The sequence below is a fragment of the Pleurodeles waltl genome, chromosome 3_2 (genome assembly GCF_031143425.1).
Source record: "Pleurodeles waltl isolate 20211129_DDA chromosome 3_2, aPleWal1.hap1.20221129, whole genome shotgun sequence".
Taxonomy (NCBI): Eukaryota; Metazoa; Chordata; class Amphibia; order Caudata; family Salamandridae; genus Pleurodeles; species Pleurodeles waltl.
In genome coordinates, this window is record NC_090441.1 from 174821111 (window position 1) to 175109468 (window position 288358).

The 288358-nt window shown below is 46.1% G+C and overlaps 1 protein-coding gene across 1 annotated transcript; it reads left to right on the forward strand.

The window, feature by feature from the left end:
- The first annotated feature begins 69111 nt into the window (after window positions 1-69111).
- On the forward strand, window positions 69112-216369 carry PLCD4 (phospholipase C delta 4). Its single transcript, XM_069227276.1, has 14 exons — window positions 69112-69264; window positions 99095-99323; window positions 100307-100436; window positions 104796-105027; window positions 108203-108404; window positions 129663-129807; window positions 138148-138300; window positions 144544-144759; window positions 176367-176523; window positions 184341-184457; window positions 202368-202546; window positions 203945-204077; window positions 212448-212597; window positions 214548-216369. Exons 1-14 carry the CDS (start codon window positions 69135-69137, stop codon window positions 214643-214645), a joined length of 2271 nt encoding a protein of 756 aa, XP_069083377.1. The 5' UTR covers window positions 69112-69134; the 3' UTR covers window positions 214646-216369.
- Window positions 216370-288358: the final 71989 nt, after the last annotated feature.

Consider the following 288358-nt stretch of genomic DNA (forward strand, 5'->3'; position numbering starts at 1 on the left):
CACCAGCACACTGCCCCCTTGCAATTCTGGTGCTGCTCTCGTGCTATAGGCCTGAGCAGCTTGGTCTGCCATTCAGAGAGTGCATTGGAGTCTGTGCAGTTTCTCCAACCCGACTGTGTTCCACAGGTGGGTTGGAGAAAGCTAAGTGCGCATGCCAGTTTGGCTGGCCTAAGACAGCCGGACAAACTGACATGCGCACTTAGTGCACTGACTCCACTCCTCCTCCTCCCCCTCCCATGGACCAGCCCGACTCCTCCGTGCGCATGCTGACTGAGCCAGAAGCTGAACAAAAAAAACAATATTAAAATATAATTTAATTTTTCAGCTACTGGCTCAGTCAGTGGGGGGAAGCTCCTTCGCCATTGCAACGGAGCCGCCTCTGCATAGGTGACACATGCTACACACGCAAAGAATTCTCATCTTTGCCCCTGAGCTTTTAGAGGCTGTCAGGTGTGGAGCCGCCTGTCGCCATGTGGTACAACTTTTAAAAATATGACCCTTGTGCTCAGTTGCTCGAATTTGCAAAGAGCATTGCTTCTGTTGAGGGGCAGATTGCATTTTATAAGAATGCAACAATTTTTTCAGGTGATTTTTGCATTATGCATTCTGTTGGTGCAACACCTCCGTGAGCTCATCACCTGCTGCAGAAAATGTTATGCAGTTAGTTTGTGTGGGGTTTCAAGCCTAGACCTTCATCCTTCTCGGTGCACATTTGATTTGGAAAGTAGTAACGTTTGTCAACACAGTGCTTTGAGATTGTTGTGTGGTTTAGGAGCTGTGTAAAAAGTAGGCCTGGGTAGACTTTTGATCATGGCAGAGAAATCGAAGTAATTTCAGAAACTGCATTACCCTTTGATGCAGAATTATCCACAATTATCCTGTTACTTTTTCTCACGTAAGAGTAATTTGAGGGAAAAAAATCCTCTGGCGAGAGCATATTTAATGACTGAGAGTGGCTGCACTTTGTGGCCATCTTGGACATGAGACTGCATTTTAAGATTCGAAAATAGCACTAAATGCTGGTAGTAAATTCTAAGAAAACCCTACCCCAAGATGACATTTAGTGAGCGCAATCAGGTATTCATGTCCTGTTGCATTTTGTGTTATTTCTTAGTGCAACATGAGTCCTTGTGCCCCTTTTGGATGAGAGGGTGAGTTTTTGAGCTAAGAAATATTGCTAAATGCAGAATTACTCTTCTCCTGTGATTCTGCATAATCTTGGAGGCTTTTTAGGTAATTCCGCGTGATTACACTACACGGAATTACACGAGTTACACCCACTGCTAGCAACAAGTATAAACAGATGATGCATGTACCTGCTTTTGTTGCTGATTATTTCATTTCTGTTTATCTATTCCTCACTGAAGCCCGTCCTCCTGCAGAAAGGACTGCAAGGTACTGTCCTGAAGGGCAGGCTTGTCTCACCCGGACACTTCTTCCGTTCCTTATGTGTTGTTTCTCGTTTTTCAGCCCTCTGGGTGGCGCCGTGGCTCCTGCTTCAGGCCTGCGCGGTGCCCCGCGTCCATTAATGCCCTACAATTTCATTAACCACCAGACATCAGCGTTTTTCTCCAATTAAGCCTGGATGCGCTCTGTCTCGCAGACGCAGGACATAACTGCTCATTCTGTGCCCAGGGCCACTGTTTACTGTAACCTCCATGGACGTTATTTGGGGGCCATCAGGGGGCGCAGCTGCGACCCCCGTCTTTCCCCTTGCGACCCCTGGCACTGCCTTTGCGACCCCTGGCCTCAGAGGTGGCAAAATCAGGAACATAGGAGCAGCTCGACCTTATGGACATTGGTTGCGGTTCCACTTTCCAAGTTGTCTGACAACTTTTTATTACAGTAATAGTGAATAATGTTTTACTACTCATTATTACTGTGATAAAGAATAGATTACAATTAGCTGGAATATGATCCTTCCTAGCAGTTAATGCAAGTAAAAGATGCTTTTAAATATATGTTGTGTGCGTGCTTGCAGGTGAGAGTGTGTTTAAGTAAGAGAGTGTGCGTGCATGTGTGTATGTGTGTAAGCATGCATGCGTGTGTGAAGGAAAGAAAAGGTTAAATGCTATGTGACGTCACTCCGCTACCCTGGGCATTTTGGTGAATTGACGTTCACGGTAATCTCATGTGAAAAGGTGATTCGATTTGTCCACAGTAGCTCGCTATAAGGGCATCTAACACCTCGAGGGGTGCTACACGGTAGAATTGATATGTGGCATACACTTCAAGTCTGGAGAGCCATGTTCTTTAGTTTTGATGTAATTTTAGCAGCAGGGAGGTAGTTTGCTAGGCGCCTTCATGCACCACTCTATGACGTGTACAACACTGCGTTTACACATGTTCTCGTTGGTCAGAGCTGCCCTGAGAGAATTTATCTAATTATTGCAATACACGATGTTCCTCTCTCCCTCGGCAAGGGAAGGAAATAGCTTTTCCTCTGACCTTTTATAGCTCCGCCAGAATAATGTTTTCCCTGTTGTACTGGACGCAACGGCGCCATGTATTTGCTTTGCTGCTTTCAAATTGGATTAAAACGTATTTAATTATCTACTGGAAAACGTGGCATTTAAAGGGGTTAAGTTGTGTGCGCCAACTATTTGAAAATTAATCTCTTTCTTTTGTACAGGCACAACTTCTTTTTTCGTTTCCACCCTTTTTTGCTAGAAAGTATGATGCTTTAATATATGTTATGAATAGTTCATATCAATCTTTTCCAGTCCAGCAAGCACCTTATGTCCGACCATCTCCAATTAAGAATCTCCTATTACAGTCTTCATCCGCTTCTCGTATTTATCAAACAGTTACAGCCATTCCTGATGACAGAGCTAAATCTACAATAGAATTACAGTGGGAGAAAGATTCAGAGGCTTCATTTTCACCTTTTTTATGGAATAAGGTGTGGATTAAAATACGAAAATACCCAAGAGCAGCTAATGCCATTCAAACTTTATTTTTTTTATATATAATAGGTTATTAATTACACCATCATCTTTACATAAAATGAAGTCTAACCTTCAGTCCTCTTGTTGGTCTTGTAATAGGCCGGTCTCAGATCTTAAAAATATGCTTTTTGATTGTCCATACATATTTCAATTTTGGGTTAAAGTATGGAATCAAATGAACGCAATTTTTAGCACTCAAGTTACCTTAAGCTTTACAAATATATTTTTGGGCAGTCTTGCAGAGGAATGATCTCGATATCAAAAAAGTAATATCTTAATCTTAGATTTATTATTGGCTGTTGTTTTTCAACAAATTATGAAAACTTGGAAGGACTCTTCTAAATTATCCTTTCAAGCTTGGTGGTATGGTGTATGTCATAATCATAGGCTGGATAGAGCTTATGTTTCCCCCTTATCCCTTGCTTTTAAAAGAGATATGTTATGGATACCTGTTACAAATTACCTAAACTCTTTGGCTTATTTTTCACGTAATCATTTTCCTAGAAATGAAGAGGTTTCGAAACCGCCATGACTTGTTTTCCTGTACTTACTTATATTGTTTATAACGTCCTATATCTATATATTTAATATATGCATATATACTCACATTTCAAAGCATTAATATGTCTATTGTGTTTCTTAATAAGTACTTTTCATGAAATTGAACTGTTATTGTATTTTTTTTTACTCATGCCATCAAATGTATTCATATACTTTGAATAGTGTATTAATTATCAATAAATTTTCTCTTTAAACTTAAAAAAAATATATATTTAATTGTTTTAATTAGAGTTGCTTTGTTTCAGCGTCCACAATCTTTGATGCCTTTTTCTGGTTTTATTATTGTGTGAGTGCTGCCTGGCTTTCATCTCAATGCCACAACAGACTGGCCAGAGGGCTTGGGGTTTCAGAAATGCTACCATCCTGATATTGTCGTCCTAACCAAGAAGCCGGCTACTGGGACTGAAAAGGCCCCCTGCGTCGAATTCCCCATGGCAAGATTCTGTCTTTTTTAGACCAATGTTTCCCAACCTTTTGACTTCTGTAGACCCCCACTTTTATATATATATTTTTAAATCTCTTTATTCTGTAGCCCCCCACTTTATCATTAATGGAACCCGGGGACCCCCACTGAATCACTGTTGGATTCCAGGGACCCCCACCAAGTCATTATTGAAAGCTGGAGACCTAATCTATCAATATTATTTAATTTTCCAAGCAGTCACGGACCCCCTGAGGAGGCTTTGTGGGCCCCCCAGAGGTCCTCGGACCACAGGTTGGGAGCCACTGGTCTAGACTGTTGCCTCACACACATACAATTGTGCATGTGTGCTGAGGGGTCCCCATGACACGAAATGAAACGTGTACAGAGTGTTCCTGGTGACACAAAATGATACATGTGTGCTGAGTGCTCCCAGTGACACAAAATGAAACGTCCTGAGGGCTTCTGATGACACAAAATGAAACGTGTGCTGAGGGCTCCCGATGACACAAATGAAATGTGCTGAGGGCTCCTGATGACACGAAATGAAACATGTGTGCTGAGGGCTCCCGGTGACACAAAATGAAACATGTGTGCACGAAATGAAACGTGCTGAGGTCTCCCAGTGCCACAAAATGAAAAACTCCTAGTAACACAAAATGAAACGTGTGCTGAAGGCTCCCAATGACACAAAATGAAACGTGTGCTGAGGGCACCCAATGACACAAAATGAAACGTGTGCTGAGGGCTTCCGGTGACACAAAATGAAATGTGTGACACAAAATGAAACGTGTGTTGAGGGCTTCCGATGACACAAAATGAAACGTGTGCTCCGGGCACCTGGTGACACGAAATGAAACCCAGATCGACCATTATCAGCTCACCGGGCACTTCTAGGACACAATAGCAAGTTAAAACTATCCTAATACAAAAATACTGTGAAATAATAGCAGACAAAAATGTTGACATATATCGACTACAAGGATTTTGTAGGCAAAAATATGTTATTATGCCATGGGTCCCTCACCATCGGTGTCATTCATGTTAGCTGAGGTCCTTCCCATGGATGGGTTGGAATCTGTTTTGTCAATTCCAGCTGTTCCTGCCAATGTCATGCGATGGATGGGAGGGCGGGCCCACCCCTGGTAAGTGGAGAGCCTAGGGGTTATATTGGGTGAATCCTGCAGCATTGTATTTTAGCCCAGTCAGAGAGGCCTGGTGAGCTCAGTAGGGTTAGGGCATCTTCTTCCATGCACCAAATGCAAGGCTGTAGACCAGTGGTAAAAGGCACTGATGCTTACAATCAGAGCCCAGTAACCCCTATCTGCCCTGGGGCACCTGAAAAAGTTGAACATGAAAAGAAACAACCCCCCTCCAAGATACACTCTTTTAATGGAATCGTAAATTGAATTGAATATAACATAGGCACTTGTGCTACAGTCCTACAAACACTAGAAAAAGTTGTAATTGCATTTATGAGCTATGTTTTCCTCCTATATGTGATGACTGATGCATGGGGTATAGCTAAAGTGATTGCTTTCAGTGAAGAAATTCAATGACCTAGTTTATGTACATAATATATGCTTCATGTGTTGCTATGTTGAGATACTGTATTATTGAGGAGGTGCTCGCTTAAGTCTATAGGGTGCTGTACAAGACTGATTCCATGTGCGCTTTAATGCTTTTGAGTTTGAGGATGATATGCTAGGTATGAGTGGCATGTATGCAGTCTGCAAGGGTGAAATTATTTTTCTTGAGAGTTTTGTGGATGGCAGTCAACATATTTAATACTTCAATCATTTTATAGAATGTAAATACAGGTTTTAAATAAACAAAAGAAATGCGAGATAGGTTCCATTGCATAAAGTTATTTTGATGTTATATTTAATTTACGACTCTCTTAAGAAAGCATATTGTGGGAGGTGGGTTGTTTCTTCTCATGTTCTGCTTTGTTTTTCCTGTTCCGCTCCAGTATTGGTTGTTTTGGGGAATGCCTATATTTGCTTTATAGTGCCTGAAAAGGTTCCAACGCTTGCACAATGGCCACTTGTGCCTACTAGCTTAGACAAGTGACTAAAAACTGCACAAGGGCACGAATCACTGTGCACAAAAGGCCACATGTATGTCCAATGTTGCCTCTCAGCCCTCTGTGGCGAATAAACTACTCCTGGCCATTGGCTTTAGCAAATCCTGATAAGATTCAAGATGGCCCTTATTGTGCTAAGAGCCATGGTCGCTGGATGAAACCCAGGCAGGCCCGGCACCAGGACTGCACAGTTCCTCCGGGAAAGCAGGTTGTCCTTAACTGCAGATGGGTGGTCCTACCAGAACTCCTACATCTTTGAATGACTCAGAGTATTAGCACCATCATTCATTACGCAAGGAAGACATTCTTCTCCCTGAGATATCACAGGAACACTCTTCAATAACTGCAGCATCATTTTACAGGATGTTCTTCAATGTCAAAGACTGACATAGAGGCTGACAAGCAGACTAGACACCAGTCTAGCAGACGCACAGCACACACTTTCGGGTGGAGCCTGTAAGAGTCAACCTCGTTAGCCCTTCCGTCCCACCTCTTTGAGGAAGAGGGACCTTCTCGCCCTCTAGAGAGCCATTTTGATTGGTACAAAGGAGGAGGGGATTAGGGGCCAGTGCGGTCAGGATTTGCCCAATCACACATAAAAAGCAGGCTGATGCGCAATGACTCGCCTCGGCTGAAGGTTCTGTAATCAGTGTCTTTCTCGCCCCCCATACTGTTCTGGGATCTCTCTGTTTGAGAAATTTTGACATCACAGGGGAGATTAGCCTAGTTGTAATTGGATGATTTGAACTTGTTTGGTGTACGCATTTTACTGGTGGAGTAAGGCGCGATTAGGGGGGCATCAATTTCAGTTTGATGCCCCCCTAATCGCGCCTTACTTCAGTTTGTGAATACATTTTGCTTTTTTGTCACTTTGCACTTTATTTTTGGGCACTTTCGGGTGGAGCCTGTGAGAGCACACCTTTTTGCCCTTATGTCCCTCCTCTTTGAGGAAGAGTGACCTTCTCTCCCTCCAGTCGGCCATTTTGATTGGGACAAGGACAGTTTTGGGTTTTCCCAACTAGTGGAGGGTCCTACAAATATTCCCGGTCACACCCTAGGTGGGAATTTTATAAACCACCCAACAGTAGAGGTTGGGGAGACTCTCCTGCTTGGTTGGTCAGAGCATTTTGAAGTCACCTTTTTGGTGACACCTGAAAGTTCCAGGGCACCGGAACCTTTGTTTTCTGATGACTTGAAAGCACTTAGAAGATTATTTTGCAGGCAAGAACAAAAATGGAGGGCTACGCTCATGCTTGAGGAAAAGAGTAAACATAAAGTATTAATTGCTACATATAGACAAGCGATTGTGGGGGCCAAATCAAGGTATTATTCAAACAAAATATGCTCAGCTAATAATACCCCCTATGAAATGTGATGAAACAACTGTCACACCCTCCTGTACAGCAACCACTTGAAAATTCTCAAAGTTTTTGCAACAGGGTGGCTGGTTATTGTTAAGAACATTTTAAAGATTTTCACTGACTTTAATGCTAATGAGGAGATGCCTCCTGTTGGTTTGGAACCCTCAGGGATTGTGTCCGCCTTTCCCATGATGTCTCCTGTAGATATTAGGAAACGACTGATGCAGGTGTCATCTGGTTCTCCAGAGGATCCCTGCTTCCCCAGAATTCTCCAGTTGGCCCCAGGTATGTTGACCACCTTTTTAGAAAAGGTTTTAAATAAAATATTTGGAAAAGGGGTGTTTCCCCAGAGCTGGAATGAGACTATTGTAAATCCCCTTAAAAAGAAGCCTACTGGGGCTCCAGATAATCGAACAAATTTGAGGCCTATTTCATTGCTTCCTGCACCAGCCAAAATATTGGAGAAGTAAATGAATCAGATTCTGGTGGATTTTATTTTCACTCAGGATATTCTGGACCCCTCACAAAATGTTTTCCGTAGAGGGCACAGCACCGAATTAGCCCTGGTGATTGCTGCAGATCTCATCTGACGTCACGTAGATCAGGGCGGCGCGGTTATACTGTGGATGCTAGATTTATCTGCAGCATTCAATAGAGTGCCCCCATCCCGACTGGTGCACCGATTGCACCGGGCGGGAATTAAGGGTAAGGCTTTTGATTTACTGAGATATTTTTTTCCTGGCAGCACTCAGACTGTCAGCTGTGGCAATGGTAGGTCTGCCCAATTCAGCTCCCCCATAGAGTGCAACAAGGGTCTTCGCTTAGCCCCACATTGTTCAATCTCTGTGTAACCCCCCTCGCTACCTTGATCTGATCCTTTGGCTTCCTGGGTCTGTGGAATGCAAATGACAGCCAGATCCTAATATCTATCTCTGATGATCTGTTCGCTGTGGCAGGGAAGTTCGAACAATGTATGACAAACGGGGATCTGGATGAAGGACAGCTGTCTGATACTAAATGTTGAAAAGACAGCGATCCTGGTCTTTGGAGCTCAGCAATCGGTGTGGTCAGATAGAGGTGGTGGCCGGAGATGTGTGGTCCCCTTCCTAACACCAGTTGAATCAGCAAAAAACTTGGGAGTGATACTCAATAGCACTATTACTTTTGACAGGAAGGTTAACAAGACTTCTAGTTCTTCTTTCTATCATATTAAGATCCTTAAAAAAGTCCTGCTTTCATTCCACTGGAATTAAGAACGGCAGTAGCCATAGCATTGATTATTCATCGCCTTGAGTATTGCAATGCACTGTATCTAAATATTAACAAATCATCCCCCAAGGAAGCTTCCGATGATTCAGAATATGGCTGCTTGTTTGGGATTAGATAGACATAAACGTTCTTCTGTTGCAGAGGCCTGCGCTCCCTTCATTGGCTTCCTGTTATGAAGGGAATCAACTCAAGGCCCTCTGTATCGTGCATAAGGCCTGCAGCAGCAGGGCTCCAGACCCCAGAGGTCAGCATTTCAGTGGTATTGTCCTGAAAGGCAATTGAGGTCCTCCTGTAGGAAAACAAGTTATTGTTCCAAGGTTTTGGAGGTCCAGATGGGGCGGACGCTCTATATCGGTAGCGGTTACTAAACTCTGGAACACATTGCCAGATCACATAGCCGGCTCGGACTCCCATATCGCCTTTCGAAAACAACTTAAGACTTGGCTCTTTTCCGGCCCGTAATGGTCCTTTTTGTGCTGGTTTGCTTTTGTGGTGCTTCATCCGTGGCAGTGCTTTGACGCCTAAGGGCATAAGGTGCTTTATGAGTGATAAATACAAATACAGTACACACTTGTAGTGCTATTACAACTTGAAACACTTAAACAATGTAATATTTGTGATGGATGCAAGCTCTGTGAGGGCCACTATAAACACCATCCTAAGCTGGGTCTAGTCCCCCAGCCTGTGCCATCCCCGGTGTGGGGTCAGCCTCAGGCCAGACACATTGCAAATGTGCAGATCTTCATGGACTTTTGACATCAGCCAAAGAGCAGTGCTTAATTGATGATGGTGTTTGAAAGTGGGGGGCATCTGTGCTTATTTTTGGAGACCGGAACTTATTTTTCATCAAGAGAGAGAAACACAGAAAAGAGAGAAGACAGAGGAAGAGGAGGATAGTAAAATACTGGCAAAGGAAGAAAGCAGAGATGAAAAAGAACCCACACGACTGAGATAAGGAGACAAGAAGTCTAGGGCGGTGGAAGAAAAGGGCATGGGGTCGAATCAAGACTAGGCAGCCTTGTCCTTTGGCAACTTTTGCATTTGGTTGTCAAATGGTTTGGGCTCCTAAGAAAAACTTTGAACCCCTGCACATTTAAATTTTTTACAAACTTAGACCTTCCATAAAGACAGCAGTCACTCTGGAAAAGGGGACCCCCTTGGGATGATCTGCAATGCATCTTTATCTGGTGCAGCATGACTCTGTAACTAGCCAGGGATTGGATAGTGGAATGCCTTCACTTTTTGCAAAGCCAACCAGCGTTAACCAGTGACAGAGTTCATTTCAGTGCCTGTGCAGCTCAAAGCCATGGTTGGCCCAACAGGTTTGTCCTCTCCCAAGGGTACACCATGCATTTCAGGAGGTCAATAATTGCGTTAACAGCCTGAGAACTTACTAAGCTCCCTGGCAAGTCCATATACAGGAAGCAGTCAACAAGGTGAGCAATATTAGCATGTTACCTAACGCCAACCCTCATTAACATCAGCATCAGTCAATATGTACAATCAAATCCAGAACCTTAGATTAAAGGTATTGAAGGAACTCACAGTACTGATGTAATATGTGCAGTCCATCAATTTTGTCACTATACTCCAAAGAGGGGACATTGTTCTAGGACGTAAGTATCCGCTCCACGCTTACCCTAGATATACCACTGATATTAGTGTCTTGGCCACAGTCCATCCTTTTTAATACCCATCCATTATTTTTGTATATCTCATAGTCCCAAGACGAAGCATACTGTCCCCATTTATGCACCCAGCCTGATCAGAGGGGCATCTCATCCTTTTGGGTTGCAGTGCCAGTATGGTCATATCCCACTCTACTGGAGTAGGTAATCCTTTTTTGTCTACGTGGAAGCGTCAGTACATCTAAAGAAAAAGAAACCCTTAAATTCAAAACCTGAAAGCTTATAGGCATTAGTGTGTACCAGCAACAGCCAAATCGCCTCACCCAGGGTCGCCTTTGCCAACAAGGCGCCCTTAACCAGCCGCCTATGCTTTTCCAGGTCCTGCTTCAGAGACTCATGTATCACAGAAGCGATACTTGGCCAGATTGATTGATCACGAACATCCCCTCTGCAGTAGAGAAACCAAAAGCCCTTGAGTTTTGACTTTTTAGTGCATTTGGTTTCTGAGTATGAAGGAAGTCTGCAGAGGCAGCACACATGCTTGTGGATAGATGGTCCTGATCCCTGAGTATACACCCTTCCTTTAAAGGCTCCCAAACGAAAGAAGGTATTTGACTTGTAAAAACTAAGGTCATATTTACAAGTGGCTTGTGCCACCTGTGCGTCATGTTTTTGATGCACCGTCGGTGCAGGTTGCTGACTCATTTATCTACAAGGCCACACGGGGCAACTTTGCATGGCTTTTCATGACCTTGTAGATATGGAGTAAGGCAACGCAGCACAAGTCGCTGCATGGTCTTACGCTGCATCAAAGAGGCATTCCATGGGTGTTGCATGGGTGTTCCCACGCAACATCCATGGATTTTGACTTTCCCAGATTTACAAGACTCTGTATACCTGGGAATGCGTCAAAAGCCTACGCCTCCCTAGCGGAGGTGTAATGAGGAGAAATAACTTTATTTCTCCTTTTTTTTTCCTTTTTCTATGTGTGTTGCATTTTACAGCACACATAGAAGTAGGAAAACACCTCCTTTTATTGTTTTTGTACAGGAAGATATCACTTCCTGCACAAAAAAATAATTCCTACAATGCAGACACCCTTGCACCATGGTGCCAGTGTTGGCGCATGGCAGCCAATTGTGTGCCTGCACAGTGGAAGAGGACAGGAATGCACCGTATCTTACAGATACAGCGCATTCTTACCCTTTTCTTTTAACGCAGGGCAGTGCAGCCAGACGCCTTGCGGCACTGCCCTGCGCTAAAATATTGTAACTATGCCCCACTCTAATGAAGCATTGCCTGCAGACTGAGCCAGGCCTCTGCCATTATCATCAGCCTTCACCCACCTGAAACCCTTATCATACCCCATCAACCAAGGGTTCTCCCCACAAGTCCTGCAATTCTTCACAGATATTGCAATATAGAAGTCTGATGCACAGTCTAGCCTGTATTGGTCTGCCATAAGCCCATTGCTTAAGTTCTCCTCAATGTCTAATGCTTATGTACCAGACCTTTGCCATGTTTGATGTCTGTTCCTGCTTGCTTAAACTGAATTACAGAAAAAATCAACCGATTCTCAGGACTAGATCTTTCTTTTATTTGCCACAGAAACAGGTCCATCAGTTTCCCAGGAGCCTTGAACACTGGTTCTACCTCTGACATGCCACCTGGTGCCAGACATCACGTCTCACTTCTACAAGCATGTTTCGATGGGCTATGAACCTTTGTGTCCAAGTTTCTTGTTCTGACTTTGCTTCTTTACATCTTTTCTCTACTGGGTTTAGTGGGCCAGTAATTTTAACTAGGGAAGGGGTGGACTCAACGAAGTGAGCAGAGGGGAGGGGCACTGGGTAACCCTACTGCTGATGTCCCCCACATTCTGGTCACAGGTACAAGCCATTACATTTGAAGACCTTTGTAAAGGCTATGGACGGCTGGCTCCTAGGACAAACAACTGGTGGTTGTATTACAAAATAACATGGACAAAAATATCAGCGACAAACAACACACCAAAAAAATGTTGAGGACACAAATATCAACTTTAAGTACTTTGTATGTAAAGTCAGAAATATCAACAACTAAATATGGAAGACAACAATATTGTCAGGAAATGGGTGAGTATATTAATTTTAACTATTATAAACTATATTAACTTTAAAATGTATATTAACCTTTCAACTGATATTACAATTTAGACAAATATACTCACAATATAAAAATGTATAAAATATGTATAACTTACAAACGTAAAATAAAAATACATACTTTTAAAGGATGCAAGAAATAAATAGCATTTAAAAAAAATATGTAAAAATAAATAATAAAAAATACTAATAATAATTCATTATTACTAGAAGTGGCACATATTAAAATATTTTTAAAATATGGAATAACAACATTGACAACAAATAAATGAACAAAAATATTGCTACAAAACAATATTAAAAAATGTACCTTAAAATTAAAGCAAAAAATAAAATATATATTAAAACAATTTAGAAAACATTCAGATATAAAAGTGCACTTGTAGGGTTCAAATTTAATAATTCCATTCCAACTTGACCAACAGTTACGTATGTGTTTGACTTTGGAGGGGTGAGATTTACTTTTCCTACTCTAATGTAAGCATTAATACTGAGCGTGTTGGATTTTGAAGGGGTCAAATATACTATTCTCATTCCAATGTGAGCCACAGCAGGGAAAGTGTTGGACTTTGGAGGTGTCAAATGTAGAATTTTCATTCCAAGTAAGCAACAGCAAGGAAAGGGTTGGACTTTGGAGTGGTTACATTTACTAATCCCACTCTGACGTAAGCAACATTAGGGAAATAATTGGACTTCAGAAGGGCCAGATTTCCTATTCCCACTGTGACATATGCAACAGTAGGGAAAGTGTTGGACTTTGGAGTGCTTACATTTACTATTCCCACTCAATGAAAAGCAGCAGGAAGGAAAATGTTAAAATTTCAAAAGCTCAAATTATCCATCTATCTATCTATCTATCTATCTATCTATCTATCTATCTATCTATCTATCTATCTATCTATCTATCTATCTATCTATCCATTCATAAAATATGAAAACATAAAAATATTTTCAATAATCATATAAAAAGCATTACCATTAGATAATTTATATAAATAATTAACAATGAAATACACTACATTAACATTAAAGTAATTACAATTAATAACATTAAAACTAATACATCTCAATTTAGAACCCTTAAAACAAGATTCTTACTATGAATATTCTGTCTACTTTATTTCTGACATCACAATATTTTTGACCAAATATCTGTGCCTCATAATATTTTTGCACCTGTATTTTCTTGGAAACCTCAGCTAGTGATGCTAGGGAGTCAGGCAGTTGGTATGCAGACAAAATATTGGAGAAAAAATATTGTGTGAACAAAATATCGTGCCAAGAATATCGAGGACAAAAATATCATGAAGGTAAGTTTCTATAGGTAAACGAAATTTTACTGTATGTATAAAACTCCACATATATGTACCTCGACGATATAGATGTCTTAAAAGTACGTAGATGTGTAGTTAAGAATAGTAAATCTATAATTACCTATTTGCACTTATCTTCTTGGTATTTCGGTCCTTGATATTTTTGACACAGTACTCTGTCCACACAATATCTGCGTTTCCAATATTCTGTCTGTGATCCTTAAGAGGAACTCTCACTGCCTATGAACTCAAGGCGCCAACAGGCTTGCTTTCTGTCTTAAGCACAGACAGCCAGTCCCTGTGTCATCCGAGTAATGGAATTTTCAGTTTAAAATAGATTCACTAGTCCTCAGAAGGTCATGTCTATAAAGGTTATCTGAACTCTGCCTCGGTATGGGCAATTTGTACTGGACAGTTAAAAGCCTGTTTAGGAAACTGAAGTACCACACAAGGCCTAATCTGTAAATAATTAACAAGGCCCTGCTAAATGGACCCTGAAGTGTAGTAAGACTTCAACTGCTCACTTCTTACTACTGTAAAAAGCCCCCAGGTTCAGATAAAAAGCTTATCCTGTGTAGAATCGCCCACTAATGCTGAGAGCTAATATATAACATAATGATTGAAACTGCCTTTTGATGAACACCTACTTTTGACTTGCTGGCCTGAATTCAACCATTCTGAGAAAACACTGCTCCTATATTAACCAGTGAATTACTGGTTGGTGAAATATCACGGCAAAATAATTAAACATACTTAACATTAAAGAAATTACAACTAATAACATTAAAACTAATAAACTCAATTTAAAAATGATATAGCACCCTTACTAAACAATAAAACAATGAACACCATTAATTATCTAATTAATGAATTAACAAACAAAAAGTAACCATATTTTACAAAATATCTATTAAATGATTACCTCAGTAAACCCGTGACCACCCGCACCGCCTGCTGACAAAAAACAACAACCTACAACAGGCAAGACACCTGCACAATGTACCTCACCACTCCCCACTTCACTAACCGCCAGGCCAAAAAAACTGGTGTAGCTCTTGCAAATTCACCAATTGTACCCTGTCCAGGTAATGTGGTGGTTATGTGAACCAGAATACCAGAATAGCCACAACACTTTACAATAGTTTTACAGGCAACTTAGACCAGTACCTCGGATGTTTCTGTTTTCCAAGAGAGGGAGAGGCTAAGTTTAATCAAATTACACTTTCAGGTTGAACCTAGGTTCATGTCAAAATGTCCATTCACAGATGTCACCTGTGATATTTCATATCAATAAGCATATGGTGTATAATGCCCTGGCCTGCACATGCCCGTATAGTGGTTTACTCATACGGTGTCAATATTCAGTAGTCTCACTGTGTTATTTGTACCCAGTCACCCTTGTGTTGAAGACCCTCAAGAAATCGCAGGTTGTTCTCATCTCCAGCAATGTACTTGTGGATAATTGGCCTTGTCTTACACAGTCCTTGTCATGAGATGTACTTGTCTTACTGTGTACTTGTGCTCTGATGTACATGACTTACAGTGTACTTGTGCTCAGATGTACTTGTCTTACGCTGGATTTGTGCTCAGATGTACTTGTGTTCAGATGTACTTCTCTTACACTGTACTTGTGCTCGGGTGTCTTTACCATACTTGTTTTATGCTGTACTTGTGCTCAGATGTACTTGTCTTCAGATGTACTAATCTTACACTGTACTTGTGCTCTGATGTCCTAATACTTGTCCTATGCAGTGCTGGTGCTCAGATGTACTTGTTTTATGCTGTGCTTGTGCTCATATGTACTTGTCTAAACGCTATACTTGTGCTCAGATGTACTTGTCTTGCATTGTACTTGTACTCTGACATACTTGTCTTACGCCATTCTTGTGCTTGGATGTACTCGTACTCAAATGTACTTGTCTTACAATGTAATTGTGTTCAAATGTACTTGTCTTATGTTGTACTTGTGCTTGTATGTACTTGTCTTATGATGTACTAATGATCTGGTATACTTTTCTTATACTGTACCTGTCTTACGGTGTACTTGTACTCAGATGTACTTGTACTTGTCTCATGCAGTACTTGTTTTCAGATATACTTGTCTTACACTGTGCTCAGATGTACTTTTTTAATTCTGAACTCGTGCTCAGATGTACACGTGGTTAGATGTACTTGCCTTGTGCTGTACTTGTGCATGGATATACTTTTCTGAATGCTGTGCGTGTTCTTAGACGTACTTGTACTTAGATGTACTTGCCTTGTGTTGCACTTGTGCTCAGATGTACTCGTGCTCAATGCACTTGTCTTCCAGTGTACTTGTGCTCAGATGTACTTATGCTCAGACGTACCTGCTTATGGTGTACTTGTGCTTAGATGTACTTGTACTCATCTTATGCTGTACTTGTGCTCAGATGTACTTGTCTTACACTGTCTTATGCTGTACTGGCGCTCAGATGTCTTTCTCTTATACTGCACTTGCGCTCAAATGTGCTTGAGCTCCAATGTAGTTGTCTTACACTGTTGTATGCTGTACATGTGCTCGGATGCACTTGTCTTATGCTATACTGATGCACAGATGTACTCCTACTAAGATGTACTTATCATACACTGTAGTTGTGGTCTGAGGTACTTATCGTACTTGCCTTATGCTGTAATTGTGCTATGATGTACTTATCATACTTGTCTTATGCAGTGCTGGTGCCCAAATGTACTTGTCTTATGCTGGGCTTGTGCTCATATGTACTTGTCTAAACGCTGTACTTGTGCTCAGATGTACTTGTCTTGCATTGTACTTGTACTCTGACGTACTTGTCTTACGCCGTTCTTGTGCTTAGATGTACTGGTACTAAGATGTACTTGTCTTACAATGTACTTGTGTTCAAATGTACATGTCATACTTGTCTTATGTTGTACTTGGATGTACTTGTCTTATGCTGTACTAATGCTCTGGTATACTGTTCTCATACTGTACTTGTCTTAAAGTGTACTTGTACTCAGATGTACTTGTACTTGTCTCATGCAGTACTTGTTATCAGATATACTTGTCTTAAACTGTGCTCAGATGTACTATTTTTAATTCTGTACTTGTGCTCAGATGTACATGTGGTCAGATGTACTTGTCTTGTGCTGTACTTATGCATGGATATACTTTTCTGAATGCTGTGCATGTTCTTTGACGTACTTGTACTTAGATGTACTTGCCTTGTGTTGTACTTGTGCTCAGATGTACTCATGCTCAATGCACTTGTCTTCCAGTGTACTTGTGCTCAGAAGTACTTGTGCTCAGACGTACCTGCTTATGGTGTACTTGTGCTTAGATGTACTTGTACTCATCTTATGCTGTACTTGTGCTCTGATGTACTTGTCTTACACTGTCTTATGCTGTACTGGTGTTCACATGTCTTTCTCTTATACTGCACTTGCGCTCAGATGTGCTTGTGCTCCAATGTAGTTGTCTTACACTGTCGTATGCTGTACATGTGCTCGGATGCACTTGTCTTATGTTGTACTTGTGCTCAGATGTACTTGTCTTATGCTATACTGATGCACAGATGTACTCCTAGTCAGATGTACTTATCATACACTGTAGTTGTGGTCTGAGGTACTTATCGTACTTGCCTTATGCTGTACTTGTGCTATGATGTACTTATCATACTTGTCTTATGCAGTACTGGTGCTCAGATGTACTTGTCTTATGCTGGGCTTGTGCTCGTATGTACTTGTCTAAACGCTGTACTTGTGCACAGATGTACTTGTGTGCATTGTACTTGTACTCTGACGTACTTGTCTTACGCTGTTCTTGTGCTTAGATGTACTGGTACTCAGATGTACTTGTCTTACAATGTACTTGGGTTCAAATGTACATGTCATACTTGTCTTATGCTGTACTAGTGCTCTGGTATACTTTTATTATACTGTACTTGTTTTAAAGTGTACTTGTACTCAGATGTACTTGTACTTGTCTCATGCAGTACTTGTTATCAGATGTACTTGTCTTACACTGTGCTCAGATGTACTTTTCTTAATTCTGTACTTGTGCTCAGATGTACTTGTGGTCAGATGTACTTGTCTTGTGCTGTACTTGTGCATGGATATACGTTTCTGAATGCTGTGGGTGTATTCAGATGTACTTGTACTTAGATGTACTTGCCTTGTGTTGTACTTGTGCTCAGATGTACTCATGCTCAATGCACTTGTCTTCCAGTGTAATTGTGCTCAAATGTACTTGTGCTCAGACGTACCTGCTTATGGTGTACTTGTGCTTAGATGTGCTTGTTGTACTCATTTTACGCTGAACTGTTGCTCGGATGTACTTGTCTTACACTGTCTTATGCTGTACTGGTGCTCAGATGTCTTTATCTTATAATGCACTTGCGTTCAGATGTACTTGAGGTCCGATGTAGTTGTCTTATACTGTCTTATGCTGTACATGTGCTCAGATGGACTTGTTGTACTTATCTTATGCTGTACTTGTGCTCAGATGCACTTGTCATGCTATACTGATGCACAGATGTACTCCTACTCAGATGTACTTATCATACACTGTAGTTGTGGTCTGAGGTACTTATCGTACTTGCCTTATGCTGTACTTGTGCTCTGATGTACTTATCTTATGCTGTACTTTTTCTCGAAGTACTTGTCATATGCTGGACTGCTGCTCAAATATACTTGTCTTAACGCTGTACTTGTACTCAGATGTACTTGTCTTACACTGTCTTATGCTGTACTAGTGCCCGAATGTACTTGTCTTAAGGTGTACTTGTGCTCAGAAGTACTTGGCCTTGTCTTATGCAGTATTTGTGCTCAGATGTACTTGTCTTACACTGTAATTGTGCACAGATGTACTTATATTACTTGTCTCATGCTGTACTTGTGCTCAGATGTGTTTGTCTTATGCTGTAAATGTGCTTGGATGTACTTGTCATATGCTGTACTTGTGCTCAGATGTACTTGTTGTATGCTGTACTTGCGCTCGGATGTACTCGTGCTCAGATGCACTTGTCTTACAGTGTACTTGTGCTCAGATGTACTTGTTGTATTTGCTTTATGCTGTACTAGTGCTCTTTTGTATTTGTCTTATGCTGTACTTGTCCTATGCTGTACTTGTCTTATGCTGTACTTGTCTTAAGGTGTACGTTAGCTCAGATGTACTTGTCTTATGCTACAGCCGTGCTCAGATGCTCTTGACTTGCTCTGTATTTGTGTGTATTCGGATGTACTTTTCTTAAAGCTGTACTTATGCTTAGATGTACTCATGCTCAGATATACTTGTCTTGTGTTGTACTTGTGCTCAAATGTAACTTTCTTAACGCTGTACTTGAACGCAGATGTATTCGTGTGCAGATAAACTTGTCTTGTATTGTACTTTTGCTCAGATATTCTTGTCTTACACTGTACTTGTGCTGAAATGTACTCGTACTCAGATGCGGTTGACTTGCCCTGTAGTTGTACTCAGATGCATTGTGCTTGGATGTACTTATTTTATGCTGTACTTGTGCTCGGATGTACTCATGCTCAGATGTACTTCTCTTACAGTGTACTTGTTCTCAGATGTACTCATGTTCATACATACTTGCTTATGGTGTACTTGTGCTTGGTTGACTTTGTCTTATGTTGTACTTGTGCTTGAATGTACTTGTCTTACAGTGTCTTATACTGTACTGGTGCTCGGATGTCTTTGTCTTAAACTGTACTTGCACCCAGATGTACTTGAGCTCGGATGTAATTGTCTTACCCTGCCTTCGCTGCTCTAGTGCTCGAATGTATTTGTCTCATATTGTAGTTGTTCTCTGATGTACTTGAGCTCGGATATACTTGTCTTGTGCTGTCTTATGCTGTACTTGTGCTTGGATGTACTTGTCATACTTGTCTTATACAGTATTCATACTCAGATGTACTTGTCATATGCTATACATGTGCTTGAATGTGCCTTTCTGAACGCTGTACTTGTGCTCAGAAGTACTTGTGCCCAGATATACTTGTCTTGCGGAGTACCTGTGCTCAGATGTACTTGTCATACTTGTCTTATGCTGTACTTTTGCTTGGATGTACTTGTGTTATGCTATACTAGTGCTTGGAAGTACTTTCTTTCTATTGTACTTGTTCTAAGGTGTACTTGTGCTCTGATGTTCTTCTACTTGTTGCATGCTGTACTTGCACTTAAATGTACTTGTACCTGTCTTACACTGTGCTTGTGCTCAGATTGACTTGTCTTATTCTGTGTTCCTGCTCAGATGGACTTGTCTTGCGCTGTGCTTGTGCTCGGATATACTTCTGTTTAATCTGTAATTGTGCTGAGATGAACTTGCACTCAAATGTATTTGTCTTGCTGTACTTGTGCTCCGATGTACTTATCTTACGCTGTACTTGTGCTCAGATGTAGTCATGCTCAGAGATACTTGTCTTGTGCTGTACTAGTGCTTGGATGCACTTGTCCTATGCTTTACCTGTGGTCAGATATCTTATGGTGTACTTGTGCTAGGACGTACTTGACATTTGGTTACTTGTGGTTGGATGTACTTGTCGTACTTGTCTTAAGCCGTACTTGTGCTTGCATGTAATTGTCCTATGCTGTCTTATACTGTGCTAGTGCATGGATGCACTTGTCTTATACTGTACATGTGCTCAGATGTACTTTAGCTCAAATGCACTTGTCTTCCACTGTCTTGAGCTGCTCTAGTCCTCCAATGTACGTCTTATACTGTACTTGTGTTCAGAAGTAGTTGTGCTCGGATGTACTTGTCTTACACTGTCTTATGCTGTACTAGTGCACAGATGTACTTGTCTTATACTGTACATGTGCTAAGGTGTACTTGTGATCCGATGTACCTGTCTTTGTCTTATGCTGTACTTGTGCTTGGATGTACTTGTGCCCAGATGTATTTGTCTTATACTGTTCTTGTGCTCAGATGTATTTGTCTTATGTTGTACTTGTCCTCAGATGCATTTGTCTTATGCTGTCTTATATTGTACTGGTGCTCAGATGTACTTGTCTTACACTGAACGTGTGCTCGGATGTACTTGAGCTTAAATGCACTTGTCTTACACTGTCTTATGCTGCACTAGGGCTCAAATGTACTTGTATTATACGCTACTTGTGCTCAGATGTACTTGAGCTTGGATGTACTTGTCTTTCACTGCCTCATGATATACTTGTGCTCCAATGTACCTGCAGTACTTGTCGTACGCTGCACTAGTGCTCAAATGTACTTGTCTTATGCAATACTTGTCTTAAGGCGTACTTGTGCTCAGAAGTACTTGACCTTGTCTTATGCAGTATTTGTGCTCAGATGTATTTGTCTTACACTGTGCTTATGCTCAGATGTACTTATATTACTTATCTCATGCTGTACTTGTGCTCAGATGTACTTGTATTATACTCTACTTGTGCTCAGATGTACTTGAGCTGGGATGCACTTGTCTTTCACTGCCTCATGCTTTACTTGTGCTCTGATGTACTTGCAATACTTGTCTTATGCTGTACTTGTGCTCGGATGTGCTTGTCTTACACTGTCTTATGCTGTACTAGTGCTCAAATGTACTTGTCTTATACTGTACTTGTCTTAAGGTGTACTTGTGCTCAGAAGTACTTGGCCTTGTCTTATGCAGTATTTGGGCTCAGATGTACTTGTCTTACACTGTACTTGTGCTCAGATGTACTTATATTACTTGTCTCATGCTGTACTTGTGCTCAGATGTGCTTATCTTATGCTGTAAGTATGCTCAGATGTACTTGTCATATGCTGTACTTGTGCTCGGATGTACTTGTTGTATGCTGTACTTGTGCTCGGATGTACTCGTGCTCAGATGTACTTGTCTTACAGTGTACGTGTTCTTTGCTCTCAGATGTACTCGTGCTCAGACGCACTTGCCTATGGTGTACCTGTGCTCCAATGTACTTGTTATGCTGTACTACTGCATGGATGTACTTGTCTTACACTGTCTTATGCTGTACTCGTGCACAGATATACTTGTCCTATACTGTACTTGTCCTAAGGTGTATTTGTGCGAGATGTACTTGTCTTTGTCTTATGCTGTACTTGTACTCGGATGTACTTGTGCCCAGATGTACTTGTCTTATACTTTCCTTGTGCCAACATGTACTTGTCGTATGTTGTACTTGCTCTCGGATGTACTTGTCTTATAGGGTATGTTGCTCAGATGTACTTGAGCTCAAATGTATTTGTCTTGCACTGCCTTATACTGCACTAGTGCTCAGATGTACTTGTATTATACTGTACTTGTGCTCGGATGTGCTTGTTCTCAGACGTGCTTGTCTTACGCTGTCTTTGCTGTGCTAGTTCTTGGATGTACTTGTCTTGTACTATATTGTCTTAAGGTGTACTTGAGGTCAGATGTACTTGGCCTTGTCTTACTCTGTACTTGTGCTCAGATATACTTGTCTCACACTGTACTTAGGCTCAGATGTACATATCTTGTTGCATACTGTAGTTGTGCTCAGATGTACTTGTTTTATGCTGTAAGTGTTCTTGGATGTACTTGTCAAATGCTGTACTTGTGGTTGGATGTACTTGTCTTCATGCTGTACTTGCGCTCAGATGTACTTATGCTGAGATGTACTTGTCTTATGCTGTACTTGAACTCATGTACTTGTTGTAATTGTCTTATGCTGTACTTGTGCATAGATGTACCTGTCTTACACTGCCTTGCGCTGTACTAGTGCTCAAATGTTCTTGTATTTTTTTCCATAACCAATTTTATTGATTTTATTGTGTATAAAAAACAACACGTCGTCATCATGAGAATGAAAATTAATTGCCCCAATATTTGCAATTAGAATTGTGTACTGATGCATAAACTCGAGATCCACAGTCTTATCAAATATATATACTTGGATTGACTAGTCCAAAATAAACCCACCATCGACCCCATATGTAATATCCTTACATGGTCAGTCATGGGAACAATAAATAGGTTCTTCTAGTTTTGCACGCCAGTTCATGGCTGCTTTCCATGTTGAGGGGTCCTGAGAGTGTTCAGAATTCCAGTTTTGAGCAATGTCTCTTTTGGTCAACAAGATGGCTAAACCCACTAGAGCTTGGTCTACCGTCGGTCCTCCTAGTTCTTCCAGGTTACCCAGTAGTGCAATTTTCAGGGTTAGTACCACAGATCGTTGCAGCACTCAGGATAGTACAGTCTCAATGGAGTTCCATTACTTCCTGGTACAGGACAGAGCCACACTACTTGATAAAAGTCTGCCGGAACATCTGAGCATCAGAAACAATTTGTTGAGACTTGTTTATTTGCTTTCCACAGCCTGGGAGATGTAAGGTAGGTAATGTGTAGGTAATTAAGTTGGATACATTTTATTCAGGACGAGATGGCTAGGGTGCAGTGGGCCCTTCTTGCATCTCTCCAGTCTGCTTCATATAATTGCCCCACCCATGTTTCCCATTTCTGTTTAGGTGCAGTGAACCTATCTGGCATGTTGGCCAAAAGAGATTTGTAAATTTGGGATATCCCTTTCCTCCCCAAGCCTCCCATGAGAAGCGTGGCTTCTACTGGGCTAAACTCCGGTGGCGACGAGATCTTAGTTTAATGACATGCTAACGCATGGAATTAATTGTAAATATTTAGGAAATTGGGTGGTGGAAAGGAAATATTGAGATTTTAAATCCTGAAATGATTTAGGGGGTCATTCTGACCCCGGCGGTCTAAGACCGCCGGGGCCAGGGTCGGCGGGAGCACCGCCGACAGGCCGGCGGTGCCCCGCAGGGCATTCTGACCGCGGCGGTTCGGCCGCGGTCAGAAGAGGCAAACCGGTGGTCTCCCGCCGGTTTACCGCTGCCCTTAGAATCCCCCATGGCGGCGCAGCTTGCTGCGCCGCCATGGGGGATTCTGACACCCCCTACCGCCATCCTGTTCCTGGCGGTTCGCCCGCCAGGAACAGGATGGCGGTAGGGGGTGCCGCGGGGCCCCTGGGGGCCCCTGCGGTGCCCATGCCAATGGCATGGGCACGGCAGGGGCCCCCGTAAGAGGGCCCCGCAAAGTATTTCAGTGTCTGCTAAGCAGACACTGAAATACGCGACGGGTGCAACTGCACCCGTCGCACCCCTGCAACTCCGCCGGCTCAATTCTGAGCCGGCGTCCTCGTTGCAGGGGCATTTCCTCTGGGCCGGCAGGCGCTCTTTTGGAGAACGCCAGCCGGCCCAGAGGAAATGTCTAAATGGCCGCCGCGGTCTTTTGACCGCGGTGCGGTCATTCAGCGGCGGTACCTTGGCAGACGGCCTCCGCCGTCCGCCAGGGTCATAATCAGGCCCTTAATCTGCTATACATCCCCCAGATACGTAATACCTATTCTGTCCCATTTTCGAAATCCCTCTAATCTGGCTGCGTGTCTTAGCCATCACATGGAATCCAGCAGTCACATGGAATTAATTGTAAATATTTAGGAAATTGGGTGGTGGAAGGGACAAACTGAGTTTGTAAATCCTGAAATGATTTCATCTGCTGTACATCCCCCAGATACGTAATACCTATTCTGTCCCATTTTCCGAATCCCTCTAATCTGGCTGCGTGTCTTAGCCACTGCCCCTTCTACAGCTGAGTGTGTTGCATTCGTTTCTTGCCCCAGCCTGTCACACGTAGCGCTGAGCACCAGGTGAGGAAGACCACTCTAGTAGGTTTGGGTAGGTGTTGAGGAATGGGCCCCCTCGTACAGGATGTGTAGCATGTTGTCAACTCCTGGCAGTGATAGCTCTAGTCTATAGATAGGGTCTTTCCAACCACCACTCAGCCAATTGTTTATCACTAGGAGTGGCGATGCCCAGTAATACAGCCGTATGTCGCTATGCCCATACCCCAACAAAGATGGATTGGCAGCATTTGTCTAAGGCAGAGGCGTCGTGCCCCAAGAAAGATCATTTTCTCTGTAGCAAAATCACAAAACCATGATGCTCGGATGATATGCGGGAAGTTTTGTGAGATATAAAAGAACGTTGGGAAAACAAGCATTTTGAAGAGCCCTACTCTTCCAAGCACTTGCAAGGGGAGTCAGCTCCAATTTTGAAAATCCTGTTTCATTTGGGCCACTATGGGAGAGAGGTTACAACTCTAGGTAAGGTTGGGTGCTACTGCAATACATATGCCTAAGTAATGGAAACTCAGTTTGCGTATAGTAATCAGTTATTCACAGATGCATTCCCTCGGATTGTGATCAGCAGTGATTTGGTCCAGTTAGCCTGTATGGCTGATGCCTCTCCGTAGAGAGCCAGGATACGTAGTATGCATGGTCCTGGTTCATGAGGGTTGGATAAATATAGGAGGACATCATCCACGTACAAAGCAATTCTATCCTCTTCATCCGTCTCCCAGTTCCGAGCTCTGTTTTGAGCATTGCATCTAATTAGTCTAGCTATAAAGGTTCAATAGCTAGGGTGAAGAAGAGAGGCAACAGAGGACACCATGCCTAGTGCCTCTGCATCACTGGAATCGGTCTGAGCGTTCTCCGTTAATGCGCATTTATGCTGGAGCGTTATGTATCTGAGACTAACATATCAGCAAAATCTCAGTCTGAAGCCCTTATGCTCCAGTACACTGTTGTGAGAATTATTCTTCCTTTTTCATTTAAATGTGCTATAAATTAGGCTTATGCTCACATAAACTGCGCTTACACTGTCCTCTGTCTTGCATCCATGTCATAATACACCACATGAGGATTGCTACTCTTGTTTTAAGTTTTAAATAAAAGATAGTGTGTTTTACTCTAATAAACAGAGAGTATTCCCAGAAAGCTTTTCCCATTCTGTGCCTAACTAAGGACATCCCAACTGTCTCAGGCTACCATTGTACAATGTGTCAACTAATATGCTTGAATAAACTGTGAGAATCACTAAAATCCAATGTATTGCTGCTATGAAAGAATCCCCGAATGTATTCTATAGTGAATTGTTACTTCTTGCTTGCTTCTCATTGGTGCATATCCTGAGAACCATGCACTTGTGCAGAATGTATTGTCGTAAGACTCTTGTTGTTCTAACGAGACTGCTTGATTAGGGGCGACAGCACCACTGCTTGTGGGTGACTGAGTCATTCCCACACCAGTTGGCGTCTGTCCGCCCAACACTTTCAGCTTGCTAGCAGCAACTCACCCAACCCACGAAGGAAGAGTGATTTGTGGCAGCCTATCACATGACACCCTAGTGACCTCAGGCAAGTCGCGGTGAACGGGTCTTACTCCTTTCTCTCCTTAGCAAAGGTCTCATACACACACACAGGCAATAAAGAGATGCAGGATGGTTTTCAATACATTTATTGAAAATACTGCAATCTACGATAAAATCAATGAGCCGCAATTATTAGGATGATGAGGCATAACAAAATCAGGAATTGTGATGATTAGTGAGCAAAGGATGAACAATCCCAACATATTGCAATAAACATGTATTTAGAATTCCTACCTAACGCCTAGCATCTAGCTTCTTAGCGAGAGCACAGCAGTGTTAGCCCAATCTGTCCATACACAGTCTATGAGATGAGCACCCACCCCATTACCTTAAAATGAAGGTCTGCCCTTTGTCTCCTTGCAGAGACAAGGCGGAGGTCAGCTGTAAAGTGGCATGCAGCATGGATGGAAATCCTGGCCGGAACTACCCCTCTCAACCCTCCTTTGACCTACATGATGTTTTTATAGGAACACATATTTTGTTCTGTGACTTGGGCCTGACGTAAGCATGTGACATTAGCTCATGTTGGTCTCGCACTGTTCCCTGTCAACCTTGGGCAAGGAACATGATGATAAATGTTGTGCGTTATAATGATAACAACGCTCTCACAGAACAGCACTGATTAGGAAAAATAAAACATCCCAACTAAAAGCAAGCTATTCTAAAGTGAATAAAACAAGTAAATGAAAGCAGAGCATATTATCTAGGTGAAGGGGCACAGGCCTAGGGAAAGCTAAACTATACATGCCCAGGCAAGTACTGAAATGGATCCACAACAGTATGAAATTCTTTGTCTGAAGTCCTATAAAAGGACGTATTTCTCTGTATCCCGAGACTCCCTATTCCCCACCTTTAGATGGCAAATGTGTGCCGGATTTCATATAGAACTGTACTGACTTCTTAATAGTTATGATCTGTACGGTTTGCTGCTAACCTTTGATGCCATATTTCATATACTCTGCTCAGTAATTCCTTGTAGAAATTCTTTATCCAGTGTCTGTCATTCTGATGAGTTTCTGAGTACTGATTATTGAATATGATCACAAATGTATCAGTGAAGGGTTCAGTCAGGGAGCACCAAAGTCTGTACGGGGACTCCACTGCCCCCAGTCATAGCCTGCGACTGCCTTTGGTATGATTATTTAGAATGAGTTTGCACGCTGACACTATTGAGGAAAGACCAGTCCACTGAATCAAAGACCTTCTCAAAATCTACCAGGATGAGGGCTCGGGGTCTTGGGTGGCATGGGTGTGAGCCGGTGCCACATGGACACTCCAAATGCAGTGCCTGGTGTTGTGCCTTGGGATACACCCACACTGGTCTGGGTGGACCAATTCAGGGAGCACATCGATCAGTCTAATAGCAAGCATTTTATCAAAACCTTTCGGAGCTACATTCATCAGTAATGTTAGCCTATAGCAGGAGCATCTGTTCGGGGGACATCCTGGTTTTTGGAGAACCGTTATGGTGGCTTGATTCAGCTCAGCAGGAAATGTCCCTGTCTCCTCGGTTTCTTTGAGAGTGAAAAGGTGTGGGAGTTAGTTGGTCCTGGGATTTACAATACTATTTGCCAGAGTCAGGAGTCTTTCCCAATTTCATCTCAGAAAGGGCCTTGCCAGTTTCCTCAGTTTCAAGGGATAGATAACGGTCCTCCAGAGCTGCAACAGAGAGGGAAGGCAGTGGGATGTCTTTGAGGATGGACATGTTACTATTAGAGTAGGAGGTCGGATGGGAGGAATAGAGATTGTGCTAATAGGTAGCAAGCGTCCCAGCAATGATTGTAGTGTTTGTATGTGTCATCCTCCAGTTGCCAGGAATAGCAGGCACAATCCGTGAGGTCATATCCTGAGTGGTGAGCCAGTCAAGCTGGACTTCTCGTCATGTTTGTAGACCCTGCGTAAGGGTGTCCTCCAGCATTGACAGGCTTCCTTCAGGGCTAGGTGACACGGTGCTTCTCTACCTAGGGTCAACTGGCTTCGGGACGTCACAGATGCTGGTGTCTAGCATTTCCTATGCAATGCTTGCCTCAGGCTGTACTTGTGCTCAGTAGTATTCGTTCTATATGGCACATGTTGTCAGAGGTACTTGACCTCGGATGTATTTGTCTTACACTGTCTTATGCTGTACTCGTGCTCATATGTACTTGTGTTGCTTTGTACTTGTGCTGGAATGTGCTTGTCTTTACACCGTAGTTGTGCTCAGATGTACTCGCGCTCAGATGTACTTGCCTTATGGTGTACTTGTGCTTGGATATACTTGCCTTATGGTGTACTTGTGCTTGGATGTACTTGCATTATGGTGTACTTGTGCTTGGATGTACTTGCTTATGGTGTACTTGTGCTTGGATGTACTTGCCTTATGGTGTACTTGTGCTTGGATGTACTTGCCTTAGGGTGTACTTGTGCTTGGATATACTTGCCTTATGGTGTACTTGTGCTTAGATATACTTGCCTTATGGTGTACTTGTGCTTGGATGTACTTGCCTTATGCTGTAAGTGTGCTTGGATGTACTTGCATTATGCTGTACTTGTGCTTGGATGTACTTGCATTATGGTGTACTTGTGCTTGGATGTACTTGCCTTATGGTGTACTTGTGCTTGGATGTACTTGCTTATGCTGTACTTGTGCTTGGATGTACTTGCCTTATGCTGTAAGTGTGCTTGGATGTACTTGCCTTATGCTGTACTTGTGCTTGGATGTACTTTTCCTCGCTCTGTACTTGAGCTCGGATGCTCTGGTTGGACGCTGGGTGTGTGCTTTGATGCTTCCTCCTGTCAGTAGTTGGTTGAAGGGCTCTCGGGGCAATGCTCAGGGCTGTACAAATGGAGACCAGCATCAGGCCTATTCATTGACATGCAGTTCTTGCCCTAGACATCCTGACGGCCGGTGCTGCCCCTGGCTTGCACAGTGGGACCCTAGCACTGCCCTGCTGCCCTGGTCTCATACGTCATGAAGCGGAAGCAGAAAGTAGGCGGGGCTCTCTGCGCTGTGCTCACTTCCTGTCCTTGCTCTTCTCCCAGCCATTCGGCAGCAAATAAGGGGCTTTCAGGGGTGGAAGGCGGGCCGACCCTGAGGTGTCGTTGGGGGTCAGAGGGTGTGCAGTGCCACATAGACCTACATGTGACAACACCTGACGCTGCGTGTACAGGTGAAGCCTAACTCTCAGATTACACCACTGGTCTGGTGGCTGTAGTGTGGCATAGGATTCTGTGCAAAAATCACCAAGCCTTACCAAGCCGTACCATAACAAGCCATACCATACCATACCAAGCCGTACCATACCATGCCATACCAAGCCATACCATACCATACCAAGCCATACCATACCATGCCATACCAAGCCATACCATACCATACCATACCATGCCATACCAAGCCATACCATACCATACCATACCATGCCATACAATGCCATACCAAGCCATACCAAGCCATACCATCCCATGCCATACCACACAATGCCATACCAAGCCATACCACACAACATCATACCATGCCCTGCCCTGCCCTGCCATGCCATACAATGCCATACCAAGCCATACCATAACAAGCCATACCAAGCCATACCATCCCATACCATACCATACCAAGCCGTACCATACCATGCCATACCAAGCCATACCATACCATACCATACCATGCCATACCAAGCCACACCATACCATGCCATACCATACCATACCATACCAAGCCATACCACACAACATCATACCATACTATGCCATGCCATGCCCTGCCATACCATACCATACCATGCCATACCATACCATACCTTACCATGCCATAACAAGCCTTACCATGCCATACAATGCCATACCAACCCATACCACATAATATCATACCATGCCATTTCATGCCCTGCCATACCATACCATGCCATACCATACCATACCATACTATATAGTCCATGTAGTGGCATGCCTTATCATGGCAATAAATGGCCCAAGGATGTTCTATTCAACATCTTGACCTCAAGAAAATAATAGATGAGAGAACGCAATGACCAGCAGAATAAAGGGGGTCACCGGCGGGGTCTCCTGGAGCTTTCTGTCCAGTTCTGGGGGCTACTTCTCCCATAGGACACATACGGGTTAGCGGCGGCCAGAGAAGAACATGATGGTTCAAGGTCTGCATGACAGTCTTCTGACAAGAGATGCAGAAGCCTGAGGGGAAGGAGGAGGGGGGGGTCAATGGAGATTTTTGGCAAGTACCAGCGCACGGGCCGGAGAGCCCTGATCTGCTATCAGAACCCTTGTCTGTCTCACTCTCAGGAGCACCAGCTGCTCACTCCCGGTTTTCTTTCACAGAAGTTCCGCCCGCTGCTCTGTTACTCATTCTGACCCTTTAATCCTGTTATGACCAGCCCAAAGGATGGTGCTCTTTCTTCACCCACTGCTGCAATCACCGGTGTCGCAGTGCATGCTGGTATTTGTGTTAGTAGTTGATAGTCTAGAAATGGCTTCATGTAATGTTTCTGGCGTGCTTTCATTCGTTTTCATTGTTTTTGACATATTTCTATTTTTCCCCAGATGCCCTCGGTGCCAAGATCGTGAGCACGGACTCATGGAGTCGCCACTGCTTGTTACCCGTGAGTAGTAAATCTGTTACCCTCGCTAACTGGCGGGTTTGTGGTAGATAGGCAGAGGCACGGTACCCCACAGGGGCGCCAGAAGGGTTTCCATCAGACCAGTGGCTGCGGCACCTACGGAGCCCACTTCCCTGCGCACAGGGGGCCCTACGCCAAGAGAGGTTTGGAGGTGCAGCCAGTGGCGTAACGAAACTTCAGGGGTCCCCCCTGCAAAGTACCTGCAGGTGCCCTGTTCACCTCTGGACTCAATCAGGTGCCCGTGTACAGTGTTCTGCGCCGAGGGGTCCCCCGGACCTCGCCCCCCCTCTTGCACCGCGGGGGCCTTTGTTACGCCACTGAGTGCAGCAGCTCTTTTACTCGGAACCCGTGAACTGCAGCTTCCCTTTCTATTATTAATTAGTGTTATTGATTATTGGCCCAGAGTCTAGCCGTAAATTCACGACGCTCTCATTCTGGGAACGGTCTCCAGGGCCAGCCGGGGAAAACCTAGGAGGGATTTCAAAAGCTGCAGGCGGGCTGTGCCCACGCCCAGGGCGCTCACCTACAGAGGGCCGCGGGGGTCGCCGTGTCCAGAAATAACCTATGCTTTAAAAGCACTGCTGCAGACTGCCTTGTGTGTCCAGCCCTTTTCAGGCAACAGTAGATATGTAGAGATAACTCTGGTGATTAATGTTCGTACTGGAGAGAGATCTGAATTTTGTCTGGTGGCAGTTTTGACTCATCAGAATGTAGCGCAGATGGTTAATGTGCCTGCTGCAAAGAACGAGTAAATGCAAATCACAGAACTGTATTTTTTGCGGATAGCTCAGTAGGTTACTGCTTTTGTCACAGAGATCTACTACTTGAAGTTCTTAAGTTACACTTATAATATATATAGAACAGTGACCTAACAACTCTCATCAAGGAGCTGGATGCAAACTGCATGATATAGGTTAGAACGGTGTTTTGTTCCTCAGTATTTCATCATCGTAAGGTTGCTAAAAAGGGTTTGTTGTGGTAGAAATACATTCTCATTAGTATAGCCAACCCTTGGTTTTAAGTCCTGAGTGTGTGCTTATCCAGACCAAACTCCCTTAAAATATTCTGCCACTAGTATGGATAACGTGATTCCTACACCTTGTTGCAAACCTCATTGTCTTACGTAACATTTTACTATGGACTGACTTACACTTTTGATTCTTTGTTGCCATGTGTGTGTGATGTAAAGTGCTAAGACACCCACCGTGGGTATGAGTAGCGCTAAAAACAAATGACGTACATGAGAAAGACTAGCTGTTTTGAAATGAGGGGCACTATGGGAGGGTGGTAGTGAGGTAATTCACGGGGAAGGAGGACTTTGTGGGGCACCAAAAAAGATTCTTGCACCGGGCGCCACCCGCGCTATAGCTACAGCTGAGTGCATCTTCCTACCAGCTTCCTAGCCCCCACCTGCGTACACCTCGGGGAACCGATTTCCTCAACCTGCGAACACCCGGATGAGAACCAGTGTTTTAGGGTACGTACCCCACACTACAGTGACGTCAGTTCACCGAACACTGTGATATCACACCTCCAGAATTACATCACTTAATAATATTAATCCAAGTAAACAGCCCAGTCTAAGGGCCTCATTACAAGTGTGGCGGTCTTATGACTGCCACACTTGTGGTGGCGGTCTGGGCCGTCGCCTATGCGGCGGTCCGGCCCGCACATAACAACCCTGGCGGTCCGACCGCCAGTGAACCGCCAGGAGTCTGGCATGTGGCGGAGATCCTAATCCACCAGGGCAGTGCTGCATGCAGCACGGTCCTGCGGATTACAACCTCGTTCTCCGCCAGCCTTTTCATGGCGGTAACACTGCCGTGAAAAGACTGGCGGAGAACGGGTGCAGGGGCCACAGGGGGGAATGGGTAGTGCAGGCCCCACCCTGCCCAGCACCATCGCAATGTTCACTGTCTGCTTTGCATGCACGGTACACATTGCAAGGGTGCTGGTGCACCCCTGCTGGCTACAGCATTGGTGTCGGCTCGTGGAGACAATGCTGTAGCCTGTTTCCGGCTAGGCTGTTAGGAAGAAACCTAGGTTCCCGCCCGCAATCCTAGCAGGAAACTCTTAATGGGTTCGGCGGGGAGGTAGCCAGTGTGGCAGCAACCTTCCCGTAGGAGGTTTTTCACTGTCCGCCGAACTCGTAATCAGGCCCTAAGTATGTGTTAAAGTATAGGTAACAATGGGTCTATTAATGAACAGTGAAAGCTGCCTGTAGCGAGATGTAAAAGGAGTAAAATACATGTAAGGCTATTGACATAACAATATGTTACCAATGGAGATAACGTTTCTTCTGGCTGTGAGGCGTATGTTAAGGGGGTAATGCCACAGTATGCTGAGGTGCTACCATGATATTGTAGGGGTGCAGTGTCAGAGCTATTTCACATCAAGACACATCAATGATATGGCACAGTCATCATATGGGTAAAGCCTCATGTACCCAGTGACAATGCCTGTGCACCGGAGTGTTTGCTTGAGCAGTTCAGGATGATATTTGGCATCTGTCTGCCCAGACCCTTCCTCAGAGCTCATTTGTGATGAGTGTACTACAGAAGTGTTGTCAGTTAGTCCATCAGTCAGAAACAACTTCAAACGCCCAGGTACAACTTAAAATGAATGTTGGACACAGCCTTGAATGGCCAAGCAGATCCATCAAATGTCCAAACAGGGTGTCAAATGCCAATCTGCAAACATCATGTAACCATTCAATGCCTCAAAAGCCCAAATATAGCCTGAACTACCCAGCCATATCCTCAAAATTCCCAGGTAGAGCCTCAATATCCAGTTATCTCTTGAAATGTTCAGAGATAACTACAAGTACCCAGTGGTATCTTCAGATGCCTTGATGTGATCTGAGATGCTAAGGCAGAATATCCATATGCCAAGGTCCATTCACCCTATGCCAAGGCCCACTCATGATATGCATGTGTGTATGAAAATATATATACATAAATATATATGCACAAAAAGAAGTTGTCCTCAGATGAAGGCGCACTCCCAAACAGGTTATTATTTATTGTGGAATGCAGCAAAAATCAGCAACATACAGATAATACTTTATAATTTTCATTTCTCCCAGGCCTAGCGCATTTCAGACATCTCCATCCTTACCACTAGGTAGTTATAATTAGGACTTAGTTTCTATATAAAAATATTTTTTTTCCTTGCCTTTATCTTTGGCGCCGCTTGATGAATCTTCACACAACTTACCCCAAATATTTGCCAGTCAGGTCAGCTGCTGTCTGGAAATATTTTAGATGATCCGTCCATGGTTGCTGGGGGTCCCAAAACAAGTTTTCCCCATTTACTTTTCCATAGGGATTTTGAACAGCGAGCGCACTGAAACTACTGGATGGAATTACCCAAAGCTAGGTCCTGGTCCAGAAAGAGTGTTTTTTTGTATGTTGGTGTAATTCCGGTCAGTACTTTTTGAGAAATTTATGGGAAAACAAATTTGTATATCTAGGGACGCGAAGGATTCATGACCCCTCCTTATATCGTGTTGAGATCTGATTGGCTGACAACACTTCAACAAGGAAGTGATGTCAGCCATCTTGGGACTCAGCAGTCGAGTCCCAGAAAAACATGTAAAAAAAGAAGTGGCATGGGTACAGATACCTTGACCCCTTAGCTCTGGTGGTGGGGTCCCGGAGGAACCCCCCAGGGCCAAAAGCCACTTGTTTTCTGAATTTTCACTGTGATTCGTGGCAGATCCATGGACCCAGTGTAATTAAAAAAAAATCAAACTGGCATGGGGGAGGACCATCGGTCTCCCCCTCAACCCTGGGGACCACCACCTCCCCTCGGGCGAATAATCTACTATTGGGGGTGGGGAGGCTGCACAGCCTCCTCGGGGACCACCACCCCCGGGACAAAAATGGATTGTAAAGTGGGGGAGGCACTATGGCCGCCCCACAACCCCTGGCACCAACACCTCCCTGGGCCTTCATTTTTTTGCCTTGCGGGGGTGGGGGGCCTGGGTGGCTCCCTTCAGCCCCGGGACATTTGCACTCTTGTGTGCGGAGAGGGGGATGCGCGGCTCCCCCAAAACCCCTGGGGATCACCACCTCCCCGGGCATTTGTGCTCTTGTGTGCAGGGGGGCGCCACGCAGCCTCCCTGCAGCCCCGGGGATCACCACCTCCCCGGGGCAAAATGGAAATTATGTGCAGGGGGGGCCACCTGGCCCCCGCGGCCCCAGGAATCGCCACCTCCCCACAGCTATATAAAATAAATAGAGAGGGAGGGCGGCCCCTCCCCAGAGACCACACCTCCCCGAGGATTAATTAGTATTTAGTAAGGGGGGACTTTGTGGCACCCCCGCTGCCCCAGGGATCACCACCTCCCTGGGGCATAGATAAAAAATAGTGAAGGGTGTCCGTTTCAGACCCCCTTTAGACACGGGGACCACCACCTCCCTCAAATCATATCAAATCATTAACATTTATAAAGCGCACTACTCACCCGTGCGGGTCTCAAGGCGCTAGGGGGAAGAGGTTACTGCTGCTCGAAGAGCCAGGTCTTGAGGAGTCTCCGGAATGCGGAGTGGTCCTGGGTGGTCCTGAGGATGGTGGGGAGGGTGTTCCATGTCTTGGCCGCCAGGTAGGAGAAGGACCTCCCACCCGCCGTGGAGCGGCGGATGCGAGGGACGGCGGCGAGAGCGAGGCTGGTGGAGCGGAGAAGACGGGTGGGAGCGTAGAAGCTGAGGCGACGGTTGAGGTATTCTGGTCCCTTGTTGTGGAGGGCTTTGTGTGCGTGGGTGAGGAGACGGAAGGTGATCCTTTTGCTGACGGGAAGCCAGTGCAGGTGTCTCAGGTGGGCGGAGATATGGCTGTTGCGGGGTATGTCGAGGATGAGGCGGGCGGAGGCGTTTTGAATTTGTTGCAGACGTTTCTGGAGTTTTGCGGTGGTCCCAGCGTAAAGGGTGTTGCCGTAGTCCAGGCGGCTCGTGACGAGGGCGTGGGTCGCGGTCTTTCTGGTGTCGGCGGGGATCCAGCGGAAGTTCTTCCGGAGCATGCGGAGGGTGAGGAAGCAGGAGGAGGATACGGCGTTGACTTGTTTGGTCATGGTGAGAAGTGGGTCCAAGATGAAGCCGAGGTTGCGTGCGTGGTCTGAGGGGGTCGGTGCGGTGCCAAGGGCTGTGGGCCACCAGGAGTCGTCCCAGGCGGTCGGGGTGTTACCGAGGATGAGGACTTCCGTTTTGTCTGAGTTTAGTTTCAGACGGCTGAGTTTCATCCAATCTGCGACGTCCTTCATTCCATCTTGCAGGTTGGTCTTTGCGCTGGTGGGGTCCTTGGTGAGGGAGAGTATCAGTTGAGTGTCGTCGGTGTAGGAGGTGATGATGATGCTGTGTTTGCGTACGATGTCGGCGAGGGGGCTCATGTAGACATTGAAGAGTGTCGGGCTGAGCGAGGAGCCTTGTGGGACGCCGCAAATGATCTTGGTGGGGTCTGAGCGAAAAGGAGGGAGGTAGACTCTTTGAGAGCGGTTGGAGAGGAAGGAGGCGATCCAGTCCAGGGCCTGGCCCTGGATCCCGGTGGAGCGGAGGCGGGTTATTAGGTTGCGGTGACAGACGGTGTCGAAGGCAGCCGAGAGGTCGAGGAGGATGAGGGCGACTGTTTCACCGTTGTCCATCAGGGTTCTGATGTCGTCTGTGACTGAGATGAGGGCGGTTTCAGTGCTGTGGTTGGCTCAGAATCCGGATTGAGAGGGGTCGAGAAGGTTGTTGTCTTCAAGGAAGTTGGTAAGCTGCTTGTTGGCGGTCTTCTCTATGACTTTGGCAGGGAAGGGGAGGAGCGAGATGGGGCAGAAGTTCTTCAGGTCGCTTGGGTCAGCTGTAGGTTTCTTCAGTAGGGTGTTGACGTCAGCGTGTTTCCAGCTATCGGGGAAGGTGGCAGAAGAAAACGAGGAGTTGATGATGGTCTGGAGGTGCAGGGCGATGATGTCATCGGCTTTATTGAAGATGAAGTGTGGGCAGGAGTCCGAGGGGGCACCGGAGTGGATTGAGTTCATGGTGGTTTTGGTCTCTTCTGTGTTGATGTGGGTCCAGGCATTGTGGGTGATGGCTGGGGGTGTGGGTTTAGTGGTGGTCGGCTGGGTCTGGTGTCCGAAGCTGTCGTGTAGGTCGGTGATCTTACGATGGAAGAAGGTGACGAGGGAGTTGCACAGGTCTTGTGAGGGCGTGATGGCGTTGGCGTTGGGGTTGGAGAGCTCTTTTACGATGTTGAAGAGTTCTCTGCTGTTGTGGCTGTTTTTGTCCAGTCTGTCTGTGAAGAAATTCCTTTTGGCTGCGCGGATCAGGTGGTGGTGTTCGCGGGTAGCGTTCTTGAGGGCAGTCATGTTGTCTGCGGTGTGGTCCTTACGCCAGGCTTTCTCGAGGGTACGAAAAGTTTTCTTTGATTCCTTAAGGGTGTCATAGAACCAGAGAGGTTTTTTGGTTTTGGACTGTCTTGGAAGGTGTCTGAGGGGAGCGAGGTTGTCTGCGCACTTGGTGATCCAGTTCTTGAGGCTGAGGGCTGCGTCGTTGGGGTCGGCGGAGAAGGTGGGTTATATCTTATTGGAGGTTGCCGCGCAGCCCCCCTCATGGAGCTACTGATGGCCCTGGGGACCAGCCCACCCCAGAACATAGCTGTTTGGTGTGGCTTGGCTGTGGCCCTGCAGCTGAAGCCAAGCCTCAGCAAATACATTGTTTTTTGACAGCGGGACCTGTCAAACGGGTCCCACTATAAAAAAAAGAAGCTTTCATCTCTGTCCCTAGCACGCATGCAGGCGATAGAGATGAAATGCTTCAGCAAGCAGGGAGCTTTGGTGTAATTCCATTCAGCGGTTTGGCTTGTCTAAAGACTCTATGGAAAAATGGATGGGTCAAACACGTTTTAGGACCCCTTCTTTTTCTCAGCCCCCACTTCATGGATCACCCCAAAACTTTCAAGACAGCAGCTGAACTGACCAAAGTATAAGTTTTGAAAATTTGTAGAAGATTTGTTAAGTTATTGGCAAAATAAAAAATGCTCCATGGAAACTCGGTCCTAACTATAACTACCTAGTGGCAAGCGCCACTAGGTTATATATACATATATAACCATATAGACCAGGGGCCGGGGCCAGAATGATAGATTCTGCATTTCGCTGTCCTGCCATTGGTGCAAAGGTTGTGGAGTTGTGGAGCCTGCCCTGCGGCTATATGCTCGTTTGAAGCCACCTCCTGGTATTGTGCCTCCTTAGCTCACTGGGCCAGTGCCAGGCTCTCCTTTACATGCCTTTGATTACCTTTTCTCTGCCAATCGATTTGGCAGGTGTAAGAAAATAACCCCACCCTAGCCATCCAGCAGAAAATAGAAGGCTGGAGGAGTACTAACTTCTTTTGGATCTGGTGTTAGTCAAGACATTTTGCTTTTACTAAAATATAACACAGAATAATAACATAGAGGGACCTCCAGCCTGCTCTCTTCACCCACTGGTCTGTTTCATTCATATTTTTCTTCCACCCCTACAGGACACTGTTTGTTGCAATGACCCACTCCAGTTCAGCCATTGGCTAACTTCGCTGCGCAATTCAATACAAAATGTCGCTCCCTTCAGTGCCAGGGACAACCATGATGTGTGCATCTTGATACCAAAAATATTTGTGCTTTTAGCCAAGGTTGTTTTATATATTGGACCAGAAACTCTCAGTACAACGTTTTATAAAAATCATGACATAGGAAGACAATACTTAACAGAGCAAAGAGGCTGAGAGCCAATGCCAGACCTATCAGCTTTGCCAATGCTTGTTTGATAATGGGCTAGAGGAGGCACAATATACTAGGAAAGAGAATATGGATCTTGCAGGGCCCAGTTTGTAAACAGAAGGTAAGGAGTGGCAGCTGCTTACCCTAGTGATGCCTAATTGATATCTATGCCTTCACACACACCCTCCTGCATCATATTGAAAGGAGAGTAGCTTTTTTTCGCTGGAGTGTCCCCTTTAATTTTTTTATCAGCATTACCTCTCTCATTAGGCAACAAGCTTCCGGTCTGAGTCTCGATCCAGACTCTTTGGCACAAGTAAGTGCACTTAGGGCCATATTTATACTTTTTGCCGCAAACCAGCACCAGCACTGATTTGCGGCAAAAAAGTTACCTCTGGAATGACGTTAGCCGGCGCTGCGGGCTGGATAGAGTAAAAAAAAAAAAATGACTCTAACCGGGCAGCACAGGCGTAGGGAAGAATGGGGGTTGTGCGTCAAAAAATGGTGCAAGTCAGGTTAGAGTGAAAATCATGGCTGTAACCGGACTTGCGCCATTTTTTGACGCACAACCCCCATTGAAATGACTCCTGTCTTAGCAAAGACAGGAGTCATGCCCCAATGGCCATGCCCAGGGGAGCTGTGTCCCCTGGGCATGGCCATTGGGCACAGTGGCATGTAGGGGGGCCCAAGTTAGGCCCCCCTATGCTACTTAAAAAATATAAAAAATTATACTTACCTCTACTTACCTAGTCTTACCTGGGATGGGTCCCCCCATCCATGGGTGTCCTCCAGGGGTGGGCGAGGGTGGCAGGGGGTGTCCCCAGGGGCGGGGGAGGGCACCTGTGGACTGCTTCCATGGTCAGAGACCATGGAAATGAGGCCACAGGTCCCTTAACGCCTGCCCTCTCCCAGGCGTTAAAAAACAGTGCAAATCAGGCTGGGTGCCATTTTTTTAAGGTCCTCCCCCTCCTGTGCGTCAAAATGGCGCAGGAGTATAAATAAGGTACACAGGCCTTAAAGTCATTTTTTGGATGGGAACGCCTACCTTGCATGTCATTAACGCAAGGTGGTTTCCCGCATCCAGAAAATGACTCACACTGCTGGATTTTTATGTTCGCGGGTTCGGGCGTCAAAGTATAAATATGGTGGTAGGTTTGCGCTGAATTTGCGTCAAAAAGTTTGACGCAAATTCAGCGCAAGCAGAGTATAAATATGGGCCTTAGTGTGCAAACGTTGCAATCTACCTTTGTGAATACCACATCCTGATTCACGAAAATAAGTTTTGGAGAATTTTGCAATTGTAAAGTGCCCTTCTGATGGTGGAAAATCAGTCAGTGCGGTTATGCACGTGAAAAGAGTGTTTTGGGCTGAGCGGCGCTACAAACGTACACTCTAATCCATAAATTGTGAAATTGTTTAATATGCTAGTCCTTTGGTAGGCAATTTTGCATGCATTTTTTACTTCTGTAAAAGGAAGGAGTAAGTTTGTTTCCAAAGTGGGCCAGTGAAGACAGTGCCAAGATTGAACAGAGACGAAGGGTGATGGGTTTCTCCACAACGGAAAAAAGTTACTGGTGCAAATGCACAATTCTAGATGCATTAGTCGTAGATATTTCTCCTACTGGAAAATCTATAGGAGTATATTTTTGAACTGGGGATACACTACTGTCATACATTTCCAGAAATGTTGAATGAAAATTCCTTCATGTCTTCATAAATGATGGAAATTTCGGGACATATTTATGAGTGGCTTGCACCGCAGTTGCGTCACTTTTACATATTTACAAGGGCCTGTAAACCTGGGGATGTGCCAGAACCTTACGCCTCCACATTAGAGGCGTAATGAGGAGAAATAGCTTTATTTCTCCTCGTTTATTGATCTTTCTATGTGTTCTCATTGTGTAGCACACACAGGCAGAGAAAAAAGCCTCCCAGCATTGTTTTTGTGCAGGAAGCTGCCCTTTCCTGCACAAAACAACCTTGCATGCAACATAGGCACCATGAGGCACCGGTGTCTGCATTGTTGCTTGGCAGCCAAAATGGCACCAGCACAGGGAGAAAGGACAGGAATGCACCATATTGCATTGATGCAGCTCATTCTTGCCCTTTCATTTTGATGCCTCAATGACTTGCTGCACCGCCTTCAGCCAAAAGCCCATAAATCTGGGCCTCAGTTCAGTAAATCGAAAGGTGTAGATTTCTAACTCTGCCTTTGTAAATCTGGCCCATGGTGATTCCATAATTTACCAGCCAAAAGAGAGAGGTAACGGAGTAACTTTAGTGCACCACCTAATGGAGAGCACTATTTATTGCAACTTGCAGAAACAATGCTTTTTCCCATTATACGGGGAGCACTCCACGAAGCTAAATTTGTTCTGAGTGTTGGAAATGCTTGTACCAGTCCAGTGCCTCTATTATGTTTAGGGCACGCTGTCTTAGTACGAGCAATATTGCAATTTTCACTCGACGCGCTGGTTGCAGCTCTGTTCAGTGCACCTTATTACAGTGAGTGCTCTTCCCACAGCCATGAGACCAGCCCAGCAGTGAAGGGTGGACCGGTCGGTTGTTTGATGAGGCAAGTGGCCTACACTTCAGAGTGTGGCGAGATCCCTTTACAAGCGAGTGCAATGAGTGACTGCAGCTTCCTGCCGTGGGATATCTGGGGGAAGGGTTGTCAGTGGGACCTTCTTTCTCCACTTTGAAAGGGGCTCCCCTTCGGTGGGAAACACCTCTTTGTGATGCACAATAAATCCATCTCCCTGAAGGCTCATTTGCCTTGCTTGTTTGGGGCCACTCCCCCTTTCAAACGAGGGAACGCCCCCATGGGATCGTGCCAGCACAATGTGTACTACATAGGAGGATGTGCAAGCATCTGGAGCCCCTTCTGGGGGGGTCTAGGAAGCGGGCGTTCATACCTCTTAAACCCCTGGGGCATTTGTGTAATACAGCACCAGGAATGAATTAAAAAGATCTAGTTGGTGCACCCTGACAATCGAGTCAGGATCCAAATACACTGAGGTAAACTGGACCATGAAGCCAATCATTGCCAGGTGAATGATTGACAGCAGGATTGCTGCACTCTACAGAGACCTTTCCAGCACCTTTGGTGCAGTCCTTTGGAAGAGTGTCAGTTGCATCAAATACAAGGGTTCTTAATAATCCATGGAACCTCTGGTTGTTGCCAGCATTCATGAAGTCATCGTCGGCAGAGCTGTGCGGTTAAATGGAAAGCTCCTCCTATGCCAAGTGGATGCACTCAGCTGCCAGTGCAGTTCTTTTGCTAATGCCTGGTCTTGGAAACGGAAGCTCAACACGGAAGTGACATCAAGCCTCATGCTTTACTTCATGCAGAACAATCCAAGATAAGGCCTTTAGCTCACTCCCACAGCTTGTTAGTGTAATGAACATTAAATGTTTTTTTTTATTACAAGAATATGGCGGTCATGTTTAGTTGATGGTATGTTTATAGTGTTCTTTTTACTGTTCTGGCATAGGCTTGCAATAGAAAAAAGCCTCATCAGGGTGATTAAGGTGCACAATCAATGAATGGTATGAGCCAGGGAAACCTAACTGCTTTTGCCACTTACGGTCAAACCAATGTAGAAGTTCAGAATTGGATGAGCAATCCTCACCCACTTATTGGGGCATGCTTCAACCCAGGCAACCTCCTCCCACGCTGGTAAGATAATATTACTAGTGTGGACTCAACCTCTATAAGAGGAAGTTCCTAGTAAAGGTTTTCCTGGGTAAGGGAGGGATCAAGATCAACTAAAAATACCTTACAGTAAATGCAGGGCTGTGCCTTTATTAATGGGTGCCTTAGGTATTGTTAAAAAGGCAGGGTGGTTAGGGCCAATGACCCTTCCAGCCATGCTAGGCCAACATGTTTCAACCCTCGATAGTGCTGATCGTAGTTAGGGGCATTCATCAGGGCAAGTGGGATTGTTGTTGTCTTCCTAAATGAATCCTATCTCACTAGAATGTGAGGTGCTCAGTTGTTGTGAACACAATTCCTCATTTGACAAACAGTGTAAATGTATGGTTCCCTAAATTTTGGGAATTATTGTATCATGGTCTGGTCAGAGATGGTACGCTCTGTAATCAAACAGTTGTCAAGAGTAGTACCTGTGGGACAATCTACTTGGCCCCCCTGTAACCAGCCACTCAATGAGAGTGGCTGGTTACATGAGGGCTGGAGCTGAGCTGCTGGTTACACAGGGGCCAAGTAGTTTTCCTGTAGGTACTTCTCTTGAGGGATGTGTGACTACAAAAGGTACCACCTCTGTACATTTGCAGGAAGAGGGTTATAGGACAAATGGCGCAAAAGGAGTGAGGCCTTCTCAACCAGGCTTGTACACAGGAGTGTCTGCACCATACTTCTGGGAAGGAATGGATCAGAAAAGGGTTGGAACTGACCCCACACCTCTAAAAGAGCCTCAGCCTCCTTCCTTCTCTTTACAGGAGCATGATCCATCTCAAAACACAATGTTCTGAGGGATTCCTACAGTTCACATCACTGTCCCGCAGTTGCCTCCATTTAATGAAGCATTTACACATAGCAGATCCAAAACTGATTCCATTCTCTAAGCAGTCAACTTTAGGTGCACTCTCCATGCCCCACCTGGACAGCGTAGAGGACCTGCAGGAGGGGGGCGGAGAGGCCTTTTGAGAAGAAGGGGCAAGTAAGCAATTCAACCACTGAAGGCAACAAGTTAAAAAGACCTTCTCCATCAGCTATAATCCAATGCTGCCAACGCACCTCAGCCGACGAAGATGATGGCCATTCTTAAGAAAAGAAGAATGCACTTGGCATGCTCCTCTGAACCACAGAGCTCAATCCATTTCCTACAGGCCGTCCACAGATGTGCATGATTCTCGTGTGCTGAGCTGAAAAATAAACCAAACACAGGGTGTCTAACAGGGGCCTAGAGCAGAGTGCACACTCTACCGAGAAACGCCAGGGACATTGCTGCATCATGTCCTCCTGGAAGCACTGCTCTACGTGGACCATCATTGAAGACCTCACTTCTCATCTCCTTTTTCCCATTACCTGTGTTTTATGTTGTTTCCTCACTGCACCTCTCCATGTGTTGTCTCTGCTTCCTCAGTTCCCAATGCTGCTCTTGATTGCGCGTCTCAATGGGAATTCTGCCATTTCTTTGAAAGCCAAAAAAGAAGCAGCCAGCTGGTGAGATCAGGCTGTGAATATCCATTTTGGGCAATAGTCATAATGACAAAATAACTTTTGTGGAAAAGTTATATTGGGCAGAAGGAAAGGAGAAGAGGGAGACAACAACGGAAAGAGAGAAACAAAGGTTGTAGGAGGAAGGGAACAGGGCACCGAGAGTCAAAAAAGAGGAAGAAAATCATGGCCATCAGCCTCAGGGAGAAGGGGGAGGATTGGGTGAGGAGGAGAGAGGGAGGGGGAGATAAAAAGGGAAGGTTCAAAGGGGATGGGAGAGAAAGAAAAAATAGAACAGAAAAAGGAGAGTTAATGAGAGGCACCCAAACCCTTGAAAAAAAAAGTGAAAGAAAAGAAAAGGAGAGGAGAGGGAGCAGTTACGGTTGGGTAAGCCCCTCTTTAAATAAAAAAAAAACGACAATAAAATATTAAATATATAAAATGGCATTCACCAGGTTTGTTTCGTTATGAAAAAGTTCATCATAAAGATTCAGTGAAAAATGTTAATCAGAAGCAGTTTATCCAGGTTACTTTTTTGTTATAATCACATACAGCCATCTCAGTGTGGCGTCACACGTTGTTTCCTCTCCCCTTCCCAAGATATGAGCCTTATGTTGGTCACCACTGAGCACCTCCAGGTGCTGTCGCACCTTTCCACAGCCCTTGATGCCTCTTCTCATGAAAGGTCTCCAGGTATCCCCTCCAGCGCTCTATGTCTCCCACCATTGTGTTCCCATACAGGTTCTTTCACAGACTTTAGATGTGTTCCCGCTGACCTCCAGGGTTCTTGCAGCTGCTTGGATTGCTCTGTATATAGCATAGCTGTCTCCCTTGGTCCCTGTCATTGCACATCCTATGGAAGTGAGCCTGAATTTCTCCTTCTCAGCTACAGCCTTCCATGTCTGTGGTTGTTCAAGGCCTCTTATTCCTCTAGTAAGGGTGGAAGACATGTTTCTATGGGCCAGATTTACAACAAACTGGCGCAGCGAGGTGCTGCTCCCAAATCAGCAGTGGCACGCTGCGCCAGTTTTGAGACACAGGGACACCCCTGCGTTTCCCCCTGCTCTGGCACTAAATTTAGCTGCCTAGCGCCAATGCAGGCATCCTTGCACCATTATGTAGGGGTGTCTGCGTTGAGGGGATTGATTGTTTATGTGCAGGAAGGTGCACATAAACCTTCCTGCACATAAACAATCTACAATGACGATTTGACACTTCTGTGTGTGCTACAGAATGCAGCACACATAGAAAATGCAAAAATGAGGAGAAGTGAAAGCATTTCTCCTTGTTGTGCCATGCTAATGCCACCCCTACAGATTCTTGTAATTCTGGGGCAGCGTCAAAAGCATTGGGTGTGGCGGTAGAATGCCCACTGCAACACCCATTGCACACCCCTTTGCCGCATAAAACTGCATTGGGGGGCATATTTACAAGCAGTGTTAAGCCACAAAATGTGGCTTAGCACTGCGTTTTTAAATATGCGCAATGCACAGCGCCACCGGCGTGTCACAAAACGTGATGCAATGGGGCTTGTACATATTTCTTATGCGACAACAGCCACATGGAGTTTCACACTTCTTCTGACTCCTCAATTTTTAACAGACAGCTCTCTCCACCTACTGTTGTTGTCTCCAGTCTCCTAATATCTCGGTTGCAGCCCACTGAGTTGGTCTTTCCATTCCTCAGGCGGTTCTCCTGATAAAAGGTCTCTATAGCTCTTCCTGTTGCATGCCTCCAGGTGTGACCTTCTGTTTCCTTTTCTCCTAACAGCTGCCCTCTGTGTCTTTTCTTGTTGCAGGCCTCCAGGTGTGGCCTCCTCTTCCCTTTCACTGCACTCTTTGACTCTTGTGGTTGCAGTCCTTCAGGTGATGTTTCCTCATCCTTTGCCTTGTAACAGAAATGATCTGTCTCTTTGGATGACTCCAGGCGTTGTGACCTCATTTCTTTCCTTGGCTTTGCAGTGCTCTGGGCCACTTTTCGGTGCATGTACCTCAAACATTTCCTTTTAATATCAAAACTCTGTGCCATTTGTCAATGCAGCCCAAGCATGTTTTTTTTCTGTCTTCTCACTGCTCTCTGTGCCTTATGTCATTGCAGTTGTCCCAGCATGATTTTTACCCCTCTCTTCATTTGTCCTTTCACTTTGTTTCTGATTGTGTTGCTAGCTTCAAGGTGTGATTTCCCCATGCCTCTCACTACCCTCTGTGCCTCTTTTGTTGCTAGCCTCAAGGTGTCATTTCCCCATGCCTCTCACTACCCCATGTGCCTATTTTGTTGCTAGCCTCAAGGAGTGATTTCCCTATGCCTCTCACTACCCCCTGTGCCGCTTTTGTTGCTGGCCTCAAGGTGTGATTTCCCCGTGCCTCTCACTACCCTCTGTGCCTCTTTTGTTGCTAGCCTCAAGGTGTCATTTCCCCATGCCTCTCACTACCCCATGTGCCTATTTTGTTGCTAGCCTCAAGGAGTGATTTCCCTATGCCTCTCACTACCCCCTGTGCCGCTTTTGTTGCTGGCCTCAAGGTGTGATTTCCCCGTGCCTCTCACTACCCTCTGTGCCTCTTTTGTTGCTAGCCCCAAGGAGTGATTTCTCATGCCTCTCACTACCCCTGTGCCTCTTTTGTTGCTGGCCTCAAGGTGTGATTTCCCCATGCCTCTCACTACCCTCTGCCTCTTTTGTTGCTAGCCTCAAGGTGTAATTTCCTCATGCATCTCAATACCCCCTGCGCCTCTTTTGTTGCTGGCCTCAGGGTGTGATTTCCCCATGCCTCTCACTACCCCCTGCGCCTCTTTTGTTGCTGCCTCAAGGTGTGATTTCCTCATGCCTCTCACTACCCTCTGTGCCTCTTTTGTTGCAAGCCTCAAGGTGTCATTTCCCCATGCCTCTCAATACCCCCTGCGCCTCTATTGTTACTGGCCTCAAGGTGTGATTTCCCATGACTCTCACTACCCCCTGTGCCTCTTTTGTTGCTGCCTCAAGGTGTGATTTCCCCATGCCTCTCACTACCCCATGTGCCTCTTTTGTTGCTAGCCTCAAGGTGTGATTTCCCATGCCGCTTACTACCTTTTGTGCCTCTTTTGTTGCTGGCCTCAAGGTGTGATTTCCCCATGCCTCTCACTACCCTCTGTACCTCTTTTGTTGCTGCCTCAAGGTATGATTTCTCCATGCCTCTCACTACCCCCTGTGCCTCTTTTGTTGCTGCTTCAAGGTGTGATTTCCCCATGCCTCTCACTACCCCCTGTGCCTCTTTTGTTGCTGCCTCAGGGTTGTTGTTGGCCTCAAGGTGTGATTTCCCATGCCTCTCACTACCCTCTATGCCTCTTTTGTTGCTGCCTTAAGGTGTGATTTCCTCATGCCTCTCACTACCCCTGTGCCTCTTTTGTTGTTGCCTCAAGGTGTGATTTCCCACGCCTCTCACTACCCCCTGTACCTCTTTTGTTGCTGGCCGCAAGGTGTGATTTCTCCATGCCTCTCACTACCCCCTGTGCCTCTTTTGTTGCTGGCCTCAAGGTGTGATTTTACAAGCCCCTCACTACCCCCAGTGCCTCTTTCTGTCACTGGCCTCAAGGTGTGATTTCCCCATGCCTCTCACTGCTCTCTATGCCTCTTTTTTGTTACTGGCCTCAAGGTGTGATTTCCCATGACTCTCACTACCCCCTGTGCTTCTTTTGTTGCTGGCCTCAAGGTGTGATTTCCCCATGCCTCTCACTACCCCTGTGCCTCTTTTATGCTGACCTCAAGGTGTGATTTCCCCATGCCTCTCACTACCCTCTGTGCCTCTTTTGTTGCTGGCCTAAAAGTGTGATTTCCCTATGCCTCTCACTACCCTCTGTGCCTCTTTTGTTGCTGCCTCAAGGTGTGATTTCCCCATGCCTCTCACTACCCTCTATGACTCTTTTGTTGCTGTCTCAAGGTGTGATTTCCCCATGCCTCTCACTACTCCCGTGCATCTTTTCGTGCTGGCCTCAAGGTGTGATTTCCCCATGCCTCTCACTACCCTCTGTGCCTCTTTTATGCCGACCTCAAGGTGTGATTTCCCTTGCCTCTCATTACCCTCTGTGCCTCTTTTATGCCGACCTCAAGGTGTGATTTGCCATGCCTCTCACTACCCTCTGTGCCTCTTTTATGCTGACCTCAAGGTGTGATTTCCCATGCCTCTCACGACCCTCTGCACCTCTTTTGTTGCTGGCCTCAAGGTGTGATTTCCCCATGCCTCTCACTACCCCCTGTACCTCTTTTAAGCTGACCTCAAGGTGTGTTTTCCCCATGCCTCTCACTACCCTCTGTGCCTCTTTTATGCTGACCTCGAGGTGTGATTTCCCATGCCTCTCACTACCCTCTGTGCCTCTTTTATGCTGACCTCAAGGTGTGATTTCCCTTGCCTCTCACTAACCTCTGTGCCTCTTTTGTTGCTGGCCTCAAGGTGTGATTTTGCATGCCTCTTACTACCCCCTGTGCCTCTTTTGTTGCTGCCTCAAGATGTGTGATTTCCCATGCCTCTCACTACCCCTGTGCCTCTTTTGTTGCTGGCATCAAGGTGTGATTTCCCCATGCCTGTCACTACCCCCTGTGCCTCTTTTATGCTGACCTCGAGGTGTGATTTCCCCATGCCTCTCACTACCCTCTGTGCCTCTTTTGTTGCTGGCCTCAAGGTGTGATTTCCCTTGCCTCTCACTACCCCCTGTGCCTCTTTTGTTGCTGGCCTCAAGGTGTTATGACCCCATGCCTCTCACTACCCTCTGTGCCTCTTTTATGCTGACCTCAAGGTGTGATTTCCCATGCCTCTCACTACCCCCTGTGCCTCTTTTGTTGCTTGCCTCAAGGTGTGATGTCCCCATGCCTCTCACTACCCCCGTGCCTCATTTTTGTTGCTAACCTCAAGGTGTGATTTTACATGCCCCTCACTACCCCGTGCCTCTTTCTGTCAGTGACCAGAAGGTGTGATTTCTCAATGCCTCTCACTACCCCCTGTGCCTCTTTTTGTTGCTAGCCTCAAGGTGTGATTTCCCATGCCTCTCACTACCTTCTGTGCCTCTTTTGCTGCTGCCTCAAGGTGTGATTTCCCATGCCTCTCACTACCCCTGTGCCTCTTTTGTTGCTGGTAGCAAGGTGTGATTTCCCCATGCCTCTCACTGCCCTCTATGCCTCTTTTTTGTTACTGGCCTCAATGTGTGATTTCCCTTTGCCTCTCACTATCCTCTGTGCCTCTTTTGTTGCTGGCCTAAAAGTGTGATTTCCCTATGCCTCTCACTACCCTCTGTGCCTCTTTTGTTGCTGTCTCAAGGTGTGATTTCCCCATGCCTCTCACTACCCTCTATGCCTCTTTTGTTGCTGTCTCAAGGTGTGATTTCCCCATGCCTCTCACTACCCCGTGCCTCTTTTCTTGCTGGCCTCAAGGTGTGATTTCCCCATGCCTCTCACTACCCTCTGTGCCTCTTTTATGCCGACCTCAAGGTGTGATTTCCCTTGCCTCTCACTACCCTCTGTGCCTCTTTTATGCCGACCTCAAGGTGTGATTTGCCATGCCTCTCACTACCCTCTGTGCCTCTTTTATGCTGACCTCAAGGTGTGATTTCCCATGCCTCTCACGACCCTCTGTACCTCTTTTGTTGCTGGCCTCAAGGTGTGATTTCCCCATGCCTCTCACTACCCCCTGTACCTCTTTTAAGCTGACCTCAAGGTTTGTTTTCCCCATGCCTCTCACTACCCCTGTGCCTCTTTTATGCTGACCTCAAGGTGTGATTTCCCTATGCCTCTCACTACCCTCTGTGCCTCTTTTCTTGCTGGCCTCAAGGTGTGATTTCCCTTGCCTCTCACTACCCCCTGTGCCTCTTTTGTTGCTGGCCTCAAGGAGTGATTTCCCCATGCCTCTCACTACCCCTGTGCCTCTTTTATGCTGACCTCAAGGTGTGATTTCCCCATGCCTCTCACTACCCTCTGTGCCTCTTTTGTTGCTGGCCTCAAGCTGTGATTTCCCTTGCCTCTCACTAACCTCTGTGCCTCTTTTGTTGCTGGCCTCAAGGTGTGATTTTGCATACCTCTTACTACCCCCTGTGCCTCTTTTGTTGCTGCCTCAAGGTGTGTGATTTCCCATGCCTCTCACTACCCTGTGCCTCTTTTGTTGCTGGCCTCAAGGTGTGATTTCCCCATGCCTCTCACTACCCCCTGTGCCTCTTTTATGCTGACCTCAAGGTGTGATTTCCCCATGCCTCTCACTACCCTCTGTGGCTCTTTTGTTGCTGGCCTCAAGGTGTGATTTCCCATGCCTCTCACTACCCCCTGTGCCTCTTTTCTTGCTGGCCTCAAGGTGTGATGACCCCATGCCTCTCACTACCCTCTGTGCTTCTTTTATGCTGGCCGCAAGGTGTGATTTCCCCATGCCTCTCACTACCCCCTGCACCTCTTTTGTTGCTGCCTCAAGGTGTGATTTCCCCATGCCTCTCACTACCCCATGTGCCTCTTTTGTTGCTAGCCTCAAGGTGTGATTTCCTATGCCGCTTACTACCTTTTGTGCCTCTTTTGTTGCTGGCCTCAAGGTGTGATTTCCCCATGCCTCTCACTACCCTCTGTACCTCTTTTGTTGCTGCCTCAAGGTATAATTTCTCCATGCCTCTCACTACCCCCTGTGCCTCTTTTGTTGCTGCCTCAAGGTGCGATTTCCCCATGCCTCTCACTACCTCCTGTGCCTCTTTTGTTGCTGCCTCAGTGTGTGACGTCCCCATGCCTCTCACTACCCTCTGTGCCTCTTTTGTTGTTGGCCTCAAGGTGTGATTTCCCATGCCTCTCACTACCCTCTATGCCTCTTTTGTTGCTGCCTTAAGGTGTGATTTCCTCATGCCTCTCACTACCCCTGTGCCTCTTTTGTTGTTGCCTCAAGGTGTGATTTCCCACGCCTCTCACTACCCCCTGTACCTCTTTTGTTGCTGGCCGCAAGGTGTGATTTCTCCATGCCTCTCACTACCCCCTGTGCCTCTTTTGTTGCTGGCCTCAAGGTGTGATTTTACAAGCCCCTCACTACCCCCAGTGCCTCTTTCTGTCACTGGCCTCAAGGTGTGATTTCCCCATGCCTCTCACTGCCCTCTATGCCTCTTTTTTGTTACTGGCCTCAAGGTGTGATTTCCCTATTCCTCTCACTACCCTCTATGCCTCTTTTGTTGCTGGCCTAAAAGTGTGATTTCCCTATGCCTCTCACTACCCTCTGTGCCTCTTTTGTTGCTGCCTCAAGGTTTGATTTCCCCAAGCCTCTCACTACCCTCTATGACTCTTTTGTTGCTGTCTCAAGGTGTGATTTCCCCATGTCACTACCCCCGTGCCTCTTTTCTTGCTGGCCTCAAGGTGTGATTTCCCCATGCCTCTCACTACCCTCTGTGCCTCTTTTATGCCGACCTCAAGGTGTGATTTCCCTTACCTCTTACTACCCTCTGTGCCTCTTTTATGCCGACCCCAAGGTGTGATTTGCCATGCCTCTCACTACCCTCTGTGCCTCTTTTATGCTGACCTCAAGGTGTGATTTCCCATGCCTCTCACGACCCTCTGTACCTCTTTTGTTGCTGGCCTCAAGGTGTGATTTCCCCATGCCTCTCACTACCCCCTGTACCTCTTTAAGCTGACCTCAAGGTGTGTTTTCCCCATGCCTCTCACTACCCTCTGTGCCTCTTTTATGCTGACCTCAAGGTGTGATTTCCCTTGCCTCCCACTAACCTCTGTGCCTCTTTTGTTGCTGGCCTCAAGGTGTGATTTTGCATGCCTCTTACTACCCCCTGTGCCTCTTTTGTTGCTGCCTCAAGGTGTGTGATTTCCCATGCCTCTCACTACCCCCTGTGCCTCTTTTGTTGCTGGCCTCAAGGTGTGATTTCCCCATGCCTCTCACTACCCCCTGTGCCTCTTTTATGCTGACCTCAAGGTGTGAATTCCCCATGCCTCTCACTACCCTCTGTGCCTCTTTTGTTGCTGGCCTCAAGGTGTGATTTCCCTTGCCTCTCACTACCCCCTGTGCCTCTTTTGTTGCTGGCCTCAAGGTGTTATGACCCCATGCCTCTCACTACCCTCTGTGCCTCTTTATGCTGACCTCAAGGTGTGATTTCCCATGCCTCTCACTACCCCCTGTGCCTCTTTTGTTGCTTGCCTCAAGGTGTGATGTCCCCATGCCTCTCACTACCCCGTGCCTCTTTTGTTGCTGGCCTCAAGGTGTGATTTCCCCATGCCTCTCACTACCCCCTGTGCCTCGTTTATGCTGACCTCAAGGTGTGATTTCCCCATGCCTCTCACTACCCTCTGTGGCTCTTTTGTTGCTGGCCTCAAGGTGTGATTTCCCATGCCTCTCACTACCCCCTGTGCCTCTTTTCTTGCTGGCCTCAAGGTGTGATGACCCCATGCCTCTCACTACCCTCTGTGCTTCTTTTATGCTGGCCGCAAGGTGTGATTTCCCCATGCCTCTCACTACCCCCTGCACCTCTTTTGTTGCTGCCTCAAGGTGTGATTTCCCCATGCCTCTCACTACCCCATGTGCCTCTTTTGTTGCTAGCCTCAAGGTGTGATTTCCTATGCCGCTTACTACCTTTTGTGCCTCTTTTGTTGCTGGCCTCAAGGTGTGATTTCCCCATGCCTCTCACTACCCTCTGTACCTCTTTTGTTGCTGCCTCAAGGTATAATTTCTCCATGCCTCTCACTACCCCCTGTGCCTCTTTTGTTGCTGCCTCAAGGTGTGATTTCCCCATGCCTCTCACTACCTCCTGTGCCTCTTTTGTTGCTGCCTCAGTGTGTGACGTCCCCATGCCTCTCACTACCCTCTGTGCCTCTTTTGTTGTTGGCCTCAAGGTGTGATTTCCCATGCCTCTCACTACCCTCTATGCCTCTTTTGTTGCTGCCTTAAGGTGTGATTTCCTCATGCCTCTCACTACCCCTGTGCCTCTTTTGTTGTTGCCTCAAGGTGTGATTTCCCACGCCTCTCACTACCCCCTGTACCTCTTTTGTTGCTGGCCGCAAGGTGTGATTTCTCCATGCCTCTCACTACCCCCTGTGCCTCTTTTGTTGCTGGCCTCAAGGTGTGATTTTACAAGCCCCTCACTACCCCCAGTGCCTCTTTCTGTCACTGGCCTCAAGGTGTGATTTCCCCATGCCTCTCACTGCCCTCTATGCCTCTTTTTTGTTACTGGCCTCAAGGTGTGATTTCCCTATTCCTCTCACTACCCTCTATGCCTCTTTTGTTGCTGGCCTAAAAGTGTGATTTCCCTATGCCTCTCACTACCCTCTGTGCCTCTTTTGTTGCTGCCTCAAGGTTTGATTTCCCCAAGCCTCTCACTACCCTCTATGACTCTTTTGTTGCTGTCTCAAGGTGTGATTTCCCCATGTCACTACCCCCGTGCCTCTTTTCTTGCTGGCCTCAAGGTGTGATTTCCCCATGCCTCTCACTACCCTCTGTGCCTCTTTTATGCCGACCTCAAGGTGTGATTTCCCTTACCTCTTACTACCCTCTATGACTCTTTTGTTGCTGTCTCAAGGTGTGATTTCCCCATGTCACTACCCCCGTGCCTCTTTTCTTGCTGGCCTCAAGGTGTGATTTCCCCATGCCTCTCACTACCCTCTGTGCCTCTTTTATGCCGACCTCAAGGTGTGATTTCCCTTACCTCTTACTACCCTCTGTGCCTCTTTTATGCCGACCCCAAGGTGTGATTTGCCATGCCTCTCACTACCCTCTGTGCCTCTTTTATGCTGACCTCAAGGTGTGATTTCCCATGCCTCTCACGACCCTCTGTACCTCTTTTGTTGCTGGCCTCAAGGTGTGATTTCCCCATGCCTCTCACTACCCCCTGTACCTCTTTAAGCTGACCTCAAGGTGTGTTTTCCCCATGCCTCTCACTACCCTCTGTGGCTCTTTTATGCTGACCTCAAGGTGTGATTTCCCTTGCCTCCCACTAACCTCTGTGCCTCTTTTGTTGCTGGCCTCAAGGTGTGATTTTGCATGCCTCTTACTACCCCCTGTGCCTCTTTTGTTGCTGCCTCAAGGTGTGTGATTTCCCATGCCTCTCACTACCCCCTGTGCCTCTTTTGTTGCTGGCCTCAAGGTGTGATTTCCCCATGCCTCTCACTACCCCCTGTGCCTCTTTTATGCTGACCTCAAGGTGTGAATTCCCCATGCCTCTCACTACCCTCTGTGCCTCTTTTGTTGCTGGCCTCAAGGTGTGATTTCCCTTGCCTCTCACTACCCCCTGTGCCTCTTTTGTTGCTGGCCTCAAGGTGTTATGACCCCATGCCTCTCACTACCCTCTGTGCCTCTTTTATGCTGACCTCAAGGTGTGATTTCCCATGCCTCTCACTACCCCCTGTGACTCTTTTGTTGCTTGCCTCAAGGTGTGATGTCCCCATGCCTCTCACTACCCCGTGCCTCTTTTGTTGCTGGCCTCAAGGTGTGATTTCCCCATGCCTCTCACTACCCCCTGTGCCTCGTTTATGCTGACCTCAAGGTGTGATTTCCCCATGCCTCTCACTACCCTCTGTGGCTCTTTTGTTGCTGGCCTCAAGGTGTGATTTCCCATGCCTCTCACTACCCCCTGTGCCTCTTTTCTTGCTGGCCTCAAGGTGTGATGACCCCATGCCTCTCACTACCCTCTGTGCTTCTTTTATGCTGGCCGCAAGGTGTGATTTCCCCATGCCTCTCACTACCCCCTGCACCTCTTTTGTTGCTGCCTCAAGGTGTGATTTCCCCATGCCTCTCACTACCCCATGTGCCTCTTTTGTTGCTAGCCTCAAGGTGTGATTTCCTATGCCGCTTACTACCTTTTGTGCCTCTTTTGTTGCTGGCCTCAAGGTGTGATTTCCCCATGCCTCTCACTACCCTCTGTACCTCTTTTGTTGCTGCCTCAAGGTATAATTTCTCCATGCCTCTCACTACCCCCTGTGCCTCTTTTGTTGCTGCCTCAAGGTGTGATTTCCCCATGCCTCTCACTACCTCCTGTGCCTTTTTTGTTGCTGCCTCAGTGTGTGACGTCCCCATGCCTCTCACTACCCTCTGTGCCTCTTTTGTTGTTGGCCTCAAGGTGTGATTTCCCATGCCTCTCACTACCCTCTATGCCTCTTTTGTTGCTGCCTTAAGGTGTGATTTCCTCATGCCTCTCACTACCCCTGTGCCTCTTTTGTTGTTGCCTCAAGGTGTGATTTCCCACGCCTCTCACTACCCCCTGTACCTCTTTTGTTGCTGGCCGCAAGGTGTGATTTCTCCATGCCTCTCACTACCCCCTGTGCCTCTTTTGTTGCTGGCCTCAAGGTGTGATTTTACAAGCCCCTCACTACCCCCAGTGCCTCTTTCTGTCACTGGCCTCAAGGTGTGATTTCCCCATGCCTCTCACTGCCCTCTATGCCTCTTTTTTGTTACTGGCCTCAAGGTGTGATTTCCCTATTCCTCTCACTACCCTCTATGCCTCTTTTGTTGCTGGCCTAAAAGTGTGATTTCCCTATGCCTCTCACTACCCTCTGTGCCTCTTTTGTTGCTGCCTCAAGGTTTGATTTCCCCAAGCCTCTCACTACCCTCTATGACTCTTTTGTTGCTGTCTCAAGGTGTGATTTCCCCATGTCACTACCCCCGTGCCTCTTTTCTTGCTGGCCTCAAGGTGTGATTTCCCCATGCCTCTCACTACCCTCTGTGCCTCTTTTATGCCGACCTCAAGGTGTGATTTCCCTTACCTCTTACTACCCTCTGTGCCTCTTTTATGCCGACCCCAAGGTGTGATTTGCCATGCCTCTCACTACCCTCTGTGCCTCTTTTATGCTGACCTCAAGGTGTGATTTCCCATGCCTCTCACGACCCTCTGTACCTCTTTTGTTGCTGGCCTCAAGGTGTGATTTCCCCATGCCTCTCACTACCCCCTGTACCTCTTTAAGCTGACCTCAAGGTGTGTTTTCCCCATGCCTCTCACTACCCTCTGTGCCTCTTTTATGCTGACCTCGAGGTGTGATTTCCCATGCCTCTCACTACCCTCTGTGCCTCTTTTATGCTGACCTCAAGGTGTGATTTCCCTTGCCTCCCACTAACCTCTGTGCCTCTTTTGTTGCTGGCCTCAAGGTGTGATTTTGCATGCCTCTTACTACCCCCTGTGCCTTTTGTGTTGCTGCCTCAAGGTGTGTGATTTCCCATGCCTCTCACTACCCCCTGTGCCTCTTTTGTTGCTGGCCTCAAGGTGTGATTTCCCCATGCCTCTCACTACCCCCTGTGCCTCTTTTATGCTGACCTCAAGGTGTGAATTCCCCATGCCTCTCACTACCCTCTGTGCCTCTTTTGTTGCTGGCCTCAAGGTGTGATTTCCCTTGCCTCTCACTACCCCCTGTGCCTCTTTTGTTGCTGGCCTCAAGGTGTTATGACCCCATGCCTCTCACTACCCTCTGTGCCTCTTTTATGCTGACCTCAAGGTGTGATTTCCCATGCCTCTCACTACCCCCTGTGCCTCTTTTGTTGCTTGCCTCAAGGTGTGATGTCCCCATGACTCTCACTACCCCCTGTGCCTCATTTTTGTTGCTAACCTCAAGGTGTGATTTTACATGCCCCCACTACCCGGTGCCTCTTTCTGTCAGTGACCAGAAGGTGTGATTTCTCCATGCCTCTCACTACCGCCTGTGCCTCTTTTTGTTGCTAGCCTCAAGGTGTGATTTCCCATGCCTCTCACTACCTTCTGTGCCTCTTTTGCTGCTGCCTCAAGGTGTGATTTCCCATGCCTCTCACTACCCCTGTGCCTCTTTTGTTGCTGGTAGCAAGGTGTGATTTCCCCATGCCTCTCACTGCCCTCTATGCCTCTTTTTTGTTACTGGCCTCAATGTGTGATTTCCCTTTGCCTCTCACTATCCTCTGTGCCTCTTTTGTTGCTGGCCTAAAAGTGTGATTTCCCTATGCCTCTCACTACCCTCTGTGCCTCTTTTGTTGCTGGCCTCAAGGTGTGAATTCCCCATGCCACTCACTGCCCTCTATGCCTCTTTTTTATTACTGGCCTCAAGGTGTGATTTCCCTATGCCTCTCACTATCCTCTGTGCCTCTTTTGTTCCTGGCCTAAAAGTGTGATTTCCCTATGCCCCTCACTACCCTCTGTGCCTCTTTTGTTGCTGCCTCAAGGTGTGATTTCCCCATGCCTCTCATTACCCTCTATGCCTCTTTTGTTGCTGTCTCAAGGTGTGATTTCCCCATGCCTCTCACTACCCCGTGCCTCTTTTCTTGCTGGCCTCAAGGTGTGATTTCCCCATGCCTCTCACTACCCTCTGTGCCTCTTTTATGCCGACCTCAAGGTGTGATTTCCATTGCCTCTCACTACCCTCTGTGCCTCTTTTATGCCGACCTCAAGGTGTGATTTGCCATGCCTCTCACTACCCTCTGTGCCTCTTTTATGCTGACCTCAAGGTGTGATTTCCCATGCCTCTCACGACCCTCTGTGCCTCTTTTGTTGCTGGCCTCAAGGTGTGATTTCCCCATGCCTCTCACTACCCCCTGTACCTCTTTTAAGCTGACCTCAAGGTTTGTTTTCCCCATGCCTCTCACTACCCCTGTGCCTCTTTTATGCTGACCTCAAGGTGTGATTTCCCCATGCCTCTCACTACCCTCTGTGCCTCTTTTGTTGCTGGCCTCAAGGTGTGATTTCCCTTGCCTCTCACTACCCCCTGTGCCTCTTTTGTTGCTGGCCTCAAGGTGTGATTTCCCCATGCCTCTCACTACCCCTGTGCCTCTTTTATGCTGACCTCAAGGTGTGATTTCCCCATGCCTCTCACTACTCTCTGTGCCTCTTTTGTTGCTGGCCTCAAGGTGTGTTTTCCCTTGCCTCTCACTAACCTCTGTGCCTCCTTTGTTGCTTGCCTCAAGGTGTGATTTTGCATGCCTCTTACTACCCCCTGTGCCTCTTTTGTTGCTGCCTCAAGGTGTGTGATTTCCCATGCCTCTCACTACCCCGTGCCTCTTTTGTTGCTGGCCTCAAGGTGTGATTTCCCCATGCCGCTCACTACCCCCTGTGCCTCTTTTACGCTGACCTCAAGGTGTGATTTCCCCATGCCTCTCACTACCCTCTGTGCCTCTTTTGTTGCTGGCCTCAAGGTGTGATTTCCCATGCCTCTCACTATCCCCTGTGCCTCTTTTCTTGCTGGCCTCAAGGTGTGATGACCCCATGCCTCTCACTACCCTCTGTGCTTCTTTTATGCTGGCCGCAAGGTGTGATTTCCCCATGCCTCTCACTGCCCTCTATGCCTCTTTTTTGATACTGGCATCAAGGTGTGATTTCCCTATGCCTCTCACTATCCTCTGTGCCCCTTTTGTTGCTTGCCTAAAAGTGTGATTTCCCTATGCCTCTCACTACCCTCTGTGCCTCTTTTGTTGCTGGCCTCAAGGTGTGATTTCCCCATGCCTCTCACTGCCCTCTATGCCTCTTTGTTGTTACTGGCCTCAAGGTGTGATTTCCCTATGCCTCTCACTATCCTATGTGCCTCTTTTGTTGCTGGCCTAAAAGTGTGATTTCCCTATGCCTCTCACTACCCTCTGTGCCTCTTTTGTTGCTGCCTCAAGGTGTGATTTCCCCATGCCTCTCACTACCCTCTATGCCTCTTTTGTTGCTGTCTCAAGGTGTGATTTCTCCATGCCTCTCACTACCACGTGCCTCTTTTCTTGCTGGCCTCAAGGTGTGCTTTCCCCATTCCTGTCACTACCCTCTGTGCCTCTTTTATGCTGACCTCAAGGTGTGATTTCCCTTGCCTCTCACTACCCTCTGTGCCACTTTTATGCCGACCTCAAGGTGTGATTTGCCATGCCTCTCACTACCCTCTGTGCCTCTTTTATGCTGACCTCAAGGTGTGATTTCCCATGCCTCTTACGACCCTCTGTACCTCTTTTGTTGCTGGCCTCAAGGTGTGATTTCCCCATGCCTCTCACTACCCCCTGTACCTCTTTTAAGCTGACCTCAAGGTGTGTTTTCCCCATGCCTCGCACTACCCTCTGTGCCTCTTTTATGCTGACCTCAAGGTGTGATTTCCCTTGCCTCTCACTACCCTCTGTGCCTCTTTTGTTGCTGGCCTCAAGGTGTGATTTTGCATGCCTCTTACTACCCCCGTGCCTCTTTTGTTGCTGCCTCAAGGTGTGTGATTTCCCATGCCTCTCACTACCCGCTGAGCCTCCTTTGTTGCTGTCCTCAAGGTGTGATTTCCCCATGCCTCTCCCTACCCCTGTGCCTCTTTTATGCTGACCTCAAGGTGTGATTTCCCCATACCTCTCACTACCCCCTGTGCCTCTTGTGTTGCTGGCCTCAAGGTGTGATTTCCCCATGCCTCTCACTACCCTCTATGCCTCTTTTTTTGCTGCCTCAAGGTGTGATTTCCCCATGCCTCTCACTACCTTCTGTACCTCTTTTTTTGCTGACATCAAGGTGTGATTTCCCCATGCCTCTCACTACCCCTCTACCTCTTTTGTTGCTGACCTTGAGGTGTGATTTCCCATGCCTCTCACTACCCTCTATACCTCTTTTGTTGCTGGCCTCAAGGTGTGATTTCTCCCTGCCACTTACTACCCTCTATGCCTCTCTTGTTGCTGCCTCAAGGTGTGATTTCCCCATGCCTCTCACTACCCCTGTGCCTCTCTTGTTGCTGCCTCAAGGTGTGATTTGCCATACCTCTCACGACCCTCTGTACCTCTTTTGTTGCTGGCCTCAAGGTGTGATTTCCCCATGCCTCTCACTACCCCCTGTACCTCTTTTAAGCTGACCTCAAGGTGTGTTTTCCCCATGCCTCTCACTACCCTCTGTGCCTCTTTTATGCTGACCTCGAGGTGTGATTTCCCATGCCTCTCACTACCCTCTGTGCCTCTTTTATGCTGACCTCAAGGTGTGATTTCCCTTGCCTCTCACTAACCTCTGTGCCTCTTTTGTTGCTGGCCTCAAGGTGTGATTTTGCATGCCTCTTACTACCCCCTGTGCCTCTTTTGTTGCTGCCTCAAGGTGTGTGATTTCCCATGCCTCTCACTACCCCCTGTGCCTCTTTTGTTGCTGGCCTCAAGGTGTGATTTCCCCATGCCTCTCACTACCCACTGTGCCTCTTTTATGCTGACCTCAAGGTGTGAATTCCCCATGCCTCTCACTAACCTCTGTGCCTCTTTTGTTGCTGGCCTCAAGGTGTGATTTCCCTTGCCTCTCACTACCCCCTGTGCCTCTTTTGTTGCTGGCCTCAAGGTGTTATGACCCCATGCCTCTCACTACCCTCTGTGCCTCTTTTATGCTGACCTCAAGGTGTGATTTCCCATGCCTCTCACTTCCCCCTGTGCCTCTTTTGTTGCTTGCCTCAAGGTGTGATGTCCCCATGCCTCTCACTACCCCCTGTGCCTCATTTTTGTTGCTAACCTCAAGGTGTGATTTTACATTCCCCTCACTACCCGGTGCCTCTTTCTGTCAGTGACCAGAAGGTGTGATTTCTCCATGCCTCTCACTACCGCCTGTGCCTCTTTTTGTTGCTAGCCTCAAGGTGTGATTTCCCATGCCTCTCGCTACCTTCTGTGCCTCTTTTGCTGCTGCCTCAAGGTGTGATTTCCCATGCCTCTCACTACCCCTGTGCCTCTTTTGTTGCTGGTAGCAAGGTGTGATTTCCCCATGCCTCTCACTGCCCTCTATGCCTCTTTTTTGTTACTGGCCTCAATGTGTGATTTCCCTTTGCCTCTCACTATCCTCTGTGCCTCTTTTGTTGCTGGCCTAAAAGTGTGATTTCCCTATGCCTCTCACTACCCTCTGTGCCTCTTTTGTTGCTGGCCTCAAGGTGTGAATTCCCCATGCCACTCACTGCCCTCTATGCCTCTTTTTTGTTACTGGCCTCAAGGTGTGATTTCCCTATGCCTCTCACTACCCTCTGTGCCTCTTTTGTTGCTGCCTCAAGGTGTGATTTCCCCATGCCTCTCATTACCCTCTATGCCTCTTTTGTTGCTGTCTCAAGGTGTGATTTCCCCATGCCTCTCACTACCCCGTGCCTCTTTTCTTGCTGGCCTCAAGGTGTGATTTCCCCATGCCTCTCACTACCCTCTGTGCCTCTTTTATGCCGACCTCAAGGTGTGATTTCCCTTGCCTCTTACTACCCTCTGTGCCTCTTTTATGCCGACCTCAAGGTGTGATTTGCCATGCCTCTCACTACCCTCTGTGCCTCTTTTATGCTGACCTCAAGGTGTGATTTCCCATGCCTCTCACGACCCTCTGTTCCTCTTTTGTTGCTGGCCTCAAGGTGTGATTTCCCCATGCCTCTCACTACCCCCTGTACCTCTTTTAAGCTGACCTCAAGGTTTGTTTTCCCCATGCCTCTCACTACCCCTGTGCCTCTTTTATGCTGACCTCAAGGTGTGATTTCCCCATGCCTCTCACTACCCTCTGTGCCTCTTTTGTTGCTGACCTCAAGGTGTGATTTCCCTTGCCTCTCACTACCCCCTGTGCCTCTTTTGTTGCTGGCCTCAAGGGGTGATTTCCCCATGCCTCTCACTACCCCTGTGCCTCTTTTATGCTGACCTCAAGGTGTGATTTCCCCATGCCTCTCACTACTCTCTGTGCCTCTTTTGTTGCTGGCCTCAAGGTGTGTTTTCCCTTGCCTCTCACTAACCTCTGTGCCTCCTTTGTTGCTGGCCTCAAGGTGTGATTTTGCATGCCTCTTACTACCCCCTGTGCCTCTTTTGTTGCTGCCTCAAGGTGTGTGATTTCCCATGGCTCTCACTACCCCGTGCCTCTTTTGTTGCTGGCCTCAAGGTGTGATTTCCCCATGCCGCTCACTACCCCCTGTGCCTCTTTTATGCTGACCTCAAGGTGTGATTTCCCCATGCCTCTCACTACCCTCTGTGCCTCTTTTGTTGCTGGCCTCAAGATGTGATTTCCCATGCCTCTCACTACCCCCTGTGCCTCTTTTCTTGCTGGCCTCAAGGTGTGATGACCCCATGCCTCTCACTACCCTCTGTGCTTCTTTTATGCTGGCCGCAAGGTGTGATTTCCCCATGCCTCTCACTGCCCTCTATGCCTCTTTTTTGTTACTGGCCTCAAGGTGTGATTTCCCTATGCCTCTCACTATCCTCTGTGCCCCTTTTGTTGCTTGCCTAAAAGTGTGATTTCCCTATGCCTCTCACTACCCTCTGTGCCTCTTTTGTTGCTGGCCTCAAGGTGTGATTTCCCCATGCCTCTCACTGCCCTCTATGCCTCTTTGTTGTTACTGGCCTCAAGGTGTGATTTCCCTATGCCTCTCACTATCCTATGTGCCTCTTTTGTTGCTGGCCTAAAAGTGTGATTTCCCTATGCCTCTCACTACCCTCTGTGCCTCTTTTGTTGCTGCCTCAAGGTGTGATTTCCCCATGCCTCTCACTACCCTCTATGCCTCTTTTGTTGCTGTCTCAAGGTGTGATTTCTCCATGCCTCTCACTACCACGTGCCTCTTTTCTTGCTGGCCTCAAGGTGTGATTTCCCCATGCCTGTCACTACCCTCTGTGCCTCTTTTATGCTGACCTCAAGGTGTGATTTCCCTTGCCTCTCACTACCCTCTGTGTCACTTTTATGCCGACCTCAAGGTGTGATTTGCCATGCCTCTCACTACCCTCTGTGCCTCTTTTATGCTGACCTCAAGGTGTGATTTCCCATGCCTCTTACGACCCTCTGTACCTCTTTTGTTGCTGGCCTCAAGGTGTGATTTCCCCATGCCTCTCACTACCCCCTGTACCTCTTTTAAGCTGACCTCAAGGTGTGTTTTCCCCATGCCTCTCACTATCCTCTGTGCCTCTTTTATGCTGACCTCAAGGTGTGATTTCCCTTGCCTCTTACTACCCTCTGTGCCTCTTTTGTTGCTGGCCTCAAGGTGTGATTTCGCATGCCTCTTACTACCCCCTGTGCCTCTTTTGTTGCTGCCTCAAGGTGTGTGATTTCCCATGCCTCTCACTACCCGCTGAGCCTCCTTTGTTGCTGTCCTCAAGGTGTGATTTCCCCATGCCTCTCCCTACCCCTGTGCCTCTTTTATGCTGACCTCAAGGTGTGATTTCCCCATACCTCTCACTACCCCCTGTGCCTCTTGTGTTGCTGGCCTCAAGGTGTGATTTCCCCATGCCTCTCACTACCCTCTATGCCTCTTTTTTTGCTGCCTCAAGGTGTGATTTCCCTATGCCTCTCACTGCCTTCTGTTCCTCTTTTTTTGCTGACATCAAGGTGTGATTTCCCCATGCCTCTCACTACCCCTCTACCTCTTTTGTTGCTGACCTTGAGGTGTGATTTCCCATGCCTCTCACTACCCTCTATGCCTCTTTTGTTGTTGGCCTCAAGGTGTGATTTCTCCCTGCCACTCACTACCCTCTATGCCTCTCTTGTTGCTGCCTCAAGGTGTGATTTCCCCATGCCTCTCACTACCCCTGTGCCTCTCTTGTTGCTGCCTCAAGGTGTGATTTGCCATGCCTCTCACTACCCTCTGTGCCTCTTTTATGCTGACCACAAGGTGTGATTTCCCATGCCTCTCACGACCCTCTGTACCTCTTTTGTTGCTGGCCTCAAGGTGTGATTTCCCCATGCCTCTCACTACCCCCTGTACCTCTTTTAAGCTGACCTCAAGGTGTGTTTTCCCCATGCCTCTCACTACCCTCTGTGCCTCTTTTATGCTGACCTCGAGGTGTGATTTCCCATGCCTCTCACTACCCTCTGTGCCTCTTTTATGCTGACCTTAAGGTGTGATTTCCCTTGCCTCTCACTAACCTCTGTGCCTCTTTTGTTGCTGGCCTCAAGGTGTGATTTTGCATGCCTCTTACTACCCCGTGCCTCTTTTGTTGCTGCCTCTAGGTGTGTGATTTCCCATGCCTCTCACTACCCCCTGTGCCTCTTTTGTTGCTGGCCTCAAGGTGTGATTTCCCCATGCCTCTCACTACCCCCTGTGCCTCTTTTATGCTGACCTCAAGGTGTGAATTCCCCATGCCTCTCACTAACCTCTGTGCCTCTTTTGTTGCTGGCCTCAAGGTGTGATTTCCCTTGCCTCTCACTACCCCCTGTGCCTCTTTTGTTGCTGGCCTCAAGGTGTTATGACCCCATGCCTGTAACTACCCTCTGTGCCTCTTTTATGCTGACCTCAAGGTGTGATTTCCCATGCCTCTCACTACCCCCTGTGCCTCTTTTGTTGCTTGCCTCAAGGTGTGATGTCCCCATGCCTCTCACTACCCCCTGTGCCTCATTTTTGTTGCTAACCTCAAGGTGTGATTTTACATGCCCCTCACTACCCGGTGCCTCTTTCTGTCAGTGACCAGAAGGTGTGATTTCTCCATGCCTCTCACTACCGCCTGTGCCTCTTTTTGTTGCTAGCCTCAAGGTGTGATTTCCCATGCCTCTCACTACCTTCTGTGCCTCTTTTGCTGCTGCCTCAAGGTGTGATTTCCCATGCCTCTCACTACCCCTGTGCCTCTTGTGTTGCTGGTAGCAAGGTGTGATTTCCACATGCCTCTCACTGCCCTCTATGCCTCTTTTTTGTTACTGGCCTCAATGTGTGATTTCCCTTTGCCTCTCACTATCCTCTGTGCCTCTTTTGTTGCTGGCCTAAAAGTGTGATTTCCCTATGCCTCTCACTACCCTCTGTGCCTCTTTTGTTGCTGGCCTCAAGGTGTGAATTCCCCATGCCACTCACTGCCCTCTATGCCTCTTTTTTGTTACTGGCCTCAAGGTGTGATTTCCCTATGCCTCTCACTATCCTCTGTGCCTCTTTTGTTGCTGGCCTAAAAGTGTGATTTCCCTATGCCTCTCACTACCCTCTGTGCCTCTTTTGTTGCTGCCTCAAGGTGTGATTTCCCCATGCCTCTCATTACCCTCTATGCCTCTTTTGTTGCTGTCTCAAGGTGTGATTTCCCCATGCCTCTCACTACCCCGTGCCTCTTTTCTTGCTGGCCTCAAGGTGTGATTTCCCCATGCCTCTCACTACCCTCTGTGCCTCTTTTATGCCGACCTCAAGGTGTGATTTCCCTTGCCTCTCACTACCCTCTGTGCCTCTTTTATGCCGACCTCAAGGTGTGATTTGCCATGCCTCTCACTACCCTCTGTGCCTCTTTTATGCTGACCTCAAGGTGTGATTTCCCATGCCTCTCACGACCCTCTGTGCCTCTTTTGTTGCTGGCCTCAAGGTGTGATTTCCCCATGCCTCTCACTACCCCCTGTACCTCTTTTAGGCTGACCTCAAGGTTTGTTTTCCCAATGCCTCTCACTACCCCTGTGCCTCTTTTATGCTGACCTCAAGGTGTGATTTCCCCATGCCTCTCACTTCCCTCTGTGCCTCTTTTGTTGCTGGCCTCAAGGTGTGATTTCCCTTGCCTCTCACTACCCCCTGTGCCTCTTTTGTTGCTGGCCTCAAGGTGTGATTTCCCCATGCCCCTCACTAACCTCTGTGCCTCCTTTGTTGCTGGCCTCAAGGTGTGATTTTGCATGCCTCTTACTACCCCCTGTGCCTCTTTTGTTGCTGCCTCAAGGTGTGTGATTTCCCATGCCTCTCACTACCCCGTGCCTCTTTTGTTGCTGGCCTCAAGGTGTGATTTCCCCATGCCGCTCACTACCCCCTGTGCCTCTTTTATGCTGACCTCAAGGTGTGATTTCCCCATGCCTCTCACTACCCTCTGTGCCTCTTTTGTTGCTGGCCTCAAGGTGTGATTTCCCATGCCTCTCACTACCCCCTGTGCCTCTTTTCTTGCTGGCCTCAAGGTGTGATGACCCCATGCCTCTCACTACCCTCTGTGCTTCTTTTATGCTGGCCGCAAGGTGTGATTTCCCCATGCCTCTCACTGCCCTCTATGCCTCTTTTTTGTTACTGGCCTCAAGGTGTGATTTCCCTATGCCTCTCACTATCCTCTGTGCCCCTTTTGTTGCTTGCCTAAAAGTGTGATTTCCCTATGCCTCTCACTACCCTCTGTGCCTCTTTTGTTGCTGGCCTCAAGGTGTGATTTCCCCATGCCTCTCACTGCCCTCTATGCCTCTTTGTTGTTACTGGCCTCAAGGTGAGATTTCCCTATGCCTCTCACTATCCTATGTGCCTCTTTTGTTGCTGGCCTAAAAGTGTGATTTCCCTATGCCTCTCACTACCCTCTGTGCCTCTTTTGTTGCTGCCTCAAGGTGTGATTTCCCCATGCCTCTCACTACCCTCTATGCCTCTTTTGTTGCTGTCTCAAGGTGTGATTTCTCCATGCCTCTCACTACCACGTGCCTCTTTTCTTGCTGGCCTCAAGGTGTGATTTCCCCATGCCTGTCACTACCCTCTGTGCCTCTTTTATGCTGACCTCAAGGTGTGATTTCCCTTGCCTCTCACTACCCTCTGTGCCACTTTTATGCCGACCTCAAGGTGTGATTTGCCATGCCTCTCACTACCCTCTGTGCCTCTTTTATGCTGACCTCAAGGTGTGATTTCCCATGCCTCTTACGACCCTCTGTACCTCTTTTGTTGCTGGCCTCAAGGTGTGATTTCCCCATGCCTCTCACTACCCCCTGTACCTCTTTTAAGCTGACCTCAAGGTGTGTTTTCCCCATGCCTCTCACTACCCTCTGTGCCTCTTTTATGCTGACCTCAAGGTGTGATTTCCCTTGCCTCTCACTACCCTCTGTGCCTCTTTTGTTGCTGGCCTCAAGGTGTGATTTCTCATGCCTCTTACTACCCCCTGTGCCTCTTTTGTTGCTGCCTCAAGGTGTGTGATTTCCCATGCCTCTCACTACCCGCTGAGCCTCCTTTGTTGCTGTCCTCAAGGTGTGATTTCCCCATGCCTCTCCCTACCCCTGTGCCTCTTTTATGCTGACCTCAAGGTGTGATTTCCCCATACCTCTCACTACCCCCTGTGCCTCTTTTTTTGCTGCCTCAAGGTGTGATTTCCCCATGCCTCTCACTACCTTCTGTACCTCTTTTTTTGCTGACATCAAGGTGTGATTTCCCCATGCCTCTCACTACCCCTCTACCTCTTTTGTTGCTGACCTTGAGGTGTGATTTCCCATGCCTCTCACTACCCTCTATGCCTCTTTTGTTGCTGGCCTCAAGGTGTGATTTCTCCCTGCCACTCACTACCCTCTATACCTCTCTTGTTGCTGCCTCAAGGTGTGATTTCCCCATGCCTCTCACTACCCCTGTGCCTCTCTTGTTGCTGCCTCAAGGTGTGATTTCCCCATGCCGCTCACTACCCCCTGTGCCTCTTTTGTTGCTGGTTGCAAGGTGTGAGTTCCCCATGCCTCTCACTACCCCATGTGCCTCTTTTGTTGCTGGCCTCAAGGTGTGATTTCCCTATGCTTCTCAGTACCCTCTGTGCCTCTTTTGTTGCTGGCCTCAAGGTGTGATTTCCCCATGCCTCTCACTGCCCTCTATGCCTCTTTGTTGTTACTGGCCTCAAGGTGTGATTTCCCTATGCCTCTCACTATCCTATGTGCCTCTTTTGTTTCTGGCCTAAAAGTGTAATTTCCCTATGCCTCTCACTACCCTCTGTGCCTCTTTTGTTGCTGCCTCAAGGTGTGATTTCCCCATGCCTCTCACTACCCTCTATGCCTCTTTTGTTGCTGTCTCAAGGTGTGATTTCTCCATGCCTCTCACTACCACGTGCCTCTTTTCTTGCTGGCCTCAAGGTGTGATTTCCCCATGCCTGTCACTACCCTCTGTGCCTCTTTTATGCTGACCTCAAGGTGTGATTTCCCTTGCCTCTCACTACCCTCTGTGCCACTTTTATGCCGACCTCAAGGTGTGATTTGCCATGCCTCTCACTACCCTCTGTGCCTCTTTTATGCTGACCTCAAGGTGTGATTTCCCATGCCTCTTACGACCCTCTGTACCTCTTTTGTTGCTGGCCTCAAGGTGTGATTTCCCCATGCCTCTCACTACCCCCTGTACCTCTTTTAAGCTGACCTCAAGGTGTGTTTTCCCCATGCCTCTCACTACCCTCTGTGCCTCTTTTATGCTGACCTCAAGGTGTGATTTCCCTTGCCTCTCACTACCCTCTGTGCCTCTTTTGTTGCTGGCCTCAAGGTGTGATTTCGCATGCCTCTTTCTACCCCCTGTGCCTCTTTTGTTGCTGCCTCAAGGTGTGTGATTTCCCATGCCTCTCACTACCCGCTGAGCCTCCTTTGTTGCTGTCCTCAAGGTGTGATTTCCCCATGCCTCTCCCTACCCCTGTGCCTCTTTTATGCTGACCTCAAGGTATGATTTCCCCATACCTCTCACTACCTCCTGTGCCTCTTGTGTTGCTGGCCTCAAGGTGTGATTTCCCCATGCCTCTCACTACCCTCTATGCCTCTTTTTTTGCTGCCTCAAGGTGTGATTTCCCCATGCCTCTCACTACCTTCTGTACCTCTTTTTTTGCTGACATCAAGGTGTGATTTCCCCATGCCTCTCACTACCCCTCTACCTCTTTTGTTGCTGACCTTGAGGTGTGATTTCCCATGCCTCTCACTACCCTCTATGCCTCTTTTGTTGCTGGCCTCAAGGTGTGATTTCTCCCTGCCACTCACTACCCTCTATGCCTCTCTTGTTGCTGCCTCAAGGTGTGATTTCCCCATGCCTCTCACTACCCCTGTGCCTCTCTTGTTGCTGCCTCAAGGTGTGATTTCCCCATGCCGCTCACTACCCCCTGTGCCTCTTTTGTTGCTGGCCTCAAGGTGTGATTTCCCTATGCTTCTCAGTACCCTCTGTGCCTCTTTTGTTGCTGGCCTCAAGGTGTGATTTCCCCATGCCTCTCACTACCCTCTGTGCCTCTTTTATGCCGACCTCAAGGCGTGATTTCCCATGCCTCTCACTACCTTCTGTGCCTCTTTTGTTTCTGGCCTCAAGGTGTGATTTCCCATGCCTCTCACTTCCCTCTGTGCCTCTTTTATGCCGACCTCACGGTGTGATTTCCCCATGCCTCTCACTACCCCCTGTGCCTCTTTTGTTGCTGGCCTCAAGGTGTGATTTCCCATGCCTCTCACGAACCCCTGTGCCTCTTTTGTTGCTGACATCAAGGTGTGATTTCCCCATGCCTCTCACTACCCTCTGTGCCTCTTTTGTTGCTGCCTCAAGGTGTGATTTCCCCATGCCTCTCACTACCCTCTGTGCCTCTTTTGTTGCTTGCCTCAAGGTGTGATTTCCCCATGCCTCTCACTACCCCCTGTGCCTCTTTTGTTGCTGACCTCAAAGTGTGATTTTTCTATGCCTCTCACTACCCTCTTTGCCTCTTTTGTTGCCGACTTCAAGGTGTGATTTCCCATGCCTCTCACTATCCTCTGTGCCTCTTTTGTTGCTGCCTCAAGGTGTGATTTCCCATGCCTCACTACCCTTTGTGCCTCTTTTTTATGCCGACCTCAAGGTGTGATGTCCCATGCCTCTCACTACCCCATGTGCCTCTTGTGTTGCTGGCCTCAAGGTGTGATTTCCCATGCCTCTCACTACCCCCTGTGCCTCTTTTGTTGCTGCCTCAAGGTGTGATTTCTCCATGCCTCTCACTACCTTCTATGCCTCTTTTGTTGCTGCCTCAAGGTGTGATGTCCCCATGCCTCTCACTACCCCTGTGCCTCTTTTGTTGCTGACCTCAAGGTGTGATTTCCCCATGCCTCTCACTACCCTCTGTGCCTCTTTTGTTGCTGCCTCAAGGTGTGATTTCCCATGCCTCTCTCTACCTCCTGTGCCTCTTTTGTTGCTGCCTCAAGGTGTGATTTACCCATGACTCTCACTACCCTCTATGCCTCTTTTGTGTTGCAGGCCTCCAGGTGGACGAGAACCTGCAACGTATGCTGGATGGGACAATGATGCGGAAGGTAAAATCCAGGTGTTGGAAGAAGCAGCGGACCTTTAAACTCCAGGATGACTGCATGACCATCTGGTACCAGTCCAGGAAGACTGGGAAGAACAAGTCCACCTGTATGTACCTGCTAGGGGTTTGCATGCAATGAACTTCAATTTGAGTTGTGCTGACGTCCTGGTGGGGCAGGGGTCGCTCTTTCAAGTTGTGCCATATCTAGGTTGTGATGGTCAGTCGTACTTACCAGCTACCGTAGAGAAAGCCCACCTTGCACAGCATTCAAACATATCCAGGCTTTACCGATCAGCTCATCTGTACATTCTTCTCAATGATGTTGTATATGTTCACTTTACGATTTGGCTACCTACACATGCTGGAGGGCTTCTAAACAATTTATCCATCTTTTTTCCCATCATTGAATCTCTCATAAATTCATATGCTTGAATTATTCCCCGACGTCAGACTGAGAAGCTCTATGTCGTATAATGAAGTGGATGGGCTAATAGTGGTCTATGAATCTTTTTGATGATGATGAATTTGTAAAGCGCGCAAATGCCAATGGCATCTTGGCCTCAAGTTCTTTTCAATGTCATTTGTTGTTTTGAAATACTGGAGAGTAATTCAGACATGGGAATCCAGAATAGAATTGAATAGAATAGAATCTTTATTGTCAGCTATACACCTCACAACTTAACACACGGTATAACGATGATCCATTGTGTAAGAGCATATACTTCATAATTTAAAACTTGAATTGTTTATGGGATTTGCAAGCACTATGGCATACATCCAATGCTAATACTTGAGCGCAAATCTTTTAACAAAGTGCACATGAATGTACAGTTCAAAGAATTGCAGTTTGAGTTAAATCTACAATTATTTCATTCACGTTTGACATGAATTGTTATTCGATGCAACATTTTACTGTCCTTCAGTATACTGTGTGTTTCCACAGATGATCCTTATATTGCTATCATGTCGCAAATAATGCAGTTATTTGAATACAAAGTAATTCCATCATAAATTTGATTACATTGTTCATGAATTGGGAAATGCTTTCGGTACAAATTCAGTATATAAAATAATAAAACAAAGTGGAAGAACATGTATAATTCCAGCCACGTCACAACTAAATCAATTTCACAATTAAATAAAAAATATTGGCATCTACTATATAGTGAGACATTCTCAATTTCTCCAGAACTTGTTTTTGCAGTGACTGGAACCGCTCTTACGCATGGCCACACTGCCCATAGATAGGAAGCTATGGAGTTATAAATGATTTCATCATCTGTCCTAAGGCAGAAGGCTAGTGCAGTCCTAGTGGAGCACATCTGGCAATGCCTAAGTAAAGGTAAAATCCATCCATCTTTTGAGTGCAGTAACACATTTTGTGCAAAGAAGCAAATGGTGCAAAACATTATCTTTTCCCCCAATCATGCACTCACAGGATTCACTTCCTCCTGGGAGTATTGCACACCTAGCAAGATATTCCCTGTTAGGGAAGGTCCCTAGTCTAAACTTGGTATATATTGCGTGTGTTCCTGTTCTGGGTGGATCTGATCCAGGTAAACGTACAGCAAAGGCCTAATCTGCTGTCAAAAATATTCACCTAGTATAAATGTAAATCTATGAAAGATACAAATACTGAAGAACAGTAGGTACAGGTAAGTAACCTTTTCTTCGCCTTATCCAACACTGATCCAACCATTTATCCTAACAACGTCTCCTTCTAAAGCCTTTCTGTGGACCCAGGTCTTACACAGACCCTTTCTCATCACCAGGTACGTCCCCAAGTGTTTCTCTGTATGCTACTCCTTTGCATTATTCCTCGCTTCCCACCAGTTACACTATAGAACTTCTTTCTCCTCATTATGTGCAGCTCATCCACAAGGTTCCTGTCTCCTCCCCTAAACCAGAATCTATCTGATTCCACTCTGTTCTCCTCCCCCAGTATCTGCCATTCCTCTCTCCTACCTTGCTCTATGATTCCTCTTTCCTCTATATACCCAGCTTCTGTCTTCAGTTATTCTCAACTCTTGTCAAGCTCAAATGTATGACACTTCTCTCTCGTTCTTGCCCTGCTCTTGTATATGTCCCAGCTCTCCTTCCCTTACCCAGTTTCTGTCTATAACTCCTCTCTCATCCTCCCAATCCCACGTCTATGATTCCTGTCTCCTCTTTCTGCCCATTGTCTGTCAATGACGCCTCACGTCTTCTTGCCCAGAGCCATTGCATCACTGATCTCTCCTCTCTGTACCCATCTCCTCTCTAAAATTCCCCACTCCTCTCCTGAGCTACAATCTCTATATGAATATTCTCTCCTCCAGCTCTTTTCTATCACTCATCTCTCCTCCTCTTACCCGGCTACCTCTGAGAGCCTCTCTCCTCCCCTCTATATTATTCCCTCCTGACTTCCATCTTTCATTCACCTCTCCTCTCCCTTCCTTTCCTCATCTCTGTGTTTTATCTATTATTCCTCTCTCCTAGCTTTATCCAGCACCTGCCAGTGTTTCCTCTCACATCTTCTCTGTACCCTGCTCTTCTATAAGATACATTTCTTTTCTACCTACCCATCTTCGCTCCAATTCCTTGCTCATGTCCTTGCTTCTTGATCACTATGAGTCACTTCTCCTCTCTTTACCCTGTTCCTGAACAAGATTCCATCATCCTCTTTTTGGTTTCTTGCCCAGTACATTCTACGACTCCTTTATCTCTTTGCCCAGTTCTTTACTATGATTTTATTTGCATCTCCTTTCCTCTGTTCTGTACACAATCCCTGCCTCCTATCTTTACCAAGGTCCTTGATAAGATCCATCTATTTTCTCTATAACCAACCCATCTTTATGGTTCCTCCTTCTTCCCTTTGCATATGTATTGTTGACAATTAGTGGTGTTCATTTGGAACATGCTCAGTGCCAACTGGCCAATGACAGATCTGGAGACAGACTGTGTGTTTTGACAAAGTATTTTATTCATTTTCATGCGTAGGTTTAACCACCTTCATGGAATATCCCCTGATAATGAGTCTTTCCTCACACTAATCTTCACAGTCAGGGTTGTCACTGTAGCCTTGTTTGCGAGTTCCATTTCATAACTCTTTGCTCAGGGCTTGGGCTTCCTTGAGATTAACTCTTATTCTGTGCTTGAATGGTGCCCCACTCTCCTTTAACTCACAAGAATTAGGCTCGTCTTTCTGGCTTCTGACTCCTGGTGCTTCTCTAATTCCTGGCAGGCTCCAGTGCCTTCCACCAGGAAATAAGAAGGACCTATGGTAAGGAAGGATGTTGCCGCCTACTCAGTCTCCATCCCCACTGATATAAACCTGACTTCTGTAGCCACTTCTTTTTTCTGTCCCTCCCCTTCCTTTCTCATTAGTGGAGGAACTTTCTGTAAGTTCTTGCCCCTCTTTCCTCCTCCACTGTTGATCCTTCTCTCATGTGGTTCCGCCCCCTACAAAACTCCAGTCCGTATCGCTTTCTGCTCGCTAACAGCCCATGGCTTTCTCAGCGCACAGATGTTTCCCTGCTGTAGATTATGTTCCTGCTCCCTGAACCTGCCCATTCTCCCGTCCCAGGTTAGTGAGTTTGTTCTCCTCATTCTGGAACAGGTATTCTGCTGAAAGATAAATATAGCTATTTTGTTTTGGCATGCCACAATTTAGTATTCTCTCTTGTTAGTGGAGGTTTCCTTCCAATACCAGCCTTCTTCCTATCCACAGAAATGCCTGCCTCAGACCGTCCTCCCGCAGTAGCTTAGTTCTTGGTATATCCTGCATTCAATTCCTCACATTTGCTCTCCATTAAGCCCTGCCATTTGGTCAGGACAGCTTCATGCATCCTTGACAAATAATCTGTTGTGCTAGCTTTCCTGGTTGATGCTATAGCAAGAAAGAATATGTAAGGCTAGAGCCATCATAACACTCAATGGTTGCTATCCTTACTCTGGGCTAACTTGTTCAATGGAGCATGGTCGGTTGCATCTTCAAAATGTCGTCCTAAGAGATAATATTTCAGTGCCTCCATGGTTGCATACAAGACTTAAAGATACAGTATATTCCTGTCAATATACATTATTTGATGTTCACCATCTTCAGATCCCTCTACCAAGACTGCCCTGAGCCCAGTCTCAAAAGTGTCTGTATGCATTATGAAGGGTTGTTTAAAATCTACTCATCTTATCACAAGGTCCACTGCTAGAGCAGTCTTTAGTGCTCTAAATGCATTTCTTGTTCCTGATTTCAAGGTAATTGATTTGAGGAAGACTTTTTTAACAATGCTGTAAATGGATTGGATAAAGTCGAAAAGTATGGAACAAAACACCTATAGTAAAACCCAAAAAGAAATGAACCTTCCTATTTCTAGGTCCCGGGAACATACTAAGAGCTTCAATTTTCTTCACCTGAGGGTGAACCATTCCATTCCCAAGACAGTAACCCAGGTATTGTACGCGAGTTGCAACTGTGATATACTTAGCTAGACTAGCCATTAATCCAGCTTTTTGTAATGCTTCCAGTACCAACCCTAAATGCTTTATATTAGATTCCCAATCAGGACAGAAGAAAACAACATCATCTAGGTAAGCAACTGAAAATATTTGTTGATGTATTAGAATCTGATCCGTGAGCCATTGGAATGTTACTGAAGCTCTATGCAGTCCTAATGAAATCACTTTAACCTGGAACATACCTAAAGGTGTTGAAAAGGCTGTTTTGTGTCTATTTGCACTCCTCAAAGGAAGCTGCCAGTATCCCTTTGTAAGATTTAGCATGCCAATGTATTTGGCCAAGCCCAGTACCTCTATGAAATCATCTATTCTGGGCATAGCATATGCATAAAAAGTAGACACGTCATTTACTCAATGAAAATCGATGCAAAAATGGATGGCTCTGTCTGATTTTGGTACTAGTGGAATAGGTGACAACCATCCACTTGAGGATGGCACTGTTATATGCAAAGACACAATGGTGTAAATCATGTCTTCCACTGCCTCCCTCTGCAGTTCCAGAATTCGATAGGGCTACACCTGAATTGTAGGTCCAGGTAGGGTAACAATAGCATGTTCTGCTGCAGTTGTGTGAACCGGAAAAGATGAAAATGCTCTTTCTGTTTCCCAAAGTAGTTTGATCAACTTCCGCCTGTTCTGATACTGATGTTTTCTTAACTACCTCCTCCCCAGATCCTTCCTGCTGTGCCGGGACATTTCATCGTCCACTTCTGCAGTTTCCTCCACAATTCCAGCCAGACCCATTTTCTCTGGTTCCTCCTATTCATTAAGAGATTTATGTGGTAGACTTGAGATTTCTTTCATACCCTGAGGTATGCTTATGACCCTATTTTTCCTATAACTTTATATGGTCCATGCCACTTAATCAGCATTTTATTCTTAGAAGTTGCCACTAACATTAATTCTGTGTTCCCTAGTTCCAGACGTCTGAGGTGGATTCCTGTATTGTACTGTTCCTATGTTCTTAGCACACCTTGCAGATATTTAGCTGTCAATTGTCTCAGGGTACGCAATTGGTCATTCAAGGCTGCTACATAGTCCACTAACAGCACTGTGCTTTCTCCTGACTCCACCCACTCTACTAGGGCCATCTCTTATATTGATTGCCAAAATGTAATTCAAATGGGGAGAACTAGGTAGAAGATTGGGGAACACTTTCAGAATGAATACAACGAGTGTCCATACTTTGTCCCAGTCCTTGCACCTGGACCGATAACTTTTCTCAATATTTGTTTTAATGTTTTATTGAAATGCTCCACCAACCTATCCATTTGGTAATGATACACGCATGCCTTAATATAAAGTCTGCCACACACTACAGCCAAAGGTTTTGAAATTAAATTGGTTTCTTGGTCTGTCAAAATCTCATGTGGCAGTCCTATCTGTGTAAATTAAGGTAATAAGGACATCGCACATATGAGTAGCTGAAGGTCCTCATAGAGGAAATGGCTCTGGGTACTCGGAAGCATATCCCACTATAGACAGCACACCTCGACCAGAGGTCTGGGTTTAGTAATTAGTGGCAGGTGCAGTGAGGGTGCTCTTGGGGTATAACCCAGATTTACCAACTGACAGAAGGGATATCACTTACACTTCCTAGCAGTTTCTGCATATATTTCTGGTCAATAGAACTGCTGCAGCATAGCCTGCTGGCTTTTCTCAGCCACTAGATGGTTCCGGTAATATGGCTATTTGCCAATTTCCCTAATAGGCGTAGGAACCAGGGTCAGGAAAATTGTATGTCCCTGGATTTGTGTTAGTATCCTATACATCATATTCCTTCTCCCGTCCACAAAAGCGTCATGAAGAAGAAGGGAGCTATCATTCTGTTTCCAGGTTCACTGAAGGACATAAGCTATCCCAGTTCCTTATATTCCAGTGTACCAAAGTGGTCTTGTTTTGAAGTGCTACAACCCAATTTTTCTGTTCCTTCCTTCGCTGCCCCATATGTTTCTTTTCCCTGGATTGGTAGTTTCTGTAGGTAAAGACAAAAACAGCATCTTGTAACTAACATTCTACCTTATGATTTGGGAAAATATTTATCTAAACTGGGGACTATTAGTCCTTAATATGATGTTCTTGGGACATAGACTGGAGTAAAAACAGTCCAGGTTAAATGGACCTTCTGTGGTGAAAGCTCTGGGGTTCAAATACTGTGCTGCGCAGCGGTTCTTGGAGATCATACCTGCAGAGTGACGATGGGTAGACAGTCATGCTTGCCCTCCAGTTTCTTTTCTGCAGCTTGCATCCATTTATCAAGGGTGCTGGCTCACAATACCAGCTTGGTTCAAATTGCAGGGGGCTCACATTAGTGACAAACCACCACAAAGGGTGCCAGTTGCAGGGTCACTCATGGACCTCATGCCTGCATGGTGCAGAGGCTCACAGCAGTGATGGGCAATGTCATAGGGTGCTTCACGCAGGGGCACATACCGGCAGGCCATCTCATGGTCCACCTCGCACAGAGTCATTTTGGCTTAATGCCTGCGCACTGCAGGGCTCAAAATAGAGTGTGTCACATCACAGGGCAAATTTGGCATTCTCATAGTCAGGCCTCCAGCCTACAATGCATCATTGAGTAGGTGTTGATCTGACAACCAAAAGGTTAGGCTGGGCCAGTGACACCACCAGTAGCAGGGTAGCACCAACTCCCAGACTGGAGGGCCACCTGTCACATTTAGAGATCCTTACCTCCCTGCTGGGAAGCTGTATGCATATGGTGCGTCCATTAATGCAACAGAAGCACTGAAGTGCATGTTTTTTTCACCTGCTGAGCATTCTTCTTTTGTTTTCATGGAACAAACGTTCAAAGAAGGAGTGATGGTGAATGGGCTGATGTATGAAGAATTTTCAACGGCAGAACCAGTTGAAGCTCTACCATCAGAAACTCTTTGTACTCAAATGAGCAGAACAGTTTGACAGGGTGAGAACATTGTCAATTTATGGTGGTATTTCTGTTCTCCCAAACTCTAATCACCATGCCTGGCACAGTAGTTACAGACGATTTCTGGGAGGCATATATCGGAAAGTCTGCCAAAACATGACAGATGCCATGTTCGTACCTGAGCCGACATCACCATCTTATTCAGGGTACAGTCAGTCAGGTGATGGACGTGCAGCCAGTGGAAGTCCTCAAGCTCCGCCATGGTATGGAGTTACCTCCACCAGATATGGTGCTGCTGCCACCATCCAGTCTAGAATGAATGGTTGTGTACCATGCCTGGGTCACTAAACTATGTGAAAGTCCACCATGGAAATTGTGGCTAAAGTTCATTGAGGGAGAAGTACTGTATCTCAAAAACACCAGTTATGTCTCCCCCAGGATGTTAACGAGACCACCCATGCAGGTGCTTAGAATTTTGTTCCCTTTTGGTGGTAATTTCTTGTACTCACATTTGCTTGCAGCATTTCCACCAGCAGTGACGGCGTTGCTATTTTTGTTTAGAGATTCCTAAGTGTTTGATTTAGAGGCTCTGTATTCGACAAAACACAGCAACTTGAATGCTGAGATGAGCCCCTCACTGCACTTTCCATGGTCAAAACCTGGAGAAAATGCATGAAAAGTTATATGTTCCAGATGAGGTGTTCATGTATGTCTTCAATGGGTACTTAGTATGATAAAAAATGGTTGTATGATACAACCACACATACCTTTACCACGCATGCCTTTACAACAAATTTTGTTGTAAAAGCATTATTGCTAAAGGAATATATGTGGTAAATTGCACACTGCACCCCCCCCCGTCCTGCGCCCTAATACCTGACACGCCAGCCCTGCAACCCCCCCCCCATCCCAGCACTTAAAACGTGCCCCTTCCCCCTGCTCTAAGTCCTGAAACTCGACCCTTAATACTACCCCTTCCCCTCCCCCCACCCTGAGGCCTAAAAGCCTGCCTCCTGCCAAAAACTACCCCGACCCCAGCCCTGCCACCTTGAGCCTTAAAACTGCCCCCCTGCCCCTGAAAACTGCCCCTTCTCCCCTGTCCTGAGCCCTAAAGCCTGGCCCCAACCTTTAAAAGTACCCCAAGCCCCCGCCCTGAGCCCTAAAACTGCCCCACCCTACTGTTGAAACTACCCTGACCCCCCTACCCTGAGCCCTAAAACCGACCCAGCCCTACCCTTACAACTACACCTTCCCCTTCCCGCGCTCTGAGAACTAAAACCCTGTCCTCTGAAAAAAATTATCCGGACCCCAAGCCCCCCTGCTTAGCCTGCGTTGTAAAGGCCATTTCCCCCCCAAAAAAGACAATAAAAAAGTGTCTAAAAACACACTGATCCTAGGGCATTTAAATCTCAGCTCAAGTCACTGCTTTTGGTTTGCAAAGTTCAGCAGTTTTTAGGTCTGGCTTGACAGCGCAAAAATAAAGCAACAGGTTGACTGGTCAGCTTTCTGTTGCTTATTGCTGTACTTGGGTGTTAAACTGGTACTAATTAGGTGCAACCAATGCCCATACAGTGTTACAAAGTTTAAAAATGACAAAAAATATACTGTTATGAAATGTGCTGCAGTATGCCACATAATTTGCCTTTTCTTGACGCATAATTTACTCAGTCCTGCCGCATAATGTGGCCCTTTCCTGCCCCATAATTCCATTGGCCCTGATCTTTGCACTACCACTCAAAAAGAATAAATCTTTGTCATCAGAAAGCTTCGAGTGATTCCATCACTTAGTCCGGGGAGTGTTGTCTTTTTACAAAAAAAGTAGGGGAACGGTTTCTCATAAATCATAAAAGTATGGGCACGTCCTGCCCCTTCGATCCCGCCCACTTCGACCTCTGAGTAAGAGCGCGATTGTACTACAAAGCAATAAAAAAGGAAGGCAAGTTGGTAAAATGTCAAATGAATGGGTGATTTCTGCAGAAAACAACATTAGGAAAGTTAAAAGCTGATGTTTTTGGGTGGAAGAGGCTTCCTGCAGATACAGGCCCAATAAGCACTGGCAACTCTGTTGTACACAGGTTAGGTCTCAGTGGCGTGACGCTGCTGGTACAACATTAGTAAGGCTTACAGTCTTGAGCGCCATATAAGGAGCTGGACAGGAATTGTGCATTTCTTATATAAAGCATGATTAAATATGGAAGGTAAGGTAATGTACAGACAAACAGTAAATGACTTTACAAGCGATAATCAGTACTGATTCAGTAAAGGACGCGTTCATTTGCATGAATTGTATGTGCCGGGCGGCCCTCTGCGATCAATCTTCCAATGTGGCGCTAAACTTGAGGTTCTGTTTGAGGCTAAAGCTTTGCCGTTCGCTTGGTTACGGGGTCTCCCGCGGAGGCTGAAGCCTCAGGCCTATCTTGATGGGCTTTGGGACGCAGGCAGCACAGCAAGTCACCCTCCTGCGCTGCACTGCGCCTCAGGGAAAGGGCGGGAATGCACAGTATTTATCCAATATGGTTCATTCCTGTCCTTTCCCCCTGCGCTGGCGCCCTTTTGGCAGCCTTGAACCAATGCAGGCACCCTGGCACCATGGTGCCAGGGTGCCTGCGTTGCATGCAGATCCGTTTTCTGGGAATGCATCAAAATCCACATCCATGGAAATGCCTCCCTGGCGCAGAGTAATGTGATGCTGCAATTTGCACTGCGTTACATTACTCGAGATTTTTGAAGTCACTCAGGCCACTCAAGGTGGCCTTGCTTGGCTTCATAAATCCCACTTAAAGTTTGTGTCTCTCTTGCACAACGTTGTGTGGTGTAAGAGCAACGAAAACCAGGCCATAAATATGGCCCTCAGTTTTCTACGCCCTGACAATGGAGGTGTAATAAGGCTCCTTGGAAGAGAAACAATTACGCACCACCCTCTTCTTATACGTGACAAGATTTCAGATTTGCAATTTTGGCTTTACGATTGCCTGCAGTGGATGCTGCAACGAGCCAGACACACAGCCCTTCCTCCCCCCACCCTCAACAGGACAGTGCCAGTAATTTCCCTAAGAGCTTTCCAGCCACAGGAGAAGCAATCAGAGTAAGTGGAAGCAGGTCACCGAGGCCACCATTAGTCCTTGTCCATCAGCTGCATTGCTAATGCATGGCTGCCAGAAGAGCTGAGCCGTGTGGTCATCAGAAAATATACATGTGGCAAGGGGCCACTCAGCAGTGAGTGGCCACAGAAATTTGAGCACTGTGCATATTCTGTCAATCACGTTATATCAATCATCCCTTCTTCACATCCAGTCACTGAGGTTTCTTCATAGTCCTGGGATTAAACAGACAGGGTTGATGGCAGTCTTGGGTTATTTTCTAGGTGATGTACCTGGTATTCTCCTCACTTAGTTTACTTGCTCTTTCTCTGCAGTGTGAAGTGTGTATTTAGAGTCTTTCCACGGCCTGAGGAAATATCATCACATCACCTTCATCCTAATAGATACCTTGGTCCCTCTGCCAGCCCGTACGATCTTCAAACCCAGCTGCATCACTTACAAAGCCATCAGGCCCAGCACCTTGCTTATGTGGCAGACAATCTCACCATCTCTGGTGGTTCTCAGCATACCCACAGCCAGGATACCATCAGATGTCGACTATGAAGTGTAACAAACATTGGCAAAACCAATGTGAGACCCATTAACATTGTCAATGTTTTTAAATAAGTTGCAAAGAAGCATGAGATGCTGTGCAACATGACTCAAAGTAAATAAGTGCTATGGCATGGCCAGCGTTTACTGTGTTCGTATCGCTTTGTTTTTATTTACTTTCAGACATGTTGCACAGCAGCCTGTGCCGATGTGCAATAAGCAGTAAAACAGTGCAGGGGCAGTTGGGGGTGGTGGCAAGCAACCCACTCCTCTTGTTACAGCCAGTGCTCCCAACTGTGGAACTGATGAACCAGGTTTGAGTCTTGGCTTCACCTTAACATCTTGTGATAGTGAACAAATCACTTAGGGCCTGATTTAAATATTGACAGACAAGTTACTCCTTCACAATGGTGATGGAAATCTCATCCTCCGAAATCTAAATCCCGTGGGATATAAGGGGATTTAGATTTCAACGAATAGGAAATCCGACACCGACGTTACCAGACGAGTGATTAATCTATTAAAATCTAAATCTGGCCCAAATTCTCCCTGTGCCTAAAAAACAAAGATGAATGTGTCCTTGTGCAATAAAACAAAAATGAATGTATCCTTTCATAAAGTAACTGGTGCTCATGTAAAGCACTCCAATACCTTCGGGTGGAGCTTGCGCTATATAAACCTTACAAAACCCCCCAGTGAGGTGAGTGGGTTAAAGAGAACTAAGGTTGTGCCAAAATGTAAAAAAGAGTACCTGAAGGAGTATGTGACCAGTGGAAGGACATTGTCCACAGGAAGCAGTACTCTTGGTCCATGCTCCAGAAGTCTGAAGCCCAGGAGGAAGGCGGAGGTGAGGATGAGGCACTGACCGTTAGGAAGCAAGAAAACAAGAGTGACGTGGGAGCCAACCAGTGGGAGGTAAAGTTATGTAATGGGGGGCTCTGGCCCCCTTTAGGAGTTTTTTTAGAACACTAACTTTCACTGACATTGCATGCGCACTATAGACGAAACCTAAAAAGGAAAAAGACAAGGCTGTTTCCATCTATTCACCCAGGATCTGTAACCTTGTCCTTGTATTCCTCAGGACCGCTCCAACAGTGCACAAATTTACAAAAGAGTTGAATACTCACCTCTTTAAAGAGAACTACATCATAATGCATTAACTGTACTGAGCCAGCTATGTCTTCTATCACACGTTCAGTTTATGCCTGTCTTTAGCTGTGCAGTTCTCCCTTGCTTTTTGGCTACATTTGCGGTAAAACAATCCCGCATATTTAAATATAGTTCCAAGAGGGCTAATGAAGACATTTTTCAATTCCAGGCAGCAGTCTGCATGCATTACATCAGGAAGTCCGACAACCGTTTGCTCTTTCCACTCAGAGATATGTTTTATATTTGGATATACAGTAAACCTTTACATTAATTCTGCAATAGCACATATGTATAAAATGAATTTGGTTGTGTTCTGCACTGCTGTTTTTGTGTAACCTTTTCCAAAGCAAACACTGGCAATGCCAATAGGTCTGGTGTCACCCCCCTTGCCTTTTTGTAATTCTTGTTTTGTTTTGCCATGGTGTTTGCAAAACTGTATTGTTTGGGGAGCTGCTGGGCCTTCATCAATCTAAACCAAAACATTGGCTATAGGCAAAAAAGCTGTTTTGGTGTCAAAAAAGCACACATTGCCATAGTACTCCCTGGCACTGACGAGAACTACTTTGTGTTGATGCGCTCCTTGTGAAAAGGACAGCAAGCTGTACCTCTTAGTGCAGGCAGCCAGTGGCTCAAGTGGGCGGACACACTGCACCTTGATGCATGCGGGGGTGGAAGAGAAATGTGAATGACAGCACCACAGTCCAATGGGCACGTTCTGCCTGAAACCCTATAGGTAATGTACACATCATTTTAGTAAAAGAAAAAAGGTCTTGGCTAACACAGACTTAAAAAAGCCAATTGTTCTGACATTGGCTGCCAATCTCTTCCGTTTGTGAAAGAAAGAAAGAAAGAAAATACCACGAAGGAAAGAAGGATGACGACAGGAAAGAAAGAAAGAAAATGAAAGAAAGAAAGAAAGAGAGTAAGAAAGAAAATACCACGAAGGAAAGAAGGATGACGACAAGAAAGAAAGAAAGAAGATACCACGAAGGAAAGAAGGATGACGACAGGAAAGAAGAGAGAAAAAGAAAGAAAGAAATAGGAAGAACAGAAAGAAAGAAGAAAGAAAGAAGGGAATAATGAAGAAAAGAAAGGAAGAGGGAGGCAGGAAAGAAAAAAGAAAGAAAGAAGGAAAGAAAGAGGCAAAAAAGGAAAGAAAGAAAGAACCAACGAAGACAGAGAGAAGAAAACAAGTACAGAAAGATGGAATTACCGGAGACGTTTTAAGGCGTGGGCCAAGTGGGGTTTGGTCCCGGGGCCCCAGCCTTTTAGGGGCCCCCAGATAGCACCAGCTCTGTTCTGCAAAGTCTTTCCCTGATGAACTTGAATAATTCATAAGCAGCACTGTTAAAATACAGTTTTCCTTTAATGTTGATGTGGTTGATGTGTGAGAGTCTATTACAGACATTTTGCAGAGAAATGTGTTTTTGTTTCATGCAACATCCATAAGAACGTTTCTTTTAGTTTGAAACAGGGGACCTCACATATGAGTAATCTGAGGGTGTCACAGAGAATATTTGCAGTAATTTTAGTGAGCTGCTGTTGTGTTACAATATTAAAATACCAGGTCACTATTGCTGAATATTAAATGTAAACACACTTAGAATTTGGACGTGCCAGTGACCTGGAAAAAGAGGCCATGAAAGAGCTGAAATTGGGTCAAAAATTCAAAGCTGTTCTGGCCTAGGACCCCCAAAGTCTTTAAAATGTCCTTGGGCATGCCAGACAGACAGAGTTCCAAAGACAGAGCACAGTCAGGAGCTTATATTCAGAGTTCATGTGAGCTGCTGGTATGGTATGAAAAATCAACTGTCAGACAAATAGAAGTCACTGCAAAAGGAATTTACTAAAGTGTTGATAAGAGACAGGAACCCATAACGTGCCCTGTGCATCCTGCAATCACATCAGGCTCTACAAACAGAGGCAACAGTAAAGTAGCAATAAAGACCAAACAAGAATCACTAGGACTGAAGGGAACCTCGTGGTGTGCGGATGTGCTCCTTGTGAAAGAGCTTAATGCAGTCACTCACAGTGAAGTCAGCCAGCCCTAGGCTGTGTGCTGTAGTGGGTGGAAGCAACATGTGAATGCTACAACAGAGTAATGGATGAAGAGAGGTGACTGAAAGCCCCTTTATGTAAATATGATAAACACATACTTTTTGTAAAATCAAAAGGACTCTTCTAATGTCACACCTAAAAATAACCACTGGGATTTGGTATAAAATCCTCCATTCTGGGAGCCCTACTCTTTAACGTTTTATGTCATTGAGCAATCTACATAAAACTTTAGATGATGGAGCAAAAGGAAATACATTTTATTTGCAGAGGTTTGTGCATGTTCATCAAACAGTCTGAAATTCGTTAACAAAACAAAAAATAAACTTTTTTCCAGAAGGATCGAATAATAACTGCATAGGTACCAATGCACCTCTTCTATCATATTATTTATATGTTGTATGATGAACAAACCTACCCTTGAACGAATGTTGAGGTTTGTAGGAGGCTGGCGTTTTATGTGGTGGTGCCAGTGTAAGGGCACACTATGCAAAAAGTCCGTACAATCCTTATTTTGTTCACAGAGCTTATCTTTACTGATTCCAAGTGCACTATTTGTGATAGTGTGGTCAAGAAGTTTAGGCTTATCAGAGGGGACTGTCACACACTCAATACGAAATCCAAGACCAATTGATAAAAAATAAAGCTGATTTTTATAGGAATTTAAACACCAAGATCTTCAAAATAACTTTATTACAAGTAGAGATATGGATTTTAAAAGCAAATATGAAAATAGCTCAAATAATGGTTTTGAGGCCTGCGCCTCGAACTCCACAATATTATACTATGGGAGAGAGTTAGAGAGGAAGGAAAAAGTAAAGAAAGAAAAAAGAAGGAAGAACCATGAAAGAAGGAGGAAGACAAGAAAGAAGAGAGAAAAAGAAAGAAAGAAATAGGAAGGACAGAAAGAAAGAAGGAAATAAGGGCTATATGTACGAATACATTTTCCCATTGACACAGAATGGGAAAAACCCTTTGCTACATCTGGCCCTAAGAAACAAAGAAAGAAAAAAGAAGGAATGACCATGAAAGAAAGAAGGAGGAAGACAAGAAAGAAGAGAGAAAAAAGAAAGAAAGAAATAGGAAGGACAGAAAGAAAGAAGGAAAGAAGAAAGAAAGAGGGGAAGAAGTAAATAAAGGAAGAGAGAGGCAAGAAAGAAAAAAGGGAAGAAAGAAAGAGGCAAAGAAGGAAAGGAAAGAAAGAAGCAACCTTTAGGAGAAAAACACTCATAGCAAACAGGTACTTGCAGGCAGAGTTCAGAGGTGCCCTTTGGTACTTGAGATGTTAGGGGGACTAAGGTCCAAAGTAGCACCAGCAGTTTCACTTTACCTGCCCTGGTGTGTCCGGGTGTACAGGTGCTGGTGGGGATAATAGCCTCAAGTGCTGCATTGTTAAAGTCAATGGGGACCTGAAACAAAGGCTGCAATGGGGAACTTGGGGACAAGTCCAGAAGAACTGTAAGGGGGCTCAAGTCGGGGAGGGGGCTAGTCCAAGGGGATGCAGTCAGAAGTCGTGGACCCAAGCTGCTGGGCTTGGGTGCAGAGGGTCTTGGCTGGCTGGCCACTTGCTTTCGATGCTCTCACAGTCGATCGATCGATCTGCAGAGGGTAGAAATACGAACAAGCAGGGTCACTCTCGTCTGTCTCGGTTGTCCTGATGTCCATCAATGTGCTAAAAGACTTCCACGGTGGTGGGGTCAAAGCTGGATGGGAAACAAGCCTTGGCTGGTGCCAGTGCCCCAGTACTCTGGGTATTGGTGCAGGGGGCTTTTGGAGGGTCTAGTGTTTCAAAACTCAGCAGAGAGAAAGGGCTGACCTCCTGGAGTCACAAAGTCCTCCCACTGATGTGGTGCCTCCTCATTGAGCCCGATTGCTAGCAACCAGTTGAACAGGGCAGATGCGGCGGTGGTGCCTGCAGATGCAGAGGGATGGCTCCTCCACTCCAAGGGAGACTATTGGACTTTTTCCCTTTTGCTGGGTCATCTCCAGTCTTTTTGACTCCTTCCTCCTATTTCTTCTGACCTGTTTTTGTTGGCTTTAGGACTCTGGGCACTTTACCACTGCTAACCAGTGCTAAAGTGCATATGCTGTGTGTGTAAATTGTACTGTTGATTGGTTTATGCATGATTTGCATATTTGATTTACTATGTAAGTCCCTAGTAAAGTGCACTAGAGGTGCCCAGAGCCTGTACATCAAATGCTACTAGTGGGCCTGCATCACTGGTTGTGCCACCCACATTAGTAGCCCTGTAATCATGTCTCAGTCCTGCCACTGCTGTGTCTGTGTGTGCAGTTTTAACTGCCAATTCGACTTGGAAAGTGTACCTGCTTCCCAGGCCTTTAACCTTCCCTTTTGGTAACATGTAAGGCAGCCCTAAGGTAGGCCATGGGCAGAGTGCGGTGTATTTTTAAGGTAGAAAGTATACTAATGTGCAAGGCCTATCTCTCTCATAGGGTAACATTGGGGCTGCCTTTAAATATTGTTAATGCGCAGGTGTCTCTTTGGGAGTAGGTAGACATTTGGAGTTTGGGGTCTGTGAGCTCACAATTTAAAAATACATCTTTTAGTGAAGTTGGTTTTGAGATTGTGTGTTTGAAAATGCCACTTTTAGAAAGTAGGCATTTTCTTTCTTAAACCATTCTGTGACTCTGCCTGTTTGTGGATTTCCCGTCTGGGTTAGTTTGACAGTTGGGCTGTTTGCACATCTCTCCAGACAGTGACACAAAGGGAGCTGGGGTGTAGCTTGCATATCCTGATGAGCCATCTGTGCTAGGAGGGAGTGGAGGATTGGTCACTCACACCTGAAAGGGCTGTGCCTGCCCTCGCACAATGCAGTCTCCAACCCCCTGATGTGTGTCTGGGGCCTTTGAGGGCTACTTCAAAGGCAGAAAGGGGTATAAGAAGACCACCCAACCCCTGAAAATTAGATCACTTCTGGAATCAAGAGGAACCTCTGCCAAAGAGAAGAGCTGAGGAGAAGTGCTGCCCTGCCTATGCCTGTGCTTTGTGGAGCTATCCTGCAGTTGCTGCTTCTGCCTGTGAAAGGGGACAAAGACTGGACTTTGTTGTGCATTCCTGCTTGTGAAGAATCTCCAAGGGCTTGAACTGAGCTTGCCTCCTGTTGTTGAAGTCTCTGGGCCATCAAAGACTTCCCCTGCCAGCACCTGGACTCTCTGCTGAGACTCCTGCTCCGCAAAGTGGTGCCCTATCCAGTTCCTGGGCCCTTGAAAGGTGAAGCTGGCAGACAAAGACTGAAAATCCACACACAGATCGCCGTGCGGGGACATTTTCTACACACCTTCTGAGATGCAACTGAGAAACAACGTGCCGCTGGCTTTGTGGCTGAAATCTACGCTCCACCTGCATTGCGGCTGGAAGATCAACGCAACGTGGCTGGAGAAACGATGCGCATCACCCGCTAATGGAGGTTGATAACATTGTAAACCCCCCCGCAGCACGGTTTGGTGATACCGTGCGACCGGATTATCAACGCTGGGTGCACAAAAACAACACAATGCCTGCCCGGACCGAAGGCGACTGTGTGGATCAACGCATCGCTCTCTTGCAGGAGAGAAGGAATGACGCACGCCAACTCGATCGGAGAAGGAACACGCACGGTCTCGCGTGCGGGTGAGAAATCGACGCATCTCTGGCCTTTTCCGACTCACACTCTCCTGTGTGGTGTTATTTTGATGCTACTCAAGTACTTTTGAGCGCTAACCGAGTTCTCACTGTGTTCTAAAGGATTTAAGACTCTTGCTTTTTAAATTCATAACTTGACTTGTGTATGTTGGATTTTTGTCGTTTTGGTCTTGTTTTTGTTTAGATAAATATTACCTATTTTTCTAAACCTGTGTTGTGTCATTTTGTAGTGTTTTCACTGAGTTACTGTGTGTGTTGGTACAAATACTTTACATATTGCTTCTGAAGTTGAGCCTACTGCTCGTGCCAAGCTACCAAGGGGGTGAGTGTGGGTTAACTGAGTGTGAGTCTCCTTTACCCTGACTAAAGTGAGGGTCCTTGCTTGGACAGGGGGTAATCTGACTGCCAACCAAAGACCCCATTTCTAACAGAGACAATAGCTGTTTGTCAAAGTGCTTGACAGTCTTGCAAGTGTAAGGGATGATGCACAGCCACAGGGCAAGTCAGGCCTTCACAATGTTTAAGGATTAAGAAGCAGGGCTTGGTTCTAGTTTCTGTGCAGGTCCTTGGTTCTCACATGTCATCTCTTCTATGTCCTTCTTCAGTTCCCACTAAGTTCAGTCTGTGGGCCTGGTGATGGGGGACCCCTAAATACTCAATTTAGGGGTGTTTAAGGGAGAACAGGGTATTCTAGAAGGGGAACTTTCCTACAAGGTTATGGCACAAAACCCAAAAGATTTACCAGCTTGGATTCGCTACTCAAACTCAATACCCTCCTCATGGCCTCACTTACGCCGTCACAGTGAATATCACTGACAAAATTACATATGGCATAATCAGTGATGTTACCAATGATATTTTGGAACATTACCTTTACCTATATTTTCCAGTTTCTTTACTGTATCACATTTGTACACTAAAGGTCCACAGTTCCCCTACTGTTTGCAGTACTTGCTACTCAATAGTACATGGCAGGAGTCACAGACCAGGACTAATATCTGAGGGGAAGATGTTATGTAAAGTGTTATTTTATGCAGATTTATGGAGCGCACAATCACCAAGGGGAGTATCTTGGTGCTGAGCAGGTATGAGTCTGGGCACACCCAGGGCTTAGTGCACTACTCAAAGAGCCAGGTCTTCATGCGTAATTCAAGAAGTGAGGAGGAGGCTTTTATGTGTAGTGGCAGGTGGTTCCATGCTTTCGGAGTGATGTAGGAGAAAGCTTAGTTGCCAATTCTGGTTTTCTGTATATGTGGAATTTTTGAACGTAGAAGTCCAGCGAGTGGAGGTGTCTGGATGGTTTGTGAAAGCGGATGTGATTGTTGAGGTATGCAGGGCCAGAGTTATATAGAGGCAGATGTACAAACTTTTTTGTACGTCGCAAACAGCGAATTTCGCTGTTTGCGACGTGCAAAAAGCACATTGCGATGCCCCATCCCTGTTTTGTGAGTCGGTAACCTGGTTACAGACTCGCAAAACGGGACTGCGAGTCACAATTAGGAAGGGGTGTTCCCCTTCCTAATTGTGAGTCGCAGCGCGATGCTGTATTGTTTTGTGACCGCAAACGTGGTCGCAAAGCAATCGCAGTCCACCAGTGTCACACTGATGGTAACCCATTCGCAAAAGGGCCATTCCCCTTTGTGAATGGCATGAAAAACATTTTTGCAGAGCAGGCAGTGGTCCTATGGACCACTGTCTGCTCTGAAAAATGAAACAGAAACGTTTCATTTTTTAGTTGTGTAATGCATCTCGTTTTCTTTGAAGGAAAACGGGCTCCATTACAAAAAAAAACCTGCTTTATTTAAAAGCAGTCACAGACATCGTGGTCTGCTGTCTCCAGCAGGCCACCATCCCTGTGAGAGCCGCCACTCGCAAGGGGGTCGCAAATTGCGACCCACCTCATTAATATTAATGAGGTGGGCCTTTGCGACCCCTTGCGAGTCGCAGATGGTGTCAGGGACACCATCCTACATTCTGGATTGCGACTCGCAAATTGCGAGTCAGCCTGACTCGCAATTTGCCAGTTGCAATCCAGATTTTCGCTACATCTGGCCCATAGTGCCTTGAAAGCATGAGTGAGGAGTTTGAATTGTGCTTGTTTGTGTATGAGGACCCAGTGGAGCTCCTTCAGGTGTGATGTGAATTTGGCATGGGAATTCAAGAGTGATTCAGGCCATCAAGTGATGAATGGTCTGCATCCTTCTGGTGAGCTTTTTGTTGATCCCGGCACAGAGGGTGTTCCCATAGTTCCTCTAGCTTGTGACCAGGGGGTGTGTGACAGTTTTCCAGGTGCTGATTGGAGCCTTTTGAAAATCTTTCTCCGCATCTTCAGGGTATGGAAGCATGAGGCGGTGATGGCATTGACGTGCGCGGCCATCTCATGATTGCTTTTTTATGATGATCCTGAGGTTCTGGGCATGGGTGGTGGGGCTCAGTTCTGGCTCTGTTTGTGGAGTCCGACAGAGATGGGCTCTTCCAAAAAATCACAATTCCAGTTTTGTTGATGCACAGGTTTAGACAGTTGGTCTCCATCCAGCGGCCAATTTCAGAGATAAAGGTGTTGAACTTGATCCAGGTACTTGGGGTCTTGTTCGTGAGGGGAAGAATGAGTTGCGTGTCATCGGCGTAGGGGAGGACATTGATATTCTGAGAGTGAATGATGCTGGCTAGAGGGATCATGTATGCTTTGAAGAGGGTTGGGCTGAGGGAGGACCCTTGCAGAACTCTGCAGATGAGTTCATGGGTGTCTGAGGTGTATGGTGCCAGGTTGACTGATTGGGTCCCTCCAATGAGGAAGGAGCAGATCCATCAGAGTGTGTACCATGAATTCCAATGTCGTGTAGGCGTTGGATGAAGATGGGGTGAGAGACAGTGTAAGATGCTGCGTAGAGGCCCAGGAGTATGAGAACTGCTGTATTTCCTCTGTCCAGAGTCATGTAGTAGTCATCCATGGCAGCCAGGAGGGCAGTTTCCGTGCTATGGCTGGGTCTGAAACCAGACAGAGTGGTGTTAAGTAGTTGGTGGTGGTTCCAATATTCAGTGAGGTGTCTTTTTATGATTTTCTCTTAGACCTTGGCCGGGAATGTAGCAGGGAGATCAGTCTGTTGTAGATGGAGGGAAGTGAAGGAGCCGCAGAGCGTTTCTTCAGCATTGGGATGCAGTGAGGAAGTATTTAATAGTGCGAGAGTGTGATTGCTTAGGCGGTTGACTGCGTGAGTGTAAGAATGAATAGATGTGTGAGTGGACAGACGACCAGAGGAGTGTTAGTGAGCAAACCATTGGGTAAGTAAATGAATGTGTGAGTTAGTGGCCTGGTTGAGTATTTGAGTTGTGTGCATAGATGTGCGCAGGAAGGGTTGACTGAGAGAGGGTGGGTGAATAAGTGGATGAATGAGTGCTAGGATCAATTATGCATGGATGTTAATGTGAGGGAAGGGTATGAGTTAATGAATGTGTGGCTGAACAAAAACGTTAGTGGATGTGTGGGCAAGGGAGTGTAGTATCCAGTGTAGTATGAGTAACTGAGTAACTGAATGAGTTATTGAGAGTGAGGGTAGCAGTTTGATGGACTGATGGTGGGAGTAGGAAAGTAAACATCTGATGTCACTGGTGACTTAATCAGTGATCTCATTCATGAAGTCACTCACAATGCAATCAATGACAACATGAATGATTTAATTTACGGTCTCACCCTTTTTGGGGAAATGTCTGGACTTTCGTCACGCCTTAAGGGAGATTAAGGGCCTCGTATAAAAGGTTTTGGCGCAGGGCAGTGCCGCATGGATTCTTGCTGCGCTGCACTGCCCTGTGTCATAGGAAAAGGGCAGGAGTGCGCTGTATCTATTAGATACATCACAGTCCTGTCCTTTCCCCCTGCACTGGCATACAATTGACTGTCAATTGACTGTCGTGCACCAATGCGGGCACCCTTGAACCACGGTGCAGGGGTGTCTGTGTTGTAAGGCTGATTGTTTTAGTGCTGGAACCACCACAAAAACAATCATAAGAGGCGTTTTCCTCTTCCAATGTGTGCTGCAGAATGCAGCACACATAGAAAAAGAAAAGGCGAGGAGAAATAGCAGTATTTCTCCTCCCTGTGCCTCCGTTACGCCTCCCGTGGGGAGGCGTAGGCTTTTGACACATTCCCAGGTTTATGAAATTTCGTAAGTCTGGGAAGGTGTCGAATGCCATGGGTGTTACGCGGGAATACCCATGGAACGCCTCCCTGTCGCAGGGCGAGGCAACACAACGACTAGCGCTGCATTGCCTCAGTCCATATCTACAAGACCATGAGAAGCCATGCAGGGTGGCTTGACCTGGCTTTCTAAGTAAGGCCTTTCAGTGTGCACCGCCGGACTGCCACTAAAAGCGACGTTCCGGGGGGCACACAGGGGCTTGTATATAAGTCCCTAAATAAGTAAATGTGTATTAATAAAACAGCTGGTCTTTTCTTAACGAGTATTTATTAATACAATTTTATATAGTGCGGACTTGGTATGTGTGTAAAATTGGTTGTGCGTCAGATGCCTATGAGTTTTGTTAGGACCGTTCTTTTAAAAAAAATGTATTGTGTTGGGGAATAAGACAATTAATGCCTTTTATTAACATTTATTGTAAAAAAAACTATTGCAACTATGAATAATCTTTTTGAAGAGCATATAAGACGTACAGGCTTCGGTTTTGATTGCGGAGGTAATACCATATTGGTTGCAAGCCTCCATTTGCACCAATCATAGGGGCATATTTACAAGCCCCTTGCACCGCCTTAACGCTGCCTCAGCATCATTTCTTTGATGCTAAGGCGGTGTTAAGGTGGCCATTCCCCCGAGCCATATTTACAAAATGGCGCAATGCATTCATTGCACCACTTTGCAACCCCTTGTGCCACATTATTCCTGCGTCAGGCATAATGTATGCAAGGAGGGCGTTCCGGTGCTGGGAGGCCAGAAAAAATAGTGCAGTGAAATCTACAAGATTACATTGCGCCATTTTTTCCATCATTTTTAACGCCTACTCAGGGCCGGTATTAAAGTGACGCACCCATAATAATCCATGGGGCCTCCCTGTGCTTTGCTGCATTAGCGCTAAACTTTTTGGCTCTATTGCAGCAAAGCGCCGCAGCAGCGTCAAAAATGTTGACGCTGTTGTGGTAACGACTGCCGTGGTGCGCCGCATTGTAAATACGGCACAACCATGGTGTCTTGAGGGGGAAAAAAGGGGTACAAGAAAAGTGCCCCATCAGGGACCAGTGCACCACTTTCTCGTAAATGTGCCCCATAGTATTCTAATCTGGGTGCAAATATCTCATTATTTTTGCCGGGTCGAATTACACCAATGCAAACGCTGTAAATCAGGCAGACCGACAGCGCACGTGCTGTTTGCATAGCTCCGAATGGGGAATAACGTGATGTTAGTATGTAATACCACTTTCTGGGGTGCGAAAACGGTAATTGGGTGGAAATTGGGCACCTAGTAAATCTCGTGCAATTGGTATTGAATCAGTGCACAATTTCTGACCCACGTGTGAACAGAAATTTGATATATGTTTTTTTTTAAAGTAGAATCATGGTTGTCAGCCAAGCGATGTTAATAAAACAAGATCCTACAGTGGTTTCCAAAACTCCATCCACACCCTCGAGCCCACTGCAAGAGTTATGCACCAGTAAACTGGGCACGACCATTACCTGTCTATTATATGTAAAGGGCACATGTACACAGCCTGCTTGAAAAGTTGGACCAGCAAGGTTTTGTGGATGTCAGCATAAAAGGGGCAAAAAATGAAAAAGATGCACTGCTTGAAAAGTAAAAGCACTGCCCTCAAGGATGCAAAATGGCTTGACAGAACTACATGAGCAGCGAGCTCCCTTTGCAGTGAATGGTAAGGTGTCCAGCCAACACAGAGAGTTCCCGCCGTGGGCAATCATATGGTGTCCACCCATTGCTGTAAGCAAGTCTTGCAGCCAGTGGTGTGAGCCATCCGGTCTACTTAGCAAGCTTCTCTTATAGCTAGAGCAAGGAGTCAGCCTACTCAGAGAGCTCCCATCACGGCCACTGGTAGCCAATGGGAAGATGCACATTCTACGCAGTGGGATCCCCTGGTGACCAGTGGGAAGACGTACAGCTGGTTACCAGTGAGCTCCCCTGGTAACCAGTGGGAGGATGTACAGCCCACGCAGCACGATTCCCCGGTAACCAATGGGAAGCTGTCCAGCCCACATAGTGAGCTCCCCTGGTAACCAGTGGGAAGGTGTACATCCTACACATTGACCTTCCCTAGTAACCAGTGGGAAAACGTACAGCCAAAGCAGTGAGCTCACCTGGTAACCAATGGGAAAATGCACAGCCTGTGGAGCGAGCTCCCATCACGGCCACTGGTAGCCAATGGGAAGATGTACAGCCTACGCAGCGAGCTCACCTGGTAACCAGTGGTAAGATGTAGATCCTGTGCAGCGAGCTCACCTGGTAATCAGTGGTAAGATGTACAGCCTGCGCAGCGAGCTCACCTGGTAACCAGTGGCAAAATGAACAGCCAATGCAGCGAGCTCCCCTGGTAAACAGAGGTAAGATGTACAGCCTATCCTGCAAGCTCCCCTGGCAAACAGAGGTAAGATGTACAGTCTACGCAGTGAGCTACCCTGGTAACCAGTCAACCACTAATGTGCTGCCTATACAGTGAGCTCCCCTGGTAACCAATGGGAAAATGTACAGTCTATGCAGCGAGCTTCCCTGGTAACCAGTGGGGAAATGTACAGCCTACGCAGCAAGCTCCCCTGGTAGCTAGTCGTAAGAGATATAGCCTACGCAGCAAGCTCCCCTGGTGCCCTGTGGTAAGATGTACAGCCTAAGCGGTGAGCTCCCCTGGTAGCCAGTGGAAAGATGTACAGTCTATGCAGCGAGCTCCCCTAGTAACCTGTGGTAAGATGTGCAGACTACTCTGTGAGCTCCCCTGGTAACCAGTGGAAAGATGTACAGCCTATGCAGCTAGCTCCCCTGGTAATCAGTGGGAAGATGTCCAGCCTACTCAGCGAACTTTCCTAGTAACCAGTGGGAAGACGCACAGCCTATTCAGCGAGCTCCCCTGGTAGCTAGTTGTAGGATATATAGCCTACGCAGCGAGCTCCCCTGGTAGCCAGTGGGAAGATGTACACCCTACGCAGCGAGCTTCCCTGGTAGCCAGTGGGAAGATGTACACCCTATGCAGCGAGCTCCCCTGGTAGCTAGTCGTAAGAGATATAGCCTACGCAGCAAGCTCCCCTGGTGCCCTGTGGTAAGATGTACAGCCTAAGCGGTGAGTTCCTCTGGTAGCCAGTGGAAAGATGTACAGTGTATGCAGGGAGCTCCCCTAGTAACCTGTAGTAAGATGTGCAGACTACTCTGTGAGCTCCCCTGGTAACCAGTGGAAAGATGTACAGCCTATGCAGCAAGCTTCCCTGGTAACCAGTGGGAAGACGCACAGCCCATGCAGCGAGCTCCCCTGGTAGCTAGTAGTAAGATGTGCAGCCTACGCAGTGAGCTCCCCGATCACCAATGGGAAAATGTACAGCCTACAAAGCGATCTCCCGTGGTAACCAGTGGCAATATGCACAGCCTACACAGTGAGCTCCCATGATAGCCAGTGGCAATAAGCACAGCCTACACAGTGAGCTCCCCTGAAAGCCAGTGGCAATATGAACAGCTTACACAGTGAGCTCCCCTGATAGCCAGGGGCAATATGCACAGCCTTCACAGTGAGCTCCCCTGATAGCCAGTGGCAATATGCACAGCTTACACAGTGAGCTCCCCTGATAGCCCCTGATAGCCAGTGGTAAGATGCACAGCCCACACAGTGAGCTCCCCTGATAGCCAGTGGTAAGATGCACAGCCCACACTGTGAGCTCCCCTGGTAACCAGTGGGAGGATGTACACCCTATGCAGCAAGCTTCCCTGGTAGCTAGTCGTAAGATATATAGCCTATGCAGTGAGCTCCCCTGGTAGCTAGTCGTAAGATATATATCCTACGCAGCAAGCTCCCCTGGTAGCCAGTGATCTGGTGACCAGCCTAGGTAGGGAGCTTTAAGGGACATGGGCTGCTTTAAAAAGATGTTTCATGTTTGGGAATGCAAAGGCGTCAATGATTTTCTCCTGTTCCTTGCACGTCACCATCCCTATGTTCAAACCCAATCACAGAAGGTCACAAGTATCAATCTGCCTAATTAATATCCATTAGGTGGGTCATTCCACGACACCCTGCGAATGTGAATCTTGTGATGTGATCTGTCAATGCACAGGTTGCATCGCAAAATTACAGGCAAGTCGCAAAGTGTCAATGTGCAGTTTGCACCCACTGTGTGCTACGTGCCCCTTAGTACATCTTGCCCTTGATGTGCAATTTGGTCCTGGGTGTTGCACCTTCATCTTAGGTGGTGGCTTTCAGTGAGCTGATGATGATAAGTGAGCTGATACCCAGAGTTTCGAAGGACTACCAGGTGTGTGTGTGTGGCTGGTCAAAAGTGGTGCTTGCAGGGGTTACATTGGGACTCGTGGTGAGGAGTTCTGTTAATGAAGTGGTGATTGAGGGTAGCTGATTTTTGCATTGAATAGGTGTTGTTTTCTGAAAGGGTTTGTTTCAGGTTAGTTCATATTAAATCTACCCTACCTCAAGATATATAAGCGTCCTCCTTGTGCGAATACTACTCTCGCTCGAGATCTTACCTGTGATTTTTACTTTTGATGCATCATAAGTCTACGTAGACGTGTGAAAGCCCTTTAGGTTAATGGATTATGTATTACCTTAATGTCCCCTCTTTAAATATCACTTTCTCTCTTTTCTTATTTCTGTAACCTTAAACTCTTTGTTTCTTCTCTAGCCTAATCCCTCTCTTCCTGGCTTTATGTTCTCTCTGTATTTCTCCCTCATTCTATTTCTCTCTTTGTCTCTCTCTTCTTCCTTTTCTCTCTGTAATTCTCACTTTCTGGGTTCTCCTCCATCCTTTCTCCTTTTCTCCATTACTTGCCCTGTTCACTCTTCCCATCTGTGTGCCTGCCAGACCCCTTTGGGTGCTACAGGACACACAGGGAATACTGGGTTACAACCGTAGTGCTGAAGTGAATTACCCCTGGTGTCTTGGGGTTCCTCCCACTGTGGCTCTGTAAACTGGACCGAGGGTGTCCTTTCCACTCTTGACTCTCAGCCGACGAGAGTGAGAGGTCGAAGACTTCTCAGGGAGGCAGTGTGGAAGGCAAGAGCTCAGAACTAAACAATCGAACAGACACAGTACTATATTGTATTGTCCAGTGCTTATCTTTTTTGTTAAAAGAAGTACATTAATTAATATTTTAGCGCAACGAAACACTATACACTCCAGTGGTGTCTTAGGTATACAGTTAGGGTTGCATTTTCCCTACAGGGTCTAGTGAAATATTGTTATCATATAAGGTGCCTTCTCCCCAACCTCTCTCCAGGGAGTATCCCTCCACGTATGGTAACCCCAAGCACAGGTATTGCTACTGCATGGACTAGGAACAGATGCTTCATCAGGGTTAGTAAGCACAACCTAAATTAAATTTAAATGTAGCCCAAAATGTTAACTCGTGAGTCTGTTCAATACCCTTAAAGGCCCGTCAAGTTCATATTGGCAATGACTGGTGTTCCAGCAGCAAATTTCCTGGCCCATCTCAGTTCATACAGACACATCCCCATGCTACCTGCTCAATGTGATGGAGGTTTAGTTGTGCTGGCCATTGCAGTCAGTGACTTTGCAATCTAAGGCTTCAGCATCAGTGATGGGGGAACAGCAAATGGTGGTTGCATCCATCCCTAGTCCACCTGGGCTGAACAGTGGTCGGGTGGACCATCTTGTCCCCTGGGGCTAATGGAAGCAGGTGCTCTTCTTCAGCAGTTGTGGTAGTTGCAGTGGAAGCTCATCTCTGGCAGTTGCAGCCTCCAGGCTGATGCATGGGGTCTTTTAGTGGCGGTGGCAGCTCTGGGCCTTCAAGGGATGAATGCCAACAGTGTGATAATGAGTTGATCCACTGCTTCATATGCAGTGCACGTTAGGAACTGCACCGGAAGACGGAGGAGACCACCTCACATCTCAGGTCAGGATCAGCTTCGCTCCCTGTGGGGAGTCAGCTTCTTCTGGGTGTTCTGGCAGTACATTGGGCTTCTCTTCTTGTAGGGTCAGGCTCTCTCCTTCCCTTTCTGAGCAGCCAGGCAGGCATCTGGTACTTCAAGCAGAAACTCAGCTTTTCCAGCAAGTTGCAGACTTCAGGTGATGTCCCTTCACCTTTGGGAGACTGGGAGTCACGCAGACACACACCATGGGCATAGAGCATTCCTTCAAGTACTCTCTGCAGCACTCCCTTCACTGTTCAAGAAGAACTTGGAACTGTGATCAACTGGGGTAGTTTGAAATCCACTTCTATATCAATTTTCAAGTCAAGGGGTTGTGGATGTCTGGGCTTCAGAACAGGTTTGGGTTTGTTATCTTTCAAATCAAATTTTCTTGCTCTCAGACACACATCCTTTGTGTAAGGTGATAGCTCTCACAACAAGTAGCAGTAGTGCTGGTTCCAGCAAGAGTATGCAAAACTAAGAAACAATGGAGTGTAAGATCAGTGCACCTGGCTGTCATTAGCCTTTCTGAAGCATTGGCCGGAATGCTGAACAGTGTCAAACATTCACCCCCAGTAAAGAAATCTTGGTTTAAATCCATTGTTTTTTGCTACTCGTGCCATTCTAGTTTGGCACCAGCCATATGCAAATCAGTCTTTACCCTGCTCCTGCTTGGAACAGTCCAGCCTGAACTGCCAAGCCAGGTCCTTCGTGGACTGGAAACAAGCATCATGGGACCCGTTTAATGATATCACCCCTCATCAGCTAAGCTAGCTTGACTCCATTGGTATGGGGAGCACAGGACCCACATCTGGGCGTACTTAGGGGTACAAATGCAAAAAAAAACAAATGATGGATGGAATGCTGAGAAATGTCTAACTTTCACCCCCAGTATTGAGATATGTGCCTAAATCTGTCGTTTTTCTGCTACTCATGCCATTCCAATTTGGACCCAGCCATATACAAATCAGTCTTGAACTTTCTCCCCATGGGAACAGTCCTGAACTGCCAGGCCAAGTCCTCCCTGGATTGGAAACAAGCATCCTGGGACCGCTTTCGGGGCTTGACCCCACATGACTGGCTTTGTAATTAAAGCTACTCCTTTAGCTATTTTACAACACAGAAAAAAAAAAACAATAATCCTTGTCTTCACCAACTCATGGGGTACTAGAGGCTTTTCGCATATTACAGACAGTCCTTGAAGACTCTGGAGATCCATGAGTACTCCGTCATCTCTGTTTATTTGTAAAAAGGCAAGGGCTAGGACTGTGGACTGTAAGTTCGCAGAACTGAGGAAAGTATTGTTTTTGCAGTTATTGCAGCATGCTGTTTTTTTATGTTTTTTTTTTCTTGATATGGTTCTTTAAGAATAGACAGAAGTGAGGGAAAAAGCCCAGGGATTTGGTGGAAGATGTATGATGGAGTTTATAGGATATGCTAGAAGATGTACAATGCAGTTCATATTATTGAACCACAGCTGGTTGAGGGGTTCTACATATTTCATGTTTCACATTATTCAGTATGCAAAAACATTGTTCAACCTGCAATTCCCTATTGTTTAACTGTACTGTAAATCATAGTTTATGCTGAGGAGTAAATGTCACTGTTGCAGATTAAACATCATTTATGCTGTCACAGCAGGCATGGTCTTAGCGGTCTTTATCTGAAGTTCATATAGCTGCATCTGTGCATTGTTGGCTTACTAATTCTGTATCTAGTAAGTAACTTTGAAGAATGTCTCGAGGATGGTACCATGGTTGCATCACATTCAGCATCAACACAGAATGGTATCTTTTTCCCAGTGTCCTCCCCAGTCAACCTGATTTTATTGTTTGAGATAGAAATATTGGAATGGAATCTAAAAATGGGCTGTGTAGAGCACAAGGTAAGTGCCCTTAGGATTCTAGGGTGGCTCTGCACAAGATCTCCTCATCCAGTGACATTGTAACATAATGGGTTCTTTCCTTTCCACTCTCTTCTACAACAGTTTCCATCAGTGATATCGAAGCCATCCGTGAGGGTCACCAGTCTGAGGTCCTGCAGAGCATTGCTGAAGAGTTCCCCCCTGAACGATGCTTCACCATTGTCTTCCGAGGCCGCAAAGGCAACCTTGACCTGGTGGCCAACACTGCAGAGGAAGCACAGGTCTGGGTCAATGGTCTCCGCACACTGATCAAGGCTGTCACGAGCATGGACCAGAAGGAGATCATGGATCAGTATCCTTGGGGTGGGACTAGCCCGAAGCTATGAGCAGAGCGGGGGCTTTAGGACCGCTTTCCATCTCCACTTAATACCTGCATTGCCTGCATCACCACAAATGATCCCCAGTCGGATTACACATCGACTTGTAGACCCTGAAAAAATGGATAAAAAATGTTTCACAGTCTAGGACTTGTAGTACTCGTAAGGTAAATATTTTGTCACAGCACACAAATTAATCATGCTCAAAGCATGCTATAAACTCACCCTAGACCTGTCTTATAATATTTATGCAATAAGCATATACTAAATACATGAGTCAGGTAATTATCTCAGAGAAATGAATACTGTATGGTCTGTCGTCCATATCAATCTAAAAATAACAGAATGTCCTTGGCTGCAATGACTTAAATAGGTGTTTGATAATTCCCAGCAGTAGCCACACCATTTCGTGTGGTGTGGACTATTCATTATGTAATGTCATCATTTGGTGGAAGGCTATGCAATATTATGTCTTTTGGTAGATGACCACTGTAAGAAAAACAAATCTGCTTAAAAACTGTAAGGATTTATTTTCATGTTAAGAGAAAACATTTTTAAAGAAGTAGAAATGAAAAAGCACTGTACTAATAACTAAATTATATTGTATTACATATTAATGTAAGAGTAATTTGCCTAGCCAAAGAATGGTATTACATTTTTTAATTTACTGGTTTTAGACAAAAGTAATTTGTAGAATTGTTTTCACTGAAACGCCTTAGGTCAGGATCTCTCAGTAGAATAACCTGTCCAGTATAGAGCCAAAGCATGGTCAGGTTCGATTAGCCTGAAAGTTTGGCTTTGTATATATCTCTATGCTGATCCGAAATGCTTCTGACAAGCCAATGTCATTCTTTATCAAGGAACAGCATAGGAATGGTGGGCGCCCATCTAGTGAACGGTGATATGGGAAACCCCACACATGTCTTGTAGCAATAGTTCTCCTTAACAGCTGCTCCAGGTGGATCTGGGACTGGTTCAAGAAGGCTGATATGAACAAGGATGGGCGGATAAACTTCAGAGAGGTTCGACATCTTCTGAAGATGATGAATGTGGACATGAATGAGCAGCACGCCTATCGGCTCTTCCAGGTGCATGAGATGTCCTTCTGTGGTAGGGAGGCTTAACCAATATCAAGACTACTAACTATCACAATTATATTCCTGTTTATTTTATTGCACATGTACTCTAATGTTTGTGTTAGAAGATAGAGCCTTCCATGCTGGTATGGAATGCACCAGACTTTGCCATTAGCAATTTGAACTCTTACTAAGTGCCAGGCATGCACTTGGGTGGCCAGTCTCAATAGAATTCTGACTTTATTGGATCTCACATCTTTTTCTCTGGACAAGTATCAACTGATGGTCCCAAGTAGACCCTTTCAGTACCACCAGCCCAGTACTGCACTATAGCATTTCACGTTATGAGGGTCACCAAACAGGAGATGGACTGAAGAGTAGGTGGTGTGAAGACGATCAGGCGCCCACACTACCAGGCTCATTGGCTGTCAGGCTGGAATAGGGTATTGCATAATAAGCAACAATGGGGCATATTTTCATGCTCCCTGCGCCACCTTAGCGCAGCCATGGCCTTATTTCTTTACACTAAGGCAGTGCTAAGTTGGCTTTTCTGCTTCACCATATTTACAAAGTGGTGCAATGCTTGCATTGCTCCACTTTGCGTACCCTTGCGCCACATTATTCCTGTGTAGGGCATGATGTGCAAGGGGGGCGTTCTGGTGCAGGGAGGCCCGAAAAAGTGTGACTTTTTTGTGTCATTTTTAACGCCTGCTCAGAGCAGGCGTTAAAATTACGCACCCATTATATTCAATGGGCCTCCCTGTGCTTTGCTGCACTAGCATCAACAATTTCTAGGGTAGTGTAGCAAGGACCCACAATAATGTAAAACTATTTGACACTATTGTGCTAACGACCGCCATAGTGCGCCGTATTGTAAATACGGCGCAACCGTTGTGTCGTTAGTGCTGGTAGGGGGGGGCGCAAGAAAAGTGGTGCATCGTCTATGATGCGTCAATTTCTTGTAAATATACCCCCATGTTTGCTTGAGACTATAGACTAACCAGCATAAACCAGAGCCAGTGATGATGTGCCGTACGGTCCTTGGTGCTCAGTTCTCAGTGCATTAATGCAGAAGCTCCACAGCACAATGTCCTACAATGCATGGAAAAAATTGCAAAACACTGTCACGGTATTTATGCAAAACCGTAATGCATTTGTACGTAATGTTGTTAGTTGCTACTTTAATGTGTAAGAATTCCTCAATATACATGATGTACCGATACTCCAGAATATCTGCAAAGACCATGTACTTAAGTAATAACCGTTGATGCAATAGTCTGGAAATGTGTGCAGTTCAACATTTTCAGCATTAACTCCTGTCTTTGGTATTAGCTCCTGATCCCAGGCCTTTCTTTAAGGGCCTTTTAGCTGCAGAGACAAGGAGGTTAAGGAAGTATTCCCTAGAAACCAGGAAAAGAAGACCTTGTTCTGTGACAGAAAGATGGCCTCCCACCCCCCCTTTACTCTCTTGGGTAACTTCAGGAGTGAACGTTGGCAGTCATGCAGATGAAATAGCAGCACACTAAACAACAAAACAAAGTTTAAATACCGGGCATCCGGGTTACACTAAACATGCTGTTTACAGTGAGTTACTAATTGAAGACACTGCACTATTTGGAATTAAGGACAAGGGAGGTGGAGTTCCTCCCATCAAAATATTGCAGTTGTTGGTAACAGTGCAAAATCTAAACAGTCCGAATGATGCATCATGTGAAGGAAAGAAAATAAGATTCAAGCAGAGTTAAGTGACAGGGAAACCTTGCTGTTCATAGGTTGGAACATGTTTATCTTGTGCCCCCCAATAGTAATCCACGTTTTAGGGTCAATTGTTTTGTACTCAAAGGGGAGACTGGTTTTGATGTTTGGCGAATGGCAGGCAAGGATCTGATCTTTGGAGGCATTTCAGATTTGGGTCCCCATGGGCATACTCAGGGACCATGTGTGACCTCTTAAGCTTTGTGCTGCTTTACGTTGTTGTGCTTAGAACTTGTGGACCTATTTTTTAATTTACAAATAGCCTCTAAGTGACGGATGTATTATCTATATTTTGTTTCACTTATGTTCATTTGTCTTTGTCCTTTTGTTTTGCATTTGATAAGCGACATTCATGTGTTTAGATCCATGGTGCATATGATTATCCTTTGACTTGTCTAGTCTAGGTATCTTGTGGAATATGTTTCGATATTGAATGATTCTCTTTATGACAGTGCTAAGTTGAATAATTATGAAATAATACAAAATATTTTGAAACCATTTCTGTGTTACATATGATTAATGTTTTTGTGTAATATCCCTTTAAAATCAATATTTGATGTATGGCCATTAGGGGTTCTCTTTTGCCTTGTTTTATTTATGGATCCCTCCCTAGGAGGCCTTTTAGGATCAAACTCTAGCAATATTATAGTTTGTAAATGATGCTGCTGAGTTTGAAGATGGTGTGGTCTAGCAAAGGGAGCCAATTGAGTGCCTCCAGAATGAGAGTGATGTGATCATAGTTATATTCCTTCAGGCCCTGGATATAAGGTGTAGCGAGAAGAATGCCTTTAAGGGGTGCCAGTGTGGAGTCTGGGACTCTTTGGAGTAGGATGTTACCATCATACAGATGCAAGAGTATGAGCGCTTGAACAGCAGTTATGAAGTTGCTCTCTGGAAGAATGTGTTTCACTTTCTTTAGAATGATCCGGAACAACATCCACATATCTAGGATCTGGAACAACAACCTGTCTCCATCAGGACATCCCCAACGCTGCTCCAATTTAGGAAGGATTTGAAGACTCACCTCTTTACAGGACACTACAACATGCATTAACGTTCCATAGCCCTGCTACTCTCTTATCACTCACTCACTTGCTGGTTGTCTTTGACCCTTTTCAGTGCTCTACTACCTTTTGGTGAGCTTCGCGTTATAGAAATGCATATACAATTATATATACATACATACATGCATACCTATATACAGACATAATACATATATATGAGAGAGAGCTGGTACCTGGCTGTCTTTGTTTTCTTGGCAGTGTGTTCCTTCAGGGTGAGATTGGTGTCCAGGGTGAGTCCAAGGGACTTGGTAATCACTGAAGGTTGGGAATGAAAGCCGTCAAAGTTCATGAGATTGAGTAGGTTTGTTCTGTTTTTTGTCTGTTTTTCTTGGTAAATAGCAAAAACTTCTGCCTTGGCTGAGTTGAGCTTCTGATAGGTACTAAACACCTAGGTCTGGCTGGTGTGCAGACAGTGTTTGAGGACTTGGATGTCTGAAGAAGAGGAGACTGGCAGGTAGAGTTGTGTATCATCCGCAAAGGGGTGAATCTTGATGCTGGTATCTGTGAGTAGAGCACCAAGGTGCTCCATATGGAGGTTGAAGTTGACAGCGGATAGTACGATTGCTTTAAAAGAGTGGTGCATGAACCTTATTGTTTACATAGCAGACCTGAAAATAGTTTTTTGGTTTAATGATCAGGTTATGTCCCTTTTTTGTAGTCCATCTGCTCCAGGGGCTTTTCACAGACTTTAGATGAAGTGGACGTATAATTCCTACTGGTCAGATAAACAGAACTAATCAGCACTTGAGTCCTTCAGCAGGAATGCTGTTGGGGCTCGACTGCTAATATGCAATATGAACTGGCTGGTGTTCTGTCTACTGTCCTTGAATCAATGCCCAATAGCCAATGCCCATGGTAGCATCCGACTCGAGACTTTAACTATGGAATATAGGGTCAGTATAAATCATTTTTTAAACACGACCAGTGAATGTAAGTTATTGCAACACTGAACTTTGTACCTTATACACAGATTGTTATGTCACACTTTATCCCTATGCACTGCTGTTAAGTATTTCTATATGTCACTAGAAATGGAAATATCCCATACAATGCAACATCAGGTATAGTGGAAATCTGCAGAAACCGGCTCTGCAGGTTTTAACTTGTCACATGCTGCTTTTGCAGTTAGGGAAAGATATGCACCCGAAAAGATGATTCCAGTTTGTCTTTGGACAAGCTGACGAACATTCCATATACTGTTTTGTATATCTATTTTTGAATGAGTTGTTTTTGATATAAGAATTCATTTTTACGCATTCTACAAGTATGTATGCATGTATTACATCCTGACTGTGTATTGTTGTTGAGTGGCTTACTGTATATATTAACTGTAACGTTTATGGCATTTTGCTGAGTAAAGTTTGAGATTTGGAGCCCTGGGGGACTCCGCAGGTGATAGGGATCTTTTGGGACATGGAGGCACCCATGTGAACAAACTGGTGTTGGTTGGAAAGGTAGGAGGAGAACCAGAAGTCTCTACATCTGGAAGGATCATTGTGCTTCTGTGCCTTTTTCCTTAACTGTGTTTGTTTCTCTTTCATACCACTTACAGATGGCGGACAAATCTCTCACTGGAACTCTGGAAGGGGAGGAGTTTGTCTCGTTCTATAAAGCTCTGACCCAGCGGGATGATGTCCTGAAGATCTTCAAGGAGTTCTCCAAGGATGGGAAGAAACTGACACTGCTGGAGTTTGTGGACTTTCTCAAGCACGAGCAACTAGAGAAGGACCATGTCCAAGAGCATGCCATGGACCTTATCGCCAGATATGAGCCGTCTGAGACTGGTAGGAGATCAAACTGCACGTCATTACTTCCTTTTCTCTCTCTAACTCTTGCCATAGCTATTTCTCGCTCTCTCTGTCTACCTCTGCTTGACATTGGGTAAATCTAGAACCTGCAGAGGTATTTCAAAGAGAAGTTGCACCTAGCAGAACTAGCAGACAAGAAAGGAGCTGCTGCCAAGCCTGTAGCACATTCTTATCCCAACCTGCACCCACTGGTATTTCAAAGCCCCGATCTTCTGATGGTGTGCCACGATCCTAATCTGCATCTTCCCCTGCTGTACCACTACAGAGATCTTTTATTACTCATTTAAAACATATATAAAGTGCACTCTCACCTAACAAGATTCCTGGTGCGGAAAAGCGTGTGTATAGACAAGTGTATACTGTTTTTATATTGTTTGCAGGAGGGTAGCTCTAGACCTAGGGTTGTACCAGGAAGAGCCAAGTTTTCATGCCCTTTCTAAATGGAAGTAACTCTGTAAGGGACCTTAGAATGGCAGGGAGCTTGTTCCAGAGGGGGGCTGCTCTGATCATGAAGGCCCAGCCACCCTGTCTTTTCTTGCAGAATTTTGCAACACAAACTAAGTGAACCGGAGACACCTTCCTGGGACATATCCTTCACCTCTTTTTTGTAAGGGTAGTGGACCCTTTCTCTTGAGTGCTTAAAACTACCTCACTGTATCTTATTTTGGACAGTATTTCACTCGACTGTCTTGTAGATGCATTTATTTGTAAATTAAGCATTTCTAGCCTGAACAATGTACAGAGGGTAATGTGTCAGAATATCTTGTGCAAACATTTGGTGGTGCCAAAATATAAGTTCCAAGAACAAAATATACGTATGTATAGATTCACTACCCCCACATCTACATATGTTGAAGATATATATTGCCAAGGTACATATATGTGGATTTAAGCATAGTAAACTAAACTTAAGCCGATTGTTTCTACTAGACTCGCCTGGTCCATGCAGATAGCATCAGCTGTGCTCTTCAACAAAAGGCCATTTTCACAAGTCGAGGGATTTGAATTAGCACATCCCATCCAAGTTATGAGGTATAAGAGAGGCAGGCTTGACAATTATTGTTAATAGAGTGTAATATATACTTAAGTGATGTAGAGCAGAAGGGTCCCTGTGTCCCAAAGGCCTTCCAGCTGCTTTGTTTACAGAAGATCCAGATGTTTGGGCTAGTGGCTTTGTCCTTTGCACATTAAGTGCCATCAAGCAGCAGATATTTCTGGTTCTTGGAGGGTTCCATTCTGCAGTTGTCTAGTCTCTAAACTATAATCTGATGACTTTGCTTGATTGATAGAAGAAGATTTCAGAATTCTCTTTGGCAAACTAGAAGATTGGATTGAAGAGAGGAAACTGCCTTCAGGTTGTCGGACTGGTTTTTGGGCCAGTTGCAGCAACACAGATTAAATCCAGGCACTCTCTGGGATAAGCCATAATTCTAGCCTCGCCAATAATAGTTTATTATACACATGCTTCATAGACTACAAAGCTGTCTTTGAATGCTGGGGGCAGGAGGGAGGGGTGGATGACAGGGACGGGGTAAATATTTAAGATTTTTTTTTTTAACGTGCCTGTCCTGCGGCTGCCACAGGATCATGGCCGTCTCGCTCCTCTGCTCTCCTGATCATGTCCCAGCAATCCCTGGGACACCAGCACAGGCTTCCCATACAATCCTGGTGCTGCTGTCATGCTATACCTAGCATAAGAGCAGCGTCAGGATTGGTCTGAGTGGCTTGGTCTGCCGCTCAGACAGTGCACTGGAGTCTGTGCAGTTTCTCCAACCGGCTGTGCAACACAGACGGGTTGGAGAAACCTAAGTGCACGCCAGTTTGGCCAGGCTAAGACGGCCTGCCAAACTGACATGCGCACTTAGGTGCACTCACTCCACACCACCTCCCCCCTCGAATGTCCCAGTCCCACCCCTGCCTGCATACGCTGGTTGAGCCAGCAGCTGAAAAATAAAACAATAATGAAATATCATTTTATTTTTCAGCTGCTGGTTCTGAGCCTTGGGGATGACGCTCCTTTGCTATTGTGGAGGAGCCGCCCCTGTGTAATGACCCTGCCCAAAGTTAAAAAACGAATGGAGGATGTGGCTACGACGCTTTGTAAAAAGATGGGCATGCCAGCTTGTAGAATACCGCCTTACAATCTCCAAGAGGTGGCGTGGGTCTGCTTTGTTACTAATGTAGTTCTGCTGCCAAGGCCAGCACCAGATTTAGATTAATGTGTATTACACTTGGGTTTTGGCACATATTATATATTTAGATTGCAGGCACTGCTTTTAAAGTCTTTAATGGCCTTCTGATTAATGGTTTTTGTTGTTCTGGTGTGCTGGCCAGGATCCAAGTCATAGCGATTAGAAAAAAGAGTGTAATTTATTTATTATGTTTCTTATTCATTGTCAAATAATACTTCTTACTTAATACATCTTTAATTCTGTGGGTCAGCTTTAATAATCGAGCCCTGATGCAGTTCTAATGCAGCTTCATCAGTGAGCATCAGTCTTGTTATTCTGGTTTGAGGAACCTGATGCAGCTCTAACACTGGAACCCTGGTACAGCTCTAATATTTGAAAACTTAAAGAGATCTAATACCTGATACAGATCTAATTCTGAGAGCCTGATGCAGCTCTAATACAAGGCACCCATGCAGCTTTGTCAATAAGTCTGAATCATGCTACCCTAATATTAGGACCCTGATACAGCTCTTAATACTTGAACCCTAATACAGGTTTAATAGAGGGTCATCCATACAGCTTCATCCGCAGCCTCATCCTGCTATTCCAGTATTAGGAGCTTGATACAGCTCTAATACTGGGACCCTGGTACAGCTCTGATCCTAGGACCCTGAGACAGATATTATACTGAGGACCTGATACAACTCTAATACCAGGACCCTGGTACAGTTCTGATACAAGGCACCCATACAGCTTTGTCAATAAGTCTCAAAGATGCTACCCTAGGATTATGAACTTGATACAGCTCTTAATATTCGACTCCTGATGCAGTTTTTTACAGGAGCATCTTCATCAGTAGCATTAATCCTGTTATTCCAGCACTAGGAATCTGATACAGCTCTAAACCTGGGAGCCTTGTGTAGCTGGGGCACCTTTATGCTGATCTGGCTCACGGTCACTGCCATGTCATTTGTTTGCAGCCAGGAAGCTTCGCGCCATGAGCATTGATGGGTTTCTAGCCTACCTGCGCTCCCACGAGGGCTCCATCTTCAACCACGAGCACCACAAGCTCTACCAGGACATGACGCATCCCCTGTGTCATTACTTCATCTCCTCCTCGCACAACACGTACCTGATTGAGGACCAGCTACGCGGCCAAAGCAGCATCGAGGGATACATCAGGTGAGCAGAGGGGTGTGTGGTCCTGTTGAAAAGGGTTGCAGGTGAGGCATCACAGAAGAAGGCACGCACAAACAAAGTTTGGAGAACTGTTCCTCAGAACCATGGATGCTTTGAAGACCTTTGGGTAGGAGACAAGAGTTGCAGGTTGTGAGTGAGTGGTGTTTATGAACAATGAGGGACATGTTTTTCTGGAGTTCTGGAGGTGGGGGGCCAGTGTGGCTGCTGAAAAGGAGGTGATTCTGTATGTTGGAGACCATGGGGGGTTTACAAAGTAAGCTATTACTGAGCAGTGATATGTGGATAACTTTATGCCAGAAAATAATGCTTCTTTGTAAGAGGAAGCTGCAAAATGGAGGACAATGTATGAGATTGGCACAGTTTCATGAGTCTTGTTGTACAAACATTGCAAGAAGTTGTACTGTCATGGTCTGCTTGACATATAACTCTATTTTATCGTCAGTATGGTGTGTTCAAAGTACCCACAATTCACTCATTGTTATGTGTGCCCGTATTCTACAATGACATGGCATTCACCTTCCTTCTTTCCAGTGGGTAGGCTCAGAAAATCATTTGGCCCGATTCACAGAGGTGAACTTAGACCAAACGTCTAAGTTTACAACTTGCAGTATTCACAAAGGTAAGTTACGAGGATTACAATTTCCACACTTCTTTTTGGCACTCCATCCGCTGCATATAAATGAAGACAACAAGGTTGCGCTTTCGGGGCAGCTTTATTTACGTTTACTTGCAGTCCCACTTGCGCCTCCTGGGAGTACAGCAACGGACCCCAGGGGACGAGTGCTCCACAGCTGGAAAACCCCTGGTCCAGCCTGACATTGAGAACTGCATCGCCTGTATGCTGTGGAATATACAAGTATTATCATATGAGGTAGCAGATCTGATCCTAAAAGCTGTGAAATCTATGTGAGCTATACAAAGATACTATATTGTATTAAAGTAACATATAAAATTACCACATCAGTTTTCAGAAAATATAATATTCACTTTCATAGTGCTCATCATATACTAAATTGCTGCTTATCACTCAAGTGTTATTGTTACCCAATGATACTCTTTTTATCACGCTGTCATGTGGTTTCTATTATGATAGTAGGTCTGCATGTTTAAGGGTGGCAGCACCACTGAGTGTTGGAAACTAAGTTAGCCCCACACCGCCTGGAAGCTGTCAGCCTAACTCCTGGCTCATCTGCAGTGCCTCTTCCAACCCTGGAAGGGAGAAGTTGATTTCTGGCAACCTAAACCTGACACTCTGACTCCTCAGGGAAGTAGTGGAAACAGAAAATACCCCGTTCACTCAGTTACTCAGGGATTTACACATGCAAAGGCAGGACACGAGATACAAACTGGACTTATGTGCATGTATTGAAGCAATTGCACCCTAGTATATAAAACATGGCCTGCAATAATAAGACAGATGAAACATAATTTGGTAATCATTATTATGACCAGTGCAAAGAACATAAACAATAACACCATTTAGTATGATTCTAAATAGCCTAAAGATATCCTATGACTGGATCTGAGAACATAGCGGTGGTAACCCTTCTGCCTGGCCCGATCTAAGGGAGTAACCCTACCCCATACCTGGATAGGATAGCAAGGGTCTGCCTGTTGTCTGGATGGCAATCCTCTTGGGAAGCTAATGTGTGAGCACCAGGATCAGCAAAGCTGTAGATGGTGTGATGTGCATCCCAGGACGGTCATGATTGGAATGCCCTCTACCCTCCTTAGGCCTATGTGTTGTTTATTTAATAATCAGAACAGAGTTTGTGGCCTGTCGTGCTCATGTGTCTAGTGGGGAGGGACTGGCTCCTGGGCTCCTGGACTGGCAATAGAAGTTAGTATCTCATGTACCAGATATGACATCCTTGACAGGGTGTAAAGTGCGCGATGCACCATGGCGTGATAAAATATGCATTGCAAACTCTGTCTTACCTAGAAAGAGGCAGCTGACTTAAATATAAAAATGAGCTAAAAGCAAGCTGTGCTAAACAACATGAAATAAATAAAGGCATCCGAGTGTTAAAGGCACAGGCCACGGGCCTAATGCTAAAATAAGGGTGATCAAGCCTGGTGCTAAAGGGCCACTACAACAACGTGAATCATCTATGGTGGGATGGTCAGACATCAGAGTTTTCCAGTAGGAGCTCCACCCACCTCTACTCCCCTTCTATAGTCAACGATACAAGCTCCCCTGTCTCCTCAAACTGACTCTCATAACTATCTTCTCAAATGGATGAAATGAGTACCACTGGGTCGAACCATTACAGCTGACATCAGAGTCGAGAGTGGGTACTTTAATGTTCTGCAAATCTATTTTCTTTTTGAGGGGAGTGTTTGAAGTTAGAGTTACAGCCAGTGCTTAATTTGTGCTTGTTGTTTCCGGTGCTGAGCACCGGCACTTATTTTTGAGGGCCAGCGCTTAGTCTTCTGCCTCAAGCATTTACTGCAAGCAAAAGACACATATGGGAAAGACGGAGGAAGAGAAAAACAAAAAAGCGTCACAATGGGAGAAAGCAGAAAGCTACAAGAGTGAGCTGAAGGGGCAGGGAGTGGCTTTAAATGGATTGAAGAGGCCAGAGATGGCTTCAGGATTAGGCTGTCTCAGTGTTCTATGCTCGCACATTTACATGCAGCAGCCGCATGTTTAAGAGGAGGGCTTTGGGCACCGGCACGTTTTTATTTACAAATTAAGGACTGGTTACAGTAATATTTCTGATTTGAGATTGGTCTTGTCAAAGAACCGCCAAATAGTAGCTGGAAAAGCTCATAATTAAAAAAAGTTGCATGGCGCTTTCAGTCAATGCGCTTTACCTAGAATGTTTGTAAATAAACAGACAATAATCGATCATAATTGATCGCTTTAACTCCATTTGAAGAATGAAAGAGTGAACCAGTCCTGCATGTGTTTGACCTACCAGCCCTGCATGTGTTTGAACCTGTGACCCAAAAGTCAGCACCTATCCAAATGTAAGTGCTTAACCATCTGTGCTAACTAGTCCACATTTTTTTTGCAGTTTTATGTAGCACAAATTTGTGTCAGAATAAATTATTTATTCATGATTGTGTCAACTTATTCGTGATCCTGGGGACTCGTGGTGTAACTATCCTTTGACACAGCATTTTCTAGTTACTTGAAACTCTTGGCTTATTTGATGTTTGTTTGGTACTCTGATTTTTTTCTGTGATTTATTTACTCCCAAGAATACCTAGGGGCATATTTATGAAAAGTGGCGCTGCTTTTCTTGCAGCTCTTTGCACCCCCCTAACGCCACCATGGTAGCGCTGTATTTATAATACAGTGCACCATGGCGGTAGTTAGGGTGACTAGCATCATAATTTGTGATGCTAGTCCGGTACTTTGAAGGACTAGTGTCACAAATTATAACGCTAATCCTGCAAAGCACCCAGAGGCTCATTGTAATTAATGGGAGCCTCTTTTTAACGCCTGGACTTAGTAGGCATTAAACAATGGCAATAAAAATGGCGCAAAGGAATCTCATAGCCCCCCCCAACACCGGATCGCCCCCCTTACATCCATTAAGCCTGGTGCAGGCATAATGTGGCGCAAGGGGTTACAAAGTGGCGCAATGCAAACATTGCACCGCTTTGTAAATATGGCACATGGGAAATGCCACCTTAACGCCACATGTGCATCAAAATAAATGCTGCAAATGTGGCGCAAGGTGGCACCATGGGCTCATAAATATGCCCCTGGTCTTTCCAGGGCAACCCATTTTATTTAATCAACACTGGTCCTGAGGATGGTCTTGGGTACTTATTTGACATAAGAGACCGAAACATCGACATGTCCCCTTCTACCATCTGTCTACTGCATACCACATTTAGGGGGTGATTCTGACCTTGGCGGTCTTTTCGCAAGACCGCCGAGTTACTGCCGCGGTAAAGACCGCGGTATGCCGCGGCGCGTATTCCGACCGCTGGGTCCCGACTCCCGACCTGGGAGCGTTCCGCCGGAAAACCGCCAGCAGCCACACTGGCGGTCGGCGGGAAAGTGGAGACTGGTCAACCTCCACCGCCACGCCATCAGAACACCGCCCACAGAATTACGACCCACATTTCTGTGTGGCGGTCTTCTGTTGGCGGTCTTCTGTTGGCGGTCACGTCCCTATGGCTCCCGTCGCCTCCCGGAGGACCAACGCAAGGTAAGTTGATCGTCCGTGAGGGGAGGGGGTGGGGGGGTGTTGTGTGATGTGTGCGTGCATGGGGGTGTGTAGAGGGGGTGTGTGAGTGCGTGCATGCGGGCGGGGGGTGCTGCTGTGCCTATGGGCAATGTGTGTAGTTCGGCGGGTGCGCATGTTGGCATGTATGTGTGCGGGTATGTGCCCCCGTTGTGTATGTGTGTGTGTAGGGGGTGTGCATATGTGCATGTTGGGGGTGCGTGCATGTCGGGGTGCGTGTATGTGCATGTCGGGTTGGGGGGGGCAGGGGGTTTGTAACATCTCTGGGGGGTGGCAGGGGGTGGAGGGTGTGGGGGGGGGACTCGTGGGGGGTAGTGAGGGGTGGGGGAGACCCCTATCAGTGCCAGGGATGGAATTCCCTGGCCCCGATAGTGCCTACCGCCATGGTTCGCATGGCGGTTCCCGACCGCCAAAAACCGCGGCGGTAAGCAGGGTCATGATGCGGTTGGCGGTCTTGGGTCGACCGCCGGGCCGGAGTGCGCAAACTCCAGCCCGTCGGTCATGACCGCCGTGGCGGTCGGAGTGGGAAAGTGGCGGTCGATCGCGGCGGTGACCGCCGCGGTCAGAATGCCATTTTTTGGACCACCGGTCTGTTCGCGGTCCGACCGCCGCCTCTCCGCCGACCGCCGGGGTTAGAATCACCCCCTTAATGTACAACTGTTAATGGAAGGATTTCTCGATTGACTATAATTGGTTCAGCGATTTCCATATTGCCATTATTTACCACTAATAAACTGTGATCTCAATAGTTTGGGTCTATGTGAGATTTTATTCATGACCCTACAATGTGGTGGACTTATATTTCTGTATTAAAACACTATGGGCCAGATGTAGCAAAGTGTTTGCGCCTCGCAAATGGCGAAAATCGCCGTTTGCGAGGCGCAAAAGCCACTTTGCTATTCAGAAATGCATATTGCGAGTCGGGACCGACTCGCAATATGCATTTCCGACTCGCAAATAGGAAGGGGTGTTCCCTTCCTATTTGCGAGTCTGTGTGGGATGCAATACCATTTGCGACCGCGTACGCAATTATGGCGTACGCAAGTATCGCAGTTACCATCCACTTCAAGTGGATGGTAACCCACTCGCAAATTGGAAGGGTTCCCCATAGGACCCCTTCCAGTTTGTGACTGGACCCAAAAAAAAATTTTCAGGGCAGGGAGTGGTCCTAAGGAAAACGGGCTACACTTAAAAAAAAAAAAACTGCTTTATTTAAAGCAGTCACGAACACGGGGGTCTGCTGACTACAGCAGGCCTCCATGTTTGCGAGTGCCTTGACTCGCTATGGGGCCGCAATTTGCGACCCACCTCATGAATATTCATGAGGTGGGTCATTGCGACCCCATAGCGAGTCGCAGTCGGTGTCTGAGACACCGTACTGCATAACATTTTGCGACTTGTAAACAGCGAGTCGCAATGACTCGCTATTTGCAAGTCGCAAAATGTTATTTTGCTACATCTGGCCCTAAATATTTCTTGTATCTCATACTCTGCTTCATTACATTACATTTATATGAGTATAGATCAGTTCAGTAGCAGTATTTTTCATTATTATTAGTGATGGTCTCCTGCAATACTAACCACCTTTATGTAGCCGAAATACTATGTAAACTACTCCTTCTGGAGTCCTTTTTGTGTTGTGGCTTTAGAAATGTCTACAATATTCCACTCCCTGGGATGTGTGCTATTCAGTACAGCACCAACCAACGTTTTGGAGGTTTGGAAATATTAAAATATTTCTCCAACTTTGTGCCTGCGTCAAGGAGGTGTTATTTTTTGACACAATGCTCTGCTGACTATCTAAGTAGATCAGGCTTTGCGCCAAAAACTGTGGGTTCTTGCTCTGATCCACCGAATTACCACCCATGTAATGTCCCCTTGATGCAAAGTGCCTGTTAGACCTGGCATCCTTTGCGTGGTCTCTCCTATATTTTTTGCCTTTACTTCCCATGTTTTGACTGTGTGCTGGGCTCTTTTTGCTGTTCTGTTTTTGTCAATCTGGGCACTTTACCCCTCCATAAACTCTGGAGCACCGCCAGACACCTGCCGGCAGTGCACTCACCAACATCCTCAACGCATCCATCACCACTGCCACCTTCCCTGATGCCTGGAACCATGCAGGTGTTAAACCCCTCCTGAAGAAACCCTCCGCCGACCCCAGCGAGGTCAATAACTATCACCCCTTCTTACTGCTCCCCTTCCCGGCCAAGGTCTTGGAGAAAGCCACGAATCACCAGCTCACAGATCACCTGGAAGAAAACAGCCTACTCAACGCCTCCCAGTCTGGCTTCTGCTCCAACCATAGCACTGAGACCGCCTTGATAGCTGCAACCGACAATATCTGATCCATCCTCGACCATGACAAGACAGCAGCCCTGATCCTGCTTGACCTCTCAGCAGCACTGTATCTTACCACACCTTTATCACCAGACTCCACCACATCTGCATCAGAGGAAACGCCCTTAAGTGGATCACCTTTTTCTCACAGGACACACACAGGAAATCCACCTACCATCCTTCACCTCCCAACCCAATAGCGTCATCTGTGGCGTTTCACAAAGATCCTCCCTCAACTTCACCCTCTTCAAAACCTACATGACACCATTCTTTGTCTACCTCTCACCCAATTCATGGACTGACCTCCCATTCCACCTCTGAACCTCCCCTTCACTTGCCGACTTCAGAAAGGGACTCAAGACCTGACTCTTCGACTAACATCCACTGAACCTCAGTGCCTGGATACCTCCCGGGGTGATAAGCCGCGCTATACAAATACGAATTGATTGATTGAGTGATTGATTGACTTCGAGGAAGACGAGGCTGGCCCCTCAGAGATCCCAGCAGCTCAACCAACAGCCAACTCCGAGACGTCCTTGAGTGCATCTGAAGAAGAAGACCAAGATACGGGGCCCTCAACATTGAAAATGGCAGGGTATCAAACAAAAACAACATCAGTTGATGTGAAGATAACTCTATCAGGAGTACTGCTTAGAATCAACACCACCTCACCAACTTAAAACCCTGCCACCTCATCCTCAGCTAAGGCCACCTCACTCTCCTTGTGGAAGATTTCCAAGCTCTTCGCGGAAATGGCGCAATACAGCTCATGCCACCATTCCAGCAGGGCAAATGCATCTATTAGCAGTACTTCTTCATTCCAAAGAAAGACAGCTACCTCTGGCCCGTCCTGGATCTGAGGCCATTAAACCAGTCAGAACACTTTTGTGTGACAACCTTTCAGGATGTCATTCAGCTGCTCTGGCAAGGGGTTTCATGGCAGTGCAAGACCTGATAGACTCCTACTTCCATATCCCCATCCACCCTGCCCATCACAGATACCTTCAGTTTGTGGTAAGTGGAAACAACTACTAATTCAAAGTTCTACCCCTTGGAATCACTGCAGCTCCCAGGGTCTCCACCAAATGCCTGGCAGAGGTAACTGAGGAGGTGTCCATGTCTTCCCCGTAACTTGGGGACTGGCTGATCAAGAGCCAGAGCAGGCCACAGTGCTCAGCACACACTTAGACAATCATAACCCTGCTTCACAACTTAGGGTTCACCATAAAAGAAAAGATATCCCACCTTCAACCTCAACAGATCAAGCCCTTCCTTGGCTCAGTGTTAAACACTGTCAGAGGGAAAGCCTATCCCACCCAGTCGGTGATGGCGTTTAGCAGCGGCTGCCTCTCAGTCCACTTGTACACTTTCTGTAAAAACTGCAATGAAGCTCTTGGGTATGATGGCATCTTGTGTATCAGTTGTACCAAATGCCAGATTACACTTGTGCCCACTCCAACAGTGTCTCACAAGGCAATGGTTACAGGCAAATAATTATTGGCAAATTCTATTATTGATAAATGCCAGCTCTCTCTTCAATGGTGGAACAGCAACAATCAGTTGTTTGGCAGGTTATTCTTGGACCCACTTCCAAAGGTGACTATAATCACTGATGCATCAGTCACCGGGTGGAGACCATATCTCAGCACCATGAATGCGCAAGGTACATGGACCCCTCCACATCAGGGTGAGCACATCAACTACATAGAGCTGCTGAGCATCCGCCTAGCAGTCAAACCCTTCTACAAGCTTGTTTAGGGCAAGTTGGCCCTCATCAGGACTGACTTTTTTTTTTTTGAATCTTTTTATTGGCATTTAGTAATCATACAATACAATTATACTATAGGAAACAAGCAATGTACTTCTTTGGTACAAAGCAACAGGACACATGACTCACACATTGTTGAAGGTATGGCATCAGTACGTTGATGTACATAGAAGAGGATGCACCGGTAAACCTGTTCTTTATGGTAACCTTTGGAGCTTAGTTCTAATTAGGTCACACTTTTAAATTGACGTAGTGGCTTGATAAGTGATATTACTTTGTGGCAGCTACTACAATAGAAGAGTGTTGTTTTGCGTCTTAGGATAAGGCAGTGCACTGGTGAGACTAGTGCTTGCTACAGTAACAGATACATTCTCTTTGATAAACATATAACCATAATAACACGACAACACAATTCAATCGAGCATTCTTCGTAACAAACCTCCACCTCTTTCCCTCATTCAGCAATCCGGTGTGCTACTGTTTCCGGCAACAAATACTAGGGGCCTCTAGCACTCTATACACAAAAGCGCAACATAGTCATGAAGATTAGTGAATATGGCCCGTTGCTTCGGTCTGTGTGTCTTGTACTCTCACTTCCATCTCAGCACTACCCCCTCTCTCGTGTAATGGAGTGGACTGTAAGTCAGATACAATGGTATCCCAATAATTAAAAATGGGATATTTCAGCAGCCCAAGAGTGTCTTCCCTGTGTAAAGTCACGCTTTCAGTTTGTGCCCAATTGACCATCGATAGTTACCATGCAGTAACCAGTGGGGGCTCAGATGATTTCCATCTGTGGGTAATGAGACGTTTAGCTACTATGAAACCCAAATCCAGAAAGCGGGAAGTAACCCTAAGTTTCCTGCTCCTACAGTACAGTCCTAGTAGGCATACATTCCACTTATGCAAATCTGGGCATTCAGTGCAGGCAGTTACAACAAGTTGTGATACCAAACCAATATGTGTGCAAATGAGGGCAAGACCAAAGCATTTGTAGCAAACCAGCATCTACCTGATTGCATCAGGGACAGGCTGCATCTTCTCTATTATAGAATCTATTGATGTTAGCGCTCGTAAGATAAGCTTTATGAACTATTTAAAGCTAAATAAGTTTAAATCGGGCATTGCGTGGCACGCGTTTTGGGCCTTCTAATAAGGCAGCCAATTCCTTATCAGTGCAAGGATGCTTTAAGTCTGCTTCCCAACGCCTGCTGAGTTGCGGGGCAGTGTGAACGTGGAGTGAATCCGCAAACCAGCATATGAGGTGACTGAACCTCTCCATCACATGCAAGTATTGGATCGTAAGATGCATGGGCAGTTCTGTGGTCACGTCTCCTCAGTGGTGTCCAAGAGTGGCGAGTAATAGTTTATGAAGCTAAAATTGACCAGGGGGAAGTTCACCCTCGTCCATTAGCATCTCATATGTGGCTATTGTGCCTTCTCTATACAGGTCCCACAGTGTGTCTAGATCCGCAGTGTGCCACAACATCAATTCCACAAATGATGTTGGCTTCCCAGCCCTAGTCGTGCCGAACAGTGCTAGCTCAGGTGCATAGGGGATCACATGTTTAGTAATACGTAGGCATCTATGATAACATCGATATGCTACCCACAGTGCCAGTGATTCCGGCTCCCGCACCCACATGCAAGGGTGAAACAGATGTAAAATGGCGGGCAGATTCCAACTAGGAGAGGATGTGGCTGTGCCTGTCAGATGAAGGCCCGCCAGCCATTTAGCAATCCATTGGATCTGAGGGTCCGCATTTTGCACATAGCAACAAAAGTGTTGCTGCATTCATTGTGTATAAGAACTACCATCATTGGAGATCTATGCCAAGGGGGCCATAACTAAAAGCATTTGAACTTTAAGCAAAAGAACAGGAATACCAAAGAACACAGAGACAACATAACTCCATCCAAACCTATTGATAAATTCAATTCAGCGAAAGTTAACCAGTGATGTGACTGATGGGGTTAGGCTAGGCAGTCAATGAAGGTGCAACCCCACATTGTCTATGAGTTATTTACAGGAACCCATGCAAGTGGCAGAACCCATGACGTCAGTCTGCCAGAGTGTTTGTGAGAGCTAGAGAGATTACCCACCATCAGGTCCAGTGCCGGACCCCCTTCGCTGTCCCCTGCCTTTGCAAGAGAAGATAATCAGCTGAATTGCACAATACGAGAGAGGGGCACAGCAGTGCATGCTCCTGCTGCCATACCGGAATGGCAGAATTCAGCAGTTAAGCACTACAGTCTTCAGATAAGCTTGTCAGATGTTTGCCGTGTGACTTCAGGTAGCGTTGATGAGTCCGCTTTGAAGGGCCACATGGTCAAAGAGCCGTCCTCACTGCTGGATTTATCAGTTCGGTCTTCTAATTCTGAGCGTCAGTCTTGCTCACATATCGCTGCAGTGATCTGGAAAGCTTGCCGTCTTTCACGGATGACCTGCTCCAGGTGAGGAGCGGCTCTCATCCATTTAGAGTGTTGCTGCCAGGACTATTTGGCACATTGTCCTGGAAGTGCTCTCATTTGTGTCACTGTGTTAGGTCTCTCAGTACGGTCAGCAGCTGTATGTCCCATTGCCTCCAACTGGTCCCATGCATCTTGAGGTGTGTTGAAGAAGTGTCTTACCCCCACCGCAGTCCTCAGTCACACCAAAATAGGTGAGCATATTGGATGACAAGTTTGCGAAATTGACGCTTGACTGTGAGAAAGGAACTGGATTGTATCTGTACAGTTACAGTGTAGTCTGGGAAAAGCAGGACCTTTGCATTATCCACTACAATCTCCTGTAGTTTGCGTGCCTCATACAAAATAGCATCTATATCTCTATAGTGTAGCAATCGGAAAAAAAACGGTCTAGGGTTAACTCCTGGTAGTGGACTGCGAGCCGGAACTCAGAGGGCACGTTCCACTGAGAAAAATTGCGGGAAAATGTCTTGAGGTAGCAGCTATTTCAGCCACTGCTCTGTGTATGCAACGGTATCCGAACCCTCCACTCCCTCTGGCAGTCCTCCTACATATATGTTGTTACCACGTGAGTGGCCCTCTGCATCCTCCATTTGGTGGTCCTTTATCTCCACTTGCTCCACCATTAGGCGTATGGCTAAATCAATTTCACAGATTTTCGGTTGAGGCTCCGCAATGGTCACTTCTGCGATATGGACTTTGTCTGCCAATTTACGGTGATCCACATGCAGCAGTGTCAGGTTTGTCGTTACTGCATGTATTTTATTTTCCATCGATGTCCTCGTCTCCAGAGTAGTGCCAATCTTCTCCACCGCAGCAAGAACAAATCCAGCTTGTCACTGATGGAGAGTTGGGGAGCTGGATAGTCTGATGAACCAGCACCACCTGGCTGTCTGTCATGGTCAGTGGAAGGGCTTGAGGACGTACCCTGCTGTGTTGCTCGTGGATGCCCAGTGTCACCACATCCCGATAGATCAGTGTGATGCAGGGTTATGCCACCACCTCCATTCCAGGAGGAGGCAAATTCCTGTTGGCACTGATTATAGGGCATCCTTTGTTGAAGTGGTCTCTAATTGTTTCCCTGGACCCCGTGCAGCAGTGAACTGGGCTGCTAATGTAAAGAGGGCCTGCTTGCCATCACCTTTCTGCTCTTCTGGCATGGCAGTACATGCAGTCCTGTGTGTGTCACAGGTAGTGGAATGTAGTAGGTGAGAGAACACTCCTGTTACAAAGGGCCTGCTTACTTGCGCTACCTCAGCCCTCAGTCACGGCAGCACTGAAACAATTTATGTAGTGTTCTGTCAGGTGCTCAGTTGTGGACAGCCTCTCTTCATAGTTATTTCAGATCACTTCCTGGTTGTTAGGCGTGTGGTATTTTCGTCAATCTTTGATACGCCGCTCCTAAGATCCGCACTCAAAGGGTGCAACAGTTATCAGTAGTGACAGTCCTCATCATTACTTGCTGGTTGCTGGAGTGTGCAATGAGCAGAGGGCCTGCTTACCTGTGCTGCGCAGAGCAGTGCAGCATGGTAGCACGAGCAGTCTTGGCTGTGAATGTGCCCGCAGAACAGGCAATTAAAGTAAACTATAAAGTAAATTAGAGGAGGGCTGTAGGAGGAGCAATGTTTGTTATCCGCTGAACCACCCGCTATGTATGGTTGGGAGGGAAACTTTAGCAAGTGTGTTGGCCAATATATGATGGCACAGGATCTAAATAGTTAGGCGTTTCCAACTCATCAGGTCCAGGTTGAGGAGCAAGGGGAGTCACTGTGTCAGCGTGTGACAGGGGTCAGGCCCACAGGAGCATCACGCCTCCCCAGCAATGCCCCACTTACTTTTGTTGCTGCCTGGCCTAGTCACTTGGTGTCTGCCCTCTGCAGTCAGAACCAGAAGTGTTGAGTGGTAGTACATCAGAGTTGGGAGGGAAACCCACGGCATGGTGATCCAGTACCCTGCAGATGTGAGCTGAGAAAGGGGGGAAGAAGGAAAGCAGTGCAACATCGATTCCCCGGGGCTGAGGTCCGGTTAGTTCCTCCTGTGTGCGCCATCCGCTGGCGGTTCACAGGCTGTCACGGCCTGGCCGAAGGGATTCACGCAGCCACTGTGCCCCCCAGTAGCTGGGATCTGCACTTCGCTCATGAGCTGCACTGTGGGCGTCTCAGTTTAGATGGCGAGACAGGCTTCACTGCAGGGGGGCACAGCAGCCCAGAGACTAGTGACCCCAGACCTCAGGATTGGGACCAGGGGCTCAAATACTTAATTGCTGCAGCTTGGCTCCTCCGGGCAAGGTTTGCAATGTTGCGGCTGCAGACCTGTTCTTAGGCTGCAATTGTCGTAGGCTGCAATTGTTTACTCTCTCTGGGGCTGTGAATTGACACAGTATGACAGCAGGGTGAATGGGTGTCGGAGAGGGAGACCTCTGTCCTGGGATGATGGGCTCCTGTAAGGAGAAATGTAGGATTAGCAGGATGCAGTGTGCAAGCCACGACCCCCTCATCATGACTCTTAACATCACAGCCATGTATTACATACAGAAACAAAGATCCACTCAGCCTCCCCCAGTTGTCTTCATTAGGACATAAGATCTGGCATTGTGTATTCGGCAACAAAATCTAACTGTTAGAGGAGCACCTACCAGGGGTGGACATTGACTTTGCAGGCCTGTAATGTAGGACACATCAACAAGTCCATGAGTGGGAATTCCACACACACGTCCTACACATGTGCTTCCAATGGTGGGGAACTCCAGCCATTGCCACTTCGCCCACCCTCTGACCCACAAAATGCGAAATGCCTAATCTTCACCTTCAGGTACTCACACCTGCAGTTCTTGGACAATGTACTGTGGATGAACTGGTCCGGGATAATTGCTTATTCTTTTCCTTCTTTCCCCAGCTTGGTCCTGACAGCCCTGATACCCAGTGTTCCTGGAGATGTCCATCAGTTCCCACAAGAAGTTACTGACTACACAGGACCTTCTCACATTACAGCAATGCTGAATCATGCTCCCAGATTGCAATCTGCTCAACATAGTGATTCAGCACAAATAGTTCTAGAATTTGCCTACGTACAACTCCCTGATGAGTCTATGGCCATATTGCACAACACATGTAGGCCTACTACACATGCATGCTATGTAGCCAAATTAAAGAGATGTGTCCCCAACTGCATCTTGAAGCAAACAGATCCTTTTAAAGTCAGAGTTCTAGACATCATCTGCTACCTTTTAAACCTCCACAAGACAAGTCATGTGTGTACCTCTGCATATCTTCACCTACCTGAAGACCGAGAAGATCTGGTGCCAAGAACAAACAGAGAGCAATCACACCGCCCTCAAGACTGCCATCTGCAAGCATCACTAGCTCATCCAGACCACCAAAAGATCATTCTACAAAGAAGGAATTGCAAACAACACACACGACAGCAAGGAGCTCTTCAGCATCATCAAAGAACTCACCAACCCTAAATCCTGCTCCGCCGACCCCCCCGCTCACAATACCTCTGCGACTCCCTCGCCACCTTTTTTCACTGCAAGATCACGGACATCCAGGGCAGTTCCGCCTCCCCGATCCCCACCACCACCGCTGCCAACGCCAACCCCAACACACCCAACCACACCAACCTCCTGAGTGCCTGGACCCACACCAACGACGAGGACACCGCCAAGACCATGACCATCATCCACTCCGGATCACCCGCCGACCCTGCCCTCACCATGTCTTCAATAAAGTCAGCCAAATCATCGCCCCCAGCTCCATACCATCATCAACAGCTCCTTTGAGACCGCACCCTTCCCGGAGAGCTGGAAACACACCGAAGTCAACTCCCTGCTCAAAAACCCAAGGCAGACCCCGAAGACCTCAAAAATTACCAGCCCATCTCCCTACTCTCCTTCCCAGCAAAGGTCATCGAGACGATACTCAACAGCCAACTATCACGCTTCTTGGAGGACAACAGCCTGCTCGACATCTCCCAATCCGGCTTCCACAAGAACCACAGCACCGAGACCACACTCATCGCTGCCACCGACGACATCAAGATCATGTTCGACAAAGGTGAAACCGTGGCCCTCATCCTCCTTGACCTCTCAGCAGCCTTTGACACCTTTGACATTTGCACACGCCTCCACAGCTCTGGAATCCACCATAAGACTCTGGACTGGATCACATCCTTCCTCTCCGGCAGAACTCAGAGAGTCCGCCTCCCTCCGTTCCTGTCGAAAGCCACCAAGACCATCTGCGGAGTACCCCAAGGTTCCTCTCTCAGCCCCACCCTTTTCAACGTCTACATGGCGCTGCTCGCCAACATGGTCCAATTCCACGGCCTTAACATTGTCTCCTACACGGGCGACACACAACTGATCCTCTCAATCACGAAGGACCACGCCACCGCCAAGAACAAACCTCCACAACGGACTTCGCGCCATCGCCAACTGGATGGAGGTAAGCTGCCTCAAACTGAACTCGGATAAGACCGAGATCATCATCCTTGGCTCCAACAAATCAGCATGGGACGACTCCTGGTGGCCTGTCACTCTAGGAGCCGCTCCAACTCCCACCAACCACACATGCAACCTCGGCTTCATGCTGGACTCATCGTTCACTATGACCCAGCAAGTCAACGCCATGTCATCCTCATGTTTCAACACCCTCTGCATGCTTCGCAAGACCTTCAGATGGATCCCCATTGAAACTAGAAGAACGTCACCCACGCCCTCGTTAGCAGTAGACTGGACTACGGCAACGCACTCTACGCGGGAACAATGGCCGAGCTCCAGAGGAAACCAGCGCATTCAGAACGCCTCAGCACACCTCATCCTTAACCTCCCTCTCCACAAACACATCTCATCCCACCTCAGAGACCTTCACTGGCTCCCCGTCAACAAAAGGATCATCTTCAAACTCCTAATCCACGCTCACAAGGCTCTCCACGACACCGGCCCTACCTACCTCAATGAGCGTCTCAATTTCCACGTCCCCACCCGCCAGCTCCGCTCCGCCAACCTCGCCCTCGCCAACGTCCCCTGCATCCACCGTACCACTACCGGCAGCAGATCCTTCTCCCACCTCACCACCAAAACCTGGAACTCCCTCCCCGTCAACCTATGTCTGACCCAGGACCTCCTGACCTTCAGGAAGCATCTCAAGACCTGGCTGTTCGAGCAGTAGCACCCCCCAAACCCCTGCCCCCGGCAGCGCCTTGAAACCCTATCGGGTGAGTAGTGCGCTAACCAGATGATTGATTGATTGATTGATTGACCTGCTGTCATGACATATAGAAAGAACAGAGAACACTCATTCATCCTCAAACTCCCTGAAGTTTAGGCATTTATGGAGGGACTTAAAAGGGGCAGTACCCCCAAGAACACTCCCAGTGTGGCACCTTAACATTGTTCTCACAGGCTTATGGGACCACCTTTTGAGGCCATCTGCTCTTGTAACCTACAATTCTGATCCTGGAAAGTACTTTTTTCAGTAGCTATAAGCTCGCTCAGGAACATCAGTGAGTTACAAGCTCTCACCATTCAAGAACCATTCATTCAGTTGCAAATTGACAGGGTGGTCCTCAAAACAAGTCCAAAGGTTCTTGTCCAAGGTCCTTTCCACAACTAGATTCAGCAGTGAAAAGGGTGTTACATACATTAGATGTCAAGTGGGCATTCATGTACTCTACTGACAGAACTAAACCTTTCTGCAAGCTTAACCAGCTCTTCGTAGTTTTTGCTAAACCGCACACAGGTCACCCATTTCGAAGAAGCATTGACAAGTGGATCGTCAAGTGCATTCCAAAGCCAAACCTATGCCTTTACCTCATACAGACACACTCCACATGCAAAAAGGAGGCAAACATGGCATTTCTTGGTAACATGCCATTAGCGTACATCTGCCCAGCAGGTACTACTGTGTGGATATTCTGTCCCATCTTCAAGCTATAGTTGGCCAAACAGTATTAAGAACATTTTTCCAAAAAACTGCATCATCTCCCCCAATAGCCACCACTTAAGAGGAAACTGATTTGCAGTTGATGCAGAGCATGTGTATCTACAGCCACACGCTACGAATGGAAAATGTTGCTTACCTGGTAAGCATCAGTATCAGGGGCGGTTTTTCCTATATAGCTAAGGGGCTGTGCCCCTCTGAAATTCCTGCACATCACCATTATAAAATATTAAATATATTGATTTGTTTAGAGATACAATCGTATTTCTAAACAAATCGATGTATTTAACTCTGGGATGTCATTCCTAGGCTGCCTGCGCCTCCTTGCTTTGAAGTGGGAGACGGAAGCCAGGCAGTAAATAAACTTTTCTTCACTGTGACGCACAACGCAGGGCTTAGCTTTCTACAGCTTTTGTTTCCATTGTGGTTTATAGTGGTATCGACTGTAGGCCAGTTTAGCGCCATGGTTTCGAGCGTTGGAGTCTTCATCCCTGAGTGAGGGCAGGCATCCGTCATTCACAGGCATAGATCCCTCCCATTCGTCATGCAGTAGGAGTGAATGTGAGCATGTCAGGTTTAGTGCCTTGTCCTCATAGTAAGTGTTATAATGCTAATCGTTATTTATATTATGCTGAGACCCCTTGTCACCTTAACCTCCCCCACTTTGACACCCCAGGCCCTGGTTGCAGGTCGCTGGCCCCTTCAGAAGTGGAGCTGCCAAATTTGTTCCCCTGCTAAATTTATCCAAAAGATGAGCAGGGCTCTGTTATCCCTTGCAAAGTTTATCCACATATCCGAGTCAAGCTCAAAGCGAGAAATATGTGCTTACAGGAAAGACAATTATCTGCTGTATGGTGTTAAAACTGTCCCTATCTTAAAGTCTTTAATATTAATGCCAAAAAAATGGATTGATTTGCGAACATTGAATGTTAAAAATGTTAAGGTAATGTCTGTCAGTGATTTTGTTCCTCTCTTTTTTTCATGTTTTACTTTTGCGTAGTGCATACTTTGAGCCGTGCCAGGTGTTCATGAGGGGCTTTGATTGCGAGTGCTGGTGCTGAAGCTGGCAAAGCAAAGTGCCTGTCAGTGTGTTGGCGCATCTGCAAAGTACACAGAACAGTGGTCATGTACTGCATTTACAATTGAAATTCAGTGTAAATGTGTGCGAAGGGGGTGCACAGATGTCAAAATATTTAGAAGGCAAAATGAAACAAAGCACTTAAATGTGAATGAGTGCAGTGTATGTTTGGGGTGGTAAAATGAGGAAGATACGAGGGAGTGCATTCGGGAGAGTGAAAAGAGGGAACTGAAAAGGGAAAAAGAGGCGATTGAAAACGTGCAGATGGATGAGATGTGCAGAGAAAAAGGGCATACATATCTAACATAAAGCACACATAACTTAAGGCCATACTCCTTCCACAGGCCTCAATAATATTTACTTCATAGTCTCACAATAGAAAGGCAACAGGACTGAGATGATTTAGGTGTATGTCAGTTGTGTTATATTTGTGGATGCAATAACAAGTCAGAGAGAAACCAAAATAATGGGTGGCACACTAAAGGAATCACAGAAATTTATTTTACTTGTTCCTTTTAGAGAGCCCCCACTTTTTTCATCCCACGTAAAGACCTGTCTGCACATATTTCTGTCTGACTGATTGCAGCCAGGAGCTGTGGGTGCTTCCCGATGCCTCGTTAGAACATTTTCTTCCAAAGTTGATGCTGCATGCAGTGCAAGACACTGGGCATGCATACACTTTAAAGGGCCTGAAGTTGTTGCGCTGCACAATACGCACATTAAAATAACTGTTGAACTTATTATTGCAGTGAGATATGGGGCAGATTTTAATGTGTTTAATATTTCAAGGCTATACATTTGACTGCTTTATAAACCTTGCTCTCTCACTAAATTAATTTGCTTTCAAATGCACCATTTGTCCATCTTTTTTCAATTTTTTTCATTTTTTTCTTGGGAGGAGGACCCACCCTTGTCCATTAGGCTTGTTCGCTTCACTCGTTACATAAAAGTCATACCCAACTTTTGCACCCCATCGTTTTCAAATGTCACCAGCCACCACTGATCAATATGTAGCATATAGTGTTGTAGATTCACATGTGCCCCCTCTCCTACCTGCAAGCTGGCAATGATGGCACTTGTTCACCTTTTCCACACATTTCTATCAGTTTTAAATGTGCATGGCCCATCACAGACCTTTTACTCTGACCTCCTTTTACCTCTCAACCTGAACTGAAAAGAATCAAGGGTGGAGTCGGTGTCCCTGCGCATTGTGGCCTAATGAAAGAGTCACAGCACATGTAATGACTTTAAACTCTTAGAAGAAAAACAATTGGTAAATGTCCAAGCCCAACACTAGATAGTGAGTAGGCCGAACATGTGAATCTACAGCACTACATGCTACAAACAGATGCTCATAGGGTGACAAACAGTTGGAAAAATCTACTTTTTTGATGTATTATATTAGAAGAAATTGCTACTTTTTTAGCTAAGTTGGGCACAAAGTTATGAATCAACATTACACAAAGGAATTAAAGTACAGTTTTTACAGTGTGAGCGAGGGGCGTTGCTGAGTCGTGTTCACCACCCTACACCGCTCACTGATAAAGGACGGCCTTGGTACATCCAACTTTGAGCTTTGCTATGCAACAACATAGTTGCAATGGCCACTAGTTTGGTTGCACATATCCACATGTCCTGAACTGGTACTTATTCAGGCGATCCTGGGCACGCTGAGCACCTACCCATGGCTGTCCAACTCAAAAGCCCACTCCTTTCAGGAGACTCGTCAGATGGTTGTGGCCTGCTCCTGCTGGTGCAGATTCATTCACACCAAGGCAGCCCACATGCCATACTCACCGTCCATAGCTATCTGCGACCTCCCCCAGCTTCAAGCAATGGTGCGGCAGCTTGACGCGACTCCCTGGGATGAAGCAGGAGTTGGACATTTGGGGGCACTCTATTGAGAGGGCTCCATATTGTCCTTTCAGGATGTCATGAACACCTATGAACAGGAGCTGGCAAGTTTTTAGCATTCCATACAATACAAAGGGCTCTGTGCACTACATGGAGTTGCGGCGATGTGGAGCTCTCCACGTCCGCTACCCTGTACATACTCCTAACTACCCTCTACATATCTCTCAACTCCACACCAACAAACTATGCTGCGGGAGCGTGTGTACGGATAGGACGCAGTACTACCGCAACCCACGAGCAATACATCCTGGTCTTGCACCCTGCAAATGGTGGAGGACGTGTCCCGCAACCCTAGATTTCACTTCACACAATTCAATTACGTACACCAAGCCTACTTCTCCCCACAGCGTATCAAATGTATGTACTCGGCCCTCTCTACCGAATACCCCTACACCTAACAGTCAGATGCTAGAGCAACCACATGGTGTGGGATTGCCCAACGCTACAGCCTGTATGGCAGGCGATAAATGCCACGGTGTCTGAACTGTCAACATGACACCCGACCCTTGACACCCAGGTCATCCCACACACCCCACTGCACTGTCACTCAAAAGCAGACTCCACAGTTGCATTAAAACTCTGAATAACTGTTTGATTGTCCATTTGTTCATCATGTTGATTCTAAACATTGGCATCTGCTGATGGCTGTAATCACATGGTCAGCTGATCTCCTTTACATGACTAGTTGGGAAATGTCACTATGCCTGCGATACTTGTTGCCACCTTTGTACAATGTCTATGACACTTAATAAAACACATTTAAAAATATATTTTTACAGTGTTAGTAAATAAAAAATGCCAACTATTTTTAAAGCTGTTAAGTAAGTGCTGTATCTTGTAACCACAAGACCAACTTTTTAAAAGGTCCAAAAGTTGTTTAGCATTTTTGAAACTTCTAAAAATTTTAGCATCCTTTGTGGAAACATTGCCAATGGCATTGTAACCCTTTATTCTGGAAAGAATCCTACCTACATAAAGTACATTTTCCAAGAGTTATAACTTCTGGGAAAACGTACCCACTAAAAGCAAGCTTGCATGGACCCCCTACCCAATGGTAAGCAGTTCTAAAGAAACGCTGACAAAGCTGACTTTTCTGACTTGCACTGTGTTAAAAGTTCTGTAGAGTATTTTTCAGGGAGAGGTGCCTTCAGCAGGAAAGGGCCATGAGAGGGCACCTAGTGGGGTTGCAAGCTTCTGGTGTGAAGCCCCTCATAGGACTGGATACTGTGTTTCTGCTGCTAACAGATCTCCACTCTGCGCAGTGTGGAGGAGCACCTTTGCCACATCACTGAATCCATAATGCAAAGTCAATGGCAGAGTGTAACCATCCATGTCTTGGCCCTGTATTGATCACATGAATGCTTACAACTGACAGGCAAAGCTATCTGTAGCTAGAAACTCATAAGAGAACTGGCCTGAAATGCTTGTAGTAATACAGATTATAGGAATTATTTTTGCAATTGGACTAGGAGTTTCTGATGTGCTAAGGGGTGTAGATTACTATTTCTGAAAAGCTCTTGCCTCTTACAGGGCCTTGAAAAGGGGATGCCGGTGTGTGGAGTTGGACATCTGGGATGGACCTAATGGGGAGCCAATCATCTACCACGGGCACACATTCACGTCGAAGATCCTATTCAAAGATGTTGTTTCCACCATCAACAAGTATGCATTTAAGGTAGGAGACAAAGCATCAGTGGAGGACTTGAGCCTGTGATTTTTGAATGACAACTCATACAATAGGGTTGAAGTATTTTGATTTTAAACAACTTGTGTCTGTAGAGATTGTTATTAAAGGGCTTGCTGTAGCTCACTACAAAGTGTTGGAGTTCCTTCTTTACTAATTTCACCCCCTTTCTATCAAACAAAACGAGTACCCACAAAAGATTCCAAAACCACAGCCGGGTTGGAGAAACCTAAGTGCGCATGTGTAGTTGGCCGGCCTAAGACAGCCGGCCAAACACAAATGCGCACTTAGGTGGACTCTCTCATCCTCCCCCCTCCCACCTCCGTGACCCAGCATCGCCCCTGCCAGCACTTCTGGCTGAGCCAGCAGATGAAAAATCAAACAATAGTAAGCTGCTGGCTCTTAGCCAGGGGGTGACGCCCATCCGCCATTGTGGAGGAGCCTCCTGTGCTTGTCTCTTCTTCTACCTCACTTACTCCAGCCTACCAACACTCACTTGTTCTTTACTCTAGGCCAGTAATTCTTAACCTGGGGTCTGCGACCCCTGGGAACCGTGACACCTACTCAGGGGCCCACTACTGTTTATAAAATCAAATATTAGTAGCAGATTAGCTAGATACATATACATAAAAAACAACATTTTAAAGTTTTAACGCTTTGTAAAAGCAAATGTATTTGAAACTGGAACTTAAAAATTAATTTGGTATTACTTTGATTTGTGAGAGCACGACTGGCGGCGGTACATACCAGCACATTATGAGAATGGCGAGTTGGCTGCAGGCAATCCGCCACTTCTCCACTCATACCGCCATGGTAGTATCAGCCACCGGGCCGGACATGTCAATCTCCAGCCCGGCTGGCGGCGTCCTACTGGCATGGCAATGCTGATGGTAGCAGGGCCAGCTTACCACCGTCCGCCAGTATGATCGCTGCCGGATTACCGCCCTTCTTGTGGCAGAAATCCGGCAGTGATCATAATATGGCGGACGGATGGTAGCCGCGGTGACGGTATGTTGGCGGCCATCACTGCAGTGGTAGGCGGTTTTTATCGCCATTGTTATAATGACCATCATAGTTATATGCTGGATTCTAGTATATCACTTCGTCTTTTAGAAATAAAAATACATTTTGAAAAGCACAAACTTCCTGTTAAAATTAAAATTTCGATTTTCACATTTTTTTATTGTGAATCAGAGTAAATAGTCCATAATTAGTGGATGTGTTTGAGCTAGACTTTCTTTGGTATTTTTGTGTATTGTTTTGAGGTTCAAAGCATAGAAATCGCGGGTTCTGGTAGTGACTCGGGGCTCATTCCGAGTCTGGTGGTCTTGAGACCTCCAGACTCGGGTGGCTGTCGAACCGCCACATTAGTGGTGGTCCGATCTGTCACATTCTGACTGAGGCTGAGCCGCTGCGGTCAAACCGCCAACCCCGCCATGCGGCAGTCAGCCTGCAGCCTGGCAGTCCCGTGGTTGTAATCTGCCAGGGCAGCGCTCTGGATTAGGAGTCCCATTCCGCCAGCCTTTCCATGGCGGTTTACACCGCCGTGGAAAAGCTGGCAGAATGGGGGTGCCTGGGGCCCCCTGGGGGCCCTTTCACTTCCCATGCACTTGGCATGGGCAGTGCAGGGCCCCTCCATGCACAGCCCGTCGCACATTTCACTGCCCGAATTACAGGCAGTGAAATGCGTGACGGGTGCTGCTGCACCCGCTGCACCGCCACATTGGCGCCTGCTCGATTCTGAGCCAGCGTTATTGTTAAGGCCCTCTTCACCGCAGGGCCGGTGTTTCCGCCCACCGGCCCTGCTATGAACTTGTAATAGGGCCTGCGGTGTCATGGCTGCACTAGCCTCAGCCGCCCACCAAACTCAGAATGACCAACTCAGTGTGAGTCGACGGAAGTCAAAAGGTCAGGAACCACTGCTAAGCAAACACTCTCTTCAGCCCTCCCTACTCTATGCATAAGATAACAAACATTAAATCCCCTTTATATTCTCTCGCTTTACTGCTCCTTCAACCTACCAGCTACCCTGACATATCGCTATACGACAACACTAAGGGCCAGATTTGCATTTAACTGAGAGAGCAGAAATGCCCAGCATCTAATAAGATATGGCACACTTCTGTTTCTTTCTCGCACTGGAGTTGTGTACTGCATAGCACCAACGCAGGCACCCATGCAACATGGTGCACCACAGTGCAAGGTTGCCTCTGTGATGGGCAGGATTGTTTTAATGCAGGAAGGGATACTTACCAGCACAAAAACGATCCTTATAGGTGTAATCCTCTTTCTATGTCTGCTGTAGAGTGGAGCACACTTGAAAAGAGAAAATAGCGAGGAGAAATCAAGATAGTTCTCCTTGTTAAGCCTCTCTTTGGTGGGTGCACTATGTTGGCACAACCCCAGGTTTTTTACTTCATTATCTCTAGGATTTAGTCAAATTCCCTTGGTAAATGCAGGGAAAGTCCATGCTCCACGGATGAATGCCTACGATAATTAAATGTAATGCAATGCAGCGCAAACGGCTGATTTGTGTTACATTTCTTTACAAAGTCACACAAAGCTGCACAACTCGCTCCTTCCATGGATTTGTAAACCCCATTTGAGGACTTGTGTTGTCTTGCAACAACTTGTGTCACACAAGGACAACACGGGTTCTTAGTAAATCTGCCCCTAAATGTTGCCTTCAGTATTCCTTACTACGTAGGCCCTAACTACAAATTGAGCAAAGCGATATGCCCTAAAGAGCCTTTGTAAAGCTTCAGCAAAGTGGACAAGTGCTGCCACCTCCTAGGACAATGCTGATAAAGTGATAGGACAGCCATAAGTCTAGCTGTAATACCACTCTGCATTAAAATAGATCCCTTGTCAGTTTGGCAGGTGGGCATGTGCACTTTAAAGAAGCTTAGTGCGCATGCCCACCCGCACAGCCTTAACACGCTCACTTTAAGGCAGTAGACGTATTAAATACAATGATAAAAGAATATTTGCGTCTTTCTCCTTACTTCACTTCCTTTGTTCTACCTCATCTCTGTCTCTCATTTTCGCTCTATATCTGTATCTGTATAACTACCTCCGCTTTATTGCGTCTCTCCATCTCACCTTCCTCACTCCACCTCTCTGTCTCTCATGAGCTGACCTCTATATCTGTATCTATATAACTACCTCCGCTTTATTGCGCCTCTCCATCTCACCTTCCTCACTCCACCTCTCTGTCTCTCATGAGCTGACATCTATATCTGTATCTATATAACTACCTCCGCTTTATTGCGCCTCTCCATCTCACCTTCCTCACTCCACCTCTCTGTCTCTCATGAGCTGACCTCTATATCTGTATCTGTATAACTACCTCCGCTTTATTGCGCCTCTCCATCTCACCTTCCTCACTCCACCTCTCTGTCTCTCATGAGCTGACCTCTATATCTGTATCTATATAACTACCTCCGCTTTATTGCGTCTCTCCATCTCACCTTCCTCACTCCACCTCTCTGTCTCTCATGAGCTGACCTCTATATCTGTATCTATATAACTACCTCCGCTTTATTGCGTCTCTCCATCTCACCTTCCTCACTCCACCTCTCTGTCTCTCATGAGCTGACCTCTATATCTGTATCTATATAACTACCTCCGCTTTATTGCGTCTCTCCATCTCACCTTCCTCACTCCACCTCTCTGTCTCTCATGAGCTGACCTCTATATCTGTATCTATATAACTACCTCCGCTTTATTGCGTCTCTCCATCTCACCTTCCTCACTCCACCTGTCTGTCTCTCATGAGCTGACCTCTATATCTGTATCTGTATAACTACCTCCGCTTTATTGCGCCTCTCCATCTCACCTTCCTCACTCCACCTCTCTGTCTCTCATGAGCTGACCTCTATATCTGTATCTATATAACTACCTCCGCTTTATTGCGCCTCTCCATCTCACCTTCCTCACTCCACCTCTCTGTCTCTCATGAGCTGACCTCTATATCTGTATCTATATAACTACCTCCGCTTTATTGCGTCTCTCCATCTCACCTTCCTCAATCCACCTCTCTGTCTCTCATGAGCTGACCTCTATATCTGTATCTATATAACTACCTCCGCTTTATTGCGTCTCTCCATCTCACCTTCCTCACTCCACCTCTCTGTCTCTCATGAGCTGACCTCTATATCTGTATCTATATAACTACCTCCGCTTTATTGCGCCTCTCCATCTCACCTTCCTCACTCCACCTCTCTGTCTCTCATGAGCTGACCTCTATATCTGTATCTATATAACTACCTCCGCTTTATTGCGCCTCTCCATCTCACCTTCCTCACTCCACCTGTCTGTCTCTCATGAGCTGACCTCTATATCTGTATCTGTATAACTACCTCCGCTTTATTGCGCCTCTCCATCTCACCTTCCTCACTCCACCTCTCTGTCTCTCATGAGCTGACCTCTATATCTGTATCTATATAACTACCTCCGCTTTATTGCGCCTCTCCATCTCACCTTCCTCACTCCACCTCTCTGTCTCTCATGAGCTGACCTCTATATCTGTATCTATATAACTACCTCCGCTTTATTGCGTCTCTCCATCTCACCTTCCTCACTCCACCTCTCTGTCTCTCATGAGCTGACCTCTATATCTGTATCTATATAACTACCTCCGCTTTATTGCGCCTCTCCATCTCACCTTCCTCACTCCACCTGTCTGTCTCTCATGAGCTGACCTCTATATCTGTATCTGTATAACTACCTCCGCTTTATTGCGTCTCTCCATCTCACCTTCCTCACTCCACCTGTCTGTCTCTCATGAGCTGACCTCTATATCTGTATCTGTATAACTACCTCCGCTTTATTGCGCCTCTCCATCTCACCTTCCTCACTCCACCTCTCTGTCTCTCATTTTCGCTCTATATCTGTATCTATATAACTACCTCCGCTTTATTGCGTCTCTCCATCTCACCTTCCTCACTCCACCTCTCTGTCTCTCATGAGCTGACCTCTATATCTGTATCTGTATAACTACCTCCGCTTTATTGCGCCTCTCCATCTCACCTTCCTCACTCCACCTCTCTGTCTCTCATGAGCTGACCTCTATATCTGTATCTGTATAACTACCTCCGCTTTATTGCGCCTCTCCATCTCACCTTCCTCACTCCACCTCTCTGTCTCTCATGAGCTGACCTCTATATCTGTATCTATATAACTACCTCCGCTTTATTGCGCCTCTCCATCTCACCTTCCTCACTCCACCTCTCTGTCTCTCATGAGCTGACCTCTATATCTGTGCCTAACTACATCTCTACCTCTCTCTTCCTCATCTCCTCACTCAATCTTACTCCTTTCTCTGCTCCACTTTGTTGTTTCTATCTAAACCCAGGCCCATATTTATGGGCTTTTGGCGCAAGGCAGCACAGCAAGTCACCTTGCTGGCCTGCCCTGCGTCAAAGAGAAAGGTCAATAATGCGTTGTACTTAAGCACTACGGCATATTCCTGGCAGCATAACGCCAACATACGCACCCTTGCACCATGGGGGAAGGGGGCCTGCGTTGCATGCAGGATTGTTTCTGTGCAGGAAGAGGCACCTTCCTGCACAAAAACAATCTTGGGAGACTTTTAACTCTTTCTGTATGCGCTTCAGAATGCAGCAGACATGGAAAGAGGAAAAAACTATGAGAACTAAAAATATTTATCCTCGTTGCACCTCGTCTTGGGAGGCCTAGGTTTTTGATGCATCCTCAGGTTTACAGGCTCTTGTAAATCTGGGCAGTGCCACAGTCCATCGGCGTTGCATGGGAAAACCCACCACAACGTCCATGGAACGCCTCTCTAATGCAGAGTAAGGCAACGCAGCAACTTACTCCATCTCTATGAGGCTATCCAAACCCACACAAAGTGGCTTTGCGTGGCCTCATAAATATGAGTCAGTGTTCACCGCGCCGGAGCATCACAAATTGTGACGCAATGGCGGCGCGAGGGGTTCATAAATATGCCTCCAATTTATCTCTCTTGCATGGACTTCCCTTGTTTCTTGACCTCATCCCTCTCTTTCCCTTAGCTGTCTACCACTTTCCTTTTCTCTGTACCTCACCTCTGTCCGAGTCCTCTCTGCTTCAGCACTAATTCCTGCATCTCTATATCTGATTTCTCTCTCTACCTCACGTCTTGCTTTACACTGTCTCTGGTGCTCTCCCTATATACTTTCTTGCTTAATCTCACCATTTGTCTCCTGCCTCACCCTTGCACCCACCCTCTCACTCACTCCACCTCTATCCCCTCAACTCCCCCACTCGGTACCTTACTTCTTGTGTGCTACCTCTCTTTCTCTAACTGTACCTCCTTTTCTCTATCCTTACCTCCTCTCGCTATCTCACTCTCTCTGCCTCTCCTTCCCTATCTCGTCTCACCCTTTCTGGTTCAACTCTCCACCTCTCTGTATACATCTCTTTGGCTAATCTGTCTGGGGCTTATTTACAGCCCCTGTGCGCCACTGGAACGTCATTTTAAGTGATGGTCCAGTGGCCCACACTGCACGGCCATATCTACAACGCCACGTGAAGCCACTCTACCTGGCTTTTCATGACCTTGTACATATGGACTGAGGCAATGCAGTGCAAGTCGCTGCGTTGCCTCACCCTGCGATAGGAAGGCGTGGCATAGGCGTTACAGTGGGTGGTCTCACGTAACACCCATGGCATTCGACACATTCCCAGGTTTACAGAATGTCGTGAACCTGGGGATGTGTCAAAAGCCTACGCCTCCCCCGAGGAGAAATAAATTAATTTCTCGTTTTTCCTTTTTCTATGTGGGCTGCATTGTGCATCACACATAGAAAGAGGAATATGCCTCTCGTGATTGTTTTTGTGCAGGAAGGTGTCCCTTCCTGTGCAAACGCAATCTTCCCTACAACGCAGACATCCTTGCACAAGGGTGCCTGCGTTGCTGCATGGCAGCCCATTGTGCACCAGCGCAGGGAGAAAGGACAAGAATGCACCGTATCTCATAGATCCAGCGCATTCCTGCCATTTTCTTTAGAGGTAGGGCAGCACAGCAAGAGTCCTTGAGGCAATGCCCTGCGCCAAAACCTCATAAATAAGGCCCTCTGTCTTTAGCTCTGGACCACACAACTGTCTCTCTATTTCACCCTCCTCTTCTCTCTTTCTCCATAACAAACTCACTTCTCTTTCTCTACCTCACCCCTGCCTTTCTACATTGTTTCTTTTCTCTCCACACCTCATACTCCTTTTCTAACCTCCACACCCCTCTCTACCTCATTGTTCTCTTTATCTGACTTTTATATACCTCGACTTACGTTTCCCCTCTCTGTTTCACCTTTCTCTTTTTAACTCACTTCCTCAAGTCTCTGCTTCCACCTTTCTCTGCCTCACTCACACTCACATCTCTTCTCCTATGTCTGTCCTTTTGTCTGCACTGTGCCCTCTTCCTCACTACATGTCCTTATCTCTGTGCTTAGCTCTTCATACTTCTTGACCCCACTCTAAAATCTTACATAGATCTCTAACTTTCCTTCTTTACCTTTCTGTATCTTTCTCTCCGACCAGCGCCCCCTTGTCCCTTTACTTTATGTCTCTCCCCACCTCACCTGTCTCTAACTCTCGCTGTATCATTCTCTTTACTTCTCTGCCCCACTCTTGTCTCCCACCAGAGAAGAAACCACATAGAAGCAGTAGAGGAGGGACAAGATTGAAATAAGGAGATAATTGTCAGAGGTTCATTTGTGGTTTCCAATATCCTGCAATTAAAGATGCAATTCCAAGCACCTTCTTGTTGAGTTTTACTTTACTGTCATGCAGTGATTTACTAAACATCCAACAAGCTACTCATACTCCTTTCTCTGGAATTCAAGCACTGCTTAGTTTGTAAAACGATACGTTCAAAAGCCCAAAGTCCTGCGGGTGCTGAATACCAAGACTGCCTAGGCTTGATTCCACCTCATGCCTCTTGTATGCACATCCCAACACTCACTCTCCTTTCTTTCTCATCTCAGATTTCCCCAGGTGTCACTGTTTTCCTGTCTTTCTCTTTCTCTTCCTCTTTCATTCTGTGTTTTGTGTTTTTCTCGCTCTTGTTCTGGATGAAAGTCTAGTGAGAAAATATAGGTGCCAGTCTCTCAAAATGAATTCCAGTCGCTCCCAACGGCAAGCACCGGCCCAAAATAAGCAGCAACACAAGTCTTGCTTCACTTTATTTTACCCAAATGGACAAAGTACAGTTATAATGGTTTGTGGACTTAAAGATGGTTTCCAGGTGTCTTGGAGCCTGTGGTTGTGGTAGCCACATCCTCACCCACTTGTGCTTGTCCTTGACACCTGTTACTTTATGTTGTCTTGCAGACCTCGGAGTACCCTGTCATCCTCTCCTTGGAGAACCACTGCAGTGTGGAGCAGCAAGATGTCATGGCCTACCATCTGAAGAACATCCTGGGCAATAAGCTCCTGAAGGCCACCATCGATGGACTCGTGCCCACCCAGCTGCCATCCCCGCAGGTAGGACTGCCAGTCAGAGTTTTCACGCATTCTGCTGCATTCCATCTGTGGTGGACTTGGAAGAGTGGACAATATGCTTCTGAGCTGTTCATTGGGCTTGTTTGATCTTCCTAAAGATAACAGGAACCACTCACTCACTCAAACTCTGCAGATCTCACACTCTCATTCACTCACTCAAAATCTCTCTCACACAGTCAAAATCTCACTGAAACTCACTTGCTCTCTCCCTTTCACTAAAGATGCCCAATGAGATGGGACACAGATGTAAAGACCTGTGGCATAGTCACGTTTCATTGGTCCACTCCTATGTGAGAACTTTAGTAAAAATCAAAGCAGATTTCACATGTGGACAGTCCCTGGTGACAGCTCAGTTTCAACTATCAGTGTCCCCCTGGGGCACAGAAGGAAGACAAAAGCAAAAGCCAGATATGCTCTATGGTTTGAATCACTGCCTGTGTGGTGCATCCTCACATCTCAAGAGTCACACGCGTTTGTGTCTGTGACTTATTACCACACAGAGTTATCACCTCCACATAGTAACCCACCACCTAATGAATGGAAGAAATACAAATGTGAACTTAGGGGACCAAAAGGACAAAACTGAACTGAAGTACAGAGCCACTGCAACTCCTTCAGTGAGTTCGGGCCTTACTTCTGTGGGTGGTTAGCTCATTGTTCAATAGTTGGTCGTCTTTTTTATGGCTGTGTTGAAGTTCACATTTTCCCCCTTTTTATCAAACAAGATAAAATGTAAACTTGTCGGAAAATTAAAGCTGAGCATGAATTGTATCTGTGTCCTCTCTACAGAGGTCTTTGTGTACTCTCAAATGTGAACTTTGCTAGCTTGAGGGTCACTGGTGCCCTAAGTAGTTTAGGATAAAAGCACAATAGTTCTCCCCAGTGTAAGGACAACATGTGCCCAATCACCTTTATTTAGATGCATCAAATACAATTGGCCTGTCAGAGTAAACTGATATAGTATGATGCAGCAGTGGCTTAAATGGGCAGATACTGCCACAGTCTGTACCTGCACTTGTTTCATTTGAAACAGAGAGAACCAGCACTTCTAGGAAGGGTTGCAGTACTTTTAACTGGAGAGCACCAGAGCTTTTAGTAGATACTTTGAGATAGGAAGAGCTTGAACTGTTACACCCTGTTTTTTATTTCCACTTCAAACACTATTCAACATCTCACTCTTGCATGGATTGCATGCAGTTGCAGTTTGCGTAGTGTTGTATGTTTACACGTTAACTCCATTGGTGTCAACCAAGCATCAGAGGTACCAAGAGTGAAGTGACCTGCATTCCATTTTTGGATATTATGAAGATACAAGTGAGAGTTCTTGATGAAGGGCAAAAGCTGTTTGGAAAAAGTTAATGATGAGTCAAAGATCCTTCTAAGTCATCAAGCTGAGGAAGAAAATTTAATAGGAGTATAATTAAGGCAAATCGGAGGAGTAGGTATAGTTTATGAGGAGCTGTCTTTGGGTGAAGGTTTAGGAAATGCAGCACCATCCAGAATTAACAGCAGAAAGAGAAGCAGGGATCAGTAAAGGAGGAACATGAAAAATAGAGCTGAGTCTCATCGGCATAGCAATGTGAATTAAAGTAAAAGGAAATGAAAAGGTAATAGGAGCTAACCTGATGGCATAAAAGGAAAACAGTGGTAGACAGAGAAGAACCGGGTTGGGTGAAATTACACTTCCTATCCTGCACATTGTAAGTGAGTGATCAGTAAGATTAGCAACAGTGCTAGAAATCCCAAGTTTAGATAGAGAATAAATAAGATTTGATGGATCCACCATGTCAAAACCAGCAGGGAGATTTAGGAAAATAAGAGCCCAAGATTGTTTATTGTGTCAAATGTGAATTAGAGAGTTAGGAATGGAAAGAACTGCAGACTAGAATGACCAGGGCCAGCCTTAGCGCTGATGGTGCCATGTACAACAATGTTTGTTGGTGCCCCACAAGGACCATAGCAACTCTCTCTCAGATGCATTTAATTAGTTTTATAGCGCCACTCATACCAGTGTAGGGTGTCAGAGCACTTTACATCGCTCGCAGGTTACCCAGAGACAATCAATCATAGGTGTGTAAATCAGTGTATAAGAAATGTTACATAAGACAGAGGACTACAAGGTGTAGGAGTCACATGTTATCCATACTGGTAGGCTGTACGAGTGCTTGGTCTGGAGAAGCACAAACTCAGAATTTAAAATGTAACACCATGGTTGGGGGGGTCTCTTTAATAATAAGAATTGATTTATACCCAAATTAACCATTTTTGCAACATTAGGATAATTAATAAAAGACTAGTGAAAAAAGATAACACTCTAATCCATACCTTGCCCAATGCATGCAGTTCTTTGATGACAGTTAATAGTTTACTGTTCCATAATAGGATTTAAACTGCAAGTAACAAAGTCACCTCTCTGACAAAAGCAGTAACCCACTGACCTATTTGCATTATATGCACTTAATCTGCATAGTACATGTTCTTTGCAGCAGGCATATTAACCCTCTGCACTACCTTAAAACGTCCACTAGAGAAAACTCCACTCTCTCTCCAGGCAGAACATTAATCACCAGAGTTATCTTGACATTTTTATTGTTGCCTGAAACCTGCTGGAGGCAAAGAACGCTTCAGCAGGTGCTTTTAAAACCATAACATACCTGCAAACAAGGCGCCCCTGTGTTAAGCACCTGGTGCGGTGGCACTGGTAGCACCGCCCTGGAGCAGGCCCTGACCAGAAAGAAAGCCAGATTGAACAAAACGACATTATTAGACTAGACAAAAGAAAAGTTGACCACAGAATGCTTTCCATTAACATAGAGACGTTTTGAATGGAAAGCTGGAGGCAGGCAGGGTTCCTTACCTTCAAGCCTTTATTTCTGATCACTCTGACAACCCATGAGGTCTGTATTATACTTTGAATCATCTAAGGGTTCCTGCCTTGCTTGTCTTTCTCTTAGTTCTTTCTTAAATGATCATGCCTTTTCTCTTATTCCACTTAAAAAATCTGTGACATCCAATATTATTTTTCTCCAGTTTCTTAAACTCCTCTGTTTTTCTGCTTTATGTCCTTCTACCTGTCACCCCTCTTTCGGGCACCTTTGACTCATCTATAGTCTCTGAGGAGAACATCATGTTTTCGTGGTCCTGCTGGCCTTCCTAGCGATGATTCCCATCTTCCATGGTGAATTCAATCTCATCTCCTCTCTTTTTTAGAAATATTCAACAGCTCTCTTTTATATGGTGTCTTTTATGCTTCCTAAAAATCTTCAGTTCTCCCTCTGCTTTAATGAATGTTGATTAACTTCACTGACCTTTCTAATTTACAACTTACTTCTCTTTTCCCATGTTTATGGAAAATACCTTAAAGTATAGCTCTCTCTCAGCTCTCCTGGTTCTGCGTACCCATCTCTGTTCTCCTGTTCAATCTGGAGTCTGTACTGTTCACCCTGGAAACTACTTTCCTCTGCTTCCAGTACTCTTTATCAGACCAGGCACAATAAACATTCCTCTGTTCTAATCTTACTATACCTGTCCTCAGCTTTTGGAAAGCGTGGATCACTATACTCTTCTGTCCTCTTCTTCCTACAGTAGGGATCACTGGCTGGTCGCGTGATTCATGGCAGTCTTATCTGCCCAATGCATGATTTCTGCTTCCTAGAAAGGTCCTCTGTATCTCACCCTCTTCACTACGGTATCAAACAGGGTTATTTTCATGGTCTCCTGCTATTCTCTAGATGTACCATTCCATTACACTCTGTTATCTCCTATTAAGGATTTGAGTCTCATTTCTACACGGACAATTCCCACTGTTTCTTTTAATTTTCCTCATTCCTCATGCCCAAGGTTCTGCTTCTCTTTCTCATTCCTGCTTCGTCATACATTCTCTGCATCCGTCTGTTGTTTATCCACCATCTAAATGATCCTTCTCAACTTCAGTCTGCAGTCTTGGCTTTGTCTGCGGCTCCACACCTAAGCTTCTGAATCACATCTCCTCAGGCTCTAAGATCTGTAGTCTATGGTTTAAGAGTAAGTGAAACCAGAGACATTTCAAGGCATGGGCAAAGTGAGCTCTGGCCCAGGGCCCCAGCCTTTTGGGGGGTCCCCTGATGGATCAGGCTGTGTTCGCCACACATCCTGCCCTGATGATCTTGAATGATTCTTAAACATAGATTGTTTGAAGTAGCATTTTCCTTTAATTTATTTTTAATACAGGTGACTTGTGGGAGTTTTTTGCAGACATTCTGCAGAGAAATAGAGGGCTAGATTCACAAGGACCTATCGCCACCGGAGCGTCACTTTTCGTGTCGCTCCAGTTACGCTATGCATTGCGCCGTATTTACAAGATGGCATTAATCCACTTTTTGTGGCTTAACACCACCTTATGAATACGGCCCCTTCACACGCAGCACTTTTCGTGGAATTTGGGTGCAATGGGTGTTTCTGTGGGCGTACCAAAGCAACACCCATTGCATTTTGACGCTGCCTCAGATTTAAGAGTTTTCGTAAGCCTGAGTCAGCGCCAAAATCTAATAACACCCCAGGGGTGGAGTAAGCGCATCGCAACGAGGAAAAATGCTTTAATTTCTCCTCATTTGTTTCTCTTTTTGTATGTGCCGCATTCTGCATAGAATACATAGAAAGAGCAAATCTCCATTGAAGATTGTTTTTGTGCAGGAAGGTGTCCCCTTCCTGCACAAAAACAATCTCCCCCACAGCGCAGCCATCCTTGCACCATGGCATAAGGCTGGCTGCGTTGGCGCTCAGCAGCAAATTTACTTTATGGTGCAACCATGGTGTTGCTGGGTGGGAAGGGGTGGCACAATAAAAGTGGCGCATGGGGACCGATGCGCCACTGTCTTGTAGATCTGGCCGTAAGTATGGAATGTGTAGAGTGGGAGTTTTACCTGTCTTAAATAATACAAGAAATGGCAAAGTCAAAGAACCAATCAGGATTATGTCTGTGTGAGTTGGGTGGGTCGGAGACGGGAAGGGCCCAATTTAGAGTTCAGTGGATGGGTTACTCCACCACAAACCTGGCAGATATCGGTCCGCCATATTAGAAGTGCCATTGGATATAATGCATTTGCAATACTGAGGATGGGAGTAACCTATTCACCAACTAAATGAGCCCTAAGTTAATTTATGTACAAACACCCTCACACTGAGGAAACTATTCATGCAACCTCTGTCCAAGAAATGCAAAATAAAATGTTTGAAGGCAGCAGTGTTATTCTGTTGAGTGATAGGTGAGTTACGTATTTTCCTTCCAGTGACATCTTATTTTGCTGCTTCTTGGAGTTGCTTGAGGTTCGACTAAGGCCACCTGTTTTTAATTTATGTTCTTTTTTCTTCTAGGCTATTTGTGGCCTTGAGTAATGTACAGTCAGGTTAATTGCATTTTTTAAATGGCTGATATCTGTTTTATGAAAGACGTTTCAATTGTATGGCGTTTTAGCTGAAACAATGTTTTTTGCTTGTTTGTTTAAAAAACACATATGTACAAGGGTACCTTCACTGTGTGCCAGGGGCTGCAGTTCACATGGAACAAGCCCTCATGGGCCTCATTTCAAAAGAATCTGACACATCGGCTCTGATGCGTCAGATTTCTTGCGCTGCCCTATGACCCCATAACTACGCCATGCATAGAACTGTATTTACAATACAGAGTTCCATGGTGCAGGTTTTCACAGATGCGTCTGTGGCACTAAACTCACGCATTGCTGGACTAGCATAAAAAAGATGACGCTACTCCAGCAATGACAGGAGGCCCCCATTGAGAAAAAGCCCTGCAGCAGTTTTATGCCTGCTCTGAGCGGTACAATTCTGACGCAGTGAAATGTTGTAAATTTCACGGTGTCAGTTCTGCGTGACTTTTCCCAGGGGAACGCCTGCCTTGCATACATTGGTGCAGGTATAATGTGATGCAAGGCTTTACAAACTGATGCATTGGGCCCAATGTGTCAGTTTGTAAATGTGGAGCAGTGTAGAGCACTGTTTGCGCCGCAGTTTCTTAAAAAAAAAAAAAAATGCAACGGTGGTGAAAAGGCCTTTTAAATGATGCCCGATGTGTCTGATGCTCATCCAAATGACTGGTTCTATTTTCAGACCCACTTCAAACAAGGATCATCGCACCAGGGAATGGTGTCCCGGCTGCATGTGATGCACTTTGCCATTGTTCACTGCTTGTCCCAATTGAATCAACTCATTTTCTTTCGATTTGTCTTTTAGCAGCTGAAAGGAAAAATCCTTCTGAAGGGAAAGAAGATTGGCAATCTGCACGACTGTGCAAATGGTCACAGCAACGAAGCATGCTCCGGGGAGGTCACAGATGAAGAGGAAGGTGCAGAAATGGAAGAGGAGAGTCCCAGCAGTGGAAAGAGGAGCAAAGGAAAGACAACACCCCCTTCCCCTAGGCGTCGTACCCCTTCACCAGGTAGGCCACAGGTAAGATGACTAAGTGGGGTACCCCTTCCCTTCCAGGCTTATCCTTCTTTCCCATGAGCTCCATCTGCTCCCACAATCACCACACTAACACCCTCATCATCCTCTTACCCAGGCCATCTCTACTACCCATGGTGGTCACTTATGTTCAGACTCACACTCCAGCAATCTTCTCTAACCACCCACAATTCCTAGCTCATAGTATAGCCAAATCTTTTTTCAAGCCAACGTTCCAACCGCTCCCTCGCCATCCTCCGCACTCCATCCTTCATCACTGTGTCTCAGATATGAACCCTCCATTCACAGTTTGCACTTCCACCAACTTCATATACAGCTTCTGGAACTGCTGATCCATAGCGACAAAAGTACGTTTGCTCCTGGCCACCTCCACTCACAGTGTCTGCACCTTGGATTCCTAAAATAGACATGGATATAACTAGGGGCAGCTAGACAAGTGTGAAAGTGGTGGGATGTGAACGCCTTTCCCAAATTTGATGAATTGAGCTCGATAAATCAAAGAAAAGGTGGAGGAGGTTTTTCCCAGCGAGGAAAATTTTAAAAACAGAGAACACATTAAGGCACATTTGATAAAGATATGGGTAAAAAAAAAACTATGGACTTAAAAGGAAACTCTGAAGGGATACAAATGAAATATTCAAATATTTGAGAGTTTGTCCCCATTTTGCAGCTGTGGAAATTATTGGAGACACAATACTGTACTTATTGGCAGGTTTGTACAGTTCCCCAAGAGATGTGTTTCCACTTTGCACACATGGCAGTGCCTTCATTGCATCAGCTGATAAGTTTTGACAGGTAAAAGATCTTGGGCCCATATTTATACTTTTTTAGTGCCGCATTTGTATTTTAGAGGTTTACGCCGGTTTTGCGGAAAAAAATGACGCAAATGCGAAGCTAAAAAAGTATAAATATGGGCCTTGGGGATCAAATCGATCATCTCAATATACTACCTGTTGTCATGTGTAAGCGTGCGAAGGGGGCTGTCATTCACAAGAGTCAAAATCTCCACCTCTGCAATGGTAATAAATAGCACTTTACACTCATGGGATCTGCATGTATGATTTGATATTTTTGACCTGCAGTTATTATCAACCAAGATATTTCACTATAATCAGAGAAAAGGGGTTAAATGTGTGACTGCTTTTTAGAGCACTCATTCTAACTACTATCTTGTTTGTATACAGTTTTTTCACTGAAGAAGCATAACTGTTGTTATGAAAATGTGTCCCTGGAAGGCTTGTAATGTACAACAAACGCAATATCAAACGCACATTAACACATTTATGACTACAGTGCAAAGGTCAGATTTCATGTTGATCCCATGGTACTGTGTAATGGCTGTCAGATTGCATTCTAGAAACATTTGTATGATGAAATGTCAGGAATATATATATTGTGATATAGAATATTGCAAAAATAAATCGGGATCCAAAATATTGAGTTTACGTACTTTGTATGTAGACTACAAAAACATTTTTAAAAATGTTGTCAGAAAAAATGTAAGTATATGAAATGTCCATATATGTGTATGCATGGAGTTAAAAGAAGAAATACACTCACTCAGGAAGATTGTAACAGGGATTTACTCCAAACACGATGCGTTTCGGACGACTCTGCGACCTTGATCACATGATCAAATCCCTGTTGCTACCTCTCTGAGTGAGCGTATTTCTTCTTTTGACTCAACATTACTTCTGGTGTGCTCTGCCAGCTGACCCTCCACCAGTGCTTAATTTGTGCTTGTTGTTTCCGGTGCTGAGCACCGTCACCTATTTTTGAGGGCCGGGGCTTATTCTTCTGCCTCAAGTATTTGCTGCGAGCAAAAGACACAATGGGAAAGACGGAGGAAGAGAGAAACGAAAAAGCATTGCAAGGGGAGAAAGCAGAAAGCTGCAAGAGTGAGCTGAAGGGGCAGGGAGTGGCTGTAAATGGATTGAAGGGGCCCAAGATGGTTTCAGGATTACGCTGCCTCAGAATTCCATGTTCACACATTTATTTGCAGCAGCCGCGAGTTTAAGAGGAGGGCTTTGGGCACCGGCACCTTTTTATTTACAAATTAAGCACTGCCCTCCACCCTCCTCGGGGAGCGGGTCTATTTGGAGAGAAGTATGGTTTGTATTAAATATGTGTACATATATACTATTATCCATCAACAGAAGCCAGAGTTCAGAGGCTCAACAAACCGCAGTCCGTGTTGGGCTCCAGATGCCCAAAATGCCACAGTCTCTCATCCACATATCAAGCATATCACTGTACAGGGCTGGCTTTACGGCGGTGGGAGCGGTGCGGCCGCACCGGGTGCTGACCTTAGGGGGGCACTGTGTTTAGCAATAACGTAGGAAACTTGCTATTTAAAAGCACCCACTGAAAAGTTCCTTGTGCGTATAGCCTTCAGGAAGCAAATAAAATGTCAAGATTCCTCTTGTGATTAATGTTCTTGCTACAGAGAGAGATCGGAGTTTTCTATAGTGGCAGCTTTGACTCAACACAAATTAGCGTAGAGGGTTACTGTGCCTGCTGCAAAGAACATAATGATATTTTGTGTGGATAGCTAAGTGGATTAGTAAAGCCAGCCTTCACAAGCCCTTTAAAACTAATGAATGTATGTGAAAGGGGAGCTATGGAGAGCCGAGTGGCACATTTTCAGGGTGGTAGTGAGGGATCTGAGGAGGTGGTCATGGGTTAGGAGGGCACCAAAAGAAGACTGTTGCACATGGCACCACCAACACTAAAGCCGGCCCTGATCATGGACACTCCTGATTTGCAATGCAAGTTTATTCGCAAAGTATGCCTTCAATGCATTTCAGCTGTAGCCTTGATTACGGTAAGGGTAAAGGAAATGACTTGGTCATTACATACCCGAGATCAGTGACAGCAAAAATGGACACCACTTAGTGACAAAGAGTGTAAACAAACATCGAAGGTAGCCGTCATAATGGCGCATACGTTATTAAATCACAGTAAATTGTAACACTAGGATGATCTTCTTTGGCACGCAGAAACCATCAGTGACTGCAGCTGAAAATAATTGGCGTATTCAAACTTATAAAGAATCCTGTTGTGCATTAAATAACCAACTGATTGAAATGTTAAATGCACTATAACATGCATAATGGAGCACAAATATAAAGTCTGAAAACAAATACATCAGACCATAGCACATGGAAGTGATAAATGCAAAGAGAAGTGGGCCATGAACACTGTGTATGCCTGCGCCGTATGAAGTATTATGTCAACCCAATGCGTACCGATAAATTATGGAATATGTAGTCTTCCAGTGTTATCAAAAGCCCAGGAATGTTTAGGTGATAGGATGTAACAATATGAACAAAAAACAGTTTTGAAAGTGCACAATTTAGTACGCATAACATAAAAAAATGAAAACCATTATCATATGCAGTACATGTCACAAAAATTAAACCCAAAACGAGTAGCCGTCATGCCTGCGTAGTTTGAAATAGCCAACATTGGCACAATAAAGGATTTCAGCAAATATACATATTGTGACCCATGTGCGTATACTCAAATCCTGCAGGATGGCTATCTCACTGGAGTATCAATGAAACACCAGGGTACTCTACATAGTTTGGGTGCTTACATACTGTAATTAACAAAGTGGCTGAAGTCATGCCAAACCACATAGCTGTACTGAATAAAAAATATCAATCTCGATATCAATGAGACGGTGGTGGTATTCAACGTAGTCATAGGGGCGTATTATGACTTTGGCGGAAAAAGCCCGTCCGCCAAAGTCCCAACAGGTAGGTTGCCGCCAGTGTGGCAGCCTCCCCGCCGGGGCCATTACGAGTTTCCCGCTGGGCCAGCGGGTGGAAACTCAGTTTCTGTCTACTGGCCCAGCGAGAAACGGCCTACAGCATTGTCTCCGGCTTGTAATAGAGCCGACGGCAATGCTGTAGTGCGTAGGGTGTACCAGCACCCGTCTCAATGTTCACTGTCTGCAAAGAGAATGTCTCTCCAAGAGTCAGATGGTCCAAAGTTGTCAAGCTTTGGACTAAGACGTGGAATCGCACCAAATCCCAGCCGTCCCTGAGCCTCTCCAGAGGTGCTGAGCACTCACCCATCTCTGTGGAGAAAGACGGTGAAAACGGGAAGAGAAGAGAAATACAGTTGTGGCAGATTTAGCATTGTTAAGATCCGTACAAGCTGGCATGCTGACTGCCTTTCATGCTCGATAGTGGGCTGCTTTCTGAAAAAGTGAAATCAAGAATTAGGCACACATAAGGTACAATAATTCCTTTTAAGAATATTACAATAATCATACCCTGCTCCAAGACACAGAGAACAATGTTGAGACCAGGCATCTCAGTGATGTCTCAGTCTCAGTGATATCTCAGTCTCAGTGTTGTCTCAGTGAGACTGAGTGATGTCTCGGTGATGTCTCAGTGTCGCCTCAGTGAGATGCAATAGAAGAAAGGCTGTGTCAGTAGAGAAGTACTGAGGCTTGGATAACAAATGTGAATGACATTGAGCAAAGCAAAGAAGTGCTGAAATTGTGAAGGTTTGTCAGAATATTTCTTGGGAGGTCCTAGCAGACTGGACAGGTTTCTGAATCCAGAGGAAACTGAAGGGGAGACTGTTGTTTGATTTCCTCCAGAACTATTGCCATCATTTGCAGTGAAGTCTGCTGAAGGTTAGCGATGAGATGAGGTTTGATTGATGCGATTTTTAAAGAAAGCTCTCTCTTGACTAACTGTGACTAGATCTGTATGAATTTTGGAAATGGCTTGAACCATCTCCTGGAGTGGATTCTTAGCAGAGTCCATGCCTCGTAATGAGTCTGCCAAAACTTCAGATTGAGATGTGGACTGTAGGAAAGTACCCTCTTTTTGGCATGTTACTCCCAATTTCTGCCTGATGTCAGTGTGTTTGACTGTGCCACTGGGATCCTGCCAACCAGGACCCCAGTGCGTATGCTCTTTTTCCTCTCAAATTTGTCACTCCCTACTGGTAACCCAGTATTTCATCCCAAATTGGCATACTGGTCACCTCTTATAAGTCCCTAGTATATGGTACCTAGGTACCCAGGGCACTGTGGTTCGAGGGGATCCCTATGTGCTGCTGCATTACTTTTGCCACCCGTAGGGAGCCCATGCAAGGCTTCTGCAGGACTGCATGAAATGGTGCGTGCACCCTTTCACAGCCATTTTCACTGCACCAGGTCACTTATAAGTCACCTATATGTCAGGCCTTTAAACCCTGCAGGGTGGGTGCAGAGTACCTGTGTGTGAGGGCACCCATGAACTAGCATAGGTGCCCCCACATCGTCCAGGACCATTTTCCCAGACTTCGTGAGTGCGGGGACGCCATTTTACGTGTGCACTGGACATAGGTCAATACCTTTGTCCAGCTACACAATGGTAACTCCCAATATGGCCATGTAAGGTGTCTATCACCTGGGAATTGTACCCCAATACTGATTCTAGTACTGGTTAACAATTTGATGCACTCTGGGGGCTCCACAGTGGACCCCCAGTACTGCCAAACCAGCCTTCTGAGGTTTTCCAGGCAGCCCCAGCTGCTGCCACCTCACAGACAGGTTTCTGCCCTCCTGTTGCTCAAGCAGCTCGAGCCCAGGAAGGCAGAACCAAGCATTTCCTTTGGAAGAGGGGTGTTACATACTCTCCCTTTGGAAATAGGTGTTACAGGCATGGGAGGGGTAGCCTCCCAGAGCCTCTGGAAATGCTTTGAAGGGCACAGATGGTGCCCTCCTTGCATAATCCAGTCTACACCGGTTCAGGGACCCCAGTCCCTGCTCTGGAGTGAAACTTTACAAAGGAAAGGGGAGTGACCACTACCCTGTCCATCACCACCCCAGAGGTGGTGCCCAGAGCTCCTCCAGAGTGTCCCTGGGTTTTGCCATCTTGGATTCCAAGGTGATGGGGCACTCTGGGAGCATCTGACTGGCCAGTGTCAGCAGGTGATATCAGAGCCCTCACCTGATAGGTGCTTGTAGCTGACCAAACCTCCTTTCAGGGCTATTTAGGGTCTCTCATTTGGGTGTTTCCTCAGATTCGGATTGCAAGACTCCAGCAGGAATCCTTTGCATCTTTTACTTCATCTTCTACTGACAAAACTGTATCTAGACCCTCCAGGAACTCTACAAATTGCAACAAAAAAGCAAAGATGACTTCTGCAACATTGTATCTTCAGCTCCTACCAGCAACTGCAACTGTTTCCAGGTAGTGCATCCTCCAAGGACTTCCTGTCTTCAGCCTGCATCAGAGGAAGCAAAGGAATCTCCCTTAAAGTGAAGGAGTCACTTTCTTGCTTCAGCAGGCACACCTCTGCAGCAACGACCGGTGGCGTCTTTCCCCTCTCCTGACGACGAGCGTGGATCCAGCAACATGGTTGGTTGACTGAAGTGACCCAAACTGTCCAAAGGTCTAGCTATCTAACTTTGGTGGAGGTGAGAGCTTGCCTCTCCACGCAAGGCAGTACCCCCATGCACCGCGTGACTTGCAGTTGCCAAGGCTTGTGTGCGACCTTCCACGAAGTTCTTTGTGCACAGCATACCTTAAGCACCCAGCACTCCATCCTGCGATGCACAGCTTCCTGAGTGGTTCTCTGGTGCCGTGGGATCCCTTTGTGTCTTGCTGCGTGAGCCTCCATTTGCACCTTCTTTGTCCCCGTGCTGTGGGACTCCTGTGCGCTCTGCCTGGTCTTCTGAGGGCTCTCTGAGTAGCTGAGAGCCCCCTCTGTCTCCCCCTCTTGGGTAGAGGCCACCAGGTCCCTCCTGGTCCTGGGCAGCACCATTTTCTGCTAACTGCGAGGTTTGCGTGTGATAACGCGTCCAGCCCTTATGAATTACCTGTACCTGGACACGTTGGAGGTCGGTGAACCTTTTAGCCAAGTTGGGCTCTCCTCATCCTCGAATAGTCGGGTTATTTAAATCAATAATCAATAACTGTTGTACGCGATAGCCAATACTCAATTAATAGATCGAAATAACACATTAGGAATCAATAACAGTTGATATTTCGACGCACCATGACCTTTCAGTCATGAATAACCACACCGGTTTATTGAAGTTAGTGAATTTATTTCCCTATATTAACAAAGCTAAAACAATGTATATAAGTCTCAAAACCAAATGATATATGTATACGAACATTACTAGCTGTCCATAACGGCGGAAGAAACGCAATCTACGAAATATCTGAATAATGGTGCATTCAGTTATGGCAATGCAAATCACTAATATGAGTAACTGTATTTGACTAATCTCGTACATTGGTCAGCATAACAAGATTTAAATTCAACATGGTGCATCAATTGTATACCTCGACTAACCTCTAATTAGCATTGGCATGTGTGGGCTTCATGCAAAACGAATTTAGTCAACACAAATTTGGAAAAACTTCTAGCTTGGGCCCTATTAAAATAGCAGTTGGTACCTAGAGGGAAAACCCAATGCATAATACAATTATCCTTTCATATTTACCAATTACAATCAGCATTCAAGAATATCTTCGTCCTGCAGGTATCGGTTCGGTCAGCATGGGGCAGAATTTCAAGGGGGCAAAGTTAAGGGCAAGTTTCCTTGCAGCAGCAAGGAGAATGGGCAAAGTTATTGCATGGGCAGGACGGGGACAATTTAAAGTTAAAGTCTCTAGGGTGAGAATTCTCAAAGTCTCTTTCTCAGTAATAGAGAAAAGGGCATCAAGATGTCGTCTAAGATGGCGTCTGGCATTCGGCTTCAAAGATGGCATCAAGGAAAAATGGCTGACTTCTCTTTGTCCAGTGGGTTTAAGTAAGAAACATTCCAAATTCTGCAGGGTCTTCCATTGGAGGGTTCATAAGGTGGGTTCAAATTGACCAATGAAAAATGTCTTTCTACTAGCACTCATTTATGCATACATTGTCCTTGGAGCCTTGGAACACAAGTTGCAACATGGGTTGCCAATTATTTTGATATCTGTACCTCCTTTGTCTGCACCTGCAGAGACTGACCTTGCTTCAAAGGGGATGAAACTGGCCTAGTACGAAACCTTGGAGATAAGTGTATTAGTCATCTCTACTGGAAAAATACAACTTTTAAACGTGAATATATGTTACATTAGTTCAAGGAAAAGCCACGCAGTTAGAATTTGAGACCATGCAACTAGGCCAAAGCCTCTACTAAATTTAAGCTAAGCACAAACAGTTTCAATAAGAAATCATGACACACATTTGCAATTATGACGGATTAATAAATTTTTTAATTCTCCATGATTAATAAAGCACGATTATAATATTGGCGAACTACTCCGAGGGCACAATTTCCCTCGTACATTATTTTCTTCACTAAAATCACATTACATTATATGATTTTGGTTACGTAATATGTGGATATATATAGGACCTTCTTTCTCTGCGTCATCACGTGTGCCAAGGCTTGTTGGCGGAATCCACCGACGCATACCAGACTGCAATCATCCATCTAGCGTGGGACATCATCTGCATCAACCAGGAATCCGCATCTGTCTTCTTGGGTGCAGTACTGACTGTTGTTCTTCACTGTTGGTTCTTCTTTTGCACCTTCATCCGGGTTAGCAGGGACTCATGTTCTCCCTAGACTCTTCAGTGCTTCTTGGACTTGGTCCCCTTCTTCCACAGGTCTTCAGGTCCAGGAATACATCATTGGTGTCTTGCAGTCTCTTCTGGTTCTTGCATTATCTTCTATCACGACTTCTTGTGTGTTCTAGGAAACTTACTGTGATTTACTCCTATTTTCCTGGGCTCTGGGGTGGGTTCTATTACTTACCTTTGGTGTTTTCTTACATTCCCAGTGCCCCTCTACACACTACACTTTCCTAGGTGGGAAACGCCTTCCACTATTTTAGTATGTGGTCTGTGTTCCCCCTAGGCCCTTTGCAACTTATTGTGATTTTCACTGTTTGCACTGTTTTCAACTGTTTTTACAGCTATTTCTGCAATTCTAGTGTATATACGGTGTACATTACTTACCTCCTAAGGGAGTATAGTCTCCAAGGTATTTTTGGCATTTGTGTCACCAAAATAAATTACCTATATTTTTGTAACACTGAGTATTTTCTTTCATGTGTGTGAGTACTGTGTGACTACAGTGATACTGCATGAGCTTTGCATGTCTCCTAGATAAGCCTTGGCTGCTCTGCTACAGCTACCTCTAGAGAGCCTGGCTTCTAGACACTGACTACACTACACTAATAGGGGATACCTGCACCTGGTATAAGATGCAAGTAACTTTGGTACCCACTACAAACCAGGCCAGCCTCCTACAGGGACTCATTGTGAATCCAGGCCTTCCCTGGTGTCTCCAGAGGTGTTGAACACTCAGTGGAGAACTAGGCAAAAATAGGGAAAGAGAAGAGAAACACAAGAGTGCTTGCTGTTGCAAGATGGCATTGGTCAACCTTGTACCAGGCTGGTGTTTGCTTCTTCACTGGTATGCAGCCTGGCTTTGATGATCTGTGATACAGGGCGCTTTGAATAAGAAGGGTAAGAATCAAAAAGTTAGGAACTAGGCGAGTATGAGATACTAAAGCACCTTTTAAAGAGAGTACAGTGGTCTACCCTGCTCCAAGACCGATGAAACTTTGTTGAGAGCAGGTGTTGACCAGGATGCAAGCATTGATCCTCAGGAACCAGAGAGCAGTAGTCTTAAACAGCAGCAGCGACAGCAACAAGTAGACAGACAAAACAATAATCAACAAAGATTTGGACAAAGCATCAAACATAAGGGCTGGGATTGGACAACAAGGAACCGGAAAGGAAGCCCCTCAACAAAAGTGTTGAGATGCAAGGCCGAGTGGACAAACTTTACTTGAGCGAAGAGCCAATACAACTACGAGAAGTGACCAGCCACAGAGCCATGTTTGCGGTGATGTTAAAAATGCTCTGCTCGTGATAACCAGAAGTGATTCTGTCACTAGGAACTTCCACTCCTATGGTGGTTAACGGTTTAGTTGTTCTCAGATGCCATTGTCCTGTCTTTCATAGCCTTCAACCCCGGCGTTATCTGTACCGAGGAATTCTGTAATTCCTTCACAGAATAAAAATGTGATGACTAGCTTTGCCAGATCTCTGGGCTGGGGGCATGATTCCTGTCTTTACTTAGACAAGAGTCATGTCCATGGGGGTTGTGCGCCGAAATATGGCGCTAATCCGGTTACAGTCATTTTCTTGACTCTAACCTGACTAGCACATTTCTTTGACACAGAACCTCTAGTTTTCTCTACGCCTCCCCCACACGGTTAGCGTCAACTATTTTGACGGCAACCGGGCCTTACTGCCGGCTAACGTCATCCCATAAATATGATGCCCGGCTGGCGTCTTGGGATGGCGCTAGCCGGCAGTATACTTTTTGATGCTAAACTGTGCTAGCGCAGTTTTGCGTCAAAAAGTATAAATCAGGGCCTTAATTTCTCCAGTTCTTCTTATCTGATTTTAAGTGCTTTGGTCTGTTTTGGCTCATTACACATTTCGCTGTTGTTTAACTTGTCCTGGGAATGTTACTTTGTTGGTTTCTTGACTTTAAAATGGCTGATTCTGCCTGAATGTAACTCTCAATCCTTTTGGGATTGTCTGCTGCACGTGCCTTAGCTTCTAGGGGTAGAGCAGAGATTATGTAAGAATTGTGGTTTGGTCTGGTCAGACTCTCCTTTTTAAGTTATTAGGGGTCACCCTAAATAATTGCAGCTACTGACAGCGGGCACTGCCCGGACACCCGTAGTGATGAGCCCCCCCCCACCCCCCACTGCACCACGTTTCCCACACCAAGCCACAAGCAGACTGCCGTCCACACTGAAGTACTGTGAGATAGAGGTAATTTCATGCACAACGTTGTGCTTAGAATATATTTAAGCATGAGGTTCTCTCTTGTTTACAGCACAATAATGTACGTGGTGCGAGGAAAACATCTGATACTGCTGAAATGAATGAGAGCCATAGATAGTGTGCTGTTGAACCCAGGGCCACTGATGCCGCGCGGCTCTAGGTGTCATTGGTAAACATCGACTGTAACCCAATCGAGCTTGTGGTGGGAGCACAGCGGGCCCCCCCCCGTTTTCATCGCAGGGCCTGTCCCACAAACACAATGACGCCCCTCAGCTGTGTCAGTGCTCCCCGTGACTGAGCTCCTTCCAGGCCGCCTTTGTTGTAAGGAGATCCTGGAAGTTCTCAGAGGTCGAGGCTGGCGTAGGACCCTACTTAAAGGTGGGGGTACTTAGAGTACCACCTGTGAGATAAATGAGCTCACCCCTGACTTACGCTGCGAGACCCAAGAATTAACAAAGGATTGTTTAATAAAGAAAGAGAGAAAAAGATGGATTGAGAGCGACTTTTAGCGGTAATGATAAATAGAAATCCTGAACGCAAGGTACGGGGTGGGAGAACATTGGAGGGGCTCAAGAGCTCAGGCAAAAAGAGAGGGAGAGACAGGCAGAGGAAGAAAGACAGATACAGAGAGAGATACCAACGAAGAGAGAATCTAGAGAAGGAAAGATGTGAGGCAGAGGGAGAAAGACAGAGTAAAACGAGAAAAAAATGAATGACGGAAGAAGAGGGATAGAGGAAGAAGAGACAGAAGGAGAGAGAGGATGACAGCCCGAGAGAGAGACAGAAGATGAGAGGGAAAAGAAATAGAAAGGAATAGCAAGTGAGAGAGAGGGATAGAAACAGAGGAGGAAGAGACTAAAGGTGGGGAGTGAGGAGGCTTTTGATTGGCGACTGTCTCTCTCAGTCCCTCTCTCACTGTCTCTCCCCTCTCTTTAGTTCACTCTCCCTCTGTTTATCCATGGAAACAGAGAGAAAGTAAGATGGAGAGAGGTGAGAGGCAGGGAGAGAGGGACTGGGAGAGACAGTCGCCAGTCAAGGTGTCTCAGAGAAGCCAATCAAGGTGTCTCAGAGAAGCCAATCAAGATGTCTCAGCGGAGCCAATCAAGGTGTCTCAGAGAAGCCAATCAAGGTGTCTCAGAGGAGCCAATCAAGGTGTCTCAGAGGAGCCAATCAAGGTGTCTCAGAGAAGCCAATCAAGATGTCTCAGCGGAGCCAATCAAGGTGTCTCAGAGAAGCCAATCAACGTGTCTCAGAGGAGCCAATCAAGGTGTCTCAGCGGAGCCAATCAAGGTGTCTCAGCGGAGCCAATCAAGGTGTCTCAGAGGAGCCAATCAAGGTGTCTCAGCGGAGCCAATCAAGGTGTCTCAGCGGAGCCAATCAAGGTGTCTCAGAGAAGCCAATCAAGGTGTCTCAGCGGAGCCAATCAAGGTGTCTCAGGGGAGCCAATCAAGGTGTCTCAGCGGAGCCAATCAAGGTGTCTCAGCGGAGCCAGTCAAGGTGTCTCAGGGGAGCCAATCAAGGTGTCTCAGCGGAGCCAATCAAGGTGTCTCAGGGGAGCCAATCAAGGTGTCTCAGCGGAGCCAATCAAGGTGTCTCAGAGGAGCCAGTCAAGGTGTCTCAGCGGAGCCAATCAAGGTGTCTCAGGGGAGCCAATCAAGGTGTCTCAGCGGAGCCAATCAAGGTGTCTCAGAGGAGCCAGTCAAGGTGTCTCAGGGGAGCCAATCAAGGTGTCTCAGCGGAGCCAATCAACGTGTCTCAGAGGAGCCAATCAAGGTGTCTCAGCGGAGCCAATCAAGGTGTCTCAGCGGAGCCAATCAAGGTGTCTCAGAGGAGCCAATCAAGGTGTCTCAGCGGAGCCAATCAAGGTGTCTCAGCGGAGCCAATCAAGGTGTCTCAGAGAAGCCAATCAAGGTGTCTCAGCGGAGCCAATCAAGGTGTCTCAGGGGAGCCAATCAAGGTGTCTCAGCGGAGCCAATCAAGGTGTCTCAGCGGAGCCAGTCAAGGTGTCTCAGGGGAGCCAATCAAGGTGTCTCAGCGGAGCCAATCAAGGTGTCTCAGGGGAGCCAATCAAGGTGTCTCAGCGGAGCCAATCAAGGTGTCTCAGAGGAGCCAGTCAAGGTGTCTCAGCGGAGCCAATCAAGGTGTCTCAGGGGAGCCAATCAAGGTGTCTCAGCGGAGCCAATCAAGGTGTCTCAGAGGAGCCAGTCAAGGTGTCTCAGGGGAGCCAATCAAGGTGTCTCAGCGGAGCCAATCAAGGTGTCTCAGCGGAGCCAATCAAGGTGTCTCAGCGGAGCCAATCAAGGTGTCTCAGCGGAGCCAATCAAGGTGTCTCAGGGGAGCCAATCAAGGTGTCTCAGCGGAGCCAATCAAGGTGTCTCAGAGAAGCCAATCAAGGTGTCTCAGGGGAGCCAATCAAGGTGTCTCAGCGGAGCCAATCAAGGTGTCTCAGAGAAGCCAGTCAAGGTGTCTCAGCGGAGCCAATCAAGGTGTCTCAGGGGAGCCAATCAAGGTGTCTCAGAGAAGCCAATCAAGGTGTCTCAGGGGAGCCAATCAAGGTGTCTCAGCGGAGCCAATCAAGGTGTCTCAGCGGAGCCAATCAAGGTGTCTCAGGGGAGCCAATCAAGGTGTCTCAGCGGAGCCAATCAAGGTGTCTCAGAGGAGCCAGTCAAGATGTCTCAGCGGAGCCAATCAAGGTGTCTCAGAGAAGCCAATCAAGGTGTCTCAGAGGAGCCAATCAAGGTGTCTCAGCGGAGCCAATCAAGGTGTCTCAGCGGAGCCAATCAAGGTGTCTCAGCGGAGCCAATCAAGGTGTCTCAGCGGAGCCAATCAAGGTGTCTCAGGGGAGCCAATCAAGGTGTCTCAGCGGAGCCAGTCAAGGTGTCTCAGCGGAGCCAATCAAGGTGTCTCAGCGGAGCCAGTCAAGGTGTCTCAGCGGAGCCAATCAAGGTGTCTCAGGGGAGCCAGTCAAGGTGTCTCAGCGGAGCCAGTCAAGGTGTCTCAGCGGAGCCAATCAAGGTGTCTCAGGGGAGCCAGTCGACATTAATCCGATATTGACCAGAAATGCTCCTGAAGTTCGCGCAGATCAGAGAATGAGAAGCATCTTCTCTGACGCACTGGCCTCCTCTGTGGGATTCTTGTTGAAGGTGCTCTGATACCACAGGGACGCTGCCCCTGCCTACCTCCTGGCTTCCCACGGAAGTACCAGCCCCTGCCGCCTCGGACAGGTACCCAACCAGGACTGCGGTTCAATGACTCCACCAACTCCACGCAAGCAGGCTCAAGGGGAGGAACCCCTTTCATAGGAGCTGCTGGTGGGGTTGAGGACTGCGGCTTAGACACATCTTGTTGGGCCTTCGTGAAAATCTCTTCATGAGCTGCATTTTTACAGCAGCGCTGAAACAATATGATGGTGGAACCTGGTCTGTAGGTCAGTCCTTCACCTATGAGACAAAAGTGACCTCTTAGCTAACTTGCCTGCACCCAGGTGGCTCACAGGCCGCAGATGCTGGTGTAGGTCCAGAAGGAAGAAGCACCAGCCATGAACCACCTCTTGTCAGCAGGGACTGATGCAGGTCCGGTGTCTGCAGCTGGAGCTCCAAGACTGAGCACATCAGAGTGTTCTGTGCAGGACAGGAGCTTGAGGCCAAGAGAACTGGGGATGTCGGACCTGCCACACCTTTAATAAAGATGGAAGCTTGCAGGAATGAAGACGACTAAAGTTAACCTTGCAATACTGCAAGATTGACACATCTACAAAGCGGTTGCAAAACAGGTGGGAGATTGCAGGCTGAAGCTAACCGACGCGTAGCTCGCAAGACTGGAAACTGTATTGCATTTGTAGGACGGGAGCTTACAGGACTTACACCAACTAACAGGGGTGGCTCCCCCGCCATGGCGAAGGAGCGTCGCCCCACTGGCTAACAGCCATCAGCTGTCAGTTTGGCAGTCTGTCTTAGGCCGGCCTAACTGACGTGCATTTAGGTTTCTCCAACCCGGCTGTGTTGCACAGTCAGGTTGGAGAAACAGCACAGACTCCCGTGCACTGTCTGAGCGGCAGACCAAGCCACTATGTATAGCAAAAGAGAGCAGTGCACGTATTGCGCGGGGAGCCTGTGCTAGTGTCCCAGGGACTGTAGGGACACCATCAGGAGAGAAGAGGAACAAGGCGGCCGGACGTGGCGGGACGGGTACGTTTTTAAAAATTATTTCCACTGTCGTCCACATCTCCCCTTGAGATTTGCGGCGGCCGTCACTGCCAGCTAAACTGATTTGTGCAATCTTAGAACATCTGCAGTACAGCTTCATGATGGTTACTTGCAGGCTGAAGCTCACTGAAGTGAGGCTTGCAAGAAAAGAACATCTACAGTGCTATTTCTGGACAGGACTCAGCAAGGCTTGGCGTAGCATAAGGGCTTGAAGTAGGGGGGTAGGGGAGGCAAAATAACCACACTGGAGTTCACAAGATAAACAAAAAAAAGAAAAGAGGATGGGGGAGGTGCCCGGAGACGTTAGCCTCTCAGGCAGCGTGGCGGAAATAAAAGGAGGTTTTACCAAAATGGACGGTAAGCACACCTAGTAAGGCGGTGTGCAAATTGAAGGCCACACACCTGGGGATGCCTTACGGCAGGGTGAAAGGAGGCCAGCTAAGGGGAGTAAGGAGAACACAGCACTTGCAGCCCATACCCGCCAGGTCGGATGGCAGGGTACAGGTACACGCCAGGTAGCGAGTTGGGCCTAATCCAAAGAATTTGAGGCTACCCCCTTGGAGAAACATTGTAAAACGATCACTGTGGACTGAGCCCCCTCCAAAAAGAAATGTGAGTTTGCCTACAACATATTGGGTCAAAGAGACATGTCAAACCAAGGCCAGGACTCTAAGGCCGAGCAGTCACTGCTAGCTTTACATTTTTGGTTTGAATTCATTGTAAATTTATTGTTATTGACCATGACTAAGTTTGATGATTGCATTGACAGAATTGTGATTTGAGTAGCAGTGAAACTAATGTTCGCCGAATCAAAGAATACTTACAGGCAATTACACATTTGTCCATATCAATAAAGCGGCCAAGTTATATCCACGCTTAACTGTAGATCATTGCCTGATTTGTTACAGAACGCCACTGGTGTTTTAGTATTAGTACCATACAAAACACTGGAGCGAGTCAAGTGAGGGTGTTATTTCCCATCCTTCTCTCACCTTCTGTGTAGCGCCTCAGCACGAAGGAATTTATTTTATGATTTCATTTAGGTAGACAACTCTTCACTCGTCCGCTCCTGCGAGCTAGCACCTTGAGACGAATCCATCCACATAGCATCTCCTCTTCTGAGGCACTTCCGTTTTTCTGGGCGCTGCGTGTGATGAAAGGTTCTGATTCTCAGTTCTTCAAGCGCCTCCTTTGCTCACGAGCCTCCCCTCTCACGGGGGAGGTCCCATAACACAACCATGACACCGGTACTATTGGCACCTGATGTAACACGACCCTCAAACTGAAATGTCACTGTCACTTTACTCTTTTTGTGTGACTCGACTCAAAGTAACGCATTTAATCAACCTTGGAAGGATGACATTGAGCCAGCCCTACCCAGGCAAAACCCCGAGACTGGCAAGACGCATTCAATCTTGGGGCCACCTCACTGGGACTGGAACATGTAGTCTTCGGCGCAAACATGGGCCTGCGCAGCAGACACTCAGCCCACCGTGCTGTCATCCGAGCTGTTCCCAGCACAAGTGTAACATGGACTACTAACCGAGAGTGGGTTTTAGGGGCATAAGTTGAGGTGAGAGGAGGGGTTGTACTTGTATATATGGTTTCCTACCTCCTGCGAGGTACCACGGAATTTGCCTGGCCGGTACACCAGGTCACAACATCTGAAGTGGGTGCAGGGAGCGGGTGCCTATGGCTTGTTGCTCCTCCCTCGGCTGGCTATCAGTTTACAGGCCGCTAAATGAATGATTGCATTAGCAGAGGCAGGCCGTCCCGCACATGGGAGAAGAACCAGGGCCACTTGCTGTTTGACTGCAAGGCTGGGGATGCCTACTTCACACCATACATTTTAAAACAAGCATTGGCAAAGCAAGATCTATTGACTTTGCCGATGTTTTATTTACCATAAAAATAAAAGTGCCATGCAAAGAAAATAAGAGTTTACTTCTTTTTACTTTGAGGCATGTTGCACCACAGACGTTGTGCTTTAAACTATGACTAAAAAAAGACTAACAAAGCCAAAAGATCTCACATAGGCGAGACCTATTGGCTTTGCCATTGCTTGTTTGTGACGTGAACTATGTCATAATCTTGCTGGGTTACAGGGAGTGTGAAAGCAAAGCCTGTAGGATGTCAGGCTTTTTACCACCAACCTAAAATAAAAACCTGTATATGAACTGTGTAAATATTTCAAATTATATCAGCAGTTCGGATGGAAGCACATTGTTTTGAAATTCTGAAGTGGGATGGAAACAAAAAATAAGAGGATTAAAAATAATTTAAGAGACTGTGCTTGGTGAGGTGCAAATGGTAAACATTTGCTGAAACCCGATCTTCACACATTATCGATTGTGGACTCTGGTTTTGATGAGAAAAACTGCAGGTCAGTGCAAAGCTTGCCTTCGTTTCGATGGACCATGTGCTGTCTGTGGATGGCAGTGCACTACCACACCATGCATTGGTGATTTATTTGTGACAGAGAGCTCCAAAACGTGTCCCCCCCCCCCCCCCACAAACCACATCCTTCTCACTCTCCTGCGGAGTGGGCGTGACTTGCCACATGTGCTCCTCACGTGGCTCTTGGATGTTTCACACTCCCAGTGACTTCTGGGGTGTGACACTGAAAATTGTTGCAGCACCGTTGGGTTGCATTGGAGAAGAATGAGGCCCTCATTCTGGGAGGGCCACAGATTGCACTCCCTCCCATGAACTGTGGCTAAAATTTACGAGTTTTTGGCGTAGGGAAGCTCAGCAAGTCATCTTCCTGCATTGCCCTGCGTCAAAGGGAGAGGGCAGGAATGCGCCATATCTATGGCATACAGCACAATCCTGTCCTTTTTCTCGCGCTGGTGCCGTTTCAGCAGCCTAGCGCTAACGTAGGCACCCCTGCACCATGGTGCAAGACGCCTGCGTTGCCTGCAGGATTGTTTTTGTGCAGGAGGGAATACCTTCCTGCACAAAATCAACCCTGAGAGGCTTTTTCCTCTTTCTGCATGTGCTGCAGAATGTTCCAAGACAATGCTATCTAGCGCTTAGCGAGTGCCAAAGCCAGATTGTGAAAGCCAGATAGCTGCTTCGTCCTCTTGGTCACCACTCCTGTATTAAAGAGGCAGCGTAATGGATCCTGTGGTAAGATAGAGGTCTATTTAAAAAAGACTCAGATCCATTGACGATATATTGACTAAAGAGACGCTATACCGGTGTTTTCAGCATTTGTATTAATTGTATTTGGACTGTGTTTCATTTTCTTTAGCTCATGCATCCGTCTCCAGGCAGGAGATTCCTAGGGAGCCGTTTCCATAATTTGGGACGGTAAGCCTGTCTTATCATCTAGCCACACTACCACTTATCACTGTTCACTTTTTTGCTCACTGCACGTCACTCACGTGTGCGCGTGCATGATATGATGCAACTTCATTGAAGTAACGTTTATTAATGTGTGTTTTACTGTTCACAGGGCGACCCGGATTTGCTAGATTAGCCAGTTGTACATTTTTGGTAAAGTAAGTGACCGTAGCTGAGTAGACTGACGTTGACAGGCACAGTGAGGTCCGACGTTCATTTTTAAGGAGAAGTTCTTTTTCTTTTGGTCCTGAAGAAGCGTTGTTGGATCCTTTTGGACCCTAGAGATGCGAAACATGTAGACCCATTTGAGAGGGGGTAAGAATTATCTTTTTCCCCTCCTAATTAATTTTGAGAGAGTGGTTGAGCATTATATCAATACACGCCACTTGTTTTTTAATCTTGGCCTGAACCTTTTCTTAAACCAATGAATAAATTGATGATGAATAGAAGGGTTCTGAGCCAATTTTACTCTTACCTTCTCTCCTTTCTTTGTTGATCTGACTTGGTGGCATCATCTGCCCAGTTATTTTCCAACGGCACATCGGTATTGTTAAAGATCTCCGGCAAAGTGCCCCCTACATGGGGAGCCCGTCGGACATTGCAGCGCCGGTCTGACGAGGAGCACACCCAATGATGAAGCATGACATCTAATTGGATGTGTGAGGGTTTGTGCTTCTACCTTTAGGGTTGTCCTGTGTTCTTCCTTTCTTCTGTTTGGAGCATTGTACCTTTTGTTTGTTTTGTAAGATAGAGATCGTCATATAGACTGGGTCACCTCACGCCAAAAGTCAGCAACCACCGGGCATGCCCGCACCTTTCATAGGAAATTCATATTCTCTAACTGGGATATAGATCAGGTCACCTTGGTTCCTACATACGTCTTCCCTATCCTGTCTGGCGAGAGGTATGCATGGTGTACATAATTGAAATGGGTAAAGCGGAAGCAAGTGTTGAGATCGTCTTAATGGATCCCAGACATGGCTCCCATGCACGCTCCGGAAGGTCTATCGATGGCCAATCCTCCAACCATCCCTTAAGTGCCTTGATACCCATGTTAACGGACACTCTGAGACTACTTGCCTCATTTCAGTTGAGGTCAACATCAATTCTAGTTGACCTGCCACAGTGGGCAGTTCACAATCAGAACTCCACATTTAGCCACCCACCCCACAAAGGGCTGAGTATAAAAAGAATTGTCCAAGATCTAAGTCACCTGCTGCAAAGACATCTTTGAAAAAGCATAGCTTCCCCTCTAATATGTCATCTCTCCACCTTGTAAGTCCAGTCTCTGTCCGATTCTCAGTCTGATACATCACTGCTAGCCAACTGCAAAATGGCAGGGCCCAGAGCGGGCGTCCTGGACCGTATGCTCCCATGTATATGGTCCAGCACTAGACAGCCACCCTCAGTAACACAATCAGGGTGGGAAGGAAAGAGGGAGAGCCCAGAAACCACTCCATCTGTGACACGCCTCTAAAGTCAAACAGGAGCATGTCCCATTTAGGACTCAGGCATCCCTCAACCAGCGCTCGGCCACTGTGTGTCAGTGTAATAGATCTCGTATTTGGTCACCTCCAGCCCCATCCTCCATTGTTGTATATAAAGTGGAAACTGCCGCCCTATGTCTCTTGTTCCCCCATATATGAGAGACGAGCAGTCGCTGCAGGTCGACAAAGAAGAGTTTCTTCAAGATAATGGGTAGTGCAGCAAAGAAATAGAGAAGTCTGAGGAGAATCATCATTTTTGCAATCGAAACTCTACCCATGAATGACAGGGGTACTGTGTCCAAAAGGGCAGTGGCTGTCGAATCGACCTCAGTGCTTTACATAGATTACCTTCCATTAGGTCGTGTTCTGCATGATATATCTAAAGCCCTAGGTATATAATGAGGACATATTCCCATTGAAGTCGTTCTCACCTGTGCAGCGTAGTGGTTCTGGTGTCTGCAAGAGGGTAAATAAACATGATTTTCCCCAGTTAATGCGGAGCCCACATAATAGTTCAAAATCGCCTAGTTCTGTCATAACATCTGGGAAGGTGGCCAGGTCCGCCTTCAGGTATATCAAAGTGACATCTGTGTACATTGACACCATACGGAGGTGCCTCAAAACACAGATGCTCCACTGATGAGCTCAAGTGCATATCAAGCATACCAAAGGCTGCATGGCTAGGGCGAACAGTGGGGAGAGAGGGAGCAGCCCTGCCTGGTGCCCCTTTCTATGTTAAACCTGCCAGATATATCTCACCCATGTGCACCCTGGCCAAGGTACATTCGGCAAGAACCCCAATCCACTGCAAAATTCTGGTCCCATCCCCAGTTTGAGCAACAAAGTCTGTAGATAGGCCCACCCTAGGGTATTGAACGCCTTCTTGATGTCCAGAGAGGCCATCCACCAGTGCTTGTCCATCCTGTGTGCCCAGTCCATGATGTAGAATAAGCGGCGTAAATTCAAAAACATGTTCCTACCGGGATGAACCCGTTCTGGTCTAAATTAATAGTGGCCTGTACAAAGGGGTCAACCTCTTGGCTAACACCGTTCCCAGGTGCTTGTAATCAGGATTAAGCTGAGTGAGGGGGGAGATAGGATGTCACCTCCAACGTGTCTCACCCCAGCTTTCGGACCCCTGCTGTTACAGCCTCTCTCATGGAATCTGAAAATCTACCACTTTCTTTTCCTGTTCGTAAATCCTGAAGAGCTGAGGAGTCAGTTGGGTTTGATAAGCGGCGTAGAACTCGATGGTCAGCCCACCTGTGCTCTGAGTCTTGCCCCTAGCCATTTGTTTTATAGTTTATTTGATCTATTTTTACAGTCAGAGAGAGGTCTAACTCTTGTCTCTGTAACGGATCGAGGAATGGGGTCACAATGGGCCCCAAAAAAGGCTGATATCGATCTTTGGTCCATACCCTCGGGGGCCCTATTGAGCACCTTGTAGTAGTTCGCAAATTCCCCATTGATACCCAACTGTGTGGCCTGCCGGGGATCGAAACGCTCCTACGAGGGTGTGTAGTATTGCAGAGCGCAGTAACCAGGCTAACAATCCACTATCTTTTGTCCTCAACTTACACCAGACAATAGTATCGATGCCTTACATAAAGCAGTGTCTTATGATCTAGAAAGGGTACCTGCGAAATATCTCAAAATTGTCAAATTCCTACCAAGTAACATCTCTCCAATGGATCGTAAGGCCATTACGTCATTATACAATCGCAAGGACATTGTCATCGAAGAGGCCGATAAAGGTTGGAACGTAGTTATAAAACATACAGATGATGACCTATCAGAAGCCATACGTCAGCTATCAGTCACGGATTGCTATGAGATGTTCAATCATTCTCCTATTCCTGAAATAAAGCCAAAAATTCCTATCCCTTAAAAGACTGGCATGCACGAGCTCTCCTGATGGATGAAAAGAAGTACTATTACTACATTACACATCCTACCATGCCCACCCTCTGTCTATTACCCAAAATCCATAAAAAAGGCACACTACGAGCAGACCCATCATCGCAGGGATACACTTAGCATGTTCCAGGATAGGTGAATTTAAAAATAAACATCTACAAAAACAAATGCAAGACCTTCCATCCTATATCAGAGACACCAAGGATATCTTATTAAAACTTCAAAATATCAGGTGGGAACCATACTTTATCCTAGTAACCATTGACATTGTAGGTCTAAATACTTCCATTCAACATAAGGATGGCATTGAGGCAATTTGGCGTGCACTTTGGACTAGACCAGCCAACTTTCTTGAATAATTTCAAATGATACTAGACATGTTAAACTTTTGTCTCACACAAAATGTCTTTAGTTTTAACAAGAGATACTACCGCCAACTATGCAGGACTGCAGTGGGTGCAAAATTTGTGCCTCTGTACGCCTACATCTTTATGGGCAGGGTCAAAAGATTTTGCCTCTGGGACGATGCCTTCTCTGAGTTTACTCCACATATAAATTTCTGAGGTCGCTATATCGATGACATCTTTTGTATATGACAAGGAAAAGTTGACCTACTGAAAATCTGACAATATACATTCCCACCAAATTCCAATCAAACCTCCATGCAGAAAGCTGTCATCCCAAACATAACATTAGCAACAATTCAAAGGGGGAGCTGCTGCGCATTAAACGGTATTGCAGTGAAGATGTAGTCTTTATCTAAAGGACAAGACCTTATGGCTTGTCTTGAATACCGGGGAGATCAGCCCACTGCACTCAGGAAAACACTCAATGAGATTCAAAACCTCAACCGTCCAGAGATCCTTGAACCTACAAAACATAGCCCTTCATCACAGATTATCACAATGGACACTACAAAATAAGATATATTCTAAAAAGGTATTGGCACCTACAATAACCCATGCCTTTCAAGAGACATCAAACAGTTTCCGGAAACTGGCTTTCATCAGGCACGAAATCAACACCAAAATCTGTGCAAATCCAAGTTTTGACACCAAAGGAATGTGACCAGCACATTTCTTGATCAACCAACAGGGCTTCATACCTGCCACAACTGCAATACCTGTAAAATGGGCTTGAAGAAAGCACATGATATTCAATTACAGACTGGGCAGCATATTAAGATCAGCAAATGGATAGACTGCAACTCCAGATGTGTCATTTATATCATTATATGCCCCTGCAAACGGGGTCTCTTCACAAAGATGCAGGAATGCACTATTGGCTATACGATGTACAGATTGACATACGATCTCCCTTTTTGTGTACACTGGGGCAAAGTAACCCCTGATGCTGACTTACAATGCAATATTGATTGAGCTATCCGGCTGCTATTTTGAGGATGTTTTGCTGAGCTCGCTATTTACTAGGGTTCTGGCTGCTGAAGCAATCTATAGAGCGACTTCAGTAACCCAAGACCTTTGACTCCTTCCATTTCTTTCAAGGTTTCGCATTTTCTCTCACTTTTTCTTTCCTTTTTCTTGCGTTCCTTACGTTTACCTTAGTGCTCTGAGCTTGCCCGGTTTAAGAACCCCCATCAAACTTATATTTCTCCCCTTGACTTATTCTCTGTCAATATGTCCCAATATAATGCATTCAAATGGTGTCCAGTTTGGCACGTCTCGAAATAATAGAGGCTGCCTAGTGATTCATCCCACACCCGGAAGCCTGTTCCCGTAGCACCCGCGGTGACTACCAGGATACTCGGCCCCAATGGTTTCCCAATGAGTCCAGTCTGACTGTTCCCGCCAGGCCGCATATGATGCCAAAGCTTCAGAGGTACTCCTTGAACCATGTCTTCACGACCATCTCCTTCTCCCTCTCTAGCCTGGATGGAGGCTGCTTATCAGATCTGTCAATTGCCTTTCAGACTTGGGAGCCCTGCATGTCATCTTGTTCTTGAGAACGCAGTTCTGCTACTTACTTCAAGGTATGGCCCCGCCATGGTCGCCATTCCCTCCTAGGCTTTGCATATCATTTCCCTCCCATACAAGTGTTGCGTCTTACCTTTTAGGTCACTACCAGATGCCTACCTGTGCATTAGGCACTAGAGCTGCTCCCCTTAGGGACACCACTATACGGTAAGCGGCTTGTCGCCATCTCTCTCACGGCCATAGGATGCATCACTCCTGCACCTCTCGGAGATCCAGTTTGTTTCAGGACATCTTTGCATGCTCTTCTTCTGCACCCTATTTGTGTTATTACGGTATTGATGCCTCATTATGGACAGTGGTTACCTTCCCCACTGCCTTTGGTGGTGACTTTTCTTCCACAGACATCACAGAGGCCATACTGTAGCCTCGGGGACCGCTGCGCATGTTGACCTTATACATTAATTCGGTACCTTCCCCATCAAGATTCTTATCCTGGGCGATCCTCTTGTTTCAAGTTTCAGGGAGCGCTCCACATGCATCTCCTTAGCATGACACCATATTCTGGGCAATTCCCTCGTTGATAGCTCATCGAGCTCACGTATCTTCTTTACCCCAAACTTCTTGCCTATCCTATCTCTTTGCAAATTGCTATTTTTTTGTTTTATTTAGTTTTCATTCCTTCATTTTATTAGTTTGGACTTTGTGCCTTCTGGGATGCTTGAGCATGATCTACCATGGGACCAGTATCTATGCTGGCTTTTTTGCGATACTCATGTGTCCTTCACGAACATCGTTTTGATTCATGACTTTGATTACCTATGTGGGTAGTTACGGGTTGCTCTCCCTCTGATCTTAATGATTACTGTACAGTTTATTATCAATCTACTATTGATTTATTGATGCTCCTAATATACTGTTCCTGTACTTTACATTGACATTGATGTGATTGATGGGGTATTTCCAAATATGATTATCACTATGGATTCTTTGTGTTTATATTTTTATTAATTACTCATTACTGTCTTGTGATTATTATTTGGGGATATTGCACTCCATGCATTTTATCCAATTCTTGGCAAAATTTACACCTTTTTATATGTGCCATCGATGATTCGAATTGTCAATACGCCATACTTTGCTCATAAGCTATATGTCCTTGTTTCTATTTGGTATTTTTTGTGCCTGATTGAGCATTTGGTTTGTTTTCTTTCTATCAATTTGCACTGTATGCGTTCAAAATGTACCCCAATATATTTTCTGATTATATGTTATTTCGCCTTGCACTATTCTGGACTCTCTATTCTTGTTCCTTCTTCTGATTTCTTTACTTTGACTTTCTTTTCTCTCTCATTACTGATGCACATGTTCTCTCTTTGTTAGTTTATTCCCTAATTGCTGTAACTCTGGGTGTACGCACTCGTTTTTTTGCACTTTTTTTGGATTGTGATGTTTCTGGAATGTATTACCAGCCTTGAAAAAGCTCCAAGCTTCCACGCCAAGAAAGGTGCGAAACACGCGTTTATCTTTACGGGATCCCAAATTTCTTGTACTATTGAAGGATCCCTTTGGACATTAATAAATACAGTACGAATTCTTGCACCATTTCAGGACTGTGTCTCAATTCCTCACATCATTTTGGATTATCCCATGATCTAATAACGAGATACATACCAGTTGTGTCCTTATCCCCTCTAGTAACAATCCACAAGCCATATTACCCAGCTCATGTTAGTGCTTAGCATGCTCTTTATATTCTAAGGTAGGCAGATGTCGTAACGTTTCCCTGTGTTCTCCCCTAATAATCTCCAGCATGGGATATGATGCCAGATTGGCCTCAAAATCCCTTTCAACTGTTTTCATACGATCCTCAAAGATTCAACCCTTGCGTCATACTACACTGCGTGGACATACACAACCCCCTAATTACCATCTTGGAGGCGTGTACCGCTCCACCACAGCATCCGCAGCAGACCCCCTCATTGTCAGTAAAATATCTATTTGTTCACCCACAGGGGTCCTTTATGGTGCATCCACCAATGCAATTGTAAGTGCCATGTGGGTATCGCAGGACGGGGGCGCCCCACAAAAAGGTCACCAACAAGGGACAGCGATCAGAAAGTGTCCTGCCTGAGTACTCCGCCAATGTGCATTTACTCACCAGTGCCCGCTGACATATATCATGTCCAGCCTTGTGTGTAAAGCATGTAGTGCTGAATAATGTGAGTACTCCCGTAGGTGCGGGTTTAAGGTGCACTAAATCTACTGCCTGTGCATTGTGTGTCCGTTGTTGTAGCTGCCTGGTGATAGTGTGTGATTGGGTCCCCGATACGGGTGGAGTCGACCTGTCACTTCTTAGGTCTAGAACACAGTTAATTTCCCCGCATCAGAAAATTGGGGATAGCACTGATTGTAGGAGTGCCAGTATCAGTGAGGCAAGGAAAAGGGGTTGGCACACATTCGGGGTGTATAATACGCCTTTGTGAGAGGCTCACCATCCAGGGTGCCCTCTGCTATATCATAACGACCCTTTGGGTCTATCAAGGTATGCTCCATTACAAACGGGACCCCAGGTGTCACCCATATCAAGCCCATTCTAGAATATTCCGAATAAGGGGTACCATACAACATACCCTGCCAGCGCTTGCGTAACTTAGTGAGCTCTCCTGCTGTTAAATGGTTCTCCTGCAGACAGGCAAACTGGATTCGGCTGCATTTTAAGTATGAAAGAATCTTATAGCGTTTGATGTATGTGCCCATCCCCCTCACATTTCATATCACAATGCGGTATTCTCATAGCAGCATATCAGTTGTGTGAATAGGAGAGCCTTCATGTCCATAAGTGCAGTGAGAAGCTGGCAGAGGAGAGAGCAGGCAGAGCAGAAAGAAGCCAAACATGAAAACATTACAAACAAACCCCAACAGTCCCACATCCATGGCCATACCATCAATCGGACACATCCACCAATGCTGCCAATGATTCAGCCAACAATCCATAGTCTATCCGGCAACAGGGGTGGTCCAAGTAAACCATGGCTCCACAGTGTGATCCGGCTCACCTGCCGACATCATGGCATAACTCCCTCCCCCACAAAACAGCATGAGGGTCCATCATCCCCTGCCCTCTTCCCCTTCCAGTCAGAGCATCCCACAATCACCATAATCACAAAGCAAAGGATTATTTGCTGCCTAAGAACACATCAGCAGTTCTATCATCATTGGAGTAACCTGAGGCCCACCTCGTAGTTCCTCTGGGTTCTCTTCCACTTGTAATGGGTGTACTGACCCCACCATGTCCCTATCAGAGTCCCGACCATCTGGGCCAGTCAAGACCGATTGTTCCACCATGGCTAGCACCTCTGCCCTGCTCATCACAGCCTACGCCCTCAACAGTTTGCCACAAATGTTTTGAATGGAGCTCAGTCAGTTCCGTTGCATCTTCCATTTGTCCCCAGTCTCTGGTGAGGAGTGCGCTCAAATTAATCTCTCGTCTCCAGCCAGACCCACACCTCTTTCGGAGTGAGGAAGAAAAGAGTCTTGTTGTCTGAAATGACCTTCAGTTTTGTGGGATATAACAGGGCATACTTGATCCTTAAAATGCGAAGGAGCTGCTTCACGTCATGAAACAACTCTTACTACTGGCAAATATCCATTGTGTAGTTCGGGAAAGTCGTGACGGTGTTGTTGTTGACAATCCATGGGCCCCAAGCTCTAGCGATCTGTAGGATGTTGTCACTATTCCTGAAATTGAACGGTCTCACTACCACTGGCCGAGGAGGTGGGGTGGTCCTTGATTAGTTGGGCAGTCCAGCACTCTATGAACCTTCTCCAGCAAGAAGAAAGTAGAGGTCTTATCCCTCAACACGTGTTCCATCAATCAGGCCTCTATGAACAAATCCAAGGCCATCCCTCCACTTCTTCAGGCAGCCCCACCACCCTGATGTTATTCCTCTTCAAGCGCCTCCTGCATTATCTACCCTGGACCGTAACACTGCCACCACTTTCTGTAGCGACTCTGTCTGCTACTGGTGATCTGCTACCCAAGGGGCTCATGGTTGCGAACTCTGTCTCTGTGTCCTTCACCCCGTCCTTTGGTTTTCTGTGGTCTTCCTGTAGGAAACCCACTTCTATCATCAAAGTGTCCAGCTTTGGCTCCAGAGAGGTTTTGAGACTACTTGCAGCAGACAGGAGCTCTGCAAATTTCTCTGTGTGGTCCTGTAGAACATGCTGCACGGCAGATGGCTGGGGATGATGTCCATGATCCACTGTGGGGCGTAAGGTCATTTGTGGCCCCTCGCTAACCTTTCCAGCCATGTTGGTATCTTGGTGTTCAGTGGGAGTTTTATGTCATCCCGCCCAGGACCAGGCAGGGAGTGTCACTGATGCCCCCTCACAGTCGCTCCAGTCATCAACTTGCTCAAGCTAAGCACAGTGACGGTAGGGTAGGCCTCACCATGTGAGTAGGGGGAGGAGGAACACCACGTTTTTAAAACCAGGGACGGTGGAGGGGACATACTGTTGCAGTGAAAAAGTCTATGAGCCCTGGAGGATCCTTCTACGTGGTAGTGGTCACTGGGCCAGATACTCAGAGGATCCAGATTTCCCCTCCACTCCTTTCCCTGCAGTTGCCACAGATAGCACAACTTGTGATCTGGGTTCCAAGTTGATGGGTGCCCTACGTACAGGCTCCCCTGTCTGTGACCCAGACAGCAGCATCTGTCAGTAGTTGCTATCCTGACCTGCAGCGGGGCTGGGGCACGGTGTTCCACTCCTTGTGTCCACCCTGTTCAATGCTTTTTGACGCTGTCAGGACCTGCACCACCTGGTCATCCAGTTGGCAACGGGCAGGCCACTTGCCTCATGCAGTCCCCTGCTCGGTAGGCTCTGCAGCGACATCCTGGTTGAATTGTCCCGAGTGGCCCCCCTCCACCGGCCAGTCTCTTTGACTGTTGTGGGGACGCACTCGATTTTGCACTGTCCCCACCTCGTTCTGCACCTCTCAGCCTTCTCGGAATCTTCGCTTCAGCCCCCAATCGTGGCAGGTGTCGAGCTACTAATTGCCACTCCACGAGTTCTCGCTGCACCTCACAGCACCCGCTCGGTGCCGAGTTTTGGATGGTCTGTAGTCTTGTAGCGAGCTGCAAGGTGAGCTCTCGTAGTACAGAAAGGTGTCCCTGTTATCGTTGGGTTTCTCACTCTATAAGAACTGTTTGAGGTAACCACATAGCTTGAGTTTAATGGTGAGTTCTGATGTCTAATACATTACTTTGGCACAATTCGTACAGAACTACAGTATTGGCCAAATGGGATATCTCACAAAGCTGCCTGGGATGGGAAGTATGAAAGAGAAAGGAAGGCTTTCCTGTCAGCTGGTTTTATGTGGTCCGTGGTCTTTAGTTGTGTGTCAGTTTGTATGTTACTACATCGACCATCACTACAACGTCCTATGGCTGCAATGCTACCACTACATGGATTGCTACTACCTGGTAAGTGTTTCATGGTCATTCCTCCCCCTACATCCACAGCAACTTTTTTTTTTTTTCATTTTTCAATAATAAATATTTTCTTAATTTTAATCAAACCATTTCTTTCTTGTGCAATTTAAGGGGCATATTTATACTCCGTTTGCGCCGGAATTGCGTCGGTTTTTTTGATGCAATTTCGACGCAAAACTAACTCCATATTTATACTTTGGCGTTAGACGCGTCTAGCGCCAAAGTCCATGGAGTTTGCGTCATTTTTTAGCGTGGACACCTACTTTGCGTTAATGAGATGCAAGGTAGGCGTTCACGTCTAAAAAATCGACTCCGAGGCATGTGCGTCGGATTTATACTCCCGGGCAAAATTCACGGCCGGGAGTGGGCGGGTCAAAAAAAATGACGTACGGCCGCTTTTGCACTGTTTTTTAGCGCCTGCAAAAGGCAGGCGTTAAGGGACCTGTGGGCTCTGAAGGAGCCCAGAGGTGCCCTCCCATGCCCCCAGGGGCACCCCCTGTCACCCTTGCCCACCCCAGGAGGACACCCAAGGCTGGAGGGACCCATCCCAGGGACATTAAGGTAAGTTCAGGTAAGTGTTTTTTTTTTTTTTGTGTGTGGCATAGGGGGGCCTGATTTGTGCCCCCCTACATGCCACTATGCCCAATGAACATGCCCAGGGGACAGAAGTCCCCTGGGCATGGCCATTGGGCAAGGGGGCATGACTCCTGTCTTTGCTAAGACAGGAGTCATTTCTATGGGGGTTGGGAGTGAAAAAAAATGGCGCAAATCGGGTTGAGGTGAAAAAATTGCCTCAACCTGACTTGCCCCATTTCTTGACGCCCAAGCTCCATTTTCCCCTACGCCGGCGCTGCCTGGTGTACATCGTTTTTTTTAACGCACACCAGACGGCGCCGGCGGCTAACGCCGGCTAACGTCATTCAATAAATACGGCGCCCGCATGGCGCTTCAGAATGGCGTTAGCTGGCGCTAATTTTTTTGACGCAAAACTGCGTTTGCGCAGTTTTGCGTCAAAAAGTATAAAAATGGGCCTAAATGTTTTTATTTATATGCATCAGAGGACACATATGAGTACATATCAGGATTTAAGTGGTCCCTAATTATGTTGAAAAAAGTGAAGAATTTAGGGTTCAGCCTATTAATTTACATACTAGCAGCCCAGAATTGTGTGTGCATCGTTTCAGTTTTGTGGACTTGCCAGTGACAAACGGCCTGATTACGACCTTGGTGGAGGGGATTACTCCGTCATAAACGGGCCGGTATTACAAGTTCCATTTTATCCTATGGAACTTGTAAAATGGAGGGCAAGATATCTGTCACATTTGTGATGGAGTAATCTCCTCCACCAAGGTCATAATCAGGCCCAAAGTGGCCATAGGTTGTTATTATTTGATGCCAGAAATGTGCAATCAGAGGGGGTCTCTAGAGGTTCCTACTCCTGAGTTCACTCTAAGTATGACCCGGACCCATTGTTATGGCAGTTTGTCACGTTTAATACAAGTATATCTTGCTCAGGATCATAAGAAGGTAATCAAGGTATTCCTTGATAATGTTTTGAAAATTTGCTGGTGTTTGTGAGTATTCTGAAGACGTGCTCCTTTGACACACAAGCATTCACCTTGAACGGAGTTGTAATCTGGACAGGTGTGGCTCCTCTGTTAGGGTGGAGAAGTGTTGGCCACCCCCTATCCCCCCCCAGCAGCAGCAGCAGCTGCAAACCTTTTACTATAAAACAATGATAAACTACGTTTATTATCGGGGCGAGGCATTGGGGATGATGAGCACTGAGGGGGAGTGCACAGCACTCCCCCTCATTGTTCATGTATGTTTGGCCAGCTGTCTCGGGTCAGCCAAACACACATGCGCACTGTGCTCTTTCCAGCGCGACACTGTGTTGCGGGCTGGAGAGAGCAGGCACAGGCTCCCAGTCTGCCTGGGAGCACCCTCGCTGGGCGCTCCCAGCCAATCCAAACGCTGCTCTGAGCAGCGACCGGATTGACCGCAGGACAGGCTGGAATCCTGTGGCTGCAGCAGAGGAGCGGCGTGGTGGTGGCAGCAGCGGCGGCAGCAACGATCCAGGTAAATGGTTTAAAAAAAAATATCACCCCTCCCCCAATCCCTACGCGCTGCCCCACCCCTAAAAAGTACTGCGAACCGCTCCCGAGTCTGGATGTTACTGGTAAAGTGAAGCTGATCAATTTGCTGCCTGAGCTGCAAGAGTTTGCCTGGTCTTGGTCAAAGGAGTTGAACCAGGGTTTCATGAACAGTGGTGGAAGCTTTGCATAGCACTCTCATTGAGGCATAGGGCCAAAACCCTGGGGGCTGATTACTATACTGCCAAAGTAGGTCAGTCAAATGGATATCTAAGCTGTCATTTGTTTTCTTGTGTTTCAGAAATCCAAGATGCGCCTTTCTCAGGCCCTCAGCGATCTTGTCATTTACTGCAAGTCTGTCCATTTTGTCAGTTTCCAGAACTCTGCCATCCACGGAAAACCCTACGAAATTTCCTCGTTCACAGAAAACAAGGCCCGGAAGCTGGCCAAAGAGTCTGGTAAGTGTTGGTGAGGTCAGGAGGCAGTATGGATAGTGTGGCATGGGGGTAAAGTGGTAAAGGTCGAGAGAGCAAGGATATCACTCTCCAAGGACGTCAACGTGAGACTGAAGAGATGTAGGGGCTTTTCATGGCCTTGTAGATATGGTGTAAGGTAACGCAGCGCAAGTGGCTCCATTGCCTTGCACTGCATCAGGGAGGCGTGCCATGGGCATTGCGGTGGGTTTTCCAACACAACATCCAAGGGTTTTGACGCACTCCAAGATTTGCAAGAATCTGTACGCCTCCCCAGGGCAGGTGCAACTAGGAGAAATATATTTATTTCTCCTTGTTGTTTCCTCTTTCCATGTGTGCTACATTCTGCAACACACATAGAAAGGAGAAAATACCTCTCTGGATTGTGTTTGTGCAGGAAGATGTCCCTTCGTACACAAAAACAATCATGCTGACAATGCAGGCACCCTTGCACCATAGTGCAAGGGTGCCTGCATTGGTGCTAGGCAGCATTTTGTGTGCCAGAGCATGGGGAAAGGACAGAAATGCACGGTATCTTGTAAATATACAGTGCATTTCTGCCCTTTCCCCGTGGCACTGGGCAGTGCAACAAGGTCACTTGTTGTGCTGCCCTGCACCACGGGGTTTGTAAATATGCCCTGGAGCCCTTAAAATGAAATCTTGTAGTGAAAATGAGTGCGCAGCACTTCACTAATGTCTGGTGCCCATTTAGACCTTTCAGAACCAAAACACCATTACATTTACTGAGATTATTTAGGGGCTTTGAAAATGAGATGTGGTTGCTCTTAGGCAAGGCAATTGTAGCATGTATAGTACCAAGGTTAAGGTCTCTAATGAATCCCTGCTATTTTCGGGAACTTGTACAGTTTCATAAACCAGTCTTTATGTTTTTTTAAGTTTTAGAGTCAGTTGCACGTTGATCTTATACAATCTTCATTTATGACCATCTGAATGACTGCAAGGATCAATACAGTGGCGTCTCACTGTAGACTGAGAACTGAATACTATAAATGCAGAAGATGCCCTTTTTGAGCTTGAATGCACATCTTCTTTATAGTTAATTTAAGGTGACCTGATTTGAGACTCTATTAAAATGGCAGGGTCAAGGGATTTGGCAGTAGGAAGACTCCATTAGAGTTTACAGGGTCACTGGGGTTTGCAGTAGTAAGACTGAACATTTACAGTCATTATATTTTGATGTTGTGAGACTCTCTTAAAGCTTACAGGGTAATTAGTTTTGCTAGTAGTAAGAGTCCAGTAAAGTTTACGGAGCCTTTGAATGTTGGTAGCAGTTCCTCTACTTTAAACTTTATATGGTCATTGGGGTGTCCTAGCACTATTAATTCATTAACGTCTGCAGGGCCTTTGGGGGTTGGCAGTATTCAGGTCCCTGTAAAGTTTACAGGACCTTTGACTTTGGCAGTAGTAGTGGTGTGTTAAGGTACAGGATTGTTGATGTTTGGCAGCAGCATGACTCAGTTAAAGTTTACATTGTCCTAAGGTTTAGCAGCAGTTAAATCCCAGTTTATGTTACAGTGTCTTCAGATTTGGCGGCTATAGACTACATTAAGGTTTATAGGGTCATTGGTGTTTCTCTGTAGCATGACTCAGTTAAAGTTTACATTGTCCTAAGGTTTAGCATGACTCAGTTGAAGACTGGCAGTGGTAAAACTGCATTGATCTTTGCACTGCCTTTGGATTCGGTAGTCTTAAGAGCTTCATTGAGGTTTTCATGCTTAAAGATGCTTGGCAGCGATAAGACTCCATTAAGGTTTATAAGTGCTTTTGAGGGTTTGAAGTAGTATGGCTTTAATAAGGTTCACAGGTAATGGCATGACCCCATTGACGTTTACAGGGACATTGATGTTTGGCTGTAATAAGACTCCCTTGAAGCTTACAGAGACCTTGGGCTTTAGTAGTAGTAATACAAAACAATACATATATAAAGTGCTCTGCTGCCTCCGAACAGGAGTCCTGGCGCTAGACTAGTAAGACTCCTCTAAAGTTGTAGGGTCTTTGTGGTTAGGTAGTATTAGGAAGCTATTAAAGTTTACAGAGGCTTTGTGGCTTCATAGTAGTGCAATTCCAGCAAATGGTACAGGGACTTTGGTAGTGTAAGAAATTGGGTTATTAGTTGAAGGGGTAAGTACCCACCTCAAGTAGTAATCACAGTCTTTGTCAGGGCAAACCCTAAAAGTCAGTAAAATAACCTGAGCACATCCCCGGTGCTATGGGACAGAGCAGACACGCTTAATTTAGAGGCAGTGTGTAAACTATTTATAAAGTACTACTACAGTAATTAAGGCATAATGCAAAAGAATAACAATCCTAAATTAGAAAAATAGAGTACAATTTAATAAACAAAATGACACCAAAATGATAATATTCCAATACCGGGAACCAGAGATATGAATTTGTAAACATTTTAGTAGCAATAGAACCAAGAATTACAAAGATACAGTAGAACAGGACTTAGGTGTAATTTGACGCTGACCGCGATGGGTCAGATACACATTCAGGTTCATTTTGGTCTAGATTTTACCTTCCGACTTTAAGACACAGTCTACTAAAGGAGTACACTTCTAGACCCTCCCAGGAGACTAGGAGAGGCACTTAGAGACCCACAGGGTGGCTGGCAGAGTCCAGGCCAGCTGATCAGTTACAGTAAAAGGCATCTTGTAGCTTGTTGTGTCCATGAAGCTTTAACAGGAGGCCAGTGTTATGACCCTTGGAGTGCACTTGTTTGTCCTGGGTACAAGAGGGAGTGCCGGTACAGTCTTCTAGGCTCTTTTCAGGTCTCAGATAGCAGGTTCTGTCCTCTTATCATCCATGAGTGTTCTGCAGTGGGTGCATGGAGATGCCAAGTTATTCCTGGCTTGAGGTAGTGAGAATTGTCACATCAAGGAACACTCACTTGAATTCCCCAGAAGTGAAGATCTTCCACCACTTCCCGTTGAGGTTAAGCCTCAGTATCAGAAGAGATGACTTATACCATGACTAACCCTTGGGTCAGGAGCTTTAGTGAGAGAGAGAGTGAGATAGAGTGATCATTCTTGTGTATCTGGAGATCCTGTGAAAAGGATGGCTGGTGGCTGTTAATCCTTCTGAGCAGGGTACGTCAAGTTCTAGTGGCAAGGCACACGCTTCTTTTCAGGAGAGGTACTCTACAACAAGAACACAATAATTTCAGGTAACCATACTTGAATGTTTTACCATCTGATTGAGACGTGGGTTCTTAATGAAACATACCAAACCAAGAATTACTATAAGAAATTCAAGTCCATGTGGAGGGCCTTCAAGCACTGACCCCTGCACTGAACACTGAGCATATATCCTTTAACCTCTGCTCAGATAATTCCGAAATCTTTATCTGTCCTTAATGTTGCGTGATTTCACACGCCTAGTACTTTTCCTTTAGCCACAGCTTTCTTCTCCAAACTCAAATTGATAAAGAAAATAGGGGTACCTGAACTAGATGTGCCAGGGCAGTGCATTGACCTGATGTCCATATAATGGGCTGAAATAGCTGGAGTGTTAAAAAGTGAAAAGATGGTCAAAGTAAAGGGGACATGGCAGTGCTGTCTGACCAGCCAGGTTCCAGCATTCAGGATTGTTGGACTCTTGAATTCCAAGAGGGGTTGCTGGCCCTCAGATTTCAATGAAGAAGTCCAGGTTGTTCTTGTTGCAGGCCGCGAGGCTGGGAATCCAAGGATGGTGCTGACGGGAGACACGGCACTCTCTCAATACGGATCAACAAAGCCAAGCAGGGGGACAGGTATTTACAGCCTGTCATATAAGTGTATATCTGGAGCCTTCCGGAAGATAACTGAGTATTTCCTGTCAATTAAAAGGCTGTTTCCTATGGGAGACTGAGGCAGGAAATTGAAAGATGAGTAAACAAACATTGAGCACTGGAGGCTTCCTGGAGATGTTTGAGTGTTTCCTGTCAAATAGAAGCCCGTTGCTGGTAGGAAACTGAGGCACAAGGAGGAGGCCTTTAATTAGATGGCAGGGCAGCTGAACAAATGAACAACAAGCAAGCATACCAGGCGACTTTGGGGTCAGCAGGATACAGAGACTTGTAACTAATCAGCACCACCTGTTAGGGCAGTTAAACAAATAAAGAACTGATAAGGATCAGGCAACCTTGAGGTCAGCAAGAAACAGAGGCCTTTGACTAATTAGCATCACCTGTTTGCATTAGCGCTTAGGTCAACAGATCTTGAAACAGTGGCACCTGCCCAACAAGAAAATAGTGAAAGGTACATAGCAGAATACATGGCACCTGCCCAACCAGACAGCAGTGAAAATGCATAACAGAATATCTGGCACCTACCCAACTAGAAAACAATGATAACAATGGGGATCAAACAGGACAGGCAGAAATGACCCCTGAGCTTGCCCTAACCAACTGGGTAAAGGTTCCTGGAGCTATCCCTACCCATTTGGGAATTTTCAAGATGGCTAAACTCTCTGGCCACTCAAACCTGGACTCTGAGGGCTAGGGGTGTGTGGAGAGTGTCCTATGGTAATCCTAGGGATCTTCCGCACCTAACACAAAAATTCAGATCTAGGCAGTCCCTGTACCCCCACAGATCACAGAGACAGTAGTCTGGTAGCAGACAGTCGATACACAATGTTTTTGGCATTCTGATTCCCAACTTTCAAGTGCACTCCAAATATTATGTGTACATTCAGCAGACCTGTCTGACAGTTCTTGACACTCCAGCAGGAACTGACACTATTGTGTCAACAGAAGGCGCACTGTGATGGAGGCCAGTCTGGCTTGGGAGCCAAAACAAGGGTGCAGGCCTGGATATTAGCTACATTTGTTTGTGACATAGTAGGCCTCTTTGAAGTTCACCACGCCAGCCCAGCCCACAGGCCATCCTGCCAAAGGCATAACAACACCACCACACACCCAAGACCTTTTGTCTCTGTCCTGGTAGCACATTCACACTTCATTCATACATATTGAAATGATAATTACTGGCTACCATAAGTGGAAGAACAAAATATAAATTTAGCTTCCCTTTAAGGCAGGGCAAATGTAACTTTATAAAAGTCATATTTGGAAAATATGTATTACAATTTCAACTCCACCAGTGGATTGGGCTTGTAGTAAATATTAAGAAATGTCCAAGAATTACATTTATAGTGGTTTCTTAGGCTTTTTGCACTGCAAGGACATGTTTAACATTAAAATTGTACATGTCCTACTTCTGAATGCCATGCACCCTGCCTTATGGGTAATAAGGCCTAACTAGAGTTGAAAGGAAGTTTTAGGCCGGTCAAAAAGGGTTATTTTGACAAGATTGAATTTACAGTTAAGACCATTTTAAGGGGGGGGCACAACACTGTAATTGCACAGAGGTCTGCTGTCCACAAAAACAGCAAAGGCAAAAATCTCGGGGAATACTGTGCAAAAGAATGACAATTCTAACTGGTAATAAGTAGAAAGACTCCATTAAACTTTACTGGGTCTTTCAGGTAGAGCAGTACTAAGACTTCATTAAATGTTACATGGTCTTTCAGGCTTGGCAGTTATAAGGTTCCTTTAAAGGCTACAGGGTCTTTGAGGTTTGGCAGTAATAAGTCTACATTAAAATGTGCATGATTCGGTTAAAATTTACTAGGTCTTTTAATAATGTCATTATTAAGTCTCCATTAAAATATACAGGAGTTTTCAGGTTTGGCAGTAACACAGCTTCACATACGATTCCATCATTAAAGTTCATACGGTCTTTGAGGTTTTGCAGTAATAATATTCCATGAAAGTTTATAGTGTCTTTAAGGTTTGGCAGTAATAAGACTCCATTAAAGTTTAGAGCACCTTTGACGTTTGCAGTAGTAAGTCCCCTTTAAAGTTTACAGGGTCTTGCTTGTTTGATAGTAGTAAGACTTCATTTCTCTCACAGGCTGTTTGGGGCTTGATAGTAGTGCATCTCCATTAATGTTTACTGGGTCTTTGAGGTTTGGCAGTAACAATCTCCATTAAAGTTTACAGGATCTTTGATGTTTGGCAGTAATAGGACTCCATCAAAGTTTATAAGGTTATTGTGGTTTGATGGTAATAAGACTGCGATTTTTACACGGTATTTGGGGTTTGATAGCAGGATGGTTCTATTAAAGTTTACAAGGTCTTTGAAGTTTGGCAGCAATAAGACTCCATAAAAGTGTACTGGATCTTTGCTGTTTGGCTGTAATGCGACTCTATTAAAGTTTACAGGGTCTTTGGGGTTTGATAGTAGTAAGCCTCAAATCGTTGCAGGGTCTTTGGGGTTTGATAGTAGGCCATTAAAATGTTCTGGGTCGTTGAGGTTTGGCAGTAAAAGACTCAATTAAAGTTTACAGAATCTTTGAGGTTTGGCAATTATAAGACACTATTAGCGTTTACATGGTCATTGAGGTTTGGTAGTAATAGCACCCCATTAAACTTTACAGTGACTTTGATGTTTTGCAGTAATACAACTGATAAGACTAATTAAGTCCACAGACCATAGACCGGCCAGGTATGACACACCATTAAAGTCAAAGTGCTTCAATTGCAGCTCCTCGTGAGCATTGGGTGTGATCAGGAACCAGCTGGTTTATATACCTATGCTTCAGATAAACAGAAACTTAGGGGCATGTTTATACCCCATTTGCACCGAATTTGCATCATTTTTTGACACAAATTCGGCGCAAAACTAACTCCATATTTATATTTTAACGTTAGACCAGTCTAACGGCAAAATATTGGAATTTGCACCATTTTTTAGATGCGTGACCCTACCTTGCATCAATGAGATGCAAGGTAGGCGTTCCCATCTAAAAAAAGGTGCTAACCCCATAGCCCCATATTTATCCCCCGTGCTAAAATGACGCACGGGTGGGAGGAGGGGCTAAATAATGGTGCAAAGCTTGCTTTGCATCATTATTTAACGCCTTGGTCAGACCAGGTGTTAAGGGACCTGTGGACCCATTTCCATGGTTAAACACCATGGAATGGGTCCACAGGTGCCCTCCTCAAGCCCCAGGAACACCTCCACCCACACCAGAGGGACACCGGAGGATGGGGGACCCCATCCCAGATAAGTATAGGCAAGAAGTTTTTTTTTTTAATTAAAGTGCCATCGGGGGCCCAACTTGGGCCCCCCTACAATGCACTGGGTGCAATGGCCATGCCCAGGGGACACTTGTCCCCTGTGCTAGCCATTGGGGTGGTGGGCATGACTCCTGTCTTTTCTAAGACCGGAATCATGTTGTATGGATGGTTTTGCATCAGAAAATGACGCTAGGCTCGTTAGAGAAATGTCTTTTACTCTAACCAGCCTAACGTCATTTTTTGGTGCCAAACCCGTTCTCCCATACCGCCACCCCAACCCGGCTAACGTCATTTTTTTTTACACTAGCCCACCCTTTGCACTGGCTTGTGCCATTCCATAAATATGGCGCCTGGCTGGTGCTCAGGAATGGCGCAAGCCGGTGCTAAACTTTGTGGTGCAAACTGCGTTAGTGCAGTTTTGCACCAAAAAGTATAAATATGCCCCTTACATTTCAACTATGAACACTGTATAAATATAGGCACATAAAGGTAGTTCCACAGATCCCTCCTATCATACCCTCACTCTCTGAGACCTGCTACCATACAAAGAGCACCCTTTTGAACTCCCTTCCTACCACCATCCAGGGGCTGTTGTTGATAACAAGAACTCTCTCCAGTGGAAGGAGATGCAAGGCTTGTGGCATGGTGGGACTATTGCTTCATCTCAATCAGCAGGAAGATCACACTGTCTCACTACCTCTGTCTCTCCACACAGGGAATGAGTTTGTCCGCTATAACTCCCGGTTACTCTCTCGGATCTACCCAAGTGGCATGAGGACAGACTCCTCCAACTACAATCCCCAGGAGATGTGGAACGTGGGATGCCAAATTGGTAAGTATTAAGCTGATCAGATGAAAACGCAGTTTTGGTTGTTTATTTCTGTTTCTTAACCTATCTCCATATTTTGAAGAAGCAATAAACAAACAGTGAAAAGGTTGTGAAGACAAAGGTCAAGCCCAGTCCACAAGGGCTTTGCAGATGCAGCTGTGATACGCATCATTGTCACTCAGACAAGTGGTAGGTACCCGATATTCAGGTTCACCTTCAAATGACAGCAGAATAGGCAAAACAATCTTCAAGGACTTATGGTGTTGACCAACCAAGGACAGAATTTCAAAAACTAGTGACCCACAAATAGAAGTAAATGTTAAGGAGCAGCTAGAGTGAAGCTGGAGACTAGGTAAGGTCTTTAAGTGTAACAATATGTCAGGGTATATGTAGTTTACATGGTCATAGTGCTTATTATCTGACCTCACTTTGTTTTTATGTGTAGGGCCTCACTGCTGCGGAAATACTGTGGAGAAACAACACTGTTAGTCAACGGTGCTTGACATGAGACTTTGACAGATTTATAGGCCCTCATTATACCATTGGCGGCAAATGCCGTCTACCGCCACGGCGACGGCCACCAACATACAGTCGCTGTGCCTATACCGTCACCGTGGCTACCGACCGTCCACCAAATTATGACCGTAGCCGGAATTCCACCAGAAGGCTGGCTACAGTCATGGAGGCGGACGGTGGTAAGGTGGCACTGCCGCCAGCAGCAGCGCCATGCCAGCAGAACGCCACCAACCATATCATGAGTCATGATACGGCCTGGCGGTGTTTTGCTCGCGGAAGCTGCTGCTGGCAGCAGCGCTGCATCCCGTCTCCTCCCGGAGGACTCCCTGCAAGCAGGTAAGTTGGGTTCTCCGACAGGACAGGGGGGTGGGGGGTGTTGTGTGCGTGTGTGGGGGTGTGTGTGACTGTATTTGAATGCGTGAATGCATGTGCAATGCGTGTGTTCATGAATGGGTGTGTGTGTACGTGCATGTTGTGTCGTGTGATTGCGTGTATGCCTGGATGTATGTTAGTGAGTGTTTCTGTGAGTGTGTATGAATGTGTATGAATGTATGCATGCATGGGTGAATGTGGGAATGCGTGTGTGTATGGGTGTGTATGTATGTGCTTGTATGTGTGTATATGTCGGGGTGAGGAGGGGGAGGGTGGGGGAGGACTCTCGGGAGGGGGACGGAGGAGTCCCCTATCAGTACCAGGGAAGGAATTCCCTGGCAGTGATAGTGCCTACCGTCATGGTTTTCGTGGCGGTACAGAAACCATGGAGCTGGGCGGGGTCAAAATGCCATGGGCGGCCGTCACTGTAGTCTCCAGCCCGGCAGTCGTTACCGCCGTGGCGGTCAGTGTGTTAACTTGGCAGTTTTCGACTTTGGCCAAACCGCCAATGTCATAATAGTGGAGGTATGTACCGCCAGCCTGTTGGCGGTACTACTGCCACTATTACACCGACCGCCGGGGTCGTAATGACCCCTTAGTTTGTTAAGGGAGTCTTAATATTAAGGGAGTTCTCAGCAGGGCTGTGGCCACCAGCACATACGGCCTGACGACTGACTCTAACCATGGGGTGTGGAAAATCAGGTTAATATGATACTCGTGTGTTCTCTTTTCTGGGGAGGCTCCATATATTTAGCAACATGCTCACCTGATATATTGCAGTAGAAACCAGCACTTTTGAAGTCTCTGACTAACCTTAGTCACAGCCAAATAACTACGCCGCCACAAATGTGTTGCCCTGAGACTAGAGGAAAAGTCCTTTTGGTGCTACACTCCATCCGTTTGGGCTGATCAGTAGTAAGGGTCATTGTGTAACTTCACAAAGGGCACCGTGGAGTCACATTTATTAAAATAGCCACTGGGAGCACCCTCCGGATGTGTGGGAGCACATGGTTTTTTGCAAGCAACCAATAGTAATTGAAGTTGGTTGCAAACCTGAGTTATAGATTGCTGCATTTATGGGGATCACCTGGGGAGGCCAGTCCAGAGGAGAAGATGGATGGGCAGCGAGAGGGTGAAGATTGCAGCGTAACGTCCTTTTATTCACTCAGTCTCTCACTTCCCCTCCTCAGAGTCCCAGCATAAATTACACTGAAAAGATCTGGGCCCTCTTTTCAATTTTACTCCATTTTTGGAATTGCCTACATGCAGCTTTATCAATCTGCTGGCAGACAGGCTTATTGCATCCAATACAGCCTTAGCGTGGGTTTTTGTGCCCACCCCCTGCTCACAATTTGATGGCTCTCTTAAGTATCTCAGTTTTCTCCTTCTAGTTGGTGAGTGTGTGTGTTTATGCATGAGTGGGTGAATTTGACAATGTGAACAATGGGAGGGGTGAGGGAGTGCATGGATGAATGGGTGAGTAACTGAGTGCATTGATAATGGATGGCTGACTTCATGCTATTGCTGCCTTTGCTCCAGTGCTGGGCTTCATTGAGGTTACAATTCTCAAACTGTGTTAAGAATTACCAACATTATGCATGTTTTTGTTTACCCTTTTGCATTGGATGTTCAGGCTTGCACTTCCTCAATTATTAATACTAATTCGCTGCAAGGTGTTACTCATGAGGCAGGCAGATGCACACACAGGGAACCTGTGAAACATAGAAATGTCACAAGCATGCGTAGTGAAAACCTAAAACACATATGCCCTTCTTCTGAGGCCCCTCCTCTCTGGCCCTCCTCCATCTTTCCCCGCTCTCAAGGTCTGCGCCTCACCTTAGGCATGAACGTCAGGTCGCCAGAATGCCAGGGGTAGCGGAAGTGACATGACATAACCTCCCTTTAACCCAATGACATCATGGAAAGTGACATCAAATTATCTTTGACGCTGAATCCTCCCAGGAAGTGATGTCACATGACTTTGATCCCGATGACATCAGAATAACTGACTTGGCTGAAGCTTAGAGACATTTAAGCGCACAATTATATAATAACACAAGTTACTAACACAGATAAATGCCCATTTTATATACCACCTACATTTTAAATAGTGTGCTGACATGACAGGAACATTACACCTTTTAATATTTTATAGCTTGAAAAATTATGTTTGTTGGAGCAGTAAAATATAATGGCATTTAAATACAAAATAAGACTGGGAAGCCACATTATTTATACTCCAAACTGTCACGATTTAATAGTTTCCCTGGTGTGTACCATAAGCACAACACATTGGAAAATTACAGAAAGATGCACAAAATGATTTACCATTATTGGTTTTGTCCACTTATATTTCCTTATATAGACCAATGTGACACACATTTTTCCTAAGCATTGAAAATACATTTTATCAGCATCCCTTGAAAGACATTGTCACTAAAGCAGATAAGTAAGGTTTTTATTCAAACACATAATTTTCTCTGTGTTCACCATAATAATAATCTGCCACATCTTGTTTACAAATGTTTTATTTTTATTCCATTCTTTATTTTATTCAGCAAAGTATACATTGCAGTGCTGTATACTCATTTGCTTTAACAAGCTTAGAGTTATGTGCCTTGGTTTGTGCAGGTGCTGCTGATAATTAACAGTGCGCATCTCAGTACTGTTTAACTTCTTTTCTGTTGTTAGCATTGCCTTTTCCCCCTCCGAGGCCACGGGTCGCAAAGGTAGTGCAGGGGTTGGAAAAAGCAAGCCAGGGGTTGCAGCTGCGACCCCACACAACCTCAAAATGAGCCCATGCCCTGGGTCCTCACATTTCATAGTGTGCAAGTTCAAATGCATCCTTTAGACTTTTATGGCAGCATTTAAAGCCACCCCATGTGCTTCTGAGAAGCATTTGCCTGTGAGAGAAGAATTGGGGTGAGTTGGGTAAGTTGTGCTCCAGGCGTGACCTTTCTGAGTTCAGAGGCTGTGGGTGAGGTGTGGGTATCTATACTGAAGAGGGAGTGGTTGCTACTATACCCCCAAAGCTTCGGTCATGGAGTTCAGTTCCCCTGTGACACTGCTCAGAAAATGTTCCGCCTTAAGTGGCAGCGTGCTGACTCAGGAGGGCGCTTCAAATGTGCATAGTGTACGAGCACCTGACACGAAAGGTGACCTCTTTGACATACAAAAAATGACTTAAACATACACCTTATCCACTGCCATGCCTGAAGGAACAATGGGCCCAAGACTTGCGTGAGTTGGATGCCGAGGAATGGGCTTGGGCTCTTGCGTCCCCTCGGGAGGTGGCCATTCGGGCGGGGTGCCACTTGATCCAATTGAAAACGCTGCATCGCTCCTATTATACACAATTTACATTGATGAAGATGAATTTGGCGGTGTCGCCCTCAGTCTGCTTTCTTCCCACCTTTTGGACAGGGTACAGGTGGTCAGCTGTGGTGACTTCAAAGCTGATGCCTTTACTCTTCCTTGTGGAGTCCCCCAAGGCTCCACTTGAGTCCAACCCTCTTTAACATCTATGTGACACCTTTGGCGGCTCTGGTGCGATCTTTTGGCTTTGAGGTCCATTCATATGCCGATGACACCCAAATCGTTGTGTCAATTTCCAACAATGTGACCGGGGTTCCTGAATGTTTTAGGCATTGTATGGCCAGTATTGAGAAGTGGATGAACAACAATGTGCTAAAACTAATTGCTGACAAGACCGAGGTCCTGGTTTTCGGTGTCAAAGATTTCTTCTGGGTTTAGAACTGGTGGCCTGAGGAGTGTGGGTCTCTTCCTACTCCAGTGAAATATTCTAGGAATTTGAGTATTCTGTTGGAAAACTCCTTGAGCTTCGACACCCAGACTACCTGTACTGCTGGCACTTGTTTCCCCATTATCAAAATTTTGAGGAAGATTTCTCCTTTTATTCCTTCAGAGCTGCACCAAGCAGTTGTCATCGCACTCATTATTTGGTGTTTGGACTACTGCAATTCTTTATTTCTGAATGCCAATCGTGCCAGTGTTAACAAATTGCAGGTCGTCCAGAACGCAGCAGCACGCCTCACTTTCAACTTCCCTAGACAGACGTCAGCGAGAGAGGGGCTGCCTGCTCTTCATTGGCTACCCATCAGTAAGAAGATAGTTTTCAAAGAGTTCTGCATGATGCATAAGCCCCTCTACTCCCAGAATATGGAACAGCTTAATGCAATGTTCTGGTAATATACTACTTCCAGACCTCTCAGGTCTTCTCTGCGTAAACTTGTAGTTGTTCCTAGATTTTGCAAAGCTAGATGGGGTGGGAGGGCCTTCTCGGCAGGAGTGGCTCACTTATAGAATACTTTGCCATCTCACATTGCAGACACAGAAATGTTGCCTATCTTTAAAAAACATTTTTAAATGGGGCTTTTTACTTTGCACAGCTTTGAGTGAATGCTTTTGCGCTTTGATACCCTCTGATTTAATGCGCTCTATAAATATTCTTAATATAACAAGATGGGTAGAGCTACCAAGGACACTTGTCAGCGGGGATACGGTGGTGTAGGCACATTCTATCATACTAAATGGGATTGTCCCAAAGTACAGGGCTTTTGGAGGGAAGTGGTAGAGATGCATGTGCGAAGTGACCGGGGGTTCAATGACTGCCACTGAAAAATGCTGTCTCTTTAACATGTGGAGCTAAATGGACATGACTCAAATGGCGCAAACGTGGTGGGCACTGGATCTTATCATCGTGAAATGCAATGTTGCACGTCTGTGAGGGCGGGGCAACTGCCACAGATGGAAGACTGGCAAAGGGATTTGGATTGGTGCAGGCTGGCCAAGAGAGTGGTCTACGAAGGAAGAGGCTGTCCCAGAAAATGGTCAAAAATCTGGGGGACCTGGAATACCTACAGGGGTAATATTTGTAACTACCCCATGCCTCTGGGTCAGCATCATATGCTGGAGGACTCAGCTAACTCCTCTGTAATGCTAATTAGAACATTGGAACGTTGGTAGCTCCATTGAAAACAATGGAGTGCTGCAGGCTTTTACTGGCCGGTAAAAACCCGCAGCGCCAACATTCCAATGTTCGCTTTGTTCACAGCAACAGCTGTGAACAAAGCCTCACGGAGCCCGAGGGGACTTTAATCCCCTCGGGCTCCATGAGCAATTTGTTTTATTTAATAGAACATTCTGCCCTGAGTGGCAGAATGTTCTAATAGCCTTAGAACCCGCCATAGCGGGCTCTACCGGCTATTAAAGGCCCTTTCCCTTGTTAAATGCCCTCGCCTTCGGCTCGGGCATTTAACGCGGGAGCGGGCCTTTAATAGCCGGTAGAGCCCGCTACGGCGGGTTCTAAGGCTATATTGAATGGTTGGGCGGGTGGAGAGGTGTGTCAATTGATAATATTGTCTGTCTACCAAGATGCAGTTTGCTTGTTTTGTACCGTACTTTAAATAAAAAAGAGTTAAAAAAAAGAAAGTGTGCATAGTGCCTACTTCCTCACACACTAGCAGGATGTATGGAACAGCGAATGCGCTACAATGTAATGCATGCGAGATAGCACCTTCCACGCCGCCAACTCACGTTGGGTCAATAGGCGCATGACCACAAGCATGCCTCACTGTGGTCTAGGAGAAGAGGAAGTGTCTGGCTCATGTGCAGGAGTCGAGCAGCGATGGCAACTCTACTGCTTGGGGCAGGCATCACATCAACAGCTGATAACAATAACTTGTGAAAGAAGGGGTCTACCCTGATAACCCTAATATACCTGGGTAAACTAAGACAAAAGAAGAAAAAGTGGTACAGTAGTAGGAAAAAATGTAATCATCAATACAACAGTGAAACTATAAATCAATCACTGGAAAAACAGTTAATTTGTAGATTTCTTTTCATGTTATTTCAATCAAGCAATAAAATACCTTAAATTAAACATATAAACATATCACAATACTTTAATTTTTTTTACATATCATACAAAGACATAGGTGGTCATTATGACATTGGCGGTGATGTGTAAAGTGGCGATAATACCACCAACAGGCTGGCGGTAATTACCGCCAAATTATGACCATGGCAGTGATACCTCCCATAGACAGCCAACATACCACACCAACCGCCAGGGCGTCAACACCACTGACCATGGCGGTAGCCATCAACAGCCAGGCGGAAGACAAGGTATCGTCCACCATATTATGACATAGCAAACCGCCAGGATTTCCGGGGCGGTACCAACGCCATCAAAAGCCTGGCAGAGACACTGCACAGAAAACGAGAGACTCACCATCAGAGACACAGAGAAGACCTCCGCCGCCATGGAACCGGAACTTCAAGTCTTCCCGATGCTCTTCTATGCCATGGTCCACCAGGAACACCAACGCCGATGAAGACGACAACGGTGAGCACAACCGCCCAGCACACAAGGGAGGGAGGGAGGGAAAGGAGAATGACACACACGCAACACACACACCAAACACACAACCAGCTGCAGAGTAAAACCAATATCACAGGACCCAAGTCTAATTAAAACAAGGACCACATTGAGCTGTAACTGATACTGTAATATGATGCCAACAGCCACCGTATTGTCCATGCGATAACAAAAACAGGTGTCAATGTCTAGAAATGGCCAATGGCCAGTCCAAAGTACAAAAGGCCCACATGGCCACAGGGCACAGTCCAAGCCCCAACTTGATTCATGACAGTATCCGGACTCCACTGTGCAGGGGCATCATGTTGGGAACGGGCAGGCACTTCAGGGGTAAGGGGAGAGGGGGTGGGGGGCACCTTAACTGAAGTGGGTAACATGCCCACTGGTTCTGGAGGGGGCTCCTAGCCCAATTGTACCTGGTAGGGAGTGTAAGGCCAGTCTCTGAAGTGGGGAACATGCCCACTGGCTCTGGAGGGGGCTCCTTGCCCAATTGTCCCTGGTGAGCAGTGTAAGGCCACAGTCTCTGAAGTGGGGAACTTGCCCACTGGTTCTGGAGGGGGCTTCTTGCCCAATTGTCTCTGGTGGGTGGCCTACATGCCCTCTGCTGGAGGTGAGGGCTCCTTGCCCACTGCTGGAGGATTTGTGACCCTGGTTGCCTCTGCTGGAGGTGAGGGCTCCTTGCCCACTGCTGGTGGAGGTGTGATCCTGGCTGCCTCTGCTGGAGGTGAGGGCTCCTTGCCCACTGCTGGTAGAGGGGGCCTCTTGCCTCTCTTTGCAGGTGGAGTAGGATCCTTCCCTTTCTTGGGTGGTGGAGTGGGATCCTTCCCTTTCTTGCCTCCATGACTAGGAGGTGCCTTCACTGTACCCGTCTCATGTCCCTTGGTTTTCACCACCCTAGTCCTCCCTTTCTGAGGCGGAGGTGTGCTCACAGTAGGAGTGGCAGCCCTCACACTGTGGGGCCCCTTTGTGCCAGTAGCCGAGGATTTGATGGGAGCAGTGGCAGACTGTTTGGCTGAGGTGCTATGCTGGGTCGTTGGGACCCTGCTCTTACGGGCAGGACGGGGTGGAGGGGGAGGGAAGAGGTCAAGATGGGCAAGAAAAAGCTTCTTAGGGACGTTAGGGTGGTATGTGGGAGGAGGGATGGGATTGGAGGTTGAGGGAGTGTTTGTCGGAGGTGTACGTCTGCTGGACTTGGGTGCAGGTGAATGGGCAGTGTGTGAGGTGGATAGCTGTTGGCAGTCTGAGTGTGTGCGTTTGTGTCTCCTGGGGGGTGGGGGCAGGCAGGATGGGAGAGGACAAAGGGGACGCGCGGATGAACGTTGTGGAGGTGTCTGCAAGTGAGGTGTGTGTGCTGCTTGATGTGGTGATGGTGGTGGTGGCTGTTGATGCAGTGCATGCAGGTGTGAGTGCGGATGTGACTGTGAGGGAGGAGAAGGAGGAGGGGGAGACAGTGGAGGCAGTGGATGTTGTTGTGTGAGTGCTTGTGGCGTAAAGTGTGCTGCCTGTGTTTGACTGGGCTACTCTTGTCTGATGTTTTGCTTGCATGCTTGTCTGTATGTGTGCATTGGATGGGTTGGGGTTGAGGAGACTGGGACTGGGAAGTGGTAGTTGGAGGGAAGACGATGGGAACAGGAACACCGGCTGCCAGCAGAGGGGAGGCCACAGCCTGAAACGATCTCTGTAGGGCAACCAACCTACTGTGGATGCCCACCAAGTATGCATTATATTGCTTCATCTGTGATGCCAGCCCCTAGATTCACTATGGTTGACTGCCCTACAGAGATAGATCTCAGGAGGTCAATAGCCTCCTCACTGAGGGCAGCAGGGCTCACTGGGGCAGGGCCTGAGGTGCCTGAGGCGAAGGAGATGCCCACCCTCCTGAGTGAGCAGGCATGGCCAACTCATTGGGGGGCTACTGGGAGGGCGGTGCTGGTACAGGGGATGGCGGCTGTACCTGTAGCTGGGGTGGTCCCAGAGGTGTCCGCCACCACCAGGGAGCTTCCATCGGAGGAAGAATCAGAGTCAGTGGTGCTACCCTCGCCCTCCGTCCCACTGGTCCCCCTGGCGTCCGTGGCTCTGCATCCTTGGTCCTGTGGGATGCAGCTCCCTCAGTCGCAGGTGCCCCTGCTCCTCCACCAGATGATGCTAATGCACACATGGACAGGATGACAGAAGAAAATAGGGGGGAGGGAGAGAGAAAGGGAGCACTGGGTCTATTACAGCACCAACACCACAGATGGCATACACATTAACATCACACACAGGGATCAGGATTGAGCACTATGCATCGCACTGGCATTCCATTGGCTAGGTACCACAGCAAGATGAGAGCCAACCACCGCCAACTGCACCCCTCCTGGGACCCACTAAGCCCTGTCTGACATGGAATGCCACCAAGCTAGATTACATGTTTTTGCTGGACACCCATTTACCTTGAGCTGGACCACGTAGAAATGTCTGAGCTGATATTAAGGGGTACCCACTAACTGAAACCCACCACCAGGATCCCATGGCAGCCAACAAACATGGTTGTCACGCTCACTGTACTCACCCCCTTGTGGCTGCTGTGGTCCAGAAAATGGCGGTCACGTCTGTGGCGGTGTACACCGTCACCGCCGCTGGTGATCCCCATGGGCCACTGTACTCCATAGAGCCTCATTTTAGCCAATGAGGAGTAGCACGGCGGTGCAAGACCGCATTTCCGCCATGCAGCCCAATGCCGGCGGAGTTACCTCACTTTCACCTGTCCCTACATACAGGACAGGCGGTCGCCACTTTATAGTGGTGGACAACATTTTGAAAATTGAGAACTGTAAATTGTACATACATTGCCATTCACATTGTCCCATCACATAAATGCTCTACACTGAGGTGGTGGTTCCATTGTTCAGTTGGTGACACCCTACTCACTCTTGTGTCCCTTAGATACCTACCACTGAGGAGGGATAGGAGGAGGAGACAAGACACCGTGTACAGACCCCTTGTGGACTTGGCTACACTGGAGGACTGGCACATAATACTAACCTATAGACTGGACAGGGCCACAATCACAGAGCTGTGTGCACAATTGGAGCCTGATCTGATATCAACTATCCGTCATCCCACTGGGATCCCCCCTCTTGTGCAAGTTCTATCAATGCTCCATTTCCTGGCAACTGGTTCTTTTCAAGTGACAGTGGGCTTGGCAGCAGAAATGTCACAGTCAATGTTCTCAATCGTGCTGGCAAGGGTTTTGTCTGCCTTGGTCAAACACATGTGCAGCTACATCGCTTTGCCCCAGGTGGAAGATTTGGTCATTGTGAAGACAGAACTCTATGCAATGGGTCATATTCCAAATATTATTGGGACGATTGACGGAACACATATTGCATTTGTCCCTCCCCCCCCCGGAACGCTGAACAGGTGTTGAGGAATCTGAAGAGTTTCCACTCACTCAATATGCAGATGGTGTGCCTGGCTGACCAGTACATCTCCCACGTCACTGCCAAGTATCCTGGTTAGGTGCATGATGCCTTCGTCCTGAGGAATAGCAGCATCTCAAATGTGATGGCATAACTATAAAGGCACAGGGTGTGGCTAATAGATGAGCCAGACTCCCCACCCACTGTATGTCTTCAGGAGTCATCCCCCATACCATTGTGTAAGGCTAATGTTTGTACCTCAATACTTGCAGGTGACTTTGGCTACCCAAACCTATTGTGGCTCCTGTGAGGAATGTCAGGACAGTGGCTGAGATTCGGTATAATGATGCACATAGGTGAACCAGGCGAACCATAGAACGTACCTTCGGCCTCCTGAAGGCCAGGTTCAGATGCTTCCATCTGACAGGTGGATCCCTGTGCTACTCCCCTGAGAAGGTATGCCAGATAGTAGTAGCATGCTGCATGTTGCACAACCTGGCCCTCAGACGACATGCGCCTTATCTGCAGGAGGAGGAGATTGGAAATGCCCCTGAGGACAGTGAGGATGAGGAGGCAGAGGATGAGCATGTGGACAACAGAACATCAGTTATATGTCAATACTTCCAATGACACACAGGTTAGACAGTGGAACTGCTATACCTCTGATTATTTATGTTTTCAGTGTGGCTGTAGCAGGATGGCATTCACTTCCTTTGCATCTCAACTGACTGCCACCTATGGCTTCTCATTTTGCAGATGTTGGTGTTGTAACAACTGTGTACTGATGTGATGACTACAGACAGCAACAGGTCATTATTTGCACGCTATCACAGTGTTCGGGTCATTTGCACAATATGTGACTGTTTCCATATTTGCACATTTTCATCACATAAAACACTATCACTCAAGTTGTGTTCAAGGGTTTTTATTGTAGTGAAATTTATAGACGGAAAGGTGCAATGGAATGGGGTGATGGTAGAGGTAAGTCCAGGGTATTAGTCCAGTCTGTTTGTAGCACAGGTCCAGTGTCTAAGGGCCCATAGGAAGGGGAGCAAAGGCAGTTCAAAGTGGACAAGGTGACAGAGTGGGACAGAAGGGACACACTCAGGAGGGTCTCATTTCCTGGCGGTGGTCTTGGTCTTGGCTAGTGTCTCCGGCTTCTGTCTGGGTTGCAGGGAACGTTTGCGGGGTGGTTCACCTTCTGCAGGCGGAGGGGTGCGGGTGGCCTGTGAGTCCTGTGGCAGGGCCTCCTGTCCACTAACTGCAGCAGATGTGGTGGGCTGTTCTGTTGACTAGCTAGTGGAAGGGGCCTGCTGGTGTGCTGTCCATTCCCTCATGTGTTGGCCATATCAGCCAGCACCCCTGGTATGTAGACCATGGTGGTGTTGAGGGCCTGCAAATCTTCCCTGATCTCCTGATGGTGTACCCCCTGCAGCCACTTGTTCTCCTGCATGTTGTTAAGAATTTGGCCCATCTTGTCCAGGGATTGCTGGTAAGCCCCCAGGACATTAGTGAGTGCCTCCTGGAGAGTCGGTTCCGTGGGCCTGTCCTCCCCCTGGCGCACTGCTGTCTCTGTGTGTCCCTGTCACCCTGTGCCTGTGTTTCTGAATGTTGTGCCCGCTGCCACTGACCCCAGGACCCGGATTGTCTTGGCTGTGAGGTGTGGACTGGGGTCCCTGTATTTGTTGGGCACACTGCTAATTGACGTGTCCTAGGTACAGAGGTGTGGGGACCTTGGGTGGGTGCTGTGGTGGTGGATACTGATGGGGGAGGCTCTGTGGTGGACTGGGAGTGGGCTGGGGTGACCAACTGACCAGTGGCCCCTGATGGGCCAGGTAGTTCATCCAGATCCAGAAGCCCAGAGTTACTATCATCACTGGGGGCATCTTCTGGTGGGGGGCTGGATAGTCGTGGCACCTCCTCACTGCTGGGATTGGCTGGGGCACCTAAGGGGATATAAGTGATGTATTATGCTTCATGTCTGTGGCATTTTGTACATCCCTAGCTTCCCCATTATCGTTGCTGTTGCCCTGCCATCTTTGTTGTGTATGGTGATGTATTGTGGGATTGTTAGTTCTCCATGCTGTGCATGCTTTGGTGTTGGATGTACATGCAGAGCTGGGAGGGTTGTACACGGATTGGAATGGCATGCAGGGCTTGGCATTGGGGTTAGTCACATGTGTAGGTGCACTGTGTGGGATGGAGTGGAGTGATGGGAGTCAGGGTGAGGGGGTGAGATGGCATGCAGGTATGGGAGATGACGAGTAGCAACTTACCAGTGTCCAATCCTCTGGCTACTCCTGTGAGTCCCTCAGGATGCAATATTGCCAAGACTTGCTCCTCCCATCCACCGCCAGTTCTCTGGATGGCGAGCTGGTGCCTTGCTGCCTCGTAACGTACCTTCCCCCGTAGGTCGTTCCACCTCTTCCTGATGTCGTCCCTTGTTCTTGGATGCTGTCCCACGGCGTTCACCCTGTCCACGATTCTCCGCCATAGCTCCATCTTCCTGGCAATGTATATTTGCTGTACCTGTGCTCCAAACAGCTGTGGCTCTACCCTGACTATTTCCTCCACCATTACACGCAATTCCTCACCTGTGAATCGGGGTTGCCTTAGTGGGGACATGGGTGTTGTGTGGTGTGTGTTGTGCAGAGGGTGTTGAGTAATGTGGTGGGGTGTTGGATATGCGGTACGTGACGAATGAATGGAATGAATGGGTGTTTGTGGTGTGTGTATAGTTGTCTCTGTGATTTGCGTGGCAATCTCTTGGCTATTTTTTGTGTTCGTAAAGGGTTGTGTGTGATGTGGGTGGGTGTTTTATAGTGCTGTGGGTGGGTAGGTGTGGTGTGTGTATGAGTGTCAGGTGTGTGATTTTGTTTTGTCCAATGTTGTGTTGTTTTTGTATTGGGTGGCCATTCTGACTGCCCCGGTGTGTACCGCCAATGGTTTACCGCAGTTGACTGTCCGCCATGGTGATTAGTGGGTCATAATGTGGTGGGAGTTGTTTTGTTGGCGTAACGGTATGGGTGTTCGTACCGACACTTTACCACTTACCTTTGGTCTTGCTGATTTGTGTTTGTGGCAGTATCCTGTCGGTTTAGTGTGTGTGTGTCATAATATGGCGAACGGATGTTCGCCTCCGCGACTGTATCTTGGCGGTCGTCACCGGGGCGGTAAGTGGGATTTACCGCCAATGTCATAATGAGTGCCATAGTATGTACATAAATCAACACAGATACTTATAATAACGTTACACTTCAACAAAAATGTACTTCAGTCATCCTTTTGCTTTCAGAGAATGTGGTTATTAGCAATGATTTAAATGTTAATCCACATGGGAGATGTTTGCATCATGTTACCATCTCATCAAAACTACTGCTATTGTTTATATTTAAAGAAAGATGTGTGTCATAAGCATTCCTTATAGGTTTTAATTAATATTTCTCACAACCTCTCCCTAAATAACAAGGTCAACGCATTTTGGTCCATTCTAATTGTGGGCCTCTTCAGGACTATAGGGGAGAGAAGTACTGCCTATTTTAGACAAAATATGTCAAAAATGCCAAATATGTATCGATAAGATTCAATTGGGAACATCTAGTCCCCACAAATATTGACAGTGGGTCCTCAGTGAAGGACATTTTCTCTTTCTTATATGGGAAGCCATTGACTCGGAAACGGTCACTTGTGCAGTCGGCAGGTACGCCATCTCAGAAATCAGTCAGGTCACAATCATCGTTCTTTGGCCGGCACACCGCAACAATTCCGTTAAACTGGCATTTGTCACAGCATTCTCCATCAGCACAGACAGCTCCTGGCTTCAGTTTGCACAATGCAACTTCACAGCAAGGATTCTGGCATTCCTGCCTGATGACCCGCACCATGCCCCCAGAGGCCCCTCAATATTCTGCGCAGAAAGGGAACAGCAGTACATTGAAGCTGGAGCCACGGCATCTCGTACAGAACAACAGATCAGCACCAGCAAGAACTTAGTGAGGCTAGCATGGTCTCTGTCTGGAGGCTCCTGCGTGTCGGCAAATTATAGCAAAAGGATCATCACTATGATACAAGTGCATTATATTTACATACAATGTCACTTGTAATATGGCGAACAGGATGTCCACTAAACTCTAAATCAAGTCTTTGTTGTTAAGGAAAGTTCTGGAAGCTTCTCCAGCATTATTTTCATTTACAAGACTTTCTGTCAGTAGCCCCAGTGGGTTGACATTTAGGACGCAATAATTCTGACAGACAATATTTTTGTTATGATATTCTGTTATCACACCCAGCTGAAGAAGCATCTATTAAAATTTGATCTCTAGACTTATGAGAAGGCCAAGCAGCTGGTGACAGGGAGTCAGCGAGTAGGTGTTATTGCACCCAAGAGTTTCAGGACCCATTGTGTGGAAAAAGACCATCTCAGTGTTTTCTGGGTTTAAGATGTTTGTGTGAACCTTGGAGCCCATCCTTGGTGAGGAGACTGAAGATAGTCATCTGGGTGCAGAACTCGAGGTAGAGAAGTAGAAGCAATTAGTGGATCTGTGTGTGAAGCCATGATGCTAGTCCTTCGTCTGAAATGAGAAAACCCTTTGTGTATAATCCAAGCTGATGAAGTATTGGGTCTACACCTGTATGATGTCATTGACACAGAGGACAGCAGATGTGAACTTAACGTTGTTATACCTGACAGCTTTAGGGTGGTCTACCCCAAACTTTTTGCCTGCTTTCCTCACATTTTTGCTGATTTCTTTTTGTTGGCCTCAGGACTCGGGCACTTTACAATTGCTGACCAGTGCAAAAGAGCATGTGCTTTCTACCTAAAACATGTTGTGATTGGTATAGAACTAATTGTTTATAATTCCCTAGGAAAGTACACTATAAGTGTCCAGGGCCTGTAAATTAAATGCTACTAGTGGGCCTGCAGCAATGCTTGTGCCACCGACTTAAATAGCACTTTCAAACTTGTCCCAGGCTTGCCATTGCAACCTGAATGCAGTGTTACACTGCCATATTGACTTGGAATTTAAAACCACTTCCCAAGCCTTAAATTCCACTTTTATTACATATGTCACCTCTAAGATGGACCCTAGGTAGCCCATAGGGCAGGGTGCTACGTGATTAAATGGCAGGGCATATATTTTTAAGTTTTACATGTCCTGGTAGTGAAAAACTCTCAAATTCGTATTTTAGTACTATGAGGCCTAACCCTCCCATATAATAACTTTGGGGATTCCTTATTACACTTGATAAGCTGCAATTCCTGATTGGGAAGGGGTTGACTTGTAATGTTTAGTACCTATGGAAGTGTAATGATAAATCCCCTCTAATGGTAAAGTCGGATTTATTGTTACAATTTTGAAAATGCCACTTTTTGAAACTTGGCATTTTCCTGCTCATAGCCCTGTGTGCCTGCAACCTGTCAATACACATCTGGGGTGGGGTGAGAGTTGGGCTTGTGCATTCCTTCTAGAGAGCCATACAAAAAGGTAGCTTAGGTGTGACTGATGGACCATCAACATCCTGATGGACCATCCTGGGCAGGATGGGAGAGAGGAGTTGGTCACAGCCTCACACTTACACCTGAATAGGCTGTGTCCTGTCCCCACACAAAGGGCTGCATACTTCCCTATAGTGAGTCTGGAGCCAGGGCAGGAAGGGAGGACCTTTGTGCACTTGAAAGCCCTTCTTTGAAGTCTCCCCCAATTCAAAACCACCACTGCATACGATAACTGGACTTCTGACCCTACCAACTCAGTACATCTCAGTACTCCTTAGTAAACCTGTGGATACTCTGCCAGGAAGAAGGACTGCTGTGCTGCTAAAAAGACTGCTACTCTGCTAGACTGCTGCTTTGGAAGAACTGCTTTCTTGCCGTGCTGACCTGCTGCCCTCCTTGCCTGGGTGAGAAGGACTGGACCCACAGCACTTGAACCCAGAACCAGCCTGACTCCAAGGGCTTATTAGCTTGCCTCCTGTTCTTCTGCAGTCTCAGTGACACAAAAGACTTCCAATGCATCACATACAGCACATGAACTCTCCCATCTGTGTGTCTTTCCCTGCCAAGTGGTGCCAATCAAGTCCTGGGCCCTTGGAAGTGGGTGTAAAGTGCTGCTCCAGTCCAGAATCCACTCATCAACCCTGTTACACTGCTTGGAACCGGCGCATCGCCGTAGATTCTGATGCATCAAAGCTGCTTCAAAGATTGGGGACACTCCATGACCGTCGGCACAGTGCATCCCCTCCAGTTTCAAAGCATCTTCGACTCTGTGCAGCTTGGAACTGAAGGATCGATGATGCATCGCTTCCTCTGCTCCTCTCGTCTTCCTTGACGTTGACGCAATTAAGGTACTTTAGCAGTGGGTCAAGGCTTGTTCCTGTATCTGACCTGCGCTCCATCGCATTTTTCCTGACTTTTCAGATTTGACCTGGTCCAGCTCGACCTGATAGCCCAGGTTGGCACTTTACACTTTTAAGCACTACATGTCAGTTTATTGATTACAAATTCATATCTCAATTTCTAGTAATTTTGGTTGTATTGTGTTCAGTACATTAACCTCTATTTTCTAACCAGGTGTGGTATCTTTTTCTGTGGTGTTTTTATGTTTTGCTGTTTGACCTGTTGCACAAATACTTAAAACATTGCCTCCTAGGTTAATCCTGACCGCTCTGTGCCAAAGTACGAGGGGGGTGAGCACAGGTTAATTTAGGGTGTGCTGGTGACTTACTCTGACTAGGATTGTGGTTCCTGCATGAACAGGGTACATACCTCTGCCAACCAGAAAGCCAATTGCCAACATACGTGATGTCTCAAGACATACCTGTTCCTGTGAGAAAATGGGCTCTTGACAAATATGTTTTTTTTAAGTGTGGTAGGGTCCAGAGAGCCAGCAGAAGGGTCTAAAACAGGTTTGAAATTCAATGCAAAGTAGGTCAACAAGGGAAGATCCAGATCAGATTTCAGGTTAATTGTGAAATATTTAAATGAGCTCTATTAAGACTTATTGTATGGAAATTTCCCTCTATGTGGCTATATTTAGAATTTTTGCAGGAATTCATTTCTTCTGAAACTAAATGGGTCACCAATGTATTTATCACACACAAGGCTGCAAACAGTGTTATTCTAGCCACCTCGCTGTAGGAATATGATGGAGGTTGTTGTCTTAAAAGCTTGTGTTGTCAAAGGGCACATTTGCTGAGCAGCCACCTTTCTTGTTTTGCTTACAGTGGCCCTAAATTTCCAGACGGCCGGTGTAGACATGGACCTCTGTGATGGTCTCTTTAACCAGAATGCTTCCTGTGGATACCTGCTGAAACCAAAGTTCCTTAGGAAAATGGACAGCAACTTTAATCCAGAACAGCCGCACGGCAGGGATGGCTACTCACCTGTCGGATTAACCATCTACGTAAGAATACTTTTCACTATGGAATTTAAATCGTTTTGGCTACTTGCGGTGCCAGTGCCTTCGTCCTCATTGGCAGCAGGGCATTGCCTGCATTCCCTGACTTCAGATTATCTTAGCCTGGCTGGTAATGTTTGGGTCATGTGTGCATGCTGTCACCATCAGCAAAGTAGCATCCAATGCAATCTTGCAATACCTCTTACCAGGTTAGGTTGCATCTCCCTTCCATCTTTGGCAGCAGTGACCGGCATGTGGATGCTCTCACGTGTCACTGAGTGACTGTTAAAGTAGTGTTCCGATTAGCAGAGACTGTACAGGCCCCATGGTCTAGAATGTCATATCAGCGCCATACACGTCACCAGAAAATATGTCAGATCACCCATCACGGTAACAGATTGAAAAGGCACTAGAAAAAACTTGAGAGGCCATAAAATATCCTAATTAAACGCAAAAAAAGCTCCAGATCCATGGAGATGTTTTAACACTCTCTGCCAGTAGGTATTGTGATTCAAGAGAAAATTAGATCCAAACTGTCTCAGGCTAGTTCTGTTGGTAGATCAAACACGCAAAAGGTAATAGGAGGATGCTTGTGATAAGTCTAACCACTGGCCATCGCTCGGGAAGCATTACAACCCATTGTTCTTCTTCCCACCATGCCATCTCAGATTAGCTCCAGCCTTATGCAAATCAATCTTGACCCTGCTCCAATAGGGACAGTCCAGCCCCACCCAGAGCAGGATCAAGGCTGATTTGCATATGGCTTGGGGCTAATTGAAGGTGGTGTGGTGGGCAAAAGAACGATTGGTTGGAATGTTAGCCTGCACATTTGCCAGAGGTTAGACTTATTACAATTATTCCTCCCATCACCTTTTTTGTGTTTTATACTTCTGATGGTGGACTTAGGCTAGATAATTTCCAGGCTATGACTAAATTCAAAACTGTAGCAAATCCAGGTAGAGGCAGTTACAGAGGTCCAAAGGGTTTATTTTTTATAGAAAGGTTTACATATAGGACTCGATTCACCAAGGTAAACTTAAACCAAAAGTCTAAACTTAGACCAAAGGTCTAACTTTACTGCTAGTAAAGTTAGACTTCAGGTCTAAATTTCACCCTTGCTCTAAGTTTACCTTTGTGAATCGGGTCCATAGTGTTTATAGCCATAGCTATGTGGCTGTTTAGCACTGAAACTGAGGGAGTTTCCCTACAGAAAGGGTAGGCAAACCCACTAGTCACTGTGATTGCAAGTTGCAGATAGGTCTCTCAAGCTCTCCATCACCCTGCCCATCCTTCCTGGCACATAAACTATCATTTCCTTCCATGGACCACAAACTGATTCCGTAGAGGTGTGGCACCAAAAGTGATGGAGTCAGCTCCCACACAGGTTGTGTTTTGCTCTTGCAGGTCATCAGCGCTCAGCAGCTGCCCAAGGTGGAGAACAGCGAGTATGATATTGTGGACCCTCTAGTGCGAGTGGAAATCTACGGTGTTCCCATGGACCAGGCAAAACAGGAGACCAAGTACATAGACAATAACGGTAAGTGATGAAACTCTTGCTGGGCAGGACTAGACTAACTAGTGTGGACCAGAAAGATCTAACAGGTTACCCGTATTATTACTAATGTCATCATTTCTGTAGCGTGATATGAATATTGTCGGCAATGGAAGATGTTTCAGAGCCTTGCAGGATTTGGGAGAGGCCAAGGCGGAGCATCATGATGCACCATTACTTGCAATTGGAACCTAATCTACATTCACAAGCTGTGCATTATTCTATCTAGCGCCTCGATAGGGGAAGAAGTTGAACAGGATAACATGACCCAAAGCCCACGATGCCAAAGTGCACAGGTGTGATCTTCAGATTGCATTTTCTGGCATCAGGTATTGGAAGCATTAGCAAAGGCTAAGCTGAAGCTATAAAACCAGTTAAGTAACTTGGGTATTTATTTTTATTTCCTAAAATAGTTTATTCCGACCCGGTGGTCCATATAAACATTCACTACAGCATCAAATACAGTATGAAACCCAATATATCATGAAATGTTTACTAGTATGAAATATAATTAAAAATCATCAGAGAAAAACATTTTTCTTAATTAAATTACTTAAAAACAAATTGACTGCTATACACAATTGGCCAACTGCAGGATGGAAATATACTTTAGATGAAGGAGGCTCTCTGCTGCTTACTGTCAAGTAAAAAACATTCATTTCATATGGAAAGTTAAGTGGCAAAGCCAGAAATCTACCAGCTCTTTATACTGGACTATAGGCTAATGGAAGCTCATTAATAGTTTTTGGAGTTGACCCTAATAGAGTATGGACAGAAGAGCCTTGGAAGATGAGGCTTTCCTGGACCCCACAAGGATCAAGAGTTGTGAGCTTTGACTTTAAAATCACTATGATGTCGGTGAGGTCGGGTCTAGTCGCCTTCACCTCTTGCAATGCCCTAGAAAATAAATGCATGTTTCCCACAGGTGCCATGACAATCCAGGCACAGCGTGTCCACACGCCACTCTCACACGGAAGGAAATAACTGTAGGGGGTCGCTGTCCTAGGATTCTGCCTGTTATGAATGTTCCCTGTCTTTGGACTCGGGGGCTTATTATGAGATGGGTTGCATCGCTCGTGCACCATGCAGCGTGGTGCACCAGCGACACAAACCATAAATCCGAGCTATGAAGCTACGCAAGGCCACTTTGCATGGCCCTGAGTGGCTCCATAAATCTGGAGTAACGAAACACGGCACAAATCACTGCGTTGCCTTACTCTGCGCAAGGGAGGTGCTCCATGCGCACTGCGTGGGTGTTCCCACTCAACTCCCATGGTTTCTGATGCATTTCCAGATCCACAAGAACAGTTAAACCTGGGAATGAGCGAAAAAGGTACGCCTCCCAGGAGAGGAGAAATATCTTTCATTCTCATTACTTCCTCGTTCTGTTTGTGCTGAATACCTGGGGTACCATAAGCATAATGCAGAGAACGCTGAGATGATGGTGGGCTGTGTCCAAGCCCAGCCATTGACTACAATTCTTGGCCCAAGGAGTTGGGCCCTTCCCCTGCCTAGCTCAGCACCGCGTTCAACTTTGTAGTTGGCTTCGACTCCACTCCCTCTTTCAAATAATGTGTCAGTGTTTGACTATGATGTGGCAGCTAACCCTCCTTTTGATCAACCCTTTATATTGGTGGTATGTTTCCTATAAACATATTAGAACGTGCAACTTTCTTTTTATTTCCCATTAAATCTATCAAATGTGGCGTGGGTCCATGGAAGGTATCGGATTTGACGTACAGCTAATGCTTTAAGTGGTAACTGGTCAGGTGCATCGTCGGTTCATCGGGTTCAAAGCACCAACAGTCCAGCGCTGGTCTTTGCCGACATTTGGACTCTAGTTGGTGACACTCACTACCAATATTCTTGCGATTGCCAATCCCGCCTTTTAGCGATTTGTAGATAATCACCGTTGTGCCTTTAACTGCAGCAGTAGGGTGGTAATCTATCTCACATAATCTTTATGTGATACACTGATGGATAGCCTGGTATTTTTGGCAAGGCTATAACAGTCACGGGTAAATAAGTGGCCCAATCCATTAAGAGGTCTACATGTCTTTACATCTAAGAATGTATGGCAATATGGCCTTACCAAGGTGTGACACCTGAAACCTGGACTGCTGTTCTCACGTGGGCAGGTGAGAGGCAAGGTGTAAGCTGGCAGACATGGCAGGTGGCTACTTTTAAAGGATTGTGTGAAAGGCTGCCATCTGATAGATTTCAGTGAGGGACTAAGGGATATAAAGGCACCTTTCACATGGAGTTTGTCGAGAAGCAATAGGCCAAATGCATCTTTAAGTCTGGAAGTAATGACGAGTCACTCTGTTTTCAGGAAGTTCTTAGACATTTATTCTTGGAGTTTCACAAGGAAATTGCAAAAGGTGAAGGTGTCATTGAGAGATGCTATTCATAGGTAGATTTGAGTCTCATCCGTATATTATGAGTGTAGGCTTGACAAACAAACTCACTTCCTAAATCATTTTCCTATGAGCGCCCCTGCCTCAGCATTTTTTAACAGGCAAAAGGCAGTCACATAAAAGTTAAGTCACGAGGCAGTCCAGCGTCAGCAAACACAAAAACCTAACTGTAAACCAATAATTTATCATCAGAGTATGAATGTATTATAAAAGGGCATATATTAGCCAAATGACAAGGCATCTGACATTGATAAATAAATCAGTCCAAACAGATGGAGAAAGGGGGAACCACCCAATGACCAGAATATTTAAAATCCTCAACATTTTATTTAGTCATATAACGCTCTAATGAAAATATAACTATGACATTTCATTAAAAAAACTCTCAACATTTTTATCTTAATATTCGCTTCATATTTAACTGATATTCACAATTGTATTATGTTCAACGCACTAGTTTAAGTAGTGAAATCAAAGTGACAAAACTAATAATAAAAGACTGTCGGTGTATTCCGTATAGTGTTATAGAACTACAAACAGAGAAAATTGGGACATGTTTTGGCCCTTTACCAGGACACATCTTCACCCATAGGCCTTCACCTGGATAAACAATGAATAAAGACACAGCAAAAAAATGAAATAATACAACACGGCTGTGAAGGCAAATCTGTTTCTTTTTTCACAAACAGGATTTTAGTAGAGGCTTTTGCTAATAATGTGGAGCCACATAAACTCTTTTTAATGCTAAACAAGTGAAAGTACCCAGGCGTCCTGCTAAATAAGAACATCGGAATGCTGAGAGCTCTGGTGATAACTGTGGAGCAACAGCAATTGTTCAGGGGAATGAGAGAGGCAGAGACTGTGGATGAGGACACTCAGGAGCCCCCCTGCACCTCCCATCGCTCACAGCATCACTGGAGCTGTGGATGGCGGGAAATGGAGTTCTCCTGAGCTTGCGTGCCTCCCGCCATTCTGCTGAATGAAGAAAAGCAACTTGGAGGAGCCAAGTGGTGTTAGACAGACATAGCAGGAGTTATGAAAGGAATTAAAGCTTCAGAGGCATGAGTGGTTGTGATTGTGACTCCTTTGCTTCTCCCAGGCAGCTGCTTGTTGTTTAATAGTCTTGTGGGCTGCTGCAGCAGGGTGTACCAGCCATTACAGTCCCACTCCCATGCTATGATGCTGGAGCAGGCCTTTAATAGCCAGGATAGCGTGCTCTACGGAAGGCAATAAGGCTATTGTATAGGCCTGCTGCCACTAACGTGTCAATGCGACAGTCCACCGCCTCAGACTCTCCCTCTCTGTCTCTCTTCAAGACATGGGGAGTTCAGCAGAAAAGAGAGGGAGATAAAGTCTGTGGGTGAGGGACAACAGTGTGAGTTCCCTCCTCACTCCTCCAGTGGCTCACGTGTTCTAATGATCATGGCTTCCAGCACAGAGACCCCTTTTTCCTTTCAGTTTGAAGACGCGTTTTTGAGCATGTAACGAGTGATGAATTGATATTTAATCAAATGCACATTTCTAGCATGAGGTTTTATTCTGTAAATGTATAATGAATATGTCTGATAAGCAAGATCAATCAAAAATTCAGTGATAATTTAGTGACTATTGAGCCAGGAATGTCATAAACCTTACGACTGTTTCCCTCCGTAGTTCTATTATTTTAATCAGGTGCTTTTAGGCTTCTTTCTTTTAGTTTTAGGTTCTTAAACAGGTACAGGACAGGTTCCGTTTTAGCTATAGTCTACATTTTATTTTCAACGGTGCCTTCTGCAAGGTCACATAACAACCATAACCGAAATAATGCAGTTTATACTGACGTAGCTTTACCTTATTAGTACATCTACTGATGTACAAGATTGTGTCAAAGCATTCCTAGGGTGACTTTGCAAATTCAATCTTAGATAAGTTACAATCTTTAAGGACTACCTCTTGACCACTTGGTTAGCAGAGAAACGTCACCCGTGTCACAGATGCAGATCCAGGTGAGCACAGCACCAGATCCCATCTCGCCCGAAGAAGCCCCAAGCAAAACTCACCGAGGCTCTGCAAAGCATTCCGTCCTGCCTTCATGAACTGGTGCCAAGATTGTGTCCTTTTGTGGACACAATCTCTCAGCTCTTGGTCTTGTGAGCAAAATAGCTGACAAGCTATTCCAATCAGACAACAAACCTGGTGCCCAGGTATGAGCACCCACCTCCGAAACTCAGGCTTATTATTTATTCCTCTGCTGGAGCTAGCATATAGTTCAGGGATGGCACAATGAGGGTGTATGGGCTACAAATTGTGATGTTATGTTTTTTTTACTGTGTTCAATGTTATTGAAAAGTTTAGCTGCTCTTTATTCTGTGATGTTACCAATATTATGTGCACTAGACCGCGACATTTTATAATATCTATTCTAAAATAAAAATGTTGAGATGCATATTTTGTTTCTAGTGATCTTGAGTGTCTAACTCATTAATAAACGATTATTTGGATTACCCCTACTCCCTGTTAGCAACCCAAATGCCTTGGGAAGAGGAATGGGTTAGTCATTCCGGCTCCTTTTTCCTCCGATTTGCCAAACAAAGTGAAGCAATTTGGCAGTGCTAAGGACCAGAGCAGGGTTAGAGACCCTTCACCTTCACCAGTTTGGCAGTTCCTTCTGTTCTTTTCTATTAGTCAGTGCACACGGGGCTATTCTGTTTAGTAAAGCCTCGCCTCCATATCATTGATCCTTGCCTTTGGCTTGGGCCAATAACACTGGAGCTGCCTTCAATGGCAGATTTTGCCCACGGCAGAGGCTATATGGGAATAATATTGAACAACTGGCAGCTTGGGAGCTGCCCCACAAGCAACAGCCAGCCAGCAACAGAGGTGCCAACAAGCAGCCACAGGCCAGCATACAGTAGGTGCACTGCAATGACCATAGTACAAGACATTTGTTAAATGGGGCCTTTGATGTGCACTCACAGAGGCTTCCTTTCGGGCATTAAGCATGTTTATTCCTGTGATGTGCCCTTCTGCCTTTGTGATGGAATGGTTGGACACCACCTTCTTGCAATAAGCGTGGAACTGGGAATTTAAAATTTGGATTTTTTCTGAAAGTTTGTTTCATCTAACATCTGTCGAGCCTAATCAGAGCTTACATATATGAAAAGCTTGGAAAGGAGTGCCCTTGAAAGGATGTGAAGGTAGAGATGGTCAGAACATCTCACACAGCATGTTAGGGGTCTGTCCACCTCTGCTCGGGAGTCAGGACTGCAGTACACACTCCTGCAATGTCCCTGCCAGTAAGAGAAAGAACCAGAGAATGCTCGTGCTGCAGCATTCAGCCTCTTTATGAAAGAAGCACATATTCATGACACACAGTCTCAGCACACCTGCCAACTTACAGAACTCAAGCCCTTCATGTCTGCTTTCAGGACACTGGGGGGGTCATTCTAAGTCTGGCGGGCGGCAGAGGCCGCCCGCCAGACTTCCCCCTCCGAAATACCGCTCCGCGGTCCAAAGACCACGGAGGGTATTCTAAGTTTTTCCCTGGGCTGGCGGGCGGTCGCCAAAAGACCGCCCGCCAGCCCAGGGAAAAACTCCCTTCCCACGAGGATGCCGGCTCGTAATCGAGCCGGCGGAGTGGGAAGGTGCGACGGGTGCTGTTGCACCCGTCGTGTATTTCACTGTCTGCCAAGCAGACAGTGAAATACTTGTAGGGGCCCTCTTACGGGGGCCCCTGCAGTGCCCATGCCAGTGGCATGGGCACTGCAGGGGCCCCGCGACCCCCCCTACCGCCATCCGGTTCCCGGCGGGCGGACCGCCGGGAACTGGATGGCGGTAGGGGGGGTCGGAATCCCCTCAGCGGCGCAGCTAGCTGCGCCGCCTTGGAGGATTCAATAGGGCGGCGGTACACTGGCGGGAGACCGCCAGTGTTGCCGGTCTGACCGCGGCTTTACCGCCGCGGTCAGAATGCCCTGCGGGGCACCGCCGGCCTGTCGGCGGTGCTCCCGCCGACCCTGGCCCCGGCGGTCTAAGACCGCCGGGGTCAAAATGACCCCCTGGGGGTGTCTTTGTACAGTGTGTGTTCTGCCCAAGAACTCAACCTCTTTTTCCACTTATTTTGCTGACGCTCCTGTGGGCACTTTCTCTTCCTATCGGCTTTGTCAATCATGTCTCCCACTAATGCTGCAGGTCAGAGGTGCTTGCAGATCCCATTTTTAAGGGCAGATCCTACAAGTATAGTAGCAAAGAGTGTTCAAGTGACAAAATGTTCCATTTCCTTCAGTGCTCCAGATCCCTGCCCAGCAGACTCTGCCTCTGACGCGAGATCACAGGACAGTGTCGAAAGACTGCATGAACAACACAACGTTCTTCGCTGGCCTTACAAGTGATGTAGTGGTTCACCTGAGCTTCAAGTCTGTGGGACACACCGTACCTGGAAAGGGTGTGCTAGGATCCATGCTTCCATACACAATAGTCACAGGTCTTTGGTCCCTCTCCAGGAAGGCGTTGTTGAGGTCTCCATCAATACTTGGCAGTAACCGCACCATCCCACCCACAGCAAAGGTGACTGACAACATTTGTGTAACGTTGCATTGGACCCTCTGGCTCAGTGTTGTGCGGTGTCCTCTGCTCCTACCCCTTCAGGATATCTGTGCACATCCAGACACACCCAAGTGGCATCAGTGGCTTTGCAACAAGTGCTTCTGAACATCATTTGTATAACATCATATCTCCTGATGAGATGCTCAGTTCGGCTAGGCCTTACTAAAGAATTTGTTTAATTAGGGCTGTTTTGTGGCCTCCTGAGGGCCTTAAGGACTACTTTATACTCTCTCCAGGACTATGAAGGTTGTAGGAGTAAGGTTGTTACTCACACCTGTGACTATGGCATTTCTAGCTTATTTGACCCAGGTGCAATCCTGACTTGCTGTTTCTATCTAGCCTGGCTTTTGGTTATGGAAAGAATTAAAGTCCCGAATATGAGTGGGACTGTTGGGTGATGGTGCCTGAGACATGGTTGTGGTCCCACTAGAGAGACTGCTTCTGCACCCCGGCTTTCATTCGATCATAGAACCAGACAGATGCTGCGCAAAGGTGCTCTGGTCTCGTGGCTGAGATGAACATTCTGTGAGTATGGAAGAAGAACTGTGACCCAGGAAAGCAACAGGCAGGAGACATGGCCTAGAGGCAAAACAGTGTGCATTCGATCCCTGAGACCTGTGTCCATATCCCGGCTTCAAAACTAGACCGAACATTGTGTGATACTGGGCACACATCTTTTTCTCAGTGTGCGTTAAACTGTAAATCTTTGTAATGTAAAACATCTCAGTATGTATAGTGTACAGTAGCTGTCACATGCTGTCAATGTGTCCCAGCCATTGCAAGTCAACACCACCACAGATCAACATAACCAGTTCACTCCCCTGGGCATGCACCGCCTTGGTGCTGCTGCGTACAATGTTTATGGGGGAACTACTTTCTTCAGGTCCGCCAACTTCACCAATAATCTCACAGTGTGAGGAGGGGGCTGGGCCTTGGAGGGGGCGTGGTCTCGTGCCGAGAAGCACTTGAGAGGATCTCTTGCTGCCACCCGGGCCTCAAACCCCTACTAAAAAAAAAAAAAAAACAAGCTTGCTGAGGCTGCTGCCAATGTTCTGGGATATTTTCACACCCACTAATGGACATCAGCAGTTAGAAGCCTCAGAAAACGAGCTGAAAACCACTGTTTATCCTGGTTTTCACCTCGTTCACCGTGTCACCGTGTGATATTGGCTCCTCACTGGAGGCCGTGCGACAGGAGCCTATATCGTGTGTCACACGGGGGCGCCATGTGATCTGGCAGGTGTGTTTCTTTACAAATAATACTATTAAAAGTTTTACAAATCATTAGCCTCCATGACAAGCGACTTTTACTTTCCACAGCAGTAACTCTCTTACATGATCACTCTTTGATCCTCAGGATTTAATCCGGTCTGGTATGAAACTCTCCATTTCAACATCCACGTCCCGGAGCTGGCCCTTGTGCGCTTTGTGGTGGAGGACTACGACCTGGCGTCGAAGAATGACTTTGTTGCGCAGTACACACTACCGTTCACGAGCATCAAACCAGGTGAGATATTCTCTCATGGTGGTGGAGGCCGGCAGGTGCAATGTGAGGTCACCTCCATCTATTCGAAGCAGTCACATCAATATCATGTGCATAGAGTGTGTGTAAGCTTGAGACTGAAGCCCTCTACAGCTGGCATGCCCGGACAAGGTTCAATGTCCAGAGGCTATTGTACAACCCCACTTCAGCGAGCTCCTGCTGTCCCTTTAGTCGCCTTGTAGACCGTGTCAACCAGGGTGCCACCATCAGCGATGGAGGTGGAGTGACCCCCAGAGGGGCTGGAGTGATAATCCAGGCTGAAAAAATGTGTGCAGGGTTGGAATGAGTAAGCCATTTATATTTGAAATAGGAAGACACTTGTGTCTAACTTACAATCAGTTCTACAGGATGTGAATTTACACCAGTGAGAATGAGGCTAGATGCTCGGAGAACTTCTCGGCTCATAGAACTGGGAGCTGGAAGGTCACTCCTTAAGTGTGGGTGGCAGCAAGTACAAATATAACAGTAGCTTGACTCTTACTAGGCAATGCGGAGGGTACCTCCCATTCAAAATTCTGTGTCTTGTTCCCCCTCTCTGTTAAGAGGTGTGCAATGGCAGCTATCCTGAAAGCAGAACCAAAATGCGCCACCATTGTAAACGTTGGACCAGATTTACTAAAAAGTGGCACAGCGCAGTGCTGCACCAAAATTTGCAGCGCCACGCTGGGTCACTTTAGAAACGCAGGGATGCGCCGTATTTACTAAAATATGGTGCACCCCTGTGTTCCTCCCTGCACCGGCACTAAATTTAGCTGCCAGCACCAATGCAGGCATCCTTGCACCATTGTGCAACGGTGTCTCTGTTGAGAGGATTGATTGTTTATGTGCATGAAGGTGTCCCTTCCTGTACATAAACAATCTACAATGGCAATTTGGCACTTCTATGTGTGCTGCGTAATGCAGCACAACGCAGCACAAATAGAAGTACCAAATCATCATTTCTGAATTGATTGTTTACGTGCAGGAAAGTGTCCCTTCCTGCATATAAACAATCATTCAATGCCTTTTGCTCTTTTGATATGTAATGCAGAATGCAGCACACATGGAAAAAGCAAAAACGAGGAGGAATAAAAGTATTCCTCCTCGTTGTGTCATGCTAATGCCAACCCTGGGGTGGTGTTAATTTTTGGCGCTGCCACAGAATTCAGACTTGTAAATCTGAGGCAGCATCAAAAGCAATGGGTGTTGCGTGAGTACGCCCAGAGCAAAACCCACTGCATGTTCCTCTGATGCAGAAAACTGCATCAGAAGGGCCTATATTTACAAGGTGGAGCTAAGCCACAAAAAGTGACTTAGTGCCGCCTTGTAAATGTGGCGCACTGCACAGCGCCAAAGGAGCGTCGCAAAAAGTGATGCTCTGGGGGCACAAGGGCCTTGTAAATGTGGCCCTTTGTGTGGGAAGTATGGACGCTGCAGAAAAAAGTTTCATACTGGCCTCTCAATTTAGACTGTTTGCCTCCATTTTTTGTTGTGCCTGCTCTGAACAGGCACAAGGCAGGCACGGGCTGTATTGTTAACCACAAGCGTGAACAGAATGGCACACAGGTGTCCCTTGCATGCTGTTGAATTCTTCTAGCATGTTAAGTACCTTTCTGGTTTTGGTGTTGCAATGTGAACTCGCCTATGAGGTGCCTTGTCAGTACCTGCATGTGGCAGCAGTGAATGGGGCATGCCAAACAGGAATGGGGGAATTGCAGCTACAGAATGTTTCCATGATATGTCTCCTGTCATAGTGACAGAGGGAAAGAACATCCCCCACAGCTGCAGCCATCTGTAAATGTGTCAGACCTTCCTCCTCTAGGGTAAGGTGTTTAAATCAACCTTAATGCCAGTGAACCACCAACTCTCATTAAATGTCTGATCAGTGCAATGTCCTTGTGCAAGAATACTTATTTCAAGTTATTTCACTTGCAGGCTATCGACACATCCACCTTCTGTCCAAAGATGGCACCAGGATCCCACCTGCCACTGTTTTCGTCCATATAAAGATAACACACCATAGAAGGCTATAAACTGCTGAGGGTGTATGTGGGCCGTACCTGTGCTTCTTTCTGAACCCCTCGCCCACAGCTGCCAGGGACTGCCCACAGGGGGCGCTAGAGGATGCTGCAGACAGTGTGCAGCCCACCCCTCAACTCATAGCCATGCTGAAAATGGCCCATCACCTGCTAAACCTCGCTTTGGCACTTCTATGCTGAACGCTATGTATATATATTTTTTAATTATGTACGTTGTACAGTTTTTGTTGCTGCTATTTTTGTAACATGGTTGCTGACCTGTAAGATATTGATGGTTCTGTAGTTGCCGGGTACATTATGAACCGGCTGCTCTGGCAAACAAGTTTGTAGCCCTGGGCCATACAGAACTTATGTAGGCATAATATTTAATCTATGCTCTTAACAGTTAATGTCCTAATTGTACATTACCAACAGTATTGCGCCACTGGGGATTTATTTTTTTACATTTGGGCCCTTGACTGATTAGCATGGTAGGCCTCTGCTGGTGCACAGAAATTGCTCATTTAAACATGCATATGCACTCAGCAGAGGCAAAGGATTTCCATGCATGTTTTTTTGTTTCAGGGCACTGGCAAATGTTTCTAGCATGCCTATTCGTGTAGCTCCGCCCTTCCGCTACGTGGCTTCCTGTGTCAGTTTTACACATTTTTGGCCACGTGCTGTGGTCGACCTGCAGCATTGTGTAAACCCGATGTTTTAGCCCTGTCCCTAAATTGTGGCAGCCCATTTCACAGTGTTATTGTACATTTCTGTTTTATTTATTTTTATTTATGAATGTATGAATATTTATGATGTCTGAAACACTGCTTATGATTATTGTGGTTGTTGTAGAACAAAGAAAGGTTAAGCAGGGCGGTTTGTATTACAGAGTAATGGAAAGAGAAGTGAAATATCAGATGGAATAATGTAACCATCCCTTTCAGGGGAATCTAATTAGAGAGCACTCCAGACATAGACATGTTCACCTAAATCTTGCATATCCCAAACTAAGGGGCTCAGCCCAGTGGGTTGTCTGCAAACTGTCCAGGGTGACAGAGGCCCTCCTGGACCAGCTTGGAGGCGGACCGCCTGCTATATGGTGGTCACTTTCACAGAAATTGATGTCAGGAAGCTGCAGTGACAGGGCCAAACTGGGGAACCAAAAGCAGCCCCCCAAAAAAATGCTCAAACCATCCCTATTCTCTGATCGCTTTCTCTCTATAGCTTTCTCTCTACCTTTCCTCTCTCTCTCTCTGTCTCTCTCTCGAAACCTCCTCTGCCTGCTAGTATTAACCTCAGGGGCAGTGACAGAAGCACCTGGAGTGGCCCTGGTCTCTCATAATCGCCTCCAAGGGGTCCATCCCACCGGGTTATAAAAGGCATCTCCGGCCCTCTGCAGTGTCATTGCCGCCAGTCAGCATTTTTATTTGTATTTCACAAACCCTCACAGTGGGGGTTGTTTTTTAAATTTGAAAACAATGACAATGTTTTGCTTGCTGTTGGTGGAGGCTATTGATGGTTTTTCTCGCCATGCCTCTCAAGGTGGAACTACGCATGAAAAGTTAGAGTTTGGCAGCACTCCATATGTAGGGGACCTTTTATATGCACAGAAGCAGGAATCCTTCTTCACCTGTCTAAACATGACAGGTGAGATGAGTGTGACATCAGCTGATTTACGACTAAAGTACCCGCTTTAGACTAATCTTAAATGACCACCTACATTTTGAGGGTTGAAGTTGAAAGATAAAAAAAGAAAAACAAAAAAAACAGATGATGGACGAAATGCTGAACAATGTCAGGCATACACCCTCAATCACAGATATGGGCCTAAATCCATTGTGTTTGCTCACCACACCATTCCCTTGTGGACCCAGCCATATGCAAATAAGTCTTGATTCTGCTTACCATGGGAACAATCCAGACCGACCGGTCAGGTCCTCCCTGGACCAGAACCAAGCATCCTGGGAACTTTTTTGGGGCATCACCCCTCATCAGCCAGACTAGCTTGAATCCGGTGGAATAGCGAGCACAGGACCCACGTCTGGGCATACCCTTCCTTCTTAGGATGACAAATGCAAAAAGAGCAGATGATGGACGGAATGCTGGACAATGCAAACATTCCATGACGGCTCCTGTGTATCCAGAAAAATCTGAACTTTGTGTCGGGTAATGCCGGGGTGTATGTTAACCCCTCTTCTTTTTAACTTGTTCAGCTCCATCTTATCCATCACCCTCAAAACTATCAACTTCCATTCCCCTAAGATAGGAGGCGAACATACTAGCAACTTGCTTTATGCAGATGCTCTTGTCCTGTTTAGCGGTACAAGAGTTGGGCTGCAGCGTTTGCTAAATAAACTGCACTCCTATGCCATTGCCAACTGCCTGGAGGTCAATTTAAGGAAAACTAAAATTGTAACACTGGGCAGGAAATCCACCAAGGGAGGTTGTTGGCACTTTAAGGATAACAAACTCATGAAAGAAGTCATACAAATACTTGGGAGTCATCACTGATGCAAGGTGCACCCTTGTCCGGCAAATGAAGGGAGTTCAAATCAAAGCCTTGACTCTCCAGATGTCTTTCTCCAAAGTATCAAGTTTGCTGTTGAGGGCAAGTCTTCTCCCTCTCCTGAATGTAATTAGGGCAAAAATCACTCCATCTTTGTCCTAGGTATTGAAATTTTACTGGGGAGGAATGGTAAACTCGTGAATAAACTTGTCACCAACCTATACAAGTTTGTCCTTAACCTGCTGAGATCTTCGTCAGCTGCTGAGATCCAGCTGGAATTGGGCCTTCTCGACTCGCTAAGTGGGGAAGTCTAGAGGCCCTATTGTGAGATGAGATTCAAACCAATGGCTCTAGACAACCTCATCCATCTGTACCTTGAGGATTGTCTTAGTTCCCTGAACATTAGAGAGCTTTGGGCCTCCCAAGAGCCAACCTTCCTTTAAGAGGTGTATTAAAAAGTGTGTGTGCTTCCTCTCCCGTCAGGCTGACATGGACGCTTTAGGCAAGTGTAAGCACGCGTGGGCCATCGTCAGCTCCTTTCATCAAGCGCTTCCCTTACCCTACCTGTCCTGCACATATTCAAAACACAAAAAAATAAGATATATGGCCCGAGTTTGGGTAATGGCCATTCCTTAAACACTTAGCTAGGTGTCTGAGGTCTTTGGAATCAATAACGTGCAGGGGGCTTGGTCTGTATGATGAATCCTTTAAGGATATCGTGGGCATCTGTCCTGCTTTACTTGAGGACTGAAAATCTCTCTCGAAGTGGCAATGGACCAATCATTCGCTCATGCCAGCTGGCCATTATTGATGCCCTTACCCTGATAACATTGCTTTGACCAGTTTGGGGGTCATTCTGACCCCAGCGGATGGCAGAACTCTGGCAGTAGTACCGCCAACAGGCTGGCGGTGTTCTGCTGGCGTATTATGACCGTGGTGCATTCGCCACGGTCATACCACCGGTCCCGCCAGGACACGCCAGGCTGAAGCCGGGCGGTCATAATCTGGCAGGACAGCGCTGCAATCAGCGCTGCCCTGGGGATTATGAGTCCCCAACCGCCAGTCTGTCCATGGCGGTAAACACCTAGAGTTGGGCATTGTAAATGGACCACATTTTATGGATTTTTTTCCCATCTTTATTTTTTGGGTCTTTTTGTAGATTATATTTTTTTAATGTATATTGTAACCTGGGGCCTTCAATAGCTGATATTTTGTTGATCTCAAATGGATGAAAGCCTGACACTTTCACTATGTGTTGGCCAGTAATTGGTGCAATATTTAGTGCATGTGATAAAATGCAAATTCTCATAGCCAGAATGTATTCGGTGTGATAAATTCCACTGAATTAAGAATTTTTCTCTGATAATGCAGAATGACATGATTACTGCACCAAAATATGAATCTCCAAGTATGTACCAGCCACCTTATACTGGATTAATACCAGCAGCTTTCACCTGAGTAAAGTTATCCGTGGATGTAATTTTTATCACAATACTCATCATTTTGATATGTAAAGTAACAGGAGATATGGTACATATCTTGTGATCTGCAGGTTCTACACAGATCTCTAATGCAGGGAGTTAATCCACTGAGCAATCTCACCTGGAAAGTGTGTTATAAAACAATAGTACCACCTATTCCATTGTGTACCAATGCTCTGCATTCTCAGGGAAAGGCTGAGGAGCAGTTTGAGAGGTCTGTGCTTTGTTGAGGCTGTGCAGAATGGAGAATGGTTGTGCATGACAGAGCAGAAGAGCTAGTAAGCAATTGGGCATTAGTTTGTTATGTTCTGACAGCTTTTTAATATTTGGACAAACCTCTCCCTTGAACAGGCAGAACTTTCATTGATTGGATAGGTTTGTGTTCAAAGGCCATCACAATGGAATCAGTGGAATTAAACACCTGCACACTCCCCAGTATAGGTGGTCACTGTAATATAGAAACAAACATGAATTTGAAGTTTGATCTGGTGCCACAACAGACTACGCCCCTGCCCCCAGCAAGTGCACCCAAGGTGATCACTGAAAGTAATCCCAGACAAATGAAATCCAAACTGTCCGGAACACAAAACCATATGAAAGTATTATGGGGGTGATTCGAAGTTCCCCCACCAAAATACCGCTCCACGGTCGAAAGACCGCTGAGGGTATTTTGGGATTTGCCCTGGGCTGGCGGGCGGCCGCCAAAAGGCCACCCGCCAGCCCAGGGCAAATCAACCTTCCCACGAGGACGCCGGCTCAGAATTGAGCCGGCGTAGTGGGAAGGTGCGACGGGTGCAGTGGCACCCGTCGCGTATTTCAGTGTCTGCATAGCAGACACTGAAATACTTTGTGGGGCCCTCTTACGGGGGCCCCTGCAGTGCCCATGCCATTGGCATGGGCACTGCAGGGGCCACCAGGGGCCCCGCGGCACCCCCTACCGCCATCCTGTTCCTGGCGGGAGACCCGCCAGGAACAGGATGGCGGTAGGGGGTGTCAGAATCCGCCGGTTTCCCGCATCTGACCGCGGCCGAACCGCCGCGGTCAGAATGCCATGCGGGGCACCGCCGGTCTGTCGGCGGTGCTCCCGCCGACCCTGGCCCCGGCGGTCTCTGACCGCCGGGGTCAGAATGACCCCCTATGTATGTAATTTAAAAATGTACAAGAGGTTTTTATTTCATTACTATATTAAAAATCACATTACCACAACAAATTGATGTCTTCACATTGAATTTACATAGGATGAACCCAAATACAAAGTAACAAAAACTGTTACAGTAAGTTGCAACAGGTATGTCCTACACAGAAAACACAATACAACAACACTCACACGACACACATTGGCCATTTTTTTACGCAAAAGCGGCGCAAATTTACAAAATACCATTATATTTTGTAAGTTTGCGCCGCTTTTGCGTAAAAAAAAAGACGCAAATGCGGCGCTAAAAAAGTGTAAATATGGGCCTTAGTACGTTGGCGCCTGTCCTCACCAGAGCGCTCAGTTCACCCCTTTGTCCAAGGTGAACCCCCCTCCTTTGGACAGTGTGAAGGGAGAAACAGCTCAGACTCAACCTCTCTGCTCCCTCTTGTGATGGCCATTTTCCATGGAGATGTTTTTGCACGTTGTTATGCCAGCCTCCAACACACGCCTCCAGGTACCCCTTTTACCCCAACACGTTAGCCAGGTGTAGCAGGCTGTGTCCCCCTTTGTCTCCTACACTCCGTCCAGAACCTTTCATTAACAAGTGTACAAAATATATAAGGGATGGGCCAGAAAGATAATGCTGTAATGTTTGCAAATGTCTCCTATATCACATGCAAAGAATAAACCTGGAAGGATGCCCGAAGTGAACACCTGTGCAGGGTTTGTGTTCGTCCAGTAGGTGTTACAATATACAGAGTGATGCTTCTACAAGGAACAAGTTACACACAAGCCTGGAGGGGAGAAAGCAGAGCTGGAGTAGATAACCTGTGATGAAACAATGGCAGAGACGGGTGCATGGCTCAATCACAAGCTGTGCTTTGATATTTTAAATAAAACAAAGCTGTTGTGGGTGAATGTTACTAACCAGAGAGGACAGGAGAGTATTGTAAGCAAAGATTTACCTGCGACCCATAGAAAGTAAAACCACACTGGGCGGCTCGCCGAGAAGACATCTTTTACAGCTTAAATATCCAGCCATGCCTCCAGCTCCCATCCCACTGCCCTGCCACAGGTGCACAAGCTTTAGAGTGCCATCTGCCACTTTGTGCCATTAGTGGTGAAGGTGCTTTACCAGGAGGCCTAGTGCAAGCAAAGTAACTGGGCCCCCTCACTAGGGGGACATCTCAGTCTGTGGGCTGCCACATGACACCCCCTGACCTCTTTCGAGTCTCCCATATCAAAACTCACTATCATCCCCGTCCACATACTATTGCATTTGCACCTTCTGCTCTTCATTTCTACAGGTCTAAGCCATAACCCTAGAAAGCACTGACAAACCCAAGGGTTGGCCCTTGTAAAGTGCATTCACGCAAAGACGCAACATGCACGGAGCCCACACTCCCATTGCTACCCCTACATAGGCACATCCCTCATCCTGCGCTCCCACAGGCACTACTTTCAACCTATAGACCGCTTACCCTGCACTCCAAAAACAATGGAATCCTACATTCCCACAAAATATGGTGGCCATCCTGTGCTCACACAAGCACAATGCTCACAATCAGGTACACCGCTCACTAGAAAGGGGCAGAGTTTGGACAGATGGTGGCATAGGAGACACAGGTTGAGTATCTGGAGCATCTGTCCACTAGTGTGATTAAAGTTGTGTAAGAAAGCTAAACTGAAGCTTGAATGTCCACTAAGGTCATCTAATCTCCCATTTGACACACTTGGAGCAACACTGCACACTATGGGAGTCTAATCTTTGCAGACTTTTACAGGGAAGAGTCTTGGCATCAAACAAAAGTCTCTCTAAAGAACAAGGTGGTGTTTGTTTGAAGTACACGCATATTCTAAACTACATAAAGAAATAAAGAAGAAATATGCAAACTAAATGTGCATGTGCTTCAAAAGAACAATAAAAAATAATACTTCACATTGCTCTGCGTCTTGGAACACTTAAAAATGCAGAATACCATTTCAAGAGGGTGGCATGGTTTTGAAGCTTGCAACAGTTATGCTCGGCATTCTTTATAGGAAAGTTGTGGCTCACTAGCAAAAGCAGCACGGCTGCTCCTACTCTCCCATCTCCATTAGCACTAGCCTGGATTTGCAGGCAAGATGCTGGGAGATGAACTGAAGGAAATCTCTTTTCAGGTCGGACTGCTCTGGTTGCAGAGAAAGACAGAGTAAGCAGGCAGAATACTATTACTCAGACTACCTGACATCCTAAAGACTAGAAGCTGTCTACCAGGCACAATTGTATGTGTACTGGTCTTAAGGGCTGAACTAATATGTGAAAGACACTCTGTCTGATGAATAGCTGAAATGTGCTCACCCAAAGCCCATTTTCTCTAAGCAAGATTTTGGATTATTTTTTATAAAACATGTGGTTGGCGAGACAGCAAAAACTTCTTTAGGTCAGACATAAAACACACAGAAAAAGAGCACAGGGAGCAGGAGCGCAGTGGGGGTCCATGGCTCACATGCATAAGACATACAGCACTGATCAAGAGCATCACAATCATCCTTGAAAAAATGGACCAAGTGTAGTACTGCAGGACCAGTGCAGGTTTCCTTCAAAGACATGGAACAAATGTGGGACTGCAGGGCCACTGCAAGCCTCCTTTGAAGACATGGCACACGTGTGACCCTGCAGTGCCAGCACATTTTCCCTCAAAGACATGGAACAAGTGTAGTACTTGGGGTCCATGCAAGCCTGCTTCAAAGACGTGGAACAACTGTGGGTATTGCAGGGCCACTGTAAGCTTCCTTCAAAGACGTGGAACAACTGTGGGCATTGCAGGGCCACTGTAAGCTTCCTTCAAAGACGTGGAACAACTGTAGGCATTGCAGGGCCACTGTAAGCTTTCTTCAAAGACGTGGAACAACTGTTGGCATTGCAGGGCCACTGTAAGCTTTCTTCAAAGACGTGGAACAACTGTTGGCATTGCAGGGCCACTGTAAGCTTCCTTCAAAGACGTGGAACAACTGTGGGCCACTGTAAGCTTCCTTCAAAGACATGGAACAACTGTGGGTATTGCAGGGCCACTGTAAGCTTCTTTCAAAGACATGGAACAACTGTGGGCATTGCAGGGCCACTGTAAGCTTCCTTCAAAGACATGGAACAACTCTGGGCCACTGTAAGCTTTCTTCAAAGACGTGGAACAACTGTGGGCATTGCAGGGCCACTGTAAGCTTCCTTCAAAGACGTGGAACAACTGTGGGTATTGCAGGGCCACTGTAAGCTTCCCTCAAAGACGTGGAACAACTGTGGGTATTGCAGGGCCACTGTAAGCTTCCTTCAAAGATGTGGAGCAACTGTGAGTATTGCAGGGCCACTGTAAGCTTTCTTCAAAGACGTGGAACAACTGTGGGCCACTGTAAGCTTCCTTCAAAGACATGGAACAACTGTGGGCATTGCAGGGCCACTGTAAGCTTCCTTCAAAGACGTGGAACAACTGTGGGTATTGCAGGGCCACTGTAAGCTTCCTTCAAAGACGTGGAACAACTGTGGGTATTGCAGGGCCACTGTAAGCTTTCTTCAAAGACGTGGAACAACTGTGGGCCACTGTAAGCTTCCTTCAAAGACATGGAACAACTGTGGGCATTGCAGGGCCACTGTAAGCTTCCTTCAAAGACGTGGAACAACTGTGAGTATTGCAGGGCCACTGTAAGCTTCCTTCAAAGACGTGGAACAACTGTTGGCATTGCAGGGCCACTGTAAGCTTCCTTCAAAGATGTGGAACAACTGTGGGCATTGCAGGGCCACTGTAAGCTTCCTTCAAAGACGTGGAACAACTGTGGGTATTGCAGGGCCACTGTAAGCTTCCTTCAAAGACGTGGAACAACTGTGGGTATTGCAGGGCCACTGTAAGCTTCCTTCAAAGACGTGGAACAACTGTGGGTATTGCAGGGCCACTGTAAGCTTCCTTCAAAGACGTGGAACAACTGTGAGTATTGCAGGGCCACTGTAAGCTTCCTTCAAAGACGTGGAACAACTGTGGGTATTTTTATAAAACATGTGGTTGGCGAGACAGCAAAAACTTCTTTAGGTCAGACATAAAACACACAGAAAAAGAGCACAGGGAGCAGGAGCGCAGTGGGGGTCCATGGCTCACATGCATAAGACATACAGCACTGATCAAGAGCATCACAATCATCCCTGAAAAAATGGACCAAGTGTAGTACTGCAGGACCAGTGCAGGTTTCCTTCAAAGACATGGAACAAATGTGGGACTGCAGGGCCACTGCAAGCCTCCTTTGAAGACATGGCACACGTGTGACCCTGCAGTGCCAGCACATTTTCCCTCAAAGACATGGAACAAGTGTAGTACTTGGGGTCCATGCAAGCCTGCTTCAAAGACGTGGAACAACTGTGGGTATTGCAGGGCCACTGTAAGCTTCCTTCAAAGACGTGGAACAACTGTGGGCATTGCAGGGCCACTGTAAGCTTCCTTCAAAGACGTGGAACAACTGTAGGCATTGCAGGGCCACTGTAAGCTTTCTTCAAAGACGTGGAACAACTGTTGGCATTGCAGGGCCACTGTAAGCTTATTTCAAAGACGTGGAACAACTGTTGGCATTGCAGGGCCACTGTAAGCTTCCTTCAAAGACGTGGAACAACTGTGGGCCACTGTAAGCTTCCTTCAAAGACATGGAACAACTGTGGGTATTGCAGGGCCACTGTAAGCTTCCTTCAAAGACATGGAACAACTGTGGGCATTGCAGGGCCACTGTAAGCTTCCTTCAAAGACATGGAACAACTGTGGGCCACTTTAAGCTTTCTTCAAAGACGTGGAACAACTGTGGGCATTGCAGGGCCACTGTAAGCTTCCTTCAAAGACGTGGAACAACTGTGGGTATTGCAGGGCCACTGTAAGCTTCCCTCAAAGACGTGGAACAACTGTGGGTATTGCAGGGCCACTGTAAGCTTCCTTCAAAGATGTGGAGCAACTGTGAGTATTGCAGGGCCACTGTAAGCTTTCTTCAAAGACGTGGAACAACTGTGGGCCACTGTAAGCTTCCTTCAAAGACATGGAACAACTGTGGGCATTGCAGGGCCACTGTAAGCTTCCTTCAAAGACGTGGAACAACTGTGGGTATTGCAGGGCCACTGTAAGCTTTCTTCAAAGACGTGGAACAACTGTGGGCCACTGTAAGCTTCCTTCAAAGACATGGAACAACTGTGGGCATTGCAGGGCCACTGTAAGCTTCCTTCAAAGACGTGGAACAAGTGTGAGTATTGCAGGGCCACTGTAAGCTTCCTTCAAAGACGTGGAACAACTGTTGGCATTGCAGGGCCACTGTAAGCTTCCTTCAAAGACGTGGAACAACTGTGGGCATTGCAGGGCCACTGTAAGCTTCCTTCAAAGACGTGGAACAACTGTGGGTATTGCAGGGCCACTGTAAGCTTCCTTCAAAGACGTGGAACAACTGTGGGTATTGCAGGGCCACTGTAAGCTTCCTTCAAAGACGTGGAACAACTGTGGGTATTGCAGGGCCACTGTAAGCTTCCTTCAAAGACGTGGAACAACTGTGAGTATTGCAGGGCCACTGTAAGCTTCCTTCAAAGACGTGGAACAACTGTGAGTATTGCAGGGCCACTGTAAGCTTCCTTCAAAGACATGGAACAACTGTGGGCCACTGTAAGCTTCCTTCAAAGACATGGAACAACTGTGGGCATTGCAGGGCCACTGTAAGCTTCCTTCAAAGACGTGGAACAACTGTGGGTATTGCAGGGCCACTGTAAGCTTCCTTCAAAGACGTGGAACAACTGTGGGTATTGCAGGGCCACTGTAAGCTTCCTTCAAAGACGTGGAGCAACTGTGAGTATTGCAGGGCCACTGTAAGCTTCCTTCAAAGACGTGGAACAACTGTGAGTATTGCAGGGCCACTGTAAGCTTCCTTCAAAGACGTGGAACAACTGTGAGTATTGCAGGGCCACTGTAAGCTTCCTTCAAAGACATGGAACAACTGTGGGCCACTGTAAGCTTCCTTCAAAGACATGGAACAACTGTGGGCATTGCAGGGCCACTGTAAGCTTCCTTCAAAGACGTGGAACAACTGTGGGTATTGCAGGGCCACTGTAAGCTTCCTTCAAAGACGTGGAACAACTGTGGGTATTGCAGGGCCACTGTAAGCTTCCTTCAAAGACGTGGAGCAACTGTGAGTATTGCAGGGCCACTGTAAGCTTCCTTCAAAGACGTGGAACAACTGTGAGTATTGCAGGGCCACTGTAAGCTTCCTTCAAAGACATGGGACAAGTGTGGCACTGGGCAACACAATTTAACGCCTCCCTTGGATACAATGAAGAAGCATCATTTCAGATTTGGCTCAAATGTAAGGAACAGCCCTGGGGTATATGAGTATGTGTGAAAGTTTGACTCACATACATAGCAAGATTTCCACACCTGCAGCTCTACACAGCAGTGAGATTTGTGGACATTTAACAGCAGGACAAACACCAACACACTCTAGACGCTGGTGTTTGCCCTGCGGTAATTACAATTTTTACAGGGTGGTGCCCCTTGTGCCTTCTCTGATCTCCTACCTTGCACAATAGTATTTTGCCACCTACATTTGCAGTGCTCTTTAGGCACGGCAGCACAGCAATTAAAATACCTGTCAGCATAATAAATGTGGCACAAAGTCCACATAGCCAGCACCAAGCAGGAGTACACGCTTCTTTTACACCCACAGAAAGCATGTAAATCTGTCCAGAAACAACGCAAGCTTCCCTCGCGTGCACAGAATATGGACAGAGTGTGCAGCAGTAGTCCAAGCCTGTGTGTAAACGTAGACACAATGTAGTTCATTTGGCTGCAGTGTACGTTCCCCTCAGACGCAGCGCAGGTACAAGATGGTCATCAGCTGTGCAAGCGAAGGCATGCTCACATGCAAAACAGGTACCACACTGCCAGCAGCATCTACGCTTATCTCATGCACAGAACACCCTGAATAAAGTATAGAGGTGGGTGAGCAACTGAGGGCTCGAATCATATCCTAGACTCTGGTTCAGCTCGAGGTCCTTTTGAGCCCTTGATCCTAAAATGAGCTGAGCTTTCTTGTTGCTATTCCCTGCTATTCACACTCTATTCTCGTCGTTAAGAATAAAAGTCTAAGCATTAAGCTTTGATGTCAAACAGGAGCAAGAAAGGAATACCAATCGAGCGGCTGAATTACACAACATGGAACCAGAAAACCTGGGATCAATCCTGGCTTGACCAAATTGTGTAGTCCTTGGCAAATATTTCATTTTATTGTGCCTCCGAGTTTTTTCATTACTGCATATGAGAAAACCTTGAAATACCTGAGGATGTGTGCTCTACAAAAATATTTCTTGTGTTTGACTTAATGGATTGGAATGTTGCTCCGTGTAAAATAAGAATATTTGCCACATATAAGGTGCAGAAGGCAACTTGCCTCTTAGTTCACTAATGGTATTTTCAAATAGGGGGGCATCTATGTTTCTAAGTTCATGTTAAAACACATTTATTAAATGTCTCTCAATGCAGTGATATATTCTGATGTACTAAGGTGAAACACTTGTCAAAGAAAGATACTTGCATTAATTTTGAATACTTTTTTCATATTATTTATAATATTTGTTGCACAATTTCTGTGACAAATGCTCCCATGGCTCAGCTCGTGCCTGGGCGCTTACAGCCAGGATGAACTCTTAGACCCTTGGCTTAGCTTTGCTTGTTAATTTGTTGGCTCGTCCTTCTTTAATACAGTACTGTGTATAACAGTTACTCGAGTTCCTCCTCTCAGTATCTCACTCTCTGGAGCAGCGTCTTCTTTTGTGAGATCCTGGCAGGTTTCCACGGGTCTCAGAAGGCTGACTATTCCTACTTATGGTATTAATAAGGAAGCATTGTGCATTAGTGACACGAAGAAGTTGTTTTAAAGTTACAGCATAAAATTAAAAACAACAACACTCACATCATTAATTTTCCAAGGGCCATAATTGTATTCTAAGTACATCTATGTTCTTCTACTAATTGTCATTGTCTGCCCTCAGCCCGTCATGCTGAACGCAGTGATCACAATGACTGTCTTGTCTTCAGAAGCCACCCGGCAACTTGGGCATAATGTCTTCTTCAGGGTCGAATGGTACACTCTGCATTTACAAAAGTGAGAGCGCGTCCTACTCGGACTTTCAGTGCGTGTGCAATTAGGCCTTTGCAGTGTCACGGCGGGTGTTCAGTAGATTCCGCTGCTCGGACTCCTGCAGCTGAGGGAATCGGACGGAGCTAACTGCAACCCCCAGTGCTGGAAGAGCTCCTGTAATGCTAGAACAGTTTTCAGACTGGTGGTGATGCCATCAATGTTACATCACAGAACTCAAGGGGATTCTGAAAATCCAAGCATCAAGCAAAGAACAAGTGTTGCAAATTAGCCACGCCCATTCAGCAGGAGAGGGGTGAGGCTGTGGTATGTGGCCGATGGTGCATTTAGGAGCACCCTGTACCAGGTATATTACTGTGGCATGGTGTGTTAGCCACTGTCATTTACAGACAGCAAATTTCCCATTGAAATGTGCACAGGCCTACTGTTTTACCGCTAAAACTATATAGTGCACAAACGATAATGTCTGCAAATTGGGTTTCAGTGAATATTTGTCATTTGTGCATCCCTGCCTAAAGTATCTTGATTTGTTTTGATTTCATTAATGTCTGTGTTTCCATCACACTTCAGAATTAGAAAAAAGGGCTCCATTCGTGCTTTCCAGTTTCTTTTTAAAAAGTATTTGTAGTGTTATAATTTTGTTGTATGATAGAAGAAAATTACATCCTAAGCATTTCCTTTCACAATACAATATTTTCACACAGTTCACTTTACAAAATCCTCACACTTTGCCCTAAGCAAAGGAAGATACCAGTCTCCATGTTAAAAGAATAAGAAATTTGTCAGAAGTCTAGACTGACATTTAACTTCTGTATTTCAACGCACAGCAAAGGTGACATGATAAATACAAAATATAAAGTCATCTTTAATGTTCACCTCAACAGCTAATGTGGTGTTTTCACAAGGTATCACTGTTTAAATCAGGTGCATCTACGATAATCCCAATCATAGAGTGCCACACACTATTGCATGAATTTGGCCAGTTTAATCCTTTACAGACCAGATTGCTTTACATGGGATGTTTAAAGCAATCTGGTTTGTATCAGGACAGAGTAGCTCCTGCCCTGGAAGAGTGCTGAATATATTTGGAGAACCCCAGGACAGATGACGTTTAGAGAGCCAATTTCCTCAAATAAATTGATAGGCCTTTAGTTAAATTTCTTCTTTCAGAAGCTGCGCTTGTGTCCTGTGTACCTGTCTACTCAGCTCACAGAAGGTGCACCACAGCAGAGCAGATCTTAAAAGTGGCACCAGAAGGGGTCAAGACCATTTTTGGGGAAACCTTCTGTGAAGGGGAAGATGGAGAAGAGGATCAGGCTGATTCTGGTCCCAAAGGTTCAAGGCATGGGATCTGGTGGTGTGCTCATCATTGCGAGAGCATCCTCACAGTGACTTGAGGTCGTTTCATCCATCCACATCTCTTACCTCTTAAGTTTATGAAGAATCTGGATTCAGAAGAGGCTGACTATTCCTACTTATGGTATTAATAAGGAAGCGGAAGAGGATCTGAAGGTTCTTGACATCTTCTGTAGTCCACCTGAACAGCTGCCTGGTGATCCAGGGAGTGAGGGTGGATTGCAGGACTCCCCAGATCAAACTCTTCATCACATCTGCACCAGAGTCCTCAAACTTAGAGCTACCCAGAGGTGGAGTTTTCAACATGTTTCAGGATTATTAATGCTGGTTTCCTTTCCTTTATAACTACATTTCCTCTCACATTGACAAAGACTCCTGCCTGCCCTGTGTTTCCGAAAGAGATGCAACTTATTGTACCACTGGTTGGCAAAGAACATAAGTGAGGCAACTTTGCCCTCCATTGTTATCAAACAGACATTATAGAAGACAAGAGGCACTTTGAAGTTCAAGGACAAATCAATAATGATGAATGTCCCAGAGATTAACCCTTCAGCACTGTGGGTGCCCACAGGGTCCACCCTGGGAATGGCAGTGGCCTGACTCTTCGTTGACTCGCCAAGCCGTGGGATAATCAAGGTATAAAATCTTACTTTAGTTGGTTGCTGCCTTTCTCGTTCTCTTGTCTGTGATCACAGCTTGTAGCAGTAAAAAGAACATCTCCTCTGGTTCTCAGAGGGCAAAGAGGCAGCCTGGCACCTATCACAAATACCTAAGGTCACAGAAGAGATGCTGTAGGGGCTCTGATCCACACAGTTTGTGCGCAGTTGCAGGTGTGGTTCTGAACCTGTCCACACAGTAATGCTCAGGATAAAATAGTGGGAGTTCCTTGTGATGTAAAAGGTCTTATCATGCCTTGCCTATAGTGAGGTTAGTGTTTACCATTGGTTGGCTTCATTCTCACTCATTTGTTTTTTGTTTAGGCACTCCAAGAGAGTGCATGTGTTTTCCAGCTGTCTCCCTCATATACTTCTTCCCCTACCCTCCTCCGGTGTTCCTCTCCCTCACTTGTGTGCTTTTCCCCCAGTCTCGCTACATTGTTTTGTTGCCCATGTGCTTCTCCCCTCCAGCTTTATGTGGCTCTTATTTCCCGATTTCTCTCCCTACTTGGTGCTCAAGTTTGCTCTCTTGGTATCCTTTCCCCCATCCCCCATCCCATTATAACTTCCACCTACCCACCCTTGCCACCCATGTTGCTTCCGTTCCCTTTGTTTCTTCTGCCACAGATCCACACTCCCCCGGTCCACCATGTTGCTTTGGCTCCCCATGATGCTTCTTCCCATCCACTTTAAAAAAACAAAGATGCTTTTTTCTTTTTTTCTTTGTGGTTACTGATCCAACTTGCTAAATGCAGCACACATACAAGAGAAAAAAACAAGGAGAAATAAATATATTTCTCCTTGTTATGCTTCTGTTGGGAAGGTGTACCATTATGATGAATTTCTAAATGTACTATTCGTACTAAATCTGGATATGTGGCAACATCCATGGGTGAATGCATGGGAACCCCCGCACTCCAGCCATGGAACTCCTTCCCAAAGGGACTTACCCTGCCTTGAGTTACTCTAGGCTTTGTAAGCCACATAGAACCATGCAAGGTGGCTTTGCATGGCTTAGTAATTCTGACTTTAGGGATTGTGTTGCATTGCGTGGTGGATAGGCAATGCAAGCCCTCATGAAACCTTGGCCTAGCGGAACTTTCTAAGTTACTGTGTCCCAGATTTATCATTATTTGATGAAGTGCAACAAAGCAAGACAACGTGCTGCGCTGAATCAAATGTAGGGTAGAAATGCAAATATCTGTCAAGATATGGTGCATTCCTGCTCTCTTCCTGTGTTAGCGCACTGGGTGCTGCCTAGCGCCAATGCAGGCACTCTAGCACCATGGTGCATGGGTGCCTGAGTTGCAAGCAGGATTGGTTTTGTGCAGGAAGGGACACCTTCCTGCTCAAAAACAATTTTTTGCGGTATTTTACTCTTTCTAAGTGTGCACAAGACAACAGGGAGAAAACAATATATTTCTCTTAATTGTGCCTCTGGTGAGGAGGTGTATGACTTTAACACATTCCCAGGTTTACCAGTCTTGGTAAATCTGGAAATACAGGGAGTGCAGAATTATTAGGCAAATGAGTATTTTGACCACATCATCCTCTTTATGCATGTTGTCTTACTCCAAGCTGTATAGGCTCGAAAGCCTACTACCAATTAAGCATGTTAGGTGATGTGCATCTCTGTAATGAGAAGGGGTGTGGTCTAATGACATCAACACCCTATATCAGGTGTGCATAATTATTAGGCAACTTCCTTTCCTTTGGCAAAATGGGTCAAAAGAAGGACTTGACAGGCTCAGAAAAGTCAAAAATAGTGTGATATCTTGCAGAGGGATGCAGCACTCTTAAAATTGCAAAGCTTCTGAAGCGTGATCATCGAACAATCAAGCGTTTCATTCAAAATAGTCAACAGGGTCGCAAGAAGCGTGTGGAAAAACCAAGGCGCAAAATAACTGCCCATGAACTGAGAAAAGTCAAGCGTGCAGCTGCCACGATGCCACTTGCCACCAGTTTGGCCATATTTCAGAGCTGCAACATCACTGGAGTGCCCAAAAGCACAAGGTGTGCAATACTCAGAGACATGGCCAAGGTAAGAAAGGCTGAAAGACGACCACCACTGAACAAGACACACAAGCTGAAACGTCAAGACTGGGCCAAGAAATATCTCAAGACTGATTTTTCTAAGGTTTTATGGACTGATGAAATGAGAGTGAGTCTTGATGGGCCAGATGGATGGGCCCGTGGCTGGATTGGTAAAGGGCAGAGAGCTCCAGTCCGACTCAGACGCCAGCAAGGTGGAGGTGGAGTACTGGTTTGGGCTGGTATCATCAAAGATGAGCTTGTGGGGCCTTTTCGGGTTGAGGATGGAGTCAAGCTCAACTCCCAGTCCTACTGCCAGTTCCTGGAAGACACCTTCTTCAAGCAGTGGTACAGGAAGAAGTCTGCATCCTTCAAGAAAAACATGGTTTTCATGCAGGACAATGCTCCATCACACGCGTCCAAGTACTCCACAGCGTGGCTGGCAAGAAAGGGTATAAAAGAAGGAAATCTAATGACATGGCCTCCTTGTTCACCTGATCTGAACCCCATTGAGAACCTGTGGTCCATCATCAAATGTGAGATTTACAAGGAGGGAAAACAGTACACCTCTCTGAACAGTGTCTGGGAGGCTGTGGTTGCTGCTGCACGCAATGTTGATGGTGAACAGATCAAAACACTGACAGAATCCATGGATGGCAGGCTTTTGAGTGTCCTTGCAAAGAAAGGTGGCTATATTGGTCACTGATTTGTTTTTGTTTTGTTTTTGAATGTCAGAAATTTATATTTGTGAATGTTGAGATGTTATATTGGTTTCACTGGTAATAATAAATAATTGAAATGGGTATATATTTTTTTTTTGTTAAGTTGCCTAATAATTATGCACAGTAATAGTCACCTGCACACACAGATATCCCCCTAACATAGCTAAAACTAAAAACAAACTAAAAACTACTTCCAAAAATATTCAGCTTTGATATTAATGAGTTTTTTGGGTTTATTGAGAGAGAACATGGTTGTTGTTCAATAATAAAATTAATCCTCAAAAATACAACTTGCCTAATAATTCTGCACTCCCTGTACACCAAAAGGGATTGATGGGTGCGTGAGAACACCCATGCTCCATCCATGTAATGGCTTCCCAGCGACTAGCACTCTCTTGCATTGATCTACCAAGCAACACAGGGCCACGCAAGATGGCCTTGTGTGGTCTGGTAAATCTGACTAAAGGATTACATTGTCCTTGCATCACTGTGAGTGACGTTAGGGCAACTCAGTCCTTTCACAAATTTGGGCCTTTGCGACCAGTGGACACATCTCCAAACCTAGGAAACTGTTTTTAAGCGGACAATGATACAAAATAATCTTCTTCAGAGTAAGGCAATGGGTGATTTCTAAGAAGGCACATTTAACAGTTCCCTAGCTAGTGCTTACTTTGTAAATAAAAATGGGCTGGTGCCTAAAGCTGTCCTCTGAAATACGTGGCTTCTACAATTAAATGTGGGAGCATGGAATACTGAGGCAGTGCAATCCTGAAGCCACCTCGAGCCCTTTAATCCATTTACAGACACTCCCTACCCCTTCAGCTCACTCTTGCAGCTTTCTGCTTTCTCTCTTTGTAACGCTTTTTCGTTTTTCTCTTTCTTTGTCTTTCCCATATATATCTTCTGCTGGCAGTAAATGCTTGAGGCAGAAAAATAAGTGCCGGCCCTTCTAAATAAGTGCTGGTGCCGCGAACTGAAAACCATCGTCCTAAATTAAGCACTGTTCCTAGCTTCAGAGCAACAAAGTTTACTGTGTTCTTCGTGACTTCATTATCAAATATGGGGAGAATTTTACAGGGACTGACACATGTACTATGCAGATCTTCACTTGGCCAGTTGATGGCACCCCTGCTCCATTAATACCAAGGCCGGTGAACGAAACCGATTTTTTTCATTTGGTCATTAAATAGAAATCGTAATGCCAGGTAAGGCAAAAATGCCAGGTAAGACACCATAGCTGTAGAGTGCTATTTTCGGACCTGTTCTGGGGAGCTCTAATTACATAAATACAGAATTACACCCTGATTATAGTCCAACTAATGATCATTTTTAGGGCGCAAAGTCAGATGCACTTCGTGCTCAAATCACTCCCAGTGCAGGGTCAAGTAGTGAAAATGCCAGTTAACCCACATTCGAGTGGGAGAATTCATGCTTAAGGATGGAGCGGGGGAGATATGTGCGTAAATCATCCAAAGGCGCCCATCAGCAAAACGGGGCGAGCTCCTCTGGAGAGCTTGTCTGGTCTCTCCCCGGTTTTAGTCCGGACCCCGTGATATATCTCTGTGAAAAAAATGTTGCTTGGAGATTTTCATTTTTGATTGGTGTTTTTGTATCATTAGAGAAGTAATTTAGCTTGGGTAGACATGGCTAATCCTGGCAGATTTTTTCTGGACGACATTTTTTAAAATGGCTGATGTGTTGCAGTGATGATGTAATATTTCAGGAACCATGAGACCTACATATTTCATTTTGTTGTCAAAACATAGCTTTTGAGGGTCTTATAGAGAGAGAAAATAACTCATCAGAGCAACCCTTCCACCACTTTCCAAAATAGTGGCTCTATAATGATGTGTTTTAGACATCATATTGGTAATTTATTTTAATATTGTTTTTGTTTCAGGTTTTCCATTGATTCACATTTATAAACATGTGAGAAACAGGTCGTAGTAGAGGATCTTTACCTCCTGATAGTGTTGCTAACTACAAAATCTGAGAACTCCTTCAACAAAGAAACATGTGTCATATATCAAACTAATCCAAAAGGAAAGCTAACATCAACTGGATAGAAGAGAGTTAGAGATGCTGCAGAAATACGGCAAGATGAAGTTCACAAAAGATTGACACTGATGGATGAAGACCAAATATTTTATCATTGAAACAACAAGTGCTACAAGTCGTAACAATGGGAAAAAGCCTGGAATTTTTTTTAAAAAAATAACAGAAATCAGTGAATCACAACAAGAATCCAAGCCTTCTGAGAAAGCGACAACAAGCAAACTCAATGCCCATCCACTTAGAAGATCGACGACTACCCCTCGTCCACATCCAACAAATAGGACCAAAGAGACTGACAAAAGAACAAAGGACAGAGTATGTGAGTCTCAAAGGGCAAACATGTTTTTATCTGCAGCTTGTTTCTTCCAAGGCGAACTTTTCAGCTGAGCAGCTGTTCTAAATAGTGAGGTGAATGTATCTGCAGAAGATTTGTATGCCCACCCAAACTGCATGCATGCATACATTTGAAAATATGAATGTACAATGAGCTCCCAGCAGCAACGTAACCGCCAGCTTTCAGTTAAGTTTGCACTCGTTGAAAAAGAAATGAAGTATTAAAGACACCCATGAGTGCTGGCTACGGGTTCACACTCAGGCCCGTATTTATACTCCGTTTGCGCCGAATTAGCGTCGTTTTTTTCGATGCAAATTTGGCGCAAAACGAACGCCATATTTATACTTTGGCGTTAGACGCGTCTAGCGCCAAAGTATGGGCAAATAGCGTCATTTTTTTGCGTGAACGCCTTCCTTGCGTTAATGAGATGCAAGGAAGGCGTTCCCGTCTAAAAAAATGACGGCGACGCAAATGCGTCGTATTTATACTCCCGGGCAAAAATCACGCCCGGGAGTTGGCGGGTCAAAAAACCCTGCATTTGCGCCACTATTTAACGCCTGGGTCAGGGTAGGCGTTAAGGGGCCTGTGGGCTCAAAATGAGCCCACAGGTGCCCTCCCCTGCCCCCAGGGACCCCCCCTGCCACCCCTGCCCACCCCAGGAGGACACCCAAGGATGGAGGGACCCACCCAAGGGACATTCAGGTAAGTTCAGGTAAGTATAATTTTTTATATTTTTTAATTTTTTTTGGTGGCATAGGGGGGCCTGATTTGTGCCCCCCTACATGCCACTATGCCCAATGACCATGCCCAGGGGACAGAAGTCCCCTGGGCATGGCCATTGGGCAAGGGGGCATGACTCCTGTCTTTACTAAGACAGGAGTCATTTAAATGGCGTCTGGGCGTCGAAAAAAATTGCGCAAATCGGGTTGAGGCGATTTTTTTGCCTCAACCTGACTTGCCCCATTTTAAGACGCCCTAACGCCATTTTCCCCCTACGCCGGCGCTGCCTGGTCTACGTGGTTTTTTTCCACGCACACCAGGCAGCGCCGGTCCGCTTGCGCCGGCTAACGCCATTCCATAAATACAGCGCCCGCATGGCGCTTCAGAATGGCGTTAGACAGCGCTAAATTTTTTGACGCTAAACTGCGTTAGCGCAGTTTAGCGTCAAAAAGTATAAATATGGGCCTCAGTGAGATCAGAGAAATAATGGTCAACATTGATGAAGCTGCAGTGATCCATAATAAGGAAATTAATATTTTTCTGGTGAGAATGTACAATGACAAAATTCATTTTTGTAAATCTAACAAAAATAATTAGCCACTTATGGTGGTCTCAGCTGATTTGACTCCTGAAGTTCTTGCTGCCAAAATACGATCACAGGATGCAGTAAAATCAGCAGGAACCATTTTAAGAAATGTCCTAAAAGATATAGATTTTGGACTTAATGACAAATTTTGTAATGTCCTAGCGCTCTGCAAATCATAGGAGTCAACAAGAATTCCTAATGTTGTCTTAACATTTTTTACATCATTCTTTAATATCAGCAAAGCATAACTGTTACAAACTATAGCCCTCATTACAACCCTGGTGGTAAATCCCGTTTACCGCCGTGCCGATGGCCGCCAAGATACCGTGCCCGCGGCAGTAATCCGCCACGGGTATTATGACCCACACCGAGAATACCACCACAATACAGAAACCCACACAAGTCCGCCACACCAAAGGTCAGTGATATACTGGCGATAGCAAAACCCACACCATCACGCCAACAGGAATACGCCCACAGTATCACAACACACGAATCAGCCCGGGTCTTCCAACCGCAGTAAACCATTGGTGGTACACACCGCCACGCTCAAAATACACCCACACTTACAAAACTACACCACATTGGACAATTCAAAATACACAGACCTGACACACATACACACACCCACACCATTATAAAACACACACCCACACTACCCACAACCCTTTGCAACTAAAAAAAGAGACCAAGCACAGAGAGACAAGCAAAGAGCACACACTCAATCAGAGGCACAGAATACCATCACTCATACACCATCCACGTACATCACAGTATACACCCCAACACATCACTCCACACATCACCTCACATATCACTCACACCACATCCATGGCACCCCAAAGACACCCCAGGTTTTCAGAGGAGGAGCTAAGGGTCATGGTGGAGGAAATCATCCAGGTAGAGCCACAGCTATTCGGATCACAGGTGCAGCAGACATCCATTGCAAGGAAGATTGAGCTATGGCGGAGAATCGTCGACAGGGTCAACGCCATGGGACAGCATCCAAGAACCAGGGATGACATCAAGAAGAGGTGGAACGACCTACGGGGGAAGGTGCGTTCCGTGGTATCAAGACACCAGATTGCTGTACAGAAGACTGGCGATGGACCCCCACCTCCTCCCCCACAACTAACAACATGGGAGGAGCAAGTCTTGGCGATCATGCTTCCTGAGGGCCTCGCAGGCATAGCAAGAGGACTGGATTCTGGTGAGGCAAATCTTTACTACTTCATCCCCCCCACCCTACCTGCATGCCATCACATACCCCCCAACCGTACCCTCACTCCTATCACTCCATCACCCCACATATACCCCGCCATCACAACCCACCCATCCCAATACCAAGCCCTGCATGCAACAACAATGCATGAACATCCATCACAGCCCTGCATGGATACCTATCACCACAGCATGCACAGTAGAGAGACTCACTCAGCCCACACAATCGGCAATCACACAAGGCCAAGGTGACAGGAAAGCACAAATATACAGGGAAGCACACACAGTGCACAAGATGGCACACACAGATACAATAACAATGCATTTGCATCCCAACAGGACCCCTACCCAACGTCACCGGAAAGGAGATGCCAGCAACATCCAGTCCCCCCATAGAAGAGGCCCACAGTAATGACAGCAGCTCTGCACGCCTGGATCACGATGACCAACCTGGCCCATCAGAGACCTCTGGACAGTCGGTTCCCCTGCCTCAGTCCCAACCCACCACAGAGCCTCCCCCCTCAGGAAACACCAGCACAGCACCCACCCAGCGGGCCCATCCCTCTGTCCCCAGGACACGTCAATCAGCAGTGTGTCCACCACTACAGTGACCCCAGGCAAACCCACTAACACAGGACGATTAGGGACCTGGGGTCAGTGGCAGTGGGCACACGGTTCAGGGGACCAAGGCACAGGACAACAGGGAAGCTGGGAGGACTGCTGTGTGACAGGGGGAGGACAGGCCCAGGGAACCAACCCTCCACGAGGCACTCTCCAACATCATGGGAACATACCACCATTCCCAGGAGACCATGGGCATGGTACTGGCCAAGTTACAGGAGACTCAGCGGCTGCAGGAGGGACAGTACCTAGGGATCAGGGAGGACCTCACAAAAATCTACACCATCCTGGTCACCACTGCAGGGGTGCTGGCTGACATAGGCAAGACCATGAGAGGGCCCCTGACACTAGCCAAACCGAGGAACAGCCTTCCACCTCCACCGGCGCTAGTGGACAGGAGGCCTCGCCACAGGACCAACAGGTCACCAGCACCACACCCCCTGCAGAAGGAGAACCACCCCGCAAACGGTCCCTGCGATCCAGGCAGAAGACAGAGAACATTGCCAAGACCCCCTCCAGGAAATAAGACTCTCCTGATTGTCACCCTTCTGTCCCACTATGTCACCCTGTCCAACTTGAACTGCCATTACTCCCCTTCCTATGCCGCACTAGACAATGCACCTGTGACACCAAGAGACTGAACTCTACCATGGACCTTCCTTCACCATCACCCCAGCCCCTTGCACGTACCCCCATACTATTTAGCACCAAAAAAAACCTCCATTGAAATATAAACCATACTGGAGTCAGTGTAATGATTCGAAAGATGTATTCTCACAACATTCTCAAAGCACTGCAACGTCTATGTTCATTGAATTGTACCAATGTATGATGGTTGGTGGGCAGCAGTACACATAGCAGGAGCCAGAATGGGGTACACAGATCTGAATAAAGGGAATCCAAAGGGAACAGTCAGTGGATGTAGACAGAGGGTAAGAGGCTGCCATGTACAATGTCCAAAAGTATACTGAAATGTGAAGAGGAATTACAGTCTCTCACCTGTGTGTCACTGGAAGTACTGCTGTATAATGTTTGTTCGGTTGTTCACATCTTCTTCATCTGCCTCCTCTTCCTCACTGTCCACAGGCTCCACCGCTGCCACAAGACGATCACCAGGCTCATCCTCCTGCAGAAAAGGCACCTGGCGTCTCAAGGCCAGGTTGTGCAACAAACAGCAAACTACGATGATCTGGCACACCTTCTTGGGTGAGTAGTACAGGGATCCACCTGTCAGATGGAGGCACCGAACCTGGCCTTCAGGAGGCGGAAGGTCCTCTCAATAATCCTCCTTGTTCGCCTGTGTGTCTCATTGTAACATTCCTCTGCTCTGGTCCTGGGATTCCTCACAGGGGTCAGTAGCCATGAGAGGTTGGGGTAACCAGAGTCACCTGCAAATATTGAGGGACAACTGTTAGACACACACTAACCCTTAGGGACAACCCACTTATACTGTGTGGGGACCTTGGGCTCACCTATAAGCCACACCCGGTGCTCTGGAGTTGGCCCATCACATAAGGGATGCTACTATTCCTCAAGATATAGGCGTCATGCACTGAGCCAGGATATTTGGCATTCACATGGGAGATGTACTGGTCCGCCAAACACCATTTGCACATTCATTGAATGATAGCTTTTTCTATTCTTGTACACCTGTTCATTTCTGCGGGGGAGAGGAAACAAATGCCACATGTGTACCATCAATGGCACCAGTGATGTTGGGGATATGTCCCAGGGCATAAAAGTCAGCTTTCACTGTGGCCAAATCCTCCACCTGGGGGAACACGATGTAGCTGCGCATGTGTTTCAGCAGGGCAGACAACACTCTAGTCAACACGTTTGAGAACATTGGCTGAAACATCCCTGATGCCATGGCCACTCTTGTTTTAAAGGAGCCACTTGCCAGGAAATGGAGCACTGACAGGATCTGCACTAGAGGGGGTATTCCTGTGGGCTGGCGGATAGCTGACAACAGTTCTGGCTCCAATTGGGCACACAGTTCTTGGATGGTGGCACAATCAAGTCTGTATGTTATGACAATGTGTCTGTCCTCCATTGTCGACAGGTCCACCAGGGTTCTGTACACCGCAGGATGCCGCCATCTCATCATCTGCCTCAGTGGTTGGAGCCTATGGAGGAGAACGGTGAGCAGAAGTTCATGTACCACATAGATAGCACAACTGTGTTTGAATTAATGTCACAAAAGCAGTGTGTGAATTCGAGAGTCAGTATATGTGCCAATATGTGCTCTGACGCAGTTAGGTGCCATGCCATGTGCCCCCCTGAAATGGCAGCTGCCTGACCTGTAAGGTGGGACAAGGGGAAATGAGGTAACTGCGCTGGCGTTGTGCTGCGTCGCGGTAGGCGGTCGATGACCGCCATACAACTCCGCATTGGTTATCATTGGGCCCTATGGGTCCCAGGAGCCAATGGCGATGCACGCCGGCGGTGACGGTACGCACCGCTGCGGACGTCACCGCCATTTTCTACCTATTCACTCACTTGCTACCTGACCATCAACAGGAGAGGACCTACACTGCAAGTGCTGCTGTGACCTGAGTCTGGAAGCGACAATGGCTAGAGTGTCTGGGGAAAGGGCCCCTGCCTTCACTGCGGAGGAATTGGAGAAACTGGTGGATGGGTTCCTCCCCCAGTACACGTTACTCTACGGTCCTCCAGACAAACAGGTGAGTACACTGTAAGCATGATGCGTGGGCAATGCCTGTTTTGAGTGTTGTGGATGTAAGCCACAGGTTGTGGGGTGCTAAGGCGTCCTGGCCTGAATGCTGCGTGAGAGGTGGTCAATGTATGTGCGACAGGGCATGGGTGGGAACTGATGGGCAATGAGTATGACGGTCCAGATGGGTGAGTAATTACATTTCCCGCTGTCTTTTCCCTCTAGGTCAGCGCCCACCAGAAAAAGGGTATTTGGCGTGCCATCGCCAAGGAGGTGCGGACCCTGGGGGTCTATCACAGGTGGAGCACCCACTGCCGCAAGAGATGGGAGGACCTGCGTCGCTGGACCAAGAAGACGGCGGAGGCCCAGCTGGGGCTGGCCTCCCAACGTAGAAGGGGTGCCCGTCGCACCATGACCCCCCTGATGTTCCGCATACTGCCGGTGGCCTATCCGGAGTTGGTTGGGCACTTGAGGGCATCACAGCAGCCACAAGGGGGTGAGTACAGTTTCAGAAAGCTGACTTTGCGTGCTTTAGGAACTAGCTGGGTGGGGGATGTGGGCTGTGGGTGCCCCTAGGCCAGGGCGATCATGGCAGGGTAGGTCCCTTGTTTGCAGGCTGTGAAGCACCCCTACCCCAATGGTACAAGTGGCCAACTACTACTGAGCAGGGTTCTGTGGGTGTAAGGTGTGCAGATGCTAGCGTTAGGCATTGTACCCCATGGGCTGGTGACTACCTTAGTGAGTGGTTGGGCATTGCCTAGTGCATAGGGCAGCTCAGTGTGTGTTGTGTACGCCAACTGTAGCGGTGTTGCTGGGATTGACCATGTGTATCCTCTGTCTATCCCCCCTTCTTGTTTTGTCACCCTGTCCTTGTGTGCATTAGCATCATCTGGCGGAGGAGCAGAGGCACCGGCGATGGAGGGAGCTGCATCCCACATGGCCCATGAGTGCGATTCCATTGAGCGTGAAGGCACCAGTGGGGCGGAAGGCGAGGGGAGCTCCACCACAGGGACAGGAGGGGACACCAGTGACAGCGACTCCTCCTTCGATGGAAGCTCCCCAGCAGTGGCGGACACCTCTGTGCCTACCCCAACAACAGGTACAGCCGCCACCCACCATACCAGCATCACCTCCCAGCAGCCCCTCAATGTGTTTCCTGTGCCCGGTCACCCAGGAGGGTGGGCATCTCCTTCGCCCCAGGCACCTTAGGCCTTGCCCCAGTCAGCCCTGCTGCCCTCAGTGAGGAGGCTATTGACCTCCTGAGATCCCTCACTGTTGGGAAGTCAACCATTCTGAATGCCATCCAGGGTGTCGTGAGGCATTTGCAACAAACAAATGCATACCTGGAGAGCATTCATTCTGGCGTGGCGGCCCAACAGAAAGCATTTCAGGCTCTGGCCTCAGCACTGATGGCAGCCATTGTCCCGGTGTCCAGCCTCCCCCCTCCAACTTCCACTACCCAGACCCAATCCCCTCTACCTCACCCTCACCCAAGCACACCTTCAGACCAGCATGCACAGTCATCAACACACAAAAGTGGCTCAAGAAAACATAAGCACCACACATCATCACACAGGCACTCACACAAGCACCATACCCATGCACACATACCAACATCCACTTCCTCCACTGTGTCCACCTCATCCTCTTCGTCCACCTCCCTCTCAGTAGCGTCTCCACTCACACCTGCATGCACTACATCATCAGCCACTGCCTCCATCACCAGCACGCCCATCACAACCCACCCCTCACAAGCAATCACCACCCCCACAACCATGCACATGTCCCCTGTGTCCCCTCCCAGTGTGTCTGTGAGCCCTCCTCCTAAAATACACAAACACAGGCACCCACCCACTCAACAGCCATCCACCTCACAACAGCCTCCAGCCCATGCACCTTCACCCAAACTCAGCAGACGTATATCTCCTACAACCACTACCTCTTCCTCCACTCCCACACCCCCTCCATCTTCCCGTCCCAGTGTGTCAAAAAAACTTTTCCTGGCTAACGTTGACCTCTTCCCTACGCCTCCCCCTCCGTCCTTCCCCTAGGGCTAGGATGTCTAGATCCCAGGCCAGAACCTCAGCCACCAAGTCAGAGCCCGCTGTGGTCCCTGCAAGGCCGAGAGGATCGAAGAGGGCATCCGTCAGGGCTGGCAGTGTGCCACCTACCGATGCCAAAGACCACCCGATTCCGTCACCTACCAAGGGTAAGAAGGGGCCGCCAACCAGCACGGACAAGACGCACCACCCACCCAGCAAGGCCTCATCCAAAACAAAAGAGGACAGTGCCAAGGTCCCAGCAGCGTCTACAAAGGTGGGGAAGGGACACAAAAGCAAGGGCAAGTCACTTCAGGGGTCAGAGCCTCCTGGTGAGGGACTGGTGACCACCATTTGTCCTGACATGCCAGCAACCTGTACCACGGTAGGCTCTGCTGCTACGACCGCCACCTGCACTGTCGCCTGCCCGCCATCTGCACCACCCCCTGCACCGCCACCGCCACAACAACAGTCACCAGCATCATCCCCAGTGGGCAGCCATCTGAGGCTTGTGGAGATGGCCTGGTGTCTCCCTCCACTAATACAGGCACCTGCACCACGGGCAGCACCGGCAGCATCTCTGGCGCAGACACCGTCACAGGAAAAGCTACCTGCACTGCCATATGCACCGCCACATGCCCAGCCAGTGCCACTACATCGGACATCAGCAGCATCCCCAGTGGGCAGCCGTCTGAGGCTGCAGGTGACGTCCTGGAACCTGCACACACCACTTGACGCACCACTGCCAGCAGTTTACCACCTAAGTCGCCGCAGGATGGAGTGTGGCTCTGCCTCCATGGAGTATCATGCTACCTGTTCCGTGCAAATCTCGTGCCTCAGACATCCAGGTGAGGGAATGGGAACTGCCACACCACAGGTGCAGCATTACTTGGCACAATGCCCCCCTCCGGATCAGTGGAGAGATGCCTCCACTCACCCAATCCTTGGCAGGATGAAGCAGACTGGGCACAATGCCCCCTCCAGACCAGTGGAGAGATGCCTCCACTCACCCAATCCTTGGCAGGATGAAGCAGACTGGGCACAAGGCCCCCTCCAGGACCAGTGGAGAGATGCATCCACTTGAGAGACTGTCGCCTCGCACTCCCCAGGACCAAGCAGTGGGCAAACCACCCACTTGAGAGACTGTGGCTTTGCACTCCCAGGACCAAGCAGTGGGCAAACCACCCACTTGAGAAACTGTGGCTTTGCACTCCCCAGGACCAAGCAGTGAGCAAACCATCCACTTGAGATACTTGAGTAGCTTTGCACTCCCCAGGACCAAGCAGTGGGCAAACCACCCACTTGAGAGACTGTGGCTTTGCACTCCCCAGGACCAAGCAGTGGGCAAACCACCAACTTGAGAGACTGTGGCCTTGCACTCCCCAGTACCAAGCAGTGGGCACCCCACCCACTTGGGAGACTTGAGAGACTGTGGCTTTGCACTCCTTCGCTGTGGGCATGGAGCTCCCTCGAGGAGCAGTGGCGTAGTACCATCTTCCGGCTGAGGTGCCCCCCTCCCCTTCCCCCTGAAGTGCCTGTGTTTTTTCAACCTGATGCCCCTGCAGTGTTCTCTCCGTTTTGAGGCAGGAGTCAAGTGTGGGCTTTGCCCATGATTTTTTGGGCCACTGGTCCACGGACATTTACAAAGGACAGTGTACGGCCTTCTGTACATATTGTAAATATTTGTATATACTATTTTTTTATATTCGTTAGCTATATCTGCATGTTCCAAAATATCACTGCTTGAACTCTATTGCTTTTGTCCTTGCGTTCTTCCAGGGGGTAACGGGGTGTATCTCTAATGTTGATGGATGTGTTTGTGTGTATGGTGTTGTGGGTGAGGGTGGGGTGGGGGTGTTGCGTGTGTGTGTCACTCTCTTTTTCCTCCCCCCTTCCCTGTGTGCTAGGTGCAGTACTCACCGTCGTCATCGTCGCCGCCGCCTTCTTTCAAATTCCTGGTGTATCAGTAGATACACCAGCATGGGGAGGACCTGCAGTTCGGGCTTCATGGCGTCCTGGTTCTTCATTGAGTGTCGAAAGGTGAGTGGTTCCCCTTCAGTGCACTGCTTCCGCTGTGATTTAGATGTCGTTGGTACCGCCACGGAAAAGCTGGTGGATTGGTGCCTTGTAATAGTGTGGGCGGTACATTGTCTTCTGCCTGTCTGTTGGCAGTGACTGCCGCGGTGTTTGTTGCTGGCGGACCGAGTGTTAAAGTGGCTGTCTGTGTTGGCGGTTTCTGCCGTGGTCGTAATTCCATTTGTTTTTACCGCTGGCCTGTTTGCGGTATTACCGCCACTTTAACACCGACCTCCAGGGTTGTAATGAGGGACTATATTTCTTGAGTTTAAAACAGAAGCCAACAACATTGATGATGGCTTTGAAGATATAAGGGAAGAAGTGAAAGACAATCCTGTGAACTGACAGGCTTATGATGTGCAAATGTGCTGTCTTTTCCAAATCATGTTTTATGAACTACATCACGTTAAAAAGTAAACTCCGCTACACATGATGACTGCCCACGCAATCTAGCATAAATGCTAAAGTAGAGAGATAATCACTTCAATGAATAATATTGATGTATCACAAGTTATAATTACATAGTATGGAGCAGGAACTTGCTAGCAGCTCATGCCGTAAAATCTTGAATCCGACAGCACCACTTCCAAGTCACATTACCAGGAAAGGATTTACATTGTTGCTCTTGATCATCTTGATTTTGAAGACAGCTCTTCTTTGTCTGGAACTGCTGCTATGATGCATTTTCAAGACTGTACCAATTAAGTAGCTGGTGGGAAACAAGCTTTGTCAACAGTAGGCATAAAGAAACAAAGCTGCAAACTTCTAACCCAACTGCCTTGCCAACGTGTGCAAAATCACTACAAGCCATCAACACGTCCCAGTCTACTGGAGCATTTCAAAGTGGCTGAAGACATGGATCTTCTACCTGATCCTGTGGTCTGCAAAGCAGATTTAACTGAATTTATCATATTGCTTATTTGGTGCGTGTAGGAAAGTACTCTCTTTTTGTCTGGTTACTCCCAGTTTTTGCCTGTGTTTAACTGTGTCACTGGAGTCCTGCTAACCAGGACTCCAGTGCTTATGCTCTCTCTCCTCTCAAATTTGTCACTGCATACTGCTCACCCCTTATAAGTCCCTAGTATATGGTACCTAGGCACCCAGGGCATTGGGGTTTCAGGGGATCCCTATGGGCTTCAGCGTTACTTTTGCCACCCATAGGGAGCCAATGAAAAGACTTCTGCAGGACTTCCATTGCAGCCTGCGCGAAATGGTGCATGCACTCTTTCACAGTCATTTTCACTGCACCAGGTCACTTATAAGTCACCTATATGTCAGGCATTTCGACCCTGAAGGCAGGTAGCAAAGTATCTGTGTGTGAGGGAACGCCTGCACTAGCAGTGGTGCCCCCACGTCGTCCAGGACCATTTTCCCAGACTTCGTGAGTGCAGGGACGCCATTTTACGCATGCACTGGACAGAGGTCAGTCAATACCTATGTCCAGCTTCACAATGGTAACTCCAAATATGGCCATGTAAGGTGTCTAACACCTGGGAATTGTATCCCAATACTGATTAAAGTATTGTGTTTACAATTCCATGCGCTCTGGGGGCTTCACAGTGGACCCCCAGTACTGCCATACCAGCCTTCTGAGGTTTTCCAGGCTGCTGCGACCTCACAGACAGGTTTCTGCCCTTATGTTGCTTGAGCAGCTCAAGCCCAGGAAGGCAGAACAAAGCATTCCCTTTGGGAGAGGGGTGTTACACCCTCTCCCTTTGGAAATAGGTGCTACAGGCATGGGGTAGCCTACCAGAGCCTCTGGAAATGCTTTGAAGGGCACAGAGATGGTGCCTTCCTTGCATAATCCAGTCTACACCGGTTCAGGGACCCCCAGTCCCTGCTCTAGCGTGAAACTGGACAAAGGAAAAGGGAGTGACCACTCCCCTGTCCATCACCATCCCAGGGGTGGTGCCCAGAGATCCTCCAGATTGTCCCTGGGTTTTGCCATCTTGGATTCCAAGGTGGTGGGGCACTCCGGGAGCATCTGAGTGGCCAGTGCCAGCAGGTGACATCAGAGACCTCCCTTGATAGGTGCTTACCTGTCTAGCTAGCCAATCCTCCTTTCAGGGCTATTTAGGGTCTCTCTCCTGGTTGTTTCCTCAGATTTGTATTGCAAGACTCCAGCAGGAATTCTCTGCATCCTTTACTTCATCTTCTATTGAAAAAACTGCATCTGGACCTTCCAGGAACTCTACAAACTGCAACATAGAAGCAAAGACGACTTCTACAACATTGTATCTTCAGCTCCTGCCAGCAATTAAAACTGTTTCCAGGTCGTGCATCCTCCGAGGACTGCCTGTCTTCAGCCTGCACCAGAAGCAGTGAAGGAATCTCCCTTGAACTGAAGGAGCCACTTCCCTGCTTCAGCAGGCACCCCTCTGCAGTGATGACCAGTGGCGTGGGTCCCCTCTTCAGAAAATGAACGTGGATCCAGCAACACAGGTGGTGGACTAAAGTGACCCCGACAGTCCCAAGGTCCAGCTGTCCAACTTTGGTGGAGGTAAAAGCTTGCCTCCGCATGACTTGCACTTGCCAAGACTTGTGTGCGACCTTCCACAAAGTTCCTTGTGCACAGCACAGCTTAGGCCCACAGCACCCCATCCTGCGACACACAGCTTCCTGAATGGTTCTCCGGTGGTGTGGGATTTCTTTGTGTCATGCTGCATGGGCCTCCATTTGCACGTTCTTTGTCCCCGTGCTGTGGGACTCCTGTGCACGCTGCCTGGTCTTCTGAGGGCTCTCTGAGTTGCTGAGAGACCCTCTGTCTCCTCCTCCTGGGTGGAGGCCACCAGGTCCTTCCTGGTCCCCCGGGCAGCACCATTTTCCACTAACCGCAAGCTTTGCGTGGGCCAAGGCTTGTCGGCAGAATCCAGCTACGCAAACCAGACTGCAATCATCCATCCGGCGCTGGATATCATCTGCACCAACCAGGAATCCACATCTGTCTTCTTGTGTGCAGTACTGACTTTTCTTCCTCACCGGTGGTTCTTCTTTTGCACCTTCATCCAGGTTAGCAGGGGCTCCTGTTCTCTCTGGACTCTTCAGAGCTTCTTGGACTTGGCCCCTTTCTTCCACAGATCTTCAGGTCCAGGAATCCATCGTTGGTGTCTTGCAGTCTCTTCTGGTTCTTGCATAATCTTCTATCACAACCTCTTGTGTGTTCTAGGAAACTTACTGTGATTTACTCCTGTTTTCCTGGGTTCTGGGGTGGATTCTATTACTTACAATTGGTGTTCTCTTACACTCCCAGCACCCATCTACACACTACACCTGTCTCGGTTGTAAACGGACTTTCGCATTCCACTATTTTAGTGTATAGTTTGTTTTCCCCCTAGGCTCATTGCAACCTATTGTGATTGTCACTATTTGCACTGTTTTCAAACCGTTTTTACAGACATTTCTGCATTCTAGTGTATATACTGTGTATATGACTTACCTACTAAGGGAGTATAGTCTCTAAGGTATTTATGGCATTGTGTCACTAAACATAAAGAACCTTTATTTTTGTAACACTGAGTATTTTCTTTCATGTGTGTAAGTACTGTGTGACTACGGTGGTATTGCAAGAGCTTTGCATGTCTCCTAGATACGCCTTGGCTGCTCAGCTACAGCTACCCCTAGACAGCCTGGCTTCTAGACTACATTTCATTAATAAGGAATAACTGGACCTGGTATAAGGTGTAAATACCTTTGGTTCCCACTACAAACCAGGCCAGCCTCCTACAGTGCAGACTGAAGCATGACGAAAAGGCAGTTCTTCCGTGGGCTGGAATTCATGCTCTGATCTCCCAGAATACCATCCCACTGAAGAAGGTTGGGTTTTAACCAGTAATACCATCTCCAGTCACAAACTAAGCAACAGTATATAACAGTATACACAGCTCTAAAAAAAATTCAAAATGTGAATGCTCAGCTTGAAGACCAGCCTACCCTGGCAATTTTCTACAATGAAGGTTGCAGAAATCACAAGGGCACACTGCAACAGTCCACAACATCTATTCTTTACATAATGAGTGCATAAAGTTCTGAACACGTATCGATGTTAGTTGGATTTTATTCTTCTAAAGACACAATGAATCCAATATGTGATGTACAGCCGACACATGTTTCTTCATCAAGACTTTCTTAAGGCCGAATCAGAAGAAAGGTGTCCATACGTGAAGTGTATTTGTCCAAATATACATCACATATTGGATTCATCGTGTCTTGAGAAGAATAAAATCTAACTAACACCAATGATGGGCGTCTTCCACATCACAAAAGTTGTGTTGCGGTGTGCAGGAAGTCATCTCAGTGGATTTGGCATAGACAATGCACTTATTGATGCTGAAATCTTTGGAAGCAAAACTGTCCAGTCAGTACTGAGCAGAATTCATTATCTTCATTCTTTACAAGGTATGCTCATCTTATCTGAGGCTACAGAAACGTTGCGAGGGAATGCTTTCTGGAACAAGAATGACAAATTAGGTTTTGCATATCTTATCTCAGAAGTGAACAAGGCACAGGGTGCACTTCATTCAAAAGACATAATGCAAAGCCAGGTGATGTTCATTCCACTGAATTCAAAATCTAAAAACCAAGGGGGATATTTATGGTCCCTTAGAGCCACCTTGCATCACGTTAACGTCATTATTTATGAAGTTAATGTAGCCCAATGAGGCCAAAATCACAGCGCCTTATTTACAGGGTGGCGCAATGCATGCATTGCACCACCCTGTAACCCTTTGCTCTACATTATGCCCACGCCAGCCATAATGTATGCAATGGGGGCATTCACCCATTAGGGGAGCCAAAAAACTGGCGTAAGGAAATCTATGAGATTTCCTTGTGCCATTTGTTACGGTACTTTTAACGCCTGCTCAAGAGCAGGAGTTAAAAGGGGGCCTTCCATTTTTTAGAATGGGGCCCTCTGAACTCTGCAGGAGTAGCGCCAATATTTTGGCGCTACACCTGCAGAGTACATCAATAGCGTCATGTGAAATGACGCTATTGCCCCTACCCTGCGCCACGGTGCGCCATATTTTAAATACGACACACACATGGTAGTGGTAGGAGGTGCTAAGGGGCACAGGGAAAGTGGCACTGCACTGGGTGCAGAGCCACTTTCCATAAATCTGCCCCCAAGTTCGTAGCATTTGTCAAAGAATGTGAATTAAAATCAGAACATTGCAAGCACTTGTCACGGTTTTCAATGGGCTTACCGTCGAAGTTGAGAAGAGTTGGGGAACGGCCCCGGTTCCGGCAGGTTCTGCTTTGGCCGAGGTAGGGGCGACCCTTTCCGGTAGCCACAGTGCTGTTTGACAATAGCAAGCCACTACAGTCCGTGCCCTCCAGAAGGAGTCCCAGAGGAAAAACCCCAATAGGGTAAAAAACCTCCAACCGGAACTCCCTGAAATAGAAGGAGGACACCAAGGCGTTAGAGCTGAAGATCCGGAGTACAGGAAGACTGAAAAACGAAAACAGGTCAGGAAATACTGGATTCACAGGAAGAAACCAGACAGAGCGTGACTACCACCAAGGAGTGTTGCAACGCAATGAACAAGCAGCTGAAATCCCCTTATATACCTCTAGACAGGAAGTAGGAAACAGGAAGTAGAAACACCACCATCTTGGATTGGGGAAAAGAGTGTAATAGTGAATCAGGTACATGCGTCCAAACAAAGAGAAACAATGCATGCTGGGAAGAGAGGAAGTGGGCAGCATGCTGGGAAAGGAAAAGGCAGGCATAAAAACACCACCATGTGCAAGGGTTCGGCTTTTGCCTGGAGACATTGGTAAGTGCCCAAAGTACATGCTGTAAGAAATGTAAAGCGCACTAATGCGCTGTGCGCGGCAGGATCTAGACCTAACTCGAGGTCTTTCTCCCGCCGCGTTTGTCTTTCCAATAGATACAAAAGAAGGGGGTGCGGCGAGTGCCGCGACCCCTGGACGAACTCGCGGCTTTCCCCGCGACCTGTATGCAAGCCGTGGCTTCCCTCGCGGCCCGCACACAGGCCGCGGCTTCCCCCGCGGTCCACATGCCGGCCACGGCCTTCCCCGCGGCCCGCACGCAGACCGCAGTAGAATGCCGCGGCGCGGCCGCCTGAGCCTGCGGCCGCGGCCGCCGCGCGGGCCGCGCCGCCACAGTAGGTCCCCCCCCGAGGCCCCAGGTTTGTGAGGGAAGAGTCGGAAAAAGCGACGGACTAAAAGGGGGGCATGGACTGAAGGGGCATCCTCCCAAGAGCACTCACTCATAGGGTAGCCTTTCCAATGAATAAGATATTGGAGACGCCCATGGAAAAACCGTGAGTCACAGATTTCCTGAACTTCGTACTCGGGCACATGATCAACCAACAAAGGGGGAGGACAGGAGAATTGTCTGTGAAAAGGATCAGGCAGGTAAGGTTTAAGTTGAGAGACATGGAATACAGGGTGTATTTTCCACATCCGGGGCAGGCGGAGACGCACAGATACTGGGTTAATCTTTTGGAGAATCAGAAAGGGACCATAAAAACGGGGTCTGAATTTGTTCTGAGTGAGTCGGAGAGGTAGGAATCTAGAGGAGAGCCAAACTTTATCATGGACCTGATAGTGAGGAGCCTCACAACGTCTCTTATCAGCTATTCTTTTCATGCGAGACTTAGTGGCCACAAGGTTGGAATGGAGAACACGTTGGACACCCCGAAGTTGTCAGACATAGGAGGAGATGGCAGGAAGATTGGAAGTATCCTTCAGGGGAGTCGGAAAGGCCTTTGGATGGAAACCGTAGGAGCCATAAAAAGGGGAAACCTTTGAGGCACTGTGTATGGAGTTGTTATAGGAGAATTCTGCAAGCGGTAAATAGGTTGCCCAATTACTCTGAGTAGCATTGCAGAAGCTACGTAAATATTGTTCGAGGCCTTGATTGAGTCGTTCCGTCTGTCCATTAGTTTGAGGATGGAACCCTGATGACAAGGCTACTTCGATTCCTAGGGTCTTACAGAATTGTTTCCAGAATCGGGAGATATACTGAGGACCCCTATCTGAAATAATGACCTGAGGTAATCCATGAAGTCAAAAGATTTCTTGTGTAAAGATTTGACCTAAGTCTCTTGCCGTTGGCAACTTTCTTAAGGCCGTGAAGTGCGCCATTTTAGTGAAGGAGTCCACAGTTACCATTATTACGTGATTTCCATTCGAAGAGGGTAAGGAGCACATGAAATCTGTGGAGATGGTGTGCCATGGTCCTGGAGGAACTGGTAGTGGGCGCAGTAAACCTACTGGTTTAGTACGGGGTGTCTTAGATTGAGCACAGATAGGACAGGATGATACATATTCTTCCGTATCTGTCTTGAGAGTTGGCCACCAGAAGGAGCGAAGCAGAAGTTCTTGAGTAGCTTTCATTCCTCGATGACCTGCGATGGGGGAGTCATGGCACATACGTAAGGCTTCGGTCTGTACTACTTTAGTGGGTAAAAACGGGGCCTTATCATGATAGTAATATTCTTGATCTTTATGAAGTTGCGGTCGCAACTTATTCAGCTCTGTCTCTTCTAGACGGGCATATTCGGACTTGACTTGGTCTAGAAAAGTCTGTACTACTCCAATGATCTTGTTATTGTCAAACAGGTTCTGTACAGTAGAATCGCTGCACTCAGGGTAACGTCGGGACAAGGCATCCGCCAGGATGTTCTGAGACCCAGGGATGTAAGTGATATAGAAGTCGTATTGGCTGAAAAAGAAGGCCCATCGAGCCTGCCGGCTATTTTGACACTGAAAGTTTCTTAAGCACTGTAGATTTCTGTGGTCTGTCCGGGCTTCAAAAGGTTCCTTTGAGCCCATCAAAAAGTGTCTCCATTCTGTGCAAGCGGTTTTTAAGGCGAGTAATTCACGTTCTAACACGGAATAGTTCCGCTCAGAATCGGATAAAATGTGTGACAGGTAGAATACAGGGTGTTCTAAATCATCATCGTCTTGTCTTTGCAATAAGGCAGCCCCAATGGCTCTTTCTGAGGCGTCTGCGACAACAATGAATTGTTTGCTTGTGTCTGGGTGTCGTAGAATAGGGGCTTGAATAAAAGCTTTCTTTAACTCCTGAAAGGCTAACTCTGCGTCTTGTGTCCAACATAAGCCCTTCTTTAGATGTTCTTTTTTAAGGGTTTGAGTAATGTAGCTGGTTCTCTGGGCAAAGTCTGCTATGAATTGTCGATAGAAGTTGGCTAATCCCAAAAAACACTGAGTCTCCTTGATAGAAGAAGGAGATGGCCAATTCAATATAGCTTGCACCTTGTCTGAATCCATGGCGACTCCAGTTTGGTTTATGCAATATCCCAAATATTTTACTTCCGACTGATCAAACTCGCACTTTTCAGGTTTACAGAATAAATGGTGTTGTCGGAGTCTCTCTAAAACTTGGCGAACATGCTTAGAGTGTTCCTCTGGATGAACGGAAAAGATTAAAATGTCGTCGAGATACACCACTACTGTTTGTTGCAAAAGATCAGAAAAGATAGAATCCATGAACCTTTGAAAAATGGAAGGGGCATTGGTGAGTCCGAATGGCATTACTCTATATTCATAGTGACCAAAGGGTGTTCTAAAAGCGGTCTTCCACTCATCACCCTTTTTAATTCTTAAAAGATGGTAGGCTCCTCGGAGATCCAGCTTAGTGAATCTTTTTGCCCCTCTGACTGCTTCTAGGATGTCCTTTATGAGGGGTAGCGGGTACCGATCTTTAATAGTGATCTTGTTTAACCCTCTGAAATCGATACAGGGACGCAAATCTTTAGTTTTCTTAGGCACAAAGAAGAGAGGAGCCCCAGCAGGTGAAGAAGAGGGAGCAATCAACCCGCTTTGTAGGTTCTCATCAAGGTATTCTTTAAGAATCTGCTTCTCCGGTTCTGTGAGAGAGTACAATCGCCCGAAAGGAACCACTGTATCTGGTTCTAAAGGGATGGTGCAATCGTATTCTCTATGGGGTGGCAGTTCAGGTTTTTCTGGCTTCTGGAATACATCGGCATATTCCTGATAATGCCTGGGAACTCCCTGCAGGACGTTAATAGAGCATCCCACCTTATGGGGTGCTGCTAAAAGACCTTTTGGGGACCAATAATCCCCTGCGAGATAGCAGTGGTGTTGGCAAAAGTGAGAGGATAAGGAAATAGTTCTTGTTTCCCAGTTGATATAAGGGTTGTGCCACGTGAGCCATGGAATTCCCAGGATCATGACATGGTGTGGTGACGAAATTAAATCAAACGAAAGATTTTCTTGGTGTTTCCCAAACTGTAGACAGAAGGTAGGGGTGGTATATTGTACGGGTCCTGAGGCCAAGAGTGATCCATCCACCGTGTGTACTTGTTCTGGTACTTCCTTAGGTATTTGTGCTATCTGTCGTTCTTTTGCCCATGCTTCATCTAAGTAGATACCACTGGTTCCGCAGTCCAATAAGGCCAAGGTTCTTTCTTCCCGGCCATCAGTTAAATGAAGGATAACTGGTAAAAGAAAAAGAGCAGTTCCTTCCTCCCTGGAAGAACAAATGGAAGGTATTTCACGATATCCCGTCCTCACCCTTCTCACTGAGGACGGGAGTTGGCGTTTCCGAAGGGCTTGGTTGGGCGAATGGGGCAGGTGCGAATTAGGTGACCAGCTGCACCACAATATAAACAAAGCCCCTTTCTTCGTCTATGTTCTCTTTCACTAGCTGATAAAGGTCCTCGAGCCATGTCAATTTGCATTGGTTCTTCCTCGGTAGTCCCCTTAGGTTCAGGACGGACTTCCTCGGTACGATGAGAGAAGGTGCGAGACGTCACTGAGTGAGATGGCAAACGACTCTTCTTTTTCTCCATTCGGCGTTCGTTCAACCGATATTCTATCGTCAGAGTCTGATCCATCAATCCTTTAAGGTTCTCTATTCTAGCAGAGTGCACCAATTCGTCCTTAATGTCCTCTCTGAGACCTCTACGGAACAGTGTCACCAAGGTACGTTCCACCCAGGACGTTTCTGCTGCTAATTGTCTGAATCGGGTTATGTATTGTAATACATCTTGATTCCCTTGTTGGATTTCGCAAAGAGCTTCTTCAGCTGACGCCTCGAGTCCAGGGCGTTCAAACATCTGTTTAAAAGTAGTGATAAAGGTGGGATAATTAGACAGGCAAGGATCATTTCTTGTCACTAAGGGAGTGGCCCAAGCCAATGCTGGCCCGATAAGGCGCTAATCAAATACCCCACCTTGGTTTTGTCTTGTACAAATTGCGAGGGGCGAAAGGCAAAATAAACCGTCAAGGCATCCAGGAATTCCTTTAATTTGTTGGGATCTCCGGAGAAACGAGGTGTAGTGGCAGCTACTGAGGGTACATCTGTGGTCCTGGATGCAAAGGCTTGTCGATAGACGGTATTCTCAGTACGTAGCTGTTGGAGTTCTTGAGCCTGCTGTTGTATCGTCATAAGCAGGGTCTGGTTCGTAGGTTCCGTATTAGCCACTGGATTATCCATGGTTCCGGACTGCAACTGGATTTTTTGGCGTTGCAATCTGTCACGGTTTTCAATGGGCTTACCGTCGAAGTTGAGAAGAGTTGGGGAACGGCCCCGGTTCCGGCAGGTTCTGCTTTGGCCGAGGTAGGGGCGACCCCTTCCGGTAGCCACGGTGCTGTTTGACAATAGCAAGCCACTACAGTCCGTGCCCTCCAGAAGGAGTCCCAGAGGAAAAACCCCAATAGGGTAAAAAACCTCCAACCGGAACTCCCTGAAATAGAAGGAGGACACCAAGGCGTTAGAGCTGAAGATCCGGAGTACAGGAAGACTGGAAAACGAAAACAGGTCAGGAAATACTGGATTCACAGGAAGAAACCAGTCAGAGCGTGACTACCACCAAGGAGTGTTGCAACGCAATGAACAAGCAGCTGAAATCCCCTTATATACCTCTAGACAGGAAGTAGGAAACAGGAAGTAGAAACACCACCATCTTGGATTGGGGAAAAGAGTGTAATAGTGAATCAGGTACATGCGTCCAAACAAAGAGAAACAATGCATGCTGGGAAGAGAGGAAGTGGGCAGCATGCTGGGAAAGGAAAAGGCAGGCATAAAAACACCACCATGTGCAAGGGTTCGGCTTTTGCCTGGAGACATTGGTAAGTGCCCAAAGTACATGCTGTAAGAAATGTAAAGCGCACTAATGCGTTGTGCGCGGCAGGATCTAGACCTAACTCGAGGTCTTTCTCCCGCCGCGTTTGTCTTTCCAATAGATACAAAAGAAGGGGGCGAGGCGAGTGCCGCGACCCCTGGACGAACTCGCGGCTTTCCCCGCGACCTGTACGCAAGCCGCGGCTTCCCTCGCGGCCCGCACACAGGCCGCGGCTTCCCCCGCGGTCCGCATGCCGGCCACGGTCTTCCCCGCGTCCCGCACGCAGACCGCAGTAGAATGCCGCGGCACGGCCGCCTGAGCCTGCGGCCGCGGCCGCCGCACGGGCCGCGCCGCGACAGCACTGGGGAATGTTTTACACATGATAGCTGTAGTAAATAACTTGGCACATGCTGATCAGAGAGGTGATTAGGAGCTGCATGTGAAGACTGTGGAGTCACTGATTACTGTAGTTCGCGAATTGGATTGCATAAACTACCTGAGATATGGGTCCTGGTATTTGGAAAGAGTGTAGAAGCTAGAGGTGGAAAAACCATACCGCTACAGAAAATTCATCCAAAGACATTTTGTGGTGAAAGACAGAGAGGGATGTTTCAATGCTGTGGTTCCAGATATGAAACTGGAACAGACGATCCAGAGATCACAGAAAATCTCCAAGGAAATTGTTGTTAAAAGTGAATGTGTTGTGCAATGGCAGTTAGTTTACCATTAAGTGCTTTCGATTTGCAATGTGCTCAGAGAGATGACAAATTCAAAATTAATGGACCATTGTGAAACTGTTCCACACCACAAACTTGTGGGAAAGAGAGGGGAACATTTTAATAAACTTATTGACAACCTTCTTCATTTCATGCAGCAGCAAAGAAACTCCTTTGAAATGACTGAGCTTGTGCGACTACACAACTTCGTGATCAAACAATAGGTGGATAACAATATAAAGACAAGTCTAGTAGATGTCCTGGAACATGGATCGAAACTATACGCAGAACTGAAGCAGGAGAGATTTGTATTGAAAGAGAAACATCTGTTTGACATAATCACTAATGCTACCATTACATGGTTTAATTGCCATAGTAAGAGTGTTGTCCAATGAGCCACTACAAAACAGGTTAGAAAAACAGCTTTCACAAGCAGATAGAAAGATGGATGTAGCAAATAAAAAGGGTGAATTTATCGAGGACATTCTGTTGCATGATCTTTCTCCCAACAAACACATTATTTGATGGAGACAGTGCAGCTAAACTAGTGAGGCACAAACTCTTACAAGAGCTCAAAAAAAACTTTCACTTCATTGAAAATTGCTGTTGTTGTGGACTATATGTCACAATTGTAAATGGTCAAGATTTCATCCATGCAAAACTCCGGAAAGGTTGTTCAGACTGTTCTACAGATCTCAAAGTCAGTGTGCACCTTGCATGAACTGCACATTGTCTTTCACAGATATGTTGAATTATCTGTCAAAGAATCAGCCCAATGTCCACAAGTGGAACAATTGACCTTGCCTGCATCAAACATTCGACACCTATACCTGTGCAAATTGATAAATTCTGGTCATCAACATCGAACAACATGAACTTGGAGATGTTAACTTACGAAAACTTTGCTGATGCTTCGATGAACACTGAATTTCCAAATATTGCAAGTGTGATGATGTTAGGGTTCCTAATTTTGGTTTGATTCTCGGGGTACCCTGGTTAACAACTCATAACCCAAAAATAGATTGGGTGAATAGAAATGTTACTTTGGATTCCTCTTTCTGTAGAACCAATTGCTATCAAGAAGCAGGTACAGAACAGAGCACAGTATTACACTGTGCTAGTGTTATACAAGATGAACCAAGTCTCCCTCCTGAATATTCTGACTTTAAAAACGTCTTTGATCCAGTAAAGGCTAGTGTGCTGCCCCCACATAGGTCTTATGACTGTCGTATAGATCTTATCCCAGGGGCCCCTTTACCTAATAACAGAGTATATGCTTTGACTGACGAAGAAACCAAATACTTAAGAACCTACCTAGATGACCTACTACAGTCTGGGTTCATCCGTCATTCCACATCTCCGGTGTCATCTCCACTCTTTTTTATCCCGAAGCCGGATAAATCCCTGCGCGCGTGTATCGATTATAGAGGACTAAATAAGGCTACAATAAAGAATAAATATCCTCTTCCTCTAATACCTGTGTTGTTGGATCAATTAAGACATTCTACTGTATACACTAAACTAGATCTGCGGGGAGCTTACCACCTGGTCCGAGTAAAAGAGGGGGATGAGTGGAAGACAGCTTTCAAGACAAAGTTTGGTTTATTTGAGTACACAGTAATGCCCTTTGGGTTATGTAATGCCCCTGCGGCCTTTCAGTTCTTTATAAATGAGGTCCTACACGAATTCCTGGACGTTTGTGTCATAGTATACATAGACGACATCCTCATTTACTCTAAGAACTCAGAAGAACATACCCAACATGTTCGTGCAGTATTATCAAAGTTAAAAGAAAATCATCTTTTTGCTAAGTTAGAAAAGTGTACTTTTAATGTCAGCAAGGTGGACTTTTTAGGATACTGCCTGTCACCTCAAGGAATAACTATGGATGTAAAGAAAATCAGTGCTATTGCTGATTGGCCAGAACCATCCTCTGTAAAAGATATTCAGAAATTTCTGGGTTTCGCCAATTTTTATAGGAGGTTTATTGCACATTTTGCAGACATTGCGGCCCCAATAACTACCTTGTTGCGGAAAGGGCAACGATTTCTTTGAACTGATGAGGCGGCACACGCCTTTCAACTCCTAAAACAAAAGTTCACTTCAGCCCCAATTCTGAAACATCCTGATCCTGACTTGCCTTTTTTTGTTGAAGCGGATACTTCACAAGTAGCTTTAGGAGGAGTTCTCTCTCAACGAGATGCAGTAGATGGCCAGTTACATCCTATAGCCTTCTATTCCAAAAAGTTATTATCAGCTGAACAAAATTACACTGTGGCTGAAAGGGAACTACTAGCTATCAAAGTAGCCTTTTCAGAATGGAGGCACCATTTAATGGGAGCCAAGTACCCAGTTACAATCTTTTCTGACCATAGGAACCTACAGTTTTTTGGATCACTTAAAGCACCAACACCACGTCAGATGCGCTGGTTAAATTTTTTTAGCACATTTGACTTTGTAATAACCTATAGACCAGGTGCACAACAAATTCAATCTGATGTGTTATCTAGATACGGACATACTTCAGACATGAAACAAGATAAAATAGGAGAACCCATTATTCCTCCCCAAAAGTTTTTGGCACCAGTACAACAGAAGGATTTCATCACAGATCTATATAATGCACACATGCAAATAGCACCTCAGGATTGGTTAAAGGATTCCCATAACACAATACAACGAGGTTTATTGTATCACGACAACATGCTGTTAGTGCCCACCTCTGAATTACAAACACAGGTGATAATTTGGCATCACGCCTCACCGTTGGCAGGTCATCCTGGTTGGGTAAAAACCCTGGAAAATGTGCAAAAACACTTTTGGTGGGACACTATAAGAAAGGACATTAAGCAATTTGTCACTACCTGTCCAATTTGTGCAAGACATAAATCTTCTCATAAGGCCCCTGACGGCTTGTTAATACCAATGCCAACACCCAAGCAACCTTGGCACACTGTGAGCGTAGACTTTATTGTAGGTTTACCACCTGTAAAATCTTTCACAACAGTGTTGGTTATAGTGGATTTTTTATCTAAAATGGCACATTTTGTACCATTACGGAAATTACCCACGGCGGCAGAATTTGCCGATATTTTTATAAGGGAAATTGTGCGTTTACATGGTTTGCCAAGCAAAGTGGTGTCAGACCGAGGGAGCCAGTTCAACTCTAAATTTTGGAAAAAATTATGTAAAAAAATGAAAATAGATGTGGCATTATCCACTGCTTTCCACCCAGAGACAGATGGACAGACTGAACGACTGAACCAAACCTTACTTCAAACGCTACGTTGTTTATTGGCTGATTATTCTAGTGAATGGTTGGAAGCTCTCCCTGTAGCGGAGTTTGTTTATAATAATACTGAGCATTCAGCTCTACTTTGCTCACCATTCTATTTCTTGCAGGGGTATCATCCAAGAGCTATACCCATTTTGTTAGAAGATTCTCTGTTACCTACAGTAACGGATAGACTAACGAGGTTAGGTGACATACAAGACAAAGCCAGGAAACATTTATTAAAGTACAAGGAAAGCATGAAAAGACAAGCAGACAAACACAGATCTGAGGCCCCAATGTATAAAATCGGTGACAAGGTATGGCTCTCCACAAAGAACCTAAACATAGAGGGATCCCGAAAGCTGCAACCACGTTTCATTGGACCCTTTAGTATAACTGCCATAGTAAACCCGGTAACAGTAAAATTAGATTTACCAAAAGAATATCCAGTACATACTACATTCCATGTGTCCTTGCTTAAGCCGTACAATCCAAAAACCCGACCTGAACCACCACCTCCACCCATACCAATTAAGGGAAATCTAGAATATGAAGTGAAAAGCATAAAAGACTCAAAAAGAATTAGTGGACGTCTGTTTTATTTAGTAGAATGGAAAGGATATGATGAATCTGAGAATTCATGGGAACCAGCATCATATGTACATGCCCCACAGCTGATTAGACGGTTTTATTTAAAAAATCCAGGAAAACCCCGTCCTGTAGGAGGGCCTTTGAGGGGGGGCAACTGTTAGGGTTTGTGCACAGCAAAGAGCATGTCCCCTCTCACTGCACTAGTGGGTTCTGTAATAGCTCCCTTTTAAACTTACTATTGAAAGCCTTTCTTGTTATCTCACCTCCCCCCCCCCCAGGCTTCTGTGTATGTTGTTTAATGTGCTGTTTTGTTTACACATTGGGCCTTGCTTTTACCAAGGCTTCTTTAAAACACTCCTCTCTAGGCCATGTGTTAATTTAACTAATTTGCATAATAACTGAAACTCTGCACACCTTTCAAGAACATGTGCAGCATGTGAGGACCACACCCAGCTCTTCAAACCACACCCAGCTCTGCACACCTTTCAAGAACATGTGCAGCATGTGAGGACCACACCCAGCCCTGTCTATAAAAGGCAGCCCCCGAGCCTCACCCAGTGCTTGTGCTCGTCTACCTCCCGCTTACCTGAGGACAGATCCCTCGGCGCTGGCACTCCTGCTCTCTACAGACTTTCATTGGCTTCAATGGGCGCAGCTGCTGGCTCTTCCTTCTTCCGGTTTTCGGTTCCTCCTTGCCTCAGCCTCTCTCCTACAAGCAACCTGCAAAAGAGAAAGAAGACAAGGTTAGACTGATCAGTATCTCTTGCCAGCAACAAGTAAGTGCAAAACTTTTATTACCTGAAAGAACTTTGACAACAATTTCTGGATTCGTGTATAGACAATTTGAAACAAGATACCTTCCACGAACATTGTGATTCAAACTCTTTGTTACAAGAATACTTTGCTGAACTTTGTGAAGCAAACATTTTTTTTTTTTTATGGAACTTTTAAGAATCGAACCGTGGAAACCATTAACAGCAAGGCAAACAGTAAATCAAGGACTTGCACAAATTACATGCTGTATTTTGACGTAAAAGTACAGTATTGGTTTTATAAAATATTCTGGAAATATGGGAAAAGTGAGTCTGCTATTGGGAATTTAGGCTTTAGTTATATTAAGATGAATGTTTGATATTGGTAATTCTGATAACGGTATTTGTTTAATGTTTTAGAAGCTTTAGAGTAATAGAAAGCACATCCCAGAGCAGTAACACATTCCAAACCTGGAAACTAGAGACCAGGATCCAAGAGGTACTTTTAGAAGAAAATTTCTAATAAATAAAGGGATAGTCAGGAACCCAGTTAGGAATAGGTTGTACTTATCTGTTCTTTGTTTATATTTCATTAGGCACCAGTTTCTACAGAAGTCAGAGAGGGCCGCAGATTTGTGCAGCACTTCAACAGTGGAAACGCAAGAACGGTGTTGTCTCTTTATTTTATTTTATCCACTTCCCCCCTTCCCTTGAGCTTCTGTTCTTAGTGCACTGTTTTTAAAAACTAGTGTGCTGGAACAAGCAGTTTCAGGGTGGGGTCGGATTGTCTTCAACCTCCATCAGAACTGAACAAGGACTCAGGTGAGCTGGGCTTTGACAGATGATTGCCAATGAGGAGCTGGTGCCTGCAGAGATATATTCAAAAGGTACGGGCCATAATGTTAAAAAACTTAACAGCAAATTGGCAGAAGCTGACCTTTGTGTTGTGCCACAAGGTGAGTGGGTTGTTCGAAATGGTTTCAATTGAGTCATTGTACTCTCAAAGGACACCGATGTTAATATTGTGTTACTCAGATTTGTTGCAATGTTCATAAATCAAAGATTGTCAGAGTTATGGATACGCTATGGAACAGGCGAGAAAAGACACCTAGTCCCGCTTCATATTCTGTACAAGAAACTTGACCCAGAGATGCCCAGTGTTCTTATCAAGGCACATATTCTTACGGATGATGACACTATGAGCAAAACTGGAACAAAGCTTGGAGCTTTAACTGCTGAACCTGTGAAGTTTCTAAAATGATTTGCTGAGATAGAAGAATGTGACTTTAAAGGTGTAGAAAAATGCCTTGTGCGTGTGTGGAAAACGTGTTATGACTGTCACACATTTGACGATCTTCGGTACAGTGAGTTCAAGAGATCAGTCCCGCTAAGTGACCTTTCACCAATGAGATATTCTGTGTGTGGACACATTAAAAGTGCATTCTACTTGATCGGAAGATGTGCAAATGTTTTGGATCATGCATATGTAGAGAAAGATCCATGTGAATTTGGTTGAGAAGATATTGATGGAGTGCTAAAACCTATGAAATTTCTAAAGCCTCTTCCTACAGAACTTACACGTACATGTGCTTGCAAAACCTGTGTTACAAAACAATTCCCTATTGATATGTTCTTCTCAACTGTTCAACATTCTGCAAATGTACCACAAGTGATTGCAAAACAAATAAAGTGAACTATGAAAATGTATCTAAAACAGGAGTGATAAACATTATTTTGTTTTCATATTCAGATCATAAACACTGTATGGTGCATACATAAAAGGATTAAAAAACATTATTATTTGTTCCATTTCCATATATGTCTCTTCTTCCTCTAATGTAGCCGCCATTTTGGAAAATGGCAGAAGGGTTGATCTCATGAGTTATTTTCTGTCTCTATAAGTCTACTTAACCCCGAAAACTTATGTTTTGACACCAAAAGGAAGTATATAGGTCTCATGGTTCCTGAAATATTACATCATCACTGCAACACATCCACTATTTTTAAAACAGCCGTCCAGAAAAAATCAGCCCAAATCAGCGATGCCTACCCAAGCTAAATTACTTCTCTAATGATCCAAAAACAAAAAATCTCTGGACAACAATTTTTTATGGAGGTATATCAGGGGGCTGGGATAATATGCTGGCTGTAAGCCGTTTGCTCAAACTACTCAACGCACAAGATGCACACATCAAAATCTCACTAGCGGAAGTGACCGGTTACCCACACGTCAAGCTCCCTGAGAACCAGGAGCTACAGTGGCACCCTCCCTCACCTGCGGTCCGCACTGTAACAGGAAAGAACACTTCAAATTGTGGGAAGCTAAACCACTTACTCCCCAGGTGGAACAAGCATTGGAAAAGTCAATAGGTCTGCCTTTGGATGCCAGCATAGTGGCAATTCTTGTTTTGTTTTATCATGGTTTTTGTAAACCGTTATCTTTTGGGAAGATGCCTGCCCCTCATCAATCTGAACAAAATCATTGGCTAAAGGCAACAATGTTGTCTTGGTCTAAAAAAAGCACACATTGCAATAGTATTTTCTGGTACTGAAGGGAACTACTTTGTTTGTAACTCACAGTGAAGTCAGACAATGACTGACGTTAGGTGACACATTGCCCCTTGATGCATGGTGGAGTAGATGGAAAAAAAATGTGAATTAGAGAACCACAGACTAATGGACAAGCTCTGTCCGAAAACCTTCATATTGTTAACTATGTTATACACACAATTTCAGTAAAATCAAAAGGTCTAGGCTAACACAGACTTTAAAAAGCCAATCAAACTAGCATTGGCTGCCAGTCTCTTGCCCACTGGGAAGGAAAGCAAGAAAGAATGAATGAAAGAATGAATGAAAAGAAAGATAGAAAAAGGAAGGTTGTAAGAAAGAAAAAACAAGCAAAGATTAAAGAGAAAGTGGAAAGAAAGAATGAAAAAAGGTGAGAAAGAAAGAAGGCAAAAAAGAAAGAAAGAAGGCAAGAAAAAGGAAAGCACAGGGAGAAAGAAAAAAGAAAAGAAAGAAAGAAACAAACAAACAAACAATAAAGAAGAAAGAAAGAAAAAGGAAAGAGAACAAAAGAAGGAAATATGGAAAGGAAGAGAAAGAGAAAAAGCAAGAAAGAAAAAGAAAGAAAGGCAAGATAGAAGGTGAGAAGGAGAGAAAGAGGAAGGCAAGAAGGAAAGAAAGAGGAATGTGTTAATATTGGAGTAATCGATGTCGATGCACACAGCGATACACTCATGTACATGAATGAAATCGCATCACCATTATTAGATTCCCCGTCATGGACTCTCAGTCAACTCCAGCACATAGATGCGTGATCAGGCAGACTCTGAGACCTAGGCCTGAGGTTACTCACTGAGAGGTCACGGTGGGGTAACACAGCCAGTTGACAAGCGCGCAGAGGAAAACTTAGATCAGATCCCACAGATAGGCACTGCGACACCACAATGGTCCCAGGAGATTGGCCCCAATAAAACACACATGGCCAGAGGGGTGCGTGCATTCCCAAAACACTATAAAGTTGGATGCCACATGTAGTGAGGAACACTTAGCCAACCAGACCACAGCACACACAGCACATGCAGCAACCATATGCCCCCTCAGCCTGGACATCTGGACATGTACTTACTGGTACACATTGTGTCCACGCAAGGTTGAGGCCACCTGCATTTGTTATCTGGACCTTATTTACGACTCCATGGCAACTATTCACATTCTTAACCAAGAAAGGAATGTTTTTTATTACTTTATGCTACTCAGAGAAATGTATAAAAACAAACTGTTCTTGTTTTGCCAGATGCCTCTTTTCTTCTGTTTTTTTAAGGTAAATTCACATTCAAGCAACAAAGGACAGAAGGAAAGAAAGAGGAAGGCAAGAAGGAAAGAAAGAGAAAGGCAAGAAGGAATGAAAGAGAAAGGCAAAAAGGAACGAAAGAGAAAGGCAAGAAAGAAAGAAAAAGGGGAAAAGAAAGAAAGAAAGAAAGAAAGAAAGAAAGAAAGTTGAAGCAAAGAAGGAAAGAATGAAAGATAAAGGAACAAAAGAAAGAAGGAAAGGAAGAATGAAAGAAGGAAACAAATAAAGACAGAAGGACAGGGTTGCAAAATAAAGAACCCTCAGGAGCTTATATTCAGAGTTAATGTGGGCTGCTGGTATAATGTGAAAAAACAGCAGTCAGATAAATACCCAAATGCTACTTCAAAAGGAATTTACAACAGCATTGGCAGGAGAAAGGAAAGGATAAAGTTGAACTGTGCCCTGTGCTTGTATGTGGTAGCTCTACAATGAAAACACTAAAGTAATAATAAAGTTAAACCTATGACAATAGCACTGAAGGGAACTACCTTGTGTATGGACGTGCTCCTTGTGAAAGGGATAAATGCAGTCACTCAAAGTTACGTCAGCCAGTGGCTGAAGTAAGCTAACACATCACCCCATGTTGTATGCTTTAGTGAGTGGAATCAAAATATGAGTGACACAAGAACAGACCAATGGATGAAGAGAGGTGGCAGAAAGCCCCTTTATGTAAGTGTATTATACATTTGACTTTAGTAAAATCAAAAAGTGTTGGCTAACGCCAGACCTAAAATGTTCTTTAGCAGCTCTTTCTGACATTATACTTTACTAAAGCTTTTCCATCACACTCAAAGTTCCAGTATTTCCCTCGGATGTGTGAAATTCACATAATTACATGAATATTTCTCGCAAAATTAGGTGAATCTGCACATTATTATGCAAACGTAAATCTCTCAATTAGCTCTATATTGTGCCACCAAATGCATCCCTTGCTAATTTTTAGACAGAAGGGTGCATTTTATGTTTAAAAAGTGCAAAAAACATAGTTGTCGCGAATAACGGCTGCTCACAATCTGGTTGTTTCTGTTGTTCCACACTATATTTTTCCACAAACAGCAATGTAATTATACGATGTGGCTAATCGTGTCAGTTAGGGAATTTCATGTGACAAGCGTAATGCAAAATTACTGAAATTATTTGAATTTAAAAACATAACCTCAAAGCCCAAGCTACAGACAACACTCATAGCAAACTCCACCACTCACATCAAAGTGGGTTCTAAATAATCAAACGTTTCTGATTGTAAATGTTTCTTAAAATTTGAATTGCTTCTTGCAAGATTAGTATAAATGTTGCTTTAAGAATGAGAATGTTTGAGTGAAAATGTTCACATGCTTATTCCATATTTGTTTGTGAAAATTATTGATGAAGAGCTGAGAGTGTTTTTTTTCTCTAAACTTTTCAGTGCACATTTCTAAAAATATTTGAACACTCTGTCTAAGACAGGAATAATCACTAACCAACCAACATATTAAATACTTTTTTTAAAGAAAATTTATATTTATATTGTAACTATAATGGGACTGCATTTGCGAAGAATATTGTGCCCAGATCGATAGTCTTTGAAAGTGCAACTTTATTACAATAAACTGACTACTGTAAAGTTCATCGAGTTGCCATACATAGAAGCTATACAAAAGTATGCACAACCTGGTCATTACATAAATGAAGAACAAAGGAACACAGATGTAAGTAGAATACTGTGGAATATGATAAATAGGGGTGATGTAGTCAATATAAAGTTTACTTTTTATTGTAGGAAAGAGAAACTCCAGCCACCACATTGCTGCTCAGAGATCAGCCAGCAACTGCCTTCACAGCTCAACATTTAACAATAAACATTCCAATATTTTACAAGAACATACATAACATAAACCACAGGGATGTCTACAGGCAAGAATAAGTAAGAAACATCTTATCATCTTAATCATACTACCCACTCCACAAAAATTGTATCTCAAAAAAAGAACAAAAAACACAGTAAGCAAAACAAACAAAAATAACAAAGAGAAGTTTGCAATAATTATTGATCACAGTTCCAATTCTGCCATCCTCCGATTTCACAGCCTCTTTAAACAGTTTGATAACACAATAGAGTTTACTAAAATGAGAAGAATTACTTGTTTCCCTAGGTATTTTAATTTTGACCATGTTCCTAACCTTAACTTTTAAAGGTCTGACTGCATTGAGAATGTGATATTGTCTCTTTCTTTCACCTTGCAATAGAAGTTCCTTTGACCTTCCATTCTCTTCCAGAACCTTTACATTAGTGTTAATCATGCTATATGTATAAATCCTGGAAGGACAGACCTTTGAACATGGCTTACACTTCCTAAGCATTTCAAAAGGACTGATACCCGCTGTGTTATGTGGAGTAAGCCTATATTACTCCACCAGACTCTTCACCAATTTTGATTATCATTCCCTCCACGCTTTGCAATTTGTATCTCCTCTTTCAATGTTCAATGTTCTAGTGAACCTCTCCACCATTTTGTTGGTCTCAGGATGGTACAAAGAACGCTTTGTGCATTATACTTCTCTCTCTCAGAAACCTTTCCATTTCTGTTGAAGTGAGTTGTAATCCATTGTCCATTAAAATAGAAAGAGGACTTTCTTCCCTAGAAAAATATTTCAGCCAGAAACTTGATGACTGAAGTGTAGTAATTTCATGTACAACACCAACTTAAGCCCACCTTGAAAGCACACCCATAAGCACCAGTACATACTTAGATGAACCACCTGAACTCAAAAGTCCCAAAATATCCAACGCTATCTCCTCCCACTGCTGCAGGAATCTCACCACAAATCATGGGTGATGGCCTTAACTTCTGAGTCTCATCGCTCAGTCTTCACCCACACCAATCTCTAACAATTGTCTCAATCAGAAGGTCCATACCAGGCCACCAATAACACCTTTCAAACGTTCCTTAGTTTTACAAATACCTAGATTACCTTTATGAACGAACTGCACCAACCAATCTCTCCATCCAAGTGTAGGTGTTAACCTTGCACCACTATATAATAAGTTGTTGCTGACTGACAGTTCATCCCAAACTTTCACAAAACATATTTGGTTTATTCACCTGAATTTTTACAACTATTAATCAATTCCCTGACATTCTTGAGATCATCATCATTCTCTATTCATTCCAAACATTTGTCCTCAGACACAAAACCACTAGATACCAGATGCATCTTGATCTCATCTTCCTCCCACTAAGTATCTCTATCCCCTTCACGCCACCAAAAATCTGTAACTAATCTTGGCAAACAACCAGTTGTCTTACTGTCAACACCTGGAATGTATGAAAAAGCGAAATCTGGCAAACCAACCAACTATTTACAAATGTTGTCTAACCCCTTCTTGCCAAAAACATCCTGGAGAGGTTTGTGATCACTCTGAACTACAAACCTTCCACCACATAATTGTTTGAATTTCTCTATGGCCTAACAAACAGCCAGTGCCTTGTTCTCTATTGTGGAATAACAAATTTCTGCCCCCTCAGTGACCTCGAGGCAAACACAGTTGTGACCATTATTCTGTCTCTACTGCAAGACAGCACCCAAAACTTTATCATTAGCATCTGTCTCTGCAAAGGAAGGCACAACTGGAAGAAAACTCTTCAAACACCGGGCTAAGACTAAACTTGATTTGGTATTAGAAAATTCCTTTTGTCATTCCTTGCCCCAAGCAAACTTTACTCCTTTCCTGAGCAAACTGCAGATGTCGCACATTTGGCTCAGAAGATTTGGAATACACTGCAATAAAACTCAGCCATTCCCAAGAATACTTGCACTTTTTTCTCTTTTGGAGGGACTAGGCAAATCAGCTATTGTTCTGATAAGTTCATCCTTGGGGTTTAATGTCCTCAGCTGTAATGACATGACACAAGTACGTAATTTCATATTGTCAAGATTTTCATTTCTTAACTTTTAAAGTAATACCCTTTAGGCTTAAAATCCCTTAACACCTCTCTGACCTTGTTTAGAATTAATTCTAAAAAGTTGGTGAAAATCAAAACATCATCATGAAAATAATTTACCCCTGAAACTGTACCCAATAAGTCATGACTCTTTGGGGAACTGATCCTGCAGAACAGAGACCAAACAGCAACCTATTAAAATGGAAAACACAGAAAGACGTTATAAAAGCAGTTAGATCTTTAGAATCCTTACACAGATGGACTTGGTGAGAGGCAGAAGCTAAGTCCCACATGTTGAAGAACTTGGTATCACCTAACACCCTAACCACCTCAATGATAAAATGTACCCTAAGTCATCTCTTTGTTGAGATTTCTAAGATCGACACACAGTCTGATTTCACCCAAATTGTTGGTGGCAACCACCACTGGTGCTAGCTATTGGGAAGCTTCCACTGCTTCAATTATGCCATATGCACAAAGGCGCGAGACAGTTCTTTTTTGACTACATCCTATAAGCTGAAAGGTGTAATTCTCACTTTAGAAGCAATGGGTAAGGCTGGATCTTTCAATTTAATACATTGTGCATACCCCTTAACACAGCCAATGTTTCTTCAAAACACTTCAGGAAAGTCATGAACAAACATATTTAAGGTGATAACAATTTTCCTGATCAGAACCTGGGGTTGGGCATTTGGGTCATGGTAGATGTCCAGGAATTTTTGATGGGGTCAACTTAACACAGTGTCACCTTTTACCAGAACATATATTTTCCACATGTTATACTACTGCCTTAAAATACCAATTCAAAAAAGTCAATCGGTGTACCACCATAACTATATGAAGTAATATCAGGTTCAAGAAGATGGACCTTCTTCTGAAGTAATTGGGCATAATCAGAGCAGAGAAAGTCTAACTTCCAAATGTATCACTGTAGTAGGAGCGATACCATTAAGGGGAACAATATCTGAAGGTTGATCACACGTAATGTTTACTACGAAATTTACATAATTAATTATTTGAAGAACAACATCTGTTTCCTCAGAACTCATTTCAGATACTTTCTCCTTAGTCCCTTAATCATATTGGACTTGTACCACTTTGTGAAATGTCTTTGTTTCCCCACAGATTTTGCAAATAACGTTTGAGGCAGGACAGTCCTTAAAATTGGCCAAGTGGCTGGGGTTACCATATCTAAAACAAGAAACTTTGTTTTTCATAAGAGGAGGAGGGAATTTCTTTTGTTTGGATGAAACAGATTGTACATCAGAGGAAGTCCTTTGTCTTTCCTTATCTCTTAGATACATATGAGAATGTTCAACGAGTTTAGCAATTACCATTACTTCATTAAGTTTGGAGTCATTCGTTATCCAGAGTTCTTCCCTTATTGTGTCACACTTACATTCTACATAAACTAGTCCCTTATCCTTTCCTCTGTAATATCCCCAAAGCTAAAGTTGAAGTTAATTAATGCAAAGCAGTGACAAAATTGTAAAGAGATTCTTTGCCCCCTTGTTTTTTTAACCAAAGCAGTAAGGCTGCAGAATAAATGAAACTTTGGGAAAGACATGATTATTTAATCTGTTGATCAATGTCTTAAACTCATTCAAAGATTGAGTAGAATTGTCGTCGTCTTCACTCTCACCACCAAGAATAGAAAAATTCTCAAATATTCCTTGTCGATCGGAACCTAAACAGTGAACTAACATGGATGTTTTTACTCTGGAGAAAAATTTAAACCACAAACTTTTAAATAGTTTCTAAAAACGTTTTTCTGTTTCAGGCATGGCAGAATATGCTCACCTGGTGAAATCAGAAAAAAAAGGAGGGAGTTAAATATTTTGCATTATGAAAAGAAAGATGAAATAACTAAGGCAAGATAGAACAGTATGGTGAAAAAGGCAGAAGAGAGAGAAAAGAAAGAAAAAAAAAACTTAATATAGTGATAATATATTGCAGTACTAGAATATGTACCCGAAATAAACCTGAGGTAAAAACTATGTTATTTTTAAAACAGTAAAGTCAAAAAAGTAAAGCACGCAGAAATAAAATGCCTTTCTATAAGAGCAGTCTTTCTTCTATTTCAATTGAAGGAGGTGAGATGGACCGGGCTGACCGGCAGGAATGCCATAATACGATGGTCCCACCAGTCAGCTCGGTGGGAACATCTTAATATGACTGGGGGTGAGACCACTGGGTTGACAGTGGTCTCAACCCCAGCTAGTTTGGCGGTCGGTTTCTTCACATGTAGTATGCGGATATCCAAAACTCTTTAACACCCATATGTTAGCAGGACTGCTTAAATTAACTGGGGGCGATGAAAGGTCACATCCATAGAATTCCATGAACTCCACAGAATTTAATATTGTAGAAGAGCGCTCATGAAGCTTTCAATTTTAGTGTGTCAGTAAGTAAGCACATGCTACATTACCTTCAAGGATAATGCTGATACAAAAACTGTTTCTCCATGTATATGCAGGCAGGTCCAGCCAGTCATTGCCAATGTGGAATACGATGAATAGATTCGATGTAGTCAATATTAATTTCACTTTTATGGTGGGAAAGAGAAACTCTAGCCACTGCATGACAGCTCAAAGATCAGCCAGCAACTGTCTTTACAGCTCATTATTTAACAATAAATATTCCAACATTCTACAAGGACATACCGCAGCGGTGATGTCTACAGGGGAGAACATCAGAGTCAAAAACACAAAATAAGAAAACTCTTATCATCCTATTTGCACCATACATATTAAGTCTTGTTTTCTTCTTTACTTTAAACTCTTGCACTTGTAGTATGGTGTTTCTCATACAAAAGTATGCAAAACAAAACAAGCATTGGCAAAGCCAATAGGTCTCCGGGGGAGGGGGGGGGTGCCTGCAAGCCTTTTGTGTTTGTCAGAGCTTATTTTGTTTTGCTATGATTTTTGCCAACCATTATTGTTTGGGAAGTTTCTTGACTTTCATCAATTAAAAAAAATACTGGCAAATGGTAAAAAATATGTTTTGGTTTAAAAAAACACATATTGCCATAGTAGTCCCTGGCACATAAGGGAACTACTTTGTGTGTGGATGTAATTCTTGAGAAAGGGCAGAATGGTGTCACTCACAATGAAGTTAGATACTGGTTCAAATGGAGTGCCATATTGCACAATACTGTATGGCATTGTGAGTGGGAGAAAAATACGAATGACAAAATAACAGACCAATGGATGAAGGGTGCTTACTGAAAACCCTATTGTAAAAGTATATTGTACATATAATTTTAGTAAAATCAAACGTTCTTGGCTAATACCAGACTTGAAAATGGGATTGGAGGAGCTACTCATCCAGCCTTGGAGCAAGTTGAAATCATCTTCTCATACCAAGTAAAGTGCTTGGCTATGCTTTTGTTTCAACATAGATGAAAGACATTAATCAAGGTATTTATTTTTCATTTTTAATCTGGTACTTGTTGCTTTGACGTTTTCATATTAAACAAAAATGAAAATGCAAACTAAAATAGAACTGGCCATCTCAGCACTGCATTACATTTCTGCTTGTTATGAAACATCACTCAAAATGTCAAATACGATGCATTCTAATGTCACCTGTTGGCAAAATGAAAGCTCATGTTGGGTCATGTGTAGTTGTAAAGCGCACTATCACCTGTTCGGATATCCTGCCGCTGAGCAGGAATGTGTGCATGGCCCAGAATATGGTAAGCTGGCTAATTGTTAGAAATGGGGTCTTTGGTTGGCAGTCAGGTTACCCCCTGTCCAAGCAAGGACCCTCACTCTACTCAGTGTAAGTCACACACAATCCAAATTATCCTGTGCCCACCCTCTGGTAGCTTGGCACTGAGCAGTCAAGCTTAACTTAGAAGGCAATGTGTAAAGTATTTGTGCAATAAATCATTCAATAACACAGTATAGCGCCACAAAAATACACCACACAGTGTTTAGAAAAATATATAAGATTTATCTGATAAAATGCAGGTCAAAACGATTAAAATGCAATAAGTACATGTTGAGATATCACTGTAAAAGTGATAGAACGTATCTTTAGTCTTTTAAAAGCAATAAATGTCTCTTTCAAGCACAAAGTACCTGGTTTGTGTTCAAAATCTCCGCAAAGAACTGCAGAGGAGGAGATGCATAGAAAACAGGGAAGTGTGCGTCGATTTCTCGGGCGGCGATGTGTTGTTTAGTTTTCACACAGGAGAGGTTTTGCGTCGATTTCTGGCGTTCGGTCTTGGATCCTCTTCGGGTTGCGGGCTTTTCGGACGCCCCAGGGGCAATGTGTGGATTTCCGGCACTAATAGGACGAAGTCACAGGGGCTGCGTCGATCCAGAGGGCGTTGCATGGAAATTACTACTGCACGTCATTCCTCTCTGGAAGTCGGGCGGCGTTGTTACGGCTGTACGTTGATCCAGTGGGCGGTGTCGAATTTCCGGTTGCTACGCTGGCGTCGATCTTCTGGATGCAAAATCGGGCTGCGTCGTTCCGGTTCAGGGTGTGGTGAATTTTTCACTGCGATGCAGGCTGTACGTCGTTTCTGGCAGGCTGTGCGTTGTGTTTCGCCGGACAAGGAGTCCTTCTTGTAGAGATGAGGTCTTTTTGGTCCTGAGACTTCAGGGAATAGGAGGCAAGCTCAATCCAAGCCCTTAGAGAGCACTTCTCAGCACAGCCAGAGAGCAGCAAGGCAGCAGTCCTTCACAGAAAGAAGTCAGGTGAGTCCTTTGGGCAGCCAGACAGGTCTTCTGGGCAGGTTGCAGATTCTGGTTCAGGTTCTCTTCTCCAAGAAGTGTCTGAGTTGGTAGGGGCAGAGGCGCTGTTTAAATACCCAAATGTGGCTTTGAAGTGGGGGAGACTTCAAAGAGTGGCTTAGAAGTGCACAAGGTCCCCATTTCAGTTCAATCCTGTCTGCCAGGGTCCCAGTACGGGTGTGGCAGTTGTTTTTGTAAGGGCAGGATACTGTCCTGTGTCAAGCCCTCAACCCTCCCAGCCCAGGAAGACCCATTCAAAATGGAGAGGTATGCAAGTGAGGCTGAGTATCCTGTGTTTGGGGTGTGTCTGATTGAATACACAAGGGACCTGTCAGCTGAACCCAGCCAGACGTGGATTGTAAGGCACGGAAGGATTTAAGTGCAGAGAAATGCTCACTTTCTAAAAGTGGCTTTTCTAAAATAGTAATATTAAATCCAACTTCACCAGCCAGCAGGATTTTGTAGCACCATTCTGGCCATACTAAATATGACCTTCCTACTCCTTTCAGATCAGCAGCTACCACTCAAACAGTACATGAGGGTAGCCCCAATGTTAGCCTATGAAAGGAGCAGGCCTCACAGCAGTCTAAAAACGAATTTAGGGGTTTTACACTACCAGGACATGTAAACTACACAGGTGCATGTCCTGCCTTTTGCCTACACAGCACCCTGCCCTATGGGTTACCTAGGGCATACCTTATGGCTGACTTATATGTAGAAAAGGGGGAGTTTTAGGCTTGGCAAGTAATTTTAAATGCCAAGTCGAATTGGCAGTGAAACTGCACACACAGGCCTTGCAATGGCAGGCCTGAGATATGGTTAAGGAGCTACTTAAGTGGGTGACACAATCAGTGCTGCAAGCCCACTAGTAACATTTAATCTACAGGCCCTGGGCACCTATAGTGCACTTTACTAGGGACTTGTAAATACATTAAATAATCCAATTGGGTATTGTCCAATGCTATCATGTTTAAAAGGGGAGAGCATATGCACTTTAGCACTGGTTAGCAGTGGTAAAGTGCGCAGAGTCTTAAAACCAGCAGAAACAGTATCCAAAAAGTGGAGGGAGGCAGGCAAAAAGTTAGGGGTGACCACCCTAAGGCTGTCAGGTCTAAAATATATATATATATATATATATATATATATATATATATATATATATATATATATGTGTAAAATGTCACTTACCCAGTGTACATCTGTTTGTGGCATGTGGTGCTGCAGATTCACATGCTATGCATAGCTCTTCCGACACCTACTGTTGGGCTCGGAGTGTTACAAGTTGTTTTTCTTCGAAGAAGTCTTTTCGTAGGCATGGGATCGAATGACTCCTCCTCCCGGTTCCATTGCGCATGGGCATCGACTTCATTGTTAGATTGTTTTCCCGCAGAGGGTGAAGGAAGGAGTAATAGAGTATAGAAATACAAAGAGATGTTCATGCAAATGTAAATGTATATACATTTGTACAAATGTTAAAAACGTAAACAACTACAGGCTTCCGGGGAGGAGGGAGGGTGCATGTGAATCTGCAGCACTACATGCCACGAACAGATGTACACTGGGTAAGTGACATTTTCCGTTCGATGGCATGTGTAGCTGCAGATACACATGCTATGCATAGACTACAAAGCAGTTAGTCCTCCCGAAAAGCGGTGGCTAGCCAGTTGCAGTTGAACTTGTTTGAAATAACGTTTTTAAGACAGCTTGGCCTACAGTGGCCTGTTGCTGTGAGAACACATCAACACAGTGGTGTTTTGTAAATGTATGAGGGGTTGACCATGTAGCTGCTTTACATATATCAACCATTGGTATGTTTCCCAAAAAAGCCATTGATGCACCTTTCTTTCTTGTAGAATGTGCATTAGGAGTGATCAAAGTTGTCTCTTTGCTTTGATATAACATGTTTGTATACATCTAACAATCCATCTTGCTAAACCTCGGTTTGATATAGGATTGCCTGCATGTGGTTGTTGGAAAGCAACAAAAAGTTGTTTTGTTTTCCTAAAAGCTTTAGTTCTGTCTATGTAGTACATAAGAGCTTTTTTAAGATCTAGTGTATGAAGAGCTCTTTCTGCCAGAGAATCTGGCCGTGGAAAGAAGACTGGCAATTCCACTGTTTGACTGATGTGAAATGGAGGTACTACTTTTGTTAGAAATGTTGGATTTGTTCTTAGTACAACCTTATGTTTGTACACTTGGAAAAAAGGTTCTTCAAGAGTGAATGCTTGTATTTCACTATCTCTTCTTAAAGAAGTAATAGCAACAAGGAAGGCGTCCTTCCATGTTAAAAATTGAATTTGGCATGAGTGCATGGGTTCAAAAGGTGGTCCCATGAGTCTGGTAAGTACAATATTTAAAGTCCATGATGGAACAGGTGGTGTTCTGGGTGGAATAATGCGTTTTAATCCTTTCATGAAGGCTATGATAACAGGAACTCTAAATAAAGAAGTATGTTGAATAGACTGTAGGTATGCAGATATTGCGGTAAGGTGTATCTTGATGGATGAGAAAGCCAAATTTGATTTCTGCAAATGACATAAATAGCATACAATATCTTGTATAGATGCTGTAAGTGGATCTATGCTCTTAGATTGACAATAGTACACAAATCTTTTCCACTTGTTTGCGTAGCACTGTCTAGTAGTTAGTTTTCATGCTTGTTTAATTACTTCCATACATTCTGATGGAAGATTTAAATAACCAAATTCTATGACTTCAGGAGCCAAATCGCTAGATTGAGAGCATTGGGGTTTGGATGCCTGATGTGACCTTTGTTCTGTGTTAACAAATCTGGTCTGTTTGGGAGATTGGAGTGAGGTACTACAGATAGGCCTAGTAGTGTTGTGTACCAAGGCTGACGTGCCCATGTTGGTGCTATGAGTATCATGTTGAGTGACGTTTGACGTAATTTGTTGACTAAAACTGGAAGGAGTGGGAGAGGGGGAAAAGCGTAAGCAAATAGATCCATAGAGCATTGCCCTTGGATAGGAGAGGTGGGTGTCTGGATGTGAAGTTTTGGAATTTTGCGTTTTCTCTTGTTGCAAATAGATCTATGTTTGGTGTTCCCCACTTTTGAAAGTACCTTTGAAGTACTTAGGAGAGAATCTCCCATTCGTGTGTCTGCTGGTGATTTCTGCTGAGGAGATCTGCCAACTGATTGTCTATCCCTGGAATGTATTGTGCTATTAAATTAATTTGATTGTGAATTGCCCATTTCCAACTTGTTTGGGCTAGAAGGGACAGCTGAGATGAATGTGTCCTTCTGTGTTTGTTGAGATAATACATGGTTGTCATGTTGTCTGTTTTTTTGAGAACGTTCTTCTGTTTGAGAAGAGGTTGAAATGCTTTTAGGGCAAGGAACACAGCTAATAATTCTGAATGGTTTATGTGTAGTTGATTCAGTTTGACATCCCATTGCCCTTGAATGGTCTGATTGTTTAGGTGAGCTCCCCAACCGATCATTGATGTGTCTTTTGTAATTATGGTCTGAGGCACAGGGTCTTGAAACGACCTCCCTTCATTAAATTGCTGCGATTCCACCATTGAAGGGACATATGTGTTTGGCGGTCCATCAGCACTAGATCTTGAAGTTGACCGTGTGCTTGTGACCATTGTTGTGCAAGGCACTGTTGCAAGGGCCTCATGTTTAATCTTGCATGTGGGACTATTGCTATGCAAGATGCCATCATTCCTAGAATTTTCATGGTAAATCTTACAGTGTATTGTTCATTTGGCTGTATGAGTGGTATTACATTTTGGAAAGCTTGTATCCTTTCTATATTTGGATATGCTTGAACTAGTTGAGTATTTAGGATAGCTCCTAGGAACGATTTTACTTGTGCTGGTTGAAGGTGTGACTTTTGGTAGTTTAGAGAGAAACCAAGTGTGTGCAGAGTTTCTATCACATAACGGGTGTGTTTTTGGCATTGTGTAAGATTGCTTGATTTTATTAGCCAATCGTCTAGATATGGAAAGACATGGATGTGTTGTCTTCTTAAGTAAGCCGCTACAACTGCTAGATACTTTGTGAACACTCTTGGAGCTGTTGTTATGTCAAATGGCAACAACTTGAACTGGTAGTGTTTTCCTGCTATGACAAACCCGAGGTATTTTCTGTGAGCTGGGTAGATGGGTATGTGGAAATACGCATCTTTGAGATCTAGAGCAGTCATAAAATCTTGTTTTTTCAGTAGTGGAATAACGTCTTGTAGAGTTACCATATGAAAATGCTCTGACAAGATGTATAGATTGAGGGGCCTGAGGTCTAATATGGGTCTGAGGGTGCCATCTTGTTGGGGAATTAGGAAGTATAGTGAGTATACTCCTGTTCCTTGTTGAAACTGTGGAACTAATTCTATTGCTTGCTTTAACAGTAGAGATTGTACTTCTTGTTGTAACAGAACTGTATGTTCGGGGGACAACTTGTGATATCGTGGTGGAATGTTTGGAGGGGTGGATATTAGTTCTAGGCAATAGCCATTTTGGATCATTGATAATACCCAGTTGTCTGTGGTAATATTTTGCCAATGAGAGTGGAATTGCTGTAGTCTTTCACCCACAGGAGATGTGTGGAGTAGAAGGGATGGAAGGAAGTCACTGTTTAGGCTGTGATGTTGTTTGTTTAGAGGTTTGGAATTTACCTCTATTTCTGAAGTATTGACCTCTATAGGATCCTCTAAAACCGACCTTGTTGATACTGGGTTGTTGTGATTGTTTTGTTTGGGAGGTGGAAGCCTCTGAAGATTGTGGCTTAAAACCTCCTCAAAACTGCGGCCTGAGAAAGGAACCTCTATATGGGGTGGTGTATGAAGCGCCCATTGCTTTTGCAGTATCCGAGTCCTTCCTCAGCTTTTCAATAGTGGTGTCCACTTCTGGGCCAAAGAGGTGCTTTTTATCAAAAGGAATATTAAGAACTGCCTGTTGAACTTCTGGTTTAAAACCAGAGGAGCGCAGCCAAGCATGTCTTCTGATTGTGATGGCAGTGTTTATACTCCTTGCAGCTGTATCAGCAGCATCAAGGGCGGATCTTATCTGATTACTGCTAATCTCTTGCCCCTCTTCTACTACTTGTTGTGCCCTTTTCTGGTGTTCTTTTGGGAGATGCTGTATAATATCCTGCATTTCATCCCAATGGGGTTCTTTTGGGAAATGCTGTATAATATCCTGCATTTCATCCCAATGGGCCCTATCATACCTGGCTAAGAGTGCCTGAGAATTAGCAATTCTCCACTGATTTGCTTCTTGTGTAGCAACTCGTTTTCCTGCTGCGTCAAATTTTCTACTTTCCTTATCAGGAGGTGGTGCATCTCCGGAAGACTGGCTTTTTGCCCTCTTTCTTGCTGCACTGACTACCACTGAGTCAGGAAGGACCTGGTGAGTAATGTAATCTGGGTCCGAAGGTGCAGGTTTACACTTTCTATCAATTCTAGGTGTGATAATCCTAGCTTTTACAGGCGCGCTAAAAATTTGGTCGGCATGTTTAACCATGCCTGGTAACATTGGGAGACACTGGTACCTTGAATGTGCAGAAAACAGTGCATTTAATAAGAAATCTTCTTCTAATGGCTCTGAATGCATGGTTACCCCATGATAAGCTGCTGCCCTGGATATTACTTGGGTGTATGCAGTGGTATCTTCTGGAGGAGAAGGTTTTGATGGGTAAATACCTGGGTCATTAACTGTGATGGGATCAGGGTCATAGAGATCCCATGGGTCTGCCGTACCACCTTGTGAATAAAAGAATGTGTTGGAGAAGGCAGTGGTGGTGGGCTGTTGTCAGGTGATAAAGATAATTGTGGAGATTGCGGAGAAGTATGGAGAGGTAGTGGCTTCTCCTTTTGTTTTTGCACCTTTGCTGTGGCTGTACAGAGTCCAATTCCTCTTGGAAAGCCAGCTTTCTTTTTGTCTTTAAAGAAGGTGCAGTGATAATTCTTTCTGTCTCCTTATGGATATGTACTCTGGATTGTCTCTCATCCATAGCCTGTACAATTGGTTCAATTTCAGGCTCTTCCTAAGAAGTCGCATGAGATTCTCTCCATTTTTTTTATAGTCCTTGTTCCTCTGTATATGAGGATTTTTTCGGCTCCGAAGAGTGTAGTTTTTTCGGTCCTGAATAGGTAGTCGAACATCTCGGCTCCAAAGCCGATAGCCGAATTTTCAACTACGAAGAATGGGCTCTTTTACTGGAGTCTGAAACGGTCCCTTTAACAGATTTACTTGACTCCAAAGTAGACAGAGGAGTAGCCTTTTTCGGCGCCGACCCCAAAGGACAGTCGCCAGCAGTCTTTTTTCGGGCCGAACCATGGCCTTCCAGCAGTGGTGTACCCAAGGCCTTTAAATGTTTTTTGTGCAGGGGTGTAGGGACAGATGTACTCACATGCTGGCCAGCTGTGATGGGTCCGTCGTCTGACGACTCTTGTTCAGAGTCTGTCTCGGATGGAGACTGCTGTCTGCGCCTGCTCTTCTTCCATTACGTCGAGATGCTCACTGCTTTTCGACGCCATTTCGAGTCTTTGGGCTCTGCGATCTCGGAGGGTCTTCTTAGATTGAAATGATCGGCAGGCCTCACAATCTGGATAAAGGCACAAATTACAAACCAAGTGCTGGTCTGTATAGGGGTACTTCGCATGGCACCGAGGGCAGAATCGGAATGAAGTCCCATCCATCAGGCTTTCCACGTGGTAGGCCGAACAGGCCGAGTCGGGTGCACGCACCCCAAAGGGCAGAAAAAATGAAGGTTCCAAAGGTACTACCGGTTCGATGCTAGATGGGAAACGCAATCGAAAGAATACCGACAAATAAGAAGGTTTTCTGTGGTTTTCCGAATCGAAATCTCGGAGTGAAAGGAAACACGTCCGAACCCGACCGCGGAAATAAAGCAATTTAACAATGGAGTCGATGCCCATTCGCAATGGAAGCGAGAGGAGGAGTCACTCGATCCTGTGACTCTGAAAAGACTTCTTTGAAGAAAAACAACTTGTAACACTCCAAGCCCAACACTAGATGTCGGACGAGCTATGCATAGCATGTGTATCTGCAGCTACACATGCCATCGAACATATATATATATATATATATATATATATATATATATATATATATATATATATATACACATATATATATATATATAATTATTGTTAGGACCTAGTTACCATAGGAAAAGTGTTATTTGGTTTGCTAATAGATTTGGTGTCAGTTGACAAATTGTGACAAACCTTTCAAAAAGAAAAGTTCATCCACCTAAACTCCTTCCTGGAATGTTTTAGGTGGAGCTGTCAAGCTAGGACCAAGAAAAAAAAAAGTGGTATCCCAAAATGCAATTTCTTCATTAATTTTTCCATAGGAAAACTGAACAGGGATACAACGAAAATAGCTGGACTGAATTACACCACATTTGGCAGAAAGGTAGATATTGGCCCAGAAAGCATTATTTCTGTGATTCTGTATAAATCGGTTCAGTAGTGTTTGAGAAATTAAGATTCAGAAACTATGTATATTCTGACAATTTGGCTGAAATTAAAAAATGTAAGCCCTTCTGAATGGCTGAAGGGGACTTTTCAGTGTGAGCGCTCTGATTGACTTGTCGCAACAAGAAAATAAATGTTACGGTGGTCATGACAGAACTAAGGTACTTAGGGGCATATTTACATGCCCCTAGCGCCACCGGAGCACCACTTTCAGCAAGGCTACGGTGGTCCTGTGCCCATTGCCATATTTACAAGGCAGCGCTAAGCCAATTTTTGTGGCTTAACGCTGCCTTGTAAATATGGGCCTTAGCCTAACCCTGTCCTAAAATATTTTTTTTAAAGAATATAAAGGAGCAAGGTGCCACTTCCCTCCCCAACCAGCTTGTGTGGGGGAGAACCCCTCCTGTGGCTAAAAGTATAAAAAAAAGCTATTTTTGCCACAATCTCCATGGGTTTCCCACAGGCTCAAACTAAAAAAGAAATTGCGGCCATTATTTTTTATTATTAATTATTACAGGGCCCAGAGGTCAAACCGCATTCATTTTTTATGAACTATGGGGAAGAGGATGAGATTGAGCCCTCCTTGAGCTGAGTTTCAGCCCCAGGGACCTCATCCAGTGGGGCCCGGTGCAATTTTAAAAGTTGAGATAACTATCATTGGTGAATTTCAGTAGTTTTAGTTGTTTCAAACCAAATTTTTTCACTAACATTTTTACCTAGTTATAACGTCCCTTTAACCTTTGTTTCTTTCAGTAAATTTCTACAGTTTTGTGCAAAGTAACATATTAGTACCATACCTGTCAGAACGTATTTTAGAAAGCCACGGGGCAAGCAGGAGCTACTGGGTCCAAATGTAGAGTTGAGGCATTTTACTCCTGATATCCTGGGGCCCGACCTACTAAGCAACTGGGCCAAGCAACTGGATTCTAAGCAAATGGGCCAAGTACTCCTGCACTTGAGTCTCAGAGTAATGTGGCTGAGCCATCCATGGATGCTTTGCGGGGGAGCGGCAGATTGGATAGAGAGACGCAAGCACAGGCTCACAACTCAAAATGCGCACAGCAGCAGCAATAAATCATTGTCCAGCCAAACAGTTAGTTTTACAAAAAAAAAAAAGAGGAGTACTTTATTTCTACCACTACCAACACAAAGGAGAAATACAACATTCACAAACAACTACACAGTCCTCCTGAGTTCGAGGAGCTTGTGCTTCTTTATACGGTTCCTTGGGTCACATTTTCCCCTCACTCCCAGTGATGGTGGTTATTCCTCACTCACTATAGGAAACATCCAGGTTATGCATTACTAGTAGTTTGAGTCTCAAGAGTCCACTTTGACCCTACTTTAAAGTCAACAGGGTTCTAGTGCCACAGTGCTAACTAGCAAGCAAGTTCCCATGAGCCCGACTGCCCCCAAATCAGTCTTACCGGCACCTGCAGGCTAGGTGCGTCTTGAGTTCCTGAGAGTGCCCCATCCGTGGACACTTGATGCGGCAGCAGCTGAATCAGGTGAGTTTGTCGAATACAGCCCAAGCAAGCTGCACTCAGAGGGTGCAGATTTCCTCACACGCAGTTGCACCACCAAAGTGACGAGAAGTTCTTTGCAGCTCCTCCTTGCAGGGTAAGTGTTTGATCCATCCAACGGTGTGTGTGTGGGGCAGGGGGGATGATGCTACTTAAAACAGGTCCTTCGCCTTGGTGATCGTGACGGTACTCCCACAGGTGCCTCACTTCTCCAGTGGTGGGTTGTAGATCGGGTTGCTCCCAGTGACCCCACTCGGCACAGCAGCAGCCCCTTCTGGCATACGTGGTCATAGTTTACCAGGGCTGCAGCCCTCAGAGAATGGCAATCTTCACAAATGCGGCCTCTTCTGACATATTTGGGTGGAAGCTCACCATGGCAATCTTTACATGGCAGCCCCTTCTTGCATATGAGGTCATGGCTCCTCACTACCCAAGTGCTCTTACCTGATTGGGGCAATGATGCACACAGCTAAGTTCACAGCATCCATCCTCTAGTATACAAGGGCCTCCAACTTCATGCTGCACATGGGCAACAACCCAATCTATGCAGCAGCTGTTTCCTAACACTGCAAAGCGAGTTTATTTGACAAGGCTCCCCACAGGACCTCACTCCCTCCAACTAATGCTCTCCTCTTCACATAGGGCACCTTGGTCTTGGCAAGGAAGCGGTGCTGGTACTCAAGCTTCCAGGGCAGGTGGTCTTGCATTCCTGTTGGTGATGTGCCCTCACCCAGCAGGGAGACTATTAGGCCTAGGCCCTCAGCCCTGGTCACAGGAAGAAGCCTTGCAGAGCTGACTCTCCTCACACAGCCTGTCAGTCTACCACAGCAGGAGTTGACTCCAACGCTTATAGCCCACAACACAGGCCATGGGAGTGACTAGAGTTCATACCTAGATGTCACCCTCAGTGATATGTGTATCAGAAGATTACCCCAGGGCCTGCTTCCGTGCAGCCTCTCACAGAATCAAACAGTGCCCTTTGAAGTGTGTGAGTGAAAGCCTGGCTCTCCCCTCCCCAGCCTGTGTCAAACCTAGTAGAGAGGAATGCAGCAATACACAAATGTGTCTGGGGGAATACCTCACCTCCTCTCCTCATGCTTCACCATGCAGGCATGTGTCTCACAAAATGAGTCCTGGGGTCCTCCATGTATTTTACCATTCACAGGCACACATACATTCAGTGCATGTATACATCATACACACTCTGCACAGCACTGTATCCTTCCTGTGCTGTACCACTCATAGGCACATATACACCGAGGACATGCAGTTAATATTCACACACTTCACACCATTGTATCTTTCATGTATTGTACCACTCAAAGGCACACATACATCCAGCACCTGCATTTAACATGCACGTACTGCATTATCCCTGTATTGTACACTTCCCAGGTACACATCCATCCATCGCAGATACGCCACTCATGCTGAGCAGCACTTCACACCAAACCGATGTAGACCAGGAGTGAGTTAAGCACACATCAGTGAAACTTTAGAATGTGTGAGCCTGTAGGCCTCACTCCACTGACATAGGTTTCAAAGGAACTGATCACTCCTACTGATCATTAGATAGTAGGCTGCCACCACTGCACTTGTGATGGTTAAGTACTGGTGAGTAGCCTGCCACCACTATGACGGTAGCACTTTGGGTGCCGTTCCTGGTCCAACACAACCATAACTAGTGAGACAGGTCAATGTCATGGTGCACATGCACGATCCATGTTTGACAACGACAACAAAAGTCAGGATTAGGGATAGACATTAGTACAGGTGGGCACACAGGGCATGGGTGCAAATCCATTACCATGGAGAGAACTTTTCTGTCCCAAATTATGTCACTCCCAGATCAGAACATCTCAACTACCTAACTATAACATCACTTTAACCTTTGTATTTTTCAGTGAATTTCTATCTTTTTAATGTAAAGCCAACCCCATGCTGAGAGAGGTTGACTGAAGGGGCTGGTGCCCAAGCCCCCTTGGGCAGGTCAGAACACCAAAATATAAAATGTAGGCCTATTGACTTCATGAAGGGATCAGCATGTTACCATATATAAAGCATACCTATTATCTTTGTCAAACAGTCTTTACTAATTATAACCAAATGTACATTTCTAAATTCACTTAGTGCAATGTTTAATAAAAAGTGATTGTCATTTTTAACCCCTTCCCCGCCAGTCCTGGGATTTCATGGAAAGGGGGAATGACGCGCTGGAAGCCATTTGCTTCCAGCGCGTCAAGGGAGAAGGTGAGTATTTCACCTTCCTGCGGGGTGGGGGTGCTCTGAGAGAGGCATCGAGGGAAAGGAAAGGGTTTTCCTTTCCCTCGATGTCTCTGAGCATTCCTGCTGCCCGATCGCGATGCGATCGGGCAGCAGGAATGCCCACTAGACACCAGGGATCTCGTTATGTGTGTGTGTGTGTTTATTGGTGTGGGGGAGCGACCCCTTGGGCAAGGGTCGCTCCCCTTTGGGGGCAAATGTATTTTACGTCGTTTCTGCCCCCCCTGGGGGCAGATTGGCCCTATTTTTAGGCCGATCTGCCCCCAAGGGGGGCAGAAAGCCACTAGACACCAGGGATTTCGTTATGTGTGTGTGTTTATTGGTGTGGGGGAGCGACCCCTTGGGCAAGGGTCGCTCCCCTTTGGGGGCAAATGTATTTTACGTCGTTTCTGCCCCCCCTGGGGGCAGATTGGCCCTATTTTTAGGCCGATCTGCCCCCAAGGGGGGCAGAAAGCCACTAGACACCAGGGATTTCGTTATGTGTGTGTGTGTTTATTGGTGTGGGGGAGCGACCCCTTGGGCAAGGGTCGCTCCCCTTTGGGGGCAAATGTATTTTACGTCGTTTCTGCCCCCCCTGGGGGCAGATTGGCCCTATTTTTAGGCCGATCTGCCCCCAAGGGGGGCAGAAAGCCACTAGACACCAGGGATTTTATTGTTGATTTTTATTTTTTGTGTTGGGGGGCGGTCCCTTGGGCAAGGGTCGCCCCCAGGGGCCCTCATGTATTTTTGGGCAGTTCTGCCCCCCTTGGGGGCAGAGAGGCCTATTTTTTTTAGGCCTTTCTGCCCCCAAGGGGGGCAGAATCCCAATAGCGCCAGAAATAGTATGTATGTATGTGTGCTTTGTGTTGGGGGGTGGCCCCTTGGGCAAGGGTCGCTCCCCCCAGGGGCGCAATGTATTTATTGTCGTTTCTGCCCCCCTTGGGGGCAGATTGGCCCTATTTTTAGGCCGATCTGCCCCCAAGGGGGGCAGAAAGCCACTAGACACCAGGGATTTTATTGTTGGTTTTTATTTTTTGTGTTGGGGGGCGGCCCCTTGGGCAAGGGTCGCCCCCAGGGGCCCACATGTATTTTTGGGCAGTTCTGCCCCCCTTGGGGGCAGCGCCAGAAAGATATGTTTGTATGTGTGCTTTGTGTTGGGGGGTGGCCCCTTGGGCAAGGGTCGCTCCCCCCGAGGGCGCAATGTATATATCGTCGTTTCTGCTCCCCTTGGGGGCAGATTGGCCCTATTTTTACGCCGGGCAGAAAGCCACTAGACACCAGGGATTTTATTGTTGGTTTTTATTTTTTGTGTTGGGGGGCGGCCCCTTGGGCAAGGGTCGCCCCCAAGGGCTCACATGTATTTTTGGGCAGTTCTGCCCCCCTTGGGGGCAGATATGCCTATTTTTTAGGCCTTTCTGTCCCCAAGGGGGGCAGAATCCCCATAGCGCCAGGGATACTATATGTGTGTGTGTGTGTGCTTTGTGTGGGGGTGTGGCCCCTTGGGCAAGGGTCGCCCCCCCCAAAGGGTGCAATGTAATCTGGGCGATTTCTGCCCCCTTCCCTTGGGGGTAGATTGGCCTATTTTTTTTTAGGCCCATCTTCCCCCAAGCAGAGAAGACTAGACACAAGGGAAAATGAAAAAATGGTTAGTGGCGGAGTGTTTGTCAACTGGCGAAGTATTTGCTTTTATGATAATAACAGTTTTTCTCCTTTTTGTTCTAGTTCAAAGCTTTTGCTGACTTTGCTGTGGCTTGTTGCAGTTTTGGCAGTAGTTGTCCTGCGGTTTGCGTAGTTGCATGTTTTAGGTAAGTAAATACATTTACTCCAAGTGAGTATTGTTGCAATGCATGAATGACACGTTTGTAGGTGGTGTACTGAATGCAGGATTGTGTGTGAAATTGTCCTTAGAGTTATGCACAATGATAATTGTGTTGTCTTATGTCTAATTTGCTTTTTTTTTTCTCTTTTTAGTGGGATATCGTTGGTGATTGCTGTGGCTGTGCAGAGTAGTTGCTGGTGAGTCAAGCTTTTTCAGGCAAGTGAGCAGTATAGTTTTTGAGTTTATAATTCTTAGTGATAAACCTATACTTTGTTACTTATCTTACACAGTGCTGGTTGTTGGTGGTGTATTTGTCCAGTTAATTTTTGTAGGAAGGATCATGGCCAGCCGTAGGATGACTGCTCAGCAGGTTGTTAGTGTGCTTTTTGAGTCATCTTCTGACCATGAATATGAGACTGACTCTGCATCTGAGGCAGAGGAGGAAGTGCAGGATTCTGGAAGTGAATTTTCTGTCAGAGATGAATCATCTGATGATGAAGCCACTCTCAGTGCTGATGAAGGGCCTGTTTTAGAGGAGGACAGTGATGTGCCAATGGTGCAGGAGCCAGCGGCTGAAAGGCTTCCCATTGGAAGACCTGACGCATGGGTTGCACCAAACATGGAGCAGCCACAGTTGCCTGCGTTTACTGGTTTTCCAGGGTGTCGAGTTAATACGGAAAACTTTTTGCCCGTCAACTTTTTTGAGTTGTTTATGGACGATATATTTTTGGAAGAGATTGTTGAGCAGACTAATTTGTATGCAGAGCAGTTTTTGAGGGACAACGCTGCCAGACTTAGGCCACACTCTAGAGCTAGCCGGTGGATTCCCACAAATCTGGAAGAGTTGAAAAAGTTCTTGGGTTTAACTTTTTTGATGGGGCTGATAAGGAAGCCGTCGCTGTCTTCATATTGGTCTACTAGTCCCTTGATGGCAACTGCTATATTTCCTGCCATCATGAGTCGTAACCGGTATGAGCTTCTTCTTCGGATGTTGCATTTTGTAGATAATGCTTTAGCCTTGCCAGAGATCATCCTGATTCTGACCGTCTTTTTAAGATTAGACCTGTCCTTGATCATTTGGTAGATCGGTTTTCAGAGATCTATGTTCCAGGGAAAGAAATATCTGTAGATGAGTCTTTGGTCCTGTTCAAGGGTCGTTTGGTTTTTAGGCAGTACATTCCTAGCAAGAGGGCACGGTATGGAATTAAATTGTATATGCTGTCAGAAAGTAGTACAGGATATGTTTATAATTTCCGGGTCTACACTGGTAGGGATTCCAATATTGACCCCCCTGGTTGTCCTCCCACTTTTGGAGTTAGTGAGAAAATTGTGTGGGAACTTGGTAGACGACTGTTTAACAAAGGTCAC

Excerpts from the sequence above, each read along its gene's own strand:
- PLCD4 (XM_069227276.1), top strand. The coding sequence starts at position 69,135 with ATGCTGGATGGGACAATGATGCGGAAGGTAAAATCCAGGTGTTGGAAG. Across the intron at positions 202,547-203,944 it reads CTGTCGGATTAACCATCTAC|GTCATCAGCGCTCAGCAGCT; the intron begins GTAAGAATACTT and ends TTGCTCTTGCAG. Across the intron at positions 212,598-214,547 it reads GTTCACGAGCATCAAACCAG|GCTATCGACACATCCACCTT; the intron begins GTGAGATATTCT and ends TTTCACTTGCAG.